General features: G+C 42.3%; 5 protein-coding genes, 2 long non-coding RNA genes and 1 pseudogene across 20 annotated transcripts in view; 3 read left to right on the top strand and 5 right to left on the bottom strand.

The window, feature by feature from the left end:
* LOC113610287 (uncharacterized) overlaps window positions 1-4,996 on the bottom strand; it is a 5,799-nt gene extending 803 nt beyond the window's left edge. The window contains exons 1-2 of the long non-coding RNA XR_003429023.1: window positions 4,831-4,996; window positions 54-194 (exon numbers count right to left, since the gene is read on the bottom strand). This is a non-coding gene — a long non-coding RNA (uncharacterized LOC113610287). The remainder of the gene's footprint in view (window positions 1-53; window positions 195-4,830) is intronic.
* Window positions 4,997-16,696: 11,700 nt separating this feature from the next.
* Window positions 16,697-94,054, bottom strand: KIF15 (kinesin family member 15). Of its 3 annotated transcripts, none has more exons than XM_027088277.1 (35): window positions 93,895-94,054; window positions 87,923-87,965; window positions 87,250-87,433; window positions 84,410-84,486; window positions 80,426-80,463; window positions 70,948-71,045; window positions 69,432-69,611; window positions 58,656-58,865; window positions 57,281-57,406; window positions 56,992-57,114; window positions 54,909-55,032; window positions 54,295-54,371; window positions 53,863-54,072; window positions 52,567-52,744; window positions 50,434-50,575; window positions 49,479-49,620; window positions 42,693-42,890; window positions 41,834-41,941; window positions 41,463-41,568; window positions 40,399-40,564; window positions 37,800-37,950; window positions 37,553-37,638; window positions 36,507-36,576; window positions 36,030-36,116; window positions 35,325-35,429; window positions 34,385-34,507; window positions 32,421-32,567; window positions 31,415-31,516; window positions 30,955-31,119; window positions 29,336-29,445; window positions 26,476-26,545; window positions 25,399-25,436; window positions 21,421-21,586; window positions 21,051-21,182; window positions 16,697-16,995 (listed from the first exon to the last, which is right to left on the bottom strand). In XM_027088277.1, exons 1-35 carry the CDS (start codon window positions 93,911-93,913, stop codon window positions 16,792-16,794), a joined length of 4,305 nt encoding a protein of 1,434 aa, XP_026944078.1. In that variant the 5' UTR covers window positions 93,914-94,054; the 3' UTR covers window positions 16,697-16,791. The 3 variants fall into 3 exon arrangements, with proteins under 3 accessions (XP_026944078.1, XP_026944077.1, XP_026944079.1); XM_027088276.1 differs by having other exon boundaries at window positions 16,697-16,998; XM_027088278.1 differs by lacking the exon at window positions 16,697-16,995 and adding an exon at window positions 20,112-20,719.
* On the top strand, window positions 43,986-45,072 carry LOC113610286 (protein LTO1 homolog pseudogene; annotated as a pseudogene).
* A 71-nt stretch (window positions 94,055-94,125) lies between the features above and the next one.
* Window positions 94,126-98,481, top strand: KIAA1143 (KIAA1143 ortholog). 2 transcript variants are annotated; one of them, XM_027088290.1, is made up of 3 exons: window positions 94,126-94,281; window positions 97,197-97,341; window positions 98,226-98,481. In XM_027088290.1, the coding sequence occupies exons 1-3, from the start codon at window positions 94,174-94,176 to the stop codon at window positions 98,441-98,443; spliced, it is 471 nt and encodes a 156-aa protein (XP_026944091.1). In that variant the 5' UTR covers window positions 94,126-94,173; the 3' UTR covers window positions 98,444-98,481. The 2 variants fall into 2 exon arrangements, with proteins under 2 accessions (XP_026944091.1, XP_026944090.1); XM_027088289.1 differs by lacking the exon at window positions 94,126-94,281 and adding an exon at window positions 94,288-94,520.
* Window positions 98,482-109,586: 11,105 nt separating this feature from the next.
* ZNF35 (zinc finger protein 35) lies at window positions 109,587-154,743 on the bottom strand. Of its 5 annotated transcripts, XM_027088288.1 has the most exons (9): window positions 154,635-154,734; window positions 152,100-152,418; window positions 150,947-151,091; window positions 147,354-148,598; window positions 142,734-142,743; window positions 132,299-132,371; window positions 122,886-124,050; window positions 111,554-111,561; window positions 109,587-110,652 (listed from the first exon to the last, which is right to left on the bottom strand). In XM_027088288.1, exons 2-9 carry the CDS (start codon window positions 152,289-152,291, stop codon window positions 109,894-109,896), a joined length of 3,597 nt encoding a protein of 1,198 aa, XP_026944089.1. In that variant the 5' UTR covers window positions 152,292-152,418; window positions 154,635-154,734; the 3' UTR covers window positions 109,587-109,893. The 5 variants fall into 5 exon arrangements, 3 of the variants coding, with proteins under 3 accessions (XP_026944089.1, XP_026944087.1, XP_026944088.1); XR_003429021.1 differs by lacking the exons at window positions 109,587-110,652; window positions 111,554-111,561; window positions 122,886-124,050; window positions 132,299-132,371 and having other exon boundaries at window positions 142,366-144,323; window positions 146,217-148,598; XR_003429022.1 differs by lacking the exons at window positions 109,587-110,652; window positions 111,554-111,561; window positions 122,886-124,050; window positions 132,299-132,371; window positions 142,734-142,743 and adding an exon at window positions 145,268-146,272 and having other exon boundaries at window positions 146,468-148,598.
* A 610-nt stretch (window positions 154,744-155,353) lies between these two features.
* Window positions 155,354-219,048, bottom strand: ZNF197 (zinc finger protein 197). 7 transcript variants are annotated; one of them, XM_027088285.1, is made up of 9 exons: window positions 218,716-219,048; window positions 216,685-217,225; window positions 212,525-212,696; window positions 211,062-211,153; window positions 210,533-210,662; window positions 206,663-208,085; window positions 187,870-188,590; window positions 169,809-169,825; window positions 155,354-160,860 (listed from the first exon to the last, which is right to left on the bottom strand). In XM_027088285.1, the coding sequence occupies exons 2-9, from the start codon at window positions 217,105-217,107 to the stop codon at window positions 158,940-158,942; spliced, it is 4,899 nt and encodes a 1,632-aa protein (XP_026944086.1). In that variant the 5' UTR covers window positions 217,108-217,225; window positions 218,716-219,048; the 3' UTR covers window positions 155,354-158,939. The 7 variants fall into 7 exon arrangements, with proteins under 7 accessions (XP_026944086.1, XP_026944082.1, XP_026944081.1 ...); XM_027088281.1 differs by lacking the exons at window positions 169,809-169,825; window positions 187,870-188,590; window positions 206,663-208,085; ... (3 more) ...; window positions 216,685-217,225; window positions 218,716-219,048 and adding exons at window positions 168,061-168,187; window positions 168,488-168,579; window positions 169,575-169,737; window positions 170,936-171,405; window positions 175,102-175,155 and having other exon boundaries at window positions 155,354-161,257; XM_027088280.1 differs by lacking the exons at window positions 169,809-169,825; window positions 187,870-188,590; window positions 206,663-208,085; ... (3 more) ...; window positions 216,685-217,225; window positions 218,716-219,048 and adding exons at window positions 168,061-168,187; window positions 168,488-168,579; window positions 169,575-169,737; window positions 170,936-171,414; window positions 175,102-175,150 and having other exon boundaries at window positions 155,354-161,257.
* Window positions 219,049-221,381: 2,333 nt separating this feature from the next.
* On the bottom strand, window positions 221,382-230,876 carry LOC113610288 (uncharacterized). The gene is made up of 3 exons (XR_003429024.1): window positions 230,729-230,876; window positions 224,526-224,609; window positions 221,382-221,466 (listed from the first exon to the last, which is right to left on the bottom strand). It is a non-coding gene; the product is annotated as an uncharacterized LOC113610288 (long non-coding RNA).
* Window positions 230,877-246,544: 15,668 nt separating this feature from the next.
* The window catches only part of ZNF445 (zinc finger protein 445), a 26,958-nt gene continuing 22,207 nt past the window's right edge, over window positions 246,545-251,295 (top strand). The window contains exon 1 of the mRNA XM_027088385.1: window positions 246,545-246,590. The gene's annotated coding sequence lies outside the window, so the exon portion shown is untranslated. The remainder of the gene's footprint in view (window positions 246,591-251,295) is intronic.

Genomic DNA, 251,295 nt, shown 5'->3' on the forward strand with positions numbered 1-251,295 from the left:
AGAGGCCCGCGTACTGCAAAAAAAAAAAAAAAAAAAAAAAAAAGATACGATACCTCTGAAATGAGTAAAGAGACACAGTGAACACTTCCTCATCTTCTTAGGTGGAGACACGTGTCTCTCTGCTTTTTGAAAAATGACAAACCTTCCTCTTAGACAAACATCTCATTGTGTCCCGTGGTCTCCTGCAGGCACATCTGTTGAGAGTGAGAGGGTTGGGTCAGCACCAAGCATCTTTATGTATCCAGCAGGCGTCTGGATGGGAGGCTGGGTCCCATCAGGACAACGTCTGCTTTGAGATGGACCTCTTCTTGCCCTATTCGTGAACTGCTCAGGGAGGCCCGGCCACCAGCTCTCAGCAGTCTTCACGTCTGGCCTTGGCAGGGTGCCTGACTCACATATGTGAACACACCCTGCAGAGCCTTGAATGGTCTTCATCTTCCTCACAGGTAGAATAATGGGGTCAGATTTGATCATGGAGTTGTGAAGAGTGTTCCAGGGAGCATCACCTTCAGAGGGGTAGGAGGTGAGGCTTGGGGAGTGCTATTAGACACTGGAAAACAGGCTCCTCGTCCACAGGACCTCTCCAGGGCTTTAACGTGCTGAAGGGGGAGGCAGGATGCTTATATGGATTAAGAGCCGAACCCTGGAGTCACACAGTGATTCGGGCATTCATTAGCTGTGTGACCTTGGGCAAATGACCCAACCTCTCTGAGCCTTAGTTTGCTCACCTCTAAAATGAGAGTAACAAGAGTACCTCCCTTCCCAGTGAGGCTGGGAGGCTTCAATGTGTCAAAGTGGGGCTAGTCAATTACCATTCTGTGACTCACAGCTTGGCCTTGGCCCTTGTGGGAGCTCAGAAAGCACAGCAAATTGTGCCCTGTTGGATATGAAGGAGTTTTCCAGGGACAGGGGAAGGGGGAGGGAATCCAAGGCAAAGAGAAAAGCAGGCACAAAAGCATGGAGGCACGACTGGCCGTGCTGGCCTCGAGAACTGCTGAGATGCAGACGTGTGGGTGACTCAGGCACGGTGAGTGGGGGAGGGAAGGAGGCAGCAAGGGAGCAGCTGGAGAGGGGGCTGGGCCACAGCAAAGTCACTGGGAGTCACAGAACAGCTCTGGAGAGCACCCGGCCACTGCCACGAGTAATGGAGGAGAGCAATGAAGGTGCTATGTGCATGGGGAGGAGGGGCCAGCTGGACACGACCCTTCTCTCCCCCAGCCTCGTGGCTAAGAAGGCCCTCTCTCCTGCAGGGGATGTGAAAGGAGACCTCCTGAGGCCGGCAGTCAGGCTCAGGAGAGCTGAGAGGGCTCTCAGCCAGCCAGGGGAGCCCCGGGGAACTGGGGCAGGTGAGCATCGCACTTGAAGCTATGCACGGGGAGAGGGTGCAGGCAGCAAACAGACTGTTTTGAACTAGGAATTAGATTCACGTGGCGTAAGATACAAAAATGTCATGGGACCAAAAGGCAGAAGAGGTAACATGAAGGGGTGGGAGCAACCTCTGGGCCAGTTTCCTTTCCTAATAAGTAAAATAAAACTAGGCCCCCAAAGTGAGGTCAAGCCTTTCTCCTTGGGACCAAGAGAATGGACAGATGCTCCTGAATTTGAAGAGCACCAGCCTGCGTGAAGTCAGGAAGGAACCACGCAGGCAGAGAGCAGTCAAGCCCCAGGTCTGGAAGCAGTGGGAGGAGTTTCAACTCCCCCTCCGGGAATTGCAGCTCACCCTGGCTGCTCTTACTCCAAAAACTTAGGAAAGGAAAAAAAGTAGGAAAGAATTAAGATTCCACACCTGGCAGTTTTAACTTACAAAAAAGGTATTTATTTACCTAATTTTCCTTCTCTTGCCATAATCCAGAAGCATGACGCTGATGGCCTGACATATCAGTGTGAAGTTGTCAAAAGCCCCACCAGTCACTGATTCCAAAATTCCATGGCTTGCCTTTGTTAGGCAACAGGACTGCAGTTACAGCATGGTTTCAAGTCCACACAGGAAGCCCACCAACCCCAGGGTCTCCCACACCTGTCATGGCTCACTGGGTGGGTTGTGGAGCGTGAGAATCAACAGCACCGAGCAGACGGACCGAGAAGGCTTCGGGCAGAACACTGCTGCGAAGCCGGAGCTGTCCACCCGCAAGGCTGCTCGGTCACAGGCCTGGTTCCCTGGGAAGCATCTCTCTTTGGCCGAGGGTCAGAAGGCTGCACACCCAGATCGCCCTGAGAAGCAGTCCCCACACGCCAACCCGAGCCTGAGCCGCCATCACTGTCTTTCCAGCGGGTCCGCCCAGCCCGCTGGTGCTACTGCTGCTTGTGTGGAAGAGCCTTCCTGGGTGGTGGGAGCTCCCTGTGGATCAGGGTGAGTCCGCAGAGGATGAGGAAGACTCCTCCCCACCACGAGACCTCCTGGCACTCTCCATACAACACAAAATCCAGGAAGGCCTGCAGGACAGAGACAGCTGTGAGGCTGGGCAGGCACATGCCCACAGGATGCGACCACGGTGGGTGGGCACCACCTGACTCCCCTGTGGCTGAGTGCCCTCCTAGGGTGGGAGGAAAGGTCTGGCGCTGGAAGTCTTGGGCCTGAAACCCATCTGTTACCTTCAGCGTATCTCACCTGGAGAAGTGGGGAGGGTACCTCCTCACAGCATCGGACCCAGCAAAGTGCACAAGAAAGCCCAGCAGAGGCCGGCAGCCAGGCCCAGCACACAACTGGTCCACCAAGTCCTCCCTGCCTGGACTGCAGGGCTGAGTGGCTCAGCCCCACCTGGGAGAGAAGAACCTCGACCCTCCACATCTCCTGCCTGAGTTCACAGACCCCTGAGGAGCAGCAATCAAGTAGGCTTTTGACAGTTGGACTTCATCCCCATCTAACTTGAGAATTCCTCCAAGTTAGAGATTAGAGGGGCAGCCACCAGGAGTCAAGACACAGCCCAACCTCTGCTTCAGTTCCTGGCCTTCTCCTATGTAGAAGCAGGGGTTGCCCAAGGACAACCCACCCAGAACCCTCCCAGAGCCCAGGTTTGGGACAGAGAAACTGTACGTTCAGGCTACTCACCGAGCTGAGGATATTTGAAAAAGTCACTGTGACAGATGCAATGGCTGAAGACATGGAGAAACTGAGGCCCCGGCTAAAGAACGTCCACATCAGAGAATTGGTGGTGGCCATCACAATAATGCCTAAGACGCAGAAGCCCACGTTCACCTGCAGGAGAAAGTGTCACTGCAGCCACGGCCAGCCCTGGGCAGCATGACCGGCAGACCCCCTCACAGCAGCCAGGGTCATGGTTACTGCTGGCAGCCGGGCCACCACAGCCTGGGGGTCCTCAGAGCTTTCCTGCACAGGGCTTCACTTAACCCTCAGCAGGGCGCACACCCACTTTACACCTGAAACAACCTCAGAGAAGACCCATACTTGGCCATCTTGCCAGCCATGTGACCTTGGGCCGAGGTCAAATGCGAATTCCTATCCAGTTATTTTCTATTGAACACCAGTCTCTTACTGCCCCCACAGTGACCAAGGCTTGAAGTTCAATCCCGGAGGGCCAAGTACTTATTACTCGATATGAGGGATGAGTAAATCAGGGGCAGAGTCCTCACTTCCCGGGAGCAGGTAAAGCATGTGTAAGTCCTGTCTCCCCGCCAGGCTGTGAAGGCTGCATCCCACTCAGGCCGGTCCCATCGGGCATTCTTGAGCTTCTACTCTGAGCCAGGCCCTCTGCGAATTGTTTTAAGTACATTTGCATTTGTTCCTTAACTTCATTTTACAGATAAAAATCCCGAGGCATTAAGTAACTTGCCTAAAGTGCCACAGTTGGGGGGAGCCGCCAGGATTCAAGCCCAGGCAGTGTGGCTCCTGGCTCTGAACCAGGACACAGCCATTCCTGGGGAAACCACACCCGGGACTATTTGAAGGGCGACCCCAAGCATCACGTGGAGAACTTGCAGATTTCTTTCTTTTTTAAAGGAGAGCCTTGAGAGAAGAGAGGACCTTCAGAAGCCTCCTACACAAAGGATAGGCAGACCCCTTGCTTGGTTTTGAGTTTTAAACCTGCCTGCAGACAGAGCTGCTTCCTCTGGGGATGGTGTCCATCTAAACCTAATACTCTCATTTCTCGTTAACAGTTTCCCAGCAACTGAATATATAGTGTCTTGAGGAAAGAGTGTCTCTGCACGATTTACACAGAAGCACTGTATATGCCAGTGCCAGCCTGCTTACGTAAAGGCTTATGAAGGCCCGCTGCACAACTGAGAAGACTAGAAAAACCTCATGGCTCACAGTCACTCATCTTACTTTGGACCACTTACTCCAAGAATTACAGCCAGCAGGATACCAACCGCAAGCATGGCAGCTCCCACTGGGTTAGCCCTAAACAGGCTTACACCTAAAGAATCAGCCTGTCTACTGATTCTTAGGTCAGGGCCTAACCCTGGGTTGCAGATGCAATGAAACCTCTTTAACAAGCAGAAGTTGGCCTATGACTCGGGATGGAAGCGGCAAAGACGTACACCTTAGCAGACATGGGGAGGTAGTTCAGGAGTTCTCAGCATTGGGGGGAATGTCCAGAACATTTCTCTCAGTCAAAATGAGAGATAGAGAAGACTTCCCTGGTGGTCCAGTGGCTAAAACTCTCCCAATGCAGGGGGCCTGGGTTCAATCCCTGGCCCCGGGAACTAGCTCCCACGTGCCCCAACTAAAAAGATCCCACGCGCCCCAACTAAAAAGATCCCACGTGCCCCAACTAAGTCCCGGCATGGCCAAATAAATAAATATATATTTTTTAAAAAAGGTAGAGAGTGGATGTAGGAGGTGTGCATCTTCCCCAAAAGCGAACTAACCCAATCGGAGAACGGATTTTAGGTGTCCCCAAATGCGGCGCCGCAGCGAGTTGGCCTGGGGAGGCGGATGGAAGCTGGCGGAGGCGTCGGTGCAGGCGGCTGCGCACACACTGCCCCTCTCGGCCTGCGGCATCCCACCATGGAGCCCGCTGCGCCAGCCACGGACCCCCGGAAGAACACACTCCGCGTAGGACTGCGGCCTCACGTGACGCGACGCTCACGTGGGTGCGGTGGCCAATAGAGGCTCCCCGAGGGCCTAGAGGGGCGGGGCCGCCGGCAGAGTCCTAGGCCACCTTCTCCCGGCGTTGGCTCCTTTGCGCGTTAGGTTTAGGCTTTCCCTGGCGCAGTCCTGGACCGCTGTCCAAGGCTGACAGTGGCGGTGGTACTGTGGTTGCTGATGTAGACTAACTCTTCGTGGCCTAGCAGTTTCAATCCTTGTCGTTAGGTGTGGTCCAACATCGGGTCCCCTGGGAATCTGTTTAACTCCCAGGTCCCGCCCCACACCCGTTGAAACAGAATCTACTTTTTAACAAGACCCCCAGGAGAGCGACATGCACCTTAGAGATACTTCGGCAGAGGGCGCCAGAGACCTGCAGACTCAGCAAGAAAGTGGGCTAGGGTTAGGGCTTCTGACAATTCAAAAGGCCCTGATGGATATATGCTCATTGCAAGAAATTTAGAAAGTATATTAGAAAATTTCATCCATAATCACTCCACTCAGATAATTGGGATTAACATTACTTCCAATTTCCAATGTACTTTTAAAATGTTTTCGTTTAAGTAGTACGTTTCTTTGAAAATGAAGTGCTGTTCAAGTGTATAAAGGCCAATTACACTCTTCAGGAAAGTCAGTTATTACAGTACTTTTTCTACATGTATAGTTTTATATATAGCACACGTTAAAAAATAGTGCATATACCATGTATGGGACTATTTTTCTAAACATGATCTCATAGTGCACATACTGTCCAGCAGCATTGTTTTTTTCCATTCAGTAAGTTTTCATGTTAGTCCTTACGTGCCATCCTCTCACAACGTGGCTTTGTGACTCCAATAAAAGCATGGATAACCCTGATAACTCCTTTTAAAATTTCAAACTGGCCAATTTTTGTAGTTGTGAAAAGCGAGGCTCTGAGAGGCACTGTGCCACTTTGCAAAGAGCTGTGTGAACCCCAGCGCAAAGATGATCCCATCAGAAAGCTCTTACCTTACTTGGAACCGACAGGAAATTGAGTGGTACTGTGCTGGATCAACTGTGCCTGCTTTATAAGTTTTCTTAGAACAAATGATGCCTCTACTAGCATTAGAGGTTGAGCATCTCAGAGCCACCTCCTCTGTAAAGCAGACTCTGCTACTCCCCTACCTTTACACCACTCCTGTGGTTGTCTGTCTGCCTCCCTGCTAGCCTGTGAGCTCCTTGAGGGCAGGGACATGTTTCTTTCTTCTGTAGGTCCCCAGTGCCCAGCACAGGGCCTTGTCCTGGTGATGATGGCTGAATTGATACCATCCTTGGACACCCAGCTAGGAAGTAATTTCTGCCTCCTGGACAAAAGCTCCCATGTGCACACGTATCACCTGCTAGCAATCTTGTTAAAATGAAGATCCTGACTCAGGTCTGGAGCTGGATTAAGATTCTGCATTTCTAACAGGCTCCCAGATGGTGCTAACGCTGCAGGCGGCAGGGGGAGTCGGGGGTGGACGGGGCACACTGAGTAGCAAGTCTGTGATTAAAAGTTGCCCTCAGCACACTCACACGCCTTGCAACATACTTGCCTCCCTAACTGGGCTCCATCAGGCAGATGTTATGCATATCTTCTCTTTGTTCTGCCACAGTGCCCAATATTGTGACCAGCTCCTGTCCTTGCTACGAAAGTTTGAGTGAACAGACTATGATTTGATTATAAAAGATAAAATTAAAGGGCTTCCCTGGTGGCGCAGTGGTTGAGAGTCCGCCTGCCGATGCAGGGGACATGGGTTCGTGCCCCGGTCCGGGAAGATCCCACATGCCATGGAGCGGCTGGGCCCGTGAGCCTGCGCGTCCGGAGCCTGTGCTCCACAACGGGAGAGGCCACAACAGTGAGAGGCCCGTGTACCGCAAAAAAATAAAAAAATAAATAAATAAAAAATAAAAAAATAAAAAAAGATAAAATTAAAAACCTTACAGCACCATGGTGTTAACTAGAGCACCCTTAACTGGGAGTGTGAAGGGGAAGGAATACCTCATCCCACATTTATTTGATGGTATTTTTTAATTAATTAATTTTGTTTTTGGCTGTATTGGGGCTTCGTTGCTGCACGCAGGCTTTCTCTAGTTGCGGCAAGTGGGGGCTACTCTTCGTTGTGGTGCGCAGGCTTCTCGTTGTGGTGGCTTCTCTTGTTGCGGCGCATGGGCTCTAGGCGCCCCGGCTTCAGTAGTTGCGGCTCACAGGCTCTAGAGCACAGGCTCAGTAGTTGTGGCGCACGGGCTTGGTTGCTCTGCAATATGTGGGATCTTCCTGGACCAGGGCTCGAACCCGTGTCCCCTGCCTTGGCAGGCGGATTCTTAACCACTGCGCCACCAGGGAAGTCCCCACATTTATTTAAAAAGCAATGAAAACAGACATCAAAGATGGCTTATGGACAAAAGATGACCTATCGAGTTCTGGGAGACCCGTTCAGACTCTGCCTCAAATTTAGGGCCTAAAGTCACAAATTTAAGAGGCCTTAGGGGCCAAGGAGGGAATTTAAATGTGTGAAGTTCCCCACACCCCTCCCCATGAGACAGGAGGGATGGGTGTGGCCTGTGATGACCTAGGGAGTGAATGTCTGTCTTGTCTCTTTTATGCCCTCTCTCCAACCTTACCTCAGTCTCTTCCTCCCTTCACTTTGATGGCAAAATATTAGCTCTCTGCACAGACACTCAATAGAAATACAGAGGCAGAGTTTTGGAGGAAAAAGAAAGAGTAGCTTTGTTCTTTGCCAAGCAAAGAGAGAACATAGCAGGCTGGCGCCTCAAGAACGGTGCCCTCCTCCCTGGGGAATCAGGAAATGTCTTATAGGTGGGGCTTGCAGTCTGGGGTAGGTGATAAGGATCAAAGTAGTGAAGGTCTTGCATTCTTCTTCTCTCTGCTTTATTTCAAAATGGTCATAGCTGGCGTCAGGCAGCCAGGTAATTGGGTCTGTTCATCTCTGGGTTATTGGCCCAGGACCTTCTTGCTGAAATGCAGAACACTCCAAGGGGTTATTTGTTACAAGGGAGTGTAGGGGGTGTATATACCAGGGGCAGGATATAATTCACAGAGTCAGAGAGTCTTAAGAGGTTAGCTTTGTGAAGGACAAAGCTAATTACAGACACTACAGATCAGTAACAGTTAAAATAAAACTAGGATTAACTCTTTCAGGCCAGTTTATGCTGCTTCTCTAGCCTGTTCATTGTTCCTTTATTTTCCTTGTTTGTCAGAAAATAAAAACCTCACTTCAACAAGACAAGGACACAGGGGCTTCTTTACGCTTCCAACTTGTGTCCGTTCTTTGCCCAGTTAAACAAATGAGCACATACGTACTCAGGATCAGGACTGTTCCAGGCAGCAGAATTGCCAGGATGACTAAGATCCCTGCACTCCTTGGGTTCTGGCTTTTTGTAAAACTTTCAGTTCTAGCTCCCTGTCCTTAGCTGGCCTAAAGCTTTATCTCCTTTTCCTTGCTGTGAGTGACATTATGGGTTGAATTGTGCCCCCTAAAAAGATATTGAAGTCCTAATCCCCAGCACTTGTGAATGTGACCTTATATGGAAATGGAGTCATTGCAAATGTAGTCAAATTAAGATGAGATCATTAGGGTGGGCCCTAACCTGACTAGTGTTCTTAGAAAAGACAGACGGGAGAATGCCATGTGACCATGGAAACAGAGATTGGAGTGATGCATCTAAAAACCAAGGAAGGCTTCCCTGGTGGCGCAGTGGTTGAGAGTCCGCCTGCCGATGCAGGGGACACAGGTTCGTGCCCTGGTCTGGTAAGATCCCACATGATGCGGAGCGGCTGGGCCCATGAGCCATGGCCGCTGAGCCTGCGCGTCCGGAGCCTGTGCTCCACAACGGGAGGAGCCACAACAGTGAGAGGCTCACGTACCGAAAAAAAAGAAAAAAAGGCAGAGTCAGGGGAGAGAGGAGGCCAAAGGGCACAGAAGATTTTTTTGTTTATGTATATATATTTAAAAATTTATTATTTATTTTTGGCTGTGTTGGGTCTTCATTGCTGCACATGGGCTTTCTCTAGTTGTGGCGAGCAGCGGCTACTCTTTGTTGTGGTGGTTTCTCTTTGTTGAGAGCACAGCGTCTAGGCAGACAGGCTTCAGTGGTTGTGGCACACAGGCTCAGAGTTGTGGCTCGTGGACTCGAATGCAGGCTCAGTAGTTGTGGCACACGGGCTTAGTTGCTCCGCGGCATGTGGGATCTTCCCAGACCAGGGGTCAAACCTGTGTCCCCTGCATTGGCAGGTGGATTCTTAACCACTGTGCCACCAGGAAGTGCTGTTTTTTCTTGTCTTGCCATAAAATATGAATTTTATTTCACGAGGTGATAAGATCCAAGCCTCTTTATTACCAGCTTCACTGCACCACCTTCTCCTACCTCCAAGGCAGTCAGTGTCTATTCTTTACCTTACACTGAATTTCAGTTTGTTCTTCATTTCTGGCTCTTAGGGATTTACTATTACTATTCCTTGAAAGTTCAACTATGCATTAATTTTCTAAAATAGTTTTTCTTCAGTATTATTGAGGTATAATTTACAAACCATAAAAGTAACTTAAAAAATTTTTTTTTCATTTCCTGAATCAGTTCATTAAGAATTTGCCTTTTTTTAAAATTTTTAATTTGGCTGCATCAGGTCTTAGTTGCGGCACACGGGACCTTCACTGCGGCATGTGGGATCTTTCATTGTGGTGCTTGGGCTCTTCGTTGTGGCATGCAGGCTTCTCTCCAGTTGTGGCTCTTGGGGTCCAGAGCATGTGGGCTCAGTAGTTGCAGCACATTGGCTTAGTTGCCCCTCGCCATGTGGGATCTATAGTTCCCCAACCAGGGATCGAACCCATGTCCCCTGCACTGGAAGACGGATTCTTAACCACTGGACCACCAGGGAAGTCCCAAAATTAACCCATTTTGAATGTAGTTTAATTTTTATAAATTTATAGAGTTGTGCGACCATCACCACAAAACACTTTTAAAACATTTCTGCAAAAGAAAACCACATTTCTGCGACATCAGAAAGTTCTCTTGTGGGAATTCCCTGGAGGTCCAGTGGATAGGACTCCACGCTTTCACTGCTGAGGGCCTGGGTTCAATCCCTGGTCGGGGAACTAAGATCCCACAAGCCGTGTAGCACAGCAAAAAAAGAAGTTTCCCTTGTGCCCATCCCCAAGCAATCAGTGATTTGCTTTCTATCACCTGGCCTTTTCTGAAAATTTCACATAAATGGAATCATACAATATGTGGTCTTTTGGGTCTGGCTTCTTTCACTTAGCATGCTTTTTTCTCCCCCCACACCCCCACGGTTCCTGCATGTTGTAGGAACATGTATCAGTTTGTCTCTTTTTTTATTGCTGACTACTATATGTAAAAAGTATTCGATGTCATTAGTCATTAGGAAAATATAAGTGATATGCCACTTCATACCCTCCAAGATGACTACAGGAAAACCTGACGGTAACAAGTGTTGGTGAAGATATGGAAAAACTGGAACACACTGCTGTTGCGAACATAAAATAGTGCAGCCAAATGGTCTGTTTGGAAAAGTTAGACAATATGTTAAAAAGAAGACGAACACATATTCACCAGATGACCCAGCAATTCTTTTTAACATCTTTATTGGATTATAATTGCTTTATAATGTGTGTGTGTGTGTTAGTTTCTGCTTTATAACAAAGTGAATCAGCTATACATATACATATATCCCCATATCTCCTCCCTCTTGCATCTCCCTCCCTCCCACCCACCCCCACCCATCTAGGTGGTCACAAAGCACCCAGCTGATCTCTCTGTGCTATGCAGCTGCTTCCTACTAGCTATCTATTTTACATTTGGTAGTGTATATATGTCCATGCCACTCCCTCACTTTGTTCCAGCTTACCCTGCCCCCTCCCGATGTCCTCAAGTCCATTCTCTTCATCTGTGTCTTTATTCCTGTCCTGCCCCTAGGTTCTTCAGAACCTTTTTTTTTTTTTTTTAAGATTCCATATATATGTATTAGCATACAGTATTTGTTTTTCTTTCTTACTTCACTCTGTATGACAGACCCTAGGTCCATCCACCTCACTACAAATAACTCAGTTTCCTTTCGTTTTATGGCTAATATTCTATTGTATATATGTACCACATCTTCTTTATCCATTCATCTGTTGATGGACACTTAGGTTGCTTTCACGTCCTGGCTATTGTAAATAGAGCTGCAATGAACATTGTGGTACATGACTCTTTTTGAATTATGGTTTTCTCAGGGTATATGCCCAGTAGTGGGATTGCTGGGTCATATGGTAGTTCTATTTTTAGTTTTTTAAGGAACTTCCATACTGTTCTCCATAGTGGCTGTATCAATTTACATTCCCACCAGTAGTGCAAGAGGGTTCCCTTGTCTCCACACCCTCTCCAGCATTTACTGTTTGTAGATTTTTTGACGATGGCCATTTTTTTTTTTTTTGATGACAGCCACTCTGACTGGTGTGAGGTGATACCTCATTGTAGTTTTGATTTGCATTTCTCTAACGGTTAGTGATGTTGAGCATCCTTTCATGTGTTTGTTGGCAATCTGTATATCATCTTTGGATAAATGTCTATTTAGGTCTTCTGCCCATTTTTGGATTGGGTTGTTTGTTTTTTTGATATTGAGCTGCACAAGCTGCTTGTAAATTTTGGAGATTAATCCAGTTGCTTCATTTGCATATATTTTCTCCCATTCTGAGGGTTGTCTTTTGGTCTTGTTTATGGTTTCCTTTGCTGTGCAAAAGCTTTGAAGTTTCATTAGGTCCCATTTGTTTATTTTTGGTTTTATTTCCATGTCTCTAGGAGGTGGGTCAAAAAGGGCCATGCTGTGATGTATTTCATAGAGTGTTCTACCTATGTTTTCCTCTAAGAGTTTTACAGTGTCTGGCCTTACATTTAGGTCTTGAATACATTCTGAGTTTATTTTTGTGTATAGTGTTAGGGAGTGTTCTAATTTCATTCTTTTGCATGTAGCTGTCCAGTTTCCCCAGCACCACTTACTGAAGAGACTGTCTTTTCTCCATCGTATATTCTTGCCTTTTTTTTTTTTTTTTTTGTGGTACGCGGGTCTCTCACTGTTGTGGTCCCTCCTGTTGCTGAGCACAGGCTCTGGACGTGCAGGCTCAGTGGCCATGGCTCATGGGCCCAGCCACTCCACGGCATGTGGATCCTCCCGGACCAGGGCACGAACCCATGTCCCCTGCATCGGCAGGTGGACTCCCAACCACTGCGCCACCAGGGAAGGCCCTATTCTTGCCTTCTTAATCAAAAATGAGGTGACCATATGTGCGTGGGCTTACCTCTGGGCTTTCTATGCTGTTGCATTGATCTATATTTCTGTTTCCATGCCAGTACCATACTGCCTTGATTACTGTAGCTTTGTAGTATAGTCTGAAGTCTGGGAGCCTGATTCCTCCAGCTCTGTTTTTTCCCTCAAGATTGCTTTGGCTACTTGGGGTCTTTTGTGTTTCCATATAAATTGTGAAATTTTTTGTTCTAGTTCTGTGAAAAATGCCATTGGTAGTTTGATAGGGATTTCACTGAATCTGTAGATTGCTTTGGGTACTATAGTCATTTTCACAATGTTGATTCTTCCAATCCAAGAACATGGTATATCTCTCCATCTATTTGTATCATCTTTAATTTCTTTCTTCAGTGTCCTATAATTTTCTGCATAGAGGTCTTTTATCTCCTTAGGTAGGTTTATTCTTAGGTATTTTATTTTTGTTGCAATAGTAAATGGGAGTGTTTCCTTAATTTCTTTCAGATTTTTTTTACTATTAGTGTATAGGAATCCAAGAGATTTCTGTGCATTAATTTTGTATCCTGCTACTTTACCAAATTCATTGATTAGTTCTAGTAGTTTTCTGGTAGCATCTTTAGGATTCTCTATGTACAGTATCATGTCATCTGCAAACAGTGACAGCTTTACTTCTTTTCCAATTTGGATTCTTTGTATTCCTTTTTCTTGTCTGATTGCTGTGGCTAAAACTTCCAAAACTATGTTGAATAATAGTGGTGAGAGTGGACAACCTTGTCTTTTTCCTGATCTTAGAGGAAATGGTTTCAGTTTTTCACCATTGAGAATGATGTTTGCTGTGGGTTTTTCATATATGGCCTCTATTATGTTGAGGTAAGTTCCCTCTATGCCTACTTCCTGGAGGATTTTTTATCATAAATGGGCGTTGAAAGCTTTTTCTGCATCTATTGAGATGATCATATGGTTTTGCTATTTCAATTTGTTAACATGGTTTATCACATTGACTGATTTGCGTATGCTGAAGAATCACTGCGTTCCTGGGATAAACCCCACTTGCTCATGGTGTATGATCCTTTTAATGTGCTGTTGGATTCTGTTTGCTAGTATTTTGTTGAGGATTTTTGCATCTATGTTCATCAGTGATATTGGCCTGTAATTTTCTTTCTTTGTGACATCTTTGTCTGGTTTTGGTATCAGGGTGATGTTGGCCTTGTAGAATGTGTTTGGGCGTGTTCCTCCCTCTGCTACATTTTGTAAGAGTTTGAGAAGGATAGGTGTTATCTCTTCTCTGAATGTTTGATAGAATTCGCCTGTGAAGCCGTCTGGTCCTGGGCTTTTGTTTGTTGGAAGATTTTTAATCACAGTCTGTATTTCAGTGCTTGTGATTGGTCTGTTTATATTTTCTATTTCTTCCTGGTTCATTCTCGGAAGGTTGCGCTTTTCTCAGAATTTTTCCATTTCTTCCAGGTTGTCCATTTTATTGGCATAGAGTTGCTTGTAGTAATCTCTCATGTCCCTTTGTATTTCTGCAGTGTCAGTTGTTACTGCTTTTTCATTTCTGATTCTAGACTTGAGTCTCCTCCCTTTTTTTCTTGATAAGTCTGGCTAATGGTTTATCAATTTTGTTTATCTTCTCAAAGAACCAGCTTTTAGTTTTATTGATCTTTGCTATTGTTTCTTTCATTTCTTTTTCATTTATTTCTGATCTGATCTTTATGATTTCTTTCCTTCTGCTAACTTTGGGGCTTTTTTGTTCTTCTTTCTCTAATTGCTTTAGGTGCAAGGTTAGGTTGTTTATTCGAGATGTTTCCTGTTTCTTAAGGTAGGATTGCATTGCTATAAACTTCCCTATTAGAACTGCTTTTGCTGCATCCCATAGGTTTTGGGTCGTCGTGTCTCCATTGTCATTGGTTTCTAGGTATTTTTTGATTTCCTCTGATTTCTTCAGTGATCACTTCGTTATTAAATAGTGTATTGTTTAGCCTCCATGTGTTTGTATTTTTTACAGATCTTTTCCTGTAACTGATATCTAGTCTCATAGCGTTGTGGTCGGAAAAGACACTTGATACGATTTCAATTTTCTCAAATTTACCAAGGCTTGATTTGTGACCCAAGACATGATCTTTCCTGGAGAATGTTCCACGAGCACTTGAGAAGAAAGTGTATTCTATATTTTCGGATGGAATGTCCTATAAATATCAATTAAGTCCATCTTGTTTAATGTATCATTTAAAGCTTGTGTTTCCTTATTTATTTTCATTTTGGATGATCTGTCCATTGGTGAAAGTGGGGTGTTAAAGTTCCCTACTATGATTGTGTTACTGTCGGTTTCTCCTTTTATGGCTGTTAGCATTTGCCTTATGTACTGAGGTGCTCCTATGTTGGGTGCATATATATTTATAATTGTTGTATCTTCTTCTTGGATTGATCCCTTGATCATTATGTAGTGTCCCTCTTTGTCTCTTGTAATAATCTTTAAAGTCTATTTTGTCTGATATAAGAATTGCTACTCCAGCTTTCTTTTGATTTCCGCTTGCATAGAATATCTTTTATCATCCCCTCTCTTTCAGTTTGTATGTATCCCTAGGTCTGAAGTGTGTCTCTTGTAGACAACGTACATACAGGTCGTTTTTGTATCCATTCAGCCAGTGTATGTATTTTGGTTCGATCATTTAATCCATTTGCATTTAAGATAGTTATCGATACGGATGTTCCTATTACCATTTTCTTAATTGTTTTGGGTGTTATTGTAGGTCTTTCCCTTCTCTTGTGTTTCCTGCCTAGAGAAGTTCCTTTAGCATTTGTTTTAAAGCTGGTTTGCTGGTGCTGAATTCTCTTAGCTTTTGCTTGTCTGTAAAGGTTTTAATTTCTCTGTCGAATCTGAATGAGATCCTTGCTGGGTAGACTAATCTTGGTTGTAGGTTTTTCCGTTTCATCACTTTAAATATGTCCTGCCACTCCCTTCTGGCTTGCAGAGTTTCTGCTGAAAGATCAGCTGTTAACCTTATGGGGATTCCCTTGTATGTTATTTGTTGTTTTTCCTTTGTTGCTTTTAATATTTTTTTGTTTTTAATTTTTGATAGTTTGATTAATATGTGTCTTGGTGTTTCTCCTTGGATTTATCCTGTATGGGACTCTCTGCCCTTCTTGGACTTGATTGACTATTTCCTTTCCCATATTAGGGAAGTTTTCAACTATAATCTCTTAAAATAGTTTCTCAGTCCCTTTCTTTTTCTCTTCTTCTCCTGGGACCCCTATAATTCGAATGTTGGTGTGTGTAATGTTGTCCCAGAGGTCTCTGAGACTGGCCTCAATTCTTTTCGTTCTTTTCTCTTTATTCTGCTCTGTGGTAGTTATTTCCACTATTTTATCTTCCAGGTCACTCATTCGTTCTTCTGCCTCAGTTATTCTGCTATTGATTCCTTCCAGAGAATTTTTAATTTCATTTATTGTGTTGTTCATCATTGTTTGCTCTTTAGTTCTTCTAGGTCTTTATTAAACATTTCTTGTATTTTCTCCATTCTAAGATTTTGGATCATCTTTACTATCATTACTCTGAATTCTTTTTCAGGTAGACTGCCTATTTCCTCTTCATTTGTTTGGTCTGGTGGGTTTTTGCCTTGCTCCTTCATCTGCTGTGTTTCTCTGTCTTATTTTGCTTAACTTACTGTGTTTGGGGTCTCCTTTTCACAGGCTGCGGGTTCATAGTTCCCGTTGTTTTTGGTGTCTGTCCCCATTGCCTAAAGTTGGTTCAGTGGCTTGTGTAGGCTTCTGGTGGAAGGTACTGGTGCTTGTGTTCTGGTGGATGAGGCTGGATCTTGTCTTTCTGGTGGGCAGAACCACCTCCGGTGGTGTGTTTCAGGGTGTCTGTGACCTTATTATGATTTTAGGCAGCCTCTCTGCTAATGGGTGGGGTTGTGTTCCTGTCTTGCTAGTTGTTTGGCACAGAGTGTCCAGCACTGTAGCTTGCTGGTCATTGAGTGGAGCTGGGTCTTAGCGTTGAGATGGAGATCTCTGGGAGAGCTTTTGCCATTTGATATCGTGTGGAGCCAGGAGGTCTCTTGTGGACTAAAGTCCTGAACTCGGCTCTCCCACCTCAGAAGCATAGGCCTGACACCCGGCCAGAGCACCAAGACCCTGTCAGCTACACAGCTCAGAAGAAAAGGGAGAAAAAAAGAAAGAAAGAAAGAAAAATAAAATAAGATAATAGAAAATAAAGTTATTAAAATAAAAATTAAAAATTTTAAAAAAAGGAAAGGAAGAAAGAAGAGAGCAACCAAACCAAAAAACAAATCCACCGGGGATAACAAGCGCTAAAAACTATACTAAAAAAAAGAAACCAGACAGACAGAACCCTAGGACAAATGGTAAAAGCAAAGCTACACAGACAAAATCACACAAGGAAGTATACACATACACACTCACAAAAAGAGAAAAAAGAAAAAATATATATATTCACGAAGCTCAGGCCTCATTCTATGCAGATAGCTGGGGACCTTGGTTTTAGGTTCATCTCTGATGTGCATTCTCTGAAGCCGAGTCCATTTCTCAGGAGAAAGAACGGTTGTGTGAGGGAACCGTTGACCAAAACTGCCCTCCTTGGCCAGGCACGATGCAAACCGCTTGCATGAGTTGTCTCACAACACAAGGTCCCTTCCCGATAAGGAACATGGTGCTGCTGCCAAAAAGTAATGGGGAAAACTTGGGAGAGGCTGAAAGGATCCAGCAATTTTGAGGCAGGAGATAGATGGGCCCCAGGGTGAGCAGCTGGAGTTTGTCCCCTGTGGACAGATACTCCAAAACAGCAGGAGGGAGGAGAAGCTAAGCCCTGCCCAGATAAGAGACCATTCTCGAAGTCAAGGAGACCATCCCAACTACACACACACGTGCACACGTGCAGAGAAAGGCTCCTTGAAGGTCAAAAAGGGTGGGGGCACCACCCTATAGTAGGTGATGTCAAGCTACCCAATGGCATCTTCACTAGAATCCACCTTGGCTAAGAGATGCATGTGCACACATGGGAGTGAGGCTAGTTGGGCTAGGAGATAGTTGGGCTATCTCCTAGTCGGGCTCCAGGCTGGGCATTTACCGCTGGCCTCCTGTTTACATTTCCTGAGGAAGGAGGCAGGTGGGCTCTAGGCTAGGTATTTACAACCAGCCTCCTGTGTGCACTACGAGATAGAAATAACAACAGCAACAGGGTAAATAACGGGACTTTGTCTCATGAGGACACTTTAAGATAACAGTCACAGCGGAGAAAGAAAGAGGCTAAACACTGAGTAAAGGATCGAGAGGTCACATGTCCCCCATCCTTGGGGCAAGGGAGACACTGCACATGCGCAGAAAGGCTCCTTGGGGGTTAAAAAGGAGGGGGCGCCAAGGCCTCTGGGCTGGAATCCATCTCGGAAAAAAGTTGTGCACGCATGTCAGGGAGGGTCCTAGGGCAGGTCAGGTGTGGAAAAAGAAACCAGATAATTGGCCAAAGGCAAACAAAGACCCGGAAGAACCGCCCTATATAAATGACTTAACCGCCTCTTTACTGTACTCCTCCTCATTAGGGGGGACGCCCACACCATTTCTCTCCGGGTGTGTATCTGTACCTTGCTTGTCTTAACTAAACAAACTGTTTCTCTGTGTGCACTCCCACTTGTTGTGCTGTGTATCTAATAATAAACTTTGTACCTGTTTTTGCAGTTTTTGCCTCCTTGAGAAATGCATTTTTCAATGGAGGCAAGGGCCAGGGGAATTTAGCTTCCAGCCTCTAGCCCCTGGTAGACTAATGGCTAGGATTCCTGGTTTTCATCCAGGCTACCCAGGTCCAATTCCTGGGCAGAGAACTAAGATCTTGCTTCAAGCCACTGCCTGCTGCTGCCTCTCCAAGATGGCGAAGACACTGAGATATACCAAATACGGACTCAGAACCAGGCAAAGCAAGATGACTGGCCAAGGAAAACCAGAAGAAATGCCCCATAAAAGTGATTCAAACTACCATGAGAGCATGACTCTCTCTCTGAGCTCGCCCATGTGTCTATCCGCATGTACTCTTTTTCCTAATAAATGCTTTACTTGTTTCACTACTTTCTGACTCTACGTAGAAATTCATTTCTACACTGCTGACAGGCCAGGGCCTTGTGACTGGTCACTGGTCCCTGGTGGTCTAGTGGCTAGAATTCAGCGCTCTCACTGCTGCAGCCTGACTTCAATCTCTGGCTTGGGAACTGAAATCCTGCTTCAAGCCGCTGCAGGCCGAGGCCACCTGAGATCAACTTCACCCCTAGGTATCTACTCAAGAGATGTGAAACATTTTCATAGCAAGGAGTATTTAGAGCACTGTTATCCATAGTAGCCCAAAATTGCCAACAGTTCAAATTGTAACCGAGCAGGACCCTACAGGGTCTTCCTGGGACAGACCCTTCCTCCACTTCCTCTGCTTTAGCTCCTCTCTAAGCACCTAGATAATAGTATCTGATGGCACATTCTCTGAGTTGTTTTATAGATGCTAAAACCCCCACCGAATGGAAGAAGTTAATTACTTGATAACCCTGAGTGCATAGCCCCCAGACCTAAGGACTGATAGTGTTAACCCCTGTGACACTGCCCTGTTACCTCACCATCAACCAGTCAGAGAACTGGGCATGAACTTATCACAAACCCTGAGATGCCTCTCCCACAACTTGCTTTTTTTTTTTTAAGGATTTATTTATTATTTATTTTTGGCTGCACCGGGTCCTAGTTGCAGCATGCGGGATCTTTTGTTGTGGCACGTGGGCTTCTCTCTAGTTGTGGTGTGCCAGTTTTTCTCTCTGTACTTGTGGCATGTAGGCTCCAGAGCACATGGGCTCTGTAGTTTTCAGCATGCAGGCTCTAGTTGAGGTGCTCAGTAGTTGTGGTGCACGGGCTTAGTTGCCCCGTGGCATGTGGGATCTTAGTTCCCTGACCAGGGATCGAACCCATGTCCCCTGCATTGTAAGGCAGATTCTTTACCACTGGACCACCAGGGAAGTACCATCTTGCTTTTAAAAATGCTTTGCTGCACTTCTCTGGTGGTACAGTGGTTAAGAATCTGCCTGAAAATGCAGGGGACATGGGTTCGAGCCCTGGTCTGGGAAGATACCACATGCTGTGGAGCAACTAAGCCCGTGTGCCACAACTACTGAGCCTGTGCTCTAGAGCCCACAAGCCACAACTACTGAGTCCATGAGCCACAACTACTGAAGCCCGCGCACCTAGAGCCTGTGCTCCGCAACAAGAGAAGCCACTGTGATGAGAAGCCCACGCACCACGATGAAGAGTAGCCCCCGCCCACCACAACTAGAGAAAGCCTGCACGCAGCAACGAAGACCCAACACAGCCAAAAATAAATAAATACGCAAATTAATTAATTAATTAAAAAATGCTTTGCTGAGGGACTTCACTGGCGGTCCAGTAGTTAGGACTTGGCTCTTTCACTGTGGTGGCCTGGGTCGGGGAACTAAGATCCCAGAAGACACACGGCACGGCCAAAAAAAACAAAAAACAAAAAAAAAAACCCCACAAACATGGTGTCAGTAGATTGGCTGCACGAGGGTGAATGGACCCAAGTTTGGTTTGGTAACACAATGCCCATCGAATGGTAAGTAAATAAAATGTGGCATGTCCATACAATGGAATATTACTCTCAATAAGGAAGAATGAAGTGCTGATACACAGAAGTTCCTTGAGGATAGGGTTTCTGTTTGCCTTGTTCACTGATGACCAGTGCCTGGCATATAATAGTTGCTCAATAAGCATATGGTGAATGAACAATATAAATCACCTTATTAAACAATTTATTTTTAAAAGATTTTATTACATTTCGAAAAAAGGCCATATTAACAGTCATAAAAAAGGCCCATGAGAACACTTCAAGTAGGAATACAAAAATAATCTATATTAACAAGTTTGCTATTCATGCACACTGCACCATCACTAACCTCACTGTAAGTTTTGGAACCTGCATATTGTTGGAGCTTCTGATGCAAGACTCAAAGGAGATTATGGCAGTACTGAAGGAAAAAAATAACCTGGCCGACATCCACTGTAAAACTGCAGCTACGGGCTTTTATTTTAAAAAGACAAAAGGTTTTCTCAATATTTACAGCTTTGAAACGGTAACCTCTAACTGCAGGCTGCGGGCTGCCACAGGTGTGCACAGGTGCAGAGAGTTCATAAGTAACTTGAGGGTCAGCCCCCCAACCCCCAAATACACAGGTAATAGTCGTGGCTCTTAATTCAGCTCTGCTAAGTGCACAAGGAGAGGTCTTACTTCTATAAGAGGGAAAGAAGTCTCCAAACAAGGTAGGTAGTTGATCGGGATCCTTATGATTCATTCATTTCTTTTCTTTTAAAAATAAATTTTCAGCACGCAACTTTTCTGACTCCTGGTCAGTAATTTTTAAGAAAAGGAAAAGAAAAAAAATTAAGGCTCTAATGCTTGCAGGAAGAGTTATTCTTGGCATTCATTAACTTTAAATTTCAAACTACGACTATAATTTTCCGTTTGTAAACTACTTTAACAGTAAACAAGAATCTCATGTGTATGATAACTGACTGAATTATGCTTACAATAGCAATGGCTGAATTTTTTTTTTTTTTTTAATTCAGGAGGTTCCCTGAAGAAAGCAGTTAAGTGATTCAATAGTTAAATTAAATTTTAACTAAATCATCATTTAAAAACCAGAATGAGTTTATTCGGCACAATTTTCAGTTTACCTCAGCAAGCCTGATGTTTTCCTTCTTTAGCCGCACAACGTACTGGATCTTCTGATGTAGGTTTCGGTGACCTACCAACTTCCCATTTTCCTCGGCGAGACACTCCACCTGCTTCCTTAACATTTCCATCTCCTGCAGGTAAATCAATCCAGGGAAGGGTAAATGAGCTGCTTTTAATTTTTATTTTAAAATAACATTATTTCGTGCCTTCCAAGAGCACAGGGAGGGAGAGACAGAGCCCAGGTTCCCAGCTTTCGTGACCACACATCTTTGCGTGCACTGGAGCAACTGTGAACCACGGGATGCCCAATCACAGCCAGGAGACTTATGCTGATCGGCTCTGTTAATAAAAACCAACACACAAATGCACCTGGCACGTTCTCTCCTTTTCTTCATACAATTCTTCCAGCTTTGATCTTAGTTGTTCCTTTTCTTGGAACGCTTTAGACTCCAACATTCTAACTCGTTCAACTTCCTCAGTCATTGTAACGTAGTCGGTCTCTTTGTTCTGAAGGGCACTCTGGAGCTGTTCTAGGCTGTAACAGTAACTATAGCGTTATGGTCTCCCAAAGGCACGTAATTATAAAACAGTACTCAAATCAGACACTTGCCACCCAAGCCCAGAATTTTTATTTGAAAGTATCACTAATATTCAGCCCTCCCCTTTCTGACAGCACAGGAAGACGGCAAGAGCTGCAGATACACTTTTTTTATGGTTGTTTTACCCAAAACTTTCATTTTGGAAAGCTCCACAAACCGTTTTTTACACAACAAAAATTTAGAATGGAAACTTTTAGATCTAGCCCTCAGAGCAAACTGTTACTTAAGCATTATTACAGTCTGCATGGTTTATTCAGTGCCCCATATCTTAGAGTAATCATTTCTGGTTTCAAAAACTGGTTCTCAGATGGTGGGACACTAGTCATTTCTTCAAGGATGTGCTATTTAGAATTTATACACTTTATGCAACTATCAATTGAAAATAAACATTAAAAAGAAGGGTTACCCATGGATGGACCTAGAAATTGTCATACTGAGTAAAGTTAAGTCAGACAGAGAAAGACAAATATCATATGGTATCACTTATATGCAGAATCTAAAAAAAAATGATACAAATGAACTTATTTACAAAACGGAAACAGACTCATAGACTTAGATTATGAATTTATGGTTACCAGGGGGAAAGGGAGGTGGGAAGGGATAGTTAGGGAGTTTGGGATTGACATGTATACACTGCTATATTTAAAACAGTGTTGGATAACCAACAAGGACCTACTGTATAGCACAGGGAACTCTGCTCAATACTATGTAACAACCTAAATGGGAAAAGAATTTGAAAAAGAATAGATACATGTATATGTATAACTTAATCACTTTGCTGTACACCTGAAACTAAGACAACATTGTTAATCAGCTATACTCCAATATAAAATGTTAAAAAAAAGAACAGTGTTCAAAAGGGGAAAAAAAAAAAAAAGGGTTACCAAACAATTATATAGAATTTCACAAAACTAACTGAATCCTATAAGCTCCCCAAAGAAACAAATGTTTTTTATTTATTTTACAATGCATATGGAATAGAAAGCTGATGATTTAAGTGATGTAATACACAGAATTAAAAATACCACTTAAGGCCAACAATTTCTTGGGCGGTGTTTTCAGACTACATTCTGTGGAACCTCAGGAGGACAGTGTGGGAGTGAGGGCACTGATGTTCTCCCAATTCATCTGGAGCTGTTCTGCTTTTGTCTTATGTGTTTTGCTTTCGTTTCATGAAAAGCCTTTGTGGCATGGCAGACACTGCAGCTGCCTACCCAACAGCCAATCCCTTGCTTTTTATAAAAACTCAGTTTATTCAGAGGACAAGAAAGGGAGAGGAGAAGCACACCCAGTTCCCAAAGATTAGTAAATAATAACTGGTCTGAGCTAAAACCATGGTTATCTCTACCCCACTGCCAGATACTGGTTTTCTCAGGTTGCCCTGCAGGCATGCTAATTCTGGATAAGGAGACACAATGAATCTTGAGGGTTTCTGGGAGTTTTTTTCCCTGAAAAAAGAAAGTCCTTTTGAACCCACAACACTGCAAGCTGTGATCCTGTTTATGTTGTTTGGAGCTGCAGCAGCCATATTGTAGTCAACAGGCCACAAGCAAGAGTACCAAAAGCAGAAGAATGGGAAGGGTCTGGGTCAGTGATGGTATCACTGAGTCAATGCACCTCCAGACCTCTTGTTATGTGAAATTAAACATCTGCCTACACCACTGTTGGCTTGGTATTCAGTTCTTTGTAGCTTTTTAAAAGCACTGCCACATACACATGTGGCTAACGCAATGTTTAAAATTGCTACTGTAGGCTGGGACTGATAAAACCGTGTGCGCCCTTTTCTGGAGGTTGCTTCACTTGCCACTGTGTGGGCTCCTGTAGTCCCAGGGACACTGTAGCACTGGTTACTAGATCATGAAATAAATTACGCATCAGCTTAGATAGCTTTTATTCTTTTTGCTAGAAGGTCTCAAATGGGTATTATCTATACTTCTACAAACTATACAGGTGGATTCTCATAGATCCTGTAAGTGATCCAGATTTCTGTCCTAGCCCTACAGCTAACTGGCAAGGAACCAGTCCCCAAACTGCTCAAATGCAGATGAAAGTGTTGAACAAAGTTCTGTTCCACACCTATATTCTATTAAGTATATGATTCTATGGTACAAATGACTCAATAACTGAGTAACAAATCTTTCACAAGTTGGGTGGTCTTTGTCAGCTGATCATTAAAAAGATTTTTTTTTTTTTTTGGCCACACCATGCGGCATGTGAGATCTTAGTTCCCTGACCAGGGATCGAACCCATGTCCCCTGCAGTGGAAGTACAGAGTCTTAACCACTGGACCACCAGGGAAGTCCCTAAAAAGAATTTTTGATGACATATCACTATGTAACTTCTGGCATATTAACTTGGATAGAGTTCAAATAATTGAAGGACAATATTCTAACAAAACTTCCACTGTTATTTACTTAGTATGTGAATAAGATTTCTCAGCCTTTATATCTATGAAAACAAAAAAGTAAGAACAGAATTGATAGTGAATACTGTCTGATTCCAGAATTAAGTGCAACAGAATGAGCTAATTAAAGAAAAAGCATTAAGATAAAATGCATTGAGAGATGCATTTCCAATAAAATTTTACTTGTATAATAATTATTCATAAAAATTTACAATAAATTCAGGATAGTTTAATAATTGTAATGAAAACTCAATCCAGAAAAAATATAACACTTAGAGCCATATGAATATAATAAATTTTTACAAATTACTTGTAATTTGCATACATATTTTCATTGCTGAGTTATGATAGGGCAGTCAACAAAAAATTTTCCAAACAATATATTAAATTAGGATATAATTCTGCATGGGTATAGAATGGAAACTTAATTTCAAAGGAAAAAGGAAAAATGTTAAATTTTAGACTTACGAATTTCTTCAAGTATTTTTTTAAATGGGTAGAAAGTACCAAATCAGTTGGATAACTTTTAAAAGAACACCACAAAAGCTTTATTTCTAAATGTCACTATTTTCAGTAGGTCAAAACTTCTATCCTTTGCAATAATTTAAACTTACAATGAAAAATTTTAGACACAGTCAACTCCAAAAATGTGCAAGAGGGTATATGGTGTTTCAAAATTCTTTTAGGAGGTAAAACAAGTGAAAATGTTTGAGAATCGCTGTTCCTGATCAGATCTATTCTATTCAGAGAGTAAAATATCTTTCTAACGTTTTATCACTTTGTTAATACCAAACTATTTACTTATTTTGAACTTGATAGAAAATACAGTGTATCTTGTTTATCACAGAATGAGGCAGTTTATAAGATTACATAAATTAAAATATAAGAACTATATGAATAAAATAAAATCATGTCCATAGAAAACATATAAAGAGACATAAGGTCAAGACCAGAAGAATTTATAGTACTGATCCATGGGTCTGAGAGGGCCTCAAGGTTTTAAATCAGAGGAAACCAGAAGTGAGAAAGAAACCTGGTCAGTTATATAGTTCTCATTGTCCATGAGGAGAAAACCCATCAATTATCCCAGGGAAGCTAAGGTTTTCCTGGCACTTATTTCTTTAAGTTTGTTTTTGGAATGGCTTCATGTGAGGAACCCCTTTAGCAAGTGGTATTTAAGAAAAGAATTTTGTAAATATCTATTATGTTCACATACTACTGCAGAAAGGAAAGAATTTACTTACCTTGTGGATATTATAAGCATTTCTTCCTTTAGAGGAATACTGGTTGGTGTTAATAAAGAAACGATCAACAAGAACTTGAATTACAAAAGAGTGTACTTACTCTGCTTTCATTTTTAGCATTTCTTCAACCAATTTATTCTATAAGAAGATTAAAGAAAGAGAAAGAAAAAATGACTTAAGTTCTTAACATTGCTAAACAAAAGACTGTAAGTAATCAGTCCGCTCTCCCTAATGCTAATAAAACCAATTAAAGCAAATTCCTTTACAATACATGCATCTCAATGTTCACAATGGCACTATTTACAACAGCCAAGACATGGAAGCAACCTAAATGTCTATGAACAGATGAATGGATAAAGAAGATGTGGTACATATGGACAATGGAGTATTACTCAGCCATAAAAAAGAATGAAATAATGCCATTTGCAGTAACATGGATGGACCTAGAGATTATCATGTTAAGTGAAGTAAGTCAGAGAAATATCATATGGTATCACTTATAGGCAGAATCTAAAAATAGATACAAATGAGCTTATTTACGAAACAGAAACAGACTCACAGACATAGAAAACAAACTTACAGTTACCAAAGAGGAAAGAGGGAGAGGGATAAATTTGGAGTTTGGGATTAGCGGATACAAGCTACTATACGTAAAATAGATAAACAACAAGGTCCTACTGTATAGTACAGGGAACTATATTCAATATCCTCTAATAAAACATAATGGAAAAGAATATGAAAAAGAATACACATATAGGTATAACAATCATTTTGCTGTACATCAGAAACTAACACAATATTGTAAATCAACTATACCTCAATTAAAAAAAAAAAAGGGACATCCTTTTCCACAATCCCAGCTACACACACATAAAGGGGGTACCTATTTACAACCGTTCATGTATTGTGCCCTTTAAGGCCTCAAATAGGCACTCGATACTTGCTTCTAAATGGAGAATTCTGTGTGAGCAGTAGGCTTACTGTCTAGGCATGAAGACTAACTCACTCTTAATTCTCAGCTATAGCTAAATACTGATGGTAAATATCAAACTTAACAGGAATACAAAAAGACAAAATTTCAATAATAAAATGGTTTCTAAAATATATAACCATAAATGCTAACTATAAAAGCATTTTTCACACAAGAAAAAAACTATTATGTAAAAAAAAATCATACTTTAGCAAGTCTTTCTTTGATTTCTTCTTGTTCACTCTTCAGCTGCTGTGTGTCTGAATGATTCTGTTCACTGCGTTAGATTAGGAAGGGAGGATGGGAAAAGTGTCAAACATATTCAAGTACCGATTTTGTATCTATTACACGCAGCAATGCCAAAATGTGCAAAGAAGAGCTAATTCTATGGTGATTAGGTCAAGTTAGCACAGTCAATAAGCGTGATCAACACATGAAGATGAAATAAGGTATCTCCCCAGCATTCGGGATTCCTTCCATACAAAAGTGAGATGAGCAAAGCTGGGAAATCTAATTACAGGGTTTGGTTGAGAATAAAGTATTAACTTAGAGCGATACCATCTGAAGATCCTATGTGAACAAAATGGGGCTGAAAGGACAGTCCAGGTGCCTGGCATGAATGTGGTTGGCTGGGTCGGGATGGTGGGGGAAACACAGGACACACATGGGGGTGGGGAGGGCCCCTCACACTGTCCTGTCCTGTGGAGCCTCTGATGCCCCCTCTTTGCTTTGGATTTCAGGTCTGGGGCTGCTGTAGCCCTTTTGATTTATTATTTTTGGCCACGATACGCAGCGTGCGGAATCTTAGTTCCCCAACCAGGGATCAAACCCGTGCCCCCGGTCACCAGGGAATTCCCTGCATTGGATATCATAGTCAGCTGGAGATTTTCTGATGCCACTCGGGCTTCCCATACATGCTGACACCAAGAAGGGGATTCTCTGAGCACCAGACATAAATCCCGTCATGGAAAAGAAACACTCCTCTGTACAAAGAAAATTACATTCTGGACTATACATCAGTATCATGTGAATTTGATTAATGTGAGGCCATCTCTGTGAGCCTGACCAGGTTGGATAATAAATTGAGTTTCTGTGGGCAGCCCCTGGATCAGGAGACAACCCCCCTAGGAGAACCTGCCTGAAGGCCTCTGGCTTCTCTAGAAATCTCTCTCTCACTGGTGAGTAAAGGATCATTCCTTGAAGGAAAACAGAAGCTACATTAGTTTCTTCCACTTAATGAATCTGACAGCCTAGCTAAAAATGGTAGTGAGGAAAACACCCCAAAACATTAGGGCAGATGTGTTTTCTGTTGTCTAATCTGGGGGGGGTGGGTAACTTTTTCTGTCAAGAACCAGACATAGGTTTTGGGAGCCATAAGGTCTCCGGCACAGCTATGCAACTGGGCTGCTGTAATGCAAAGGCAGCCACTGTGATATTTATATGAAAGAACTGGACTGCTCCAATGAAACTTCAGTTACCAAACAGGCTGACCCCTGGGCTATAATTTTCTTCTATTCTAATCTTTCATGAAGAAGGTTCTGTATGGCTCCTCACAAATGGGACATAAGGTTATGAAATAAAGTATTTTAAATTGTGGTTTTATACATGATCTGGTAACGTTCTAAGTTCCATGCTCAAACTAACTCTTGATAAAAGGTACAATGCTTTTCTTTAATATGCCTGGACATGGGGGTGGAGCATATGGAAACTAGGTGAGCAGACTGTGGACTACCTGCATCAAAATCACCCAGAAGGGGAAGTGAAATCCCTACAAGAGGATGCTTAATAAAATGAGCACCTCCTATGCTCACTAAAACTTGAAAGGAACCATTTAGGGGAATTTCCTGGCAGTCCAGTTGTTAGGACTCTGAGCTTTCACTGCCGAGCGCTCAAGTTCAGTCCTTGGTCAGGGAACTAAGATCCCCCTGCACCCTGCAACCCAGCAAAGAAACATTTAGGAATAGGTTGTTAGCACAGCCACCATCACCAACCTCAAATATCCATTGTCTCACTTAGGTTTGGACAGTGCACGTCAGGGCTGCTTCTGGACAGGGATGGGGAGCAGCGGGAGTAGGAAGCGCCTGTTAAGATCTTCTGACAACAGCAGCAGAAGCAGACACCCCTAACCTGGGATGCTGAATTCACAAAGGGCTTCCATCCCCAATACAGACTCCCTTTGACAAACCTCAACTTCCTGCGTAGTCTCATAGACCACCCTCATCTCCATCCCTCACTCAGGGGTGGGATCATAAATCTACCGTGTCTACTTAACAGCCACCATCTATCGAGTGGCTCCCCTCTCCTAAGCACTGTAACGAGCACTTTACACACGTTATCTTTGGTCTTTAAAACACCTTGTATAAGAGGTGTCATCTCCCTCACTTTATTGCTAAGGAAACTGAGGCACTAAGAGGTTTAAAGATGTGTCCAAAGTCACACAACTTTCAAGTGTCAGAGACACGATATAACCTGGGTGCGGTTGCCCTTGACAAGACGCTGTGCCGTTATCAGATACAACTAGAAGACTGAGTTAAGGCCAAAACACACACCACACACACACACAAACACACACCCACACACACACATCCACATCCACACCCACACCCCCCCTACACACACACACAGAGACCTAACAGAACGCCCCCCTGTACAGCTTCTCCTAGGAACGTGCCCTTCACCAGAAGCCAAGAAGCAAAACCAAGAAAATTCTCCCTTTTTCTGCTGGCAGAACCTTGAGCCTTGTCTTGTTGACATATTTGCTCCCGACTCACCCCTTTCAAATACAAGTAGACAGTTTGGTTCAAGTATTTCACGTGTTTGAAATTCATTTCAATAGCTCTATAGCAATACAAAAGTTAACAGAGTGGGCAAGATGGTGATGACCTTATTTTCCCTCTCTGGTAAAACAACCCCCTCATCAGACCTCATTGAGAAGCAACCCCTGGAGCGGCTCCTGGATCAGCAAGAAGCATCACACATGCTGTGAAACCTATGCTGACCTCATTCACTCAACTATCCCCAGGCAGGCCAAGATTTAGCTCACAGACTGCTCGTGGCTCTTTCTCACCTGTTGTCCTTTTGTCTTTTAATATCATCCAGCTGACCTTGCAGGAGCCAGTTTTTCTCTCTTAACTGCTCGGCTTCCAGGCGTAGGTTTTCCATTTCACACAACTGCTCCTAATAACATCAAATCAGGTCTTTTCAGAAAACACCTTATAGTAGGCATTATTTTGCTCCCCAGGCCGTGATGAGACAGGTATTCCTCTTTTAAGCTCCCTCCACACACTGAACACTGCTCTGGGTATCACTGGAGAAAAAGTAGACTATGAGAAGCTCTCAGGGGCTCCGAATGTGATTAATTTTCATACCCCCATTGTCTTAAACATAGTCTCTTATCAATATCACATAATTTGGACTTCCCTGGCAGTCCAGCGGTTAAGACTCTGCATTTCCACTGCAGGGGGCACGGGTTCGATCCCTGGTTGGGGAACTAGGATCCCATATGCCAGGCAGCACGGCCAAAAAAACCCCAAACAAACCTTAATTCATTAAAATTCCTTTATGAGAAAAGATGAACAAAAGCATCTACTACTTTGGTAAATGTTCTATTTGATTCTATTTATTAGATTCTAATTTTTAAAAATTGATGTGCCACAGCCTCAAAATACTTAATTGGATTCTGACTTGAAAATCATGAGCATAACCACCCAGACGAAATAAATACTCGTCTGCAAGGAGTGAACTTTTTGATTTACTTCTGCTTATTTATTGTTTGATTTCTTTTAACCTGATCCAATTTCTTCTAAGTACCAAGATCATGCCACATTCCTGAGATAGCAGCATACTGAGAGCCGCCCTGAATAAAAAAGCCAGGAATGATCCCCTCTATGAGAAACAAAGCTTAAGAGTGATACTGTCTTCCTACACAGTAGGCTAATTTTGTTCCTAAACAAAAACTCACTGCAGAGCCATGAGGTCACAGACTATCTGCTATGGGGCATCGCATCCTCCCTACACGCCCTTCTGCGCCCACACTACACCTACCCAGGCGCTTCTCCACGCACTTCCCACCCCAACACCACCCTAAATATACTCTCCCACACACAAAAACCATACCCCCCAAGTACGGGGCGAAAAACACTAGAAGGAAGTTGAAAGAAATGGCAAACAAGAGAAACAGACAAAAGCAAATCTCTCTAACATATAAAGAATGCTTGTACCTCATTAAGAAAAAGTCCAACAACAGAAAAATGGGTGAAGGATATAGTTCATAGACACAAAAAACCAAAAGATGCTCAATCTGACTCCTAATAAGAAAAATACAAATTTAAAAATACAATGAGATGACGTGCTTCAGCTATTAAATTGGCAAAAATCTAAAAGTTGGACAGCACTGTCATGAGAGTAGTTAGTGCAGCCTGTATGATATGACACCATAGCATGAAAAACAAATACGTGCCTGGTTATAGGTGCTGCTGAAAAGTTCTCAGAAGATAAATAAGAAACTAGCTACACCTGAAGCCTACAGGGACAGCAAACTAGGCAGCTTGGAGTCAGGGGTGAGAGGAAGACTTTTCTCCATCTACCCTGGAGTTCTGTCCCTTTTGAATTTTGGATCCTCAGTCACCATGAAAGATACTGCTTATTTTGAAACATTAAATTCATTGAAAAAAATTACCCAGTTACCTTTATTCTGAGGATTTCAGCATTTTTGACTTCTCTGTCTTCATTTAGCTTTGTTATAAGGTGTTGCAAAGAAATCTTGGAGGCTCTCCCATCTTCTATCTCTTGTTCTTGAGTTTCCAGGAGTTTCGCCAAATGTGTTTGAAAGTGTGGTGGTGTTTTAGGGCTCTAAAATAAAATCAAATTTCATCCAGATACCTGATTGAGTGGTTATAAAGATTTCATTGTAAATATACTTGCCAAGCACGTAGAAAATACACAGGCTACGTATACAGCTCGCTATTCTAATTCTTGTCCAAGTAAAACAAATAAAACACTGGTACCTTTTTATCAAAAAAAGCAGAAAAGCTGTTAGTGAAAATCTTTTTCTGTAAAGACAAAGCTAGTCTTAGCAATTTCCAACTTGCATCGCTCACAAAGTTGCTTATTCCTCCTGAAATGCACTCTTTCTTATGTAAAGTACCTGGGGATACTTGGCAGCAGAATCCATCACATGCTCTAGTTGCCTCATTTTGAAGTTATATTCATTCTTCTTCTGTTCTACTTCCTCTTTCTTTTGGTTTAGCTGGGGAAATTGAACAGATATAAGATTATAAGTTAGAAAATAATACAGGTACATGGTCCGATTAGAACAGACAATCCTCCCAAGGCATGCAGAAATGGACTTCTTCCATTATTTTTCCAGGGCTTGATTGATAATTTGACATTTCTCTCACAAATTTATTTACACTTTAAAAGAAACTTCTTTTTTAAGTTTCACAAGTAATCAAAGGGTCATTTGAGGAAAGTTACAAAATATATTATAAAACTACACCAGCCAAAAAAGAGGACAAAAGTCAGCTATGGGACTTCCCTCGTGGCGCAATGGTTAAGAATCCGCCTGCCAATGCAGGGGACACGGGTTTGAGCCCTGGTCCAGGAATATCCCACGTGCCACGGAGCAACTAAGCCTGTGCACCACAACTACGAGGCTGTGCTCTAGAGCCTGCAAGCCACAACTATTGAGCCCGCATGCCCTAGAGCCCACGTGCCGCAACTACTCTGCCCATGTGCTTCAACTACTGAAGCCCAAGCGCTTAGAGCCTGTGCTCCGCAACGAAGAGTAGCCCCCACTCGCCGCAACTAGAGAAGCCCATGAGCAGCAACGAAGACCCAACACAGCCAAAAATAAAAATTTAAATTTAAAAAAAAACAAAGGCATAACCTTTGCCACAGTGGTTAGAACTTGCTGGCACGTGTCAAGGGCAGAGGGTGGGCAGGAAGACAGCCACCAAGTCTGAACACACAGAAGCAACCAGGTTGTTAAGAGTCGACAGCGCTGCTGCCCCACTACCTACTCGCCCTGCTAGCCCACCTTTCTGAATGTAGAGAATTAGCCGAGGCAGGGACCTCATGAGCTCAACCGCCACACAGTCCTGCTCCCCCAACCCCCAAAGCCCATCCTGAGCGACGATCACCCTACATCTCACCTCATGCTGAAGCTCCTGGATGAGGGCGTCCTTCCTGGTCAGCTCCTCCTGGGCCGACTGCAGAAGCCCCGAGTGCTTTTTCGAGGCCTCGGTGAGCATGTTCAGCTGCTCAGTGGCGTGAGCCAGGTCCTCACAGAGCATGTCCCTCTGTTAGGGGACAATCCCCACAGGGGAAGACTCTCTTTAATTGTGGTGCTCCAATATCGATTTGAAAATCATTACTATGTATGATTTTTAAAACGTTAAGAAAGTTTCAAGTGAGAATCTTTTTTTTTTTTTTTTGCTTGTATGCTAATCCATTCCAAGACAAACCAAGCAGTTAATACTTAAGTCATGAGGTCCAGAGACAAATACTACAGTAAATTCATATAAGTATCCCAGTTGAGGTCTAACTGCCCTCTGTTCCCCTCTCCCCTCAACCCCAGGTAATCTCTTACAGCTGATCTCTCCTTCCTTGGGAGGACTCCAGGCATGGGTCTCTAGTTTACCTGTTGTCTCACCAATAGATTCTAGTCCATTATACACGGGAAGGTAAACAGTTGTAAAGATGAGTACCCCTCAGCTAATTGGGGAGGGGCTGGCCAGTTCACCAGACTGTGATACAGTGTCATAGGCCATCAGATTTTCAGGGGAGTAGCTTGATGGAAAGTGGCAGAGAGAATTAGAAGTCCTATAGGTTGCATACATAATTCCTATGTACACAGTGTATGTAATCTCTACCAAATTAGAGCAGAATCTATTCCCCCTAACTTTCCAAATGTGCATGTATATGTGCACAGATATATATAATAGTGTACATTACATATACATTAAACATGCAGTATTATATATGTCATAGATACAATATGTGTATTGCACACATGTACCTGATAGATCACAAACATCTCCACATATACTTACTCTTTTATTATACCATTTTCATTGAGTGGGCTCTATTTCATCTTATGGATGCACCACCATTTAACCCTTCACTAAATATTTCAGTTGATTTGAATTTTTCACTATTATATGCATCTAATTCTCATATCTAGATTATTGTTGGGCTGTCCAAAAAGCCAACCACCTCAAGTCAGTCACACCCAACTGTTCCCCTTTATGAGGATGCTCCACAAACATTCACAGGTGCCAGGCTTCCCTCCCTAGCAAAGTCTTATACTAGTACTATCTTCTCCGGGAAGCTCTTTGGAATTCTCCAGGCATAACTGCTCCTCTCCCTCCCTTTTCTGTGCTCCCAAGTCATTTGCTACATCATAATACATCTATCTCTTAAGCTAGATTGCATGCCTCAAGGTAAGTAACTGTGTTTCAATCATTCTTCCATTCCCAAATGACAAACAGGTACAGGTTGTATAGCAGGTGGGTTCAATAAATATTTGTTGAATTTGTTTCATGGATAGCAAGAAAACTATTTCTAAAGCAGGTTCAGAGCAGTATACACAGTGGGTTACCATCTGTGTGAAAAAACTCAAGGTATATAGGATTAGCCAGAAATATCTCTGGAAGGATATACAAGAGGGAATGTATATTGCTTTATATATTTTGAATTTTGAACCACACGACAGTACTGCTTAATTTTTTAAAAGATACATTTACATCAACAACAAGATAATTAAAACTTATTTTAGCTAAAACACAAGAAGCAATTTTGTGGTTAACCAGCCCTTTCTTTGCTCCCTGCTGCTACCACTGCATCCAAGTAAATGCAGTTTCCACTCTGCTTCCTTTTCAGAAGAGGGTGAGTTACAGGAACTTAGCATGGTGTTAGCACAAATGAATGAAAATAAATCAACTAAACAAAATATAACAATCTTAGTATTATCTATCAGTTGCCTAACTACCTTAGGGAAAGTGGCTCAAATTATGACTTACTCCTTTTTAAAAGTCTTCTATTTATTCATTAATAACACACAGAAACATACTGACAAGTAATAAACCAAAAAGGGTGATGATGTGTTAACATCTACCTCTATGTCCTCGGAGAGTATTCTCAGTCTAAGGGATTCTTTCAGATCCAGAATGTCCACTTCCTGTCTCTTAATCAATGCTTTGCTCTCTTCTTTGTCAACCAAAGCAGAATTATATTTGCCCTACAGAAAAGAAAATGATGATACAAGATCTGTCTGCTTTATTATCAGTTTATTTTTAGATTATAATAACTGAAGAATGAGTCTGAGTTCCAAGGTGATGACCAGATCAACACAAATAAATTCAATAACCACTTGTTGAATGAAGGAGTGGAAGAGTTAATGGATGAATGGCAAGAAGAAGTGGAAAAGTCCCACAGGTATCAGTGAAAAAACATCTGGTTTTGTCATCTTTATCAGAAATCAGTGGAGTGCGGCAAGCTCCCTTTGGAGCACAGGAATGACGAACATTAACAAAAAACTACCTTGACCCAAGGGATGGAGGAAGCATTCACCATTTATATGCAGGAAGAGTAAGTAGTTACTTTAGGAAATGATGAAGTCCAATAATGGGGAAACAAACTCACTTTCTAAATCACTGATGTCTCTGAACTTAACTAAAATGTGCTATTTTTTTTCTTGAAGCAATTAAGGAACACCACATACCCTTAACCATCAGAGGCAGCAGCCAGTCTGTTTCTGATCTGATTTGGATCAGCAATTCCCAAATGTGCGCAGAGAGCACTGTTCCCAGGTCAGTGAGATCTGAGAAATGCTGCAGCCAACTCTGCCTTCCCGAGATGCACACAGCACACACGTCAGCATATTAAAGGCCCTGTGGGTTCTGCAGATACCCAAGCCTGCTGAGCTTTCACTACTACATATTTTCAAACGTGGGTGACCACAGAACCCTTTTTTTTGTGGGGCATTGGTTAACCACTTGAGTCTGTGAACTGTGCCTCCTGCTCAAATTTCATATCTTTTTGGCGACAGAACTTACATTGATGTCCTTCAGTTCTTGCCTCAGGGTGTCTATGGTTTCTGTTTTCTCAGAGACTGAGGTTCTTAGCTCCTGGATCTGGCTCATGAGGTCAGCTACAACTTCCTGACAAGGACAGAAACAATATCTTCATACCCAATGACAGCAAGGAGATCTTTTTTTAATGATAAATCATTTATCTTTCCAAATGACAATAGAAGTCAATTTTATTTTAGCAAAATACCATGTGTCACATTACATTATTAATATTACCAATTTATATTTTATTGGTTTTCTAATATTTTAGTTAATCATTTGCTTTGGTTTCATGAATGAATAAGAGCTAGACATATAAGGAATGTACACCTAATTTTATGTTCAGACATACATATTAATGTTCATTATTCTAGTTAAAGCCAACACCAGGGATTTGAGAATTTGTATCGTGGCACTCACAATCAATGAGAAAAGGTCGCACTGACGGCATCCTAGTTAAAGGGGGCAGGGATGTGTTTTAGAAACACTGCCATCAAGAGTGATAGAACAGTTTGGGTTGAAGTTATGAGGAAAATTAACTTAAAGACTTCATTCTCTAGCAACCTTGGAAGATGAGCAAGGCCTAAGTGCATACAGAAATGCTAGCTAACCCTGGGAGCAGGAGACTGGAATGTGAAGGCAGCGTTTATAAGGAATATGCAGGGGGCTATAGCCTCAACCTCTACCTACCTTGTCAGCATCTCTAGACTTCTCCAGAGAACTGATTACTTTTTCGGTAGCACACAAACTCTCTTCTAGTTTCTGTACTTTTGCCATCTATGGGGAAAAATCAATGTTTTTAGAAAAAGAATTAAATCACAAAGTTAACCACACACATGTATTTGAAAAAGCATAAAAGGAGTTGAAATCTGCTTTTCATATTAAACAGTGTATACTAAGGAGTAATATTTGAAAATAAAAAGTTGGGTTAAACGAGAATGATTTTGTGGTCTCTATCAGGAAACCACCAACAAATTATGATTATAGCCATCTGGGAGTTAGAAAAACAAGAGTTGAAAATAATACAACCAACCAAAAATTCCATCTTTTTATTATAAATTTTCAACATCTGAAAGCTGAAACAGTTTTTATAACAAATCTCTTTGGACATCAGGAATAAAAGTTATAAACCTCAAATTTCAGAGTGAGAGTATAGCACATTTTTACCTGCTGCTCACACTTGGCCATCTCCTTCTGTTTCTCCTGACGTACAGCTTCAAGAACTTCTAAGATTTCTCTGGAAAAGAAGAACTATCTTTTACTCATGACTCATTCAATGGAAACAGGAACTGAGTCCATTCGTACAGAAGAGATTCAATGCAATGCAACTGAACTTTATTAGACACATACTTGGTGTTAGGAATTGTATTCCAGTAGGATCAGACATTTGAACCAGTTTCTTCAACAGTTATTTAACAAAAACCCAGTTTTGTGCCAGGACAGTTTATTTTTCTCCAGAGTACTTAGGACTCTCTAACATAATATATACTACTTACTTATTACCCATCTCTCTGTGCTACAATGTGAACCTCAAAAGGACAGGGCTATTTTGTTCACTGTCTTACCTCTAAATGTCCTGGCATTTACCAGAACAGTGCCTGGCTTGCTGGATATCACTAAGCGTTTGAATGAGCGACTAAATGTTAACTGTCTTTCCCAATTAGATGGAGTCACCAGTATATAGCAGGGACTAGAAGAGAATCTGTCTCATGGTAAGAACTCTACAAGTATCTGCTGAATACACTAATACAAATTCTTCTTATTAGAGTAATAATCCTCCTGTTGGCTGGAACGAAGAGACTGAGAGAGATCACCAAGGAAAAGAATTTGGAGAGAGGAAAGAAAGACAATGGTGTTCATATAAGGGACCAGAAGAAAAAAAGAGCAGAGAAATCAAATAGTAGAGATAGAAATAAATCAGTCCCCACCTTTCAATAATAAATACTGTGATTTATTTACAGAAGGTCCCGAGTTCTGATCACCACCAACTGCTATTCATTTAAAAAGTACTGTAGCTAATTATTAAATGTTTTGAAAAATTAAGTTTCTCTACATAGCCATTTATACAAAAAAACCTGATATTCCTTTTGGAATGCTTAAAAAAAAAACTTAACAGGCTATTAGCAATTAAAAAAAAAAAGAAAACCCGCAAGTAAAGAATGTGGTAGTAAATGATATTTTAGTCAACTACGGAAAAGATAAATAGCACTCACTTAGAACTGTTTTCTTTATCTTCTTCAAATTGTAATAATAATTTGTTATTGCGTTCTTTCTCTGCCTCAAAAAGCTCCATCAAATTCTAAAAGACAATGTTATATTAGATTTTAAGGTGCAGTCAACAAACACATGGAGTACCTTCTACGTGGCAGGCACAATGGGCCAGTACAGAAGTTAGGAAGAGGTCAAACAGTCACACATCCAGAACAAGTTCATCAATAACCAATATCCTTCTTAACTTACATTCAGATCAGATTTCAGAGTCTCATTTTCTTTTTTGCAGTTTTGGAGGTTTTTTGAAAGTTGGTCAATTTCAAACTTCATTACTTCTTGTAAGTTGTCATAGGAATCCTGTAGGCAGGTTTTGCTCTCAAGAAGCTTTTCATTTTCTAATCTTTAACAGGAAAACATTTTTACAAATGTAAATATAGACATTAAATGTAGTTCTGCTAGTCAGATTTATCTGCAGTTCACTTTATCCCATCTACAGGCCATTTCCAACTTACAGAAGGCTAGACTGATGTAAAGCTCCTCACGGACTTCTGTGAAATGGTCATTATGATGTGATGCATGAATATTAGTGTGATGGGGATGGAAAAGACAGGTTGGGCATGTTAGCCTGCAGCCATTTACTTCTTCATTCTTTCTCCCATGATTTCAACCAGACATGCTTAATTGATTGGCAATTTTGGGTGATGAGACTCATTTAGGGGGTTCCAGACCTAACCCTCATGTAAACTAAAGACTGCCCATTGATTTAATTTTGCTGATAGCTGAACTCTATAGACTCAACACCTATTCTCCCGACTCTAGGAAGGTTTTTCAAGATGGCAAATATGGCTTTGATCTGAGCAAGAGAATAAACTCCTTTAGGATAGAACTATCTTTTAAGTCACATGATTATTACTTATTGCTTTTTAGGTTTTCACCCTCTTATTCTACTTAGCAACATACTGTAACATGCCCAAACAGAGTTCATCCAAAAACTAGTAAACATGACCTCTGGACCACCCAAAACAGATGTCCCAGCTTGTACACAGAGGCCTATGAGACCTGGATCTATCTGGCTTCACTAACTCCATGCAGAGCAGAAGTGGCAAATTACGAAGTAAGATAAATCAGTTGCTAAAGATAGATCTACAGACAATACATGGTAGGGAGGGAGAACATATGATTTACGATACAAACTGTATATATAAAGCAGGTAAAATAGTTCAAGAAATACACAGCGGTTGGGTGGTTTCACTTAGAGGTCTTAACCTTTGAGAGCCATGACAGTTTAAGCAACCCAGTAAGAGATATACTCAATGTACGTCACGTTGAGTGCAAAAAAATCACACAAAATTAGTTTACGACAGAGCCAAGATAAGATTTAGTGATTCGGATGTTAAAAACTAATACCAGAAAAAAAAAAAAAAAAAACTAATACCAGGTGTAAGAAAAAACAACAGTGCACCTGTGATGACAAATAGCCATTGACCAGCAGTCTTGGTGCTGGGGAAACGGTGCCGGGGAGTGCAGGCTGTGCTGACTTAGCACAGGCCCCTCTCTAAAGGATGGCTGCCATACAAGAATGTGGGCCCAGTGCCACCAACTTGTCGGATTTTTAAGAGGATGCTGAAATATGGATCTTTATTAGGAAGTTCTCAATTTAAAAAATTTTATGCTAAATTGTTTTCAAAAACCATACTGGGCAGGCCCAACAAAAACATGTCTATGGAGACGTGCAGACCTCAAGTTTTCTTCCTCTATTTTTAATTCCTTGTTGCATATTCAAAAAACACTCAAGGCTTACAGGTTTTAGTCTTTGCAATGTCTATAAAAACTAAATTCAAGGTTGTCTATTAGCAGCTTTTCTAGAGTAAGCAGTCACACTCATATCACACTCACGGTATCACAATCAAAATGTCCATTATTAAATTACTACCATAGACTTGGGAAATAGCATCAAAACCACAAGATGGTTTTAAGTTACGTTTTACAAAAGGTTGAAATTAGTGAGGAAAAAAAAACAAACAATTTACATCTTAGATTACTTTGTTTCAAGATTACCAGCACTTGACTAACTAGCCAGCCTCTGGAGTTACTGTGGACAAGGGTGGCAACTACAGATTTGGTCTACCTTGTACTGTCCGTTCTAGTAAGAGCACACCTTTCCCGCTGGAGAGGAAACAGACACATCACCTCTGTTGGGCCAACACTTGGCAAGTGATTGATCCAAAAGTAAGCAGATGACTCAAGCAAGAACAATACCAGTTTTCTCTGGGATTGATATACGGCAATGGGGAGAGAGAATTTCTTCACAGGGATTGTTATGCCAGGAGACAGAAGATGGAGCTGTCTGGGGCAATCTGTTCCCCATCACATAGAGCAAGGTCCTCAACAGTAGAAGAGAATAAGGGCAATACACAGAGGAAAGAAGAGCAGAGAGAAAGGGAGGGAGGGAGTGAAAGAGGAAGTGAGGGAGAGAAGCTGGGGGGGATGGGGGGGATGGGGATGCACACTGACAATATTGTTTGAGATTCAATCTAGTTTGTCCGTGAAACCAAAATCACCTCTGGGGCTTCCCAATGTCGTGAGCCAATAAACTACCTTTTTTTTTTTTTTTTTAAACGGGGGCACAATGCGGCTTGCAGGATTTTATTTCCCTGACCAGGGATCAAACCCAGGCCCTCGGCAGTGAAAGCACAGAGTCCTAACCACTGGACAGCCAGGGAATTTCCAATAAATTACCTCTTAGTTTTTTAAACTAGTTTGAGTTGGGTTTATAGCACTTGTACTTCAAGTAGTCCTGGGTTACAGGCCAATCAGGCAACTTGAAACAATAACAGAACAACTCTACCTGACATTATCTAGTTGAAGCTGTACATGCATGTGTCTTTCAGAAAGGCTGTTGAGTTCTTTCTCCTGACTCTCTCTGAATGAAATATATTCCAGTTTCACCGAAGACAGCTCCTTGTCTGCAGAATGAAGAACTACTCGCAGGTCATGTACCTCACTTTTCAAAACTAAAACAAACAAACAAACACATAATAACTCTTAACAGACTTTTCTTTACATGTATGTTTTACAAAGGAGGCAAATAAATTTGATAGGTACCCTTCACACAATCAGCAAAAACAAGTTGAAGAGACCATTTTAAGTGTAAAAATTTTGAACAACTAAATGGGAGGTATCTAGGAGCACTGAGATTTCTATTTTCTTCCTCTCCCTTGCTCATGGTTTTTGGTATATTTCTACCAAAAAAAAAAAAGTTAACACCTGTCCCTCACATGTAGGTCATTTGATTTTTCTACATTTCTCTTGCAGAATGTGCATCAAAACTCTTCGAATAAGAAAAAAAGACAAGAGATTTAACGTATTTTAAGTGACCTAATCTTACTTATTGAAAACCCTTGGAGATGCACCAGAACTTTCCAAAATAGGTTAAACACTCTGGTCTTCTAAGGAAACTCCAACTGGAATTAAAATTAGGTTACTTTTTAGATCAAAGAAAAGGAAACGGCTGTCTTTTTTGTCTTAGCTTTATCATAAGCTATTGCAAATACTCTGATGAAAGAAGAAACTGAAAAAACTGGGAATTAAATGATATTCCCACATCTATGAATATATACAAATATATTTTATGCTTTTTTGTCACTAGTAAAACATTCATCTTATGAATTCAAGACACTTCGTTTTCAAAGCAGTATTAAAACTTTAAGCAAACATTTGTATCATTTGTTTGAGAGCAGTCCTGGAAAAAATGACCCTTTATAATATATTGCTATTACTCATCTGGTCTACTTTAAAACAAACAAACAGAAACAACCAACCAAAAACACAGGGACAACATTTTATCCATATGAGTAAAAAGATACTGAGTTACAGTATTCAGATTAGGAAGCTTCCAGTGTTCAGACTCACAGTCATTCTTGGTCTGAGTGTCTTGAAGCTGCTTTTCAAGGACATTCAACTGAGAGAGATACCCTTGCTGCTGTTTGGTCCAATCAGTTCTTTCCGATGAGAAAAGCTTTGGGAAAGAGATAAATTTACTGGAAAAAAAATACTAGCATGTTAAGACACACTCCAAATCATCACCTTGTTTCTGTTTTTAAAATCTAGTCTTAAATTCAGACTAGGGATGTGTGTCTCATTATAGTAGGTGAAGTAACAAAATAGAGAATACAACTCAAATAAACCTTGACCAAGGCTTCATAAAGTCATTTCCTTCCTGGGATGCTCTTACTTTGAGGATCTGTTTCATATATTTTCTGAGGCAATGCTCACGGTCTCACCTCCTGCATTTGAGTAGAATGATGTTCCAGTTTGTCAATGTGCTGCTGAAGCTTTAGGTTTTTATGCTCTTCTTCATCCAACTTGACTTGAAGGGCACACATTTGTTCCTGCAACACAAGAACTTCAGTGGTCAAAAATTCTTTTAATGGACATCTTAAACATTCCATAATTTCTTCTGCATTAAAAATACAAAACTCAAAACCTCATATGGACAAAGGTATCAAAGGCCAGTTTGGAGCCAGAAAACCATTTCAAAAGACTACACTAACGATTTCTCATGTTTCAGAATTATACTTGTGGCCCATCAAAGTGGATAATTTCAAACACAAAGGAAAGAAGTAATAAAAATTAAAATCATAGATTAAATCGTAGAGCCATCTTGAGACTTCTAAGAAACTTTCTCAGGCCTATATGAAGTGACTTTCACCAGAAAGGCCTCCATACCCGTGGAAGGGCAAAATTTTGGAATTTGGGGTGACGTGGCTCCCTGTAAGTTTTACTAGACAGTACATAAACTTCTTAAAAGAAAAAATAAATCACTGAATTCTGAGATAAACAAACTTCACATGTTATTTCAAATATACCAAAAGCTGTCTAAAATTTGATCACAAGATTCTTTCAACTATTTAATCTTCTTTAGCAGATACAACACTGTGCCGTGTAAACCAGTTCTGGAACTAGAAGCTAGTAGCAAACTGGTCTTTTTACACACGAGAGAACCAAAGCTCAAGGAAAGTGGAAACTGACTTGCTAAATACTGCAAAGCAGATTAAAAGAACAAGAGCAGGCTGATTTCTAACACAGGGATTTTTACACACTCATCCTTAAAAATATACGATTTTAATACTAAACAGGTACCTGCACCATTCTGTGCTCTTCAGAAATGGCTTCAAAAGCTTGTTCACTAATCTCAGGTGGCAATGGCTCATTTAAGATATCCTTATCCAATCTGCTAGAATTCTGAGTGAGTGCAGAGCCAAAGCTCTCCAGTTCAGGGCTTAATTTTGGTACTGATCGAGACCAAAGTTGATAAGCCTTGGTTGGTGTCGTTATGATCTGCAGCAAAAAATTATTAGGAAAACAACATTAGCACACATGAAAATAGCATATTTATAATTGTGTGAACAGAGAGGATAAAATTAAAATTCTGTTCATCAAGAGAAAAGAAAAGGTATCCTTGGGACTTCCCTGGTGGTCCAGTGGCTAAGACTCCACGCTCCCAATGCATGGGGCCCAGGTTCAATCCCTGGTCAGAGAACTAGATCCCACATGCCACAACTAAGAGTTCACACGCCACAACTAAAGATCCCACATGCTGCAGCTAAGACCTGGAGCAGCCAAATAAGCAAATATTTAAGAAAAAAAAGAAAAGAAAATGTATCCTTGAGAGGCTGCATAGAAATGCCCTTGTGGAAACAAACCTATCAGTTCAAAGCAGTCTCAAGCAAAAATTGCTGTAAGATTTTTAAAAATGAAACTTGATAAGTCGACTCTAAACTGTATACAAAAAAAAAAGTGCGAGACGAAAAGACAACAAATTAGGAAGTGTATGGTCACTAAAACAATGCATTATTAGCATATGTATAATCAAACAGAACACTGGAAAATAAAAAGTCCAGAATTAGAATAATTTATATGTGGAAAGTTCAAATTAATGAGAAAAACATGGTCTATTTTATTATTTTTAAAAATATCTTTATTGGAGTATAATTGCTTTACAATGGTGTGTTAGTTTCTGCTTTATAACAAAGTGAATCAGCTGTACGTATACATATGTCCCCATATCTCCTCCTCTTGCGTCTCCCTCCCTCCCACCCTCCCTATCCCACCCCTCTAGGTGGTCACAAAGCACCAAGCTGATCTCCCTGTGCTATGCGGCTGCTTCCCACTAGCTATCTATTTTACATTTGGTAGCATATGTAAGTACACGCCACTCTCTCATTTCGTCCCAGCTTACCCTTCCCCCTCCCCGTGTCCTCAAGTCCATTCTCTATGTCTGCGTCTTTATTCCTGTCCTGCCCCTCCCTAGGTTCTTCAGAACCATTTTTTTTTTAGATTCCATATATAAAACATGGTCTATTTTTTTAAAAAGGTAAACCTGTATGTCATGCCATTTAAAAATAAAATAGCAGACACATTAAAAATCTCAATGTAAAAAGAAAATTATAAAAGTAGTAAAAGAGGCATCCGTGCCCGAGGCTCTGCGGGTCTGTGGCTGCAGAATGGGGCGGCGGAGTCCGAGGGGTGGGGCAGCTGCCGCCACGGCTGGGAGTCAGGACATGTTCGATGCCATCGTGATGGCGGATGAGAGGTTTCACAGGGAAGGGTATCAGGAAGGCTATGAATAAGGAAGTAGTTTGGGTATGACTGAAGGAAGACAGTATAACACGTTACACGGAGCTAAAGTCAGATCTGAGATCAAGTGCTACCAAGGTTTTGCTTTTGCTTGGAGATGTCTCCTGCACGGTTCCGCCATTGAGAAAGACAGCAAAAAGATGAAGGTCTTAGAATCGTTGATTGGAATGATTCACAAACTCCCTTATGATGACCCTACTTATGATAAACTTCACGAAGACTTAGACAAAATTAGAGGGAAATTTAAGCAGCCTTGTTCATTACTAAACGTTCAGCCTGACTTTAAAATTAGTGCAGAAAGTTCTGGACTTTCATTTTGAGGATGACAGAGTAACAAAGACAAAACATCAAGGAACAGATGTTTGTATGTTAAGTGTTTAAAAATGTGATTAAAGGCAAAACAATGATGAGGGATTCAGTGTTGCAGGGAGAGTTCCAGCTTGGCCGGTGCCTTCCCCTGAGGTCTGCCTGCATCGCCTCAGTGCCCCCCACGGGGCCCCTCCACACAAGCCCGTCCTTTGTTGGGCCCTGTCTGCTCTGCAGTCTGAACATGGCCCTGGCAGAGCCCTCGCGGGGCTGCTCTTCTCTGGTCCAGGGTCCAGGCCGCTGGCTCACGGGTTCTCGCCACCTGGCAGGCCTGGCTGGATCTAGATTCCGGTTGGCTCTGGATAGGATAAACCTCCCCTTTACCCCCCAGGCTTTGGTCAGCGCTCAGAGGGACAGTTTTAAAGAAAGTGAGAGCCACAGGGTTGGCACGAAGCAGGTTAATGGGAAGGAGTGATGGGTACTGTGACATTTATTTACCCTTGAGATGTGCCAGTGCTGTGACCTGCTTCTCCTGTTTTATTTAGTCCCTTCAGGAGCCCATGAGGTGGGCATTATTCCCATTTTATAGATGAGGAAACCAAGGCCCAACAGACTGCCTGGCCCAAGGGCAGCGGGTGGTAGAGCTGGGACTCCAACCCCGGCACCTGGCTCTCTCCCCCGTCTCCTGGTGCCCGCTCTGGACCATGTGGTCGCACCCACAGGCTCAGGGTCCTTGCCCGCAGGTCCCCGCTGTGCCCTGGGGAGCCCTGGAGCATCCCCTGTGGCCATGGACGTGGGTGTCTGGCTGAGAGGAGGAGAGGCCAGCCCTGTCCTCAGGGAGCCGGGACATGCTCTTCCTGTGTCCCCTGGTGGGTGGGGCTCTGCAGCATCAAAAATGGTCACCGTTCTATGTGCAGAAACTTTGGAGCCTTACTGCAGCCTTCCTTTTATTGTGAGTTCTTCTGTCTTCTGCCCAGACTTAAAAGGCATCGTCTGTATGCAGTGAGGTCCAGGCAGGCCAGTCCCCCCTGAGATGCGTGGCTCCCGGGCATTTCTCTGCACATGACGGCCCGTGTCCAGGCCCCTCGGGCACCCCGGCCTGAGGCCTCTCCCCACCCGCTTCTGGCCCAGGGAGCAGATCTGGAAGCCATGAGTGAGATTAGCACAGGGGTAGCTGTGAATCCGCTCCAGATTTTAAAATCATTCCAAAGCATCTGGGTAAACTGTGCTCCCCTGGAAGCTGCTGTGTGTGTGTGGGGGGGGTCCCTGCAGGGCCTGGGACGCTGACCCTCACCGTGTGCCAAGTAGGGAGAAACAGCTTCTAGATGTTGGAAGACAAGACTCTGGCTTTATCCTGCTCGGCTGTCTTACATGTGTCTCGCTGTTTGTTCCTGGCCTGCAGCCCCACCTCAGTTCTGCAGAGACCAGGGCTGGGTGCACGGCCTCAGATGTGCCATAGTCACAGACACCAGCAGCGCTTATCTCTGGCTGGTGGAATGGAGGGGCTTTTGTTGTCGTTTTCCTGGGTGGATTTTTGTGTTTCCTAAACTATCTGTTTGCATAATGTATTATTTTTATAATTAGAGAAAAAAATAAACAGCGTATTTTAAAGAAAAAAAATAAAATAAAAGTAGTAAAAGAAAGTAGAATATACTGATGCTCTTGAGATTGTCTAGGCCTTTAAAAACGTATTTAAAAAGTCACAAAGGGGGAACTTCCTGGCAGGCCAGTGGTCAGGACTTGGCACTTTCACTGCTGGGGCCCGGGTTCGATCTCTGGTCAGGGAACTAAGATCCAGCAAGCCACTCGGCACGGCCAAAAAAAGAAAGTTGTAAAGATAAAAGATCAATAAACCTGGCTATATCAAAATTTTCAAACTTCTGTATAACAAAAGTATCACATACAAAGATGAAAGACAAGGAACATGATGGCAGAATATACTGGCAGTATACATAACAAACAAAAGATTAACACATAAAACGCCTACAAATCACAAGATAAATAACTAGGAGGAAAGTAGGCACTTTTTCATAGGTCAAACATCTTTTCCTGTGTTCCAACCAATGGCAATGAACATAGGAAAAGATGTGGTCTGACCTCACTAGAAATGAGGGAAAGGAGAATTAAAACCATTTTCACCCATCAGACTGTCGAACAATGGCAGTTCTGGGGCCAGTGCTGTGGAAGGAGTGCTCCCAGGCTTCGTGGGAAGGAATGTGGTACAGCCACTTGGAGGGCACTTCAGCAGGATGCTGAAACGTCCTAAAACTACCACTTCTCCTTCATAAAACCCGCCCCGGAGAATGCTTGCACTGGAAACCACCTAAATAAGCCACGGAATTATTCCAAAGCACAGAAGCCTGGGTTTAAAATGAGGTAGAGTTCTAAGTACTAGTTCATGTGGAAAGACCCAAGGCATATTCCTGAGTTAACAAAAGCCCATTGCAGAATAACATATGTAGGATGATTCCATTTAGTTTTAAAAACAAAGTACGACAAAAGAAAAAAAAACTCTATGAAATAACTCCACATATCTTCTCAGACTATGTATATTTCCTGTACAAAATTGTTAAGAAAAAGGATTCCCAAATTGATGATAAATTACCCCTGGGGATGGGGATGGGGGATGAAGGACCAGATTAGACCCAGATTGGAAGTGGTACTCAAAAGGAACTTTAACCAAAACTTGTATACATATGTATACTTCCTTTAAACAAGGATAATGTATCCATAAAGTTCTCACATAATTAAAAATGAACGACAACAACAAGACCTGAATTGCTATGCTACTCTTGGCAAACCTTTTAATCCCCTTCATCCTGTTTGCTCAGCTATAAAAAGAAGTAGACTAGAATGCCACAGTGCTTCAAGCTCTATAATTCTATTGCTAAGGGGCTACAAACTCAAATTATGAAACATTTGGTGATATTCTGCAAGTATTTTAAAATAATTTCCTGCACAGATTTTAAAGGCTGCCTTTTTAAAAGAGCAATCTTAAAAATTCTACCTTTATAAGAAAAAATAGTATTTTTCTTGTATTTACTTGAAAATAGTATTTTCAAGTTAAATAATAGTATTTAACTTGATATATATAAAACATGATATATATCAAGTTAAATCATGATATATCCATAGAGTATATTCTTGTGCAGCTGCCAAAACAAAAAAGAAACAAAACAAAAAGGAGAGAGGGACTTCCCTGGTGGTGCAGTGGTTAAGAATCTGGCTGCCAATGCAGACGACACGGGTTCAAGCCCTGGTCCGGGAAGATCCCACATGCCGTGGAGCAACTAAGTCTGTGTGCCAGAACTATTGAGCCCACGTGCTGCAACTACTGAAGCCCACGCACCTAGAGCCCATGCTCCACAACAAGAGAAGCCACCACAATGAGAAGCCCGCGCACTGTAACAAAGAGTAGCCCCCGCTCGCCGCAACTAGAGAAAGCCTGTACACAGCAGCAAAGACCCAACGCAGCCAAAAAATAAATAAATAAGGAGAAGAAAGTTTGTTTTCTCCCTTTAGACATGGGACAAACTCTAAAATATCATTATGTTTAAACAAAAAATTGAGGTATAGAATGATGTGTATATGTATGCTACTGTTTGTGAAAAATTAAAAAAATATATGAAAAAGAAAGAAAAAACAAAAAAACTTCGTGACATTGTGTGCCTCCAAGGAGGGTCTTGGTTGGCTGAAAGGACAGCAGACAGAATGAGACTTGTCACTTTGTACCTTTAAAAATTCCAGTCATGGGACTTCCCTGGTGGTGCAGCGGTTAAGACTCTACGCTCCCAATGCAGGGGGCCTGAGTTCGATCCCTGGCCAGAGAATTAGATCCCACATCCATGCCGCAACTAAAAGTTTGCATGCCACAATTAAGGAGCCCATGTACTGCATCTAAGGAGCCGGCAAGCCGCAACTAAGGAGCTTGCCTGCTGCAACTAAGACCCAGTGCAACCAAATAAATAATATAAAAGAAAAAAATTCCGGGCTTCCCTGGTGGTGCAGTTGTTGAGAGTCTGCCTGCCGATGCAGGGGACACGGGTTCATGCTCCGGTCCGGGAAGATCCCACATGCTGTGGAGCAGCTAGGCCCGTGAGCCATGGCCGCTGAGCCTGTGCATCCAGAGCCTGTGCTCCGCAACGGGAGAGGCCACAACAGTGAGAGGCCCGCGTACCGCAAAGAAAAAAAAAAAAAAATCCAGTCATGTGATTACCTATTCAAACAAATAAAATTACTTTGAAAAGCAGTATCCTATTAAGTGATACAAAAAGCATCATTGATAAAGATAACCATTAGAGATAAACACCTATTATTTTTAAGATGTATAAAGAAAGGGGTTTTTTTAGCCTTCAGAGAATTTGGTCCAAAAGTTAAAATAACCAGGATGAGCAGCATCAGCTTCTTAACCTTTGCCTTCCTTATGTATTCCCCTTCCCTCCCCTCATTCTCAGATGCTCACAGTTTTCTTCATTCATGAGGGCTATGGTTATTTAGGGGAACCATCCCTTCTATTATCCCCCATGTTACCCTTGATCCTTTAGTGGTCTTTATCTTTAGGATTTCTATTCTTCCACTGCAAGCTTTGAGCACACAACACATTATAGCAACAATTGCCATATACTGAGAGCCATCAGGTGCCAGGCACTTTATTATCTTATTTAATGCTCGAAAAACCCTGTTATTAAGTTGGCCTCGTCTCCAATTCAGAGGCAATAAATGAGGCTCAGAAGTTAGGAAACCTGCCTAAGGTTACTGACAGATTAGAATTTGAACCCAGGTCTGATTCCAAATGTTGTAATCTTCCCTACACGACCCTGCCACTGGGGGTATACATCAGAACCCTAGGACTAGTATTACCCTGGGGTTAACTGTTGGCAAGGGATTCTATCTGTATCTGGAGATAATCTGTGCAGACTCTCCATTATTAACAAAATGAGACACCACTGACTTAAGGTTGAAGTATCGCTTCAGATTACCTACCTTAAGTGTTTCAGCATGAATTTTATTCAGCTGAGAAACTTCTTGCCGCTTGCAGGCTTTTGTTGCTTCCAAAAGGTTTTCAAGATTAAGGTTCGCTTTTTGCAAAGACTGAAGCTCTGATTCTAATTCCAGCTGCCTTTTCCTAATACATATTATAATATTGAGTGTTTCAGGTAATAAGTAATGTCATACATTTGTAGAGTACTTTACAGTTTATATTCTCACAAAACTTTATAGTTATCTCTTTAAATCAGAGATATTTTCAGATTATTACTGGGATTTTCCAATTGGGTAAAATACAGCTCAGAGATTGATGACAGTTTAAGGTATTCAACTAGGAAATGGTAGCGCTCCAATTCAAAAGCCCAAACAATCCACAGTGATTCCATACGTAATACGTTATTTTTAAAACAAACATTTCTATATATTTTAGAATAGGATTAATCTTAGTTATAATATGAATGTGGTTTATCTTTGTTTTCTTTTACAAAGAATATCAAGTGAGAATATTAACAGGAAAAATTTAATAAAAAATAAATAACTGCATAGAACTTGAATGTCAAAAAAAAAGAATATTAACAAACCTGTAATTTCTAAAAATCCTGATCTAATTCATAACAGTGGTGATTTAAATTTGCTGGCCAGATAAAGAATTTACAAGTAACTTTAACAGATGCTCATCTCAATAGGTATATCCCTTAAAACATCTGTATCATCTAGTTCATTGAATATATTATTAAAGACTAGAAGTTTATGTCAACTGTACCTCAATTTTTAAAAATGAGTAAAGAAAAAGAGCTAGATGCAAGCCCTTTTCCTTCATGTCAAAACAAGTTAGCTACTATATTAGAATATTTAAGGTAAATGCTCAATTAAATCATCAATGCTAAACACCAAAACAAACCAACACTAAAAGATCAGAAATAGTAAGCATGAATGTGTATTTATACTTTACCTAGTTAGTTCTTTGAATTCTTCATATTCTTGCTTTGAATTATTCAGCTCTGTCTGAACTTGCAGGAGTTGTGCTTTTAACTTCTCAGTGTTTGCTAACGAACATGGCTCTTTCGGAGCTTTAGGAGAGAATCTTTGCTGACCTGATAATAAGGAAACAACCTGGTCTTTGAAAGAGAAAAATAACAGAATACATATTCTAAGTTCTTTGCCAGGTATCAATTTTGAAGCACAAGGAGGAAAAAAGAGAAATCACTGGAAAGTGGACCCTAAAATACAAGAGCCTGTAACTCAAGAGGAGACGTAAGACACAACCCAGTGCATCAAAGAGTATCAGAAGTTGTTTCTGAGAAGCTGTGAAGCCACAGGATGATGGGGCATATTTAAGCCAACACCTTTTCCATTAAGTGAAAAGAGCAAACAATGACTGAAGTATAACACCCACCCTGCTGGACAGAGAAACATCACCAATTGAATCTTGCAGGAATTAGTGCCAACGGTCAATGAATTTTTAGCAAAAGAAACAAATAGCAATGGCAGCCAACTGAAAGAACTTGGTATCATCTACCAGGTAGAATATATTAATTTTCAGGGATTGCTTAAAAGGCTGATTTTGTTGAAAAGAGTGCCACTGAGTTTCAGTATGGGAAATAACATGTAAAAATGTTTAGAGAGGGACTTCCCTGGTGGTCCAGTGGTAAAGAATCAGCTTTCCAATGCAGGGGACGTGGGCTCGATCCCTGTCCAGGCAACTAAGATCTCACATGCCATGGGCAACTAAGCCCATGCACCACAACTATTGAGCTCGTGCACCTCAATGAGAGCCCGCCTGCCGCAAACTACAGAGAAGCCCACGTGCTCTGGAGCCCACGTGCCACAACTACAGGACCCATGAGCCCTGGAGTCTGTGCACCACAACTAGAGAGAGAAAACCTGCATGCCACAACTAGAGAGAAGACCATGTGCCACAGCTAGACAGAAACCCGAGCAGACTGCACACTGTAATGAAAAGATTCTGCATGCTTCAACAGAGATGCCTCAACAAAGAACCCATGTGCCGCAAGTAAGACCCGACGCAGCCAAAAAAAAAAAAGGAAAATAAATTAATAAAATAAATGTTTAAAAAAAAAAAAGAAAGATTGAAGTAAATACCCAAACTGCTTATTAAAAAAGAAATTGTTTAGAGAATGATGTATGTTTAGAAGATGGTGAGGTCCAGAAATTACCATTAGTATCTTTCAAAGATAGTAAGTTAAGGTACTACTGAGGGCAAAATGGCCAACAAAATACAGAGCATTGTAGGAAAAAATAGTTAATATAGAAAACCTGATTTTAACTTTGCATCTAAAATTGTGGTCTCTCTACAACCCATATTCTGTGAATTTTATTCTTTTGTTAATTCATAACAGAATGGAAGAAGGCTTGGAAAAGGAAATTTAAAAAGTATTTTTTTCCTTTATCATTGCAGTATAAAAAGATTAGAACGATCTCAATTTCAACCTAAAGAGAAACAAAGGCTGAAACAGAGTGTGATGAAAGACCATGAAGATATTCACTCTAAGAATGGAGCAAACATAGACTTTGTTACCAAATCCCAGAGCATTAACACCAATAGCTGCCACGCGTGTAAATCACATCAGTAACTAAACCACTTTTCAGAGAGTAACAGTAAACTTACAGAACTAATGTAGAGCAGAACGTACACTGGCAAGCATGACCCGCAACCATGACATCAGGACCAATCACTGTGCTGGCTGGACCGTGAGTCTGATCACTCTGACATCTCTCACACTGTACAGATGTTCGTCAGGTGAATAAATATCTCAACTCTACACTCATTCATGTTGTCATTAGTTAAGTACTTTTCATTTCAAATACTTAAAATAGGAAAACTCCATTTAATAAAAGTGTAAAGTAATATCTGAATCAATCTTTTATCTGTAAGACAGATATTCTGAGTATTCCTTTGCTAATGGGTATCTATTAGCCTTCATAAAGAATAAGTATGTATATAAGAAGTTTGTACACCAGGTCTAGAGGCTAAAATGAAAACCCTCAATGCAAGGCAATATCGATGCCCTTTTAAACAGTCCCCTCGCCCCTAGAAGGCATGTTTACAACTATCACGTCTTACTTTTGTCATTTTTCTCTGTGCCAGATACTTCAAAGAAAGCTTCTTCCAGGATTGCGATGGTCTGGGCATCCATTTCGTGGGCTCTTTTCACAGGCTGTGACAATCTCAGTCTTCTGTTCTCCTCCCTGAGGGAATGATTTTCCATAGCATATTTTGCAACTCTGGGGTGGTGCTCTACCTGTCACATGGAAGAATTAGAGACCTACGTATTTACAAACATGACCTTAGTGAACAAGTCTTTCTGAAAGCCAACAGCAAACACTGTGGACACCGCAGGCACTGCGGGGGTGGGGAGCACTTCAGCTTTTACCATCAGACTGAATACGTGCATATCCTACAACTCTGAACTCTACATTCGGGTCTGGAAACTCGAAACTTCCCTGTCTACCCCTGAAACGTTCACCCAGGCACCTGCGGTGATAAGCACAGAGTGCACATTGTGGCAGGCTCTTCCTGCAAAGTAGACGGCTTGAATTAACACACTGAAAAGAATTAGGAAACTCTCTACTGACCAGGGTGGAATGCCCCCCAAAGACACATTAAATGAAAAGGGCAAGGTACAGAAAAGTGCGTATGCTGTCTTCTGTGCACAAAAGGGATAAAAGTAAAAACATCTATCAATATTAGTTGGAAAATGCAGAAAAACTCTCAAAAGATATCCCCTCTGGTGAGAGATTATCCTGTTTTTTAATTACGCACCTGTGTCAACTATCCAGATTCTCAGGGAAAAGGAAAAACAACAACACTTCAAAGGGCTCAGCTGTGAAGAGACTACCGGCTCCGATAACCCCAGGTGCCCACTGGGAGGAAGTGTGCTTGGCCTGCTGGGGCTAACGGCCAGGGCAGTGACACCACCACCACATCCTCCCTTCTCCCTTCAGGTTTTACTAGTTTAGAAAATTGTGTGTGGGGGGGCACATTATGCAATCATACTGTCAGTTGAATTCATTTAAAACACTTTCTCGGGCTTCCCTGGTGGCGCAGTGGTTGAGAGTCCACCTGCCGATGCAGGGGACATGGGTTCGTGCCCCGGTCCGGGAAGATTCCACATGCCGCAGAGCGGCTGGGCCCGTGAGCCATGGCCGCTGAGCCTGCGCGTCCAGAGCCTGTGCTCCACAGTGGGAGAGGCCACAGCAGTGAGAGGCCCGCATACCGCAAGAAAACAAAACAAAACCAAAAAAAAACCACTTTCTCTTGTATTAAATTAGAAAAATTTACTGACCAACTTGGTGACTGATTCATACTTGCTTTGAACTTCTTTTAGTTTTACAGTTACTGCGAATGTCATGTACTCACTTGTTCTCGCAGAGTTTGAATCTCATCCCTCAATTCCGACAGCAAAAGATCCTGCTCCTCGGGCAGAAAACTTCCCCGGGATTCCTTGTGGAGCTTCTCTAGGCGCATTATTTGATCCTCTCGGAATTTCACGATCATTTTATTAGATTGAATAAATTTTTCTTTTTTGAGGGTGAGGTCTTCCAATTGGCTAACTTTTTCTACCAAAGACTTAAGAAATTCATAATTTGGTTAAACATAAAAAATAACTGGGCTTCCCTAAATTTTCACAAAACAAGCAATAAACACTAACTTCACATTTAATCTCAAAGGCAAAATTAGGTTTTTCAGTCTTCGTTGTATTTACTTGTGCCATTTATTTCACTCGGAAAAGCTCCTCATAGTGAAAGCCTAAAATATCTTGAATCCCCTTTTACTAATTCAGTTTCCTACCTTCTTTTCCTGTTCAGATTTCTTAAAAAATAACATAGCCTCTCGGAAATACTTCATGTAGTCAGTCTCGTCTTTGCCTGTAACGGGTCCAGTAAGAAAGAAAAGGAAAGAGGAAAAATGTTTTATCTCCCAAATTTTAAGAACAAGAAATGAGCTAAAATAGCCTTTGATGGACTGCTCTCAATTCGTCTTAAAGAATCAGACTCTCATCACCAGATCATGAATTTCAAATTAACCCAGTCTACAAATTACCTATTCTTTGAAGAAAAGTAAGTCTCTCATATCCAATTTAGTAAACATATAAAGATTACATATGACAGAATCTTGGAAGTGGATCTAAATGAAATTTACTAGTATCTCTTTTTAGCACTTATTAGGGATAAATTATTCAAAATTATTTCTACTCCCCCTTCCCACATCTCACAGAAATCAGTACCTGTGGTAACTGTGTCTGGTTACAAAGTACCATGTTCCTATGTAGGTGAAATAAACAGGAACAGACACTTGTGGGAAATCTGGGTAGCCTTACTGCGTTGTGTCTGTCACTGGAGGGCTCTCATACTAATACCCACACCTGGATTTCCTCAGGTTAGAGGACACCGCGCTCGTCGTACCTCCGGTCCGAAAGCTTTCTGGTAGTATCTGCCCTGCAGTAAGCTGGGCCAGCTGCTCTTTGAGCCTCTTCACTTCAGCTTGGAGCTGGGTCACATTTCCTTGCGTGTCTTCATTTACCACTGCCTGTTCAAGAATTTTTTTAAAAAGCATTAAAAGAATGCTGAGTCATACAGTCTCGTGTTTATATTTGTTTGTATGATTTGGACTGACGAAGACCAAACAAAACTGCACTTGCATCTCACAAACAGTCCAAAGGCCTCCAAAATCAGTGTGCTGCAGTGCGGAGAGAGCTTCCTTCCCCTCTGCCTTCACACCAAGAGCCAGAGACTCTTTCCCCTCCCCTCCCCAAGCCCCCACTTAGGTCTCTGCTCTGTTGACTAGCCCTGGGCCCTGCTGGGCTGGGTCACCTCTGGGATCAACGTATATTCATCTAACACTGGCTTCTTCCTGAGATAACCCCACCCCATGAAGAGCAAATACCTCCATGAGTGTCACCTCCCCCTGTCTTCACTCCCTAAAGAGGTGTAAGGAACTGCAGAGATGACCTGAGCTCCACTGGCTTGGAAGAAACCACCGTCTCCAGAAAAATCCAACCCTGTATTTCCTAACAGTCGCCTGGAAGGGAGAGTTGGTTTGACAACTCCATTTCTGTTTTATTATCAAACTAAAGGCTGTTTTAAAGAAATGTCTTATTTGAGATGACTTCTAAGAAGTTCAGAAAGTCTCACAAAACCTAGAGGGTGATAACAAGAGTCAAGAGCTGAGACCCAACCAAATCAAACACCCAATACTCCAGAGTGAGGGAGAAACCTCTGACAGCCCCAAGGTCCCCATGTTCCTGTCTGTAGCTGGGTCTGCCCACTGGGAAGGACTGTTCACCCTTAAACAAATTCCAGACATCCGAGCCACTTTCCCTTGGTAGGCTGCAGCAGAGGACTCACCATTGGCAGGGACTAGTATAAGGCTCCTGGTTTTGTTATTTCATGTGTTAAGAAGCCATTTCTAGTTATTTTTGATTCTTATGGACAGCCTCATTAAAAGGCATTCCTATACACTGTGACATCACTGTCACATCAGTGACATAATTCTAATTATCCCTGCAGTTCTCCACTCTCCAAAATCTTCTAGTAAGTCCCAAGAGATAGGGTCAGGAAGCTCTAATGATTTTCCTCCTCATATTACAAATATCCCACAGGGGGTTCATACTCCAATAAAATGAATGAATAACCAGACCTATACTCTTCTGCCTTACCCAAGGGAAGAGGCAACATGGACCTCTTTGCTTTTACCATGATAAGATCACCAGGGAGTCTATTTTGGGAGGTAACAATGACCACTTTCTCCTTTGAAAGAGAAAGGAAATTAATTTGCCAATTTATGCCCTTTGAGTCTTTTGTCTAGAACCAAAGAGCCCTCCAACCTCTCCAAAGCAAGTGGGGAACTCCTTGGTCTTTTGAGTCTGCACCAGAGGCTGGCGGAGCGCTGCTTGAACACAGCCATGCCCATATGTTTACATATCATCTACAGCTGCTTTCTCACTACAAAGGCAGAGCTGAATGGTTGGGACAGAGACCATATGGTCCAAGAAGCCGAAATTATTTACCTCTTGGGCCCTTTACAGGAAGTTTTCTGACCACTGGTGTACACAAGTATCAAGGAAACTTCTTGTATATAAAGAAAAATGAGAAATCCTTAGAGTTCCAGACAACTTGAAAGACAAAGTTGGTCAATAGCATCAAATTACATTCATAGCGGATCCTCCTGCTCCCAGCACCCAGCTCCTATAGCGTGGTTTAGGTAAATAAATTTAGTCTCCAGCCCAATTACAAAAGAAAAACTTTGCCTTCCCTTCAGAAAAAACTAGCCAAACAATAATGACCACAAGACCTATTCTAGTCTCAAATTACATGAGCGATATAGAAGGCTCGGAAAGATAAAATAGAAACCCTGCTTAGAGTTAGGCTTTCGCAACAGAGAAATACAATAACTAAAAGCTAATGTTAATATGAGGGCAATCACAAAAGTGAGATACTGCAAGCTTAAATATTCTTATAATTTACTTAAGCATACTCAATATTTTACCTTATTTTTAATCAGCTTGGCTCTTTGGGCAAAATTAAGCGTTGATAGGGTTTCCCCAAAACACCTAGATCCAGGATGAACATTTGCAATTATGGCTGTTTTGGCATTACCTCCAAGGGAATCCTGTTTAATGATATGAATGGTACAAATTTTCAGGGGAGAAACCACAAGATGTTTTTTAAGCAAAGAAAATGTATACTATTAGCACCAAGGCTGAGAGATTATCCGACTACCAACCATAGTGAGCATAACCAAAACAGGGGCCCAGGAACCCAATGATCTACTTTACCCGGAGTAAGAAGGTAAGTTTGGAGTCTCTGTAGCAAACGTGTCTCTGTTTTCCATTACCCACATCGACAAGCGCAGTAATCACCTGGCCCAGGCAGCTCAACGATCGGTTTATGTTACCTGCTTCCTAGGGCGTTTGGGAAAAAGAACAAAAAATTGAGGTGCACTGGTGTCTTTTTAGTATTTTGAATTAAAATATACCTAGCATATTACAAGAGAACATTCAGTCTAATTCTACAATGTAATGTATAATAAAACCCCTTTAAAAGACTGGTTTCAGGAGAAAAGAAAAATGTTTGGGTTAAACGTGTTACACTGGATTTTTACCGTAGGGAGCATATTTCGATAACTGGGTCTGCAGAAGTGGGAGAATAGAAAAAAGAGAGGAGGAATAGAAATTATTAAGCAAGATGTGATGAGTTCGGAGTTGCCACTATCTGTTACCATTCGGAAAGGTGGTTTAGGGTCACAGTTGACAGCCCTGTCTGTGGAGCTGGATTACCATTTGAATCTCAGCGACTCTTAGCCATGTGCCCCTGGAAAATTTCCTCCAGTTTCTTCAAAATAGAAAGGATAATAGGATCACTTCCCAGAGTTGTTGGGACGGTTAAATAGCTAATATATATAAAGCATTTAGAATGGGCCCAGCATATGTCCTATTTTGAACTTATGCTATTTTTCTTTGCTTCATGTCCCCATAGAAACACAAATGTGAGACAGACTGAAACTGCCTGAGAGCTCAAGCGGCTCAAACCCTCACTTTTAAGGCAAACAAGACCCTCTCCTCTACCATTTCTGACTCTTCTCCCCGCCCCGCCCTTATATATTCTAAACTGTAGAATCCACACACATTTTATTTATTTATTTATTTTGTCCGCAGGGCATGTGGGATCTTAGTTCCCTGACCAAGGATTGAACCTGTGTCCCTTGCATTGGAAGAGCGAAATCCTAACCACTGGACCGCCACACACATTTTATTGACAGTACATATTACCATACATATACATATAAACATTAGCAATACATATTAGCAAGAACTTCTGGTAATACCTTAGCCTAGAACGAGGTCCTTAACCCTTAACTCAAGAACTACTTTGCCATGCTTCCCCCAAGCAGGCCATGTCACACCCTTCTTCCTCTGACCCCTGCTACCACTCATAATATCACCCCTTTTGGCATGAATTCAAATACTCTTGCTACTGACACTTGTCATATCCCATGTATGTTTACTGTCCCTACCCCACAACAAAAGTTTCTATACCTTTTGGATGAAAGCAATTTCTTAACCCTTTGTAGCCCTCAAAACACTTAGCTTGGTATTGGTACTAATTAGTAATAATTCAGTCAAGAATTGAAGACCATAATTCCATTCTTACCTTCAATCTCATCCCTTCTGCATGGGTATCTTTTTGCCTTTCAGATCCTGCTAAATCCACCAGATTGAGAAGGGAGGTCCGTATGTTCACAGTTTCATGGCTTTTCTCCATTGACTCTATTGTAATTGTAAAGACTGCATGAGACCTAGAGGATTCTCTATTCATTGATGTTGATGCCACACGTCTGTTTCTCCACCCTCCAGACAACACCTAGGCAAAAGGAAAATACGTTATCACGACTTCCAAGTGGTCACAACAGCCACGAACATCAGTAGGAAATTTGCAAAGAGTGGTGAGAGACTATCTAATGAGGAATACACTCAAATTATTTTCCTTTCCCTTTCCTGTTTTGATTCTTCTCCATGTCATGAAAGAAAACAAGCAGGAAATCAGAAGGCATAGGATCTAGAATGGGTTTTGCCATTTCTCTATTTGTATTAACTCGATGCAAATTGCAAAATCTCTCTGAACCCTCTTCTTTACCGAGACTATGAGAAAGCTAGATAAAATAAGTCTTAAAATTACCTTCAAGCCCGAAGTTTTATTAGCTCTTTTGGTCTACAAAGTATTTGTTTTCCCTCCCTATTCCCTGTGGCAAGCAGATACATGAAGGTTCAGACTGCAGACTCTAGAACAGGATGAACATGAGTTCAACTCTTGGCTCCACTATCTACCAGTTGTGTGGTCTGGGGGCCAGTTGACCTTTTCAAGGCTCAGTCCCATATTTGTATAATGGGAATATGGGTACCTACCTCACAGGGCAGAACATCTCAAACTGTAATATGAATGCTAATCAGCTAGGATCTGGTTAAAATTCAGATTCTGACTCATTAGACGTGAGGTAGAGACTGAGATCCTGCATTTCTAACAACCTCCTATGTGACACCCACAGTCTGAGAACTACATTCTTAAGTGGCATGGTCATAATATGTATTGGAGAAAATGAAGAAATTAGTAGCTTATCTCAAAAAGTAGATAAAAAATTAAATGAAATAACGTATACAAAAGAAGTTAGCACAGGGCTTAGCACATACACTCAATAAATGGAGCTGTTATAACCCTCTATATTAACCAGCCATAGCATAAAAATGAAATTGTTTATATCTTTATTTTTTTGGTTAGTAGTTCATGCTTCCTTTTCACAACACTAAATACTGTATATTAAATAGTAGATAATGATACATTCATACAGCTGCAAAGAGAAAGAGAGAGAGATCCTCAAACATGGGACAAATTTCAAAATACTATTAGCTTAAAAAAGCAAGTGCAGGGCTTCCCTGGTGGTGCCGTGGTTAAGAATCCGCCTGCCAATGACGGGGACATGGATTCAAACCCTGGTCCGGGAAGATCCCACATGCCGCGGAGCAACTAAGCATGTGCACCACAACTACTGAGCCTGCGCTGTAGAGCCCGGGAGCCACAACTACTGAGCCCATGTGCAACAACTACTGAAGCCCACGTGCCTAGAGCCCGTGATCCGCCACAAGAGAAGCCACTGCAATGAGGAGGCTGTGCACCTCAACAAAGAGTAGCCCCTACTCGCCTCAATTAGAGAAAGCCCATGCACAGCAACGAAGACCCAACACAGCCAAAAATAAATAAATAAATTTATAAAAATAAAAATTTTTAAAAAGCAAGTGTAAAAGTGTAAAATATGCTATCATTTGTGCAATATAAGGTGAAAAAGCAAATACAAGTCTGCTTATTTAAATACTTATGCAAAGGCCAAATACAAACAAAAATCAAAAACAAAACACAAAACTATTTGGTGAATACTCATGGATTGGAAGACTCAATATTGTTAAGATATTAATTCTCCCCAAATTGATCGACAGATTCAACCCAATCCCACTCAAAAATCCCAGCAGTCTTTTCTGTAGAAACTAACAAACTAAATCTGAGTATATGAAAATGCAAAGGACTAAAGAATAACCAAACTAATTGTTAAGAAATTAGAGAACTTACTCTACCTGATCTCAAGACGTACTTCTCAGCAATAACAATACAGGCCTAACTCATTTTACTGTGCTTTGCAGATATTATGTTTGTTACAAATTGAAGGTTTGTGGCAACCCTGTGTCAAGCAAGGCTGACTCTCTTGTTAGGGGCTAATGTAGCTGGTGACTAAGTTGAAGCCAATGCTCATTTACCATTCTAAAATTCCTAGAGCCTTAAGAATTATGCTAAATCTACTCTGCCTATGCTCTATAACTGGAACAACAAAGCCTGGATGACAGCACATCTGTTTACAACATGGTTTACTGAATATTTTAAGGTCACTGTTGAGACCTATTGCTCAGAGAAAAAAATTCCTTTGAAAATAGTATTGCTCATTGACAATACACCTGGTCACCCAAGGGCTCTGGTGGAGATGTACAACAAGGTTAATGTTGTTTTCATGGCTGCTAATACGACATCCATTCTGCAGCCCATGGATCAAGGAGTCATTTTGACTTTCAAATCTTATTATCGAAGAAATATACTTCATAAGACTAAAGCTGCCATGGACAGTGATTCCTCTCATGGATCTGAGGAAAGTCAACTAAAACTTCCTAGAAAGGATTCACCACTCCAGATGCCATAAAGAACATTCACGACTCGTGACAAGAGGACAAAATATCAACATTAACAGGACTTTGGAAGAAGCTGATTCCAACCCTCACGGGTGATTTTGAGGGGTCCAAGACTTCAGTGGAGGGAATAACACAGATGTGGTAGGAATAGCAAGAGAAGTATTATTAGAAGTGGAGCCTGAAGATGTGACTGAACTGCTGCAATCTCCTGATAAAACAGATGAGAGGTTGCTTCTTATGGATGAGCAAAGAGAGTGGTTACTTGAAATGGAATCTACTCCTGGCGAAGATGCTGTGAAGATTGCTGAAAAGACAACAGAGGATTTAGAATATTATATAAACGTAGTTGATAAAGCGGGGCAAGGTTTGAGAGGACTGACTCCAATTTTGAAAGAAGTTCCACTATGGGTAAAATGGTACCAAACAGCTGCAGAGAAATCATTCATGACAGTAAGAGTCCCCTGATGCAGCAAACTTCATTGTTATCTTAAGAAATTGCAACATCCATTCCAACCTTCAGCAACCACCATCCCTATCCGTCAGCAGCCATCACCACTGAGGAAAGACCTTCCAGCAGCAAAAAGATTATGATTCACTAAAGGCTCAGAGGATGGTTAGCATTTTTTAACAATAAAATATTTTTAAATTAAGGTATATACATTGTTTTTATAGACATAATGCTATTGCACACTTAATAAACTATAGAAGAGCGCTTTTATATGCACTGAGAAACCAAAACATTCATGTGACTCACTTTATTGCAATATTTGCTTTATTGTGGGGGGGAGACCAAACCTATGATATCCTCAGGTTTGCCTAATATCGAGCAACAATATCAATATCAAGACAGTTGTGTATTGGTAACTGATTCAGACACATAGATCAATGAAACAAAATACAGTCAGATATAAACCCATACACGTACGGTCAATTGATTTTCTTTAAAGGTGCAAAGGCAACCAAATGAGAAAATTTTTTTTAAACAAATGGTGCTGCATACGGGATCAAAACCAAAAAGGCAACCCAAGAGTGAACTCTGATGTCAACTATGGGCTTGGGGTGATTACGATATGTCAAAGTAAGTTCATCAATTGAACCAGTTTAGTGGGGAATGTTTAAAATGGGGAAGGCTACCCATTTGGGGGAGCACGGGATATATGAGAAATCACTGTACATTCCCCTCACTTTTGCTGTTAACCTAAAATTGCTCATCTTAAAAAGAAGCAAGAGGGACTTCCCTGGTGGTCCAGTGGTGAAGACTCCACACTCCCAATGCATGGGGCCCAGGTTCGATCCCTGGTTGGGGAACTAGATCCCACATGCTGCAACTAAGGGTTCACATGCCGCAACTAAAGATCCTGCATACTGCAACTAAGACCCGACGCAGCCAAATAAATAAATAAATATTTTTTAAAAAGAAAGGAAGAAAGGGGAAAGAGCATTGAATAAAACAGAACACAAAACACTAAGAAAGATAGTAGAAACCAGTCCAACAATATCAACAATCATACTTATGTAAAGATAGGTAAGATGCTGTCAAAAAAAGAAATTTTTTTTTAAAGCAAGATATAACTACGTGGTTTTTCTTGTAGAAAAACTTAAAACATTAAAACACAGAGGACTGATGGGAAAACATATACCGGGCAAATAGCTAATCAAAAGAATGCTGAATGGTATGTCAATATCAGACAAAATAAATTTTTAAGGTAAAATATGTTAATAGAAAACTGTGCTAATAATAGAAAACTAGGGACTTCTCTGGTGGGGCAGTGGATAAGAATCCGACTGCTGGTTTCCCTGGTGGCGCAGTGGTTGGGGGTCCGCCTGCCGATGCGGGGGGTGCGGGTTCGTGCCCCGGTCCAGGATGGTCCCACATGCCGCGGAGTGTCTGGGCCCGTGAGCCATGGCCGCTGGGCCTGCGCGTCCAGAGCCTGTGCTCCGCAGCAGAAGAGGCCACAGCAGTGACAGGTCCGCGTACCGTAAAAAAAAAAAAAGAATCTGCCTGCCAATGCAGGGGACACGGGTTCAAGCCCTGGTCCGGGAAGATCCCACATGCCACGGAACAACTAAGCCCATGTGCCACAACTACTGAGCCTGCGCTCTAGAGCCTCCATGCCACAACTACTAAGCCCGTACACCTTGAGCCCATGCTCCACAACAAGCGAAGCCACTGCAATGAGAAGCCTGCGCACCACAACGAAGAGTAGCTTCCGTTCTCCACAACTAGAGAAAGCCCGCATAAAGCAATAAAGACCCAACACAGCAAAAAATAAAAATTAAAAAAAAAAATAGAAAACTGTGTTAATATAAATACAAAACTACGAATTCAAATCAAAGGAAGATATATTAATTCTACTACTTGCATATGCCCCTAATAAAAGTCTATCTCTATATGTACACATATATATTTACATATATAGACAAAAGTCAAGACAAAACCAACACTTTAGTTGGAGATTAATATATCTCAAGTATTGATAGATTATACAGACAAAAAAAAATTTGTAAAAATATAAAACCCTATATCCAAGGATGTACATTCTTCTCAAGCACACCCTTATAAAAGTTGGCCATTTTATTAATCTATAAATAAATTCTCAATAAATCTCAAAGACTAGGAATCACACAAGACCACATTCTCTGATCCCAATGCAATTAACAATCAACATGAAAAATAAATTTAAATTTCCCATAAATTGGGGAATTTAAAATCACATTTCTAAGTAAATCATGGGTCAAAAAAGAAATTATAATGGAATAATACTTAGATCTATATGACAGTTAAGATATTAAAACTTGTATAAACTTTGAGTAATATTAAGTAAATTTATAGCATTAAATACAAAAGAAAGGCCAAAATGAGCTAAGCATCGAGCTTAAGAAGTCGGAAGGAAAGTAGGATAAACCCAAAGAAAGTAAAAATAAAACATTAAAGAGTAAGGCCATATAAACCATCACAACTATTCAAAAAGAGAACAGAATTGTAGTTACAGCAAAGATTTTTAAAATGAGAATACTAGGAACAGCTTTATGCCAATATATTTGAAAACTCAGAGGAAACTAAAATTTTTCTAGGAACACGCAACCTATCAAGACTTCTGACCCAAAATGCCTGCATAGGTCTATTAAAGAATTTTTATTTGTTGTTAAAAATCTTCTTACCAAATAAATAAATAAATAAACAAATAATCAATGTAACTAAACACAAGGCCCAGATGTTTTGGGGATGAGTGCTACATGCTTTTTAAGAACAGGTCATTCTAATCACACATATTTCCAGAAAACACATAAAGGTGGTAATAAAGCAAGACAAGGAAAGTAGGAAAAAGGAAAAATACAAGTTTATCTCAATCTTAAGCCCTGATGAAAAATGATAAACAAAATACTGACAAACCTAATCTAATATTTTATCATGTTAACATGTTAATGAGAAAAACCACGTGATCATCTCAGTAGAGGTAGAAAGAGCATCTGACAAAATTTAACACACATCCTTGATTTTATAAGATAGTTAACAGGGTGGCTGATTATAAAAGCATTCTATTAAAAAACCTGCATTTATATACATAACAGACAACATGTAATTGTTTTTTTTTTTTTTTCAGTACCGCTGCGGCCTCTTCCGCCGCGGAGCACAGGCTCCGGACGCACAGGCCCAGCAGCCATGGCCCACGGGCCCAGCTGCTCCGCGGCATGTGGGATCCTCCCGGACCGGGGCACAAAGCTGCGTCTCTTGCATCGGCAGGCGGACTCTCAACCACTGGGCCACCAGGGAAGCCCGACAACATGTAATTTTAAAAAGAAGTTATCCCCCCCCACCAGAGCAATAAAAAATATAAGGTATATTAGAATAAAGGTAACCAAAAAAGGTAAGATTTTTATGGTGAAAATTATTGTAATGTAAGACATTAAAGACCCAATTAAATGAAGAGACATACCATGTTCATGTATGAACTCTATTGTAACTGGTCTCTAACTGCAATGCAATTCTAATCAAAATCTCAACATGTTTTGAATGTGCATATATACATACCCCGGATCACAAGTAAAACCTATCTCTTACTATGAGAGTCACAGTTTAAGATGTTTGAAAAAGATTTGCTGAAGATGGAAGAATAAATTAATGAAGGCTGATATATATATATATTTATTTATTTATAAATATTCATATAATGGATTACACAGCAGTGAAAAAAAGGCAACATAGATGAATTTCATGCACTGTGTTGACTTTAAAAAAGTTATAGAAGGCAATATACATAACTCTTTTTAAAACTCAAAAACAGGCAATACTAACATTTTAAGAAATACATACATATGTGATTTAAAAGTAGAAGAAAATGATGACATTCAGCACAGTGCTTATGTTTAGGGAGGAACCAGAGATATGAGATAGAAAGAAGCACACAGGTAGAATGATAATATTGGTGATATTTAACTTTAAATTGTCTAATGGAGTCCTGCAAGTTCATTTTAACATTATGCTTAGTAAGTTATATGCATGTGGCAATACTGTATATGCATCAAATATTACATACAAAAAAATTGTTTAAAATCAACTGGCCAGGTTAGAATCCATACAATGTGAATAGAGGAAGAAAGAGAAAATATGAACAGACCCAATCACAAGCAATGAAATTGAAACCGTGATTAAAAATCTTCCAAAAAACAAAAGTCCAGGACCAGATGGCATCACAGGCGAATTCTATCAAACATTTAGAGAAGAGCTAACACCCATCCTTCTCAAACTCTTCCAAAAAACTGCAGAGGAAGGAACACTCCCAAACTCATTCTATGAGGCCACCATCATCACCCTGATACCAAAAGCAGACAAAGATAGTACAAAAAAAGAAAATTACAGACCAATATCACTGATGAATATAGATGCAAAAATCCTCAACAAAATACTAGCAAAGAGAATCCAACAACACATTAAAAGAATCATAAACCATGATCAAGTGGGATTCATCCCAGAGATGCAAGGATTCTTCAATATATGCAAATCAATCAATGTGATACACCGTATTAACAAATTGAAGAATAAAAACCATATGATCATCTCAATAGATGCAGAAAAAGCTTTCAACAAACTTCAACACCCATTTATGATAAAAAACCCTCCAGAAAGTAGGCATAGAGGGAACTTACCTCAACATAATAAAGGCCATATATGAAAACCCCAGAGCAAACATCATTCTCAATGGTGAAAAACTGAAAGCATTTCCTCTAAGATCAGGAACACGACAAGGATGTCCACTCTCACCACTATTATTCAACATAGTTTTGGAAGTCCTAGCCACGGCAATCAGAGAAGAAAAAGAAATAAAAGGAATACAAATTGGAAAAGAAGTGAAACTGTCACTGCTTGCAGATGACATGATACTATACATAGAGAATCCTAAAGATGCCACCAGAAAACTACTAGAGCTAATCAATGAATTTGGTAAAGTTGCAGGATACAAAATTAATGCACAGAAATCTCCTGCATTCCTATACACTAATGGTGAAAAATCTGAAAGAGAAATTAAGGAAACACTTCCATTTACCATTGCAACAAAAAGAATAAAATACCTAGGAATAAACCTACCTAGGGAGACAAAAGACCTGTATGCAGAAAACTATAACACACTGATGAAAGAAATTAAAGATGGAGAGATATACCATGTTCTTGGATTGGAAGAATCAATACTGTGAAAATGACTATACTGCCCAAAGCAATCTACAGATTGAATGAAATCCCTACCAAATTACCAATGGTATTTTTTACAGAACTAGAACAAAAAATCTTAAAATCTGTATGGAGACACAAAAGACCCCGAAGAGCCAAAGCAGTCTTGAGGGAAAAAATTGGAGCTGGAGGAATCAGACTCCCTGACTTCAGATCATACTACAAAGCTAATCAAGACAATATGGTACTGGCACAAAAACAGAAATATAGATAAATGGAACAAGACAGAAAGCCCAGAGATAAACCCACACACCTATGGTCAACTCATCTATGACAAAAGAGGCAAGGATATACAATGGAGAAAAGACAGTCTCTTCAATAAGTGGTGCTGGGAAAACTGGACAGCTACATGTAAAAGAATGAAATTAGAACACTCCCTAATACCATACATAAAAAAAAACTCAAAATGGATTAGAGACCTAAATGTAAGACTGGACACTATAAAACTCTTAGAGGAAAATATAGGAAGAATGCTCTTTGACATAAATCACAGCAAGATCTTTTTTGATCCACCTCCTAGAGTAATGGAAATAAAAACAAAAATAAACAAATGGGACCTAATGAAACTTAAAAGCTTTTGCAAAGCAAAGGAAACTACAAGTAAGACGAAAAGAGAACCCTCAGAAAGGGAGAAAATATTTGCAAACGAATCAATGGACAAAGGATTAATCTCCAACATATATAAACAGCTCATGCAGCTCATTATTAAAAAAACAAACAACTCAATCCAAAAATGGGCAGAAGACCTAAATAGACATTTCTCCGAAGAAGACATACAGATGGCCAAGAAGTACATGAGAAGCTGCTCAACATCACTAATTATTAGAGAAATGCAAAACAAAACTACAATGAGTTATCACCTCATACCAGTTAGAATGGGCATCATCAGAAAATCTACAAACAACAAATGCTGGAGAGGGTGTGGAGAAAAGGGAACCCTATTGCACTGTTGGTGGGAATGTAAAGTGATACAGCCACTATGGAGAACAGTATGGAGGTTCCTTAAAAAACTAAAAATAGAATTACCATATGACCCAGCAATCCCACTACTGGGCATATACCCAGAGAAAACCATAATTCAAAAAGACACATGCACTCCAATGTTCATTGCAGCACTATCTACAATAGCCAGGTCATGGAAGCAACCTAAATGCCCATCGACAGACAATAGATAAAAAAGATGTGTCACGTTTATACAATGGAATATTACTCAGTCATAAAAAGGAATGAAATTGGGTCATTTGTAGAGACGTGGATCGATCTAGAGACTGTCATACAGGGTGAAGTCAGAAAGAGAAAAACAAATATTATATATTAACGCATATATGTGGAACCTAGAAAAATGGTACAGATGAACCAGTTTGCAGGGCAGAAATAGAGACACAAATGTAGAGAACAAACGTATGGACACCAAGGTGGGGGAAGTGGCGGGGTGTGTGTGTGTGTGTGTGGTGGTGTGACAAATTGGGAGATTGGGATTGACATATATACACTAATATGTATAAAATGGATAACTAATAAGAACCTGCTGTATAAAAAAATAAATTTAAAAAAATTCAAAAAAAAAAACGTGAATAGAATATTTTTCAAATTCCTGTCAAAAGGTTTCTTTGTCCTGAGCTGAATGGCAAAAAGAGGTTGCCTTTTGACACCTAACAAATAATAAACAAGGGTGGAAAACAGAGAGCAGAGCCAGCTGGTTTGAAGGGCAGAGATCCCAGGAGCTCTTCAAAAGGGCAACTCCAGGCTTCCCTGGTGGCGCAGTGGTTAAGAATCTGCCTGCCAATGCAGGGGACACAGGTTCGAGCCCTGGTCCGGGAAGATCCCACATGCCGCGGAGCAGCTAAGCCCATGCGCCACAGCTACTGAGCCTGTGTGCCACGACTACTGAGCCCGTGTGCCACAACTACTGAGCCAGCATGCCACAACTACTGAAGCCCGTGTGCCTAGAGCCCATGCTCCGCAACGAGAAGCCACCGCAATGAGAAGCCCGCGCACCGCAACAAAGAGTAGCCCTACTCGCCACAACTAGAGAAAGCCCGTGCGCAGCAACGAAGACCCAATACAGCCAAAATAAAATAAATAAAATAAATAAATAATAATAAAATAAAACTGTAACTCTATATCCTTTAAAGAAACCCTCCCCAAAAAAAGGGCAGCTCCCAGGAGGAACAACTAAAGGGATATGGTCACTAACAAACTGTCCCCCATTGACATGTAAGGTGGTTTTTAGGAGTCTATGACCAGAATGAACAACACCAAAATAACACAAAATCAGGGGTCAAACTTCTATTTTAACTAAGGGGAAATTTATAAAACAGTGTCATATCCTTCTTTCATTTCTTCTCATGAACATTCTGGTTATGGCTTCACAAAACATTTTTAGTAACTCAACTCTTTCTCTTTTTTTGAGATTAAGGTGCTCGTCACAGCATGCTATGTTGCCTACGAATCAAATTGCTCAAGGCAGGGTACCTGATAGGCTTCAGCAGCTGAGGTCACCACGTGCTCCACAGCACCAACAACGAAGACTCCCTTCTTAATATGCTCCCTTAAGTACAGTCCAGCCGATGCAGAGTCCAGGAGGTCATAGATCTGCTCGTTGTAGATTTCAATAAAGGAACACTTACAAAGAAAACTCTTTCCAGCTCCAGCCTGTAAAAGAGAAGCCTGGTGTAGCTATGTTCTTTTCATGAGTTCATCCTTACCTTTCATGAGCATTCATCTTTCACTCACTTCACAACATATAAAATTCCTACAACATTATCCTTTACACAATACAGGACACTTAAAAGTCAGGTTTAAAATACAGATTAGTAGTTTCAGCACATCAGTACACTTTAAAGTGGCATCGAACTGTGGTCCCAGGAGCCCTTAAAGTTCCCACCAGTGCCTCAGAACAAAGACAGGGAGGTGGCACTTGAGCATTCCAAATAGGCAATTCCATTTTTTGTTTAATTGAGGTATAATTGATATACAGCATTATACTAGTTTCAGGTGTATAACATAATGATTTGATATTTGTATATATTGCAAAATGATCACAATAAGTCTAGTTAACGTCCATCACCATACACAGTTACATAATTTTTTTCCCTTGTGATGAAAATAGCAATTCCATTTTCACCTGTCTTATATATGAATCAAGTGTTATATTCCTCAAACGACTGAAAACAATGTATTTTAAAAGTCTCTCTTTAAAAAAATAAACAAATAAAAGTTTTCTTTAAAAAGCCTCGCTATAGGATTTTTAACCACAGAAATGCACGTCACTAAACTTACTTCACTGGCACATAATATGTGTGTCTAACTGCAATGGTCAGGCATAGTTTCTGCAAAGGAGTAAGGGGTAAACCAATGCTATATATCAGACTCCTTGGCACATAGGTAATAGAACATAAAACACTAATGGCTCTTAAGCCTGGAATTCCCTAAGCTAAAGACGCACAACCAACAGAGTGACCCAATCTGGGAGCCAATGGAAAATGGAAGGCCACATCGCTAGGATGATGGAGCCACACCACGTGTGAAGCAAGGAGAGCATAGTCAGGTGGTAGCAGGTGCTGCAAAGGAGGTACAGATGGGCCCATTACTAGTGGCTGTCATGAAGATGTAGGGACAGCTGCAGTCAACTGTGAGCCTAGGCGCAGGTAGGTGATGGAGCTTAATGAATTTGTTTTCCTCAGTTAAGGTTTTCTTTACACTTTCTCTCTTGTAAAATCTGAGAGCCTAAGAAGCACTACATTCTTCTTTCTTTCAATGTGGGTTCATGGATGATGCATGTTTTATAGACTAAAAACTTTTAGAAAATAATAAACTCAGAATCCTTAATTTAATCTTAAGAATTGAAAGATTTTTTTTATGACTCTAGCCTAACCACACTGTAGACTCCCGGTGATGCCCCTCCATGTATCATGAGCTAATTATTGGTAGTTAGCTACTCAAAACTAGGTATTTCATAGAATCGCTTTATTTTTACAATAAGTTTTACCTTCTCTTTTTCACGTTCAATTAAGGAAAACAAATATTCAAAACTTCGTGGAATTACTCCTCTCAGGTTATGAGAAAAAGTATCAGATTCAGATGGTCCTAAAGAAAAATGTAAAAAAATATATATATAGCTGTTCATTTTTATTCTGTTAACAGGAGTCTTTCAAAACAGCAACACTGAAAGGCAATTCATATAGAAAAGACAAACTGTATAATCAGTTTCTTTCAGGCCCCAAACAAGATAAATCGTGGTCTGTAACAGATGGCATAATAGAACCTGCCTATCAATGGGACTGAAGAGAAGGGCCCACAACAGCCACTAAGCAATTTTTAAAAGTAGTTGTTGTTTGATAAATTAAAAGATCCATTTCAGTCCCAAGCTTGAAATTCTTCCTTCTGCAGGTACCAAAATTAGCAGAAATAACAAATAATTGTACTTTACTGTTGCATAAGACATTCTGTCTCCTAGGCTGATCTTTATACACTGGCTGTGGGGCCACAGGCTAATTACTTAAATCTCTTGGAGTTTTCAACCATAATATGGAAAGAATAATGGTAATAATTATCTCACAGGGTATAAAAATTAGCATTAGCTAGTATTTTGTTAATTGGGCAATAAAAGCCAAGCTGGTAAGAAAGATACTATAGGAATTCTTCACAAGATTTCTGTACAGACAGAAAACTGAAGAGCAATCCAATCTCTATTTTGTTAACGTTGGGGAAAAGGGGAGATGTGAGTGGATATGTAAACAGCAGGATTTTTTGGATACTAATTCAAGCTATAGCTATATCTGTCAGAAAAAAAACTATAAAGCTAGAAAAGATCCAAAAGTTACTATATGTATTAGTTAAACATGCCTTAGAGGGACTTCCCTGGTGGTGCAGTGGTTAAGAATCCACATGCCAATGCAGGGGACATGGGCTCAAGCCCTGGTCCGGGAAGCCCATATGCCAAGAAGCAACTAAGCCCATGTGCCACAACTACTGAAGCCCATGTGCATAGAGCCCATGCTCCACAACAAGAGAAGCCACCGAAATGAGAAGCCAGTGCACTACAACGAAGAGTTGCACACTGCTCGCCGCAACTAGAGAAAGCCCACACACAGCAATGAAGACCCAACACAGCCAAAAATCAATCAATCAATAAGTAAATTTATTTTAAAAATACATATATGCCTTAGAGACCAAAGGAACTAACAAATGCTGGCGTATGCTAGAAAGTTACAGAAAATAAATTTAAAAATATTATTGTCATCTCGGTGTGCTATACCTTAAAAAAAAAAAGAATAAAAAATATATAAAACAGGGCAGAGAAATGCAAGTAAATGAACACAGAGGACAGATAATATTAGAATATTATCTACAGACAGAAAACTCCGCGGCATGTGGGATCTTCCCGGACTGGGGCACGAACCCGTGTCCCCTGCATCGGCAGGCGGACTCTCAACCACTGCGCCACCAGGGAAGCCCAAGATAATTTTTAAATAAGAAAAAAGCTTGAGGGACTTCCCTGGTGTTGCAGTGGTTAAGAATCCACCTGCCAATGCAGGGGACACAGGTTCAAGCCCTGGTCTTGGAGGATTCCATATAACGCAGAGCAACTAAGCCCATGCGCCACAACTACTGAGCCTGTGTTCTAGAGCCCGCGAGCCACAACTATTGAGCCCACATGCCACAACTACTGAAGTCCGTGCACCTACAGCCCGTGCTCCACAGCAAAAGCCACAGCAATGAGAGGCCCGCGCACCACAACGAAGAGCAGCCCCCGCTCACTGCAACTAGAGAAAGCTTGCCCACAGCAAAGAAGACCCAATGCAGCCAAATATGAATAAATAAATTTATTTTAAAAAAAGAGATAAAAGCTTGAATGGGCATTTTACAGAGAGGCTATTCAAATGTCCAATAAATGTATAAAAGGTGCTTAGTAGTCAATGGACATCAAACAAGTGCAAATAAAAACATGAGATAGTACTATACATACTCCAGAACAACTAAAATTTTTAAAACGGACAATACCAAGTGTGGACATGGATGTGGAGCACTGGGAAATTCCACATCTATGCATCTCCATCATGACCTTTTTACTAAAGTTGAACATACATATACTATAACCCAGCAAGTCCATGCCCAGAAGTTTAAAGTTCAATAGATATGCACTATAAAAGACCCACACGAGAAAAAAATGTCCATAACAGTACTATTCATGTGCTCTAAAACTGTCTAGCAACAGCAGAATAGAAAATGTGGAACTCCTTTAAGATGGCAGTGTGGGAAGATGCAGAGTTAGCGTCTCCCCACAACTAGGGCACCTGCCAGCCGCTGGTGGGGGGCTCTGACCCCAAAGAGATGGGAGGAATCCCAGAGTGAACTGGTAGGATATAGGGGGACCAAGGGGGGAGGAGAAATGGAGGCCAGACAGGATCGGCTCCCCTGAGGCTGGGGAGATCAGGAGAGGGAGGTGGGAGGGACTCTATGGGAAGAGTGGGAGAGGAGCAGAGGGTGATCGCCTGGCCCACTGGTGTCGGGGAGGCTCCTGAGCTCCCAAGCCAGTTCCCCCCCACAAAGCCCCATCCAGGCCACATGGGTTCTGGGGGCACAGGAGGGCTGCTGGGGAGATCAGGAGTGGCAGGTGAGAGGGGCCACCGAGGAGGAGGGGGAGAGAAGCAGAGGGTGTTTCCCCCGCCCACTCGGGCCCAGGGAGCCTACTGAGCTCCCAGACCAGTTTCCTGCCCTCCAAGGCCCACCCCACATTGGTCCTGGGGGTATAGGAGGGAGGACAGGGAGATCAGGATTGGCAGGTAGGAGGGGCCCTTCCAGACCCCAGACCGGAGGAGCAGCAGAGGAGAGGAGGGCGTTTGCCCCACCCACTCAAGCCCAGGAAGCCTGCTGGGCTCCCAGGTGAGGTCCCCCACCCTCTGAGACCAGGGGTGGGGGGCATGCCTGGGCCCCTTCTGGTCCTTGAGCCTAAGCCCCACCCCCCCACAGCCCCCAGGGCCTTTTCCAGCCCTGTGGGTGCTGAGTATTGGCCCCACCCACCACCCAAACCTCACCCTTGCTTAGGCCCTGCTCTCCATAGCCAAGGCCTTCCCCCCCGCTCCTTTTTTTTTTCTTTTTTCTTCTCCCTCCTCCTCTTTTTTACTATTGTGGTACTGACGTACCTTCCAGTTGTTGATTCATCTGTATTTTTATTTTTACATTCTTTCTAATATATCTATTAGTTTCCTAGTCTAATTTTATTTTTTACTTTGTTATTGTTCTCTTTTCTTTGCCACCCCACACAGCTTGTGGGATCTTGATTTGTGAGCACAGGGTTGGGCGGAAGCTCCTGTGGTGGGAGCTCTGAATCTGAACCACTGGACTAATAGAGAACCTCAGACCCCAGGGAATATTCATCAGAGTGAGGTCTCACAGAGTTCCTCATCTCAGCACCAAGACCCAGCTCTACCCAAGAGCCTACAAACTCCAGTGTTGGAAGCCTCAGGCCAAACAACCAGTAAAACTGGAACACAATCCCACTCATTAAAAAAAAAAAAAAGACACAGCAAAAAAATATGTCACAGATGAAGGAGGAAGGTAAAAAAAACCTACAAGACCAAATAAATGAAGAGGAAATAGGCAAGCTATCTGAAAAAGAATTCAGAGTAATGATAGTAAAGATGATCCAGAATCTCGGATATAGAATGGAAGCATGGATTGAGAAAATACAAGAAATGTTTAACAAAGATCTAGGAGAACTAAAGAACAAACAAACAGAGACGAACAACACAATAAATGAAATGAAAAATACACTAGAAGGAATCAGTAACAGAATAACTGAGGCAAAAGAAGGAATAAGTGAGCTGGAAAACAAAATGGTGGAAATAACTGCCGAGGAGCAGAATACAGAAAAAAGAATGAAAAGAACTGAAGACAATCTCAGAGACCTCTGGGACAACACCAAATGCACCAACATTCGAATTATAGGGGTCCCAGAAAAAGAAGAGAAAAAGAAAGGGTCTGAGAAAATACTTGAAGAGATAATGGAAAACTTCCCTAACATGGGAAAGGAAATAGTCACCCAAGTCCAGGAAGCACAGAAAGTCCATACAGGATAAACCCTAGGAAAAACACACCAAAACACATATTAATCAAACTAACAAAAACTAAGTTCAAAGAAAAAATATTAAAAGCAGCAAGGGAAAAACAAAAATTAACATGCAAAGGAATCCCCATAAGGTTATCAGCTGATTTTTCAGCAGAAACTCTGCAGGCCAGAAGGGAGTGGCAGGATATACTTAAAGTGATGAAAGAGAAAAACCTACAACCAAGATTACTCTACCCAGCAAGGATCTCATTCAGATTCGATGGAGAAGTCAAAAGCATTTCAGACAAACAAAAACTAAGAGAATTCAGTACCACCAAACCAGCTTTACAACAAATGCTAAAGAAACTTCTCTAAGTGGGAGACACAAGAGAAGAAAAAGACACACAAAAACAAACCCAACTAACACACCATTGTAAAGCAATTATATTCCAGTAAAGATGTTAAAAACAAACAAACCCAAAACAATTAAGAAAATGGTAATAGAAACATACCTATCGATAATAACCTTGAATGTAAATGGATTAAATGCCCCAACCAAAAGACACAGACTGGCTGAATGGATACAAAAACAAGACCCATATATATGCTGTCTACAAGAGACCCACTTCAGACCTAGGGACACATACAGACTGAAAGTGAAGGGATGGAAAAAGATATTCCATGCAAACGGAAATCATAAGAAAGTTGGAGTGCAATACTCGTATCAGATAAAATAGAGTTTAAAATAAAGACTGTTACAAGAGATAAGGAGGGACACTACATAATGATCAAAGGATCAATCCAAGAAGAAGATATAACAATTGAAAATGTTTATGCACCCAGCAGAGGAGCACCTCAATACATAAGGCAAATGCTAACAACCATGAAAGGAGAAATTGACAGTAACACAATAATAGTAGGAGACTTTCTAACACCTCACTTACACCAATGGACAGATCATCCAAACAGAAAATAAATAAGGAAACATAAGCTTTAAATGACACAATAGACTAGATAGATCTAATTGATATTTATAGAACATTCCACCCAAAAGTGGCAGAATACACTTTCTTCTCAGGTATACATGAAACATTCTCCAGGACAGATCACATGTTGGGTCACAAATCAAGCCTCAAAAAATTTAAGAAAATTGAAATCATATCAAGCATTTTTTCTGACCACAACGCTCTGAGACTGGAAATCAATTATAGGAAAAAAAGTGTAAAAAACACTGGAGGCTAAACACTGTGCTACTAAATAACCAAGAGATCACTGAAGAAATTAAAAAATACATAGAAACAAATGACAATGAAAACACGATGACCCAAAACCTATGGGTTGCAGCAAAAGCAGTTCTAAGAGGGAAGTTTACAGCAATTCAATCTCACCTCAAGAAACAAGAAAAATCTCAAATAAACAATATAACCCTACACTTAAAACAACTAGAGAAAGAAGAACAAAGAAAACCCGAAGTCAGTAGAAGGAAAGAAATCATAAAGATCAGAGCAGAAATAAATGAAATAGAAACGAAGAAAACAATAGCAAAAATCAATAAAACTAAAAGCTGGTTCTTCGAGAAGATAAACAAAATTGATAAATCCTTAGTCAGACTCATCAAGAAAAAAAGGGAGGGCTTCCCTGGTGGCGCAGTGGTTGAAAGTCTGCTTGCCAATGCAGGGGACACGGGTTCGTGCCCCAGGCTGGGAAGATCCCACATGCTGCGAAGCGGCTGGGCCTGTGAGCCATGGCCGCTGAGCCTGTGCGTCCGGAGCCTGTGCTCCGCAGCAGGAAAGGCCACACAGTGAGAGGCCTGCGTACTGAAAAAAAAAAAAAAAAGAAAGAAAAAAAGGGTGAGGACGTAAATCAATAAAATTGGAAATGAAAAGGGAGAAATCACAACTGACACTGCAGAAATATAAAGGATGATAAGAGACTACTGCAACAACCATATGCCAAAAAAATGGACAACCACGAAGAAATGGACAAATTCTTGGAAAGGTACAATTTTCTAAGACTGAACCAGGAAGAATTAGGAAATATAAGCAGTCCTATCACAAGTAATGATATTGAAACCAGAATTTAAAATCTTCCAACAAACAAAAGTCCAGGACCAGATGGCTTCACAAGTGAATTCTATCAAACATTTAGAGAAGAGCTAACACCAATCCTTCTCAAACTCTTCCAAAAAATTGCAGAGGGAGGAACACTCCCAAATTCATTCTACGAAGCCACCATCACCCTGATACCAAAACCAGAAAAAGATATCACAAAAAAAGAAAATTATAGACCAGTATCACTGATGAACATAGATGCAAAAATCCTCAACAAAATCCTAGCAAACAGAATCCAACAGCACATTAAAAGGATCATACACCATGATCAAGTGGGGTTTATCCCAGTGATGCAAGGATTCTTCAATATACGCAAATCAATCAATGTGATACACCATATTAACAAACTGAAGAATAAAAACCATATGATCATCTCAATAGATGCAGAAAAAGCTTTTGACAAAATTCAACACCCATTTATGACAAAAATTCTCCAGAAAACGGGCATAGAGGGAACTCACCTCATCATAATAAAGGCCATATATGACAAACCCACAGCAAGCATCATGCTCAGTGGTGAAAAACTGGAAGCATGTGCACTAAGATCAGGAACAAGACAAGGATGTCCACTCTCACCACTCATACTCAACATAGTTTTGGAAGTCCTAGCCACAGCAATGAGAGAAGAAAAAGAAATAAAAGGAATACAAATTGGAAAAGAAGAAGTAAAACTGTCACTGTTTGCAGAAGACATGATACTATACATAGAAAATCCTAAAGATGCCACCAGAAAACTACTAGAACTAATCAATGAATTTGGTAAGGTTGCAAGATACAAAATTAATGCACAGAAATCTCTGGCATTCCTATACACCAACAACGAAAAATCAGAAAGAGAAATTAAGGAAACACTCCCATTTATCACTGCAACAAAAAGAATAAAATACCTAGGAATAAACCTGCCTAAGGAGGCGAAAGACTTGTACTCAGAAAACTATAAAACACTGATGAAAGAAATCAAAGATGACATAAACAGATGGAGAAATATACCATGTTCTTGGATTGGAAGAATCAATATTGTGAAAATGACTATACTATCGAAAGCAATCTACAGATTCAATGCAATCCCTATCAAATTACCAATGGCATTTTTCACAGAATTAGAAAAAAAAAATCTTACAATTCATATGGAAACACAAAAGACACCGAATAGCCAAAGCAATCCTGAGAAAGAAAAATGGAGTTGGAGGAATCAGGCTCCCTGCCTTCAAACTATACCACAAAGCTACAGTAATCAAGAGAGTATGGTACTGGCACAAAAACAGAAATATAGCTCAGTGGTACAGGACAGAATGCCCAGAGATAAACCCACACACATATAGGCACCTAATTTAAGACAAAGGAGGCAAGAACATACAATGGAGAAAAGACGGCCTCTTCAACAAGTGATGCTGGGAAAACTGGACAGCTACATGTAAAAGAATGAAATTAGAACACTACCTAACATCATATACAAAAATAAATTCCAAATGGATTAAAAACTTAAACGTAAGACCAGACACTATAAAACTTTTAAAGGAAAACATAGGAAAAACACACTTTGACATAAACCACAGCAAGGTCTTTTTTGATCCACCTCCAAGAGTAACAGAAATAAAAACAAAAATAAACAAATGGGACTTAAACTTAAAAGCTTTTGCACAGCAAAGGAAACTATAAACAAGACAAAAAGACAGTGCTCAGAATGGGAGATAATATTTGCAAATGAAACAACAGACAAAGGATTAATCTCCAAAATATACAAACAGCTTATGGAACTCAATACGAAAAAAACAAACAATCCAGTTAAAAAATGGGCAGAAGACGTAAATAGACATTTCACCAAGGAAGACATACACATGGTCAAGAGGCACATGAAAAGATGCTCAACATCACTAATTATTAGAAAAATGTAAATCAAAACTACAATGAGGTATCACTTCATGCCGGTCAGAATGGCCATTATCAAAAAAGCTGGAAACAATAATTGCTGGAAAGGGTGTGGAGAAAAGGGAACCCTCCTGCACTGTTGGTGGGAACGTAAAGTGATACAACCACTATGGAAAACAGTATGGAGGTTCCTCAAAAAACTAAGAATAGAATTACCATATGACCCAACAATCCTACTACTGGGCATACACCCTGAGAAAACCATAATTCAAAAAGACACATGCACCCCAATGCTCATTGCAGCACTATTTACAATAGCCAGGACATGGAACCAACCTAAATGTCCATTGACAGATGAATGGATAAAGAAGATGTGGCACATATATACAATGCAATATTACTCAGCCATAAAAACAAACGAAACTGAGTTATTTGTAGTGAGGTGGATGGACCTAGAGTCTGTCACACAGAGTGATGTAAGTCAGAAAGAGAAAAACAAATACCATATGCTAACAAATATATATGGAATCTAAAAAAAAAAAAAATGGTACTCATGAACCTAGTTGCAGGGCAGAAATAAAGAGATAGACATAGAGAATGGACTTGATGACATGTGGTGGGAGGGTGAAGTTGGGCAAAGTGACAGTAGCGTCAACATATATACACTACCGAATGTAAAACAGTTGGCTGGTGGGAAGCAGCAGCATAGCACAGGGAGATCGGCTCGGTGCTTTGCGATGACCTAGAGGGGTGGGATAGGGACAATGGGAGGGAGGTTCAAGAGGGAGGAGATACGGGGATATATGTATGCATATGGCTGATTCGCTTTGCCGTGCAACAGAAACTAACACAGTATTGTGAAGCAATTATCTCCAATAAAGATCTATTAAAAAAATAATAGAAAATGTGTTATATTCATACAATAATCTATTATACAGTAATGGAAATAAACTACTACTACATGCCATAACATTAGTGAATCTGACAAACCTCAGGCTGAGAGAAAGAAGCCACACATAAAAGAGTAAATACAGTAAAATTTCATTTGTAGAAGTGAAAAACAAGCGAAACTAGTGATGACAGAAGTCAGAGTAATACATATGTGAGGGGACAGCAGTGGGAGTAGTTACTGACTAGGAATCTTGGTCTGGGTAGTGGTTATACAGGTACATAACATATAAAAACTCATTAAACCCACTTCAAAAATTGTTCATTGAGCACATACTCTGTGCTAAGCATTGAGCTGGGAACACAGCTAAAAACACAGACTTTGCTATAATGGAAGTCGCAATCTGACAGAAGCTTGGGAAATAACCTTAATTTTATGAGGTCAACATCATATACCAGAAAGTATTCCTTTCCAAAAAATATACTAAGTTCTGTCATCACAAAAAGAGTAGACTAAGCCAGTAAATGTTAATCTCTAATTTACTTACCCATCATAGTAAATGTTTTCCCTGAACCAGTCTGTCCACTGTAAAAAAGAATGTTTCATACATTATTTTCACACATGAAATTTAGAAGACTACCCTATTTTAATATGGTCTACTAGTATATAAATTTTCCCCACAAAGAACTGTCTTTCGTTTTTAAAATTATATCAGGTAAAAAGTGAATGATACATGTTCTTTCTCTCCTATTCTACCACTAAGACTTAACCACTCTTAACTGTCTAATAAATGCTTCTGGATTATACAGACATGGCCATCAGAGTTTTCATTTAATTTTTATTTACAAAATTGGAATGATGCTATTCATACTTCTCTGCAACCTGTTTTTTTCCCTTAATTTTTATCTCACACATCTTTCTATGCTGGTAAATAGAGATCTGCCTCTTTATTTTTAATGGCTACATAGTATTCCATGGATGTATCATAATTTATTTAATCAGAACCAACTAGAAATTTTTTTCCAATTTATTCTATTCTAAATAATGCATCAATTCTCTTCCTAAATTCTCCCTTTAAAAGATACTAAGATGTCTTCATTTAAAAATAAAGCAATTAAAAACATCCTTATGCTATAGGCTTCATTTTTTTTTGTATAGTGTCATATCTCCTCAGGTACACCAAGAAACAGGAGAAACAAAAAACTAAAGTTAAAATTTAGGGACTTCCCTGGTGGTCCAGTGGGTAAGACTCCATGCTCCCAATGCAGGGGGCCCAGGTTTGATCCCTGGTCAGGGAACTAGATCCTGCATGCATTCCACAACTAAAAGTCCACATGCCGCAACTAAAGATCCCACGTGCTGCAACTAAGACCTGGTGCAGCCAAAATAAATATAAATAAATATTAAAAGAATAAAAACAAAATAAAAATTTATGTTGAAGATAGATGTCAGTTAGGATGTTAAATGTGGTTACATTGGACTCATGGCACAAATATAAAATTTTGAGTTTACTTTTTGGTTCAATGCCCCAAGAGCTAGAAAACAGTATAATCTAGTTGGTTACCTCTTTCTTTCGGAAGTAGGGGGAAAAAAGTTCTTCAGTTAACTCAGAATAAGAAATGGATACTGTTGAGCGTCCTACTTGAAGGTGAAGGGGACACTATTAACAATAACTCTAGAATTGAGACTGTCTAAGGTAAACCAGAAGGTATGCTCAACCAACCTATAAACCAATGCTCACTTCTCTCCATATGTTTCTCATTTCTGCCCTTGACTACCAAAAGCAATTTTCAAATTAAATATTATAATTAGTATGCTTAAGGATCTTCAAAGAAAACAGTTCTGAAGATATATAATCTCTGGTAACTGTGGCTCTTATTTCAAATTGATTTTTGAGCTCTACCACTCAAAATATTCTGTGGAAAAAAAAATCTTTTTTTTTCTTGAGAAGACATGAGAAAATGGTTATCTGCTTCATGGGTCAAGAGAGAATATTTAGTTCTGCTGAACACAACTGAAAAGTAAGCATGAAAGGCAAAGGCAAATTTTCAAGGAAGAATTTGTGCACAAGATGAATCCAAGCTTTAAACTTCTTATTTTTTATTTTCTTGTATTTTGAGCCAATTACAGATGAACCAAGGGCGAACACACAAAAAAAGCATCAGCTGCTCAAAATTAATTACATAATTCACTACATCCTATTAAAAACCTCTGGTCCTAAATAAAATTAGGAAGTCTATTGCTAGAAGAAAAGGAAAAAATAATTGTACTACAAATTATATTCCTATTTATGAAATAAATCTGAAATGATTCACCTTGTAAAAAAAACTGACCTTCTAGAACTGCCAAGGTTGTCAGCTTACATTCCAACATTAAACGTAGAGCAGTATTTTAAGGCTGCCAGCATTTAGAAATTCAGAATCATCATGCACTTTTTTTTTTTTTTTTTGGGCTGCGCTGTGAGCCTTGCAGAATCTCAGTTCCCCGACCAGGGATTGAACCCAGGCCCTCGGCAGTGAAAGCACCAAGTCCTAACCACTGGACCACGAGGGAATTGCCATCATCATGCACTTTCAATATATATTTGGAAGACAGATTGACAGTTTCTTATACTATATGACCCAGCAATGTATTCCTACATATTTACTCAAGTGATTTGGAAACTTATGTTCACACAAAACCCAATATTTGAATGTTTGTAGCAACTTTATTCATAATTGCTAAAAACTGGAAGCAACCAAGATATCCTTTAACAGGGGAGTGAATAAAAAAACGGTGGTAAATCCACACAGTAAAATACTACTCGGCAAAAAAAAAAGGAAAGAAAGAAAAAGCAAAAGCTACTGATGCATGCAACAACATAGACAAATCCTAAATGAAAAAAGCCAGAACCAAAAGGCTACCTATTGTATGATTCCAATCATATGACACTCTGGGAAAGGCAAAGCTATAGGAATGGAAAATTTATTAGTGTATCCAGAGGTTGCGGGGGGGCGGGGGGCGGGGTGGGGGGGGAGTGGCTGACTATGAATGGGACAAACAGGAGGAACTTTGAAGGTGGAGAAACTGTTCTCTTCAATAGGTGTGCTAAATGCTTGGGGGGTCTCTGCATTTGTCAAAACACTATGCAACTGTACATCACAAAGGGTGAACTTTAAAGCATGCAAACTAAATAAACAAACAAAACACATCAACTAGGATGTCAGAGACCCCAGGATGGAATGTATCTAATTGAATTACAAGTTCATGACATACTGCACTGAAAGGTGTAGGTGGAAAAGGGGCTGGCCCAAGTAAGTTTACAAAATGAGGTTCTGACTAGAAATTGTAGGACTTAAGGAAAAAAAAAAAGGATCTGTACATAAACACTGCATGCAGTAAATCTGTTCTTCACAGGGATACAGGCTAACAATTCTGAAACTGCTTTACATGTGTACTGGGGACGAACAAATAAATAAACGGATGGTAGCAGTGGGAGCCCGGGTTTCTCACTGTCAGCAAGGGAAGTTACAGATAAACAAGAAAGGAAGGCTAGAATGAACCCATGTGGATTCTAAACCCCTGGATTAGAGTCAGAGACATCAGTATGAACTCAAGTTTACCTTACTGTATATAGAAATGGATAGAAACAGAAACAATTATAGATATGTTTGTATACATGACTTAGTATACATACATATATTACCTAGCTCTGTCTGCTGAAAAGCCCTAGAAGCAATGACACTCCAGTAGCAACAAACACACCGAGTGCCTTAGTTTCTAAACACCATTCGCCAACAAAAGGAACCAGGGCTCCTTGCCAAAATGGCTGATTCTAGGTCTCAGACAGGGAAAATATGAGCCAGGAGCGTACTGTAGTATCATAAAGGAAGTGCTCAAAAAAAAAAAGGATGTGACATGTCAAAGGGACACAGAAACCAACCCCAAAAAGCTCCCAATGGCCAAGCTAGAACAATGTAAGCAACAAGATAAACATAATGTAGCATTAGATTATAACCCAAAGTATGATATAAATATATGTAAGTCCATACCATACAAATGAATTAATTAATTAATGGGGGCAAAAAAACAAATCTTCCTTACAGAAGAATCCCAGATAACCTCCAGGAGGTAGAGTTTAATCCCTTCCACCTTGCTTACACAGGTGGGGCCAATCAGATTACATGAGTCCTTAAAATTAAAGAACGTGCCCACCTCAGTCAGAGAGCAACATAACTAAGGAAGAGCAAGAGTTGCATGTCATTGGCTTGGACGATGGAGAAAGGGGGCTGTAAGCCAAATAATGTAGATGGCCTCTAGAAGTCGGAAAACAGATTCTCCTCTAGAGCTTTCAGAAAGGAACACAGCCCTGCTGACACCTTTATTTTAGCTCAGAGACTGGCGTCAAACTCCTGACTTACAAAACTGTAAGACAATAAATTTGTGTTGTTTCAAGCCACTAAGTATGTGGTCATTTGTTACAGAAGCCATAGGAAACAAACAGAAGCACTTACTATTGTACCCTTGTATAAGGAAACAGTGAACAACTTACTATGCAAAGATGGTACCATTATAGCCACTCATGCAAGACTCCACAATGCCTTTGGCCACAGTTGAGAACACAGACTCCTATAAATGTTAAGCACCAAATATGTTAACATTTCACAAAAATGAAAACATTTTTCCTAAACTACATTCTAAAATATAATAAAATTTGTGTGCAAATTTTCATTTGCAATAACATGAAAATTATATCTACTATAGGAAAAAGGCTAAAATAGCTAAGATGATAAAACTGTAAACATAATTATGTCCATTAATCTCCTATGCAATTATAGATTTAAACCTCACATCTAGAGTTTATATAGAATTTTGCATACTGCACGCAATATTATACTGGTATTAGCATAAAATACATAGCTCTATATGTTCTTCAGTACTTTTCCCACAAGCTTATACTAAATTATCAATATCTGATTTTTATTTTCATTTTTCTATATAAATAGATGCAGCCTTATCAACAATGCAAGAATTCGTAGATCTGCATTGTCTAGTATAGAAGCCATGAGCCACATATGGCTACAGAGCACCTGAAATGTGGCTAGTCCAACTTGAGATGTGTTGTAAGTATAAAACATACACCAGTTTTGGAAGACTGAACATGAAAAAAAAAAAGAATGGAAAAATATCTCATTAATAACTTGCTTTATGTTCCTTACATGTTGAAATGGTATTTTAGATATACTGGGTTAAATAAGATACAGAATTAAAACTAATTTTACCTGTTTCTTTTTTACTTTTTAAAAATGTGGCTACTAGGGAAATCCCTACTGGTCCAGTGGTTAGGACTCTGCGCTCTCACTGCTGAGGGCCTGGGGTCAATCCCTGGTTGGGGAACTAAGATCCTGCAAGCAGCACAGCACGACCAAAGATGTGGCTACTAGAAAATGTTAAATTATATATATGCCTCACTTTCTATTTCCATTGTCCAGCCATGCCCTAGATGAAAAAAGATCTAAAGACCTACACGTCTCACCAAAAACATCCATGTGTATGAGGGAATAATCAAGATGTGTGATGTCCAATGCAGCAGCCATTAGCCATATGTGGCTATTACTTACATTAATTAAAATTAAATAAAAATTAAAAGTCAGGTCCTCAGATGCACTAGTCATATTTCAAGTGCTCAACAGCCACATGTGGCTAGGGCATCTGAGAAATTAATCTGAAAAGGTGAATTTGAAATTTTAATTAATCTTAATTAAACTTAAATAGCCATGTGTATCTAGAGGCTAATGTAATGGACAGCACATTTACAGAACATTTCCATCACTGCAGAAAGTTCTATTGAATAGTGCTAGCTAGATTTTAACTAAATTGTCCTTAATTAGAAAAAGTTATTGACACCATAGCAATCTTGTTTTTTTTGGCCATGCCTTGTGGCATGTGGAATCTTAGTTCCTCAAGCAGGGATCAAACCCGTGCCCCCCTGCATTGGAAGCGCGGAGTCTTAACCACTGGACCGCCAAGGGAGTCCCAACACCATAGTAATCTTAAATCAATCACTCTCTGCTATGGATTGAATGTCTCCCCAAAATTCATATGTTGAAACACTAATCCCCAATGTGATGGTATTTGGAGATGGGGCCTTTGGGAGGTAATTAGTCATGAGAGTGGAGCCCTCAGGATAGCAGTACAGGCACATCTCGGAGATATTGTGGGTTCGTTTCCAGATGAGCTCAATAAAGTGAATATAGCAATAAAGCAAGTCACATGAATTTTTTGGTTTATCAGTGCATATAAAAGTTATATTTGTACTATACTGTAGTCTAGTAAGTGTGCAATAGCATTATTTCTAAGAAAACAATGTACATGTCTTAATTTAAAAATACTTTATTGCTAAAAAATGCCAAAACAATTACAACAGTAACATCAAAGATTACTGATCACAGATCACCATAATAATAACAAAAAAGAACAAAATATTTCAAGAAATATTGACCAAAATGTGACTCAGAGACATGAAGTGAACAGTGCTGTTGGAAAAATGCTGGTAATGGAGTTGTTCAACGCAGAGCTGCCACAAACCTTCAATTGTAAATAAACACAGTATCTAAAAAGTGCAATAAAGTGAGGTATGCCTGTAGTGCCCTTATAAGAAGAGACACAGAGAATTCTCTCTCTCCACCGTGTGAGGACACAGTGGAAGACAGCTGTCTACAAGCCAGGAAGTGAGTCCTCACCAGACGCTGGATCTCTTGCACTTGATCTTGGATTCCCAACCTCCAGAACTGTGAGAAATAAATGCTTGTTGTTTAAACCACCCAGTCTATGATATTTGTGTAATGGCAGCCAGAACTAAGACACTCTTCTTGGGCTTCCCTGGTGGTGCAGTGGTTGAGAGTCCACCTGCTGATGCAGGGGACACGGGTTTGTGCCCGGGTCCGGGAAGATCCCAAATGCCGCAGAGCGGCTGGGCCCGTGAGCCATGGCGCGTCAGAGCCTGCGCGTCAGAACCTGTGCTCCGCAACGGGAGAGGCCACAACAGTGAGAGGCCCGGGTACCGCAAAAAAAAAAAAAAAAAAAAGACATTCTTCTTAAACTAGGCAGTTCAACTTTACTTATCAATCATCCAAGTGGCTCTGAAAAGTACACCTTCACCAACCTCCATCACAGGTTGGAGAGGGAAAATAAAGCAGGCTTGTCATTCTAGTACAAAGTCTGATGAAGGAAGAAAAATATTTAATAATATTAAATTTTAAATATTTATGGACTGTTTGAGCTTCCTTATCTGAGATCTGTCAAACTAAAGAGACCAGAAGTGAAATCCTCCCAAATAACAGAATCTTATATGTTCCAAATGAGAAGTTTAGTTCCCCAAATCATCATTACCTGAGTGGTGTCCATTTCTGCCACATGATCAAATATGAAGGTTTTGGGCTCAGGGTTGGAGTGCAGCCGGACAGTCGTAGAGGACAGCACAGATAGGCATAAGTTTTGCTCTCCATCAGCTGATCCAGAACCCTCTGTAGGTGGGCGAACTCGCACAAAAACTTTGATAGCATCGCCTTCATTACTAAAGACAAAAAAATATAGCAGCTAAGTTTACTGGAGAAAAAGGATCTAAGCCTCATATTGCCTCTAGTGTTTCTAGTCTGAGTTTCCCCAATGAAGTACGAGATCTACCCATTTACATTTACCTTTTATCAAGAGTCTCCCATAACCCACACCCTTTACTGATTTGCTTCACATCAGCCAACTTCAAAAGCCTTTACTTGAAATCATCTGAAAGGCAGCTCTAAGCTCTGCTTGTCTCTGACTTCCTTTTTAATAGCAATAATAAAGTAAGTCATCCCAAGGGAGAATTATGTTACTGATTCCATCTTTTAGCCTGGAAGGTGAGGGGACGGGCTGGGGAGGAGATGTGATTTTTCCATATTTCCAGGTAGCCGAGGACAAAGCTTAATGCTGAAACAAGGAACCCTTACTTACTATGCTAAATGGTTGTTTTAGGAATACTACATCCCTAATTCTTTTGGTCTCATCAATAAGATTTTTTCCTTACCTTGGTTGGTTAGACTGACAATTTGTCACACTGCGTAACTCAGCTAGAAAAAAAGATAAGAAGTCAATAAAGGTTTTTAAAAGTACAACATGAAAACCCCATTCTTCTAGCCTATTCTTCAGTTGCTGACACTCCTCAGTCTCCCGGCTCCCTGGCCTGGGCATGACAGGGGACAAGCCTAGATCTTCCACTCCATTCTAACTGTAAGCAGATAGGTTAGGGGGTCCCCGGAGAAAGAGAACCAGGAATGGCTTTCTTGACATAAGAGAACCCATTTTGGTCTAAGCCATTTTGTGGTCTAAGCCTGGCGCAATGCTTGCCCTCAAACAGGTCTCAATAATTAATGACCTTAAGGGAGGAAATGTAGAAACAAGGAGGAACAGTCGAGAAACCACAGTACAGCCTTGGGGCAGCGTCCAGGTTCCTCAAGGGATATACATAATAACATACCTTTGAGTTCTGCAGGAACTAAGGCCCATAGTCAGGTGGAGGATGGAATTACGATAGTGACCCTCCACACTTCAATCGACTAAGGCTTGGACTCTTGTCAACCTTTGCCCCAACTCTATGCTAAATTTCCTCAGTTCAATCAAGTCCCTCCATGAATATGTATGTACGCTTAGCTTAAGACTTCCCCAATTTTGCTGTTCAGGGAGAGACTGCTTTGGGAAAGATCCAGGTATTCATTCTCCTCTTGCTGTAAGTAATAAATCCTAGAGGATGGGGACACCAGTACCCAGAGTTGCTACAACATATTATCTAAGATGTCAAGTTTCTAACAAAAAAATTACAAGGAATTCAAAGAAACAAGAAAGTAAGATCCATAAACCAGAAAAAAAGCAGGCATCAGAAACTGCCTGTGACAGTGCCTACATGCTGGGTTTGTCAGGAAAAGACTTCAAAGTAGCCATTATAAACATGTACAGAACTAAAGGAAATCAAAATTAAGAATTAAAGGAAGGTATGAGGACAATGTCCACACCAAATAGAGAATAGCAATAAAGAAAAATTATAAAAAAGAAACAAATGGAAACTCTGGAGTTGAAAAGTGTATCAAGTGAAATAAAAATTCGCTTGAATGGCTCAAAGTAGACTTGAACTGGCAGAAAAAAGAACAAGCAAGCTCTAAGATAGATCAATAGAGATTATAAAAGTCAAAGAACAGAGAGAAAAAAGGATGAAGAAAAGTGAAGTGAGACTCAGAGAAATGTGGGACGTCATTAAGCATACCAACATACATAAATGGGGAGTATCAGGAGAAGGAACAGAAGAGAAAGAAAGAGAAAGAACAGAAAAAATTCAAAGAAATAATGGCCAAAAACTTCCCAAATTCATTAAAAAGCAATCTACACATCCAGGAAGTTCAACAAATTCCAAAAAAGATAAACACACGCAGATCCACAGATACATCATAGTAAAAATGCTGAGAGTCATTACTTATGCGAGAACCCCAATCAGATTAACAGCTGACTCTCAGCAGAAACAACAGAGGCCAGAGGAATTAGAGAGTTTGTTGTTAGAAGGCCCACCTTACAAGAAATAATAAAGGAAGTTCTTCAGCCTGAAAGTAGTGACCACAGACAGTAAAATTCAAATCTACATGAAAAAAATCAAAGAGCACCAGGTAACAGTGATTATGTAACTATAAAAAACAATAGAAATGCCTATTTTCTCCTCCCCTTACTTGAATTACAAAACAATTGTATAAAATAATATGTATATAATGTATTGTTGGGCCTACAACATATAGAAACATATGTATATTTGCCAATAACAGCACAAGGAAGGTGGGTAGGAACAAAGCTGTAACAGCCTAAGGAAATGACTAAAGATGGTAAAGTAATGTATTGTTGGGTTTTTAACAATAGATGTAACTTGTTTAATAATAATACCAAAGAAGGGGGTGAAAGGGAATAAAGCTACATAGTCCCTGCTCGCTGCAACTAGAGAAAGCCAGCGCACAGCAACGAAGACCCAACGCAGCCAAAAATAAAAGCTGACACTGTTAAGATGTATATGTTAAACCCTAGAGCAATCATTAAAAAAAAAAACTTCAAAAAAAGAAAGCAGGGAGTCCCTGGTGGTCCAGTGGTTAGGACTCCACACTTCCACTGCTGGGAGCACGAGTTCGATCCCTGGTCGGGGAACTAATATCCTGCATGTGGTGTGGCCCCCCTCCAAAAAAAAAAAGAGCAGTAACAAAATGGAAATAGAGTCACAGATGTAGAAAACAAATTATTTATGGCTACCAGGGCATAACAAGTGGGGAGGGATAAATTGGGAGATTAGGATTGACATATACACACTACTACATATAAAATAAATAACTAATAAGGACCTACTATATAGCACAGGGAACTCTACTCAATACTCTGTAATGGCCTACATGGGAAAAGAATTTTAAAAAGAGTGAATATATGCATTATATATATGTATAACTGATTCACTTTGCTGTACACCTGAAACTAACACAACATTGTAAATCAACTATAATCCAATAAAAATTTTTTTAAAAAAGCAGTAAAGGTGGAACAGAGAAACATAAAAAACATGTGACACATAGAAAATGAAAAGTAAAATGGCAGATGTGAATACAACCAAATCAATAACATGTGAATGGATTAAACAACCCAATCAAGGGGCAGAGATTGTCAGACTAAGATGAAAAAACATGCTCCAACTATATACTATCTAAAGGAAACACACTTTAGATTCAAACATATAAACATATGGAAAGTAAAAGGATGAAAAAAGATTATCTCATGCAAACAGCAATCACAAGAAAGCAGGAGTGGCTATACAGGTTTCAGACAGACTTTAAAACAAAGTTACCAGAGATAAAGAAGAACATTTTTTATAATGATAAAAGGGTCAAACGACCAGGAAGATAACACAGATATAAACATATACTTAGGGACTTCCCTCGTGGTGCAGTGTTAAGAATCCACCTGCCAATGCAGGGGACACAGGTTCGAGCCCTGGTCCGGGAAGATCCCACATGCTGCAGAGCAACTAAGCCCGTGCGCCACAAATACTGAGCCTGCGCTCTAGAGCCCGTGAGCCACAACTACTGAAGCCCACGCACCTAGAGCCCATTGTCCACAACAAGAGAAGCCACCGCAATGAGAAGCCCGCGCACTGCAATGAAGAGTAGGCCCCGCTCACCTCAACTAGAGAAAGCCCACATGCAGCAATGAAGACCCAACGCAGCCAAAAATAAAATTAATTACTTAAAATAAATAACAAACATATATTCACCTAGTAACAAAGCACCAAAATGACAAGAAATGAAGGGAGAAATAGACAATTCAACAATAAGAGCTAGCATATGACCCTGCAATCCCACTCCTGGGCACATAACCAGAGAAAAACATGGTCCGAAAGGATACATGCACCCCAGTGTTCATTGCAGTACTGCTTACAATAGCAAAGACATGGAAGCAACAAGATGGATAAAGAAGATGTGGTACATATATACAATGGAATGTTAAGCCATTAAAAAGAATGAAATAATGCCATTTGCAGCAACATGGACGGACCTAGAGATTGTCATACTGAGTGAAGTTAAGTCAGACAGAGAAGGAGAATGATATCACTTATAAGCAGAATCTAAAAAGAAATGATACAAATGAACTCATTTACAAAATAGAAACAGACTCACAAACTTAGAGAACGAATTTATGGTTACCAGGAGGGAAGGGTGGGGCAAAGGGATAGTTAGGGAGTTTGGGATTGACATGTACACACTGCTATATTTTAAATGATAACCAACAAGGACCTACTGTATAGCACAGGGAACCCTGTTCAATGTTATGTGGCAGCCTGGATGGGAGGGGAGTTTGGGGGAGAACGGATACATGTATATATATGGCTGAGTCGCTTTGCCCTGCACCTGAAACTATCACAACATTGTTAATTGGCTATACTCCAATATAAAATTAAAAGTTAAAAAAAAAAAGGAAGAATTTAGAGCGGGCAGATGACACAATCAGAAAATAAATATATATATATGTAACTGAATCACTTTGCTGTACACCTGAAACATTGTAAGTCAACTATACTTCAATAAAAACAAACAAACAAACAAACCTTAGATGCTTACTCTGCAGTCCAGATAGCTATGGATCATCTAGCCAAATATGATTAAGTTCAGAAAGGGACTCTTAAACTCAGTCAATTTCATGAGGGTTATTTCACATTCTCATTTCTCTGATTTCAGTCAGCAACCCATGGTGCCAGTGTTGTCACAAGAAATAACCTTCATGGGCACAAAAGTAAGAGCTGCAGGGAGCACTGCATGGGCTCTCTCCTTCCCTGTGTTCCCACTTCATGTTCCCGGTCTCTAAGCCTGCTGGGAATGCACTTACCTGGGATGTCATCAACCTCAACTTTGCTAACAAACTTAAAGGAGCAGGAGAGTTCCCCATGGAAATCACCACCATCATAAAGGGGAGCTGTGAATACCCTTGCTCCCATCACTTTTTTAAAAAAATTATTTATTTATTTATTTTGGGCTGTGTTGGGTCTTCGTTCCAGTGTGCGGGCTTCTCATTGCGGTGGCTTCTCTTGTTGCGGAGCATGGGCTCTAGGCATGAGGGCTTCAGTAGTTGCGGCACATGGGCTCAGTAGTTGTGGTTCGCCGGCTCCAGAGAGCAGGCTCAGTAGTTGTGGTGCACGGGCTTAGTTGCTCTGCAGCATGTGGGATCTTTCCGGACCAGGGATCGAACCCGTGTCCCCTGCACTGGCAGGCGGATTCTTAACCACTGTGCCACCAGGGAAGCTCTCCCATCACTTCTTGATGTGTAGACAGGACAGAGTCCTTTAACACAGTCACATACGCATGTCATTTTCCATTAAATAAACAGATGCTCTAATATCACAAACATCAATTCTCTTGCTTGAGTCCAGATTTACTGAACACTGTGATTGTGCAGAAAGCGCGATCAACATTTTGCTCCAATAACATACCAACTTGTGTGCTAATATTCCCTGAATACTGAAAATGGGGGAAGAAAAGGAACATTTTAGATGGAAAAAGAGAGCATAATGAGGTGTTAATGGTATAATGGACCTAAAAGGTAAGTAAAACAACAAACGTATCAGGAAAGAATTGCAATTGACAGCTAAAAGCATTAACATTATCGAAAAGTTCAAACACCAAAAATTCACCATTTGTTCAATCTTCTAACATAGGCATCGCCTCGTTACCGTTCATACCATTCACAAAGATCCATCTAATCAGCTCAAAATCAGCTTTAGAAAACCAAGACTCCGTAAAGGGTTAGGCGATATAAGAGGCACGTATACAGGTGCAGCAAAGGACCAAGAAATTAGTAAAGTTGAATGGTTTATCAAAAGCAAAAATGACAGGCTCCCTTCCATGAGAAAAAGGAAGAAATTGAAGGGGTCTCCTGGAGAAGAAAAAAGGGGCTGTGAGAATATAAAGACACTACTGAATTCTGTGCTTTAAAAGTCCCTTACCTAAGGAGAGTCCACAGCGGACCCTCCAAAAGAGAAAGACAGGCTTGGAACAAGAATAAGTTCTTCCCTTCAGGAAAGTCAGTATTATGGAAATACGCAGAAGGTAGTTGAGAGCTGGGGCCGACCCTCAGGCGAAGATACCTAGAGAGGCAGCCCGGGTCCGGACTCGGGAAGAGGCCAGCGACGAAACGGCAGGACCGAGAACAGGAGGGAAGAACCAACAGGTCGCTTAGAAGCCAAGCGCCTGGATGAGGGCTCGGTTCCGGTTCTCTGCTCAGCCCCAGAGCTTAGAATTGCGCCAGGCTCGTAGCGTGCGCCCAACACATAGACGGAAGGGAAGAAAGCTGTTCCATTAGTGTATTATCTTGGAGAGACAGAGGGAGATTTCAAACATCTCCCGCCGCTCAGTCCGCTCCTGCCCTTCCCGCCCAGCAGGAAAGCTCGTATTTGGGGGCGGAGACGGGGTCACGAAGCCTGGGTTTCTCACTTACTTTTGCAGCCGGACGCCATGGTGCCCTCACCCCTCGATCCCGAGACCGACGGAGCGACCGCCCTCACTTCCAGCCCAGCCGCGCACGGAGATTCCGCCCACTCAAGATGGCCGCGAATTTAAATTTGGCGCTCAGGTCGGACGTTGACGCCAGCACGGAGGCTGCCATGTTGCCAGGCCCTGTGTGAGGGGCGGGGACGACGTGACGTCACGAGTAAGCGCCGTCGCCTCTGTACAGTCTCCAGGCGGCTTTGGGGTCCTGTTTTTCCCTAGCGCGGCTATGAGCAAGCGGAACCAGGTGTCGTACGTGCGGCCAGCCGAGCCGGCGTTCCTGGCCCGCTTCAAGGAACGGATCGGCTACGAGGAAGGGCCCACGGTAGAAACCAAGGTGAGCCCGGGCCAGTCCCGTTACCGCAGAAATGCGGCCCGCTCCGCCAATTCCAGCTTCTGGCTTGACTTGGAGGCCAGATACTGATGGGTCCCTCCTCGCACCCGCGGCCGGCCCCTAGTCCGAGTGTCCTCAGACCCCAGGCTGGTCATCTTCAAACAAACTACTGCCTCTTTCGCCCAGGAAGCTATTTGTCGTTTTCACAGTGCTGCTGTGTTTTTGAAAATGACTTCACGCAGGTAAAGCGCCTCGTCCTTGGTAGACAGTTAAGAAAGATTTTCGTCTCTCTTCGTTTTCACTTGCTTATCGCACAACCTGTAGTTAGCAGTGTGGGTGGTAGCGTCGTCCCATTTTCCAGGTAAAGAAACTAAGGCCACTCGATCAAATGACCTGATATCCTAAGCCTTGAGTCTGGAACATCCTTAACGAATGCCCTAGATCTACTTCTGTGCTTGTCACCAAAAAAAAAAAAAAAAAACGGAAAGCAAAAACCTTTTATATCTTGGCTTTCAATAGAAGAAGAGGAGCTTCAGGAAGGAGCCACACCTGGATAGTTTAGAAATGGGGATCGGTGGGAGGCAACTTCTAAGCTCCCCCAGGCTCCTACCCGAACTGATTCACATCAAAATCTGCCCTACCTTTTTTAATAGAAAGAGACTATTATGCTTAGGGCATGTGTGGAGAAATAGAGAATTTATTTAGCACTTTGTGTCTAGCACTTGCACAAAGACCCACCCCTCAAGTCACTTAGTAGAAGGTCACAAGATTGACTTAAGTGCAGTTAATCCAGTGAGTATGTGCTAAATCCAGGCCCTGGGCCAGGCTCTGAAAGGACAAAGAGATGGAACTCCAAAATGCCCTGTTCTTTAACACCTTCCTGCCTGCCTCATCTCAGCCTTCACAGGTCACCACCTCAGTGAAGCCTTTTGAACCTCCCCCAGACAGTAACTCCTCCTCTGTTCTTCTCTTCACTCTATCCGCATCTTATCTGCAATACTCATCATTATGCATGGCAACTACTTACTCTCTTGGGTATCTCCACCACTAAATCGAACACTCTAAGTATCTTAATCCCTCTATATTTTCCTAGTACAGTGCCTGTGGCACCAAGTAGTGGGTGACAAGTTACATTGGTTAGATGACTGTGGTTATCGTCAGGCAAGGCTTCATGGAGGAAGGGACATTTAGATTGAATCTTGAGCATGGGTAAGTCAGCAGGTAGAGATGGAAGGAACAGCATGGGTAAAGGTGTAGAGATAGTGAGTCACGGACTGACTGTGTTTAGAAGTGATTGAGGGACTGACAGAGGTGAGGCCACATGGACTATTCAGTAGGCAACAAGGAGCATGTTTGGATAGAGATAACATGATCAGGGAGTGACTGGTCCCCAGGACCAAAAACAGTGACTATGGCAAAGAGGATGAAGTTTGAGAAAAGGGACATGGTTTCAGCAATGAGGAGAATATGGACCTAATTTTATAGTTTGCTTCAAGTCCTAGTGATGATCATGTGTGTGCCTAGTTAACACCTTGAAGATTGCAGCTTAGAATGCTATCTTAGGAGAACTCGGGGCGGCGGGGGGGGAACTTTCCAATTAATATCAGTCATTCGGGCTAACACATTTGATCAACAGACTTTTCCATAGACAGGTGTCCCAGGTTCCTGTGTTTGCGAAACCAACTTCATTCTTAATCATTTTGGCAGTATAATCATTCTAGGAATCTGTTAACAAAAAGAAAAGAGTTTCATGGGAAATCACTATATAATTATAGTTTATAGTTTAAGATTACAGCTGTGGTCGGACAGCTGCAGGGCTTTGTTGCCCTGTTTGGGAGACAAGGAAGGCTCTGTGAGAGGTGGACTGACATCTATTTGAATAATGTGTGGTGGGTGTGCACGCCTTTCAACCTAGCATTTCCATTCGAGGAATTTATCTATGTGTAAGTTTGCAAAAGTGAACAAAAACATGTGCAAAAATTTTATTATAGTAGAAAAAAACTAGAAACAACCAAAATTTTTACTTACAAAGAATTGGTCAAATAAACCATGAGATAACCACATGTATAAATACTGGGCCGTGATTTTTAAAAATAGATGATGCCATATGTATCTCAAGGCATTGTGCAAAGATGTTTTTGAGTAAAAAACTTGGGTGAGTGGGGCTTATATGATCTGACATTTTTAAAAATCTCAGTCAACTAGCCAAATATTACCATTTGTTGCACCTGTAGAGTCAGTGCATGGTTTCTGTTACTTTCTGTACTTTTTTATGTTTGGTAAATTGCATAATTTAAAAAGAAAAAAGGAAGTGAGTCATATAGTAGTATGTTCCGTGTCTTGTTTGTATACAAAATGTTTTCTGTACCTCCGTATTTTTATACACTTAGAATAACACTTAGGATACCCACCAAACAAGCTACTGGAAGGGGGTAAAGATAAGCAGAAGTAGGTGAAGGAGGACCTTTTACTTGCCGTTTTCTGTACTTTGGTGGTGTTTATTTTTTGTCACACTTTGAGAAGAGGTGTACGTGAAAAGGGTTGATGAAGAGCAGAGAGAACTGCTGTAGTCAGCACTACCCTGAGTAGGCTGAATGCTGGCAGAACATGAAGCAGAGGGCCCCTGACATCAGGAACTGCAAGCTGGGGTCCTGCTGAAATGAAAACCAGCTCCCTTGGACAGGCACCCCAGGATAACTGGCAGGTGGACCTCTTCCCTACTCAGGATAACTGGCAGGTGGACCTCTTCCCTACTCTGGTGAGGTTAGATTTTTAAGTTACTTGAAAATTCATTGCCAAACACATTTAGTCAATAATGTTACCCTTCTCACTCTAGTAATTACAGTTTCTCACAGAGACAGTGGTTGTATTTAGTTCAAGGTCAGCAACTTAAATGTTATGTTTGTGTTTTTTCCTAGAGAATCCAGCTTCAGCTCCCAGGTGAAGATGGTGATCACAGTGACAAAGAAGATGAACAGCCCCAAGTGGTGGTTTTAAAAAAGGGAGACCTATCAGTTGAAGAAGTCATGAAAATTAAAACAGAAATAAAGGCTGCCAAAGCAGGTATGTCTGAAAGTAAGCTGGTTTTTCTACCAACTTAATGAGTTAGGTATGAAATCATTTTATACAGTGGTATGGTATGTTTGAAGAGACAGTCCTAGGTTCAAACTTTGGCTTTAACACTTACCAGATGTGTTACCTTGAACAAGTTATTTCACCTCTCAGCCTCAGTTACCTCATCAGTAAAATGGGGACAAGTTGTGCCCACTTTATTGGGCTGTTATAAGGATTAAGTGCAAATTTAAGTAAAAACATCCTGTTTTTTAAAAAAAATACCTGGTTAGGTTTACAAACTAGTCAACAGAGGTGTATTTAATTAGTGCCTGGTGTGTGGTATGCTATATAGTATTTTTTTCATTATTTGTAGTATTTATTACATTGATTTAGGAGGAAATGCTGGAGTTCCAAACAATCGCTTTTCGAGATACTTAAAAAATATAGCCTGATTGTAATGAATTGGGGACTGGCAATATTACACTATACTTCGTTCAGTACATGAGTTTTTGTTTTTTGTTTTTTGCGGTACGCGGGCCGCTCACTGTTGTGGCCTCTCCTGTTGCGGAGCACAGGCTCCAGACGCGCAGGCTCAGCGGCCATGGCTCACGGGCCCAGCCGCTCTGTGGCATGTGGGATCTTCCCGGACCGGGGCACGAACCCGTGTCCCTTGCATTGGCAGGCGGACTCTTAACCACTACGCCCTGTACATGAGTTTTTCTTAAGTGACTGCATGTCTTGTGGCTATATAGCTAGAGGCAGTGGAAAAGACCAGACTGAATTGACTCAAGGACATCCATAAATACTGTATGAGATTTTCTTGCCGTTTGACTCTCCGATAAAGTCAAAATAACGAGAGAAAGAAAGTTTTTTAACTTTGTTTTTTGCTGCAGATGAAGAACCAGCTTCAGCTGATGGAAGAATTATGTATCGAAAACCAGTCAAGCGTTCCTCAGATGAAAAATATTCCGGTTTAAGAGCAAGCTCAAAAAAGAAGAAGACAAATGAAGAAGATGAAATAAATAAGCAGGATTCAGTTAAAAAAAACTCACAAAAGCAAATCAAAAATAGTAGCCTCCTTTCTTTTGACAATGAAGATGAAAATGAATAAGTGTAAATAAATATTTTGGACTTAGTCTTCTTTAAGAACATACGGAGTATTTTTTTAAATAACATCTTTTTTTCCTATTATAATACAAGTTTAGGGACTTCCCTGGTTGTTCAGTGGTTAAGACCTCATGCTTCCACTGCAGGGGGCACAGGTTCGATCCCTGGTTGGGAAACTTAAGATTCCATATGCTGCACAGTATGGCCAAAAAATAAAAATAAAACATTAAAAGGAAAAAAAAAGATAATACACGTTCACTGGAGAAAATTTAGAAAATACAGAAAACATTCAGTAAGATAAAACATATCTATCCATCAATACCCTTTTGACCTGAACTGCTAACTCTCTAGACATTAACTACCACTAACATTTTGTTATTTCCTGTGTGTGGGATGTGTGTGTATGTAAATTATATTTTTCTAAACAAAATTGTGATTGTATTCTGTATGTTCTCAGTCCTGCTTCTCACTTGACGTTGTATCATGAGCATTTTTCTAGGTCAGTACAATTCAAAATCCTGACATTAATAGCTACAGAGAATGTTGTAATTAAACAGATCCTGTATTTTATCTTCCTCTTCAACAGAACCTCACTTTGGATGAGGGAGATGATCATGTGCCTAGTTACCAATACTTCCCCAGCTTCTGCTAAGGGTAGCCATGTGACAGGTCTGGTAAGTTAAGAGATACAAGTGGATCTTGAACAAGTAATAATACAGGTGACCATGATACAAGTAGGATCTACTGAATCACATGGTGACTATTATTGATTACATGGTTTAAAAAAAAAAGATAAAAGTGGAAGTCTGCTTACTAGGTTTTTTGATACAAAAGGACAGATTTGGCAAGCATGAACCTTTGTCCTCTCTCCATCCTGCCTGGAGCACAAACATGAAACCAAGAAGTACCAGAGCCATTTTGGGGCATGAAGAAGACAACCACTTGTTCTGGGTGGTACAGTGGAAAGACTCGAGGAGCTTGGATCGTGATGGCATGCCTCGAGGAGCTGCTGTACTAGCCTTGGACTTCCTGATACATGAGGATAAACACCATCTTAGTTAAGCCTCTGTCAGGTTTCTGTTACATGCAGCCTAATGATACAGTGGTAGAATGTGTGTGCACAGAAACCTCCAAGTGCATTTCTGATGATTTCCTTAGAATGAGTTGCTGGAAGCAGAATTACTAGATCAAAGTATTTGAATATTTCTAAAGCTTTTCATGCTTTCTTTCAAATTGCTTTCTAGGTGGTTTTTACCATTTTATTCATACCATCTACAATAGCCCACATCACCTCATCCATGATGCATTCAATTTGATGCTTTGAAAATGGTGTTTAATAGTTATAGTTAACTGGCTTTTTTTTTTTGATTGACCAGGGAAGCTAAACTGTTTTTCATGTTACCTAATAATTTTCCTCATTACTGCAAGTCAACCAAAACTGGAGACTTGTCAAGATCCCATTCTTCACCAGCCAGAAATTAGGAATTTCAGATTCCATGTTATGAATTTGGTGCCACGTCTATCTTTCAGCCATTTTAAGACCTAGTGTAAAGAATCCTCAAAAGTGATTCATGTGAGTGGGCTAGTGAGTCCTGAAATAGGCTCTCTAAATTATACAAACTAGTCCCAAAGCCATTCCTAGTACTATCTTTAATGTATACTCACGTAACAAGCCAGGGTTTTTTCTAATCTGTATCATTGCTATATCTATTCTTGTACCAACACCCCACTGCTTTAATTACTGTAAATGTTAGTATGTCTTATCATTTACAGGTGGGAGTCTTGAGGGCAGGGACTTTGTCTTACCTCTGTATCCTCTGTACCCAGAACAGTACCTAACATATTAAGAGCAGAATAAATATAGTTAGAATAAATGAGTGTTTAATTTTTTTTTTTAACAGCCGGGTGGTTCTCAAAGTGTGGATCCTTGACAAGCAGCATCAGCACCCCTGGAAACCTAAAGATGCAAATTTGCAGGCCTTGCCTGAGAATCAGAAATTTCAGGTGTAGGGCCCAGCATTCTCTGTAACAAGTCTGCCAGGTTGTTCTGATGCTCACTCGAATTTGAGAAATACTGATAAAGCCTATTATAAGGGAGATAAAACAAAAAATTTAAACAAGTAACATGAAAGACTATTTAAAAGATCTTAAATCTTGAAACTTATCATATTGATGAAGTCTTTACTGTAGGTGATATTTCTAACAATGTTAAGTGTAAGTGTTACCAGCCAGGAAGCATATCTCATGATGAAAGCCCAAGACCAAGGTAGGGTGTCAGGTGACATCTGCTAAGCAGCCTTAAGAAAATTGCTTCACCTCTGTAAACTGCTTTCTAAGAACAGTGGGTCCTGTTAATTGCAGAGAAAGGTGAATGAGTTTGGGGCCAGAGAAGAGAGGCTAGTCCTTTTCCCTCAAGAACTATCCCCTTGCTTCTCAGAAGTGGACCATAGGAGCAGGGCTAGACAAATAGGCCAGTAATGTAATCCCAGGGCTGAGGCAGGAATAGTAAAAGGACAAGCCTGGAACATCTTGTGCCCAAAAGTAAGGCGGTCCTCAAAGAATAATGGAGGCATGTCAAAAGGACACACCTGGAGGAGAAGGGCTAGGTCTTCCTTGCAGTAGAATCCCAATTAATAAATGTAGGAGGAATGATGGAAATAGAAAAATCACCATTTGGGGGACTTCCCTGGTGGCGCAGTGGTTAAGAATCCGCCTGCCAATTCAGGGGACACGGGTTCGAGCCCTGGTCCGGGAGGATCCCACATGCCGCGGAGCAACTAAGCCAGTGTGCCACAACTACTGAGCCTGCGCTCTAGAGCCCTCGAGCCACAACTACTGAAGCCCGCACACCTAGAGCCCGTGCTCCGCAAGAAGAGAATTCACTGCAATGAGAAGCCCGTGCGCAGGAACAAAGACCCAACGCAGCCAAAAATAAAAATAAAATAAATTTTTTTAAAAAAGAAAAAGAAAATCACCATTTGGAAAATTCCACAATAATAAGTTGCAGTGGTCTGAATGGCAGCCTCCTAAGAGAGAGGTCCTAATCCCTGGAACCTGTGAATGTTACCTTACGTGGTAAAGTTTGCAGGTGTGATTAAATTAAGGCTCTCAGAGAATCCTGGATAATCTGGGGAGGCTCTAAAAGCCATCACACATTTCCTTGCAAGAGAAAGGCAGACAGAGATTAGACACAGACAAGACAATGTGAAGAGAGGCAGAGAATGCTCACAGCCACCAGAAGCTGGAAGAAACAAGATTCTCCCCAAAAGTCTTCAGAGGGAGTGCAGACCTGCCAACACCCTGACTTCAGCCTAATGAAACTGATTTCAAACTTCTGGCTTCTAGAACTCTGAGAGCATACATTTCTGTTCTTTTAAGCCACCAAGTTTGTGATAGTTTGTTACAGAGGCCATAGTAAACAAATACCTAAGTGGTGTTGGAAAGATTCATCAAAAGATGTCAAAATTAGTGGCCAGAAATATGCTGAAAAAATCACTATTTGCATAGTCTCAAAGTATATCTCCACCAGAGATTACAAAAGGAAAATAAGTCATTTACAGTGGAAAACCAGGCAGATGCCACCTTATCTAAATGATCAAAGTAACATTACCAGTAATAAGTCATACTGACATCATGACCTCCTTACATGATGCACTGAGATGGGCACGTCACTTTCCAAAAGGGCCTTCCTGATGCCCTTTTCAAGGATAGGGCTCAAGTGCAGTACTAAAGAGGCCCAAGTCCTGCAAGCTGACAATGGCACAGGAATGTCAATACAGGCTCCAGGGCTTCTCTGTCAGTGTCACTGCAAAGATGCCCATTTATACTTTCTTCTGAAGAAATCCTTTATTCTGAGATTATAGGTTTCTTACCTCTGGTTTTTATTTTATGAAATAATGGTTATAACAAATAGCAGGTTAATCTAATGTGCTTACTTGTCAAAATAAAAGGTCATCAAATCTATATCAGCGTCCAAAAAATATTTTGAAGTTTATTGCCTAGGAAAGCCAAATATCAAGGCCAGCACTGTCTGATAGAATATTCCACAATATGATTCACTTTGTTATACAGCAGAAACTAACACAACAATGTAAAGCAATTATACTCCAATAAGGATGTTAAAAAGAAAAGAATATTCCACAATAATGGAAATGTTTTACAGCTTTGCTGCCCCTAGCCACATGTGGTCATTGAGCACTGGAAATGTGGCTAGAGTGAGTGAGAAACTGAACTTTTCCTTCTGTTAATTTTAACTAGCTTAAATAGCCACATGTAGGAAATTCCCTGGCGGTCCAGTGGCTAGGACTCAGCGCTTTCACTGCCGAGGGCCAGGTTCAATCCCTGGTCAGGGAACTAAGATCCCACAAGCCACATGGTGCAGCTAAAAGAAAAAAAGAGAACAAAATAGCCACATGTAATTAGTGGCCACTCCATTGGACAGTGTAGTTTTAGGTATTATTGGAGTAAACAGGATTTTTTCTTTCACTCATTAGGAGTCCTGCAACTCCTGAGGAAGTCTCTGGCACTTTGTAAGGGTCAAAGGTATTTTCACATTTGACACAAAACAGTGCAAAATGCAATCATATCTGATTGCATGGCTCAAGATAACCAGGGCAATGCAGTCAAATCAGGAAGCAAGACACATGTCTTCTGAGTTTTCAGGCTCCCACTTCTGTGGCTCTTTTCCCAGTCCTGGGCCCTGTCTCTCCAGAGGTTCTTGCTTTCTGAGCCTCACATTGCTATGGAAACAGTTTTGACTGACATCTACTCTCACCAACCTACTGCTGCTCCCAAGTTATGCATGAAGTCTTTCAGACAGGAGAAAGGCTAGACGGAAGGCGTCTGTCCAGGCCTGAGGTTAGGAATCCTCCATTGCCCCACAATCATTCTAGGCTAATGGCAGCCCCAAGTTTAACGTGATTTAGGCATATGTGGTCCCAGAAGCTGGGACAGAAGGGACCATTGAGTTATCATCATTGATTTGAACGTTTCCTTAGATACTGGCAACAGCTAGCACAGTACTGGTCCCAGGAGCTGCTGGGGGAGAGCTGACCAAGTTCCTCAGCTGTAGGATGGGACCCCAAACTTTGTATTCGTGTAGCTGTTTCCCCAAATTCTCCCAAGTCTAGCCATAACTTCTCTTGCTCCTCAGCCCATCACAGCCTCCATTCTCTCCAAAGTCTGGATCCTCTGAATCTGCAGTGTGGGGTCCTAGAACACAAACCATCTGTCCTGCCTTGACACTCGCAGTCCTTCCCAGCCTTCTCCTCCCTACGCCAATCCAGCTGTGCACCACTACACTTTTCCCCTCCTGCCCTGGGCGCCTGAGGAGATGGTAGCACAGAGTCAGTTTTCCCATTGCCCTTGCCTCTCCCTGAGCCAACAAGTCAAGCTGGGTCTCTGGTACAACTGCGGCAGTATTGTCTACCTCCCAGAGAAGGTTCTCTGTAAACTTGTGGGCAATGGAAGCTGGACACCCAATTAAAGATGGGGAAACATCCTGAACAGATACCTCACCAAAGAAATATACAAATGGCAAATATGCATAGAAAAGATGCCCCACCTCATATGTCATCAGGGAAACACAAATTAAAACAACAATAAGCTACCACTACACACGTATTAAAATGGCTAAAATCCAGAGCACTGACAACAGCAAATGTTAACAAGAATGTGGAGCAACAGGAACTCTCATTCATTGCTGGTGGGAGTGCAAAATGGTCACCACTTTGGAAGACAGTTTGGCGCTTCCTTAAAAAACTAAACGTGATCCAGCAATTGCGCCCCTTGGTATGTACCCAAAGAACTTGTAAACTTAGGTCCACACAAAAACCTGAACACAGATGTTCATTGCAGCTATATCCATAATTGCCAAAGTCTGGAAACAACCAAAGTATCCTTCAGTAGGTGAATGGATAAACTGCGGTACAACAAGACAATGGAATGTTATTTAGCGCTAAAAAGAAATGAGCTATCGGGCTTCCCTGGTGGTGAAGTGGTTAAGAATCTGCCTGCTAATGCAGAGGACACGGGTTCAAGCCCTGGTCGGGGAAGATCCCACATGCCATGGAGCGGCTGAGCCCGTGTGCCACAACTACCGAGCCTGCGTTCTAGAGCCCGCGAGCCACAACTACCGAGCCTGCGAGTCACAACTACTGAAGCCCGTGCACCTGGCGCCCGTGCTCCACTAAGAAAGAAGCCCGCAATGAAAGCCCGCATGCAGCAACGAAAACCCAACGCAGCCATACATTAATTAATTAAAAATATTTTTTAAAAAAAGAAATGAGCTATCAAGCCATGAAAAGACATGGAGAAAATTAAATGCATATTACTATGGGGAAAAAAAAAAACAATTCAAAAAGGCTGCATAGGGCTTCCCTGGTGGCGCTGTGGTTGAGAGTCCGTCTGCCAATGCAGGGGACACGGGTTTGTGCCCCAGTCCGGGAAGATCCCACATGCTGCGGAGCGGCTGGGCCCGTTAGCCATGGCCGCTGAGCCTGTGCATCCGGAGCCTGTGCTCCGCAACGGGAGAGGCCACAACAGTAAGAGGTAAGAGGCCCGTGTACCGCAAAAAAAAAAAAAAAAAAAAAAAAAAAAGCCTGCATAGGGGCTTCCCTGGTGGCACAGTGGATAAGAATCTGCCTGCCAATGCAGGGGACACGGGTTTGATCCCTAGTCCGGGAAGACCCCACATGCCGCGGAGCAACTAAGCCCATGTGCCACAACTACTAAGCATGTGCTCTAGAGCCCGTAAGCCATAACTACTGAAGCCCACGCGCCTACAGTCCATTCTCCACAACAAGAGAAGCCACTGCAATGAGAAGCCCATGCACCGCAACGAAGAGTAGCCCCCCGCTCGCTGCAACTAGAGAAAGCCTGCGTGCAGCAACAAAGACCCAACACAGCCAAAAAATAAAGAAATTTTTTTAAAAAGGCTGCATACTGTACAATTCCAACTACATGACATTCTGGAAAAGGCAAAACGTTGGAGACAATAAAAAGATAAGTAGTTGTCAGGGGTTGGGAAGAGGTGGGGATGAATAGGTGGAGCACAGAGGATTTTTAGGGCAGTGAAACTATTCTGCATGATACTATAATGATGGAAACATGTCATTATACATTTATCCAAACCCATACGATGCGTGACTCTTAAGAGAACCCTAATGTGTTGGAGAAAAGGGAACCCTCCTACACTGTTGGTGGGAATGTAAATTAGTGCAGTCACGATGGAGAATAGTATGGTAGTTTCTCAAAAAACTAAAAATAGAGTTGCCATGTGATACAGCAATCCCATTCCAGAGAAAACGATAATTCAAAAAGATACATGAACCCCTGTGTTTATAGAAAAACTGTTTATAATAGCCAGGACATGGAAAAAACCTAAATGTCCAATGACAGATGAATGAATAAAGAAGATGTGGTATTTAACACAGATGTAGAGAACAAACATATGGACACCAAGTGGGGAAAGTGGTGGGAGGAGGTGGTGTTGGTGGGATGAATTGGGAGATTGGGATTGACATATATACACTAATATGTATAAAACATTAATAAGAACCTGCTGTATAAAAAATAAATAAATAAATAAAAAGATATGGTATTTACACACAGTGGAATATTACTCAGCCATTAAAAAAGAAATAATGCCATTTGCAGCTACATGGATGGACCTAGAGATTATCACAGTAAGTGAAGTAAGTTAGAAAGAGAAAGACAAATACCATATGATATCACTTATACGTGATATCTAAAATATGACACAAATGAACTTATCTATGAAACAGAAACACTCATAGACATAGAGAACAAACTTGTGGTTGGCAGGGGGGTGTGCAGCAGAGGGATGGATTGGGAGTTTGGGACTAGCAGATGCAAACTATTATATATAGAATGCATAAATGACAAGGTCCTACTGTATAGCACAGGGAACTATATTCAATATCCTGTGATAAGCCATAATGGAAAAGTATATATGTATATATATACACATATATATATATGCACATACATATATATACATACATATCTGAATTACCTTGCTGTACACCAGAAACTAACACAACATTGTAAATCAACTATACTTCAATTAAAAAAAAAAAAGAGTTAACCCTAACTTGAACTATGAATTTTCAGTTCATAGTGTGTAGGTTCATGGACTGTAACAAATGTATCACCCTGGTGCAGGACATTGATAATGGGGAGATTGTACATATGTGGGAACTCCATGTACTTTCCATTCAATCTTGCTGTGAACCTAAAACTGTTCTTTTTTTATTTTTATTTTTTAAATTTTTGCCTGCAGTTGGATCTCAGTTGCTGTGTGCGGGCTTTCTCTAGTTGCGGCGAGCAGGGGCTACTCTTTGTGCGGTGCACGGGCTTCTCGTTGCGGTGGCTTTTCTTGTTGCGGAGCACGGGCTCTAGGCGCACAGGCTTCAGTAGTCGTGGTGCGTGGGCTCAGTAGTTGTGGCTCGCAGGCTCTAGAGTGCAGGCTCAGTAGTTGTGGTGCACGGGCTTAGCTGCTCTGCGGCATGTGGGATCTTCCCAGACCAGGGCTCGAACCTGTGTCCCCTGCATTGGCAGGTGGATTCTTAACCACTGCACCACCAGGGAAGTCCCCTAAAACTATTCTTAAAAAGTCTATTTTAGAAAAAGGAGGGAAACATGTTTCCTTGTTTATAATCATCTATCTCTGGAAGGAAAACAAAAAACTGATAATATTTTTTATCTGGGGTGGCTGCCAAGAAGGCTTTTCACTGTTTAACTTTTGTGCTTTTAGAATTTTAAACCATAAGCTTCTATTGTCTAGTCAAAAAAAATAATGAAATTTTTAAAATAAAATTAAAGATCATACCTTCCGAAAATCCTAAGGCAATAATTTTAAATGATGAAAAAGCTTTATATACAAACATGTTTCACTGCTGAGTTAATAATTTTACTAGCTAACGTGAGCACATACCATGTGTCAGGCATTGCATTAAGTGGACTAGCTGATTTATAAGAAAAAATTGGCATTAATTTAAACAACAAACAGAAGGGAAACAGTAAATTATGAGCAGGTCAATAAGCAACCATTAAAACGAGGTTTATAGAAGGTCTGTAATAGTATGGCTAAATCCTTATGTTAAATCAAATGGCAAGATGTAATATAATAATCATAGTTACTTTTTTTTTTTTTTTTTTTGGCCACACAGCTTGTGGGATTCTAGTTCCCTGAACAGGGATTGAACCTGGGCCCACTGCAGTGGAAGCGCGGAGACCTAAACACTGGACCTCTAGGGAATTCCCCATAGTTACTTTTTTTTTTTTTAATGGAAGAAAGAAAAGCTAAGCAGAGAAGAAAGGCTAGAATAAATACACTAAAGTAAGTACTTCAGTATATGTACTTGGTGAAAGTATGTAATTTTAATTTTTTCCACTCTTATTTTATAAATGTATTTCAATGAGCACACATTAAGTTGAAAAAAATACCTCCCCCTCTGTTTTTCACAATTTGGGCATCTCACACAATGGAAAGGTTCAGTGATGGAAAATTACCTGTGAGTTTGGTACTATAAAAACCAGGATCTAGACTGAGATTCAACACTGACATTAGCTGTTTGACTTTGGGAAGTCAAGTTTCTCTTTCTTTATCCCTGACTCTGGAAATGCGGAAAATATCTCCTACTTTTCCTACAAGGGCACCTTTTAGTGTTAGATGTGCTTATTTACCTTAAGTAGCTTATTAGCATTGCATGAAGCACCATTAAAAGTATCCTTTGAGGGCTTCCCTGGTGGCACAGTGGTTAAAAATCCACCTGCCGGGACTTCCCTGGTGGCGCAGTGGTTAAGAATCCACCTGCCAATGCAGGGGACACAGGTTCAAGCCCTGGTCCGGGAAGATACCACATGCCGCAGAGCAACTAACTAAGCCAGTGCACCACAACTACTGAGCCTGCGCTCTAGAGCCTGCGAGCCACAACTACTGACCCTGTGTGCTGCAACTACTGAAGCCAGAGCACCTAGAGCCCATGCTCCACAATAAGAGAAGCCACCACAATGAGAAGTCCGCACACTGCAATGAAGAGCAGCCCCCGCTCTCCGCAACTAGAGGAAGCTCGCGTGCAGCAACAAAGACCCAATGCAGCCCAAAAAAAAAAAAAAGAAAGAAAGAAAGAAAGAAAAGAATCCACCTGCCAATGCAGAGGACACGGGTTCGAGCCCTGGTCTGGGAAGATCCCACATGCTGTGGAGCAACTAAGCCCGTGTGCCACAACTACTGAGCCTGTGCTCTAGAGCCTGTGAGCCACAACTACTGAGCCCATGTGCTACAACTACTGAAGCCCACGAGCCTAGAGCCCGTGCTCTGCAACAAAAGAAGCCATCACAATGAGAAGCCCACACACTGTCACAAAGAGCCAACACAGCCATAAATAAATGTTTTTTTTAAAGTATCCTTTGATTTGTTTGCTTCTTTTGAGCTCTAAGAAGCCATTCTTTGTTGTGAGGCATCCCCACCCACTTATCCCCAAGACGTTATTCTCATGTAGGCCCCACCTGCTGGCGCCTAAGAACCCAACGTCTCCTACCCTCCTCTTCCCTTAAGAGGCTCCCCTTTAGTGTTGTGCTCCTAGATTTCAAAACAAATAAAGCCACGTCCTCATCAAGAGGCTTATATTCTCTGTCTTATGCCCCCTCTCTATTCTCCTGTGTCTTCTCCTCATCCCACTCCACCTCAAAACACACACAAAAGTCCTGAACACGAGTTTTTACTCAGTTAGTGTTAGTGAGGCTTCCCTTTTCATGGAAACGAGAAGTCCAGAGCTTGAAGTGAAATTAGATCCAACAATGGAAGGTATCAAAATCTACATAAAACTATTCAGAGTACCCAAAATGTCCACTCAAATCCCAATCATTTCTTTTTTCTCTGATTAAATCTGAATTTTTTCAAGGAGAAACTGGTCTTAAATGTGTTCTCCTATTTAAATCTATATGTTATATTTTAAATAGCCTGTAGATTAAGCAGGAAATCACAGCCCAATTACAAGGATATTCTTAAGAAAAAATACATTATGATAAACAAAAAATTGACCTTTGTTTTCAATAACCAGATTTATAAACTTTTGCAACATCTATCACTCAAAACCAACTACTGGCAGTTAGTTATTATATACCACTCATTTTATTCTCAAGACAACCCTAGTAAGTAACCTCATTATTCTTTGGGGAGGATGGGGAAAACTGAGGCTCAGAGCGGTAAGGTCAGACACCCATTAAGTGGCAGAGAAGCCATCAAACTTAAGACTATCTAGTTCTGAGTCTATTTTCTTAATTTTTAGGACACATTGCCTTGTGCTCAACATACAAAACATTCATCCCAGGCGAAGATTTGAGTCCTAATCTCCTAAGAATTTAGAAAAAAAAAAGAAGTGTTTTCATATTGATACAAGTCTTTCCATCCTATTTATATCCCGAGTTTTATTGCCCAGCATGAAGCCTCTGATGTCGAGCAAGCGCTGAGCTGTGCCTGAAGGATTTCCCACAGTTAACACATTCATAAGCTTTCTCTCCAGTGTGAATTCTGTAATGTTCACTAAGGTGTGCTTGCTTGCGAAAGGTTTTTTCACACTCACTACACTTAAAAAGTTTCTCTCCAGTGTGAGTTCTCTCATGTTCAACAAGGGAAGAGTTCTGAATGAAGGCTTTACCACATTTGGTACATATGTAGGGCTTCTCCCCTGAGTGGATTCTCTGATGCTGCCTGAGGCACGCACTCTGATTAAAGGCTTTCCCACAGTCATTACACTTATAAGGTCTATCTCCAGAATGACTTCTCTGATGACGAGTAAGGCATATGCTCTGATTGAAGGCTTTGCCACACTCGCTGCATTTATAGGGCTTCTCTCCAGTATGAATTCTCAGGTGTTTAACAAGGGATGGACTCTGACAAAAGGCTTTGCCACATTCATTGCATTTATAGGGTTTCTCCCCAGTATGAATTCTCAGATGCTGGACAAGGACTGCTTTTGTTTGAAAGGCTTTCTCACATTCATTACATTTATAAGGTTTCTCTCCCGTATGAATCCTCAGATGTTGAGTAAGATTTGAGTGTTTCCGGAAACAAGTTCCACATTCAGTACAAACATAGGGTTTCTCTCCCGTGTGAATCTTCTGATGCTGGGTAAGAGATGATCTCTGAGTAAAAAACTTTCCACATTCACTACACTTGGAAGGTTTCTTCTGTCTTTTAAGTCTCTGATGTTTCACTTGCAGTGAAATCTGGCTGGAACTCATGCTTTTTGTAACATGATGAAGGGGGTGTCTAATAGGTTCCAGTTTAAAAGAAACTGTCTCTCAGATTCAGAATACTTACAAGGTACTTTCTCAAAGATGATTATCCTTAGAGTAACACTGTTCTCCTGTGAAAGGTCTGTGTGCATATGGTGTCCTCCCAGTCATTCCTGCAGGATTTCCCCTTCTAGTCCTTATTCAGCATGCATCTTCAACTTCTCCTAATGTGAACCTCTGATGACCAGGCTCTCTGACCCTCCATGTCTTTTCAAGTCATTTAACACTGTGCCATCAGGCTTGATTTTCTTGCCTGAAAAAAACATTCACAAAGGAAAATGTCCTCCGTGCAGAAGAGAGGACCTGCATTGTGAAGTCCTGATTTTTATTCTCTTCTCAATAATAGAGAAAGAAGATCACAATGACCTGGGGAAAAGATTAGAATAGGTGATTGGGAGAAAGAGATTAAGTAGTGACAGGTTTTGGTAAATCTATAAACTTCCCTATTGTGATTGATTCTGAAACACTCAAATACTAAAAACTGACCCAGGTAATTTAGGATCATCCAGAGTGATAAATAGCAGGAGAATGTGAAAGGGATAAGTATATTAATCTTGGGTAAGTTAAGTGTTGGGGAAAATTACCACTCACCTACCATTTCTAGTCCTCAAAAATGGGTGAAAAGTAATTATATTTCCTTAGGTTGCCTATAATCAGTACCTTGGCAGACCAGTGATAATTGAAGAGTTCCTCTTTCAAGATTTCAAAGGTGATCCAGGCTGTAACTTTTGCTAGGTCCATCTCACCTATCCTTCCCTATTCACTCACCTTGATAGGTGTCTCTTTGGACCTCTCTTTCTCTCCAAAACATTCAGCCCCTAGGTACAACTGGGAAGGATCTAGGTTTGAAAACTAGAGTTCTGCTTAATGAAAGAAAATAAGATATCACTGTTTTGTTTACATAAAAATAAGACAGAGGTGGTCCTTAAGGAAGAAGCCCCCATTGGACAGTAATTTCACTATAGCATCATGATCCAGGATCTGGCCCTCACCCTTGAAGCCAAAAAATGCTTCAAAATCTGATGTGCACTAATCAAATTCACAAGGAGAGTGATGTAGAAAACATAAAGTCACTTCACCAGTTTACAGTGAAAATTTTATATGCTTAATGTCCAGCTGGTTAATATATTCTCTCCAGTATAGAAAAACTGTATGGGAACCAAACTGTTGTCATCACGACACTCCTTAGGAAGCACAGAACTGGAGAAAGAGTGGACTACTTAGACAATCTTAATGGCATCAAACTTTGAACCTGATGCTCTCAATAAAGGTGCACAGAATCAGAGAATGGATATTCAGGAACCACACATCAGAGCAACCTCTTCTCTGGATGGTCTGGAGACACAAACACATTCTTATTCCCTGAGGCTTCCTTCTATTTTAGTTTTCTAATTATACAAGTTACACATGGATGTATCCTCACCTTAAAATATTTAGATAATATGAAAGTATACAGGATAAGACAGTAATTTTTATAACCATCACCACCCCACTCTACCCAAATGAAACCACCCCCTTCCCAGAGTTAATCTGGAGTATATTCTTTCAGTCTTTTTTCTCCATATTTTTAACACACATATAGCATTTGATTCTTTTTACATAAATAAAATCGTTGTATAGATGCTGCTATGCAATTTGATTTTTTTTTCACCAAGGAATGTGTCTTTGAGATCATTTCATGTTGGTACATACAGATCTACTGGGGCTGAGAGTCAACTGGTACACACTGGAGTATCTGCACAAATGGTTTACAGTTGGAATCTCCAAAATATACAAACAGCTCATGCAGTTCTATGTCAAAAGAAACAAACAACCCAATCAAAAAATGGGCAGACATTTCTTCAAAGAAGGAATACAGATGGCCAAAAAGAACATGAAAAGATGCTCAACATCACTAATTATCAGAGAAATGCAAATCAAAACTACAATGAGGGGCTTTCCTGGTGGCGCAGTGGTTGATAATCTGCCTGCCAATACAGGGGACACGGGTTCGAGCCTTGGTCTGGGAAGGTCCCACATGCCGCGGAGCAACTGGGCCCGTGAGCCACAACTACTGAGCCTGCGCGTCTGGAGCTTGTGCTCTGCAACAAGAAAGGCCACGACAGTGAGAGGCCCGCGCACCGCGATGAGGAGTGGCCCCCGCTTGCCGCTACTAGAGAAAGCCCTCGAACAGAAATGAAGACCCAACACAGCCAAAAATAAATAAATAAATAAAATTTTTAAAAAACTACAATGAGATATAACGTCACACAGGTCAGAATGGTCATCATCAAAAAGTCTGCAACAATAAATGCTGGAGAGGGTGTGGAGAAAAGGGAACCGTCTACACTGTTGGTGGGAATGTAAATTGGTAAAACCACTATGGAGACCAGTATGGAGGTTCCTTTAAAAACTAAAAATAGAACTACTATATGATCCAGCAATCCCACTCCTGAGCATATATCCGGAGAAAACCATAACTTGAAAAGATACATGCACCCCAGTGTTCATTGTAGCACTACTTACAATAGCCAGGAAGCAACCTAAGTGTCCATCAACAGAGGAATGGGTAAAGAAGATATGGTACATATATACAATGGAATATTACTCAGCCATAAAAGAGGACAAAATAATGTCATTTGCAGCAACATGAATGGACCTAGAGATGATCATATTAAGTGAAGTCAGACAGAGAAAGACAAATATCTTATAATACCACTCATATGTGGATATAATTTTTTAAAATGATACAAATGAACTTATTTAAAAAACAGAAACAGACCTACAGATATCGAAAACAAACTTATGGTTACTGAAGGGGTAACATGGCGAGGAGGGGTAAATCAGGGTGTTGGGATTTACATACACACACTACTATATATATATATAAGATAGATAACCAACAAGGACCAACTGTATAGCACAGGGAACTCTACTCAATATTCTGTGATAACCTGTATGAGAAAAGAATCTGAAAAAGAATGAATGTATGTATATGTATAATTGAATCGCTTTGCTGTACACCTGAAACTAACACAACATTGTAAATCAACTATAATCCAATAAAAAATTTTTTAATGGTTTACAGTCAAGAGACTGATTTGATTGGGCAGTCTTGTACCACACTGGTTGTTAATATATTGACTATTTTGTGTAAATCTATCTTTATCTGCTGTATAAACTTCCAGTATGGACATATATATACAAAAATAAACTCTAAGTGGTTTAAATAGCTAAACATAAAACCAAAACTCTAACCACACCTTTATTTCCTTTATTTTTATTGTCCAAAATAAAAAGGTTTTCTTTTCTTAATCATACAGGGGGAAAAAAAAAAAAAAAGCTCATTCTGTAAAACAGTCAGTTAGTCCAAAAATGAAATTACTTGAAATCCTACCACCCAAAATAAACAGTTGGTATTTTGATGAATTTTCTTCTAGGATCTCTCAATGCACATATGGGCACATATGTGTACATGTATTATGTGTACATATTAGACTAGACTGAATTCTGCAGGACATAAATAGTCTATTATATCTATTCAAAAAGTTCCCATTACCTAAAAATCCAGTTCACCCAGTACTATTCTTACTTACTTTAACAGATACCCAGGCTCCACACTGCCTTCTGATGGCCAATAACAATGGCAGTTGTGATTACTTAAGCTCTTGTTCCAAACGAGGCCAGAAGCCCATTGCATACCCTCTGAGGAAACAATCACCTTTGCAATGGGTCTTCCAATAATTTACTATCGGTTTCTGACCACTACACCATTAGAGCATCATACTTAGCAGTTCAGCAAGTGGTTTCAGGGTGTTCCACCAGATGACGGCAGTTTAAGTTCGTGTGATAAGAAATTACTGAGACTTCCCTGGTGCACAGTGGTTACAAACCCGCCTGCCAATGCAGGGGACACGGAGTCGATCCCTGGTCCAGGAAGATCTCACATGCCGCAGCTAAGCCCGTGTGCCACAACTACTAAGCCTGTGCTCTAGAGTCCACGAGCTACAAGTACTGAGCCCGCATGTCACAACTACTGAAGCCTACATGCCTAGAGCCGGTGCTCTGCAACGAGAAGTCACTGCAACTAGAAGCCCGCGCGCAGCAACAAAGACCCAACGCAGCCATAAATAAATAAATAAATTTATATTAAAAAAATTACTTCACACTCTGATCTACCCTATTACCAATTACTCCATAGCCTTCTTTCACAATAAGCCACTCTAAATCTGATTTAAGTAAGATGGTCCCATTTCTGGGTGGTTCTGTGTTTTCAGTCTGCAGGGTTTAGGTATAGTGGTCACTGCTGGGTCCCACCTTAGGTCTGCCTACTGAGCAGCCCCATCTTGGGCTCTCTAGTTAGATTTCACTTACCCAGAGACAAGCTGTTAGGAATACAAGTGACTACAGTTTGTCTCCTGGGGACTCTTCTCATGAGGAAGAGCAGGAATTTGAGGCACAGAGGGAGGAGAAAGAGCACCCATAAATTGTCAGCCTACTTCCTTCATACTCTGGATTCAAGGGAATCCAGGAATAGCCCATCCCTAACCAAATGACTATTTTAAATCTGAATGAATGTCCTTGTTCTCGTAGGCATGTATCACCAATGACAAAAAGTCAGTGAGATGTGACAATGCACAAAGAAAGAGGGCAGGTGCTCTTAAGGACCAAGCATCCTGGGGTAAAAATTCCTCCACCAGAGATAAGATTGGAGCCCAAAGGCACCTCCCCACCCCCAAACCTAATGGAGAAGTCACTGACTTCAGAAATCAAAGACTATGGGGCTACAGTAAAAGGCAGTGAGATAAGCAGTGGACTCAGTCAAGAGGTCTGGGTTCTAGTCTCTGCTCTGCCCCTAACTTGCTTAATGACCTGAAGCAAGTCACTCAATTTCAACTGTGACTTTTTAAATCTGTGAAATGAAAAACTAGATGATATCTAAAGCTTCCTCTAGTACCAACACTTTGTGATTCTTTGACTCTAAAAACAGATGGAAAAGAGCAAGAACCTCAAATCAAGCCCTTCCAGTCCCACTTTGATTGAAGCCGGTTATTCATTTCTGTGAAAAGTACTAACTGAGCAGCTACTATGTGTCCAGCAGTGAGATGCCCTCTTGTTAAGAATAGGCTGAGTCAATAGCAGGGCAACACCCCAGCACTTAGTCTCCCACAATCAGAGGCCTATTAATTTCAGGCAAATAAGACTGCCTCGGTGTGAAGCAAAATCTCCAACAAAAGACAGGGGGTGTCTGTTGGAAGATGTTAAGAACCCCTCCTAAAAGGAAAGGTTTTAAGAACCCCTCTGAATAGAAAGGAAAGACCACCACATCAAAAGGCAGTGACCCGGTTTCCAGTCTAATCCATCCCAATCCACTAGCACCTCTTGACACTGAACAACTAATTATCTTCAAACTTCTAATTAGATTAAGTTACTCTTCTAAACAATTTTAATATTCAGGTCAAGTATGAACCACCACATTTCTTCCTTGAGGAAAAGTTTTCTTCACGCTTCCAAGGCACTTCCTCAACATTCTGGAAAAATTTCACACGTCTCTACTATAGCTCCTTCCACTCTGTGTTTAATACTCTGATTACATCCCGTTTTCCTCTACCAAACTTGAAAACAAATATAGCACGGGCTCGGGGCTAGTGGTCTCTGGGTTTGAATCCCTGTTCCACCATTTATTAACTAAGTGATATTGGGTAAGTTACTCTTTCTGTACTCCATTTTTAACAAATGTTAAATGGAGCTGATAATAACTACTTCATAGGGTGATGATGCATAAATGAGTTAACACATGTAATGTATTTAGAAGAATACTGACTGATAAGCATTCAATAAATAGTATCTGCTGTTAAATTATTATTGATGTCTTTGTACAGCACCTATCCTGTTGCTATTAGAGAGGAATATAAACTTAATGAAAGGAAAGAGATAACTTGCACATATACTTAATCAACCCGTACAACTCTGTGAAGTGGCAAAGCGAGGAATAGTATTCGCTTCTGGAACAGAGAAAACGGAACTTAGGGGTTCGCTGGCTCAAGTACATGCAAATGCAACCCCGGCCTCCCAACTCCCAGACCAGGGCTCTGGGACAGCCTTCGCCCCTCCCTCTTCAGGGGAGCCGGTCCCGGTCCCCGGGCCTCCGCTCCAAAGTGCCCTGCTCGGCCGGCATGAAGAGGCGCTGCGGCCGACTGGGTTCCTCCTGGAACCAGCCGCAGCCGGGTACGGCCTACTCAGCTCACCACGCGCTCCCCGCGGCGCCGCCGGCCACACCTCTCCACCCTCTATCATCTGCGCGCTCCTGGGCCGCCCGCGCAGCTCTTCCTGGGCGCTCTGGGCCGCCATGACGTCACCAGTCCGCGCCGCGCCAGCAACCGCAACTGTCTCCCTAGGAGGGCAGGGGGCTTCCTCCCCGGCTCAGAAACAGTGGCAAATCCATCAGTATACCTCCTCCCAGAATAAGGAGGCTGACCGCAAGTGAGACTGGGGGACGCCACAGGGAGCTCTTACTCCAGGTTAATTCACCCAGCAATTCGACCACACTGATCTTCCTAAAAACTCTTTTCCAGGTCACGGTCCTTTGGAGGTCTTCTAAAGGTTTTCCCAAAGCTTATAGAACACTCTTATACACATTCTCACCTGCTGGATAATTGGCTTCCTCAGAGGAACCGCAAACACCCTTCCGGATCTTTGTTCAACAATCAGCCAAAAGACAAGAGCTCAGATTCTCAGTGTGTGAACTTGGGCGTTACTTTACCCCTCTGTGCGCACTCCTTAATGATACCAAGTTTCACAGGGTTGTGAGGATTAAATGAGGCTAACTCGTGTAAATTACCAAGAATTTCTGGTTCTTGAAAAATGCTCAATAAATGTTTGTCCTATCATGTTCCCCAAATCCCAGCTCCAGTCCCCCATTGACTGAATTGGCTTTCAGGACGTTTCAAGCCTTCCAGGTAGCACCCCTGCCCCCTTTTGGGGAAACTTTAGATCCTGCTGATCCTCATTAAGGAATATTTGCGCATAAGGGCTCATCCTGACAAATGTATCCCAGGGATGAAGGCATGGGCAATGCGGCACCTGACCTACTTCCAGGCATTCCCACTGATCTGCAAGCTCAGGAAAATAGGGCTGTCTGCTTACCATCATATCCCTAGTGTGAGTAGGCTCTCAGTAAACAATTAATAAATGAATGAGATGCAGCAGTTACCTGCTCAAATTTCCAGATGGACTGTTTTCCCAAAATTGAATCCATTTAGGATGCTGAAAACAGGAGTGGAGATGCCAGACTGAAACCATCACTAACCATCTTCAGCTAAAAGGGGACCCTTTGTAGAACTGTTAGCTGACATGCCAGGGAACAATGTTGGGCTTGCCTTTCTTTTTACCCAATGTCACAGTCTCAGCAAGATAGCAGGTTCTTCCTCCATAGCCCTAACATCCCACATACCACAGAGCCTAGGCCTACTCATTTCCCCCCTAACTTTTAGGCTTCAAAGAATCTCTAAATCAGCAGGCTCTGCCGGGTGGAAACTAACCCTGGAGTGGGGTACCCTAGGCGGAGCAGGTTAGAAACAGGAATCTGGGGCTTAACTGAAATTTGGGTTGAGATTTTTCAATGAGAGGTGGAAAATGGATTGGAGGAATGGACACCAAAAATATTCCACAAAACTAAAATGATCCTAGCCCTGCTAGATAGCAGCTGCAAGAGAGTGAAACTAGAGCTACCCCGGGTCAAGACTAGACTTCTGCATTATGTGGAAAGAAAGATGGGGTCAAAATGTAAAATCAACTTATTTCTCACCCTCACTTACATGCAGTAAGGTCTTATTCTGTGGGCCAAAAAGCTCCTTGATCTAAAGTGAGCTTCTCCCATTCTCAGGAGTAGGGCCTAACAGACACAAGTAAAGAGGCGTCATGGAGCAGAATTACAACCAGTAAAGAGAAATCTGAGGGCAAAGAAAGGACACTGGAGTTTCAGTTTTACCTGAGACTAGGTGTGTGACCTTGGGCAAGTCCAACCATCTTTCTGTTTTCCCTTCTGTCGTTTTGAGGATCTCATGTGGCCTCATCCCGTGTCCTTCTGAAGTCACAAATTACATTTCGGCACACTGAACATAAGCAACACATTCTAATTCTTTATCATTCCAGAGCCCAAGGAAAGACATAAGCTTCCATGTTGGGGTTTCCAGCTCAACTGCTCTCCTGCCAGGCCAGCATCACTGCTCAGCTCCTGTCTCTCTTATTTCATGGATATTCCAGTTGACATAGCTGTGCTTCTACACCTGCATGGATTTTCCTCTTCCTATTGACCCTGACATCAGTATATCTGAAAGCACTTTGTTAAACTATGATGGGACATTTAAATGCCTAATTTGTAACAAAACCAAAAAAATTCTTTGCTACATATTACTTTTTCTTATGAGAGCCTCTCTGTAGGATCTCATAAGAAAAAGTATCCGAGTGGACCACACACTCTGTACCTTGGAGGAAGGTGCAGAATTCTTGCTTCTGGCAAACGCTTCATGACACATTCATGTATTCACCTTTCTGCTCAGGTATACTCATGTATACCTCCTTTCTGCTGATAACTGTGGACCTAAGTCACGACCTGTAGGTGGGCATGGAGAAATGTCTGACTTGATTTTAGTTGAGCTCAACAAATATTTATTGAGTACCTACGAAATGCCAGAGACTGAGGATACAAAGATGAATAAATTTCACATGGCTCCTGCCCTGATGGAGCTGACAGTTCAGTGGAAAGAGAAAGATCTGTAAACTAGCCATTACAACCTAACATGATACATGAAATGATGAAGTTACAAAACACAGAAATAATACTGAAATGTGAGGTCAGAAACAGCTTTGAAGAGATGTTGCCTGAGCACATTCATAAGTGACAAATGGGAGCCTCCCAGGCAAGCAGAAGCAAGGAAGGCAAATAGGCCATAGAAAACAGTATGTGCAAAGGTGCCAAAGTAGAGTCCAGAGATGATGAGTCACAGGAACTTGCACTATGGAACAGAACATGCAAGGAATGTCCTCTGAGAATGGCAAAGGGGGCCTGGGCCAGATGAGGAGCCTCAGATGCCCGTTGAGGCTAGCACTTTATTCAGAGAGAGAACAACAGAGCTGCCACAGTTGTGTCTTGCAAAGACCACCCAGAAGAAATGTGAAAGATGGCTTAGTGGGGCAAGAAACTGCAAGACTGTTTGGGAAAACATAAAAATCACCTAGGAAATAAACCAGGGAGCTGGAATAAAGCAGCAGCAGTAGAGATGGCTTCCAGACTTAGGAGTTACATAATGTCAACAGGATATAGTTGTTGATTGGATATGACGAGGGAAGGCTGAGGAAGAGGACAATTCCTAGACTTGGGACCAAGCTGGAGTGGCTAGGTATATGGTGGGCCAGCAACTGAGAGAAAATCAGGAGCAAATATTGCAAGGGTGAGAATATAGGATGAGAGTAAAGAGGATATGTTCCTTTCCTTCCTGCTTCTCCAGGAAGTAAAAATGGTACTGGACACTCTTAACCTGAGGATTAAAAACTCCACTTAATCCATGTTCTCCACTCCATTTTAGAAAATCTTTCTAACATCAACTTAGGCATCTTTCACCCTAAGGTTTTCCCATTTCTGTAGTGGAATAACTGAGGACATGGAAAGGAGACGTGACCCATGAGGCCCCCCCCCCAGCAAACTGGGGGCTGGCGAATAAGCCAGAACTGCAAACAGTCCTGATTGCTTTGAGCCCCCCCACCCCGCCCCCGGCAAACCGGGGGCCTGCAAAGAAGCATTGAGTGCTTTGGGCACTGATCCATGAGATGTCCTCAGTATAATCAGAGTGGTGGGAACTTCGTGCTGCTTTTGCGCTCAAGGACGAAGCACGGCATGTTTTCAAGAAAGCCTATTATTCCTTGTATAATTAATAAAAACATAGGTTGCTGGTTTGGCATTTCTGAAATGTTAAGAAAACAAGTCTTAAAGTGTAAACCTAGATAATGCTTTACTAAAAGCTACCACAGCAGGACAGACGGCGCTGTTTTGCCTGGGCGAGCGGCAGCCCTCTACTGCTGTGCTTCGGCACAATTCATCTCGTGTGATGAGCTTACTTTTGGCCCTGTCATAAGATAAACTACAACACATTTCTTCCTCAAGAAAATTCTCCCTTTCCTCTCTAATCACCACTCAAGACTCCAAAGATGGTAGCATATAAATATTACTCTAAATATCAGGAAGTTCCTAAAGTTTTTGGTGGGCAAAGTTTGACTAAAATATATTAATTCAACAAATAAAAATTTATTGAACATTTACTACATGCTAGCAATGAGTTGTGTTTTTTTTCATTTAGAAAAAAAATACATTGACATTTGCTTTCAGTAGACTATATTTTTTTTCCATGAGCATAAAATGTAAAGTTTTCATAGGGTTATTTTTGCCCATATTAATTTACTCAATTATGAATTGTCCTATGGCAGATTTGAGAACATAATCTTTACAGCTGGAGAGGGAAAATATGTTATTTCTGCCACATTCCCATTATTGGTAATTAATTGCTCAAACCAATGCTTGTAAGATACTTGCTCTGGAAAAAAAAAAAAATCGATGCTGAGTTCCAAATAACCATTCCAGAATTAACTTACTTTAGTTTTTAAACAGTCATATTTTAAAAACTATATAAGCTTCAGAGCATAGAAACTATTTCAACTACTAGTCAAAGGCTAATTTAAGATCACTTAATCTTCCAGAGCTGAATCTCTGGGTAGCAGTTAAAAACATGAAAGAGAATGGGGAAATAAAGGGGAAACATGCCTTTCCTTTCTCTCAAAAGAATAAAATACCATCACAGTCATGGCAAACCATGTTATCTCAATTTTCAGGGATTTGAAAAAGAGGTAATTCTCTCTAGAATTCTTTCCAAATTCATCCCACGAGAAGTGTTTCCCTAGATACTCCTAATCCGCAGGGAATGATAAATATCCTGGAAAAAGAGGCCCAATAAAAACAGAAATATCTGAGATCTAATGAATCCATGGTTAGAGCCACCAATGCCATGATTACACAAAACCTAGCCATCCCCATTACGGTGACCACTTCATCACTAATGCTTTCTCCTCTCTAAAGGCTAACAAACCAAGTCCCACTTTGTTAATCCTAGTGGGCCCCTCTCCCCTGGTCCCTGTGCACTAGTGTCCCAGCCAAACTTACAAGAGACAGGTGTATGCCCTAGTCTAGGACAGGGATATGTGGGTAGCTTGCTCAGTCACAGGCAGGCTTCCTGCTCTGAGGCTTCTTAGCACTAGCAGTCTAGCACAAACTATTTTCTTTCTGGGTAAGATAATATTCCTCTGGGAAAGAGGTTAGGTCTTCCTCTCTGCTTCCTCTGAGCAGATCTGACTTCCTTCCCACAAACTGACATCATTCAAGAGAAGTCTCTCTTGATCTCTTATTTCCTTCTTAGCCCCAAGTCACCCTCCAGCTTGAAAGGATCAGGAAGCTCTCCCTCACCCTGATAAAAGCCTTCTTCACCAATTTTTCTGTAGCAATCAACCCAGCTCTTGCCACATATCCCCTTATTTGCTGAATAGATGAATGACTAAGGATTCTGTTTTCACTTGTTTCTATCTCCCCTTCACGGGAACGCCTCCACAGATGGGCAGCCTCCCCACGGTGGCATAGTCAGAGCGGCCTCAGGCATCTGCAGGCTACTCAGCACTACCTCAGAGCTGCTGCCACTTTCACACCGACAATCAATTTGGAAAAGCACAGCCTATGACCAGTGAACACAGGTGACAAGTTGGGAGGGTGAAGCAGGGGTGTAATAAGGGAAACACAGTGCTAACTTAAATGGCATCTCCAGGTATGAGAATGCCATGGAGACAAAGGAATGGCAAAGAGCAAGGATTTCTGTGAAAAGTAGGAACTTCTTTCCTACCCTGTATTCCCAGATGCCCACCTGGAGTAGGCTCTGCATTCTCCAAGCTCCCACCTCCATTTCTCAAAATACCTCCTGAGTGCAGTATCCAAGGCTCCTTTATCCTTTCCTCTAGGAACTCTTCCTGTCCCTCTTCCCCAGCCAGATTCCTAGTCACTGTCTCTAGAGAACTGTCATAACCTGAATGCCAGGTTTATTCACCACTGTGAAGTTTCTGATGTCTGAAAAGGACTGAACTATGTCTGAAGAATTTTCCACATTCAAAGCATTCATAAGGCTTCTCACCAGTGTGAATCCTGTAATGTTCACTAAGGTGTGCATACTTGCGGAAGGTTTTCTCACACTCACTACACTTATAGAGCTTCTCACCAGTGTGAGTTCTATGATGTTCAGTAAGAGACGTGTTGTGAGCAAAGGCTTTCCCACATTCTTGACATTTATAGGGCTTCTCTCCAGTATGAATTCTCATATGCTGAGTGAGGCAGGTATTCTGGTTAAAGCCCTTCCCACATTCATTGCATTTATAGGGTTTTTCTCCGGTGTGGCTTCTCTGATGCCGAATAAGGCAAATGCTCTGAATGAAAGCTTTACCACACTCACTGCATTTGTACGGTCTTTCCCCTGTATGAATTCTCTGATGTTTAGTGAGTGGGGTGCTCTGAGCAAAAGCTTTGCCACATTCCTTACACTTATAGGGTTTTTCTCCAGTATGAATTCGCTGGTGTTTAATAAGGGATGGGCTCTGACAAAACGCTTTCCCACATTCCTTACATTTATAGGGTTTCTCTCCAGTATGAATTCTCTGATGCTGAGAGAGGTTTGCCTTTGTATGGAAAGTCTTCCCACATTCATCACATTTATAGGGCTTTTCCCCAGTGTGAATTCTCTGATGTTGTGTAAGATTTGAGTGTTTGCGAAACGAAGAGCCACATTCATTGCATAAATAAGGTTTCTCACCAGTGTGAATTCTCTGATGATGAATGAGGTGTGTGTTCTGACTGAATGCCTTCCCACATCTATTACATTTATAAGGTTTCTCTCCAGTGTGAATTCTTTGGTGTTCAGTGAGATGTGAATGATTGCGGAAGGAATTCCCACAGTCATTACATTTATACGGTTTCTCTCCAGTGTGGATTCTCTGATGCTGAGTAAGAAATGATCGACATCGAAATGTTTTCCCACACTGCTCACATCCATATGGTTTCACTCCGGTGTGAATTCTTTGATGTCGAACAAGGAATGAGCTACGACTAAAAGTTTTCCCACATTCCTCACATGTGTAGGGTCTCGTATGAGTTCTCTGATGCTGGGTAAAGGATGAGCTCTGATTAAAAGTTTTTCCACATTCACTACATTTCCAAGATTTTTTCTGTGTAGAGAAGATCGGACATTTACTTTGGTCTGAAATCTCATTGGTGTATATGCTACTTGTCTCCCACTGATGTAGGCTCTCTTCTGTAGAAACCCTGAGATGTGTAACAAGGCTTGAGGTCAAAAGCAGGCTTCTCTCAAAATTATATTCTTGTCTAATCATTTCTGGAGGTGCTTCCTTGTGGATGAAAGCTATTCCCCCAAAACCTTCTTGGAAAAGGCATGGTCCAGAGACCTCTCTGGGAGGGTTTTCCTTCATGCTCTCACATACATATTTTTCTTCAAATGTAGAATCCTGGTATTCATCCTCTTGGGATCTCTTTGATGTTATCCCTGGCAAATCAATTTCAGAGCCATCCTGCTCTGGAGCAGACTTGTTCACCCAACCTGAAAAAAACCACCACAGTGAGTATCTCTTGTGCAAGGCAGAGTGCAAGCCCCTGAACTTATAGGGACCTAACTTTGACAGGTCTCAGTAATGGCCTATTAGTAATGGCCAATAAGAGCAAGTGGGGGTAGGACTTCCCCGGTGGCACAGTGGTTAAGAATCTGCCTGCCAATGCAGGGGACACGGGTTCAAGCCCTGGTCCGGGAAGATCCCACATGCCGTGCGGCAACTAAGCCCGTGTGCCACAATTACTGAGCCTGAAAGCCACAACTACTGAGCCCCTGTGCCACAACTACTGAAGCCCGCATGCTTAGAGCCCATGCACTGCAATGAAGAGTAGTCCCTGCTCACTGCAACTAGAGAAAGCCTGTGTGCAGCAACAAAGACCCAACACAGCCAAAAAAAAAAAAAAAAAGAGCAAGTGGGGCAAGTAATTCAGAGTTACAACTGGTGAAAGACATCTGCATCAGGGTAAGGTGATCACCATTAATGAAAAATGAGTAGCTGCAGACACCAAGGAAGTGACAGAATCAGAGACCAGGGAGATAAAAGGAAAAAAACAAACAATAACAGACTAAGATTCGGGCAAGACAAGAAACATGGATGGTTTGTATTCAAAGAGTGGAGAATGGGAGAATGTAAAAGTGCAAAATAGTGGAACTGAGATCAAATGAGTACCAGGGAAAAGCTGGCCTCAAGAGATGCTCACTCAATAGATGCTCACTCACATTCACCCCAGCATTCCTAAAAGAGAGGGTAATTTGCTCTCCTGAGCTTCATTCAGTTTTTCTTGTAAAATTTCCAAAGCCCTCCTGTTTCTTCCACTGGTGATCCCTTGCTTACTCACCTGGACAAATCTCTCTTTCAATCTCTCTCTTTTCAGCTCCTTGCATATTCAACATCCACAAATCTTCACTTTGCTTTGATTGTAAAGGACTTCAAGGTTGAAAAACTGGGAGCCCTGCTCATAGAGGAAAAAAAGGTGGGGGATGGGATATCACTGTCCCAGTAAACAGAAAAACGAGATAGAGCTGTTGCCTAAGGATACTATCTGGTAACTCACACAAAACCTGTCAGGACAGCAACGTGCCTGCATCACCAAGAGTCAGGGGTGGCTTCCAGCTTTCTAGGTTAACAAACTCCATTTGTCAGCTGTCCAAGAAGTGGCAGCCAGACAGACTGACATATTAGCAAACACTCAAGTACTTGAGAAATAAATCAGAATGTTATTTACAAAGATAAAAATAACTATGAAGTGAATGGGAATATCCATGTCAATTAGTACACTCTTTCCACTATACAATATATGAAAAGTCAATTAATATAGTCAAATGTTGTGTTGGGAAATGGCCTCATAGCAAGGCTAATGCATTAAGTCTGATCCACCCACCTCCCCTATATGTCAAGGAGTTGGATAGTAATTAGGGATTTCTATTTGATACAACCTAGAGATATGCTGATTGTCCTTTCTTCAAGATGTCTTATCAATTCAAAATCTTTTCTTCAGGCATAGCTCAATATAAGAGTGTAGGCTGCAGTTGAAAAAACAAAAACACTCTGTGAAATAATTTTTGACTTACAAAGAGTTGCAAAAATAGTATAGAGAGTTTCTGGTTTTGGGAAAGTCAAAATCATAACTGTTCATCCAAAAATGTCTCTCCATATAACCCTGAAGTGAGAAGTAGAATTGGAAGCATTATTTCAAGAAAAACAGAAGGTAGAGAGATGGTTTACCATAATCAAGAGCTCAGAAGGCATGGAAGAATAGGATGTCTGGTGAAGTATATAATAAGGCTGGCACTGTGGACTTCTCATCAAGGTCTGTGCCTCGGTGTTGAGTTTTAGAGGTTTAAGAGGATCCTATCTGGGATTTCCTGATCCTCTTCCATAGCAGGGACATAAAGTGGACCCACTGCAGAATCCTACAGAGACTCATGAAGTAGGGTGGGGTTTGGCTATAATCAGAGCTAGACAATGGAAAAAAAGTCAGAAATGCCCCCGACTACCCAGAGCTTATGTCACAGCTCAACAAAGACACTAACACCAGTAGTTACAAATAAGGGAATTATAAAAGGAGAAATATTGGGTCCTGTAGAATGCAGAGCAGAGGGGACCTAATCTAATCTGGGATAGAGATAAGAAGATAAATAAGAATAGATAAGATAAGAAGAGATAAATAAGAATTAGACAGGTGAAGAGGGAAAAGAAGATACTAGCGAGGTGAAACAGAATATACAGAAGGAATCAAGCCCCATACTTTGGAAGAATGAAAGAGATCTAGTAAGGCCAAAGTATTAGGCACTAGAAATAAGACATGAAGCCCAGGGCAAGCAAATACAACCCTGCAAATCACTTTAAGGAATTTACCCTAAAGTGAGCAAAAAGCCATAAAAAGTATTGGAAAAGGTTTGAAAAATATGTGACATGATTAGATCTTCTACTACACACACACACACACACACACACACACACACACACAACTTATCCTTTTGCTCATAGAGCAAAGCGTGTACAAGGGGTGGAAGGTAGGAGGCAAGGTGAAGGCTGCAGGACCCCTTGGGAGGTTGTTTCAGCAATCCAATAAGGGGACTTAGATGACTAAGAGACAAAAACAACAGGACAGGATGACTACTGGAGCGAGATGTGAGGGAGAAGGAGAAGTTAATGATAATTTGCTGGTTTGGGGCTTCAGAGATGACAGTGACCTTTAGTGAGAGTGGTAACACTGGTTTGAGGAGGAAAAAGATACATTCAGTTTGAAATATCAGGCATACATATATGGAACAGAGGACAGAGGTGTGGACTGAAAACTTGGATTTAGAGTTTTTGTCATAAAAAAGGTAACTGAAATTCTGGGGGTAACAGATAAAATCATCAAAAGAGTGTAGCTAGGAAACCTCAACAGGGAGTTTACACATTTATAAGGAGGTTTAACTCTGGTTTTTAATTTTAGAGATTCCTAATCCCTAAGAGAAATAAGTAAACTAATTTAATATATGATAAAAATTGGCATTTCTAATCAGAAAAAAATTGATTACTCACAATTTATGTTGGGACTGTTGCTTAAGTATCTGGAAAAAACACTTAGTGAGATTCCTACCTCACACAACATACCAAAATAAACCAAAACCCAGTAAAGGGTTAAAAAATGTATTTTTGATTTATACATCAAGGAGTAGATAGACCTGATAGACAAAAGACTTCCTATTAACGAGTAAAGAAAAAAGATGAACTGATAGAAAAATGCAAAGTACAACAAATACACCAAGAATTACAAAAGGCCAATAGACATATCAAAACAAAGTTTCACCTCACTGGTAATCAAAGAAATGAGAACTGAAAGAATGAAGAATCAATTTTTATATCAAGTTGGAAACTCTCTCTTTAATGCTAAAACTCAAAACGGGCAAAGGTACAGGGAATGAGAGCTTCTCACACACCACTGGTGGGAATGTAAACTGGTACCATCTTTCTAGAGCTAACTGGCAATATACTGGGCTGGCCAAAAAGTTTGTTCGTAAGATGTTACAGAAAAACGCGAATGAACTTTTTGGCCAACCCAATGTATTAGGTCTTAAAGTTGTAGGCTGAGTGGCAGTTGGGACACCACGATCACCATTTTGTAGGTACAGAAAGGACAAAATTCTCAATCTGTACTATATACAACACCTGCAATGGTTCTCAGAATATCCTCAGTCATCAGTATGTCATAAAAATGCCTATATTATTTAACCTAGTAATTCTACTGTTAGAACTTTTTCATAAAGAAGGAACCTCCCAGAGTGGGAGAAAAAAACCCAAGCTGAATTCTTTTGTTACGTGTAAAAAAAAAAAAAAAAAAAACCCCTGAAATGTTGTTGGAAAACACAACTTTTCTGTTGATGGACACTGAGGCTCAGCAATTTAGCAAAGTATGGTACTTCCACTTGGTGGAAATTATACAGACATCAGATAATTGAAAATGAAAATATGTGACAATGTGGAAAAATACTTATAGGCAAATGTGAAAAAAAACACAGGATATTAAAATTTCAAATACAATATATGTATGTTAAAATATACATATGAATAAGATCAAGAAGGAAAGGTAATCACCACTATGGTGATATAAATTATGAATGATTTTCTCTTCTATTTTCCAAATTTCTTCAATTATCTATATTTTGCCTTGTTTTTAAAAAACTTAAATCTCTCAGAATATCTATCAATTTGTTAGCCATGATCATCTTGAGGAATAAGATTATGGTAAACTTTTGTTTTAAGGCCTTTCTTTTTGCAATGTTTGAAAGTTTTCCTGTAGAAATAAGTAAATAACTCTGTAATCACAGAAAACAAGTGAAAAAAATATAATCAGAGATAAGCACAGAGATTTATGTACAAAGATCACATTGTTACTATAACTGTAAAAATACAGGCAAGTAAACATTGATGGCATATCAATATGATAGATTATGAAACTATTAAGAGTCATGTTTTCAAAGAATATTCATGAGAAAATACAATATGTTAAAACAGGAGACTACAAAACACTGAAACAAAAAAACATGCACATATATACCAGTACTAAAGTAAGCATTCAATAAACAGAAACTATTATTGCTACACAGATATATACAAAACACACACATAAAAAAGGACAGAGGAAAACCCACTAAAATGTCAACAACTGATCTCTAGGTCATTTAATGGGTTACTTTATTTTGTCCTTTATATCCTTCTACATATTTCATTTTTCCTGCAATAAACACGAATTACTTTTATAGTCACTAAAACATTTAAAAATGAGAGATCTCACTCAGGGGTTTAAGCACACCCCCAAAAGAAAACCTTTCTTTTTAATGCCACACCTAATGGATATGGTATTGGTTTCCCTTTCAAAATAGGATCAAAGTGGCAAAGTGGACTGGGCTGGGACTCAGGAAACTATGCTCTGCCACAGCCCACATGAGCAGGCTATTTATCTGAAAAAGGTGACAAATTAGATCATATCCACGAGTCCTTCCAGCTCCAACGTTCTATGAAACCCCTAACTAAATTTTTTTTTTTTTTTTTTTTTTTTTGGCTGTGCCGCACAGCTTGTGAGATCTCAGTTCCCTGACCCCAGGGATTGAACCCAGGCCCTCAGCCGTGAAAGCTCAGAGTCCTAACCACTGGACCACCAGAGAATTCCCTAAATGAGTTAATTAATTCACGTAAAGCATTTATAAAGATATCTGCCACATATCAGGCACTCAACAGGGGTTAGGCATTATTATGTTTGAGAAGGACAGGTTGGTGACAACCACTGTCCTCCAGTCGTGGATCATCTGAGCTGTTTGTCTACGCCAAAAGTTAGCAAACCTTGCCTTTGTAGTTTGAAAACAGAACTAGACAATATGTAAACAAGTGATCTTGGTTGTGTTTCAATAAACTTTTTTTAACAAAAACAGATGGTAGACCAAAATTTAGCACATGAGCCACAGTCTGCTGTCCCCCTGGCCTCTGAGTTGCCCAGAATAGGATGTATAGGTGCTTCCACAAATACATAATGTGGAATAATCTATTGGTGATTTTAAGATGCTGAAAAGATCTATCTGAATCCAGATTTGGGGAAAACGGGTATTATGGTGAACGGACATATATATCTCCATCCTCATCTTGCTCAACTAAGAGGGATCTGGCTTCCTCCTCATGCCTTGTAAGCTTTCTCCCTGCTGCCACTTCCCTATCCCTCTAGAAGGATTCTGGGGAAGCCAGGTGGGGTTTTCCAAGAATTTGAAACTACAATTCCTTCAATAAGACCACACTTAAATGTACTCTTCTCTGAAGCCCTTCTTGATTTGCCTGTTGGCCCCAAGTAACGTATTCTTCTAGGCTGCAGCAGCACACTGGATCTATCTCTTCTGCAGCCTTGGGTCATTCAGTAGCAATGTGTCCTCGGATAAGTTACCTGTTCTCTCGTACCTCAATTTCCTCACTAAAAACTAGATAATACGTTGCTGTGAAGGCTAAATTAATTAGCGCAACTGCTTAAAACAGTGCCTGGTACACGTTAAGTGCCAAATAAATGTGTTTTAAAACATTACCACAGAAATTTGCTCACACATATACCTTCCAGCACTACAGTGGAAGCGTCTTCCCATTTGGCAGGCTCTGAGGTCACTCATCCTGTAGCCCCGCCTCTAAACCCTGTGTAATAGTTGGCAAGTAATGGATAGTAAATTTTTGTTGTTAGACGTTAACATTTCCATACGTGCTATCATGTACATGCTATCAACTGAGCTTTAGAGAGAAAAGAAGATAGTGATAGTCCAACTTTATAAAGATCAAGAAACCGGCTCTATCGTGGGTAATTATAACCCAGGTCTCGAGACTCCTTAGCTAGTGCGCTTTACACTATTTGCCTTCGGCTCTTAAGTCGGTCCCTTAAAAAAGTTTGAGTTGCAGGACTGGTTGGGGGAAGTAGCTAGTATCCAGACCGAGAACTCTGGCCCCAGGATTTCACTTCCGAACACGGGTCCTAGGTCTTGATCATTTATCCATCATTCAATCATCATTCATTCATTCATTTATTCACTCCACCATCTTCTTAGGCGTGTCCTCTGTGCCAGGCCCTGGTGAGTGCAGTGTTGAAGCTGCAAGCCGGGCCGGGCCGCCGGGAGTTCGGAGCCGCCGTGCAGGCAGCAACCCGGGGAGAACGAGGCCCGGGCGCGCTTGCTACATAAACCTGGGCCGCCGCCACAGCCGAGACGCACCCGGAGCCGCTGCCTTCCCCTCCCTTGGGCCCCGCCCGCTCACCGTGATGTCCCGCGGCTCCCAGCGGGGCGGCGACCACGGTCCCGGAGCTACACGGAAACCCAAGGCGCAGGCTCACCCGCCCGGACCGGAAGAACAGCAGCGCGGCCGGTAGTGCATCATCAGCGACCCCGAAGAGCAGTCCTCGCTTGCCTCTCTAGGAATCGGGAGGAGCCTCTCGATAGGAGCCTCATAGAAGGCGATTGGGGCCTGGTTTCCCTCCAAGCCCAGTGGCGTGCCTGATGTCCCATGAAAGACTGCCTTCACCCGGAACACAGTGACCACCTCATGCCTGGGGAAAACTGTAGATGGGGGCGTTAGGGTTGGAAAGAGTGCTAAGTGGGAGTCAGAATGGGCCATCTCGGGCTTCCCTGTTGGCGCAGTGGTTAAGAATCCGCCTGCCAATGCAGGGGACGTGGGTTCGAGCCCTGGTCGGGGAAGATCCCACATGCCACGGAGCAACTAAGCCTGTGCGCTAAAACTACTGAGTCTGTGCTCTAGAGCCCGCGAACCACAACTCCCGAGACCACGTGCCACAACTACTGAAGCCCACACGCCTAGAGCCTGTGCTCTGCAACAAGAGAAGCCACCCAATGAGAAGGCCATGCACCGCAACGAAGAGTAGCCCCCGCTCGCCGCACCTAGAGAAAAGCCCGTGCGTAGCAACAAAGACCCAAGGCAGCCAATAAAATAAATAAATAAATTTATTTTAAAAAAAAAAAAGAATGGGCCATCTCAGCAAGGGAGTAGTACATTCCATGTGCTAAAAATAGCTCCTGATTATGAACCTTGACCTCAACTCTGGGCTCTGACCAGGGAGGCCAGCCTGGTGCTTCTTCTGGGTGTGAGTGGTCTGGTGGCAGACGAGATGGGAGCTCTGGCCCAAGGCCTTCCTGCACTGGGTGTGGCAATAGGTCTTCTTGCCTGTGTGGCTCTGCGGGTGTACCAGGAGGCAAGGGCTTCAGCTGAAGGCCTTGCAGCACTCAGGGCACACGTAGGGCTTCACCCCAGTGTGCACCCTCTGGTGCAGATCAGGTGGGAGCTGCACGTGAAGGCCTTCCTACACTCCCTGCACCCACACGACTTCTCCCGTGTGCATTCTCTGGTGGACCATGAGAGTGGAGCTCTGGCTGAAGGGCTTGCCACACTCAGTACACGTGGAGAGATTTTTGCTGGGGGCAAGAAGTGTTTTGTTTGTTTTTTTAACTTTCATATACCCCCTGATAAAAAGGAAACAAGATTGGAAATGCACCATGCAAGGAAGTAGAATAACACTCCCTCTGGGATAAAGATATATCAATAACTGGTCTTTCATGGGCCTTCTACTTTTTCAGAATAAAATGAAAACACACACTCATTCACAAGAGAGGTACTTGAAAAGAGGTGAAAAGAGCAGAGTAAAGGCACCCATCTATCCACAAGTCTATCTGTAGCATCAGTCGTATAAAGATTCTACGTACATTAAATCAATATATTCCTGAATTGAATTCCCTTTGAATTAAAAATTACCATTGAAAAAAGTTCATTAACAAGTCTCTCCACACTTACTTGTCTGCAGGCTGTTCAGAATGCCCTGCTGTCCTGCTCCCCTCTTCTCTGGCTTCCCCAATGCACAGACCTCTGGAATCTCGCCCTGGAGTCTTTCAAAGAATTCTCCTTTCAGTTTGCTCTAGAATCAAATCCTCCTTTTCAACTTTGGTCTCACTATCTGAGCAAGGCATAGAAGATAAAAACAAATAATATATAGCAAAAAGAAAAGGAGAATCAGCTTTATATTCTAGACAGGTAAAAGAGACTATATTGGGATTTGAGGAAACCCAATAAATGACTTCTCTCTTTAAAGAAGCAACATGGGGGAATTCCCTGGTGGTCCAGTGGTTAGGAGTCCGTGCTTTCACTGTTGAGGGCCTGGGTTTGGGGAACTAAGATCCTGCAAGCCATGGGGCATGGCCAAAATAAATAAATAAATAAAAGTAAAGAATCAACATAGCACTGGGGCCAGACTGCTGAGGTGAAATCCTGCCTCTGTCACAAGCAGTTACTTGACCTCTCTGTGCCTCAGTTTTCCTATCTGTAGAATAGGTTAATGCTAGTACCTATTTCATGATGTTTTTAGAATTAAAAAATTTAATGTCCATAAAGTGTTAGCTAGGTAAGTGTTAGCTATTAGTAAAATTCTCTGCTCAGTTGACAAATAAGATATGCAAAGACCAATATATTATCTTTATTACTGAAAAGCTGATATTGTTGAATGTGCCTTATAGTTGCAGGCAAGTGAGGTTACTAACACCGAATCCCAGGATTAGACAGCACTAAGCACCCAGGGACACAGTGCTGGGCAACCATGGGTTTGCCCCTGTAACACCTGCAGCAAAGAAGAACAGGGCAGACACATGGTCTCTGTGGAAAAACTGGACCCTAAGGGTAGGAAGGAGGAGGGCTGGCTTTCACACAGTCCACTTCTTTTCCAAAGTCATCAATCAAATCCAATCCCTTTTTGTCCTAGGGCAAGAGTGAGTGTGGGGTCAGAGAGAAGATTCAAGTGTTACACCAGTGAGCTTCCTGAAACATCAGGAGTGAGGGAGTAGAGTACTTAAATTCATAATTTTTCTATACACGCACCATGGTTTCAGAGTATGGGCAGAGGAAGAAAAAAAAAAAAGAAAGAAAGGGCAGTAAAGGAAAGCTTGCATTCTGGGGAAGAGGCGGAGATGGCTCTGTCACCAGAGATGTTGTGCCCAGGGAGGACCAAGCCTGCAGATGTAAAGACTGCCAAAACAGGAGGGGACACACGGGATGTCTTGGGAACTGGCCAAAGCAGCAAGTGAAGGTCAGAGAAGGGCTTGGATGTGGACTGTGGGGTCCTAGGAGTCAAGGAGCTTGAGCACATCCCCCTTGCCAGCGAGACAGAGGCAGGACGAAAACTCCTGAGAGGGAACTGAGGGGTCCATGCAATCAGGTAGGGCAGGGGAGCAGGGAGCTATGAGGTAGGCAGGGTCAAGGGCCTGCTGTGGGCAAAGCCAGGCACTGGGATTGGCAGTGGGGCAGGGAGGTGGTGCACAGAGGTGTGGATCCCCAGCCTCACAGCCTACAAGCTTAGTCTAGGTGGGAAGAGAGAACAGAGTGGCCGACCCTCCAAATCGGTGGGGATGGACACACTCTGCCCCTTTTCACCCCACATCTACAGGAAATAGAAAAGGAAAGAAGACGCACTCAAGGAGGTCCAGGAGACGGAACTCGGCCTTTGCTTCCAGGAGGGCTGCAGAAGCAGGGGAGCATCAAAATGCCAAGGAAGGGCTTCTCTGGTGGCGCAGTGGTTAAGAATCCACCTGCCAATGCAGGCGACATGGGTTTGAGCCCTGGTCCGGGAAGATCCCAAGTGCCGCAGAGCAACTAAGCCCGTGCGCCACAACTGCTGAAGCCTGCACGCCTAGAGCCCGTGCTCCACAACAAGAGAAGCCACCGCAATGAGAAGCCCGCGTACCGCAATGAAGAGTAGCCCCCACTCACCACAACTAGAGAAAGCCCCTGCGCAGCAACGGAGACCCAATGCAACCAAAAATAAATAAATAAAATTAATTTATTTTTTAAAAAAAAACCGCCAAGGAAGCTCCTTAGCGGAGCAGTCCAGTTTCCTCCCTTTGGGACTGGGAGACCCAGGGAGGGAAGACTCAAGCCCAACACCGGGAAAGAGTGATACCTGGTCAAACTGTTTTTGAACACATTCTCGAAGAGCAAAGAACAGTTTGGAGGGTAGAGGTGGCCAGGGTCTACCTCAGTCCAGCCTGAGCCCTCACTGTGGTCTTATCTCCCATTCCCTAACCCCCTTCTCGGCTTCCCTGAACTTTCTGGTCATATTCATGCTCCCTAAAAAAGATTTCTTGACTGTTTCTTTTCTCTCATCTTCCTCATGGCCCGGAGCAGTCAATACTTGTCCTTCTACTCACCACAACTGCCCAGCCACCCAGCCATCCATCATCTGGGACTGGCTCAGGTCACACCTGCCTCAGGGAGTCTTGGTCTGCCCCTCCCCAAGCTCCCAGTGACTGCCCCCCTCCTGTCTCCTCAACCACCTCGGCTATCCATCCCCACTGCTTTGACAAATGACTTCATATTTTTTTGTGAATTAGCTTTCTCTTTCCTATCTGTCCATTTTATCTTCCCAATGAGGCTATGAGTTTTTGCAGGGCCACAGCTGAATCCTACGATGCCTACAGCCTTCCTAACCTGGTGCATTGGTGCAGGTCTCCGTGAGGACACAGTGCTGGCTAGGCATAATTCCTGCCCTCAAATCTGCCAAGAGGAGGGACTTCCCTGGTGGCGCAGTGGTTAAGAATCCACCTGCCAATGCAGGGGACACAGGTTTGAGCCCTGGTCCGGGAAGATCCCACATACCACAGAGCAACTAAGCCCGTGTGCCACAACTACTGCTACTGAGCCTGTGCTCTACAGCCCGCGAGCCACAACTACTGGGCCTGCGTGCCACAACTACTGAAGCCCATGCGCCTAGAGCCCGTGCTCCACAACGAGAAGCCATCGCAATGAGAAGCTCGCTCACCGTAACGAAGAGTAGACCCCGCTTGCCGCAACTAGAGATAGCCCGCGCGCAGCAATGAAGACCCAGCACAGCCAAAAAAAAAAAAAAAAAAAAGAGGCATATGCTGAAGATTCATCTCCAGCAGGGGATGTGGGCCCCATACAGTCACAAAAGCATCCCTCCCAAAGAGCACACCTTCTCTTCTTGGACAGGGAGCTCAGCCTGATTAATGATCACAGCAATGCGACATGACTGACGGTTCACAGCCTCGTCCTGGCCCCGTCTCCTTGAAGCACACCACCCTGTGATGCTGGCTGGGCAGGTGAGGAAATTGACTGGGAAGCTGCCTGGGCTGGTGAGGAGTCTGTGGCTTCCCAGAGATAACCCAACAAGTCAGAGGAAGAGCAGGTCCTCAAAGGACCCTCGGGGCTGCCTGGCACTCAGCACTCAGTACGAGCTGGCCACTTTGACACTGGGTTAATAAGAAAGAAATGAGCCCAGTGCATCTGGGCTAATACACCTAAAGGTCCAGGACCCACGGGGGAACCAAGAATGGCTTATGAGAAGGCCAGAAGGTGAGTCCCACCCCTGCCCCGGCAACCCCTGGTCCTTTTCTCACCCTCTTCTGGGGCCAGCCTGTCTCCCCACCTCTCACGGCCTGCGATGGTCCACCAGGCTCCAAATGGGAGCTCCGCTCAGCCCTGCCGGTGGTGTTCCCAAGGCTAGAGCCACTGCCGGTGCTCCTCCTCTGTCAGGCTCACGGGGCTTGTCCTCACTCGCGTGCATCGCATTCTCACTCAACTCCCTGATGGCAAAGAAGAAACCCTGATGTGTTCCTGACTGTCACTTCCTCGGGCTCAGGGAGTGTCACCTGAAGGGGCAGTAAACACTGTTCAACACAGAGCTGGCCCATCCTGGGAGGGTCACTGGCTCTTGAAGGAGGCAGGGCCAGCTTTGGGACCAGGCCTCCTGTGAACACAGCTCACGACAGTGGGCACCCATTGTTCCAAAGGCCCAGTGGTGCCCAGCAGGCTGGAAGGAAGGACAGGTGCTCCAGGCCACCCCGGGCACTGGAAGCCACTCCAGCACCCACAGCTGTCTGGGACCAGGGCTTATCCATCCTGCTCTTGCCTCAGTCCAGACCCTGCCAGAGACTCTTACTTCCTGAGACATCCCCTCATGGCTTCTTCTGGCCTCAGGGGTCACAGAAGCACCTGGCTCCTTCCTCAGCACAGTGGTTCCTTGGACTCTCGTCTAAACAGATTCTACCTTTTGGGACCTGAGTTATGACTTTGCATCTCCCCTCCCTGACCTGTTTCCTGTCCTCTCAACAGCCAAGGCCCTGCAAGGCTTCTGCTTCTTAGTCTCAAGCTTCATGTAGATTTGGTGTAACTTCCAGCAGCAGTGATGGCGGAATCCAGCCCAGCTCTAGGGGCAGGACTGAGCTTGGCTAAGGCCTTTGCGGTCCCCAGCTGCTCAGCGGCTCCTGCCATTGATGTCTATGCGTGAGGCAGTCAGCAGGAACTGCACCCCATGTTGAACTGCGAAAGTAAAAATGTTTTCCCAGTCAGGTAAAGCTTGGCTTCCTTTATCCATGCCTACCCTGTCCTCCAGCAGGAATATGGCAGGTCTCTGCAACCAGGCAGCTTTTTAACGGTTACAGAGCCATTTCAAACTCCTCATTTCATCCCAGCCTCCTACCTGGAGTGGAAGAGAGGACTTACGTTCGGAGACGTTAGGGATTTGTCCTGAGTTGGAGGTAAGTGAGGGGCAGGGCCAGTCTAGAATGCTCTCTTCCCCAACAAGAGGTTTGGGAAAATAATCCCGTCCGCAGCGGCACGCCTCCTTCGTGTCCACCGGCCCGAGTCCAGCGAAACAAGCTCAGCAGGACCGGTATCCCAGGGTCTCGGAGGAACCCGCCCTTGAGCTGGTATGAGCCCCTCCTCTTCCAACGCCCTGCCCCTAGCCCTCCCACCCTGTCCGACCCCTTTCCCCGCCCCGGCACTCTCTCCTCCACGTCTCTGCTCTTGCCCATCCCCACCGCATATTCTCCCCGTGCGGGCCCCGGCCCCACGCCCACTGCCCCTACTCCCCAGCCCCGTGGCAGCCTTCCTCCTCCCCTTAAGGTGACCTCAGGCTGCAGCCCCTCCTCCGCTTTCACAATACACCCCCCGCCCCACCCCCCCCAGCGCCGGACTGCAGCCGCGTCCTCTCTCTCCCTCGCCCAGGACTGCGGAACCCGCCCTCTCCTCCATCCCCAGCAAGCCTGGCCCACCCCGCCCCTTCCGGCTATCCCCTCTTTCTCCGGCAGCTGCCCCTCCCCTGGGCCTCCACTCCCGGCTCATCCGGGCGCGAGCCTGTCTCTCCCAGCCCGCGGACCGTCGGCGACCTGAGAACGGCCCAGGGAAACGGCCGGGGTGGGAGCACTCGGCTGCCGGCTGCTACACCGCAGCTTCAGGAAGCAGGGAGGTGCCTCCCTCTTCGTGGTGCTTCCGCTCAGTTCCCCCTGCTGGACTGCGAGGAAAAGGGGAGGGCTGCGGGGCCAGGACCCAACTCGGCCCTTACTACAAAATGGATTTCAAACGGACCTATCTCAAAGACTAGGCGACATCACGGGAGAATGTATAATCTTGAAGAGGGCAAGGCTTTGATTTGACATTAAATCCTAAATATCCGAACAGCAAAAACTAAAGTAAAAGGACTAACTGTAAACTGGGGAAAATGTTTGCAACACATCTGGCAGATGAAAAGAGTAACTTCTTTACTACAGAATTGGTAGAAATAAATTCCTAAGAGGATCAACAACCAACAGAAAAACTTGTTAAGAACATGAACAAGCAATTCACACAAAAAAGAAATACACCTGGCTTTTAAACACAAGACATGATATTCAGTTTCACTCATAATTGAATGCAAATGAAAACCTGAGAGCATTTTTCACTTATCAGATCAGAAAAGACAAACAATAGTTCTATAGAGGAGTCAGGGAAATGAGCATTTTCCTACACATACTGTACTGGGAACTGCATTTGCAATTTCTATCAAAATGTCAAAAGTACCTACCCTTTATCAATATATCCTGCAGACAAAGTCGTGCACATACAAGGACAGTGTGCCGGAATATTCAGCATGGCATTGTTTGCAAAAGCAAAAGATAGAAAAGAACCTACATGGCCACCAATAGGACCCTTGCTCATGAATCATGGTACATCCATACAACAGACTATCACACGGCAGTGAAAAAAAGAATGAGGTAGATCTTACGGGGTAACACTGAACCGTCTCCAAGACACACTAAGCTTAGTGAATCCTAAGCTCGTGTGTGTGTGTGTGTGTGTGTGTGTGTGTGTGTGTTTAAGGGAGAATACAAAAGACTCTAAATGCATGTCTGGAAGGATCCCCAAGAAATTGACAACAGTTATCTCTGGGGTGCTCCTACCTAGGGTACTCTGGACTGGGAGGGAGATGACTTTTTCATTGTCTGCTCTTGTACCACTGAACTTTTCACCCCAGGCAAGCCCTGTTCTTCCAATTAAACAAAGCACTTTTAGATGAGGAGAGGGGTTCATGGAGGCGCACTGAGAAAGTAGCTTCGGAAAAGGGAGAACGGGCTTTGGCCTCAGTTATTCTAATCCTCTGACTACTGACTTTGAAAATGGAGGTGAGAGAACTTCCCTCCTCAGGTGAGGTCAGAATGAGATAAGAAACATTTGGCATTTAGCACAGTGCCTAGCACACAGGAACCCCTCAACTAACAGAGCAGTTACAACCTTGCTATTGGCCCAGCAGGGGGACCTGGGTAGCCAAGTAGCCTGCTAGGACTTGGGTTTCCTCCTTCTACCCATGGCGACACAGGGCAGCCCCACAAAGAAACCAGGACCTCTCGGGCCTGGGTCAGGCCCCATCTGTCACAGGTCATGTCGTAGAGGGTGTGGAGGGCTGGATTTCTGGCTTGGGAATTTGCTGCTTGATCTTCCATGCCCCAAAGGCAGCCTGCTCATCCCCTATGTCCCTTCTCCTCTGGCCCCTGGTGCTGCTTGGGTCAGAATCCCAGGGTCTCTCTCGGACTCTGACAAAAGCTGTCTATATGGTCTCCCGGATCCTTTCTCCCCTCACCAGCCCAGGCTCCACACTCCAGCCACAACTGCATGTCACAATCATTGGGGTTACATATATGCCCCAGCTGAATCCCTTCGCCTGGCATCAGGTCCTTGGTAACTGGCCACCTTATTTCCCCAGACCCTTATTCTGCTGTTCCCCATGACCCATTCCATACCCCAAAAGGATGCCTTACCACTCCAAACAAGCCATGATCTTTTAATTAATTTTTCCCTTCTGATCATAAAAGTAATTCAGGTTCATTGTAGAAAATGTGGACAATGCAGGAAAATTCAACTGCTGTTAATAACCTGATGCACTTATTTCCTTCCAATCTTTTCTATACATGTACATTTAAGGAAACTGGGCTGTCTGTACACACCACTGAATTTTATACTTTGCTTTTTTTATTTAATATTATTGTGAACGTTTTATCACTAAATACTCTTTAAATTATGATTTTTAGTGGTTGCATAATATTCCATCACATTGTAATTTAATCATTCCACTGTTATTAGTCACTTGGGTTGTTTCCATTTTTGTAAAATATGGACATTGATAAGTATATATACCATTGTCAAAATATTCATTGTTAGGATAGCTTTCTAAAAGTGGTACTACTGTATCAAAGGATATCAACATTCTTTTTTAAATCGTTCAGCTTCCCCTAAAACAATAATGTATTAAAATTGTTTAAAATATATAAATAACAATGATGGGACAAGGGGAACAAATTTCTAGAAAATGGAAAATGGATGAAATGGTAACTGAGAAAGTTGGGTGGAGTGAGTGATGGCTTGAAACACTTGTTGAGGGCAATATAGTGGAAGGATGCAGCTGAAGTACCTGCCAAACCCCAGGTGACTTGGGACTTGGAAACCCCAGGTGCAACGAAGGGTGAGAGGGAGAAGTGGGGCTAAAAATAAGGCATTAACTGAAGGTATGTAATAACATTTGATCCCCTTCTCTCCCACTCTAGAGAAGCACTTACATCATCCAAACCCCAGACAAAAACATCAGAGGATTTTTTGCTAAGAAAATGTAAGCACCCCAGCCAAAAGATCTCTGCATTCTGGCATTTAGAGGTCACCAGGGAAACAGCTTGCTCATTACCAACCACTCTAGAGGGAAGCCTTTTACTGAGCCAATCCCACTACCCACCTTCCCACCACACAGATACATCCACGTATTTGTGTGTGTGTGTATCACTAAGAATCACAACATATCTGAGGAAAGTCTCCAAAGACAGTCAACAAAATAAAGAGAAAAAAGGACCCAGAGCAGGCGAACGAAGATGGTGAGACAATTCGTGTGACAGAAGAGACTTTTCGGAAAATCCTTCTAATTACAATACTCAGATTTGAGAGGTATCTCTAAAATGAGAAAAGTACGCTACAAAAAAGGAACAAACTGAAAACAAGACTCTTAGAAATTAACTACTGCCAAAAATAAAAAAATTCACTAGAAAGGTTGAAAAATAATCAAGGTACTCTCCCAGAAAATGGCACAAGGAAATGGAAATACTAGAGAAAGTAGTTGACGATCAATCCAGAAGGTCCAACATTTGACTGACAGGAATTCCAGAAAGAGTGAAAATAGAAAAAAAAATATGGAAATGGAGAACTGTCACATAAATAACATGAGAAAATTTCCAAGAGTAGAAGTACCTGAGTCGCTAGATTGAAAAATCTCAGAGTACGTTAGGGAATTGAGTACATCAAGGATAAACAGGAGACTTTAAAAGCTTGAAAGGGGTGGGGAAACAGATCACAAAAATGTAAATTCTATTTATTGTCAAAGAAATAAGAATCAGACTGGAATCAGGCATCTCATTAGCAACATTGGATGTTATAAGTCAGGGAAGCAATGCCTACAAACTTTGGGGGAAATTTTTCAATCTAGAATTCCAGAGCCAAACTACCAATCAACTGTGAGGGCAGAGACAGTTGTTTTAGATATATAAGCACCCAACAATTTTGCCTTCCACATACTCTTTCTTGGCAAATGACTTGACGTGCTGCAGTGAAATGAGTATGTAAACGAAGAAAGGAAGAATGTGGATTTTAGGATGCAATGGAGCCCAGTGTAACAACTGGACAGTAGGCAGAGAGAACATGAAGGACAGGGACTTTCCCGGCGGTCCAGTGGTTAAGACTCCGTGCTTCCACTGCACGGGGTGTGGGTTCGATCCCTGGTTGGGGAACTAAGATTCCACATCCCACATGCTGCAGGGCATGGCCAAAAAAAAGGTTAAAGAAAACAAAGAACATCAAGGACAGACTAGAGCAGAAGGCTGGAGGTCTCTGGAAGGGATATATACAGGAGAAAGGGGGACTCAGAAGAGTGTCTAATTGGATGGAGAATTTGAAAATAACTGAGGATATGTTAAAAGCAACCAGTACAAGGGAAAAAGAAAGACAACCAGAAACTTTGGTAAAAATTAAATGCTGCTCCAAAAAGGAAATATAATCACAATAAACTACTTAGGTCTGCAGTGAACAACATTTACACAGTAATAATAACATTCATGCTGTTTATTTCAATTTTCAGAACAAATCAATAAACAAAGCATAAAAGACTATGGTTTCAGAACAGAATTCAAGAATTAGCAGACTTGACATTGTCAGAGGCAGAGAGGTGGACAAGGGGAGGAGACAGAAGCAGGGTGCATCCCCCATTCTACAAAATGGAGAATTGAGATACTGTTTACAGTTAATACAATAAAACTAAATTTGTAGTTACAATAAATAATTTATTTTTCCTGATTATAAAATTTTTGTTCCTTATAAAAAATATGGAAATTACTTTTAAAAAAACTTCTAATCACCCATAATTCCATTATCCCTAGGACCTGGGTTTGAGCCCAGGCTCTGCAATTTACCATTTGTATGGCTCTGAACAAGTCAACCATTTATAACATTTTCTTATATTTCCTTCATGTTTATCTATATACTTTCTCATAGTATACAGTGTACATAACATTATGTGAGAACTGTACTATATACACAATTTCGAATCCAGACTTTTTTCACTTTAAAGCATAAAGTAAAACTCTGGATACAAATATCATGCTCTTCAATACTTCTAAATAGACTTCTTGGCCATAGGGCAGTCAGAGGTTTCCCAGAGATGGGCCTGAGCCAAATCTTAAAAGAAACCAAATGTTAGGCAAAGCAGACAGGGGCTGTGGGGTGTGGTGGTGAGGTATCACAGGCACCGAGGACAGTGTGAGCAAAGGCACGAGAAGAGCAAGCATGTGCCTCCAGGCTGCAGTAAAGGTGCGTGTGAAGTGAAGCGATGAGGCTGGGAAGAGCTCAGTAAATCATGTTGGGGGATCCAGACATCTTTCCCATGAGAGACATGAAAAGGGGGTATGGTAGGCCTTGTTTGCTTTGGCAACCCAGGACCTAGCACCATGTTTGCCACAAAGAGAGTGCATAATAAATATTTTTGTAATCAACGCATGATACATCGGAAGCCAGAAATGCCTCCTGGGTTTCCAGTCTGGGTGCTGGATAATGCCATTTGCTGAGGGAGGGAAGCCAGGAGAAGTAAGACTGAAAAGGTTATGTATCTGGGCAACATCCTCAGAGATTCCATAATCTGACCTCATTTTTTAAAAAGCCACCATTTTGTAGCATGTGAGGGCAATTATGTAGTGCATCCCCAGGTGTGACTTGAGGCCCTGGAGGCTCCACGGATTGGCCTCAGGGAATTTATATGCCTCCACAAATAAGCACAGAACTGAGAGTGCAATCCGAGTTTCTCCTGAAGAGGGTCCACAACCTCCATCAGATTCTCAAAGGGGCTGTGACCCCAGAAAAGTTAGGCACACAACGGGAGAAGTGACAGAAGTGGGAGAGGGATGACCACCTAGGGGAGGGAGGGGATCCAGAGCATAGAAAAAGGACTAGCTTCCTGAGCCTGGAGGAATTCACAGCCAATTATGTTTGAGAGGGGTGTGTGTGTACGCATGCTGATGAAGAATCTCTCCCCACCGAGCCTCCAAAGCACCTATACGTGATTTCACTTTCTCATCCCTGTGCTCCACGTAACATACATCTGTTGGTCTCATTTGAGGGTAAAAACAGACTTCTTGGCTCTACCCTTAATGCTCATCACTAGGTCTGACTCTGAGATCTATAAGACTGATAGCTCTTGGCAACTTAAGAAAATGGGGCTTCAGAGTTCCCATCTACTTCTGGCAAGACCAGCCCAGAAAGAAGGGAGATGACCCCAAGGAAAAGGAAAACCTAAGCCAAGTCTGACAACAAAGGGTAGTCACTCCTCTCCTATCAGAAACCCTGTAGAAAAAAGTGGGAGGTAATTTATTTTGAGGGCTGGAATTTAATTGGGAGGGTAAGTTTTTATGAGTTGGGGAAGGAACTGATCTGTCTAGTAACCTACTAGGCTCACAGGATTTGTGTAGGATCGGGGGTCCTGAACCTGGGTGCAGATTGGTGGAAACCCAGACCTGGAGATGAAATATAAGCAAAAATGTAAAAAGTCATTTTGCTGAATGAGGAACAGAAAAGCATGTTACGTAGAACTTGGTTTGCTCATATAAATAAAATGTTTGGTATATTCACTTAAAATACAAATACAGGAAGTTAGGTCACAGAGTCCCAGCAGCCAAGGGTTGTCAGAGGCACGGAAGGCAATGTAGTTACTGTCCTGTTTTGCTGAAACAGAACAATGCGCATCCAGATCCTTATATTGGAGTTCCCTTCCACCTTTGATCACACACATTTGTGACCTGCAGGTTTTACTTGTCTGTAGTGGCTCATTCCCCTTCTAAGTTTTAAAAAGTACTGAGGCCTAAAATGGAAAAAATTTCACATGTCCTAGATGATTCTAACATGCAGCCAAGGTTAAAAACCACTGCTGTAAAACGGTGGGTCAGTGATTCCCAAACCTGGCTTTATATCACAATCACCTGGACAGCTCTTCTGAGCTTCCTATGAATAGAAATCTCTAGCCAGGAGATCACAATCAGTCATGACTGAGTATTCATTTACGAGAATAAATATACAGCATGTGGCTCAAACAGTTTAACCATCTTAATGGTCACAAATCCCAGCTGATACCTTTCAGGAAAGCACACTTTTGGCCTCTTGGTGGGTCAGGGTCACGGATCTACCTCAAATCTTCAGACCTGCTCACCCTCTCTAAGCCTCCTGATCATGCAGGGGGAAAAACCTAACTTGTTCCTAATCTCAGTGGAGACATGTGGTGTTATCTTTGGGTCTTTCCACTCCCAGAGAGGGGACAGAAAGAGTCACTACCAGGGTCTGTGAGGGCATGAGCATTTTTTTTTTTTTTTGGCGGTACACGGGCCTCTCACTGTTGCGGCCTCTCCCGTTGCGGAGCACAGGCTCCGGACGCGCAGGCTCAGCGGCCATGGCTCACGAGCCCAGCTGCTCCGCGGCATGTGGGATCTTCCCGGACCAGGGCACGAACCCGTGTCCCCTGCATCGGCAGGCGGACTCTCAACCACTGCACCACCAGGGAAGCCCCGCATGAGCATTTTTGATTCTTACTTTTGAACTGTATTGATGTTTTTGTATTTGTGTCTATATGATTTAGAATGAAACTGGGAGAAGTTGTCACACATGCTTTGATGAAAGACTGTGGTTAAAGGGGGGAAAAAAGTTAATAAGCTTTCTTGTGTATGCCTTCTGTATGTGAAAGTGCTCTGTAAACTACAAAACGCTATGCTAACTAATATTTAGTCTTGTAGAAATGACACAATAAATGCGTGGACTTATGCACGAGAGGTGCCCCCAATTGCTTTCACCAGGTATAGCATTTATGATAAACACTCTTGCTTGCTGAGAGCGGGAGTGGAGACAGACCCAGAAATTAGGAGACTCAAACTCCAGCCTTAGATTTGCTGCTTGCTGGGCACACTGCCTAAGGCAAACCCCCAAATCTGTCACCTCAGCTTCCTCACCTATACATACATATATATACCTTTTCTATATACCCTTTTCTCAGGCTTTCCCACAGATCTGGGTGGGGTTACAGGTGGTGAGACATGGGATAAACATAGAAGAACAGAGGGAACCTGGATTTAGGACCTGGGCCTGAATACAGGCTGTCACTTGTTACTTGGTCTTGTGTTAAATGACCTCTCTCAGGTAAAGGGGGCAAACACCTCTTTCAGTGTTACAAAGATTAAGGTAATGATCTATCTGAAAGTATGAGGTAAGTGCCGGGTATCATGACTCTACACATGAAGGTACACAGACAAAGAATCAAGTTCTATATAAATACAAGGCAATATTATTACATAACTCTACCTATTGCATAGTTGTAGAAATTGTTTTTCGGGAGTAAAGGCTCAATGGTAACAAAGGTATCTTACCTTAGCCAGTTTCTTCATCCTTCTAAAAGTTTGCATATTCCAATACCTTTGAACTTCTAAAAAAAACAAATGAAGACCTTAGGAATCCCACTCTGCTTCCTCCCTCTCTTTTCATTTCCCTCTTGGCTCCTCTCAGAATTAGAAGGGCTCCATTATTTCTTCTAAAGACCATCCAGAAAGTGACAATGACACCCAACTGAGCCCCCTGCTTGGGCCTGAGCAGAATGAGAGCAGAGACAAAGCGGGCATACCTCCAGGGAAGCTTTATTCTCTGATGCCTCTATCTGGGAAGGGGGCTGCTAGCAGCGTCTCACTCAAACGGAATGCAATGGCAACTGGGGTTAAGTTATGGGAAGAGCTGTTGACCTTAGCAAAGGGACACAGCCCAGCAGCGTCTGTGGCTGTCTCCATCAGTCTTCAATTGCTTGGCCATGCAGGCTGGGAAACGGTCAGAAGAGACTCTCGTCAGAGGTCCCCAGAGCTTTACCACACCAACGTTCATGAGGTACAGATGATGAGGGAAACGAATGTTTCCTACTTCCATCCATGTTAGGAGCAAAAGATGGTTAGTAGGGTGTTTTTGTTTTTTTTAATTACCTAGGGAATGGAAAACCTATAAATGTTCATAGGTGAGTTGTTGGTGAACTGCTACCCCAAGTGGTTTCCTTAATGAGTCGCTGCTTAACCCAAAATATTAGAATACAAGGTTCAAAGCTCCGGAATTCCATCAGGCAGACCTCCACCAGTAACCTGCCCGTTGCCCAAGAAATTACCAGAGTTTTCAAAAACAAAGTTAAGTGAAAAATGCCTTTCCCCCAAAGGGATCTTTATCACTGAGCTCTGTATGATCCATTTCTAAGAAAGCCACATTCCACTTCAGACACCATGACACTTGGGGCACCAAGTGAAAAACAAAATCCTTGCCTTGAGGCCTTCGTTTTCATTTTCTTTAAATTAGCCTCTGAAATGCCCCTCTTGTGTTTTGCGCTGCACTCCTGAAAACTATTACTTTTAAGGACAGAGCAGGCCTCGTTTTCACCAAGGAGGAGAAAACAGCCAAGAGGTGTCTGACTTGGGGGGGGCGGGGGCGGGAGGTTCTGATTGGCGCCTGGAGGTCTCCCTCGTCCCTCTATGTGCTCTCAACGAGATGGGTTCTGTGGTGGCGCATGAGGTGTGAGTTGGAGATGAAAGCCGCACCGCACTTGGCACACTCGTAGGGCTTCTCCCCGGTGTGGGTTCTCTGGTGCACGGTGAGGCTCGACCTCTGCCGGAAGGCCTTGCCACACTCGCTGCATGTGTACGGCTTCTCCCCATTATGGATCCTCTGATGAATCAGCAGGTACGAGCTGCAGGTGAAGGCCTTCCCGCACTCATTACACACATACGGAAGGTCCCCGCTGTGAATCCTCTGGTGCACGATAAGGCAAGAGAGCTGACTGAAGGCCTTCCCGCACTCGCTGCAGTCGTAAGGTTTCTCCGCGGTGTGGATTCGCTGGTGCACGATAAGGTGTGAAAAACAACTAAAGGCTTTTCCACACTCTTTGCACTCGTATGGCTTCTCACCAGTATGGCTTCGCTGATGCACGATAAGATTTGCGCTCTGTGTGAAGGCTTTGCCGCAGTCATTACAGGCAAAGGGTTTCTCCCCGGTGTGGATCCTCTGGTGGACAATGAGGTTTGAGCTTCGAGTAAATGTTTTCCCACACTCGTTACATTCATAGCATTTTTCTGTAATGTGGACTTTCTGGTGCCGGGCAAGTTGTGAGCTGTAACTGAAGGCTTTCTCGCATTCACTGCACTTAAAGGTTTTCTCTAACGAGTGGATTTTTTGATGTACAGTCAGATTTGAACTCTGAGTGAAGGCTTTCCCACACTTTGAACAAACATACGGTTTCTGTCCAGTGTGGATTCGCTGATGCACAACAAGGTTTGCGCTCTGAATGAAGGCCTTCCCACACTCATGACATTCGAAGGGTTTCTCTCCAGTGTGGATTCGCTGATGCACTACAAGGTTTGCGCTCTGACTAAAACCTTTCCCACACACGCTACATGTAAAAGGTTTCTGCCCAGCCTGGCTTTTCTGATTTTTAACAGAGCCAGAACCAAGGCTATATCTCTCCTCAGATTTGTGACACTTCTGGTCTTCCTCTTCTTTGAAGTTTCCAGGTATGTGACAGTCCTTCACTGTCACTTGTCTGAAATCTTTCTTTTCCGTCTTTATTCTCTGCCTTTTTAACATGTTCCCTTTTTCACAGCCTTCTCCTAATTCAGGTCCTGGAGGGTCAACTTTCTGGATTCTTCCTGATATTATGAAAGGTTTTTCTGCTTCATCACATATCTCAGTTTTTGGAACGAGTAACTGTGGGTTCTTGGTTTCAGCACCTGAAACAGCAGACAGAAAAAATAAATGTCATATTTTTTTGGCCTAGAAAAAGAATAGGATAGTCAAGTCATAACGGTCAGGAAGTGTGTGACTTCAGCTGTGAGCTGCAGGTCATGCAGCAACTGCACAGGGGAATCTAATGTCCAAAGACATCCTACTGGCACAGGCCAGGGCAACTCTCCAGCCAGTAAGATGAGTGGGTGGGACAGGGATGTTGTGAGGCACAAACCAATACTGGGCAAGGAGGACAGCCCAGTTTGGTTGCCAGGCTAAGGCCATCACAGTCATTCAGAAAGAAGGGCAATGTCAGAGAAAGGGAATGCCTGAGCGCTGGATACAGCAAAGCCCCGAATGCGACAACAACAAAAAACCCTGAAAGGCTAATCTTTTTCTGGTTATTTCTATTACTACTGCTCTGATTTCTCAATCTACTCCACTTTTCTCCCTGCAGTTTAAAACTGCTATTACATCTTCTTTTTTTCCTTCTTATCTTACTTTCTCCCTGTTACCTCTTTCCCCTACTGCCTCTCCACCCTTCCTTTCCTGGTTTTTATGTAAAAACATTTTTTGTTTGTGAAATATTCTGAATTTTTCTAGATGTATAAAGGACATAAAAATAAGTTATGCTTAAAAGCTTAAAAACTTGGCTTTAAATGTATAAACTTTAATAAATTCAATATTAATCAATACATACCAAACTGTAGATAAAACTCACAAACATTAACATCAAAATTTCCAAAGTACTTTCATGTATATTATACAATTTTATCATCAAGATGAAACTGTTCTCCTTCACTTGTATGGAAGCTAAAAAAGGGCAAGGCTGTTCTTACTCACTGCTATATCCCTAGCACCTGTCACACTGCCGGCACCCAGGAAGCAGGCCCCCAACGAATCCTGTATTTACTGAATCAATGCACCCCACTTTATAGAATAGGAAATGGACGTCCAGAAGAGAAAGGATTTGCTCAAGGTCAAAGAGTTATCAGAGGTAGGGCAGCAACTACACTCGTGACTCCCTCTCAATTCCTAGAGCTCAGTGAGCTCGCTATTACCTATATATATATATATATATGTTTTTAATATTTATTCATTTGGCTGCACTGGGTCTTCGTTGTGGCATATGGGATCTTCGTTGCAGCGTGCAGGGTCTTTAGTTGCGGTATGCAGGTGCTTAGTTGTGGCCTGTGGGATCTAGTTCCCTGACCAGGGTTTGAACCCGGGCCCCCTGCATTGGGAGCTCAGAGTCTTAACTGCTGGACCACCAGGGAAGTCCCTCGCCATTACCTATTACAACAGAAATGGCTGGCAGAAAGATGAGTCCTGGCTAGGAATAGCAGAGAAAGAAAACAGTGGTCATTCCTGGTGGATGGGGGCAGCTGCTGGAATTAAGACTATAAATGACTGACTGATAAAGCAAGGAAACAGAAAAGAAGTGATACAGAGGGGAACGCTCCAGAGACAATGGAGCACAAAGCAGAAAGCGGGAAACAGAAGCTGCTGAGAGTTTGGGGAATTAAAGAAGAGACAAGAAAATGAAAGGTGGCAATCCTAGCCTTCCCTACAACACTGGTTTAAGAAACTGACTTGGTTTGCAAATGCCTGAGTAATTGGCTAGGGAGGAGAATAGGCTCAGGATATTCAGGCACAGCCCTATACTCATAGCATATGAGTACCAGAGGGGCCTTGGCAGTCATCCAGGGATTGCTTCCACAGCACAGAACTCATGGCTACCACACTGTTGACCCACAGTTACATGTCACTCCTTCACAGGCAAGCTTCTGCCACTGCTAGCCAGACACATCCTGAGTCCCAGCTTAGAGAACCAGGTGATAAGCCAGCCATCAGTAGCCTCCATAAAGACCTAGCTTTAAACCTCATCATGGCTGACGCAAGTGCTCAAAATCCTCTAGAATCTGCACAAAGATCTATGAAAACAGAACACCTCCAGGGCATTTCCTCAAAATATCACCACAAAAGGTGACCCTTCCTACCTTAGCCAGCTTCTCTTGCAGGCTCACCAAGCTACAATAAACACGAAGCATACTGAAGAGGACACGTGTCTACACGGGTGAATAAATATGAAACTTGCTGAACAATAAATGTGATTAAAAGGTAAATTTGGAGTTCACCTGTGTTTGTCTGGTGTCTTGAGACTGTGTGCAAAATAAGCCATTTCCTGTGACAAATGCATAGGCATCTTTCAGTATTCCTCTGTCCAGCTCTCCCTGACACTTCCAACACCTCAATACTCTCTGTTGCTGAGGTTAGGAGACGAGACCACCAGTCTCTGAAAAGATTTTGAGAAACCTCAATGGTCAGATTCTGAATTGAGGTTGAATCTCACCTAGACAGGTCATGCTCCCATGAGTCTCCAGTAGCTCCCTCTTGGCCAGAGTCTCTGGTAATGAGGAACTGCCAGGGGTTGATGCAGCAGACGCCTCCTGTGTTGGTTTCAGGATGACAGCCATGTCCCAGAACAAGTTCTGACCCTAGAAACAAGCAGGCACAGGTGGGTTTATGAGGAGACTGTCACTGGGAGATGGTACAATTATAGCTTTGAGGTTGAGAACATAAGCACCCGTTCTTGGAGACCGTAAAATAAAAAATTTAAAAAAAGAAAGAAAAATACCAAACATTTAAAGATAAAGAAAGGAAAAGGAAGCCAGAGTCTTCCCTAATTCCCAAGGTGGGGTGGGCAGAGAAGCAAGCCTGTTACCTTCCTCCTGATCATTTTGATTTCATCTCATTGTCCACTTCAGCACCCAAACCTAACTTGCCAGTGAGAGCACAAGACAAGAGAGCATATGGGGAGATTCTCCAGAGTACACTTTCCCAAGGTCTAAAGATCAAAGAAGCAAGGTTCTAATCATATTATTACAGAGAGGCTTTGGGGAACCTCAGGCCTCATTTGGCTAGTGACGGAAAGGTGTGTGTTTGAAAACATACAGCCTCACAAACTCAAATCGTGGTCTGCAGATCAGCAGAATCACCATCACCTGGGAGCTTGTGAGACCTGCAGAATCTCAGACCACACCCCAGACCTCCTGAATCAGAATCTGCATTTTAACAAGATCCCCTCCCCCACATCCTGGTGATTCCTATGCATATTAAAGTTTGAGAAGTACAGGTTAGAGTTATCAAATCCTGCCTGGAATCACCTGAGGAGTTTTTTTTTAAATACAGAGGTCTGGGTCCCATCCCCCAGAGATACTGGTTTAACTGACATAAGGTATGGCATGGGTATCATGATTTGATAAGAAGCTCCCCAGGTAATTGCAAACTGTAGCACAGTTTGAGAAGCACTGGTTTATAGAAAGTACCAAGTGTCACATCAATAGAATAATATAATGTTTCAATTATACTGCAAAAGACTAGAGGCCAGAGCCCTCACCAGACAACAAGACTACAGATGTGGGAGCAGAGGGATAGGGTCCCCTCTGAAATCACTTGAGATCTTTAGCTGTCTCCTTCCTCCCTCCTCCCAGACCATTGTTTACCTTTTCCTCCTGTTCTGATACATCGAGGCCTGTCTGAGGACACTCCCCAGGAGCCCAGACTTTGATGTTTTCAGAATGCACTTGTTGGCTGGATGCCTGACCCACAAAGGTTTCCTCCTCTTCCTCTTCCTTTTTCACTGTCACTGGGCCCCAAGGGGCCAGGGTCATGGCCTCTCTCAATTCTGTAGTCATCCTCTCTGCTCAGGAGGGTAACTCCTATAGCTGGGGGCTGCCCAGCAGAAGTCAAGCCCCATCTAATCTTTAAGTCTCAAAAGCTTCTTCTTGAGTTTCTTCCCGGGGCCAGGATGAGTAATGTCTACTGAGAAATCAGAAAACACTGTTAGCAGTAGAGCAGAGGTTTGCCTGGATGCCACCAAGCCCACAAGCCAATTTCACCAGTGTCTAGGCAGCAGCCACTACCGCTACAGGGTCTGCTCTACTCCTCAAGAGGATGGAAGGAGTTGTAATGTATACAAGCAATTTATCCCCATAATAATCACATTACAAACACCTTTATATAATATTTATTGATTTTCCCTCTGATTATAAAGTTAATATATTTTAATTATAAAAACTTAAAAAATACAGAAAATGATTAAGAAAAATTACCCCTGTTCATCTCCAAAGAGATAATCGCTGTTTATTAAAGAATTTAAGATACTTCTTTTAAGGAAAAAACCTCCAACCATACTGACAATTATGACTTAAACTTCTTAACTATGGTTTCTTTTTTTTGTTTGTTTGTTTTTTTTTTTTGTTTTGTTTTGTTTTTGCGGTACGCGGGCCTCTCACTGCTGTGGCCTCTCCCGCCGCGGAGCACCGGCTCCGGACACACAGGCCCAGCGGCCACGGCCCACGGGCCCAGCCACTCCGCGGCACGCGGGATCCTCCCAGACCGGGGCACGAACCCGCGTCCCCCGCATCGGCAGGCGGACCCCCAACCACTGCGCCACCAGGGAAGCCCCTATGGTTTCTTTTTAAGAAAGGACATTACAATGCAAAGTTTTTCGTTTGCTTGGTTGTTTTTTTTTAATCACCAAGGACAATAGCATGAACAAAAGACTACAACCTGAACTGTTTGCTTTTTGAACTCAATTTCTATGTTTCACAATAGTCTTAGGTAGATGTTTCAATATAAGTACATACAGCACCACCTCCTTCTACCATGGTACTCTAAGTTACAACTACATTATAATTTACTTAACCAGCCCCTATTTATTTATTTTAAAGTATTTATTTATTTGGTTGTGCCAGGTCTTAGTTGTGGCTCGCTGATTCCTTAGTTGTGTCATGAAAACTCTTAGTTGCGGCATGCAGGTGGAATCTAATTCCCTGACCAGGGATCAAACCCGGGCCCCCTAACCACTGTGCCACCAGGGAAGTCCCCAGCCCCTATTTATTAGCCACTGCTTTAGTAAAAGGACTTTTGTTTCCAGTTTATTTTCTTAATAATTGTTAAGATTCTTTTCATGCAAATAGTTTTTTTCTGCTGCTGAATTATTCCTTTACAATAGTGGGATTACTGATTGAAGGATTTTATGAGTGACATGTATTGCCAAATTGCTTTTTTTTTTCTATTTTATTTTTTAAAATATTTATTTATTTGGCTGCGCCGGGTCTTCATTGCAACATGCACATCTTTTAGTTGCAGCATGCAGGATCTAGTTCCCTGACCAGGGATCAACCCGGGCCCCCTGCATTGGGAGCGAGGAATTTTAACCACTGGACCACCAGGGAAGTTCCCCAAATTGCTTTCTAAAAGGACTGCACCAAATCATACCACCAACAACTTAACAGTACCCCTGTATCATAGCCAAGCCAACAGATTTTTTTTTGATTTGTGAGTAAAATAACCTTACCATTTTAGTTGATTATGAAGAAACTGAAATTTTCCTATTTCCCTTTAGATGTCTTATTAGGGAAAAAAGTGCTACATTTCATTAAGTCCCTTTTTGCTGCTACTGAAGTGATCACATACTTTATCCTACATTAACGTACTGGCAACTTATTGTATACACTGCATCTCTTCAATAATGCAATATTTTCAGTCCTGCAACACATCTTAATTCTGGAGAATTATTCTTTCCATGACTAGCTGAATTCTACCAGGGAGGAAGGCCCTTAACACTCGTTTCACCTATCTATACGCAAGATTGCCTACTTTGAGTATTGTCATCAGACTGCTGATCAAACTCTAATCGGCCTCCAGCCCTAGAGAGCAAAGTCTCCTAACAAGGGTTTCCTTTCAATGTCCTTTCCCTAGTTCCAAACGTGGCAACGCATCTCCTCCTTCTCCAGGCCCCACGCAGCCCTGTTGTGGGGTCGACCCTGGCCCCTTGGGCGGTCCGTGTCCAACCTCCCGCGGGCTAGGCCCCCATAAGTAGGCGAGAGCCGAGTTTCCGAGGTGGCGGGGCGCGGAGCCGCCTCCGGACAGACAGGGCTGTATACCCGAGGGGAGGACGGGGCTAGCGGACCCTGGGATGGCCCCTCCCTCGCCACCGACGTTCGCGCCCAGGCCACGCCAACCCCGCTCACCATGCGCGGAGAAGAAGCCCGGCCGGAGCTCGCGGGCTCTGGAGCAGAAGGCAAGCGGCCGCGACCCCTGCGCCTACCGGCGCGAGAACAATGACCGGACAGGAAGTGCCTGGGGATGGGCTTCCGGCTCCCCAAGTCGCCAGGCCAGCCTCTCTAGGAATCTCGGAGGTGCTGTCTTCTCGTTGGGTGTCCAATATCGCTACCGACCAGTGATGGGGGCAAAAGCGCTTAGAGGAAGAGTGCAGGTGGATTGGGGAACTGAGCCTCAGAGCGCGGGGCATCCCTGGGTCGGGTAAGGCCACTTAACCGAGGCGCGCACCCGACAGCCTGAAGCTACAAAGCATCCATCTGTGGAAGACCCTGATAATTTTGCCCTAAATGTTCTGGAAATATCAAACAGTACAGAGAATGGTACAACGAATGCCTGTATCCTCCTTCTGTACTCAACAATTAACACTTTGCTATGTTTGCCTTACCTCTCTATATACTGAAGACATTTTTTTAAGTTGTAATCATCAAAACCCTTCATTCCAAATACTTCGATATGCATCCTTCAGTAATAAGAATAATCTCCAAACTAACAATACCATCATTACAGGTAGGAAAATTAACAATAATTCCGTGAAACTATCTAATAACCATTTTCAAATTTCCAACTGTCCTAAAATATATATTTCATAATTTTGTTTTTCCAAATCAGTTTCACACACTTTATTTGGTACGGCTTTTCAGTTTTGCTTTTTATTTTGAATTTACAGATTCACAGAAAGTTGCAAAGATAATACCCTTCAACTAGTTTCCCCCAATGGGTGCATCTTACATAGTTTAATATTTTAAAAAATCAGGAAATTGATACTGGTACAATGTGTGTGTACACTTTGTCATTTTATCACGTGTAGATTTGTGTAACCACCATCACAATCAAGATACACAACTGTTCCAACACCACCAAGGCCTCCCTAAGTGCTACCCCTCCCTCTTCCCCTGCTCCCTCCCACTATTCCCAACCTCTGGCAACCACTAATCTGTATACTTTCATCTGTATACTTTTGTCATTTTAGAATATTATATAAATCTGGCCATACATTTCAGATTGGATTTTTTTCACTCAGCATAATTCTCGTGGAATACACTTGAGTCACTGCAGGTATCAATAGGACATTCCATTTTATTGCAGAGTAGTATTACATGGTATAGATATACTGCAGTTTGTTTTAACCACCTGTTGAAGGATATTTGTTTTAACCACCAGTCAGATCTTGACTATTACAAATAAAACTGCTTTTAACAGTCACATACAGGTTTTTTTGTGAACACAAGTTTTCATTTCTCTGGGATAAATGCTCAGGAGTGCAAATACTGGGTATATGGCAAGTGCATGTTTGGTTTTATAGGAAACTGCCAAATTATTCCCCCGAGTGGCTGTAACATTTCTCATTCCTGGCAATGTAAAAGATTCCGTTCCTTTGCATCCTTGCCAGCATTTGGTGTTAAAACTTTTTTTAAAAAGCTGATAGCTGTGCAGATTTTTAACTTGCATTTCCCTAATGGCTAATGATGTTGAACGTCTTTTCATATGCCATAAATATCTGTTCATGTCTTTTGCCCATTTTCTAATTGGATCTATTTATTACTGCTGAGTTTTGAGAATTCTTTAGTCTAGATACAAGTGCTGTGTTGCATATATGATTTGCAAATATTTTCTCCCAGTCTGTAATGCTTTTTCATTCTCTTTAAAGAGTCTTTTGGAGAGAAAATTATTTTGACGAGGTTCAACTTATCATTTTTTTCCTTTTACGGAGCATGCTTTTGATATGTCTAAGAATTCTTTGCTTAGTCTTAGTTCCTGCTGTGATTTTTATTTTTTGCCTATGGCAAAAATGGCAGCAGCATTTGTTGAAAGGCTATCTCTCCTCTACTGAATTGCTTTTGCACCTGTCAAAAATCCATTGGGCATCTGTGCGTCTATTCCTGGCTCAGTATCTTATGGCTCTTTAGTATCTTTTAAAAACAACCTTCTCCTCCACTTTTTATACCTTCATTATGGAAAATTTCATACATATACAAAAGCAGTACAATGAACTCTCAATATTCACCCAGCATCAACAATTATCACCCCTCCCTTTTTCACCGTATCTTTTTGAAGAATCCAGTTTTCTTTTTGTTTTTCTTTTATAGCCGGGCCGCTTGCCTTGTGGGATCTTAGTTCCCCGACCAGAGATCAAACCTGCGCCCTCAGCAGTGAAAGCAAGGAGTCCTAACCACTGGACCGCCAGGGGAGTCTCCCAGTAGTTTTCTTACACAATATCCCATGTTTTAAACTTGTTTCTCATGGTGTGTTTTATCTTGTTCCTCTGCCTCCTGTATTTCCTGTAAACTGGCAATCAGGTCTAAGAAGCTTGATAAATTCAGGTTATACTTTTGGCTTTATTGCATTACATGCGGAGAGGCACATTATGTGAGTTGTCTCAGTCTTAGCAATGTTACATTTTGTTAAACTGATTAAGAGGTAAATGCCAACTCTCTTCATTGTTAAACTACATCTTTCCCTGTGTAATTATTACATAATCCGGGGTGATTCTTCTGTATGGACATAAAGCATCTTCATATTCATTACCTCATAACAATTTGGTGAGGTAGATATTCTTCCTTCTGTTTAACAGATAAGGAAATCGAGGCTCCAAGAAATGAAGGCATTTGTCCAAGGAAGAGTGGCAGAATCTGACTCATAGGGTCTTCAGACTTTTAACCTGGACCCCTTCCAGTTTTCACTCTTGGTCCCTTCAGTCTGAGGAACCAGCCCTCAAGGAACTTTGGGGTTGAATTAATAACACTTATTATAATCAACACACCACTTCAATGCTGCTAGTATTAGAAAACACAATCCTAATAGTAAGGTATTTATACTCCAGTGACAGAACTGGAGTTCTGAGAATTACAACATAAAATTATCAAATAAAGACTATAGGAAGAAATAAATTTACAAATGTACAAAAGGGTACAGACTGAATGAATGATTGGTTCACTGGGAGTAAATGGGCCTGACCACTCAGAGGTGGATTCTGAATTGGTTTAATCAGAGCTTTGAAGGGCTTGGCTCTGTGTAAAAAAACTTATGTAGTAAGTTGAATGCTGGGACAGAATGTTGTTTCTTAAGTAACAAGCTATTTGTATGTCAATAATGATGAAATGCTGATTAGAATTCAGAATGACAGTAGCACGGATAATCAGCTCAAGGGCTGGGGTTAAGGATTTTTTCCTGTCGACAAGGAAAGCAACATAGGACTGTCCTTCCATTTTGATACTCTACGTCCGCTAGTTTTTAAAATCCAAAGGTTGAAAAATAAATTCTTTTTCTTGGCATCATATTAATAGCTGGACACACTATTTAATAAGCCAATATTTTTTCCATTAAAACTAATATATTATCTATTATCTCCCTTAGACATTTAAAAAGCTGTTTTAAAAAGGTCTTTTTAAAGTACAAAATTCCAAAGTTAGCTATCCACCATACTTCCTCTTACTATAAAAATGAATCTTTTGAGGTGCATTAAGTCCTAATATTAACTTAATGAACAAACATTACATTATGCCATGTTCTAGATTTTGTTCTAGATCATGTTCTTTTATCCAACTTTATTGACAACTAAATTGTTTCATAAAGTACTTTCACATGATCCTTTTACTGAATGCTCACAACAACACTATGAAGTAGGCATTATACCAATATTTGATTGACAGAGAAACTGAGACTTAGAGGCTGACTTAATAACATCACAGAGCTAGTAAAAGAAAGAGCCAGGACCCAAACCTCTCTTTTCTGATTCCAAATCCAGTGTACTTAAGTTGTCCTCAAACAGCAGACTCTTGCCCATCCAACTCCATGTTTGATATGTCTTAATCATACCATCTGTAGAGACTTTCTCTAGCAGTAATACTATCTTTAAAATGTACAGTGTATATATACCTTTTCAAAAATGTACACTTTTTAATACCAAGATATTTTTGCTATCATTTACAATAACACCATTACATCTTATAAAACATAACCCAATTTCTTCAGAATCTTTGATCGTTCCAAGGTCCTTTCCTAGGTTCATAACAAATGGTTTGGGACAGAGTATTTAACTAGAATTTGGCTTATGTTTTTGTAGTCTTGAAAGTCTAGATTAACTTTCTTCCTCATGCAACATACTTGTCTATAAAGGGGTGATCATGATTTTTTTTTCCTTATAAAAACCATATGCTGCCATTTATCCAACAGTTACTTAAGTAGGCAGGGATTCTATTCCATTTGACACGATACTAGATTTTCTGAATCTCTGTCTTGGACTCATTGGCATTTTGGAGCCAAGGGAATTCCTCCACAGAATGGACTTTTTGTTGAAGATGAAGGTTTGAACTCTGAGAGAATTCTTTTTCAGACTCATCACATTCACAGTTTTTTTCATCTGTATGAATTTTCTGATGTACAGTAAGGTTTTTTCTTTGCCTAAAAACTTTACTACAATCATTACACCCATATGGTTTCTCCCCTGTGTGGATTCTCTGGTGGCCAACTAAATTCCTCTTAGAAGTAAAAGATTTTCTACACTTCTCACACTCATATGGTTTTTCCCCAGTGTGCATTCTCTGATGTACAACAAGGTTTTTATTCTGACTGAAGTCTTTTCCACACTCATTACATTTATAAGGTTTCTCTCCCGTATGGATTCTTTGATGTACCATAAGATTTCTACTAGAGGTAAGGACTTTTCTACATATATGACATTCATAGGTTTTTTCCCCACTGTGAATTCTTTGATGTTCAATAAGATTTCTGTTGTAAGTAAAGCCCTTCCCACACTCATTACATGCATAGGGCTTCTCACCAGTGTGGATTCTCTGATGGGCTATAAGGTTTGAGCGGTAACTGAAGACTTTCCCACAGTCATTACATTTATAAGACTTTTCCCTTGTGTGAATCCTCTGATGGCCAATGAGGCTTTTCTTCAGAATGAAGCATTTGCCACACTCATTACACTCATAGGGTTTCTCACCACTGTGGATTCTCTTATGTTCAATGAGGTTTCTGTTAGAGCTGAAAGCTCTACCACACTCACTGCATTCAAAGGGCTTTTCCCCGGTGTGGATTCTCCGATGTACGAGCAGGCTTGAATTGTAACTGAAAGCCTTCCCACAATCCTCACATTTGTAGGCTTTCTCCTGTGTATGGAGCTTCTGATGGACCATGAAACTCTTGCTCATAATGAAGGTTTTTCCACATTCTCGACATTCATAGGGCTTTTCCCCATTGTGGAGTCTCTCGTGGTCAATGAGGTTTCTGTTAGAACCAAAGACCTTGCCACAGTCTTTACATTCATAGAGATTCTCTCCTGTGTGGAACCTTTGATGTAAAATGAGGCTCTTTTTCAGAATGAAAACTTTCCCACATTCATTACATTCGTAGGGCTTCTCCCCATTGTGGAGTCTCTGATGGTCAAAAAGGTAAGCACTCTGAGTAAAGGCTTTCCCACATTCAGTACATTTATAAGGCTTCTCTCTGCTATGCATCCTCTTATGGTCAATGAGGCTTGACTTAGAAGTGAAAATCTTCCCACATTTTTTACAACCAAAGGTCTTCTTTTCTGTGTGAACTCTCTGGTGTAAGAGGAGGCTTTTGCTTCGAATGAAAACTTTTCCACATTCTTTACATTTATATGGGTTCTCTGTGCTGTGGAGCCGCTGATGGTCAACAAGGTAAGTGGTCTGGGCAAAGGTTTTTCCACATTCGTCACATTTATAGGGTTTTTCCCCAGAGTGGATTCTCTGGTGCAGAATGAGGCTCTTCTTCAGAATGAAAGCTTTCTGACACTTGTTACATTTATAAGGTTCTTCTCCTTTGTGGAGCCTCTGGTGATCAATGAGGTAAGCATTTTGAGAGAAAACTTTGCCACACTCATTACATTTATAAGGTCTCTCTCCAGAATGGCGCCTTAGATGTATAATAAGGCCTGAGTGCCTATAGAAGCCCTTTCCACACTCCTTACATTTATAAGGTTTCTCCCCAGTGTGGATTCTCTGATGGTTTAGAAGGTAAGCACTTTGAGAGAAGGCTTTCCCACATTCATTACATTTATAAGGTTTCTCCCCAGAATGGTTCCGTAAATGCATTAGAAGGCTTGAGCGCTGAATAAAGCCTTTTCCACACTCTTTACATTTATGAGGTTTCTCCCCAGTGTGGATCCTCCGATGGTTTATAAGATGAGAGATTTTATTGAAATGTTTACAACATATATCACATTTATAAAGCTTCTTTCCTTCAGTGCCTATTAAACTTTCAGAAAAAGCTGAATCTGAAGTTAAGCTTTCTCCAAATTCCTTCCACTTTTGGCCTCGTTTTTCTGGTGGAGTCCTTTTCTTCTTTTCTCGTTCACACAGGGAACCTTTCTTCAGTGTATCTCTTTCCCTTGTTTCATTTCCCCACTGACTTGCTAAAACTTGCCATTCATACTCTTCCTCAAAGTCAAGAACCTGGGGAACACTTCCTTGAAGTCTTTTTGATGCTCCTTTCTGAGAATCTGCTCTTTGAGATAGGCTTGACTTTGATGTCACCTCCTCATTCTCAGTCATGGTCTCCCACTCTGGTAAAAGGAATTAAAAATGCAAATATTATCATATCCCTGTGTTAGTGAGAACAAGATCTTCAAATGACTTTAAAACAAGCTAGAAGGAAACTTTTATATGCATACAAAAAGGAAAAGATTTTTGTTAAATGAGGGTATAAAGCAGAATGCTAATGACAGAATGTTGTAAATGGATTAACATAAAATTCATTCTGAGATACTTCTAAGCTCTTTGCCTTCAGGGAGCAGATGTAAACATAGACAGGATTCTGAAAAAACAGATGCAAGGAAGAACCAGAGAAAGAACATGGGATCTTTCGTAGGTGGTTCACACCTGAGGCTCAAGCAGTTGGATGGGACAAAAAGAACCATTTGGCTTATAAAGAGCTGTCTTTTTATTTTCTTCTTGCTAGGAAGATGGGAACTCTAAAAGAAAGAAAATATACCTAAAAACTTGGAAGACAATCTTTAATTTGTGAAGTCAAGTGTATAAGCACTTTTTAATTACTTGAAAGCAATTAACCTACAGGGAAAAAAAATCCATGAAAAAGCAACTTAATGCTTAGAATTCTCCTTCCAAAATTGAGAAACAATTTTAAAATTCATTTCACAAAAATATCAGGTTTGGTTAGACTCCCTCACTTAATTAAATAAAAAAGAGAAGAAATACAGAACAAAATGAAAAAACATAGACATTAAAAACCATGAAAACATCTATAAAATAATGAGGCTAAATTAGTTAACCTCTTTTCTACTCTAACATTCTCAAATATTTTAAAATGTGAAATTATATATATTTTAAATGTTTTGGAAACTTATTTTCACCATCCAAATGTGAGAAAAATTATGAACTAGTTCCCCAAATTATCTAATAAGTAAAATTATGTAAATAATAGTAACATTATCTTCTATTTGAGTATAAAAACACTATTCTTCTCCCTAAATAGAAAAGACATGGGAAAGGAGTGTAACTATTTTATTCTATTATGAACTTCTTTAAGTTTATGAGAGTATGAAAATGGAAAACATCCAATAAATGTTAAAGTGAACTACATTCTTAGATCAGGCCGTCATATCTCATCTCAACTGTCCCTCTCTCTGGAGTTTGGGTAGGACTGCCCATCACACTACACTGCTTCACTTGGCAGTAGGGATGGGCATGTGTCCTAGGCCTATCCAATACGAGTTTCCTTGTCCACAGTGATTGTATCAAGACTGGTTTCACAATTTAAGCAGGATGCTGGTGGAAAGGAAGGTTCCCTTTCTTAAAGGAAGTAGAAGTGTTTTAAGGAATAGAAGTGTTGCAAGTGGTTAAACTGAGATGGAAAATCGTTAAGAAATGAGCAACTTTTATATACACAGTAGCTAATTAGCTGGTTAAATGATCTGAAATTTTAGTATAGAAATCAGACTATGTATGGGCCTATTGAGCTTTAAGGGACTTGGGAGAAAAATATGAGAATGAGAGAGGAAGCTGGTTACCTTCTGCAATCTTTGGTGAAGCCTGCAAGAAAAAGACAGGGTTCCCTACCTCCAATACTGCCCACTCCTCTAATCCATGTCCACTCCATTGCTAATTATCTTTCCAATAAGTATATTTGATCATGTCACTCACCTGCTCAAAACAAATAACCCTTCACTGCTTATAGGATAAAGCACAAATGACTAGGACAGCCCAAGAGTTGCCTTCACCCTATATCTGCCTATTTTTCTGGCTTCACTTCTTGTTAGTACCCTTTATGCCTGGAAACTCTAGGCATGGAAAACTACGTAGAGATGCCCAAACATGTCATGTTTTTGCTTGCTTCTCTATCACTGCCCTTGCCCCTTTCTCTTCCCAAATTGCTCTTCCTCGTCCCAATCTGCTACCTGCCCAAACCTACAGCCTTAAAAACTAAGTACAAAAGTCACCCCTGCCCCCGGAATTACCACTGATCCTACAGAAATAAAAAAAGGATTATAAAGGAATACCATGAATGATTCTGTGCCAATAAATTGAACAACTTAAGATGAAATGGCTAAAATCGTAGAAAGACACAAACCACTAAAACTGACTCAAGACAGAAAATCTGAATAGTTCTATAATAAGTAAAGAAATTAAATCAGTAACCAAAAAACTACCCACAAAGAAAACCCCAGGCCCAGACTGTATCACTGCTGAATTCTACCAAACATTAAAAGAATACCAATTCTTCACAAACTCTTCCAATAAATAGGAAAGGTGGGAACACTTTCCGACTCATTCTATGAGACCAGTATTACCTAGATACCAAAACCAGGCAAAGATATGACAAAAAAAGAGAAAACTACAAACATATCTTACGAATACAAACATAAGAATCCCCAACAAAGTATTAGCTAACTGAATCCAGCAACATATAAAAAAGAATTATACACTATGACCAAGTGGGATTTTTCACAGGAATGCAAATCCTGATATAACATCAGATAATCAATTAATGTAATATACATTACATTAACTGTATAAGGGACAAAACTCACATAATCATCTCACAGATACAGAAAAAGTGTTTGGCAAAATCCAAAACTCCTTCATGATAAGAACACTCAACAAAGTAGGAATAGAAGGGAACTTCCTCAACCTGATACAGGACACCTACAAAAAATTTAAAGCTAACATCATACTTAATGGTGAATGATTGAATGCTTTCCCTCTAGGAGCAGGAACAAGAAAAGGATGTCTGCTCCTGCCATTTCTATGCAACAGTACTGGAGGTTCTAGCCAGGTCAATGGGGCAAAAGAAAGAAATAAAAGGCACCCAGATTGGAAAGGAAGACATAAAACTATCTCTATTTACAAAATTTGTATATAGAAAATCCTAAAGAATCTACCAAAAAACTATCAGAACTAAGTACGTTCAGCAAGGTTGTAGGATAAGTATCAATATACAAAAATCAGTGGTATTTCTGTACATTAGCACTGAACAACCAAAAAACAGGAAATTAAGAAATAATAGCATCCGGGAATTCCCTGGTTGTCCAGTTAGGACTTGGCGCTTTCACTGCCAGGGCCCAGGTTCAATCCCTGGTTGGGAACTAAGATCCTGCAAGCCACACGGTGCAGCCAAAAAAAAAAGAGACCAATATTCCAAAAGTTAAATGGGCAAAGAACAGTACTAGGTAGTTCATAACATATGAAAAGATACTCAACCTGACTAGTAATGAGGGTGCTCATGAAACCAAATTGAAACAGCAGTGAGATTTCATTTTTTCACCCTCTGTAAATCCTTTCCTAAACCATCCACCCCTCCCCCCACCCTCCCAGTTCTTCCATCTAACCAAGCTCCTACGTGCTCCTGCACTCATGCATACTTTTATTATATAACATTTGTCACACTGTATTGTAATTATTTGTGTAAATGTCTTTTACTCCAACTTGAATGTACTTTATGGCAGGGGCTAAGTTTGATGTGGGAGATACTTAATATTTCTTGAATAATAACCTTCAAATCCTATTCCAATCTCTTAAATGAACATATACAAGTCTTTTACATATTGAAGAAGTATGTGCAAGCTATCTGGGAGTCTGCTTTTCTACCAGCTTATCAATGCACAGAAACTGAGTGCACAAAACTGTCAAATATGATAGTGTCACAGTCTACCCCCAGGTCAAAACACCATGGGCTGTGTAGTACTTTCTCTGTCTGGGGGAATTTGGTCGTGCCCAACTTTTAAACATTATAAATCCTTCGCGGGGACTAGATTCTTTAGACACATTACTTATTTTCCCTCTTTCTGAACCATTTCCTTAAGGTAGCCTCCTCAAGTCAGAATTACTAGGTCAAAGAGCATAAACACCTTGGTATCTGCTTGCCCAAAGCCCTAACAGCATTGCAGTTAGAGCATATCTTACTTATTAAAGTTGATTCAAACTTCTCTTCCCTTAAAGAGTTGGAAAAGTAAGGAATTACATTTTCTTCTTAGTTCTTAAATTTAACTCCAAATTTAACTCCTAGACCCATCTGGAATTTATTTTGGCTTACAGCGTGAGGTATGGATCCATGGTGAGTGTTTTTCATAAAATTAATCAATTAACCCATAAAGCATGTTTTAAAATTCTTCAAAGAAAAGATGAATTATTGAGTAAATAGCATTAGAACTACTGAAAGCCACTTGGGTTAAAAAAAAAAAAGCAAACATACAAACTGGATTCCTATGTCATTCTGTATATTAAGATAAACTTTAGATGGACTAAAGCTTAAATGTAAAAATGAAACAATGAAAATGTCTGAAGAAAATACAGGTGATTTAAAAACTAATAATTTTATGGAGAAGGAGACCACAAAGGAAAATATTGCTGTTTGACTTCATGAAAGATTTTCTAAGACTTAAAAAATAATGGTAATAATAATACCACTGAAAGGCAAACAAATGGGAAAATGTGCAACATGTGACAAAGGGTTAGCAGTTCTAATAAATAAAAGAAATAAGTAGAAAAAATATGAATAAGCAGAAAATGACCAATAAACATGATAACACTAATAATCAAAGAAATGAAAGAAAAATAAACAAAAGATAGTATCCTTCACCTAGCTAGCAAAGTTTTAAAACAGTGACCAGGGCTTCCCTGGTGGCGCAGTGGTTAAGAGTCCGCCTGCCAATACAGGGCACACGGGTTCAAGCCCTGGTCTCGGAAGATCCCACAAGCCGCAGAGCAACTGGGCCCATGCGCTATAACTGAGCCTGCGCTCTGAAGCCCGTGAGCCACAGCTACTGAAGCCCGTGTGCCTAGAGTCCATGCTCTGCAACGGGAAAGGCCACTGCAATGAGAGGCCCGCGCACCTCAATGAAAAGTAGCCTCTGCTCGCCGCAACTAGAGAAAGCCCGTGTGCAGCAACAAAGACCCAACGCAGCCAAAACAAAATTAAAAAAAAAAAAACAAAACCCAAAACAGTGACCAAATCATAAGCACATACAGGGGAAATGGGCCCTCTTGTACTCTTTTTGTATAAGTGTAAATTGGTACATCATTGATAGAAAGCAGTTTGGGAATATGTATCAAAATATAAAATCTACAAAATTTTTGACCACCACACCATAGCTGAGATACTAAAAGACATATTCTCATATATGTAAAAATATATAGTATAAATTACTATGAACAATAAAAAATTTACTAAGGTTGCTGGGTACAAAATTAACATACAAAAATTAAATATTTTTATGTATGCAAACAATGATCAATTAGAAAACATCAGAAAAGTTTCCTATTTCAAAGAATCAATGTAACCAGAATACGTAAGATCCACCTGAATGCAATTTTAAAACAGGCCTGAAACAGACAAAGGCAGTATGAACAAATGGAACTATATGTAATGTTCTTGAATAGAAATGCAGTATCATAAAGCTATCAATGTAAAGCATGATACTCAGACAATGAAATACAAAGCTACTTCCTTCATGGCCTTTCCTAATCCCCAGAAACTGGTACTGGTTGTTTTGTCTTCTTCATTTCCATCTCAAGAGGCTTACGTCACTCTATTACCAATTATTTTACTCTGCTTTGTTTATTCTTTTCATGTTCATCTCCCAAATCATGCTACTTAAGGGCAGAATCACGTCATTTCCATAGTTGCCATTACATGGTAGGTGTTTAATGTTTGTTGGAAACATAAATGGCAAACAGTTTTTAAAAAAATACTCTTGTTATTAATCAAAGAAATCCACTAAATAAAAATATTATAAGTTAAAAAATTATATTAACAATAATTTAAAAGAACAGGACTACTCAGCAGCAATGAAGGCAGAGCCAAAGGAGTGGTTCTTACATACAGCTGGTAAGAGCAGAGAGGACTGAGATCACTATGGAAAGCAGTTTGGCAGTATGAAGCAAGAGCCTTAAAACAATTCAAACACTTAGGCCTAGTAATTCTACTTCTAAAAAATAATGAGAAATTAAAAAAACAAAAACAGGGGCTTCTCTGGTGGCGCAGCGGTTGAGAGTCCACCTGCCGATGCAGGGGATACGCGTTCGTGCCCCGGTCTGGGAGGATCCCACATGCCGCGGAGCGGCTGGGCCTGTGAGCCATGGCCGCTGAGCCTGCGCGTCCGGAGCCTGTGCTCCGCAACGGGAGAGGCCGCAACAGTGAGAGGCCCGCGTACCACACACACACACACACAAAACCTTAGGCATAGAGATAGATGATTATTATGGCAATTATTTAAAATAAAGAAATGGCTAACTAAATTATGACACAAATTACGCAGCCAATACAGATAATTGTTGCAAAGAATTTGTGATAATATGAGAGTGAGGTGACTGCAAAGAAGGCAAGCTATAAAACTGTATATATTCAAAAAAAAAACAACAAAAAACTGTATATATTCATAAATACACACTCTCAAAACAATGTAAAAAACCTCAAACACACAAAAAAAAGCCAGAAAGGTAATATATCAAAATTTTGATAGTAGCTGTTTGCAAATAGTGGGTTAAAAAATTTTTTTTTCTCCTAATATTCTGTGTTTTCTAAAATAAGTATGTTATACTATGTTCATAATCAGAAAAACAAACAAAAGCTGGGACTTTCCTGGTGGTCCAGTGGTTAAGAATCTGCACTTCCACTGTAGGGGGAAGAAAAAAAGAAAAGAAAAACAAACAAAAGCTGATGAAGTTGTGGGGGAGGGAGACGCAACAAGGAAGAGATATGGGGATATATGTATATGTATAACTGATTCACTTTGTTATAAAGCAGAAACTAACACACCATTGTAAAGCAATTATACTCCAATAAAAACGTTAAAAAAAAAAAAAAGCTGATGAAGTAAAGGTAAGAATTATGGAAAGAAAGTGTCCTTACCTAAGGAAGTCACATTTCCATAATTCTCCAGCATCACATCCCAGTACAAAGCCCTCTGAATTGGGCCCAGACATGCCCATTCCTCTGAAGTGAAGCATACTGATACCTCCTCAAACATCACCAATTCCTGAAATAACAGGTATGTGTGAGATTATCCATGCCCAGGAAGCTCCCCTACTGAAAGGTCCCTTTCACTTATGGGGAAGACAGGTTGTGAGGGCATGAGGTGGGCAAGGGATACCAGGGAGACATAGGAGACCCCACATGAAGTCTGCCTTCCAATAGCATCGACCTTGATTTAGAGATAGGAGCTGACTGGACACCCAAGCACAAGGATGAGAGATACTCCAACCACAATTAGGATACTTCAGCCACAATGAGATAGTGCAGATAGGATCTTAGGAAGAAAAGAGGATGCAAATCTTACCTGGGGCTGGGCTGTCAGGAGCATGAGAGCCATTAATTGATTTCTTGGGTTCTCTTCCTGGGAAAGGGCAGAAGCTTCAGGGGCAGGAGAATCTGAAGGAGAAAAAGCTGCATATGAGATAACTGTTGTTCCTGCCCACTACTCCAAGTCCAATATCTTTATCTTCTATAAACAAGGAATTCAAAAAGACACAGAGCTCCCAGAACTAGGCAACGATGGCTGTAAAATGACCTACAAATATTTTCTGACCCCCACGTGCAGGGCTGGAATAGCACAAAGAATAGCAATAAGAATGTTTAAAGGGGGACTTCCCTGGTGGCACAGTGGATGAGACTCCGTGTTCCCAATGCAGGGGGCCCGGGTTCGATCCCTGGTCAGGGAACTAGATCCCACATGCATGCCACAATTAAGAGTTCACATGCCACAACTAAGGAGCTGGGGAGTCTCAACTAAGGAGCCCCACGAGCCACAACTAAGGAACCCGCGAGCCGCAAATAAGACCCAGCGTAACCAAATTAAAAAAAAATTTTTTAATTAAAAAAAAAGAAAGGGCTTCCCTGGTGGTGCAGTGGTTCAGAATCTGCCTGCCAATGCAGGGGACATGGGTTTGCGCCCTGGTCCCAGAAGATCACACATGCCGCAGAGCAACTAAGCTTGTGTGCCACAACTACTGAGCCTGCGCTCTAGAGTCTGTGAGCCACAACTACTGAGTCCACGTGCTGCTACTACTGAAGCCCATGTGCCTAGAGCCCGTGCTCTGCAACAAGAGAAGCCACCACAATGAGAAGGCCACGCACCGTAACGAAGAATAGCCCCGCTCACCACAACTAGAGAAAGCCCGCGCACAGCAACAAAGACCCAACGCAGCCAAAAATAAGTAAATGAAATAAATAAATTAAAAAAAAAAAAAAAAAGAATGGATAAAGGGTCAGAGGGACCCAAGAAAGGATAAGAGGGAGAACAGGAAAGAGCTTGGTACCATAAGGGGTTCGTATAAGGGCAGGAGAGGAAGCAACTATCTGGGAGTAGGGAGATGAGCCACAGTAAGAGTCCTGAGAAAAGTCCAAAGTCATAGCCAGTAAGTTACCATGTTGAGGATCTTGGAGCAAGTTGAACACCACTGGGTCAGTAAGAGGATTTGAGCGAATTTCAGCTGATATGTGGCTGCCAGTGGGTGCATGAGGAAGTGCTATTCCTGGAGTGCTCAGACCCTCCTGGAGACTGTCCTGATCCTGGACAAGGACTGGAACCTGGGAACAAGCAGAACAAAATAAGCTGACTTTTCTTGTACCTCCAGAAAATGGACTCACCTAACATGGACCTCTTTCTGCCCGTAATCTAGAACTGTGAGATGAGAGTGACCCACCTCAAATATGGAGCATCAAAACAGCAGTAAAGCTTTGCCTTGAGAACAATGGAGCTGCCCTCTAGCCCCACTCATGGTACTGGTGACCTCTCCCAGAGGAGACTGAACACAACGGTGGAAACAGAAGCCAGACCTGGGTGTGGGTTAAGGAGGGAATGGGAAGTAACAAGCAATTAAGAGCTTCAGACCTCGTTTTAGATTACACCTGGGTTCAATACACTCTTCTACTTATTTACCCCTTTACTTATCCTTTCCTGCTCCAATAGAAGGAACACTAGAAGTCTAGACATTTGCTTTTTTTGCTAACTATATGTCTCACCTAAGACAATGCAGTGAACCTTTTCCTGCCTCCATTTTCTTATCTCTCAAATGAGAAAGATGGATTAGTGATTAATACTGAAATATGTAGCTCTCAATTCTTCATTTTTATGATTTAAACAAATAAGCCCATCCTTGGTATCACTTCCAAGTTATATTCCAGACTTCTTATATAGAAATGTTTCTAGTGGGCTCCAGATTGACAGAAAGAGATCTGACACATACTAGAAACTATATCAAGATCCCAATTTAATAGCCAAGGATATAAAATCTTATCAGAGGCAAATATCTCAACCCAATCCCTTGGCTCACAGAATCCCCAGTAGGGGAAAACATGGGGAGGTCTTGCCAGATCTAGAAAGCTTCATTCATGCTTTCCCACTGCCTTTTATACTTCAGGCTTACAACATCACTCCAAACATACTTATACAAACAATACATATGTTTCTGTTTAGAGGAACACTTACAAATATTACATTCTTCAGATTCTTGAACCAAACTCAGCATTAGCAAGCATCACCCAAGGAGGCAAAGTAGAGTCAATGCCTTGTGTTGATTCTGAATTGGCCCAAAGACCCCAATCATAAATCCATTTCTCTCAAAATACATTCTGTGGTCTGAACAGCTCATGAACCTGTTTTAATTAGCATTAGGGTTGCTATTGTGTTATTGTTAATGAAAATCACAGCATCATCCTCTATCCCCTCTGTCCTGGGCCTACTCCCTCCTTCCACCTCAAACTCTTCCCCCTTCCCCTTTCTCACTTTTAGTGCTGGTCCATCGAGGTCTTTCTGCAGCTCCTCTACCAGGGCCACTGCCTCCTCACCACTCCCGGGGCGATGGATCTGCACCCAGGTCCGTATCTCTCCGGGCAGGATGCTCAGGAACTGCTCCAACACCAGCAGCTCAAGGATCTGTGCCTTGGTGCGTGCTTCTGGCCTCAGCCACCGGCGACAGAGCTCCCGGAGCCGGCTCAGTGCCTCCTGGGGTCCAGATGTCTCATGGTAACGTAACTGTCTAAAGTGCAGGTGGGAGGTCTCCCAAACAGAGGAGCTGCTCCCTTGGAAGCTGGTTCCCCACTTCCAGGTATCATCCTTCCCTTTAACAAGGCCCTCTTGTCTCAGAGTACTGTGGGCCCAATTTTCTCTTGTCATTGTTGTTATTTAAGAAAGGCTCCTCTCTAGGTCCCCTCAATCCTTGCTTGCCTTCTTCCTTAGAGCTTGGAGAACATCATCTATAAGACCTCAAGAAATCATTGTTAAAGTTAACCCAGAGAAACAATCAGGTTTTCCAGACCCCAGTTAGCTCTCACTAATGAAGAAACCTCCCTGAATGCAAAGTTCTAGATTCTGGGCCATGCCTCCTCTAACAGAGAAGCCCGGGCCCAAGGCTCTAGGGACACTAATACGCATGTTACCCAGACCATTGCTGATATCAAAAACATGAAATTCCTTTGGTCTTTTTTTTTTTGGCCACGTGGCATGTGGGATCTTAGTTCCCCGACCAGGGATCCAAGCCGTGCTCCCTGCATTAGAAGCATGGAGTCTTAACCACTGGATGGCCAAGGAAGTCCCTCCTTTGGTCTTTATTCACAGTTTCTCTTCCACCTAATTACAATAAATCCTTTATCCACCATTCTAACAATAGGCATCCTGGCTACTCCTGTGTGACCTTGAACAAGTTACCTCACTTCTAAGTCTCAGTATGGTAACCTGTAAAATAGGGGCAACAACAATTCCTATCTTATGGGCTTGTTGTAAGAAATTGATGTGAAATACATTTCAGGCTTTTGAATAGTGCCTGGTATATGGATTCAAATGTTAATCATTATCTTTCTGCAACTAGCACCCTTTCCTATGTTCTTAGGCTTCTGCTTTCTAGAAATAGTGCGTTTTTTAGAAATAATATGTCTCTTTCTTATTACAAAATGGAAAATCTGTAAAACCAGAAAACACATACAAAACCAAAGAACAATCACTGCTGTTGTTCTGGACTACATTCTTCCAGTCCTTTCTCCAACGGGCAATTTGGATCACAAAACTGGATCCAACTGTACTGCTCCATAATTTCACACACATTGTGTTGTAAACACAATATCAAATATTCTTCATCATTATTTTCAAGAGTACATCAGCCCATGGGACTTTCCTGGTGGTGCAGTGGTTAAGAACCCGCCTGCCAATGCAGGGGACATGGGTTTGAGCCCTGGTCCAGGAAGATCCCACATGCCGCGGAGCAGCTAAGCCCGTGTGCCACAACTACTGAGCCCGTGTGCCACAACCACTGAAGCCTGCGTGCCTAGAGCCCGTGCTCCACAACAAAGGGAGGCCACCGCAGTGAGAGGCCTGCGCACCACGGGGAGTAGTGGCCCCCACTCGCTGCAGCTAGAGAAAGCCCGTGTGCAGCAATGAGGACCCAATGCAGCCAAAAATAAATAAATTTTTTTTTAAAAAAAAGAATATATCAGCCCATTCATACTTTAGTCCTCTGTTGTTAGACGTTTAGATTTATATTTTTTCCTATGACAAATTCAGCTGCAATGACCATCTTTGTTAATGAATTTTTGATTACATTTCTGCTTACTTCTTCAGGAAAATTTCCCAGAAAAGAAACTGTTTGGCTGAAAGGTACAAATAGTTTAAACTTTTAAGGTTGTAATAGTTACATTACTATCAGTAACATATAAGAGTGCCCCATTAATTTTATTTAACACATGGACCCTTAAAATTCATGCTTATAATGGAGCAGAGGAGGCCAAAATATAAACATAATTTCAATATAATGTGTGAGTACAATTAATAGGAGGACATATAAGCACAGTAAGAATTCATGAACGTAATTTTGGGTTGGGCTGTAAAGAAAAAAAGACCACTGGAGTATTAGGAAAGCCATTCCAGGAATAAAGAAACTGTAATTTCAAAAGCAAGGGAGAGACAGCACATATAGCTCTGTTAAAAAGATTCTTTGCAAATCAGAGAAGGAAGTAAACTTTGAGGTAATTTTGTAGAATTAGAGTGAAGAGGTAAACAGAAGCCAATTCTAAAGGCTACTGAGAGGCAGCCAGAGGCATCCCAAGTAGCCAGAGTGGCACTGTCAAGCTCCTTCCACAGGAATTACACTCAGCATTTCAGCACCAAGCCACTGTAGATTTAACCTGTGTCTGTGAGCATCCGTGCTTTATCTATTTTTACTTTGTGCATCTGTTAGCAAGATGTGTCCTAAGGGAACTGCTTCTTTGCTTTACATCATTTCAGCTTATGAAAGGTTTCATAAGAATACTCTACTTTCAGGGACTTCCCTGGTGGTGCAGTGGATAAGACTCCATGCTCCCAATGCAGGGGGCACAGGTTTGATCCCTGGTCAGGGAACTAGATCCCACATGCGTGCTGCTACTAAGAGTTTGCATGCCACAACTAAGGAGCCCACAGGCCGCAACTAAGGAGCCTGCCTGCCGCAACTAAGACCTGGCGCAACCTAAATTAACAAAACAAAAACAACCCTACTTTCAGACATTAGGGGAAACCTGTAGTCTAAACAAATAATTAAAGTTCTAAATTAAGTAGTAGTAGGGATAGAACAATTGAGAAAAACTGAGCAGTTCTTTGGTAACTGATCTGGGGGTGATGGAAAGGAATTTAAAAAAAGGATTTCTATCCCATGTTCACAGATAGGAAGACTCAATATTGTCAACATTTCAGTGCTTCTCAACTTCATCTATAGATTCAATGCAACTCCAATCAAAATCTCAGTAAGCTATTTTGTGGATATTGACAAACTGATTCTAAAGTTCACATGGAGAGGCAAAAGACCCAGGATAACTAACACAATATTGAAGAAGAAGAAGAACAAAGTTGAGAGACTGACACTACCCACATCAAAACTTTCTAAAAAGCTACCATGATGAAGTCAGCATGGTACTGGCAAAATTGTAGACAAATCAATGGGACAGAATAGAGAGTCCAGAAATAGACCCACATGAATAGTCAACTGATCTCTGAGAGAGAGTCAACGTAATAAAATGGAGCAAATATAGTCTTTTTGGCAAATGGTGCCGGTACAACTGGACATTCACATGCAAAAAATGAATCTAGACACAGACTTTACATCTTTCACAAAAACTAACTCAAAATGGATCAAAGATCTAAATGTAATGTGCAACACTATAAAATTCCTGGAAGATAACCTAGGAGAAAACCTAGATGATCTTGGGTATGGTGATAGCTTTTTAGATACACACAAAAGGCACGATCCTTGAATGAAATAATTAATAAACTAGACTTCATCAAAATTAAAAAATTCTGCTCCGCAAAAGGTAATGTCAAGAATGAGAAGACAGGGCTTCCCTGGTGGCACAGTGGTTGAGAGTCCGCCTGCCGATGCAGGGTACATGGGTTCGTGCCCCAGTCCGGGAAGATCCCATATGCCGCGGAGCGGCCAGGCCCGTGAGCCATGGCCACTGAGCCTGCGCATCCGGAGCCTGTGTTCTGCAACAGGAGAGGCCACAGCACTGAGAGGCCCGCGTACCGCAAAAAAAAAAAAAAAAAAAAAGAATGAGAAGACAAATACTTGCAAAAGACACATACTATTATCCTTCCTTTGTATATTTTATACAAAGAACTCTTAAAACTTAATAAGAAAACAAACAACTCAATTAAAATATGGCCCAAGGGGGAATTCCCTGGTGATCCAGTGGTTAGGACTCAGAGCTTGCACTGCCAGGGGCCTGGGTTCAATCCCTGGTCAGGGAACTAAGATATCACAAGCTGTGTGACAAGGGAAAAAAAAAAAAATTAAGATAAAATGACTCAAAGGCCTAAACAAATACCTCACCAAAGAAGATATACATATTTCAAATAACTGCACAAAAATATGCTCCACATCATATGTCATCAGGGAAATGAAAGTTAAAACAATGAGATACCTTACGTACCTACTAGAATGGCCAAAATCCAGAACACTGGCAACACCAAATGCTGGTGAAGATGTGGAGCAACAGGAACTCTCATTCATTGCTGGTGGGAATGCGAAATGGTACAGCCACTATGGAAGACAGTTTGGCAGTATCTTACAAAACTAAACATAATCCTACCATAAATTCTAGCAATTGTGTTCCTTGGTATTCATCCAAAGAAACTGAAGACATACATCCACACGAAAACCTGCACATGGATGTTTACAGCAGCTTTATTCGTAACTGTCGACACCTAGAATCAACCAAGATGTCCTTCAATAGGTGAATGAATAAACTGTGGTACATCCAGACAATGGAATATTACTCAGTGCTAAAAAGAAACAAGCTATTACGTCATGAAAAGATACAAAGGAAGCTTAAATATGGACTACCCAGTGAAAGACGCTAATTTGAAAATCTAATATACTATACAATTCCAACTATATGACATTCTGGAAAAGGCAAAACTATGGAGACAGTAAAATGATCAGTGGTTGCCAACGGTTGGAGAAGGAAGGGATGAGCAGGCAGAACACAGAGGATTTTTAGGGCAGTGAAACCATGCTATATACTAAAATGGTGGATACATTATACAAATCATTATAAATCTGTCCAAACCCATAGAATATATAAACACAGAGAGTGAGCCTTTATGTAACCTTTGGACTTTGGGTGATTAAAATGTGTCTGATACAGGTTCACCAACTGCAACAAAAGGTACCACTCTGGTGGGGGATTTTTTTTTTTTTTTGGATTGAAGTATAGTTACTACACAATGTTGTATTAATTTGTGCTGTACAGCAAAGTGATTCAGTTATACATAAATATACTCTTTTTATATTCTTTCCCATTATGGTTTAGCACATGATATTGAATATAGTTCCCTGTGCTACACAGGAGGACCTTGCTGTTTATCCATTCTATAAATACTAGCTTGCATCTGCTAATCCCAAACTCCCACTCCATCCCTTCAGTGGTGGGGGATGTTGATATGGGGGGACGCTATGCAAGAGAGGGGGCAGGGAGTATATGGGAAATTTCTGTATTTTCTGCTTAATTTTCCTGTGAACGTAAAACTGCTCTAAAAAAAAAAAGTCTGTAAGTAAATAAAACCCGGGGCGGGGCGAGAAGGATTTCTAAATAATTTTCTACGGTAAATTATCAGAATTCTATTTACTCTTACTTTGCAGATAGATACAAATAACAAATCCTTAAACATACATTTTGTTTGCTTCTCACAAAAGGTTTGTGAGCCACACGTTAAAAAGAACAAAAGAAGCCTCAAAGGAACTAAGTGATTCACTCAAGGCCACTCAGTTATGGGAGCAAATTCTGAACTCAGGGATTCTAACTCCAAAAGTCCAAAATAACTGCATCTAAGAAAAGACTTCTGAAACCCAAACAACTATTCTAAAGCAATGGTTTAGAATAATAATGACAACAATTCATTATAAAGCTTTAATCTGGCAAGCGGTAAAACGAAAATAAACAACCATACGTAGTCACTCGCAGGTTGGCAATGACCTTTCTTGCAAAAGACGGCTTTTACGCTGAGTTTACCATCTTAGTGCTTAATGTGAAAATACATTCTCTAAAGCAATAGTGGTACGGCTTGTCTAAGTTTGCTTCTTAAATACCATTATATTACAAAATTAAAAGATGAGAACCGGTCCATACCTCGAGGGAAAAAAAAAAAGGCCCCATTAGTCTGGGAGCCCCTGCTCCAGGGAAGTCTCAAGCTGTTTCTCAGCATCAGTCTCAGAGAAGATGGGAAAAGAGCAGAAAAGCCTGAGCTGGGGAACCTGACTACTGAGGGCGGTGTTCTCAAAGGGGCAGCACATTCTACTAACTCGAGGGCCGGTCCACAGACACTCAGACTCAGGGGCTCTGTCTTCAATACCTTCCCCAAGCCGCAGCCAAGGCGTCCACCTCAACACGGAGCGGAGGGACCGCCCTGGGGGTAAGGGCCGGAGAGGGGTCGGCGAAGGCTGCGCTGCCCTGGCGAGCTCAAGCCGCACCCCGGGCCGCCCTCCCCGCGTGCCAACCTGACCCGAGCCCACCCCGCTCACCGGGGGCTCCCGCAGCGGCTCCGGCCTTGGGGACCGCCGCTTCGGCGCCGGGACGCCGGGAGATGACACGGGAACTGGACGCCACGGCACCTGAGGCCCCAAATAATGGCTGACCCGCGGATACCGCGATTTCCGGTCGCTCACCCCACCTCCCAGTGCCGGCTCTCTAGGAAGCCATAGCTCTATGGTTCCTAGTTTTTCCCGGTGAAGGCGAAGAAAAGCGGAGCTCCTGGACCCTTGGGTCTTCATTCCTCCCAACCAAAGAGTAGGCGTAGCTGTGTTCCGGAACACAAGGATCAGCGGTGAATCACACGGTTCAGGCCCTCAGGACGCTTGTTGTCTCCTGAAGGAACGGAACCTTTTTGTTTTAATTTGCAGTTCAACTGAGGTTGATGGGGAGTAATTCTTCATATGTCTGAGTGACTTCGTGGGTGACTTTTCCAATCTATTCTTGAACCTGGAGCAGTTCTCACTGTAAATAACATGGCTTATAAATGACTCCCTTGTGAACTGGCTTACTGTCGAGTATCTCTTGCCCAAATGATGAGATAATGGAGCTCTGGTGTTAAATATTAAGCTGAAACTGCGATAGAGAGACACTGCCTCTCTGGAATGAGAAAGTTGTTGCAGTTGTCCATCACCCTGGGTAAAGTTAGGTCTGTGTAAAGGAAACTGAACTCTGATTCTCTCTTTGATACTTAGATATTTTAAGTTTGGACTCCTGGAGTCGTCAACCCCTATATAAGACAGACCAGAAAGAGGCTCCAAGAGGGTGTTGCAGGAGAGGGAAATGTCATGTCCTGGGACCCACAGGAGCCCTTAGAATGGACCATGGCCAAGTGAGGGTCCTTGGGTTGTGCAGGAAAAAATTCAAGAGCTCACCAAAGAGAAGTGAAAGCAAGTTTATTTAGAGCGATACACACTCCACGGCCGAATGTGGACTGTCTCAGAAAGTGAGAGTGGCCCCAGGGCATGGGGCTGTAGTTTTTATGGGCTAAGTAATTTAATACGCTAAGGAATGGGAGGAATATTGCTGTTACCAGAAGGAATATTGCTATTTCTCGGAAGGGTGGGGATTTCCCAGGAATTGGGCCACTGCCCACTTTTTGGCCTTTTCTGGTCTGTCTGGGAACTGTCATGGCTGAAGGGGCATGATTTTTAGTATTACAATGAAGGTATAATGAGCTAAAGGTCAATGACCAGACTTTTCTCAAAGCTACCTTGGTTACCAAGCAGGTTCTAGCTGGTCTTTATCGAATCCAAACAACTGTGCTCCATCTTCATTTATCTAGAGTTTGTGTCCTGCCCCTTTCCCTCCTGTGTCAAGGGCCAGGGCCATGTCTGTCTGGATCCCTTGTATACTTGGCACCTAGCACAAAGCCATACTAGGTGCTAGATGAACATTTGTTGAATGAGCAAGGTGTTATTCTGTATATATGTTCTCTCCTGGCTTTCAATGAACACTTGCCTAAACATTTCAGCCTATACTCTTTCATTCATTCAACAAGTATTAACTGAGTACTAACCATGTGCTAGACACTATTTTAGGCACTAGGGACATAAATGAAGAGGTAAAGTCCCTAGGAGCTTACATTTCTAGTGGGGGTAGACAGGAAAACAAATACAAAATATGTCAGGGAGTGATACATGCTAAGCAGAAAGATGGTAAAGACCCAACAAAGGAGGCTTAGAAGCAGCAGCCAACCAAGTAGAAGGAGAACCAGGAGATAGTACTTTATAGGTCTCAAAGCACGAATGGGAGATTTTGAAATAATAATCAACGTGGTCCCTGCTCCCCCTACACTAAATCATTTTACTTGTGACCTGAGGCCCCTTCTCCTCCCCTGCCTGCCCAAGTAGACAGAGGTTATTCACTGTGAGACTAGAAAAAAAGGGTACAAAGACTATACTGTCAGGTCAATAGACACTTTTGGGAGATGGAAAGACATGCTTGCCAAACAAGTGTTTCTGCTGGGGAAGAAGAAAGGAATGAGAGGAGCCAAAATGACTAATTGGTCTGTGGATGACTGACCAGTGAGCCTATAATCATCCACACCCTACCAAGCAGTGGCCTGGAAGGATGTAACCAGAGTTGTCTGCTGGTGAGGACCACTAATTGCCAATGGTCAGCCTAGAGCCCCAGTTTTATCATTCAGTTTGTGCCCTGAGATTCAGCCTGGTGCCCATCTGACAGTCAAGGAATTTGAAGCCTCCTCATCCTCACCCCAAGATGAAAGACTTGGTTATCTTGTGGGATGATGGTAGTCGAAAAGGGACACCCTACCTTTGAAGAAGATGGAACTATATGGAATCTGTTAAAAGTGGCCCAGAGAGCTGGGATGTTGGTGGAATACAACACATAGCCTCTGTTTTACGTACACTCACACATTCTTAGCACGTAGAATTCCCACAGGTGAAGTACACTGGATTTGGAATCAGAAAACCTAGGTTTGGGTCCTGGCTCTTTCTCTTACTAGCTCTGTGATGTTATTAAGTCAGCCTCTAAGTCTCAGTTTCTCTGTCGGTCAAATATTGGTATAATGCCTACTTCATAGCGTTGTTGTGAGCATTCAGTAAAAGGGTCATGTGAAAATACTTTATGAGACAATTTAGTTGTCAATAAAGTTGGATAAAAGAAGTAATGGTCAAAATCTAGAACTTGGCATAATGTAATATTTGTTCATTAAGTTAATATTAGGACTTCAGGCACCTCAAAAGCAAACAAGAATTAAATGAGTTTGTTAGGGCTATACAGTATATTCAGTTAATTAGGGACATAGGCAAGAATGGAACCGAGATCTTTCTGCTCTTTCTTTTGCAACAGGTTACATGCACCTAAACTGTCCAGATACCATAGAAATTCACTTAAACATAGAACATGCCAACTCTGAAACATTCTTCTGAACTAAGCCCCTACTTTAATGCCAATAAATAGCTTGGAAAGTTGAGTTCTATTCTTAATATTGCAGTTTTGCAAACATCCCTTCAACCATTCCCATAGTTTTTAAGGGCCCAGACTCTGGAGCCAAAATCTCTGATTTTAAATCCAGGTTCATATGTGAGTACAACCCCCTTTTTGTGAGAAAGAAAAGGACACTAAAAAATGAGGGACCTCGGACTTCCCTGGCGGTCCAGTGGTTACAACTCCACGTTTCCAATGCAGGAGGCATGTGTTCGATCCCTGGTCAGGAAACTAAGATCCCACATGCAGTGTGGTATAGCTAAAAAATAAAAATAAAAAAAAATAAGAGGGACCAGACGTACACTCACGGCTGCCTCACCTTCTCATGGACCACTTTGTCTCTGAGAAGCAAGATCAACACATTCTCCTATCTTTGTGGTTCTCCTGTTTAATTTCATTGTCTTGCCTTAACAGGAAGGAAAATTGACCCTTCATTTTGGGGAGGGAAGAATTATACCAGATCCTTTGTCATACGTCAGTCACACACCAATTTGCATTTAAAAACAAACAAACAAACAGCCCCACAACACTGGTAGAGTAGGATTTTATAGAAAGATGAGAAACACGACCTTAACATTCAGACTAGGATTTCTGTTTTAGTTGACCAGTATTCTGAGGTCTTAGCCCCATCTTAGACTATCGGTCCTCTCCCTCCAGCCTCTTCTCAAATACCTATCTATGATGTTGATTGATGCTCTTACACCTCTAATTTGGAGAGGCCCAAAAGCGTACTTTTAAGTCAATCTAGAATCTTCCATCCTTAGCAGTGGCTAGGTGTCTGGGCAGAACAAAATGTAACTGAGGCCCTCCCCAGTCCAAGAGATTATGCAAATACTTCTCTTTCAGGTATTGGAAAATAATGGAATTAGTACTACATGGTTGAAGGGATTATTTCTAGACACTAAATTCTGAGTCAGGCATACGGAGAAGAGATCATGGAGCTCTTCAAGAATGCTAGCTCTCCCTTTGCCAATTTATTTCTCATAGTATTGATGAAAGTTTTGTCTTCTGGACCCTCCCAGTGTGGGTGAGTAGGTCTTGAACGACAAATCCACTTTAATAATCCAATCTCCCTAAACCTTTGAATTCCCGCCCCGTACATTAAACCAAGGGAGGGCGGGCATTTCTGATTCATTCACAACAGGCCATCTTTTGGTCCATGTTTCAGCCAGTCAACCAAACTGTCAGAGCCCTTTCTAACTCCCAGATTTGCAGATTCAAATGCTAATCTCTTCTGAAAACAACCTCACAGACACACCCAGAAATAATGTTTTGCCAGCTTTCTGGGCAACCCTTAGCCCAGTCAAATTCAACATAAAATTAACCATAATAGGGCTCCCCTGGTGGCGCAGTGGTTGAGGGTCCGCCTGCCGATGCGGGGTACACGGGTTCGTGCCCTGGTCTGGGAGGATCCCGCATGCCGCGGAGCGGCTGGTTCCGTGAGCCATGGCCGCTGAGCCTGCGCGTCCGGAGCCTGTGCTCCGCAACGGGAGAGGCCACAGCAGTGAGAGGCCCGCGTACCGAAAAAAAAAAAAAAAAAAAAAAATTAACCATCATAATAATTATCCCTTTAAGTAGTGTAGAATCTCATCTAATTGGTGTCTTCTCTTTCATTCCTGACATTGGTATTTTGTGTCTTCTCTTCTTTTAGCCTGATCAGTCTTGCTAGAGGTTTATCAATTTTATTGATTTTTCTAAAAGAACCACTTTTGGTTTCATTAATTTTTTTCTATTGTTTTTGTTTTCTGTTTTCTAGTTTTCCACTCTGACCTTATTACTTCATTTCTTCTGCTCACTTTGATTAAAAAAAATTTTTTATTCAAGTATAGTTGATTTAAAATGTTGTGTCAGTTTCAGGTGTACAGTAATGATTTGGTTATATATATATATTTCCTCATATATTGTGCCAATCAGTACTTGTGTCAGTGAAGGGGTCTAACGGCCCAGACCTCTCACTTCAAGTTTGGGCAATCTTGAAAGGCCATCCCAGTCTGAGTCTGAAGCCAGCAAAGGGAACATAGGTAACTCTGTGACTGCAACACACCTATCTTCTCCCACTGCTAATCCTGCTTTCGTCACTCTCTCTACAGATGTTAATCCCAATAACGCTCTCCAATAAATTTGCTGCATGTTATCCTGTCCCAGAGTTTACTTCCCAAAAAGTTCAACTTAAAACAATCAGATAACTCAACTTTTTTCATTGTTAATTTTTAAATAACTGTTCCAGGTGTACTTGGATATGTAAATACCTAATTTTATATTACTTTCTTGGTCTGGTGTTTACCAAATTTGAACCCTGAAATACCATGAGGATTGATCCATGACTATAAATTATTAGGGAGACTTTTATTTTACATTTAAAGCCCAGGACAAGCCCCACAAGCTTCCTTAATGTCTTCCCTCTGCTCCTGACTCACTTTTTTTTCTAATGTATGCTTTCACTGAGGGTGTAGCCCTGTAAAGATCTAGGTTTCTTGTTAATCTAGGTTCCAATTTTCCACCTCTTTGTAAGCCCAAGGACTCAAATCCTGCCCTTGTGGCTGATAAAATCTAAGTCCCTTGGCGACCAAGATCTCCAAATTGCTGCATGGCACCCAAGGCCTTATCACCCACTTATCTTTCTGACTTCCATTTCCTCTTCATTCTAGGCTTTGAGGATTTATTTCACTTTCTTGAAAGCCCTGTAAAAGGATGTTCAAGTTTTATCCAGCATTTCTAGGTTGTTTCATAGCCAAAGGGCTTTATGATTATTTTGTTTGCCATATTGTTCTATTATAAATTTTTAAAACATGAATCTCTGTTCAACTTTGTTGTTAAATCAACACTGCAAATGTGACCGCATTTTCTTTCACTCAGTAAACTGGTTGCTAATTTGTTATGGTTATACTAACTTTGGTATATGTCTCAATAATTTTGTGACTTATAGACTTTTCTGAGGGAAAATGGACAATCATCACACAAATAGTCATGTAAAGAGTCAAGGCTCCTAATGGAGAGTTTTCTTAAATCCCCACAGCAAAAGTTTTGCTTTATATAGATTCCTACGCCCTGTCCCAGAAATGCTGATTTGCTGGGCCTGGGAAATTACTTATATTACTTCTTGTGATTCCCAGATTTGGACTTCACTGGACTTAGAGACTGGTTATAGCTTTCTCGTGTCTACAAACCTTGTACGTCAAATTGTGCCACGTGGATTTGAAATGGTCAGTGGAAAGAGTGTGACCTAGTCAAGTCCTGTATCTATGTTGCCCAGAAAGGCATCTGCCGTATCCTTTTTGACCCCTCACCAAACTGCCTTCTGGAGCAGAAATGGACTTCAGGGAACATGCTGGTTTTATTCAGCCAAATGACGTCTACATAATAGTATAGGTTTGAAACACAGATGAGACCAGAGCGGGGGCGGGGGGGGTGGGAAAATACGTGGCTGTTCAAATTCTCTAAGGAAATAACAGAAGGACACTTTCTAATGGTTAGAGCTCTAGTTTATGTAGAGTTGGCCCTCCGTATCTCTGGGTTCTGCATCCATGTGTTTAACCAACCACAGATAAAAAATATTAAAAACAAAAAAAAATTCCAAAAAGCAAAACTTGAATTTGCCACACTGGCAACTATTTACATATTATTTACATTGTATTTACAACTATTTATATAGCACTTACATCATATTAGGTATTATAAGTAATCTAAAGATGATTTAAAGTATACGGGAGGATGTATATAGGTTGTATGCAATAGTTTGCCATCTTATATAAGGGACTTGAGCATCCTTTGAGTTTGGTATAGGGGTGGGGCTCCTGGAACCAATCCCCTGCACTTACCGAGGGACAACTCTATTATAAGTGTGAAAATAACAAGCTTCATGTTGTGTTTGAATCTCAAACAACAGAATCATTCTTTCTAAAAACAGCTGCTTAAAAGAAGAGCAAACTGGACAGTTTTCTTCCCACTCTCAATAAAGGAAGGAAGCAAAGGGAAAAAAATTCAGTGATATTTATAACAAGTAAATAACAACAGATATTTATTGGAGGAATTATAGCTATCTTCTGCAAAAACAGTTTTATGACTCCAGTTTTATAACATCAGAGGTGACTATAGACAGTCTAGTTTCTAAACACAACCTAACAATATGAGCATACTATTTTATTTATATTGAATGGGAAAACATTAAAAAGCAAGTCTGTCTCTCAGGATACAGAGCTGAAATGAAATATAGTCTTATGGGATTCATATTCAATGGAATTACTCAGCTATTTAAAGCTCTTTTTGGTTTCAATTTTCTTCTCAGTTCCTAATAAGACCTAACATAGTACACATCATCAATGAAAAATATCTCTAAGTCTAGGGAGACACTTTCCTCTCTATGCATGATTCTTTGTCTTTCATATTTCCCTTTAATCAAGGCTACATAAGATTTTAATTTCACACTTTTTCTCACAACTAAAAAGAGACATGTATATTTCTAGTCCACACCAAAGCAATTCTCAATAACCAGGGTATCTGTGACTAAAAAACACTTGCCTCTTCATATTCCTCAGGAATATTCAGGGTACTAAAAACTAAAGTGAATAAATGTGAGTGCACAGGAAGCTGGCAGATGACAAGAACACGGATGGGCAATACACAGTAGTTTAGTGATGTACATTTCAAAAGAGCTGGGGTTTTGGTGGAATAGAGAAGAAATGGCCGTACAAAGAGGTAAACGGGTTGGGGGAGAAAAAACTAGCAATTGAGGGACTGCAGAGGAAGCACTGCTGTTAGGGAACAACCAGGCTTCCATTAGAACAGGAAGTTGGAAAAAACACATTCAAGGAGACAGATCCTGAATTCCAGAGTGTATCATGAAAGGGCTTGAAAGGAACTGCAAAATTAAACTCTGGCTGAAGCAGGCAGCTGGTAGTCTTGAAAAACTTCTGGAGGAAGGTGAATGGTCAGTTCAAATTATATTGCAAAATATTTATATGAAAAGGTACAGAGACCATCTGTCAACATTTACTCCTGCAGCTTAGGACAGGCATCAACCTCTCAGACTAGAAGCTAGTGAAGGCCTCCTCCAGGGTCCGCTATCTTAGCTTGCCTGGGCAAGAAAAGTGAACGTATTCTGATCTCTGGCCAGTCTCCTAGAAGGTATTTACTCTTGAAGATCACAGTCTTTTAAGATGAAAAAGAAAGCCTATTTGAAGAAAAAATTTCAGATGCTATGACACAGTGGTAGGAAAATGTTTTGGTCAGAGAACACTTGCTCAGCAATATAGGACGCATCAACAACTCTGCTTAGCAATAATAAATGCTTAAAAAGTACCACCTGACAGGCACACAGGAAGCTGTTTGCCTATTTTCTTAAAGCAGTTTTAGCAGGGCCAGGAGACATTAGTCCTGGGAGTTTCCACATAGGTAATCAGCAGGTGAGGATGGCTGCCATGACAAAAGGCATGAATATTAATTACAAATCCCTTGTAGAATTTTAAAAGGACACATGACAAGGGAAAAATGATGGAAGTGCCCTTACTGCTGCAGTTCTGTTTAGCCACTGCCACATGTGGGTGACCCTACTCTCGTGTCCACCCAGACTCTTGGGGAAGTGCCTACCCAAGGGTAACCAATGTTACAAGAGTCTTACCCCCTGAATGCAGCAGATCTGTTCCAGAGCCTCCAAACCTTGCTTTAAATAACTATGCAAAGAGGGACTATTACATCACAAAATAATATGTAAGCCATTATCCTATCAAAATAGGACGAAATCAAACAATCCCTTTTCACCCAAATATACCCTTCACACCTTCCAATTCTTTCTAAGAAGTAACAGCAAGGAAGAAATATATAATCCTTAAAACTAAATTACAAGGTGCAGAGACAGGCCATAAATCTAACTCAGAGAAGACTGACAGCATCTTCCTTATGAAACCATGATCAAATAACTGTCCAGATATAATCAACCACCTTTCACAGAAGTGGCTACTCAGGGGGATCCCAACTGGTCTCCCCCTCGCATAGAACCATCATGATGGACAGAGGCACTTTGGTATAATAAAGAAAGCATGGACTTTAAAGTCAGATCTGAGTTCACATTCTGGCTCCAACCACTTACTAGCCAGTCACCTAACCTCACTGAGACTCAATTTTCTTGTACCAATGTTATGAGGATTGGATGGGATATCAAATCCTCAGTAATCCCTGAAACAATAAATCACTACGTGCATAAGACAAATGGTGTTAGGTTTGGGCATTCACTGTATACAAAGAAAGAGGAATGGCTGCGTTAAGAATGGGGAGATTCTAAGTGTTCCCAGACGGATTCTGAGCTGTCTTAAAAGTTTAAAATATTGGTTGTAAACAGATTAAGGCCTTCTCAGAGGGCTAGAGAAAAAGAAAGGCTTGTCACACATTTACATGCATTATCTCATTTAATCCTCACAACAACCCTGTGAGGTAGGTTGTTATTCCCATTTTACAGATAAATCTGTGGCTCAGAGCATTTGAGGGACTTGTCCAAAACTGACAAGCTAGGGCACAGCAGATTTGGAATTAGAACTCATATGTCTCTGACCCAAAAGTCTGCACTTTCAGCTACGAAACTCCATGTAACACGTGAAGGCAGAGTCTTCTCCTTGTTTGAATTATGCTGTGTCTCTTTAAAGGCTTTGAAACTGCAATTGTTCCAATTTCATAAGATGGCATTTTTTCTGTAGACATATATCGAAAAGGTGGAGCCTAGGTGGTTCTTTATTATCTGCGGATCCTTCTAAAACTGTGGGAGAGGAAAATGTAGTAAAGCTTTGCTGTTTTCTTTTAACCTAACAGTGATTAAGAAAGTGGATTATATATTCTGTTGACAACTGTAAAGTCAATTTATCTCAAAACTGCAAAAGCCAACAACTGGTATTTATGATGTAATACACAGGAAACAGGCTCTAAAAGGAAGTGACGTGCTCAGGGTTCCCCTGCTACTAAGTGTCAGTATTAGGGTACAATCCCAGGACTTTAGAGTCTATGTTCTATGCGCCTTTCATAACCCTGTTGAGTGAAAATGAACATGTACTCGTTGTATTTAAAAAATACAAAAGTAGTACATTCTCACTGTAGAAAAATATGAAAGTAGTACATTCTCACTGTAGAAAATCTAAAAAGCATAGAAAAGTACAGAGAAGAAAATAGAAATTACCTATAATCCTATTACCCAGAGATAATCACTGTTAACATTTTGGTTTGGTATTGTTTCATTCCCATTTCTTTCCTTTGCATAAATGTTTTTTTAAAATTTGGATTGTATTTCATTGTTTTTCTCTTTATCTTCCATTTCATCTAAATCATTTCCCCCATGGCATTAAATATTCTTTAAAAATGTTTACAATGGGTGCCAAACCATCATATGGCTAGACCATCATTCACTTAAACCCTGTACGGTTGAAAATCTAGTTTTCTTCCTCCAGTTATATATGATGCTGGCATGAATAGCCCTTCTGTTAATCTTTGTCTACTTCTGATTACTTTCCCTGTATGAATTCTTAGAGAATTAAGGTTGATGATACTGAAAAATTGCTTTTCCAGAAAGTAGCAATTAGGTCCACTTCCAACAATATATGTCATTTATGACGTTTCTTTCTCCTCATTATGTTTTCTCTGGTGTTGAATAAGCTGTGAACTATAACGATAGGCTTTCCCACACTCACTACATTTATAGGGTTTCTCCTTTGTGTGGGTTCTTAAATGTAGAATAACTTGAGAAGTCTGCCTGAAGGTTTTTCCACACTCGTTGCATTTATAGGGTTTCTCTCCAGTGTGCACTCTCTGATGATCAATAAGATTTCGATTAGAAGTAAAAGCTTTCCCACACTCATTACATTTGTAAGGTTTCTCTCTACGATGAAGTCGCTGATGTTCATTAAGGGTCTTCTTTAAGATGAAAGCTTTCCCACACTCATCACATTCATAAGGCTTCTCCCCAGTGTGAATTCTCTGATGGTCCATAATCTTTGTATTAGAAACACATGTTTTCCCACACTCCTTACATTTGTAAACTTTTTTTCCTTTGTGCATTCTCTGATGTTGAGTAAGGTTTGAACTACGGCTAAAGGCTTTCCCGCACTCGATACAAGTGTAGGGCTTCTCGCCAGTGTGAACTCTGTGATGTGAAATCAGACCAGAACTCCGACTAAAGGCTTTTCCACACTCCTTACATTCATAAGTTTTCTCCCCACTGTGGATTCCCTGGTGCCGAATGAGGTGTGACTTACCACTGAAAGATTTCCCACATTCGCTGCACGTGTAGGGCTTCAGTCCAGTGTGGATTCTCTGATGAACAACCAGGTTGGAGCTATGACTGAAGGCTTTTCCACACTCCTTACACTTATAGGGTTTCTCTCCTGTGTGGATTCGTTCATGTACTGTGAGGTTTGCACTCTGACTAAAGGCTTTCCCACACTCAGTACACACATACTGTCTCTTTTCAGCCTGACTTCTCTCATTTATTGTAGGGTCATCTTTTTCAGATTCTTGGTCCCTCACTTCTGTGAATGTTTTATTATCCTTAACTGTCTTCTGTTTGAAGTTTCTCATCTTTCTCCTCATTTTCTCTTGCTTGAAGCATCCCAGTGGCCCCTTGAGTCTTCCCTTTCCCTTCAGAGGAGCTTTCTAAACATTGACTTCCTTGGCAACACCTCTGCAGAGTTTTCTTGAAAGTATGAGATTCAGATTTTTTGGGAATGATGTTTTTGAATCAATACTTCCTCAATCCCCGTTTCACCATCTGACAGAAGAAAGAAAAGTTGCACATGTCACCTGCTCTCTATACTAGAGGAAGGAGAATTATCCAAGGATAACAAGATGTGGCAGAACACAAGGTCCCTCATGGAAAAGTAGGTGTTCAAAGGCAGGGGGACCTGATCAAAAAGATGAGAAAAATGAGGATAGACATAGAAGCCAATGGAAAGGCTTATGGAAAGCCAGGGGCTGACAGGAGCCCAACATGTCCAGCATCAGAATGAACGATGAGTAGTATAAAACCCATCCTGGTTTCTTCCTGTCTCATGCTCTACTCCCAGAATTGGAGCCATCTAACTCCTAATCTGATCCCTAGAAAAAATGCACTGAAAGATCCTTCGTTCAGTAGCTTAAGTGACTAATCTTCAGATCAGTTTGGCATTTAGTTCATGCTGACCTATTCCCCTAGTACCAGTGATATAGTGGCTGGAACAAAATAGGTGCTCAAAAATTGTTTTATAGAATAATAACTCTGATTTTGTCTTAAGGTATGACTAAGATTTCATCTTTTGCTTTGGTTGAGGTACTACATCCCTCTTCTTAAACTTTGTTGTGATAGGGGTAACACAATTCTTCCAATATTGGAGTGTAGTCATATCACAGCCTACTCTGTAGCGGCTGGTCTGTAGCTGGATTCAGCTGTATGTGCTAGTTCAGTCTGTCTGCTTTTCACCAAGCAGTCTACTGGGTGAACCTGAGAGGCTGAACTAGGAAACAGGGTTAATTAAAGCATGGCAGGGGAAACTCTAATAGGACCTTGCATGGTACAGTGGTAAAGTATCTAAAGATGGCAGTAGGGTGAGAGCAGTGGGCAGCACAACCAAGAGGGGCCAATACATGAAACCAATGTCAGGGATGAGCAGGAATTTCCCAACTGGTTTGATGTAAAGCTCTGAACATATAGATATCCCTAGCAGACCTCAATCTAGAGGGGACTGAGTCATAAAAGAAAACTGAAAGATGACTCCATGATACTAACACATGACTAATTTTCCTTTTACTATGTTCCTTTTCAGACTTGTCCATATTCATAATTATATAGTTGTAAATATACAGTAGATATAATTTTGCATCCTACTTCTTTTACTTATTATAAGTATTTTTCCATATTGCTATTAACTCTTCATATGATCATTTTCTGACTGCATAATTCACCACCAATTAAACTCCTTACAGTTTACCTACAATTTTGCTAGTGTCAGACATTTCTGTTGTTCCCTGAGGTTTAACCACTATTAATAACGCTATCATGATCACTCTATACATATAAAGTTTTCTTCTCATTGAAATATATTCCTAGGATAAAAGTTCCACAAGTGAGTGAGTGGGTCAGAAGGAATGACGTTGTTTTGTAGTACTACCTACTGCTTTTCAAAAAGTTTGACCAGTTTTCATTATCACATAGCATTCTGATAAACTGAGTGAAGATCTCTGATGGAGGGACATATTCAATGGTGAGTGCTCAAGGCCAGCAAGAAGAGAACTGTGGAGGTTAGAGTTCACATCTCAGAAAGGTTAGTGCCACCCATATGATACACAGGCACATATACACAGACTCATGCCCAAGATATGGAGGGCAGGCAGAGAAAATGGTGGGGGAGGAGGGGTTCTTGGCAGGAGCCTGAGCACACTCACATCCAGCTGCTGTTACCCTCCTAATCAAACAGGAGTTAGCAGGTGGAGGAAACTCAGTGAGAAGCCAGGGGAACTGCAGAGCAGAGTGGGACAGTAAGTGAAGCCGCCTCCAGAGTTCTGAGAAAGTTGATGGTTCTTTCTCAGTTTCTTTTCCATTTTTAATCTTCTCTGAAACTTTCTTTTCTTCATACATTTCTTCAACTAGTAATTATTGAACACTCTACCCTGTACATATCTCTGTCCTGGGTCTCACGCAGGGAAATTTCAAAAAGCATTGTTGCAGAAAAGTGAAACCATTTGTGGTATGAATGAATGGATGGATGACTAGGTGGATACGTTTATGGACTTGCTGTTATGAAAGCCTCCCATTTTGCTGGCAAACTGTCCTCTGCTAACTTGTGTTATTGTTTAATTCTTCTTTCTACAGTATTACTTATGAAAATTCAGGAAATGACTTTAGAGGAACAAATTCCCATAATTACTAGAACAAAGTATGTTAGAGATTCAGAATGAGACGGTGCCCTGAAGCCAGCCCCCGGATGTCTCATTTCTAGGCATGGCTGATCCAATGCTCCCCAGTTAGCTAGTGCAGTCTATTATATCCTTAAAGGCTGTTATGGAAAGATCAGGCTTGCAGCCTTCCAAAAAGAGGTGTTCAGGAAAAATATTAATAACCAGGTATTTACATGACTCCGTCTTCCATAAGCAATAAATACCATTATTGAATGCAAAAAAAAAAAAAAAAAAGTTCTGTTACACAGTGTCCCTCCAAAATTCATATGTTGAACCCCAAGCCCCCAATGTGACTATATTTGGAGATGTGAGTTCTAAGCGGGTAATTAAGGCTAAATGAGGTTATAAGCGTGGGCCCTGACCCAGTAGGATTAATGTGTCCATATAGGAAGACATACAAGAGAGTTAGCTTTCAACTTGCACTCCTGCCCCCTTCCCACCACATACACAAACCGAGGAAAGCCATGTGAGCACACAGCAAGAAGGTGGCTATCTACAAGCCAGGAATAGAGTCCTCACCAGAAACTGAATCAGCCAGTCATCATGATCTTGGACTTCTAGTCTCCATAACTGTGAGAAAATAAATGTCTGTTGTTTAAGCCACCCAATCTGTGGAATTTTGTTATGGAGGCCCAAGGAGACTAATATAAACGTGAAATATCATACCTACTTTTAAGGAACTTATAATGGAGTGATGACAATATACTAAGAAAGTAAATTACAAATTTACAAAGTACCCAATCAGGGGATGAAGGGCTAGGAGAGGGAGTGAGTACTGGGGCTTGAGACGCTTGTGGAAAGGTGCTTTAAAAAGGCAGAACTTTGGCTGAACCTGAGGATAAGCAAGAACTGTTTTCTCAAAAGGATGTTAGCACAGGGTTGATGTACTCAGAAATAAGTGGGAGGCTACACTATCACATAGCTTTATGAAGGCAGGGATTTTTGTCCATATTGTTCATTATTGTATTCCTAGCAAAGTTCCAGGCACATACCAAGCACTCAAAAAAATTTTTTTTGTTGTTTCATGAACAAATGAGGAAATAAAACAATCGAATTGCGTGAAGTGATACCAGCCAGAACACTGAAATCACGGGGCAAAAAATATGGATATAATCTGCTGGTCAACAGGAAACAAGTTCTAAATGGAAGAGTGAAATCTACCCTTAATTTCCTCTCTGTTTTCTATATTCTTTTTTTGGCTGCACCATGGCACAGCTTGCAGGATCCTAGTTCCCTGATCAGGGATCTTACCTGTGCCCCCCGCAGTGGAAGCTCGGAGCCCTAACCACTGGATCACGAAGGAATTCCCTCTATTTTCCATATTCTTTTTTCTACCTTGCTATTCTCTTTTCTTGTTACTTTCCTTCTCATTCTCACTTGTCAAGAGCAAAGTTTTTCAAGCATTACCATTCATTTCCCCTAGTCCCAGACTTCCCTCCACCCCCAGCACATTCATGTTTCTCTGGGCTTCATGCAGTGGAAAACAGGAAAGAGGCAGCTGGGGTATCCCATGAGGAGTAAACTGAGGAAAATAAAAAGAAAGAATCCAAGAGCTGTCACCTAGGAGTAGGGCGATCATATACCCTGGTTTTCCCAGAATAGTCCTGGTTTATACCTGCTATTCCAGCATCATTATTCTTTATTTTTTTATTAAAAATTTTTTTTCCAGCATCATTATTAATAGTGCCCCCCTTAATTCACAAAAGCATCCCAGTTTGGATAATAAATTTTGTATCACCCTACCCAAAAGTGAAATTAGGAAAAGAATGCTTTCGGAAGATTAGCCCAGATGGATTAGAGTGGAAAAAAAGAATGGAGGAAGGGAAATGAGTTGGGAGAAAAGTTTAGGAATGCAGTATGGGTGACCATTAGAGGGCCTGCAACTTTCTAGGTGCTGAATAAATGTTTGCTGAATGAATAAACAAATGTATGAGATAGTGAGACCCTAGTCCAGAATAACAACAGGATAGAAAACAAGTCCAGCTATTTCCAGGAAAGCATATGCATATATCAGACTGGATATAGAGGATGACTAAAGGAAAGAATTCTAGGCCATCAGATCCAGGTCTAAATATTGAGAATGGTACTATCGCTAAGAAAGATGGGGATGTGGGAAAACACTTTAGACAAGAGGAGGAAGAATATGTCAGGAATACTAATTTGAGAATAAGACATAGGGGACAGATGAAGTCATGAAAATGTATAAGCTTGCTGAAATAGAGATTTTGGTTAAAGAGCAGACAGAGAGAAAGAGAAATGCACAAGGACGTGTTGTAAGGATGCTCAGGGTGGTTCTGGGGGACCTGAGGAGGAAGCAAGACTTATCAGGAGAGCAGGGAGGGATAGTTTGAAGAGAGTTTGATCCAAGGAAACCTAACTATTTGCCCTCTGCCCAAATGGATGGGAAATTCCCTCAGAAATTCTGGAAGAATTCCCAGGCAGTAGGGAGGTGGGGTCTTAGCTAAAGAAGTAGGAGGAGGGACAGATGAGGCTATAAGGATAGCAAGTCACTAGGAGTATCCAGGCAACTGGGCACAAAATTACAATCTCAGACAACCAGTAAATGGAAGAGGACCAATGAGGCCCCACAGGTCTCTGACCCACAAATCCCTGAGACTGATGGATGAGTGTCCTGATCTCAGGAGCACCATTCATTTCAGGCCGTGAGGAACCCACAAAGGGCAGAGTTCTATTCTGAGAGAGCGAGACAGAGGTTTTACCTAGAGGCGTTGTATTCCTTTAATTCACCAGCATCACCAGCCTTTCAGGTTCCTCTGGGCAGTGGTCACATGGTCTTTGGTTATTGTTTAGCTGCAGTGGAGTGATGAATAAGAGGCAATACCTGAAAATAAATTCCAGAGAAACAGATGAGTGAAGTGTAAAAATTTAAAGGAAAAAAAAAAAGAACTATTAGAAATTATCTTGATCTCAGGGAAAGGCCTAGGCCTTAAGCATAAAACAAAAGTTGACACCATAACAGAAAAGCTGATAGATTTGACCATACAAAAATTTCTTCACTTAAAAAAAAAACATTAAAAATCTGTAATATAAAATAGAGTTGCCTTATACCATAATTCCTTCTGTGTATGTCTGTGTCCCTCCTCACATGTATACTTTAAGCTCTAAGCCCCCAGAGAACAGCGCCCATGATATTTGTATGTGGATCCCACTCAGTGCCTGGCACATAGGGCTCAATAAATGTTGGATTTGAAACGTTAAGTAAGTTCAGGATTCTATCTAATTCTATCTGGGTGTAGGGATGGTGAGAAGTGCACCCTCCACACATGACCACCCTCATCCCTCCTCTCCACCTGTTTATCTCTTTGGTGCTTCATATTGTCGAAACACCATGACAATACTGACATTCTTGGCAGTTCTGTCTCAACAGGGCCATCCAAGGGCTTAAATTCCCTAAGAGACTGACCTAGTCTAACTGCTCAGAGATTCTCAGAATGTCAGAGTTGGAAGGAAACTCCTAGACCACCTCGTCTCATATTAAAATTTTGAGCTGGGGAAACTGGAACTTAGAGGAGAGCTGGGACTCAAGCCAAAGTCTCCTGACACCCAAAACTGAGTTCTACTACATCACCCTTCCTCACCAAAACTCTACTCCTCAGGGTCCAGAGGTCCTCCTCCCACTTCTCTGTTTCTCTCGAGAAATGCTCCTTTTCAGACCTGGTTCCCATACTCTAGCAGGCAGGATTCTCGTCCCCAGACTAATTTCACAATAAAGATCTCACCTGCCAAAGAGAAGGGAATGGCTCACTTTCACACCTGTGCACAGTAGCCTCACTCCAAAGGATCTGCCCAGGAAAAAGTTCCTGGTGGGGTCTTGGATCACTGTAAACACACAGAAACGACTTGAGTTCTCTGACAGCTCAACTGCAAGTGGACACTCAGGGCAATGTCCCATCCCTGGGTCACTTCCCTTCCTATTGAACTGAGAGCAATAAGGATAATCATTCCCATTTTAAAGATGAGGAAATGAAGCTCCCAGAGATGGAATGACTTGCTGAAGGTCGTATGGGTAGTAAGAGATAAGCCTTCTGCGTCGGAAGGAAATCCTCATTCCATCACACCACGGTCGCTCCTTTTCACCTGTTCTATTGATATCTAAGTCTCCACATTCTCCTCTAACTGAAAAATGCATTCCAAGTGAGAAGTTCTCTGCAATCCAGCTTTCCAACAAAAGTTTGCAGAAAAGGGATGAGGGAAACTCTGCTGAGTCAAATGTCTTTAAAGACAGGAAGAAATAAGGCTTTACAGGGATGCTAGGAGAATTTTTTTTATGATTACCCATCTCTCAGGATCACTAGGCCTCAAAATCGGTTTTGTGTTTCCCCCTTCAGATTCCCAGACCCCGCGTCTAACCCTTCAAGCTTGTTCCATTTCTTCCCTACCAGAATATAGTTCTGCCTTGTACACAACTGTAATCCCTGGATCTAATACACTGCAAGTTGGTGCTAAGTATTTTTTGAATGAATGAATGAGTAATCTTCGGCAAGGCTCTGTCCTCCTCTCTGGGTCTGCTTCCTCACTGAGAACACAGCAGGGATTGGATTAGTGATCTGAGCCATATACTTAGGTGTTGCGGAGCCCTTTGAGAGCCTGAGCGGGATGTGGACTGCTTTTACCAGGGAGGCCCCATGGCTAGCAACGAGGATGATACAGTTCTGTCACCGCTGTCAGCTGGTCCGAGTGAGCAGCTACGCGGAGCAGGAGACGAGACCCAAGACAAAGGGGCAGCGCAGAACAAGGGGAGCGGGGCCCACGACGACCCCTTGACCTGCCGCGCCCCCGTCTCCGCAGCGTGCAGCGGTGAAGGAGGCCTGGCCCCCGGCCTATGTGCCCCACCCGCTCCCAGAACCGGCCCGAAGCCCCACACCAAGCTGCCACATACCCCGCACCGAAAGCGCCCGACCCACATCTTGGAACAATGCGGAGAAGGAACTACGTCACCGACTCCCCACTAATTCCCACCCTAACCCTCCGGTCCTTCTAGGCTTCGGGAGGTTTCTGCATCTCTGTGCCCGCTTCGGGAGCCCGCAGGTCAGGGGACGCTCTGGCCCCGCCTCCCGCCCAGTTTTACCCTACCATTGGCTGAGAGGGCGAAAGGGCGTGGAGAGTTCAGCCAATAGGCGGAGAGACCCTGGACGGGGTGGAGCCTGGGGAAAGGACTTGGTTAGGGCGGGAAGAGGGACCAATCAACTGGGCGGCCAGACTACCTTCCTCGAACTGAAACTCTCTGAAGTCACACCCCCAGCTCTGGCTGCTGAGCGGAAAAGTCATCCTTTTCACACATCCTTCTCCTTTCAGCCTCAAAGTCAGGATCGGCTACCATTTATCGGCAGCATATAAAAATACGTGTCGAATGCCTATTATGTCATTGTTCTAGGCTCTGCAGATACAGTAGTGAAGACAATGAACTTACTGCCCCATGAAGCTTACCTTCAAGTCAGGGAGACAATGGATAAATAAATACCTAGAATGTAGTAGTGCCTAAGGGGAGAGAGAGAGGGAGAGAGGAAGAGAGGGAGGTAGAGAGAGAGAAGGGGGTAGGTGGTGGTGGGGCTATTTTATGGATGACAGGGGAGGCAGAGACGGGAAGTGAGCAACTTAGGCATGTGGGTAGCTGGTGGAGTATTCCTGATAGATGGAACATCAGGAAGCAAAGGCCTTAAACCAGAAGGAAGGGGGCGCACGTTTTGGTCCATGAGGGATTTGGATATGTCCCAAATAACACTGGAGGGTTTTGGGAATGAGAAGTGACATGATCTTACCTTTTTTTTTTTTTCCTGCCATATGTTCAAAGGTTTATTAGCTATCAGATATGAATGGAGCCAAGAAACCTGTTTTTCTATAAATTCTAATTTCTTGCTTTCAGTCCTTAGTCATTTTGACATAAACCTCCATGACATAACGTTTTAAAAATTTGCTCTGGCTGCTCTGCTGAGAACAGTCTGAAGGTGGGCAAGAGTAGAAGTAGAGAGATTAAGAAGCTACTGCACTATTCCAGATGAGAAATGATGGTGGCTTGGACGAGCTTAGAGGTGATTTAGGTGATGAGAAATGGTCTACATATATTTTGAAGGCATGTCCAGCATGATTTGCTAATTAATTGGATGTTGATTAAGGATGACTCCATGGTTATTGATCTGAGCAACTAAAATAAGACTGTCTTTTGGAAATAGAGTAGACTGAAAGAAGAACAGGTTTAGGGAGAGGGATCAATAGTTTTGTTATGGATGTGTTAAGTTAAAGATGCTAATTAGACATCCAAGAGTAAATGTCAAACAGGCAATTGGGATAGGAGTCAGGAGTTCAGTGAAGAAATCACAACTAGAGATGTAAATTTAGGTGTTGCTATATAGGGCAGGATGGGACAATCTAGGGAGTGACTGTAGGTAAAGAAGTCATCTGAGCAATGAGCTTTGAAGCTCATTAATCAATAGATGTGTATTGAATACTTAAAGCATACCAGGAGCATTCTTATCCATCAATTCTTATAGGTGGCACAACATTTTCCAAAGAAGACTGAGGCACAGAGATTCAGAGAAATAATAAGACTTGCACAAGTTCATACCCCCAGTTGATGCTGGAAGTAGAACTCAGGAGCACAACACTATTGCCACTACATCAGGAAACACTTAAGAATAATATTCATGTACATTATGACCGTAATGATCAACTTGGTCTTGCTTTTCACCTATTCTTTTATTTGGGGGAGGAGTTATTAATTCTGATTAAAACTCTTAACTCCACCTCTGGTCCCAGGGGGTAACAATATTTCATTAATATTCCAGCTCCAGCTGGTCTCTAATTTTAGAGAGCATAATGAGGACACATGTTAAAAATACAAATTCCAGGCCACCCTATCCAACTTGTTGCCTTTATCCACAAGGATATTTATTTTTTCTGACAAAATCTATTCATTCAGTCCAGAATGATGTCACTGTTCAGAATCAGAGTATTTGTGGGGTTCATAATTGCCTAAATATTCAGCAGTTTCAATCTTTATCATGACATCTGTCAACCAAAGAAATTACAACTCATTTTTGGGTAAATGAAATAAATATCCAGTTATTCAGGTCTTACTTTATTGGTCAAAATGGTGATAACACAATACTTCCCTCTGGTAATTCACAGTCTCTTTGAGGATATGACTCTGGCTTTACGAAAAGATCAGGGGGGAGTTTCCTGGTGGCGCACTGGTTAAGAATCTGTCTGCCAATGCAGGGGACACAGGTTCGAGCCCTGGTCCAGGAAGATCCCACATGCCGCAGAGCAACTAAGCCCATGTGCCACAACTACTGAGCCTGCGCTCTAGAGCCCGTGAGCCACAATTACTAAGCGTGCATGCGACAACTGCTGAAGCCCGTGCACCGAGAGCCCATGCTCTGCAACAAGAGAAGCCACCACAATGAGAAGCTTGCATACCGCAATGAAGAGTAGTCCCTGCTTGCTGCAACTAGAGGAAGCCTGTGCACAGCAACGAAGACCCAACGCAGCCATAAATAAATAAATAATAAATTCACTTAAAAAAAGAAAGAAAGAAAAATCAGGGACTTCCCTGGTGGCCCAGCGGTTAAGAATCTGCCTTCCAATGCAGGTGACTCTGGTTCAATCCCTGGTCAGGGAACGAAGATCCCGCTTGCTGTGGGGCACCTAAGCCAGTGTGCCGCAACTGCTGAGCTCGCAGGCCACAACTAGAGAGAAGCCCGTGCACCACGGCAGAGGATCCCACATGCCGCAAGGAAGATCCCACGTGTGGCAACCAAGACCTGATGCAGTCAAAAATAAAACAAATAAATAAATACATGTTTTTTAAAAAAGATCAAAGGATACTTCAAAAGTATAAAAGTAAATGGGACATTACTGCCATACACACACACACACACACACACACACACACACACACACACACACACGGCTTCCATGGGCATTAAATAATTTAAGCCTCAGCATAATTTTATGGCTTAATGCTGTCCTTATTTTTATTTATTTTTACTTTTAGTTTTTTTGGCCACAGCATGCAGCTTGTGGAATCTTGGTTCCTTGACCAGGGATTGAACCTGGGCCCTCAGCAGTGAGAGTGTGGAGTCCTAACCACTGGACCGCCAGGGAATTCCAATTCTATCCTTATTTTTAGATAAGGAAACTAAAGCCTGGATATGTCAAATGATTTGCTTATGGTTGCACAGCTAGTAGTGGACAATTTGAAACTTGGACTGGGTTTTCTGACTGTAGATCCTGTGTTCTTTTGTCTACTGCCACACTGCCTCGAACTATAAATTGCATTTCTTCTAAAAGGTGTTGAGTTATAACAAGCCATCCATAATCCCTTTTTACCTTTTTCAAACTTTATTTTGAAACTTTCAAACATGCATATACCCTCTAGGTAGATTCAACAACTGTTATTTTGCCATATTCGCTTTTTCTCTCTACACACACATACACATTTTATTTGTTGTTATTGTTAGCCATTTGAAAATATGTTGAAGACATCATGAGCCGCCAACCCTAAACACTGCAGCATGCATCTCCTAAGAATAAGGACATTCTTTTACAGAAGCAAAATATAACTGTCAGATTTAAGAAATCTAAACAATTGTATATTATCATAAATGGGCCTACTATTAAATATTACATCCATTCTATATTTAGTGTCTCCATTGATCCCCAAATATCTGCTACAGCTTTTTAAAAAAATTCAAAATTCACGCACTGCATTTGGTGGTTGTGTTTCTGAAGAGTCTCTCTTAATCTAGAACAGTTGGCCAACTTTATTCATTTCACTGACTTTTCAAAGAGTCTAGGTCAATTGTCTTATATAGTGTCTCACATTGTACAAATTAAAAATCAGTGAATCCGACTTATTTTCTCATCATATCCCCCTATATTTCCTGTAAATTGGAAGGTAGGAAAAGAGGCCTGATTAGATTCAAGTTATATCTTTGCTTCACTGGTGGTGTTAGAACTTATGTATTACATGCCATCCTTAATTTCTTTTTCTTCTTGTTTTGTATTTTGTGTACATTAAAATTTCTCCATAGTAAAAAGTAAAAACAAAACATTAAGGCTGGCAGAGGGGGGAATTAGGGGGAGGGATAGGTAAAAGGTAGGGAATCTCTTTTTCAGGTGATGAAAATGTTCTAAAACTGCCTGTGGGGATGGTTGCACATGCATGTGAATATACCAAAAATCATTGAACTGTACATTTCACAAGGATGAAGTATATGGTATGTGAATTATATTTCAATAAAAACGTTTAAAAAAAGAGTCAGGAACTCACCTCAGAGAACCATTCGTGTGCCTGCCATAGTGCTGAAATGTCCAGGTTTCAACAGAGAGTAAAATACAGATTGAGGAGCCATTTGGAAGACAACCCAGGAGGCAGCGGCCACAGTGTTTAACCTAGGGGGAAATGTGTTCACTTAAGAATAAGGCCAATCCCCACATTAGCAGGTCAATCCAGACTTGCTCTTCCGTTAAACTGATATCATGGGCTACATTGTGTCCCCCACAAATTTGTATGTTGAAGTCCTAAATCTCAGGACCTCACAATGTGACTATATTTAGGGATAGAGCCTTTAAAGTGGTAATAAAGGGTAAATGAGATCATTAGCATACATCCTAATTCAATACCACTGTATAAGAAAAGGAAATTAGGACATAAACTAACAGAGGGAAGACCATGTAAAGACAGAAGGAGAAGATGCCCATATACAAGCCTAGGAGAGAGGTTTCAGAAGAAATCAACTCCACTGACACCTTGATCTCAAACTTTCAGCTCCAAAACTGTGAGAAAATAAATTTCTGTTGGTTAAGCTACCCAGTCTGTGGAACTTCGTTATGGCAGCCCAAACAGACTAATACACCCAACTTCCTTGAGAAGCAACATAGTTCCTTGAGAAGCAACCAACTCATGATTCCCCCAAGAAGAGGAAAAGGGGTGTTCCAGAACCTGGAGATGCAGAGCAGGTGGCATGTCAGAAGATGGCTTTACCCTTGATATTAATTACGGGCCAAGACATTATAGCTTCTTGTTTGGGGGAGAGCAGGTAGAGCACAGCTTTAGCTCTGCCCCAATGAAAGATATTCCTGACTCTTATTCGAGCATATTGCTCTGGGCAAATCAGAGGTCCCCAACCAGATGTGCAACTTCCTTAGTTCTTGCAGATTTTTTGGGAATTGCCCAGCTGTTCCTGATTATACAGTTCAAATATCCCACATATCCACTCTCAATGGAAACCTCAGGGAGCCCCTGAGAAGAGGTGAATTGTCTAGACTTCTTCTAATGGTTCTCTTTTGAAAGTCTTTTAAATAATTCACTATCTTGTTATTTCAGTGCTGCTCATTAGGACAGATGTTGACAATGGATAGCGTGGTAAGTGCACAGCTTAGCCTGGAGAATACAGTTGCCAGTGGCTTTAATTTTAGCACCATAACAGCTGCCATGACCACCTTCTTCATAAATGGCCCCTGTAGTAGGCTGCACATACCTCAAATCCTAAGGGCACCAGTAGTGCGGCTCCCCAGTGAGAGCCTGAGTGTCATCGATTTTTGCTCATTGTTGAGGCAGCCTGACTAGAGGTTTCACTAGTGGCCTTTTTCTGAAATCAGGTCATGCTGACTTGCCAGGGTCCCTACAGGTATGGTGTAATTGCATCATTCTGTTCCCTCCTTGCCTGGGGAGCAACACAGACAGTCTCAGAGAGGGGATATAGCATTTTTCAATCTCATCCAAATGGAAACCAAAGTATAATGTATACAACCTGATGGATGAGCATGTACCTATGCACCCCGTGACCCTGAACATGCAGCCGTTGTTACCACTCCTCATTTAATCTTAGAGGAATATATATTGTCCTGTGATTACTCTGTCCTTTCATCTAATTGTACTCAAATCTTGGGTGACTGTTGGCCCTGTCCCTTTCCATCCACAATCCATATGGCACCAGCTTGGGAAACTTAATATCTTGTAAATGCATCATCCATACACAAGACATTGCAACTGGAAGGGACTTGGGGGAGAAGCCTGTTAGATATCATAAAATGCCAACTGTACATACATCTCTAGAAAAGTTTAAGTCATTGGACTGCGCCACCTAGGGTGGAAAAACATTATGTTTTCAGTCAGCTGCAAATTCCTAACCAAGAGTCACAGATCAGAAAAGGGGGTGGAACACCGAATATATCTCTCAAACTGTGTTTTCACGCAGGGTATTCACAGGTCTTGAAAGGGAAAGCGCACTCATCCTACAGGGCATCCACCTGGGCAAAGTACAGGCCGTTGGTCCTGTGCATATATTAGTGGGAGGACTGTTGTGGTTCACTAAGGAATCAGTCTATAATGTCCTATCCTGGGTCACATACCTGTACAACAAGGTACTTGGAGCCAGCTGACATCATAACACCTTCCCATTATCCCCCTTGGGCAAGAGTTTTATAAGGCCCCATCAGGCTAGAACACATCCTAATGTTAGGGGGGATAGGGGGTTTGTTTTTAATTTTCTATAGAGCAAAAGCCACCCTGTGGGTATTCACAATTTGTCCCTAACACCTAGAGTATCCTTTGTAACACTCCAAGAGGTCAACAACTTCACAGAAATGTCTTCCAGCATGGGACAGTACTCGTCAACTTGTCAGCACCCAAAATCTCTGGACCTTTCCTACTGGTCTTAGATGAATTACCAGGGTTTGAAATGCAGAATACAGCTGTGGAATATTTTCTTTGTGTTTAAGAGGTAAGAGGGTAAGTGTCCAGCTCCTAACACGTTTACCACCATATTTGGTCACCTGAACTATCTCCTGGGTATAAATTTTGTCTGTTTTTTTTTTTTTTAAATTTTTTGGCTGTGCCGCGCGTCATACAGGATCTTAGTTCCTGGATCAGGGATCGAACCCGTGCCCCCTGCAATGGAAGCATGGAGTCCTAACGACTGGAGCACCAGGGAAGTTCCAAACTTTGATTTTTAAAAACAAATTGGGAGCTCTATCACACTGCTTACTGTAATTCTTTACTTGCATTGTGGACTCATGAATGGAGCAGAAGCCATGTGCTATAACTAAAAGTTTTTCTACACTTATTCCAGGAACAATATTTTTCAAAAATGTGTACAAAATAATAGAAGCTCTGGATGATTTCTTGCCCTCTAAAATCCAAAACAGATTATAACCCAGGTGGGTTTTGTTATGCCAAACAAGAAATAAACTATAACCAAGGCTTTCCCACACACGAATAAGTAGACTTCCTTGTAAGCATAAAGTCTCTGGTGGATGTTTCACACAACTGAATGTTTTCTCACACTTATCTCAGGAATAGTTTATTTTCTCAGTTTGGAGTTGCCGAGGTAAAATAAAGTCTGAGTTGTGACTGAAGGTTTTTCCACATTCAGTTCTTTTAAAACAAAGCTATTCACAACAGGTAGAGCACATGGAAGGAGCCTCCACTGTACCCATAGTGTGAAGGCTGAGCAAAAAAGAAAAGAGGGCTCTGGGCGGAAGATTTGCAACCAGATTAGCAAAATGTCGAGCTGCTCTTTTACTTCTTTACTGCTGCACAGCATATTAGTAATATAAATTTATAACTCACCTTCTAGCTCCAAGTCTAAACAGACAATTTTAACAGCACGCAAATAGAATATAAAACAATTCAAGGAAAACCCACTTTCCCTATCTTGGGGCAAATATTGTTGATTAGTGAAGAAAAAGACAAATGAAATATGAAGCTAATAAAAAGTCTCTGCAACTTGAGGCAGTGAAAGGACATAAGAAAAAAATATATTCAAGGGACCTCCCTGGTGGTCCAGTGCTTAAGACTTCGTCTTCTAATGCAGGGGGTGCGGGTTCAATCCCTGGTTGGGGAGCTAAGATCCCACATGCCTCTCAGCCAAAAAGCAAAAATCATAAAACTGAAGCAATATTGTAACAGATTCAATAAAGACTTTAAAAATGGTCCACATCAAAAAAAAAAAAACCTTAAAAAATCCCCACAAACTTGGCAATCATGAAAGGAAAACTGAAAGGAAACCAAAATGTAAAACATTACGGATGGGGCTTCCCTGGTGGCGCAGTAGTTGGGAGTCCGCCTGCTGGTGCAGGCGACACAGGTTCGAGCCCTGGTCTGGGAAGATCCCACATGCTGCTGAGCAACTAAGCCCATGCGCCGCCACTACTGAGCCTGCACTCTAGAGCCCGCGAGCCACAACTACTGAAGCCTGCAGGCCTACAGCCCATGCTCCGCAACAAGAGAAGCCACTGCAGTGAAAGGCCTGTGCACTGCAGCAAGGAGTGGCCTCTGCTTGCCGCAACTAGAGAAAGCCTGCGCACAGCAAGGAAGACCCAGTGCAGCCTAAAAAATAAATAACTAAATAAAATCTATATAAAAAAAACTGTGGATGAAACACAGCCCTAACTACATATACAAAAGAGAATAAAAGAACTTTACAGGGCTTCCCTGGTGGCGCAGTGGTTGAGAGTCCACCTGCCGATGCAGGGGACACGGGTTTGTGCCCTGATCCAGGAAGATCCCACGTGCCACGGAGCAGCCGGGCCTGTGAGCCATGGCCACTGAGCCTGCGCGTCCGGAGCCTGTGCTCTGCAACGGGAGAGGCTACAACAGTGAGAGGCCTGCGCACTGCCAAAAAAAAAAAAAAAAATAACTTTACAGAATACTAGGTGCAGCTTTATGCCACTCTCTGACAGTCCAGTAGAAAGGATGATTTCCAGATAGAGCTCACCAAAAGTTACAGAGGTAGAAACTTAAAGAGGGCAGTAATTGAAGAAATCAAAATGTTGCTAAAGATTTATGCTTCTTGGGGTGGGGCAGGACAAAAAAAAAAAGACTTTTCCCTCTCAATTCCCTCATCCCCCAAAATGGATCAAGCCCAGTTATTTTTACTGTTCAAAGAATAATTCCCACATTATTCAAGCTCTTCCAGAGTAATTAAAGAAAAACAAATACACTTTGCAAGGCAGGCAAAACCTTATTAGTAAATTCAACTTGGTTCTGTACTTAAAACATTAACAAATGGATTCTATTCCAGGAATGCAAGGAAATTTCAATTATCTAGAAACTTGCTCCCCCTAAAATTACAAAAATAAAGGACATTATCCATGAAATTACAGATTTTTTTTAAAAAAATGGTAGAACTTAAAAACCATAACAAAAACTCAAAGTACAAAACAATAATAATAATTATAGGGTATAGTATGTGCCAAGCACTGTTTTAAGTGCCTTACACTTATGAACTAATTTAACCCTCACAGCCCTGAGGTAGTTCCATTTTATATATGGAAGAGCTAGGCACAAGGAAACTAAATGACTTACTCAGGATCACACATGTAAGAAAGTAAGGAGTCAGGATTTGAACCTCGAGTACCAGGCACAAAAATCTATTCTCTTAACTACTGTATTATATTGCTGCTTCTAAAAATAGGAATAGGGACTTCCCTGGTGGTCCAGTGGTTTAGACTCTGAACTTCAGATGCAGGGGATGTGAGTTTGATCGTTGGTCAGGGAACTAAGATGCTGCATGCTGTGCAGAATGGCCAAAACAAACAAAGAAAAAAATAGGAAAAGAAGGAAACTTCCTAAACCCAATAGAATATTTATGAGAAACCAACAATGAAGTAACAATAGTGAAACTTCCAGGGGTACACGTAGAAGATATCAATGAGGGCTTTATATGAGATATCCTATGAAGAGATGTCACTTCTATCTTTAGAAGCTTCTAGTCTGGTGGGGATGGGGGGAGGGGAGATTGTGTCCAATTTAAGGATGATTCAATTACAGAGCTGAGTTTTCAAAAGGTATTTATTAAACAACTACCATATGAAAATTATTATCTATATACTAAAAGAAATAGATACTATACCCAACCTCAAAGAGCCTATAAGTTGGTATGAACACATATGCATTAAATACAGAATAATTTACAACACAATTTAACAACAGTTGTACACATAGCACCAGCTAAGTCAAAGCACTGAGGTCCAACGAATAGCAGTTTAAGATGAATGAAGACGTATTTGAAGAAGAAAGTCTTTCAGAGATGAGTTGGATCTGGCAGGTTCTGAGGGACACATATTAGCAAAAGAAAAGAAAAAAGATTTTCTAGACAGGGAACATAAGTGATGAGGGACTATATTAGAAGGTCAAAAAGTAGAATAAGGAGGGCCACAGCCAAGAGAAAGAAAGAATGAATCAGTACCTTGGAGAATGACTTTATGTAAATGGTAAAACGGAGGAAGTGGAACACAATAAGGAAATACCTCTGTCCTTGAGAAGTACACGTTCTGATTTTGGGACACCTAAGTAAGAAATGAGATAGATTTTTAAACAGATGAAATAAAAGAAAGAAGGAAAGAAATCTACAAGCACATGAAATGTGTAGTCCTTAGTGGGGAAGGACCATACTGTTACTCCCACTCTCCCACCTTCCTGACCACCAGAGAACGTTTAAGGAATGATCCACTTTGATTAGTGGTTCCAAGAGGAGACCAGAGTGAGCATACTTCTTCTATAGAAACCTTAACTCAGAGTTCCTTGCTGTCTTAGAGAATCACGTCTTAAAAAACAGACCGAGCCAGACCTGACTGCTTTTCTCCAGTGTGAGTTCGCTGGTGGTGATTGAAAGTAGAACGCTGACTGAAGGCTTTCCCACATTCAATACATTCATAGGGTTTCTCTCCAGTGTGAACTCTCTGATGCACAATGAGCTGTGAGCTGTCACTAAAAGCCTTCTCACAATCTTTGCACTTATAGGGTTTCTCCCCAGTATGAGTTCTCTGATGTACCATAAGACTGGAGCTATAACTGAAGACCTTCCCACATTCATTACATTCATAAGGTTTCTCACCAGTGTGAATTCTCTGGTGTATAATGAGATGTGAGTTTTGATTGAAGGATTTTCCACACTCTTTGCATTTATAGGGCTTTTCACCCGTGTGAAGTCTCTGATGTCGAATGAGACATTTACTCAGACTGAATGCCTTACCACACTCATTACATTCAAAAGGTTTTTCTCCAGTATGAATTCGCTCATGGTCAACAAGTTGAGAGTTCTGATTGAAGGCTTTCCCACACTCACTGCATTTGAATGGTTTTTCCCCAGTGTGGAGGCTCTGATGTCGAATAAGACATTTACTTCGACTAAAGGCCTTGCCACATTCATTACACTCATAAGGCTTCTCCCCAGTGTGGATTCTCTGATGGTCAATAAGATTTCTGTTGGAACAGAAAGCTTTCCCACACTCATTACACTTGTAAGGTTTCTCACCACTGTGAAGTACCTGATGGTGGACAAGGCTTTTACTCCGAATGAAGGCCTCCCCACACTCATTGCATTCGTAGGGTTTCTCCCCAGTATGGGTTCTCTGGTGGTCAATGAGTTGAGAACTCTGAGTGAAAGCTTTTGCACATTCGTTACATTTATATGATTTCTCCCCATTATGGAGTCTCTGGTGTTGAATGAGATGCGAGCTGTGGCGATAGGTCTTTCCACAATCACTGCATTCATACGGCTTTTCCCCTGTGTGGATTCTGAGATGGACTATGAGCTGAGAGGTCTGCCTGAAGGTCTTGCCACACTCATTGCACTCATAGGGTTTCTCTCCAGTGTGGATTCTCTGATGCCCAATGAGGTGAGAACTCCGATTAAAAGCTTTGCCACATTCATCACAGTGATAGAATTTCTGTCCCTTCAGAATTTCCTGATGTTCTGCAGGACTTGAGGACAGATCTGGATGTTCCTCAAGTTCCTTATATACATCACATTCATCTTTTGTGCATTTATTTTTAACCTCCTGTGTTATTTCCAAGAAATCACTCTTCAGTCTGCTCCCTTGTTTGCCTGAGGGTTGAACTTCTAGCTTCTCTAAAGCCTCTTCACAGGCATCTCCAGCTTCTGGTCCTCCTGGAATCACTCCATAGAGTACTCCTGAGGTCCTATCAGATGACTCCGTTTCTTCAGAAATTTCCTGCTTTGGAGGCAACTCTGAACTCTCCATCCTGTTCTCACCTGCTGCCAAAAGAAAGAAGAAAACAACTGTTACTCACTCTTACCCTACTGAGGAAATGAACTATCAGGAGCCTATGTACCTAAAAAAAAATTCATATTATGGGTAAGAAATGAGGAGACACATTGAGAACAGGAGAGAAAATGAGAAAACAGCTCAAATTTCTCTTCATGGACAGAAAAACAATGAGGGGAAGCTGGTCAGTGGAGGAAGGCAGAAGAAGAGCTATCAGGACAGAGGGATGCTGAGCCAGCACAGCCAGGTGAACAGGCCAGTTGAAAGGCAAGAGACCAGACTGTAAAGCATGGTGTGATCTTCCAGAAGTCACTTAGATGCGACGTCTCCTTAGTAAAATGATGAACCCTAAGGTCCTTTCCAACCATGACATTGTATGGTTCCACACTTCTCAGCAAAGATGTTGGGGAGAGAAAGTGGTGGCAAATACCTCAAATCAAATATGAGAAACAATGTGGGCAAACCTGAGAGTAGAAGGGAAATTTATATTATGAGGATATGATTAGGAAAAAGTGTATATAAAGGAGTGATTCTGGTGTAACAGGACAGTGACAAGATTTGAAGAAGTCATGGGTAGAGAAATACTGGGGAAAAGTATTGAAGGGGAAAGCAAAGCTATAAAATTGGGCACCCCATAGTCCCTGGAGCACTGACTGGTAAGTACAATACTGCACTCTTATAAAAACTAGGAATGGGGCTTCCCTGGTGGCGCAGTGGTTAAGAATCCGCCTGACAATGCAGGGGACATGGGTTTGAGCCCTGGTCCGGGAAGATCCCACATGCCATGGAGCAGCTAAGTCCGTGCACCACAACTACTGAAGCCCACGTGCCACAACTACTGAAGCCCGTGCACCTAGATCCCGTGCTCCGTAACAAGTGAAGTCATCACAATGAGAAGCCCGTGCACCACAACAAAGAGTAGCCCCCACAAGCTGCAACTAGAGAAAGCCCACTCGCAGCAACTAAGACCCAACACAGACAAAAATAAATAAATAAATAAATAAATAAATAAAACTAATGGGGGACTTCCCTGGCAGTCCAGTGCTTAAGACTTCGCCTTCCAATGCAGGGGGTGCGTGTTTGATCCCTGGTTGGGGAGCTAAGATCCCACATGCCTCTAGGACAAAAAACCAAATCATAAAACAAAAGCAATACTGTAATAAATTCAATAAAGACTTCAAAAATGGTCCACATCAAAAAAACCCCCCAAAAACTAAGAATGGCATCAATAACTTGAAATATAAATCAAACATGTTTTTGGTATCTTGATAATCAGGAATCATAAGGAAAGTGAGCAGTTGAATATTTGCTTTTAAATTCTAGGATTTTTCAGTACAAAAACTGGGAGAAGGCAGAGCAATTATGGTTATAACTTAACCTAAAAATGTTGGTTCCTTTCAATGACATCTACATCAGGGCTATAAACCTTCATGCTAATTGAGTGTGTTCAAGTGGTAGATGTCTGAATCTCTCACTTCTAAGCCCACCCTCCCCAGAGTAGGCTACTGTCCTAGACCGGTCAAGCCCAGAACCTGCCGTGAAGCCCAGAACCTGCCGTGACAACAGCTCCTTCCAGGAAGCAGCCCTGCCCCAGTCTTTCTGAAGGAGAAGCTGAGGCAACCATGCTTTGTGCCAAACAACCCAGCTCAGCCCATGATGGACAACAGGTGACTGGAACAGGGCCAAGCACTAGACCCAAGTGTGGCTTATCTGTAGATTAATCATCCGCCTCTGTGCAGCAAGGACCAAAGTTCTGCTCAAACAAAGATGTTATTTAATGGCTGAACCACCCTTGGAGCTCCTCTCTACATAAATTCTGAACTGAAGGTAGGACAAGATGAAGGAAATTACAAGTAGAAGCCCAAGCTGAAATGATGCATGGAGAGAAGGCAAGCCATCGGGAGCCAAAGCAAGCAGAATGTGTGAGGAAACAGAAAGTATGACTAAAAAGGAGCTCTGACAAAAGATTCAGAGTGAAGAGAATGGGTATCAGAGGGAGGAGAAAACAGATACACAGAGCACAGCTGTCTTACAACACTGGTGTAAAAATCCTTTCACTTTTGCTGCTGTGGCTCCCAGGCTCCCAAGTCCCTACAAAGCTTTGTTTCCCGAAGTCTGGTCTAGCTGGTCAGTTTGTTCTAGGTTTCCATTCCTTTAGTCTTACTGTAAGTAACTTAGCTCACTGCTTACAACTGAGTGGCTTTCTATTCCTTCCAACTACAAACGCTAACTAAACCAGCCCAGTTCAATTAATAAGAGAGTAAAAAGAATGTTAATAACGGTTAAAGTGGATGATGATGTAGAGGGGTTCATTATACTATTCTCTCCACTTTGTCTCTTTATATTTTCATAATAAAAAGTTAAAAAAAGAAAAAGAATATAGCAAAGAATATGTAAAGAAGGCTGACTCTAAGTTACTGGGTAACAGAGTCATTACCCAATGAAGCCAGGCTGCAGCAATTTTCTGGCACGATGTTCCGGTACAGGGCTGCTTTCTGGCTGAGAGCTGGACCTTTCCACTTCTTCTGAGTATAGTCCACAGACAGGAACTCGAACTCTGCAGCCTCCTGGAATGACAAGCTTCTATTGCTCAGGGACATTCCCAGCCTGGAAAGCAGTCATTAGGGGCACCAAGAGGACAGGGTCGGGGAACCTGGTGGTAAAATGGGTGGGGGCGGGGCGGAGGGAGGGAATCTGGGAAAGACAGATTAAAAGGGGGAATTCCCTGGTGGTCCAGTGGTTAAGACTCAGTGCTTTCACTGTCATGGGCCCGGGTTCAATCCCTGGTTGGGGAACTATTATAAGATCCCACAAGCTGTGGGGTGCAGCCAAAAAAAAAAAAAGGACAAATCTAGGACAGGACCAGCTCCAGGGGAAGCCACAGGAGCAGACTCAGAATGGGCCAGAGGCCCGGAGATGAGCTCTAGCTATTCCTGGGCCACAGACTTGGAACTCAGGAAGCTCACCTGGGGCCTGACCATCCGGAGCACAGTTCCCGCTGCTTGGTCTCCTACGTTCCCCACTTGGGGAAGGGCAGGCACCGGGGAAGCATGCTGAGCTGAGGGAGGAAAGAAAGCTCTGAGTGGGACCAGCCCTGCTCTTGGCGCCAATGAGGTCTGGATCCCAGCAAGTGGATTCAGGAGAACCCAGGTGGCTCCACATACACGGACCCTCATCCCTGTTCCATAAAGGCATTATCCTTTGTGAGCTGTGAACTTTTCCTGAAGGCAAGAAGGTCCCTGTTCAAACCGAACTGGCGGTTCCTTCCAGCCCTCTCTCTCCCACTCTCGGAAGGAAGCTACACTCCTGACCACCTTCTGTCTCCCGTGGCTTCCCCAGCAGCAGTCTGCCTGGCCTCCCCCTCACCTCTCTGCCTCTCATTCCCTGGCTTCTCTTCCTGCACCTGCCCTCTCATCACGGACACTGCAGGCGTTCAGGCCTCAGAGCTTCCCCTTTCCCTCTCTCAGAGATCTCACGACTCCCAATCTCTGCTCTTAAGCTCTCAGTTCCCTCTGAGACCCATATCACAAGCCTCCAGTTGCCTATTGGACATTTCACTTGGGTGTCCCACAACACCTGAAATTCAGTGTCTAAAGTGCATGTTTCCATCTTCCTTTCCTGACTTCCCAAGTTTTCTCAGTGATTCCAAACATCAGCCAAAACCCGCTAATTCTCCCTCCTCTCCATTGTCCCATGGATTCTTCGTTCAAATATGTGTCACATCTATCACTTTCCATTCCACTCAAACCCACTCACGCAATTAGTGCCTCACATCTGTTCTACACTAGCCTCCTAGTGAGGCTCCCAGTCACTGGTCTCCACACTCAACCCACAGTGCTCATGTGCCACAGTAATCCTTCTGAAATACTGTTTCTAACACTTCAATCCCCTGCCCCCAAATTCTTCCTGGTCTCCACCCAAAGGCCCTGCACAAGCAGACCCCAGGCTCCCAAATAAGTCCTTCCTGACCCGACCTCAATGGGGTCCAAGGAACTCCCACTTAGCGAGTGTCTTTGCTTCAGCCCTCCATGATCTCGCTCACCGTTTACAATGTCCACATGGCTCATTCGTGATGGCATCAAATGCCTGCAGACAGATATCACTCACATGTACCTTATGAGGCTGCCTCTTCTTGCACTTAGGACTGACTCTCTGCCAACTAGATAACAAGCTCTTTGGAAGAGTGCCGGCGTACTATATCTCTCTTGTCCTCAACAGTGCCTTTGCCATGAAACGTGCTTGACAAAAATGTGCTAAATACACGAATGATCGGAGAATAAGCAAAAGGAACAAAGTCACTAGGGAAGGAAGACACAGGGCAGGGCAATAAGGGACTCCAATGGGGTGGGAGATGGGGAGATGAAGGAAAGGAGACTCCGAAAGAGAGAAAGGAGGAATGACTTAAGGCCAAAGTGGGTGGAGTGAGTACCAGAGTGCCCACTGGGGAGGTGGTGGTGTGCCCCAGGGTCACCAGGAGGCTCCAGGTGGGCTCCGGGTGCCGAACCCTCACTGAGGAGTGAGGTAGGAGGAGATTCCTCTGTTGCACCCAAGGCTGTCATCTCCTCCAAATGCATTTCCTGTTCCTGTGCTGGAGCTGAAACCTAGAGACAAGGAAATAAAATTGGGTCCAAAAGAGCATCCTTGAAGGTACAGAACCCAAAACCTCTAAGAAGCACCCCCACGAGAGGAAGCCAGGGAGAGAAGAGTCAGAGGGTCCTTCTAGCCCCACCAGTAAGCCAACTGGGGCAAAAATGCCAAAGCAGGATCTACAGCTTACAATCCTATTTGCTATCCCTCTGTTGACCCTTTCGGTAGGAGCTTCAAGACCAGATTATATAACCATTTCTACTCTGTGTCAGTGCTTCAGACACACATTTGCTTATGAAGAACCCCCTGGAAAAAGGAGTTAGGAAAGTAATTCAGTACACTCCCTAGGGCCTCAGCCTACAGCATAGATCAATCAGAAGCACCAAGGAAGTAAAAAGTGACAGGTGTATGTACCTGTATGTGCACAAATAATGCTACTGAGGCCGACAGCTGGAGCAATACCCCAGAACAGCAGCTGACAAACCTCAGCTTTTCCAACTTCTCTCAGCAAAAGTGTCTCCTCTTCAGAGAAGCCATCCCTGACCACACTGACAAAGCAAGGATAGTCACACTCTCTCAAATTATCTGGTTATGTTTTCTAGAGCATACATTAGTCTTTAAGTTATCTTATTTATACCTTTATTGTCTATTTCTCTGCCAATGAAGTATAAGCGTTTTGAGGGTTAGCACTCTGTCTTGGTCACTAGCTCCCAGAACAATGCTTAGTCCAATGGTGATATTCAATTAATATTTGCTGACTGACTTCCTCTCAATATTTTGCTAAGAGTTATCTGCAAACTTGGTTTTCAATATGTACTACCTCTCCCCAAAAATTTATACAAAAAGTCAAACAGAAAAAAAAAATTTAAAAAGAAAAGTCAAATAGGATCACATAACACCGAATCTTTAGAGACCTCGAGAATATCTCAGAGCACAGACCTTTTATTTTCTAACCCTTGCTTGTTGTCATCAAATCAGTTCCTCACAATCTCATGGTTACTACTTGTACCAGCATTTGGAGCAGAAAATCTAAAACATTATCTAAGTAAATCACTTTTTTTTTTTTTTTGCGGTACGCGGGCCTCTCATTGTTGTGGCCTCTGCCGTTGCGGAGCACAGGCTCCAGACGCGCAGGTTCAGTGGCCATGGCTCACGGGCCCAGCCGCTCCGCGGTATGTGGGATCTTCCCGGAACGGGGCACGAACCCATGTCCCCTGCATCGGCAGGCGGACTCTCAACCACTGCGCCACCAGGGAAGCCCAATAAATCACTTTTTAAAAATTGAAATATAGTTGATTTACAATGTTGTGTTAGTTTCAGGGGTACAGCAAAGCAATTCAGTTATACATACATATATATTCATTCTTTTCCAGATTCTTTTCCCTTATAGGTTATTAAAGAATATTGAGCAGAGTTCCCTGTCCTATACAGTAGGTCCTTGTTGATTATCTTAAATAAATCACATTTATAAGCTCATTCACTCTGGCATGTACATAGCAGAGCATAAGGTGAAAATAACTTCTCCTTCAACAAAACACATGGATTTGCCCTACTGGGTAACATCTGCTGAGACGTTAGGGGGCTCTCTCCTTTAGTGTGTATCTCTCCAATGGAATGGTAGGTCCAAGAGGCTCCCTGCAGTCTGAGGTTCCCCAGCTCTCCCATGGATGGTTCTTATAAATGGGACTTAGAGCTCTTAAATACAGCAGCTGTGGGTACTGGCAGAAGATAGAACTTAACTGCACTGTGATAACACAACCTTGTAATTCACTGACAATTAAATCCTGATAAAGTTCCTATTCATTACCTAGGACTCATAAGTGTCCTCTCCTCGCAGGCCATGAAAACCCCATTCCAATTTTCATTCCAAGATGGCATTCCACAGCAAGACATTAGGGAAAAGGTAGTGGCTTAGAATCTAGGGAGCTGGAAAATCCTGGTTCCCACACACATGGACAAAGGGACTGCTTACTAGCTCTGTCACCTTAGATGAGCCAGTTAACTTCTCCACGTTTGCATCGCTTGTCAAATGGAGATAATGATTACTATCTGCATACCTTGTAAGCCTGCTAGGAGCTCAAATTAAAAAAGATATAAAAGCATTCTGTAAATTCTGCAGCCCAGTAGGGATGCCTCTACCACTCTCTCCAGCCCCAATGTGCACACATGTGCATGCTCACTTCTGCTGATCAGAATGACATTCCTTAATCTCCTCCTGGCAAACTCCCACGAAAACGCCTGTTTTTTCATTTAGTCGTAAAAACATTTTCTGAATCCAGGCTAGGTGAGATAGTCCTGTTCTCATGTCCTTATGTCAGAAAACTTAAGCTGATGACAGTGGCAGAGTAAGAAATAGATTCCAAAGATCCCACTTCTAGGCTAGAGCCATGAGTGTTCAGCTGCCCTGACTGTCAACTGTTAGTCACTCTCTTGGGTTTGTGACTCAGTCACCTTTCTTCTGAGGCTCCCTGGATAAAAGACAGTTTTAATGGAGGCTATATTCTCTTCTGCTTAAGCAAAAGAAGGCAGGAGATAGGGAAATTTTCCTTCTACCCTCCTCACTAAATAGCACTCTAAACATTTCTTCAACCACTTGTCCTTGCCTACGGTTGGGCCTAGCTGCTCTCTAGACCCTACTGATAGTTGATTTATCCCTGTGTTTACTTGTTTAAACAAGGAAATAACGATTGACAATGTATCTGATACTGTCAGAGGGTACTGGCTATTACCTCTGGAAAAAGTCTAGCCCTAGAACTCCAATCAATTGGAATTCATTCCCTAGGCCTAGATATGTAATCAGTTTTGAAAAAGCACTGAATAAAAATGATGTACTGGGTACTAAGGAAATTTCACTGGTACTGGTTTTCCCTGGTAAAGCACAAAGGAGGAAAAGTAGAGGGGACCCTAATCCATCCTGCTCAGTTACAAGGGAGCAACTGGAGACTCATCAGGAAGAACTGACTCATCCATGGTGTGATGGTCTTTTGATGTCAGTTTAGCTCTAAACTAGGTGTTGCTGTGATGGTATGGTGTACAAGTGATTAAAATTCATAATCAGTTTAAGTAAGGGAGGTTATCTCAGATAATCTGGATGGGCCTGATTCAATCAGTTGCAAGGCCTTAAAATCAGAGCTGAAGTTTCATGAAGAAGGAATTCTCTTTGTGGACAGCAGCTTCAGCCTATGCCTGAGAGTTCTAGCCTGAACTTTCTGACGGCCTACCTTACAAATTTCTGACTTGACCTGTCAACTCCCCCAATGACAGGTCACTTTCTAGCAATATATATATGTATGTATATATACATAATTTCCTACTGGTTTTGCTTCTGTGGCTGAACCCTGACTAATACACATAGTCACTGAACTAGTTAGCTCTGTGATCCTAGAAGCCAGATTTCCCACTGTTATGACACTGCTAACTCTCCAACTTTTCCTTTTGAGTTACCCTGGCTTAAAATTTGAGAGAACCCCAGAAAGTAGGGAAAATCAAAAATAGAATTAAAGATGCAAAAAGATCCCAGTTGAGTTTGGAAAGCTAGAAAAGAACAAAATGATGATGAGGCCCAGAACTGTTACACCTCATAAGGAACCTAAAAGGCAGGAAAACAGCACAGTAACTTGGAGAAATCCGAGGAAGTAATGAGAACTTCTCAAATGAGGGCCCATGTTATCAGCATACCCTACGGGCTACTTCTCCCTGACATGCTTCCCTATTCTAACCAGTGTGCGGATCCTCTGCCTGTCAGGAGCACTCTGTGGAGCTCCAGGCTGCAGCTAGGTTCACGACACAGCACTTCACAAAGTAATTCACAGAGCGTGGCTGGGATCTGCATTTTTGTTTAAGGCTAGGAGCACAAAACTCTTTCCCCTTTATACATGGCACTGGTTCAGGAATCCCAAAGGCAAACCAGCTCAGGGCCTAGGGAATGGAGAATGTCTATTCTCAGGCTACCCCAAGCAGTATAGAATGGTTCCAGATGCCATTCTAGACTCGGCCGCTCACCTCTCCTGGTCCACTAACGTGTCTCTGGAAATCCTCCACCACAGCCACAGCCTCCTCACCACTCTCAGGGTGATGCAGCTGCACCCAGGTCCGCAGTTCCCCTGGCAGGATGCTCAGGAACTGCTCTAGGACAAGCAGCTCCAGGATCTGCTCCTTGGTGTGCACCTCCGGCATCAGCCACCAGCGGCAGAGCTCCCGGAGCCGGCTCAGCGCCTCCTGCGGCCCAGACATCTCATGATAACATAACTGCCTGAAGTGCAGCCGGAAAATTTCACAGACAGGAGGGTGATTCTTTTGGAGACTGCAGCCCTGTCCCCAGCTCTGGCTCTCTGGCTCCTGTTTCACGGTCAAGCGCCCCTCCTGCCGCTGGAGAACAGCACCCCTGGGGATGAGGCCTGAAGTTCCCCTGCCTTGGGCGGCCATCGTGACACCAAAGAGAAGCTTGTTTCAGTTGTGGTTTGTCCGATTAAAATGATGATCTGTAATTCAGACCTCAGAAGCTGTTGTCAGAGTTGAGGATGTAGGGTGATGGGAACGTCACCTACAGAAACATCAAGAGAGAAATCAGAGTCCCCAGAGTGCTCAGCCCCAGGCAGATGACAGACCCTCCACAGTTAAAAAGCAAAGCTCTGGAAAAAAGAAAAAGGAGCACAACCAGGGCAGTCTCTCTAAGCATCTCTCCAAGTAACTTCCTTAAAGTTTCAGTGGCTCCCATCACCTACAGGATAAAACCTAAATGTCTATGCGTAGCATCCACAACCTGGCCTGAGGCCTCTATTCTAGCCACACCCCCTACCACTTTCCCCAGGTACCCACCAGGCTAGAAAGACTGCAATGATCTCCAAATGTGAGATATGCAAGCTAATCCAAAAGGCAGATAAAGAAATACTAAGTTGTTATTTAACTATTTAGTGGATGTTTTATAATGTGCACTGAAATTTGTACAACAGTACATACCTTTAACTCACAAATAAACCTATGTTGGAAATGCATGCTCAAAACTCTTCTACTCTACTCTTTTGTAATAGAGATGCACAATAAAGAAAGTTAGCGACTAAAGCTCTAAAGACACAGCTAGAAGCCACACATACTTTCTCTGGATTTTTCTGCTTCTGAAACTTTTGACAAACACCTACTCACCTGTCAAGACCCAGAACAAATTTTATTTTTCTCTTGAAGGCATTCCTGATTGCCCCATGCAGGAAGGGGAGCTGGTCACCTCCCTCTCCGTACTTCTCAGTGTAACATTGTATTTTAACTAATTTATGCACAACTCAACACTCACACCCTCCAAACTGCTGGATGGCCACAAAAGAAAAGGAACCCAATGGAGTAAGAAATGCCAGACCTTCTTCTACTCAACCCACTTCCCCTAGAAAGCCTTGCTGATCTCTCCAGGCTTAAGTGTGGTTACTGCCTCAGTGAACCCACAGTACGTTTTTCTTCAAACCTCTGCTAGAGCACTTCTCACACTGTGTTTGGGACTTAGACGACTGCCTCCTCCACTTTATGGGAGGACTCAAAGGGCAGAGCTGGTTCCCAGTCATCTTTGTACGTGTGTGTGTACTTGGCATACAGAGGCACATATGTGGGAAGCGAACGAATGATACTGAAGTTGGGGGTGGGGGCGACTTTTATCCAGTTTACATACTGTAAAACCCTGAAAATCAGCACCTTAGTGGTAACTAGGGCATCTGTGCTATGCTTCCAATTCACCATGCATCTTGGTACCTTGGATAAGCTACTCTCTCCAGGGCTCAATTTCTTTAAAAAGACAAAGACAGACTTAAAAATCTGTGAGTCTGCTCTGAAATACATAGAAAGTTCAGGCCATTTTCCTACTTCCCTTACTGCTCCGAATGCTCAGCCCCTCATCTCATCTGGATTTTTGGCTCTCCAAGCTATACTTCACGTCTGAAATTCTGACTGGGTCTGACCCACTTCTGACGCTTCGTACTGTCTTCCAGCGCAAGGCTGGGAAAACGTCTATCTACATTTCGCGTTCGACCAGGCTTCTGCGGCGCCGCTCACCTGGCCACGTCTGCCCTGCTCATCGCTGTACCCGCAGGTGCTGGGCTCGGTGCCAGGCACGGCTGGTCAGGGAACTGGGACAAAGAGGCGGCTCTATATCTGGCGGCTTCTGAGCGTCACGGGGACCGCGCCGCCAGCCGCGGGGGCGAAGAGTGGGTCGGGCTGGCGTAGCCGACCTGGGCTGTGGGCGGCCGCAGCTCCAGCCTAGCGGCCCCGGGCCCCAGCAACACTTCTCCCCCCGCCCCGGGCCCGCTCACCGGGGCACCGCGCCCGCGACTCCCGAACACCAGACTCCGCCGCGGCCGGCGTAAGCGAAAACAATGGCCGGGCCGGAAGCGAGAGAGGCCCCGCTTCCGGCCCCTCCAGGATCCCGGAAGTCTCGGTTGAGAAAGTGGGCGCCCGCGACCCCGCGACCCCGCAGCTACACAGCTGGGCGCGGAGACCGCCCCCTCCGGGCCTGGCTGGGGCACAGGGGCGCCAGCGGGGAGGGGGTCTCAACTGAGGCCTCAGGCTGCACACGTGCTGCTCTCAGACCATTCTAGGACTGGGCGACCCTGCCTCACCCCAGCTTTGTCCCTTCCCCTCCTGGTGGCCTTGGGAAAGAAAACCTAACCTCTGAGCCTGTTTTTTCATCTGAAAAATGAAGAGCACAGCCTGTGCCTGACACGGCTGTGAGAACTGAAAGGGGTAACATAAGGACACTACACAGCAAAAGACCTGACATATCCTGAGCGCGCAGTCAGATATTATTATACTGTATGTGATGCCCAGGGCATTTTCACCCAGTGTGAGTCTTAATGAAATGAGCAACAGGTATCTCCGTCTTACTAAAGAAGAAATGAGCCCAGAGATTGTGATATTTTGGCCGCAGGTGTGGTTAATCTTTCCTAAAACAGAACAAGCACTCTGGTGTCCAAGGAGAGGCCCCCTAGGGAGGGCCAAGGAGCCAATAAAAAGTGGGAAGTTATGGAGACAACATAATCTAGATGCAATTGTCTAGTCTAATATCTGGGAGGCAGGTGTTACCCAGGTGGACTTCACCTGGAAGAATGGTTTGCATACAGAAGCATGTGAACAGGTCCCTGCTGCTAAAAGGATTGAGGAGGCTCTGAAGGCACAACCTCCAAAAACGAATGATATATGGGGCTAACGAAAAGCCTCTGCAACTTGAGGCAGTAAAAGGACATATGAAAAAAATATATTCAAAAAAAACTTGAGTTCCAAAGAGAAACAAAGGGCAAAGGATAACATCAGCCACATTTCCAATGGAGTTAACTATGTATCTTATGCATTGGGTTGGCCAAAAGTTTCGCTCGGGTTTTTCCATAACATCTTACGGAAAAACCTTGATGAACTTTTTGGCCAACCCAATATCTTGTTGTAGCCCAGCAAGTAGTTCCTTTACAGGGTCCGAAGTAACAGTAACTTGTGCTGTCCAGGCCATCAGCAATATCCCAAGGATGTACTGGGTCTACCTCTGGACCTGACATGTGTCCATCACATCTCTGCATAAGCCAGGACAGAAACGAAGGCATAAGAAGACCTACTGCAGGGTTTTTACAGTCTTTAAAGAGGTCTCTTAGAGCAGTCTTTGCCCACTGATCCTGATGAGTGGCCTTCTGATATCAAGGTCACTCTCTACATTTGGAAACCTCACAGGGAGGTCTTGGCTATCTGGTCCTAGCTTCTGCCTGACATTGCCACTGCGTGTGGCCCACTGGCCCATTAAGGCCTCAGAGACTCAGGGATATCGAGAAGGAAATCTCTTAAGGCCAGGCCAAATGCTATCATCTCTTTTTCAGGTTTCCCTGATGATGCGTTGTCCTGGCTGCCTGGTATGTAGGAGACTTAGGGATCTGGAAAACAAGATTAAGCTTTTTCATTCCTCAGAGCTGTTTCATGCCCAGGTGGTTGGCTTTCATTGTCTGTGAGAGCCAGCTTCATCTGGGAAGTGTGTCCACACTTCATAGGTTCCTCTGTGGCCAGCACTGTGGGTCTAACCTACCATGACTGGATTGGGTTCCAGTGGAGGAGACATGCTCCATGACGCCCCTCATATAGCACCTTGGGAAACCTATATTTGGGCCAAAGACAGTCCCAGAATACCTGAGGGAACACCACCCCTGACCTCTCTGGGAAACTATCACACTAGCTTTGGTATGAGAGCTAATAGAACAAGTAACCCAGTTCTATGTGCCTGAAGCGGAACTCACCATCTACCCCCAACCCTGAAGCTCCACTCACATTCACATCACTATAAAGGGCACTATCATTCATCCAAGAGCCCAAACTAGAACCCTGGATGTCATACCATGGGCTGGGTGACCATAGGAGAGCTACTTAGCCTCTCTGTGCTACAGCTTCCTCATCTGTAAAATAAGGAGAATAATAATAATGATACCTAAATCATAGAGTTGATATGAGGATTGGATGAGATCATATATATATATATATATATATATATATATATATATATATATATATATGGCACTTAGAATGTGCCTGGCACATTGTAGGTATTATAGGTGTTTTCTAGTATCATGTTTACTCACACTTCTTTATACCCTGTATCCAGATTATTGCTGAGTCTTTGCCCCATTTGTATGTAATCACAATAATAATGACAACAAAAAACAATAGAAAATACCTATACCACTTACTATGCTGCTCTGCATCATCACCACTGTTCACTTCCCTGTGTTAAGTCCTGCCTGGTGTGAGGGCAGCTGTGAGAAGGATGTTCCTAGGGACCTTTGGGATTTAAGGAGACCACAAAGAGAGGAGCATGGTCAGGTCTGGAGATTCTTTGTCCCCAAACTGCTCATACCTTCTGACATCATCTGTGTGGACAGTCCCCTTTTCAACAGCCAGGACACTCTTACACACCCTGAAAATAAGATGGGGGTCCTAGAACTGTCCCCTGTGGGGGGATAGTTGTAATATGGGCAGGAGACCCCAGCTACTATGCTTGAATGGGAATGTATGAGGTCCAAGCTCTAGCCAAGAGAGCAAAGAGACTGTCCTATCACCTTGAAAACTTCTCCTTATCCTTCAAGAATTAGCTGAGAAACTCCATTCTCCAGGAAGACGTCCCGGGACCCCATCTCCCCACCTGGATTAGGTGCCCCTTCCTTTGTGCTCCCGTGGTGGCCTGCCATGTGCTTGTCACGGCCCTTATTTGTCACACCAGGTTAACACTTTACTTGTCAGCTTCCCCCATGCACAGTAAGCCTTACGTGGGCTGCCACCACGTCTCTCTGGTTCACAGTTGGGTCCCAAGGCACAAACTCTAAGCCTGGCTGGTTTGAATATCTGTCTTGGCCGGAAGACAAGTCAGTCCACCTTTATTTCCCTGGTGTCCAGTACAGAGCCTGGCCTAACCTCTAAGAAATGTGTCCTTGATCCAGGCTGCTGTGGAAGGTTTTTAAGCAGGGAAAGAATCTGTTCAGTCTGGGTTTTGATTGCCAGCTATACTGAGGGGCTTGGAAGGAAAGAGATTGAGACATCAATTGTATCTGCTTATCTGCTTTGCCACCCCAGTGCCTCTGTAAGACAGAATCATTAGTTTACAGTCGAGGATTCTGAGCCTCGGCAAATGTCCTGCTTCCTGGGTAACAATTTTACTGGATGAAAAGGGCACGGAAGGCTTTGAATTCAGGTCTACAGACCACCTCCTCCTCTTTTTTTTTCTGTTTTAGGATCCTATCTCTAACCCTCATTCATTCTTCATTCTTTAATTACTCTCAGATTTCTTCCTGCTGGTGGTGTGTCAACGATGGTCACAGAACATGGCCTCGGGGTAGACTCGGGAAAGGCAGAGATTCTCTAGGTCTTCTGGCCTTAGTGATCCCGCGAGGAGCCAAACCCTGGCGCGGAGACCAACAAGATAAGAAGGCCTCCGAGCTTCCTAGACAGAACCGGAAGTGGCTCCAAGGGCCTGAAGATCGGAGAGGAATTCGCTTCCGGCGCATCTTTTGTTCAGGAATCGTTGGAAGCTGCTGTTGGTGGGGAGGTCATCGGGTTAGTCGTGGAGCTTCCTCAGGTTGCCAGGAGTGGGAGCCGTGGTCCCGGGCTGTTCCTGCCCGCTGTTGGCGCTGGTATTGACCCTACCCCGTGACACACGTAATGAGACAGGCCCAGAGGGCAGCAGGAAACTTCCGGGGATACCAGCGCATCCCCGACGGGGTTTGGTGGGAACGCAGGACTGTCTCCCCGCCTCATACCGCTCGACTCTCCGTGCTTCCTTCCCGGGTTTTACCCCAGAGGTCTTCGGAAAAGCGGGGCACTGTATTCCGTGTTCTTTGTTCTAGCTTAATCCCCGTCCCGAAACCCCTCAGCCCGACCCTCAGCTCATCCTCTGGCCCACCAAACTGCAGATTTGCCAAGTGGAAGGAGCGTTTTCAGTCTGTCCTACCCACAGCTCCCACAGACACCAGGGATGTTATTAGCAAGGACTCGTGGATTGCACAAAGGATCCTTAGAGCCGCTGGTCCAGCCACCATCTTCCTACCTGTTAAGGGTGGGGAAACAGGACCATGGAGGGATTTGAACTGAGACCTTCTGCCTCCCATTCCAGAGACCTCGTCTCTTTCTGAGCCAGTGTCTGCGACCTTGAGTCTCCTAAAGCACAGTTTTGGTCTTGGAAATAATAAACTTGATACTATTGGCTGTAATCTTTCAGTTTCTGTGTATTGTTGGGCCTTAGGTTTGAAATCCAAATTCTTCCAGAAGCATCTCAAACATAGATTGGAATTTCTTTCCAGCCTGTGAGTATGGCAGAACTCAACTTTGCAACCTACAATCTGGGATTTGCAATTTGGGCAAGTTATATATCCACTGAGTCTTAAGTTTCTTCATGTGTGAAATGGAAAAAAACCAATCCATGCCTGCTTATCCCTCAGAGTTGGGAGGATTGAGTGAGGTAAGTTGTGAGTCTTGACATGTCTTGTTAAGCACTATTCAAAGATTAACAAAAACACCTACACAAGAAACTTTGGATTCAAGGAGGGAGATGGAAATGACTGGACATTGGAAACATGAAGGGCAAGGGGCAGGCAGACACTGGTGACTTACAAAAGGCAGTATCTGATAACAACGTAAGAGAAGTTCAGAGAGCCAAGGAAGGGATTGATTTTGAAAGGGATCAGAAGCAGCCTCAGAGGGAAGAGCACTGAGTTGAGCCTTGAAGCGGGATTTAGGGAGGTTTGGGAGGGAGAAGGAACAATATGATCAAATGTTGAGAGATACACATTTCGGGGGGGGGTCGTTATTTCAGTCCAGTATTATAAGCTGTAGGGAATTTAAAAACGGTGATGAGATCTCTAGTTTAGATGTATAAAATCTATGTGCCCCCTAAGCCACCATAATGTCTTCTGATGATCCTGTTTTTCCACCACTTTAGAGGACAGGTGATATTGTACTTCCATTCCTTATTGCTAGTTGAACAATCGGGAGAAAGCCAAGAAGAAGCTGAGCCCTGATACTCCAGGGAAATTGTAAATTCTCTTCCCATATTAGGCCTCCAGGATGTCTCCATCTGCACTTGGAGGGCTTACATGACTAAGCCTAATCTTTTCTAAGAGTATCTAGCAGATTACCCTGTGCCCCAATAACACCAGTGTTCCATACACTAATGTTTCTATAGAGTAAGCATGCAGAACTTGCTAAGTGAGTGGATGTTTCCTACTTCCTCAGAGAAGGTGTTCCAGAGGGCCAGGTTGGTTCTCCCAGGAGGTGGACAGGAGTATTGTTCTCTCTTTCTCTGTTTCCTAGCAGTGTCTGGAACAAGGCTGTCTCCAAGGGTTGCTCACCTGAAATACGTTGAGCCTGTTGCCTTGTCATCCTAAATCCCTGTCATTTCTGGCTTCCTTCCATTGCCCAGAAGCTGGTGGAGCCTGGAAAGAGGATAACAGTGAAGAAAAGTCTGATATCTCTCTAAGTACCATTTAGGGTAGAAAGGGCTTGTCATTGGCATCAAGTTTACGGATAAGGGATGCACAGTAAAGTTCGGAGAGTAAAGCTCTAGTGGAAACTTCGCAATGTGAAAAGGTCAGTTGTGTATTGGAATTTAGCTGTGTTTGCTCTTTGCTTCTTGGACTATGATAAGTGCTACAACTCTTCTTTGGAAGATGCACTTCCCTCCCCGGAGTTTTAATGTATCTTTTCTTTTAGGACTTTTCTGGCCCTATTGCCAGAATTTTGTTTCATTTCATTAATCCTAATCTCACACATTTGTTCCAGTTTCACTCTGCTGTGATGTCCTCCAATTTCAAAACTCAGATCAAATACTAACCATTAAAATTTCCTGGTAACACTGTCTGAAAAATGAACTTTTAGCTGGCTTCTGCATTTGTCTTTTTTTTTGATATCTATTAAACTTTCTTTTTTTTCTGTACGCGGGCCTCACTGTTGTGGCCTCTCCCGTTGCGGAGCACAGGCTCTGGACGTGCAGGCTCAGTAGCCATGGCTCATGGGCCCAGCCGCTCGGCGGCATGTGGGATCTTCCCGGACCGGGGCACGAACCCGTGTCCCCTGCATCGGCAGGCTGACTCTCAACCACTGCGCCACCAGGGAAGGCCAGCACAGACTTCTTGAAGCACCTGGCCTGTGAAATGGGTTACTTGATTACTATGAAGTTTAAAGTTAGTCACATAAGAGGCAGTAGGCTGTCTGCAAGGGAAGGCTTCAGTCCAGTGTGAAAAAGTACAGACCGTGACTAAAACATATTTATATCCAAGAGACAAAGGAAGTTGTATGAAATCCATTTGCCAGACCTCGAATGGTCCATTTGGCAGTTTAAAATGTCCAGGAGCAGTATGAACAGGCTTCCCTGGGTTGTATTTTGACAAGTGGGACAAGTGAGGTAAGCACTTTTTGCAAATTTGTTAATGTTTCCCCAGCAACATTGATTCATGAAGGCTATCATTTTGTCAGTAGATCAATGGTTTAATGCATGTACAGTGGTGAGGAGTGGGAATTTTAGAGCCTCCAGTAGGACTGGATTGTTATTTGGTACAAACCAGAGCTTTCTCTTTTGAACAAACCAACAGTTGTTGAATTTCCAATCTTGTTTTTCCTTTTTTTGAGGCCAAATGTTGGCCAGTTTTTCTAAATTATCCTTTGGTGAACTAATCTCTTTGGACCATGACAGAGGTTTGGCTGCTGTTCGTCCCTTTAAGGGCAGCATTCCTTGCAAAAATATCAGAGGTGATTTCCCTTAGCTTCCAGAGAGTCAGGTTTAGAATTCCCCAGAATCTTAATAATAGCTAAAGCAGCAGGTAAAGTGTTACATTCAGTAATTCCTGAACATAGGACCATTTAAAATTTTATTTCTGCTGGAAGTAAGGAAGCCACGTTGCTTCCACAACATTCCAAAGTCATGAGCTACTCTGAAAGCATATCTACTATCAGTATAAATATTGGCAGTTTTGTCCTTGGCTAAAGCACAAGCCCGTGTAAGAGTGTATAATTCAGTATGTTGGGCTAAAGTAGCCATAGTTAAAGATGCTACCTCAACAACATCAAAAGGAGTTGCAATAGCATACCCAGCACAGTATTTGCCATTGTCACCTTTTGATTTTTTTTGGCTGCACTGCACAGCATGTGAGATCTTACTTCCCTGACCAGGGATCAAACCCATGCCCCCTGCAGTGGAAGTGTGGAGTCCTAAACACTGGACCATCAGGGAATTCCCCATTGTCACCTTTCAAATAAGAACCATTGGTGAACCATGAGAAGTCAATGTTACCCAGTGGAATTTCCTGTAGATCATTACAGGAGGTGGTCCGTCAGTGTTATGCACTTGTGAGCTACTTGATTAGTGACAAGGGGAGAAGAGTAGCCGGGTTAAGGTTAACACCAGGTAAAAGAGTTATGTGAGGAGCAGTTAACAAAAGGACTTCGTAGGAGGTGAGGTGGCTGACAGAAATGTTGAGTATGATGAGAATTCTCCTTTAAGGCCTTGAAGGCTATATTGTCCAATTCTTCCCATTAAGTTGGGTTGGATCGTTACTGTTAAGTAAAACATACAGAGATTTGGCCATAAAAGAGAAATTTGGAATCCAATTTCATCAATAACCAACTAGCCCACGCAAACCTCACAGTTAGCATTTGGTTTTGGTTTGGGTAAACTTACAACACCATGAAGTCTATTTGGTTCTAGGTATAGGTCTTGTTCTGATATCAGATGCCCTAAATATTTTTAAATTAATTAATTAATTAATTAATGTATTTTTGGCCTTGTTGGGTCTTCGTTGTTGCGTGTGGGCTTTCTCTAGTTGCAGCGAGTGGAGGCTACTCTTCGTTGTGGTGCGTAGGCTTCTCATTGCAGTGGCTTCTCTTGTTGCAAAGCACGGGCTCTAGGTGCATGGGCTTCAGTAGTTGTGGCTCGCGGGCTGTAGAGCGCAGGCTCAGTAGTTGTGGTGCATGGGCTCTGTGGCATGTGGGATCTTCCTGGCCCAGGCCTTGAACCTGTGTCTCCTGCACTGGCAGGCGGATTCTTAACCACTGCTCCACCAGGGAAGTCCAAGATGCCCTAAATATTGAACCTGGGTTTCAGCAAACTGAAATTTTTCTTTGGGAACCTCATGTACTTTTTAAAAAAGCTTTAGTAAGTGTATGCTGTATTCCTGTGAGGAGGCTCGGGAAGGAAAGCAAAGAAGCAGATCATCCACATATTGCAACAAAGTAGAACCTCAAGGGAGCTTTATATCATGTAGATCAGCTTTCAGGATTTGTGAGAAATAAGGACTCTCAATATAAAACTGAGACATTATTGTTCGGGTGAATTGTTTTTCTTTCCAAGTGAAAGCAAAAGGTATTGGCTAGCTTCATCAACTAGAATACTAAATAATGCATTAATCAGTTACAGTAAACAATTTACTTCCAGTGGGAATGGATGTTAATAACTTATGAGAGTTAGGAACAACAGTGTGTTGAGGGATAACAATGTTGTTTATTCGCTCTGAGGTCGGAGACAAACCCCCATCCTTGGCCCTTAGGTCTTCTCACTGATAAAAATGGGAGTATTACAGGTGCTAGTACAAGGGATAATGAGGTTTAACCCTTGTAATCTATCATGGGCTTTATGCCTGGAAGGGCTTTTTTATTTATAGGGTATTGACTAATTCTGGGAGGAGGTTTTGAGGGGACTATTTGAATCTTGATGGAAGGTGTGCTGTGAATTTTGCCAACATCAAGTGGAGGTTTTGCCCAAAAGGAAAGTGGTAGCTGATTCAATAGGAACTAATGATCAGCGTTTCCAGAATCAGCTTTAGTACAGTCAGAGACAGAAAAAATAAAAATGTCAAAGAGTTATTCAATTCATGTGTTGGTTACTTTAATGGCTACTGTCAATTTCTAGAATTATTTCAATTTGGGGGGAGAAATTCCATCATAATACTTCTCTAATAATAAATAAATGGATGGGCTGGAGGAACTAAGGAGAAAATGGTGTATATCTCTCAAAGAGCCTAAACAAAAGGGAATAGGGGAACCTCTTAGAGATCCCTACTATTTGAACTGTTTTAGTACTCCAAGCTGGGGGCTGTTCCATAGTGGTGGGGTTGAGCACCAAGTGTGGGGCTCTGGTGTCAATTAGGCCTGGAAGAGATTCATCCCCAATCTGGAGAAATGTTTCTCCAACCAATTAATAGGGAGGATTAGAAAGAGCCCCCTGTAGTTCCTCGGGATCCCATCTTTGAAAATAGGGAAGATGTTGGAAAGGCTGGTTGGAGGGCTGAAGGTGCCTAAAGTGCTTAAATTTGTAACAATCTCTTTTCCAATGTCCTGGCTATTTGCAATAATAGAAGAAACTAGGAGGGTTTTGGTTTCATTTCTGAGCCTTCATTTGTTGAAGATTAAGAATTTTGGCAGTCTTCCTTGGAGGTGACTCATCTAGAGTACGAGAGAGCTGGCTTGCCAGATTAACTAAATCTGGAGTGGACATAGTTTCCCATTCCATCCTGGTCCTCTTTACTAGAAGGGAACAGTCTCAGTTCAGCCCATTAACAGACACAGTTAAAAGCTACTTGGATGGAATCAATATCTGAAGGAAGACCAGAATTTCCTTTAAAAACAGTCTGAAGTTGATTGTAATAATCATGAACAGGTTTGACAGATTTGTGTGTAAACCTGAATTTTGTTCCAATTAACAGGCCTTGGAAAGGCCCCAGGAATTGCTTGATGAAGTTGCCTAGCGATTGCCGGAGCCTGATCATGTAAGTTAGGTGGCTGGTCTACCAGTTGTAATTCTAGAGACCTTTCAGGACTTTCCTGATTGGTGGTTTTCATCCAAAGCTGGGTCTGGCCTTCACCAACAAGCATATGCACTAGATGATATAAGTCAGAGAATCCAGGCTGACAAGTTAGAATGGCTATATGAAATTCCTCATCAAATCTGTGAGGAACTTCAATTACTTTGGGAAAATCTTTGACTATGGCTCGCAGTTCAGCTTTACTCCAGATATTATAAGAAATTAAGGGTTTAGCTTCTGGAACCTTAGAAGGCTTAATTTTAAAGGGACAGCTTCTGACAAGTTCAGAGGAAAAGGGGGCCGAAAGAGTTTCAGAGAAAAGGGGAAGTATGGTGGGAGAATTACTAAGGGGGAACTGAGGGTATAGAGGAGGCATAGGCAGCATAGATTGCAGAGAGACAAGATGGTGCCCGAGGCAGAGCCTGAGGCAAAGGGGCCAAGGGAGAAGAGCCTGAGGCTTTGGGAACTATTTCATCTTTCTTTAATCATTTGTTTGCCTCAGTTGATCTCAGAATCTTACTTTGCAGAGAGGCAATTTAGACTCTTTATAATGTTGGAAAGCCTTAAAATATCAATTGAAATAAGCATTCCACTCAGTTCTGGAAATTTTTGAGCTCTTGTAGTCCATTTCAGTTTTAAGGAAATTAAGTTTGGGGATTTCAAAAGTTCCCCATAATGGCCATTGATATCACAAGTTGCCTTTAGTCAGGTCAGTCCACTTAGTTAAAAATGCACATGAGGGGACTTCCCTGGTGGCGCAGTGGTTAAGAATCAGTCTGCCAATGCAGGCGACACGGGTTCGACCCCTGGTCCAGGAAGATCCCACATGCCGCAGAACAACTAAGCCTGTGCCACACAACTACTGGCCTGCGCTCTAGAGCCCGCGAGCCACAACTACTGAGCCCGTGCACCACAACTACTGAAGCCTGCAGGCCTAGACCCCGTGCCCCGCAACAAGAGAAGCCACTGCAGTGAGAAGCTCGTGCACAACAGTGAAGAGTAGCCCCCGCTCTCCGCAACTAGAGAAAGCCTGCGCAGCAACGAAAGACCCAACACAGCCAAAAGGTAAATAAATAAATAAATTTATTTTAAAAATATCCCACAGCATTGTAAATAACTATATTTCAAGAAAAATTATTTTTAAAAAATGCACATGAGGAAGCCATAATACATAAAAACATAAAATTGGCCCGAGTCCCTGTAGGCACCCTCCAAATATTTAGATAACTGGGATCCCATTTCTCAGAGGTTTTTCTCTAGAGTAAAGAACAATTTTCAAACAGCTCCAAGAGCTTACAGCACAAACAGCTCAATATGAATAGCTTGCAAGCCTGAATACCAGCCAGTCCTAAGGAGATAGCTTGGTCTCGGAGAAGCCAGGTGGAAAGCCTTTTTCAGCCAGTTTCCAGAGAATGGCCCTTTCCAAAGGAATAGGCCAAAGGAATAGGCCAAAGACTGAAAAACCAGCACAGTTTCAGAGAAGCAGCCCCTGTTTCTGAAGGAATCAGCCAAAGGCCTTTTCAGCCAGCTTTGGTTGACAGTCTGACTTGAAAATCAGACCAAAGTGCCAAACATATACAAAACAAGACTTCAACCAGAAAGATGAAACCTTTAAGTAGATCCCAAATAAACCCTGTGGAGCTTCAAACACAAAGATGGCATGAGCTCAGATCCAGGAGAAAGACGTGCCTTCAAACTCCAGGGTCAGCAAGAAAGCAATGAGCTAGAAAGCTCAGTAGGCTAAATTGTGGTTACCACACCTGTTTGCTCACCAGCGCGGAAGCCATGGGAGGATCTTCAATGGTCCCTGTGTGGGCTACCAAAATTTTGACCTGAAACAAATAGACTGCCAGATATTTCTCCAGCAAAGGTGGGTTTATTCAGGATCAGCAGAGATTTTCAACTTGAGGTCTGTAACCATGGCAAACCACATGCAAGTTCCTGAACGACAAGGGAAGGAGAACACTTTCATAAAGGAAAAGGAAGTAGGGCGGGTATGGTAAACAAAGAGCCCATGACTTTTCATTGGCTGAGTCCTTGCCAGGATATAAGAGGAGTATTTCTTCTTCCTATTGGGCTTTGCTATGGTCACAGGGCGTGAGAGCTCCCTCTTCTGGTCTCCCAGCTCTATTTAACTGAGTTTTCTGTTTATTAATTTTTAAAAAGAGATTTGGCTTTTGCTCCTTTAAGTGTGGCCCTCGGAATAGCAGTGCCCCCATTATCTGGGAGCTTGTTAGAAATGCAGAATCTCAGGCCCCAGCCTAGTCCCATGGAATCAGTCTTCGTTTTAGCGAGGTCCCAGGTGATTTGTATGTACCTTAAAGTCTGAAAAGCGCTGGTCTGGGTGGAGCCTTCTGTTTACAATTCCTGCTTCATCTCTAGGAGCCCCAACAGTCCCAAGGAGGAGAGGTTGGGAAGCAGAGGGTACATATGAGGTTAAGGTCTTCTAATCAATGGCACCTGTGGACTCTAAAACCTAGGGACAGAGGGCAGGAGGCTGAAACCATTGGCCTCTTGAAACACTTGGGGTCAAACACAACTTAGGTGGAGCAGATTTTTATACAGCCCCACCCTCCAATTCGACAAACAGAGGAGGTTCGTATCACTTTTTCTTAAGAAATCCATGTGGAACTTTTCCCCAGGAAGCAAAACAAATTTAGGGCAGTGCTTCTCCACTCTAATGCACAGAAGGACCTTTTTAGAGCTTTGTAGAAATCCAATGCCTGGGCCCTGCCCATGGGATTCTGGTTGAATTGGTTTGAGGTGGGGTGGAGGGCTGAATTTAAAAAAATTCTCCTGATATTCTAATGTGCAACTAAAGTTGAGCTGCCAACTTAGAGGCTTTCCATTAAGATAGTGGGTTTCCAAATGTGGTGCCCCAAACCACTGCATGAACATCACCCAGGAACTTGCTACAAAGGCAAATTCTCAGGTCCCACTCTAGACCTACTCAATCATAAACACTGGAGTAGGGCCCAGCAAACAGGGCCTCCAGATGAGGCAGATATGTTTCAGAACCATATCATAAAGTCAAAAGAAACAGCACAGGATGCAAGCTGAAAGTCCCTTTTGTGGATCTTTCTAATAAACTACAAGTTCCAAAAAGAACTTAAAGGGCTTAATCCATATTCCTATTATTTAATGTCATGGCCAGCAAGCTTCATAGGGGATTGAGTCTGCCTTGGAAAGCTGGCATAGTGCCTGTTCTTTTTTTTTTTTTTTTTTTTTTTTTGCGGTACGCGGGCCTCTCAGTGCTGTGGCCTCTCCCCTTACGGAGCACAGGCTCCATACGCGCTTGCTCAGCGGCCATGGCTCACGGGCCCAGCCGCTCCGCGGCATGTGGGATCTTCCCGGACCGGGGCACGAACCCGTGTCCCCTGCATCGGCAGGCGGACTCCCAACCACTGCGCCACCAGGGAAGCCCAGTGCCTGTTCTTGAAGGGGTTCCGAACAAGTCCCCGAAAAGATGCCACTTTGGCATGAGGATTATTTTGCTTAGAGTTCAGTCAAGACCCAGCAGACTCAGGAAAAGCTCTTTACCTCCCCCTTAACTGCCTAAAAGAAGCAATCAGTTCCTCCATTTGTGGGGATGTTACCGAGCAAAGGGCTTGCTTTCTAATGGGCTTGGAAGCCAGTACTATAGCACCAGCTTTTAGGCTCTCCATCTGCCTTCCCCATCCAGTGTTGGGGGCAAAATTTTAAGAGGTAGGGGAATTTCAAACTTGGGAGCTGGTTGGCTAGTCCTGAATTAGTCCAGATAAGCTACTTGTGCTTCTGGAAGCCAGATGTTTTCTTTTTAATTAAAGGACTTCTCGCTTCCTAAAGGGCTTCAGTGTCAGGACTGAAGATTCTTGGTTCCAGGGTCATCGTGGAGGCCTGCGTCCCTGCCTTACGCACGTGTGGTGCTGTCTCTGTAAAATAACTCAAGGTTTGATTAATCAACCACCTATTTAAAGAGGCAAAACCAGTTTAAGCTGGTGCTGTTTCACTTTGATTACAGGATTAAGAAAGGAATGTTTTCTCCTAAGGAGTTATCTTGCTGGCGTCAGGAGAAGACTCTTTTCGGTCAAGCAGTCATCCCTGAATCTTCTAAGGAGGTCTGGTTAATGTATAATGTAGATGCACAGTGCACACTTAAAGGGGTTTTCCAGAAAGCAGAAAAAGAAAACCAGCACTGAGTCAAGCAGTGACTGTTAAAGTATAATTTTAAAGTAAAAGATAAATTTGCACAGCAACGAAGACCCAATGCCGCCAAAAAAAAAAAAAATTAAAATAAAGAAATTTAAATAAATAAAATAAAGCATAAGAACTATCTAAAAGAAAAAAGATAAATTTGTATTATTCTAATCTTGCCCTAAACATATCTTTAATATGAAAAAGGTAGCTTTCAGTATGAAAATTTAAGGCATTTTTATGACTAAATCAAGCTTTTCTAACTTCTCTGCTCTTATGCCCAAGAAAGATCCTCTGTAAAGATCTGACTCATGAACAGCTCCTGGACTTGGATTAGCCTCGGAGAAGCCATGATTGATTTCAGTTTGGGCAATGTGGAATTTTGCCTGAGCCCTGTGATCCTGGTAAACAGTGAAGGTTAAGAAATCCCCTCACACGTTTGTGTTCCAGAAAACAGCTTACTGCACAGAACCTCCCTCCCATATACGACTCAGTTAAGACCCACAGACACCCTCCATGGTACTTAAGACGGAGCGAGATACAGACTGGCCAAATTCCCATTCTTTGTCTCATTAGCTGAGCTGCTTGTCCCCACTGATCAATCAGAACAAAATGCTTGCTAGCCAGACTTCAGTCAGGTTTCTCTTTCCTCCAGGCCCCTGACCTCTGCTGTTCCCCAAGACTGAGCAAGCACAGAAAAGTGGGACATGCCCCCTTATCAGCTTCTCCCGGGAATCGGGATTAGGACCCCAGGGAGATACTTTTCTGTCAGACCCCACTAGTCATTTCACCTTGCTCGTCCAGCTTTCCCCCCAAAGATTCTGCTTATCTTTGCTTCCTCTTTACCCTATAAAAGAAAAACCATCTTCTGTTTGATTGGAGACACTTGCAGACCCCAGGGTCACGATCTCCGTCTTGCAATAGTCCCCCTTTCCCTCTTGCATTAATTCTTTTGAATACAAGTCTCTATTTACTAAGTCTGGACTGGTTTTTCTCTGGCAGTTTCCTACCATGCTGGCCGTCTTTCAGTTTGTAAACACACCAAGCTCGTGACTACCTTGGGGCCTTTGCATGCTGCTCTCTCATCTGGTACATCCCTTCCCACCTTCTCTGACTGGCTTCACAGCCCTCCTGCCTGTCCTGACCCTGGCCCCGCTCACTGTATACCAGAGCCTAGGGTCATAGCCCTATTCTGCACATTTGATATAAGTGGAATCATATAATATGTGGTCTTTTGTGACTGGCTTCTCTCACTTAGTATATATTTTCAAGGTTCATCCATGTTGGAGCATCTATCAGTACTTCATTTTATTGCCAAATAATGTTGCATTGTATGGACATACCACATTTTGTTTAATCATTCCCAGTTGATTCCCAATTTGGGTTTCCACTTTGGGGCTATCACATGAATGCTGCCACAAACATCCATGTACAATTTCTGTGTGGCCATATGTTTCCATTTTTCTTTGGTATTCTATTAGGAGAACCACCAGTTTTCTCCTCCTGAGTAGGGAAAAACCCATTTCTTCCCTAATGTGTCTTTCTTTCCTGTGTGTCTCCTTTACTACTCACACAAAACACTTAACTTCTGATACTTTTGGTCACCAAATGCGTGAGGTTTCTCCCCACACCAAGCAATTCTTGAAACACCAGTTGGGTGTCCTACAACTTAATTCTGACACTATGTACCCAGAGATAGTGTCAGATCCCACAGATTAAGGGCTCAGTCCCACAAGACTGCCCCACCACACTTCAGATGCCAATCACAAGTAGTAGGTCCCCAGGTTACCCACAACTTCTGTCTGTATTGTCTACAAATCAGAGGTTCCCATGACCCCCTCCTTGGTTGGATTAATTTGCTAGAGTCACTCACAGAACTCAGGAAACACTTACTTATATTTATTTACCAGTTTATTAAAGGATATGATAAAGGATACAGATGAACAGTCAGATGAAGAGATAACATAGGGTGAGGCCTGGGAGGGTCCAGAGGGCAGGAGCTTCTGTTCCCGTGGATTTGTGGTGCATCACCCTCCCAGTATGTGGATGTATTCACCAACTTGGAAACTCTCTGAACTCCATACTCTTGGGATTTTATAGAGGCTTCCTCACGTAGGTATGATCAATTATTAACTCCATTTCTAGCCCCTCTCCCCTCTCTGGAGGATGGGGGGCAGGGCTGAAAATTCTAAGCTGCTAATCAAGGCTTTTACTTTCCAGCGACCAGCCCTCCTCCAGGAGCCCATTCGGAGTCACCTCATTAAAACTGAAGATGCTCCTAGTGCTCTTCTTATTACTTAGGAAATTACAAGGGTTTTAGGAACCCTGTGTCAGGGATCAGGGACAGAGAACAATATATATATTTTCCTATAGTAACACTATGTTTAACATTTTAAGGAATTGCCAAACTGTTTTCTGAAGTGGCTGCAACATTTACATTCCTACCAGCAGTGTATGAGGGTTCCAATATCTCCACATTTTTGACAACATTTGTTATTATCTAACAGTCATCCTAGTGGGTGTGAAGTGGTATCTAATTATGGTTTTCATTTGCATTTCCCTAATGATTAATGGTAATGAGCATCCTTTCTATGTGCTTATTGGCCATTTGTATATATGTATCTTCTTTGGAGAAATGTCTATTCAGGTCCTTTGCCCATTTTTTCAACTGGATTATTTGCCTTTTTATTGTTGAGTTTTAAGAGTTCTATGTATATTCTGGGTATAAATCCTTTATCAGAAATACGTTTTGCAAATATTTTCTTGGGATTTTCCCTCATTCTTGAGTGATAGCTTAGCTGGGTATTGAATTATAGGTTGTAGCCATCTTCCAATGCAGGAATCAGAAAACTTTCTCTGTAGGGCTTCTCTGGTGGCGCAGTGGTTGAGAGTACGCCTGCCGATGCAGGGGACACGGGTTCGTGCCCCGGTCTGGGAAGATCCCACATGCCACCGAGCAGCTGGGCCCGTGAGCCATGGCCGCCGAGCCTGTGAGTCCGCAGCCTGTGCTCCACAACGGGAGAGGCCACAGCAGTGAGAGGCCCGCATACCACACACACACACAAAAAAACCTTTCTCTGTAAAGGGCCAGATAGTAAATATTTTCAGCTTTGAGGGTCATATAGTCTCAGTCATAACCACTCAACTCTGCCACTGTAGCAGGAACACAGCCACAAATAATACATAAATCAATGGGCATGACTATTTCAATAACACTTTACTTATAAAAACAGGCAGCAGGCTTGATTTGGCCCATGGGCTGTCATGCAGCCACTCTGCCAAATTTGGCATGTATGTTGAGATTAGTGATACCACACATTCATCAAAGGTTTATTACTCACATAATGAGGAACTCTGGGAGAGTATGGTGACTCCTACACAGATCCAAAATGGCTTGAGGGACTTCCCTGGTGGAGCAGTGGTTAAGAATCCGCCTACCAACGCAGGGGACACGGGTTTGGTCCCTGGTCTGGGAATATGCCAAGGAGCAACTAAGCCCATGCACCACAACTACTGATCCTGCGCTCTAGAGCCTGTGTGCTGCACCAACTGAGCCTGTGTGCCACAACTACTGAAGCCCACGTGCCTAGAGCCCAGCCCATGCTCTGCAACAAGAGAAGCCACTGCAATGAGAAGCCCGTGCACGGCAACGAAGAGTAGCTCCCACTCGCTGCAAAAGCCTGCAAGCAGCAACAAAGACCCAACACAGCCAAACAAAAAAACAAAACAAACAAACAAAAAGGCTTGAGAGAGCAGGGAAAGGAAATTGGTCTGAGGTTTTTATGGTGGTTCAGGATTGGGGCCAAGGTAGGGTTCTCACAGAGGGGAAGAACCTGAATGGTTTGAATTTCCTACTGGTGTAAACAGAGGAAACACCCGGGATTTCTTACCATCTTGCTCAGATGTAGGAGAGAAGTGGAAGAGGAGAGTTAGGCTTAAAAGATGTCACTTGTCAAACGTAAAAAAAGATGAAGCAGACTCTATTACAGGCTGTAGTTGGCTGACCCCATATTCAAGGTTTTTGAAGATACCACATTATCTTCTGACTTCTATTGTCTTGTTGAGAAATCTCTTGTCAGTTTAATTGTAGTTTCTTTGTAGGAAGTCCTTTTTATCTTTGGTTGATTATAGGATCTCTTTAAAGCCTTTGATGCCCTGCAATTTCATTACAATGTGTGTAGGTGTATTTATTTATCCCATTTGGGATATGTTAAGTCTAGGGATTTCTGAATCTAAAGATTCAGTCCTTTAAACAATTTTGGAAAACTATCGGCTATTCTATCATTGAACATACCCAGACATTTTTTATTCTTTTCTGAATTCCTAATTGATGTAGATGAGACCTAATTCCTTCCCCTAAGTCTCTTAATATCTCTTTCACATTTTCAATCTCTTTCATATTTTCAAATCTCTACATTTCTGTGCAGGAGGGCTTGTTTTCAGGTTATCTAATATGCAAAATTACTTGAAACAGAAATCCTGTCCCAGCACTGTTGACTGATCTCGGAATGAACGTGCAGCCTCAACCTGGATGTTAGTGAGTTTTTTGTTTTTAAGATTTATTTTTTATTTATTTTATTTATTTTTCACTGCATCGGGTCTTAGGTGTGGCATGCGGGATCTTTCATTGCGGTGCACTGGCTTCTCTCTAGTTGTGGTGTGTGGGTTTTCTCTTCTCTAGTTGAGGCACGAGAGCTCAGTAGTTGTGGCATGGGGGCTTAGTTGCCCCACAGCATGTGGGATTTTAGTTCCCTGACCAGAGATCGAACCCCCGTCCCCTGCATTGTAAGGTGGATTCTTTACCACTGGACCACAGGGTAAGTCCTCTAAGTTTTTAAATTGCAACTGAGAACAGAGCTATTTGGTATGTTCTGACAGACTTTCTGGTCTTTTTCCAGTGGCTGTTAAGACCCAGCTGCACCTCTGTTGTTCAAGTGTTTATCTAAGTTCTTTTCAGTAATGTTCCCTTTTGCTCAAACTATTTTGATCTGTGTCTCTTATGTGTGATGAAGAAAGTCCTAACTAGTGCAGCGGACTATCTCAAAATTTCCAAGTACCATTTCAGAGAGGGAGTCAGGAACTGCAGACCAAGGACAATGTGAGAAATCTGAGAGTTCTTAAAAACATTGTGTGTTCATTATCTATTGCTACATAACAAATTACCCCAAAACTTATTATTAAACAACAACTTTATTATCTCACAGTTTCTGCATTCAGGAGCAGCTTAGCTGGGTTGTTCTGGTTTAGGGTCTCTCCTGAGACTGAAGTCATGATATTGGTTAGGGTTGAAGTCACAGGCCTTCCATAATGCTGCTCAAATTTTCTCAAGTTATGGAAGCTAGCTTACCTCAATGTGAGTCATCTCAGAAAGACAGAGAGCAGAGAGGTAGCCTCAAGGCCTTTCTACAACCTAGTCTTAGAAGTGACACACCATCACTTCTGCCTTATTCTATTTCTTAGAAGCAAGTCACTAAATCCAGCCCACACTCAATGGGAGGGGAATTACGCTCTATCTCTTGAAGGTAGGAGTAGCAAAAAAATTGTGGATATATTTGAGAAACACTACACTTTGTCATTCCTCCATGGGTTATAAAGGTGACACTACCTCCACAGCTCCAACTAGACCATTATTCCATCGGAATTTACAGCCTCTCTTCTTTTGAAGTTCTTGGTGCCAGATTTAGCACCCATTACGCCTTATGTCAGGAATTAAAACCCATGTTTTGCCATTCATGAAACCTGTATCTTAGCCATGGCTAAGCCTGGGAGGCTCGAGGGAATATAGCAGTTATTCCAAACCCCCAAAACCCTCAGATGGGTTACCCCAGACCTCATCACTGACCTACATCCCTCACAGGGTGGCAGTAGATAGTACTGACACACTTCACGCAAGTTCTCTGTCCACGTCAGTCCTGGCCTACCTGTTCATCAAGGTTGTACCCTGCTCCTATGACTCCCTAACCACTTAATTTCTGAATACTGTCTCCAGTCTGTCTCCTGATTTTGGAGGGAACAGTTGAGTCATTCTGACTCTATATTTACCCATTCCTTGCCCAGTTTCTACAGACTGAGGACCACACATGAAGTGTCAACTGTGTGCTCAAGAACATCTTCCTCATAACTCTCCTGATTCTCTCATCTTGCCGCCTACAAGACGGCATCCAACTTGTACTCCATCATCCCCAACAGAACAATTATGGCCTCTACATCTCCCTGCTCCGTACACCCCTAACCCCTCTGACACCCTGGCAGTTGGGTCACACAAGGGAATCTATAACTTCTGCTGGTCTGGAAAGTAAGGTAACCAGAGCCAGGCCATGAGCATGGAACACATCCGTCTCTCCTTCTAGCAGGCACTCCCACATCTTCCACCCATGCAGTGAATAACTATCCAGGCTTGTGGAGAATGGATGAGGTCCTTAACCCCATGGCCCTATGATACCAGCTCTCCCTACCTTCCTTTTCTTTTTCTTTTTTTTTTTTTTAATATTTATTTATTTGGCTGCACCGGGTCTTAGTTGTGGCACGCAAACTCTTAATTGTGGCATGTGGGATCTAGTTCCCTGACCAGGGATCAAACACGGGCCCCCTGCATTGGGAGCGCAGAGTCTTAGACACTGGACCACCAGGGAAGTCCTCTCTCCCAACGTTCTTAATCTACTCCATCTTTCATTGCTCTACAATCATGCTAACCCTGATCATCCATGTGATCCAGCAACTAAGGAGTTAATTAGGAGATGCTCTTCTGCGGAAGGAAAATAAAAATAGAGCCTGTGTTGCCAAGAGAGCTCTCTAACAAGCTATTGAGGAAGCGTGACTTATGCACATCTTAGCCTGTGGAACCTGACCTTTTGACCTAATGAAGTCATCCAGAACATCTGCCAGAAACAATATATCTGCGTATTGACACCCTTAAAAAACTTGTGATTCCTGAGGACAAATCTTTTCCGATCATGTCAGTGCCAACCACAATTCTTGCCAGGCAACTTTTGTTTGTTTGTTTGTTTTTTTGCGGTACGCGGGCCTCTCACCGTTGCGGCCTCTCCCGTTGCGGAGCACGGGCTCCGGACGCGCAGGCTCAGCAGCCATGGCTCACGGGCCTAGCCGCTCCACGGCATGTGGGATCTTCCCGGACCGGGGCACGAACCTGTGTCCCCTGCATCGGCAGGCGGACTCTCAACCACTGCGCCACTAGGGAAACCCCGCCAGGCAACTTTTAAGAGCCTCGTGCCTTTGTTTTTTTTTTTTTAACAATTAAAAAAAACCCCACATTTATTTATTTATTTATTTATGGCTGCGTTGGGTCTTCGTTGCTGCATGCGGTCTTTCTCTAGTTGTGGTGAGCGGGGGCTACTCCTTGTTGCAGTGCACAGGCTTCTCATTGTGGTGGCTTCTCTTGCTGCAGAGCTCGGGCTCTAGGCACCCGGGCTTCAGTAGTTGTGGCACGCGGGCTCAGTAGCTGTGGCTCACAGGCTCTAGAGTGCAGGCTCAGTAGTTGTGGTGCACGGGCTTCGTTGCTCCGTGGCATGTGGGATCATCCTGGATCAGGGCTCGAACCCATGTCCCCTGTATTGGCAGACGGACTCTTAACCACTGTGTCACCAGGGAAGTCCCAGCCTCGTGGCTTTTTGTCTTTATAAGCCCCTGTTTCTCTTCCCCATCAGGGAATACTCTTTCAAGAGTTACCTGAATCTGTGTCTCCCAAGCTACAGTTATTGCAATTGCAATAAGATCCCAAATAAACTTTTTTGTTTTTTATCCTCCTACATTATTTTTTTGGTTGACTCATTCTACCTGTGAGGAGGAGCTCCAGGTAGGGAGGGATATTAGGCCCCTTCAAAGACTCCAGTCCACAGACAGAACCGAAAGTGCGACTTAGGTCTCTTTCTCACTTAGGGGTGATATTTAAATTATTAACAATTTACTAGCCTAAATGGATCAAAGCAGATCTGAAGGGTCCTTGATGGGATAGGCATTAACTCTTCAATTGTTGTCTCACATGAGTGATCCGTGAGGGGTTGGTTGGCGGGGAGCTCCTGTGGGGTTCAGCGTGTGTTTAAATAGTTCAGCTGCTATTTACCAACTGGAACATGGGAACTTTCAAAAATGGTAAGAAAAAAATGGTTGGAACCAGAATAGCTATAACCATATGTACAAACTAAAATTTGTACTGCTTTGTACCTGCTTCTCCAGCTGATAATGCCACAGTCTTTTCCAGTTATAGCCTAGGAACCAGCCTGCTCTGACTTTCTGATGTGAGTTTTGACTTTCATCCTTGCCTGTTGTTCTTGATATACTATTGGCCTCAATATTTTGAATCATCCCTGCTTCTCTCGGTGGTGCCCATTCTTGGACAGGGACTTTAGTTTTCATTGGAAACTTGTCCTTGAGCCTAACTAGCCCTCCTCACTACCCTACCCACAAACCCCTTTCTGTAGCTTCTGGGATCCCAGGTCAGAGCCATGCCATCCCCTGCTCTTCCTCTAGATGGAGATGGAACAGGATATGATGGAAAGCTGTAGTGAAAAGACGGAAGGATTTGTCCTGGGTGGCTATTCCACTAACCCTACTTCCTAGGGCAACCCAAACCACTCTGTGGCAGGCAGTGTGCTAGGAGCTACAGGAATTGTGAGGTGATTAAGAAAATATACAGGCAAGGGCTTCCCTGGTGGCGCAGTGGTTGAGAGTCGGCCTGCCGATGCAGGGGATGGGGGTTCCAGGAAGAACCCACATGCCGCGGAGCGGCTGGGCCCGTGAGCCATGGCCTCTGAGCCTGCGCGTCCGGAGCCTGTGCTCTGCAATGGGAGAGGCCACAACAGTGAGAGGCCCGCGCACCGCAAAAAAAACAAACAAAAAAACCCAAATAACCCTGTTACTTTATTTCGTTGTTTTGGCCACACTTTTCGGCTTGCAGTATCTTAGTTCCGTGAACAAGGATTGAACCCACGCCCTCAGCAGTGAAATTGTCCTAACCAGTGGACCAGCAGGGAATTCCCTACATTTTTTAACTTAGCATTTGTAAATATTTGATGTGAAGTTATTAGTGAAGTGGCTTATCAATTTTCCACACTGGACCACTGGCTCTTTTCATAGTAGGTACTTTAGTGCCTTATGTCTTCAAAGACAGGGACCAGATTTGTGGCTAGAAAAAGGGTGAAAATCCCAGCAGGACATTTTACTTTCTGTCACTTGGCCACAGCTGATTCTCAGGCTTACATTCTGATCTATTTTCTCTGGCCACAGTCCTGACCAAATTCCCACTCCCCATACCCAAACTTCAAATAGGAGGGAAAAAATTAAGCGGAAGCATTTCCCCTTCTTTTTAGAGGCAAAAAGCTGATGCATTTTAAATTTGAAAACACACAAATGAACAAGACCCTTAAGCCTGTGGCTTTTGCACACTGCAGGGAATCAGGGTAAAAGGAAGGATCCTGCACTCCCGGGTTGTCAACTTTGGCTACATGTTGGGATCACCTGGGGAGATAAGGAAGTAGGAACGCTTGGGCCCCACCCACAAAGCTTTGCGCTTAGCTGATGTGCAATATAACCGCTCTAAGAGCTCCCCAGGGGATTATACTGTGCAGCAGAATTAAGAGCCAGTGATTTACATTCACAGTTCTTTGCTACTCAAAGCCTGGTACAGGAACACAACACGCTCACACCTGTGAGTTTGTCAGACCTAGTCTTTGCCCCCTCCCTCGCCTCCCAAATTAGAATCTGCAGTTTAACCAGCTAAGCCTGTTTAACCTCAAGTGATTTGCATTCCTATGCACATTAAAGTTGGAGAAGCTCTGCCCAGGGCTCCTGCCAAGCAAACTGGCCCAATGTGGAAGGAGGTAAAGCACTCAGGAAACAGAGCTCCAAGAATAGGCCCCCAACCGGAGGACGGAAGAGATCTCCTTGTTACAGGCTCTGTGTTGTGGCTCTCAGGGAAATCAGGTAGTGGCCGAAGTGGGCTGAGCCTCAGGGCGCTGGGCAGGACTTCAAAACAGAGCTGCTCTCTGAGCAGAGCAAACAGAGCAAAGAGATTGCTTCTGCAGCGGTGCAAAGGCTGGAGGGGCCGATCTGCTGGATCTGTTTGACCACACCAGTCTGGGTGCCGTCCATGTTAGCTGCTGTCCCGTGACATAAGCACACCCCAAACACAGAATCTGCTTGAGCTCCTCTGTGGTGGGAACACTGTGCTCTCAAACAGACTGTGAAACAAAAAATGTTGTTCACCATCCAGTTTTATAAGGATTAAGTCATTTGCCAATGCAGCTGCTGACCGACAGTGCACCCTAGGAGGAATTCAGGAGGAAAACCAGGATGAGGCACTCTGTGCTTTGGAAAAACAGGTCCCTTAGACAGATGTGTATCTCAGGAAAAATTTTAATGAGTCTGGATTCTTGCATTTTCCCAAACATAGAAAAAGCACTAAAATAATTAACTGAGATATCTGTTCCTTGTGACCTTTCACTGAGATGTATGCTTGACAGCATGTATTCCCTAGACAAAATCATATGTGTACTGGCTTCTCCTCTATCTCTGTGGAGCAGCTCTCTCAGAGAGCGCTCTCTTCTGGGCTATAGTCCTCAGTAAAACCCAATCTACCAGCTCTTATGTTGTGTGTTTTTCTTTCAGTTGACGAGACAAAATTCAAAACTCTTTCCTGTGTGTGGTTGCGATGTTCAATCCCTTACCCACTCACCCACTCCTTGGAGACAAGTTACTAAGAACATTATTTCAGAAGGAAAACTGTATAGACGAGCAGTTCCCACTTTCCTTTTTAGGTGTGTTGGATATTTTCCAGTTCTCCCCCATATTCACTCTCAATCCTTCTCAATGCTGTCCTGAGACCTGAGAAGCTGACCTTCTTCCACCAGCTTCCAGTTGAGTCATGTTGAGGGATGATGAGCATCCCTCCTACTGAAACATAAGAGTTGTGAGTTTACGTTTTGTTCGGGGTCTTGCTGAGGACTAGAGACCAGGAGACAGCCTCTCAGTAGCTCTGATGAACTTCTCTGAAGAGGTGGGGGGGAACCAGTTCATATACGGTTTTTTCCTTTTCTTTTGGCTAGGAAATACGTGTAGCCAAGCATACATCACAGTAAAAGACTACTGCTAATCACAAAGAACAGATATCTCAAGTTAATAATTTCATTGCTTTTCTATGTAGGGGAAGATGCAAGAATCTGGGGTCATTGAAATTCTTCCTGAGATATAGATTTAACTATCTAGGGGCCTGTTTATCCAAAGCACAGAGTGCCTTATCCTTTTTTCATCCTGAATTCCTCTCAGGGTGCAGAGTGCAGTGGGTTGCAACTTAACCCTTATATAATTGGGTGATGAGAGATACTCTTTGTTCACAGTTGGGCCAGTGGCAGGTCCTGGCAGGAGATCAAAGGGAGAGTCAAGAAATTTATTACCCCAGCTCACTGTGTGCTGGACCATGGGGTTGGGCGTGTCGCTGAACTGAAGGCCACAGCTTCTGTCAGGTAGCCTGCTCCTAGGGGTGGTAATAGTTTCCAAATATCGCTAGCCCTGGGGTTTTGTACCACCCCATGTTGTGTTTTCTTAACAATTACACTTTTGTGTGTGTGTGGTGGGGAGGCGCACCACGAGGCATATGGGATCTTAGTTCCACGACCAGGGATCAAACATGCGTCCCCTGCAGTGAAAGTGCAGAGCCTTAACCACTGGACCGCCAGGGAAGTCCGCAATTACACTTTTTATATGTTGCCGCTTGAACCCTCCTCATTTATGCTGTGCCGTTGGTTTCTCTTCCATCGCATCAATAGCTCTCTGGTGCCAGGATCCATTCTCTCTTTCCATCCCTGGTGGCTGGGGCATTGACAAAGAACCTGGGGTGGTTCAGACGACTGGAACAGAGCCTCAGCGCACAGATGAGCATCCCTCCTACTGAAACATCAGTTGGCAACATGCTGAGGCCTGGCACTAGGATGCATGTACCACAGGGCAACCAGGACAGCTACCTGGCCCCTTGACACAGCAGCTTGCACGTGTCCTCCAATGGCAGCAGGTGGCCTTTACGGCATTGGCTCCACACCCTCCAGGTTCTCTGATGCTGTCAATAGAAGACATTTGCTCCTACACGGACTAGGCAGTCTCCTGATGTGACTTCAGCCCTTCTTCAAGCAGCCTCTCTATCCCCAAACCTATTCCTCCAGGATTCCACATATTGGCAAATAGTACCATTGTTCACCCACTAGGTGAGCCTTGTTAGAAATCACCCATAAGATAAAAGAGCTGGAAGCTGTGGGAAGGTAGAGTTTTGTATGCCTGTGGGCTGGGAATAAGCAAGTACCCCTGGTTGTGGTGGTGATGGGGGAAGAGACTGTCCTGGAACAGAGCCTCCCTGAACATCTGGTTCCCCTTGTTGAAAGGGGACCCAGGGAGTAATGAGTGGTCCCCTTAACAGCTCCTTCTGGCCAGCATGGTCACTATTTTGACTCCTGGCTTTGTCACCGGAAAGAGACCCACACCGGCACAGAGGCTAACCTACTTCCTCTTTTTGTTCCCACGCCACAATCTGCTAATCTATGCCACAGCCGTGCTTGCTTAATAGAAAGGAAGGCAGAAGGCCACATAAGCAAAACCGAAGAACCGGCCCGAGCCAGAAAGGCCCAAGATGGCAAAAGTCAACTCTCCTGAACCGGTTCTAGCCTGACCACGAGGGCAACACCTGTGCCGATGAGATGGAAGTGTGTGAAAGTTGCCTTTGCTTCATTACCATGCTAGGATCGCTGCCCAAATTGGAGACTTGCACTTTGCTAGGCACAACTAGTGCTGAGTGCAAGGGAGCCCAGAGGAATGCTCTTGCTCCTGCTGTTTCTGGAAATCTCCATCTCTTCCCCCAAATTCTGATGGCACACCCACCTCTTACACCTTAAAAGTTGCGGGCTTTCCTCCCTCAAGGGGAAGGGGGCTTCAGAACAGGAGCTCTCCCCTCCTCATTCCTTGATCAACAAATAAAGTTTCTGCTCTGCTGAACCTGGTCTCATTCTATTGAGCCAGTAGCACCTAGCAAGAAAAGACCCAGTTGGGGTCCACCCAAGCAGCTGGGGATAAGAAACAGCTTTGATATCATTCTTCTCTGGGGGGAGGGAGCCCTCGAGGGAAGCCCTGCACACACATGGGGAGGGGTGTAGGAAAACAGGACAAGACTGATAGAGATCTGGGGCATGAACAGAAGGCAAGCGTCCAGCGGGTTAGATTAGGTGGGGAGTGTGGGGGACAAGCCTACGGGCTGGGCTCAGCGGCCGCCCAGAAAGGCACTAGGCCCCGGGAGAAGCCGAGACGTTGGCCCTCCCTGCTTCCTAGAGGGGCCTAGAGGCCCGGAGCGGCATGCGCGTGCGCGATACGGGCCAGCGGAGATCCCGGAAAGGGGGCAGGCGTGGGGCGGGTCGTGCAGTCCGGGGACGGAGAATCTCGCAACTGCGGGCGTCGGTGAGCGGGGCAACAGGGGGCGTCTGGGGCTGCTGTGCAGGCGCGGGGTTCCCGGGGGGCGGCGGGTGAGGCTTGGCCTGGAGGCTGCGCCCGGGCGGGGATCTGGCCTGGGAGCCCGCCCCGCCCCGGTGAGGGCGTATCTGCCTGCGTTTCGCTGCCCCGGGCGCGAATTTGGAGTAATGGTTTCTGTGTTTTATCACTTCTCCCAATTATGCAAACAAAGCGTATTCATTACAGGTAATTAGATGACGCGGGTGAGCGTAAGAAAAGTAAAAGTAACTGCAGTCCGTTAATGTTTTTGTCTGGAGGCTTCCTGACCTTTTAAAATTTGTGCATGATTATGCAAACTCTTATACGTATATGTAAATTTTAAACTACGAAACAGGATCCTACTATTGCTTAAAAATTTTCTAGTATTGTAATAAAACAGTATTGTGATAATATATGCATAACATTTACCATATGATACATAAAAATTTACCATGTTAACCATTTAAAGTGTATAATTCAGTAGCATTAAGTACATTCATACTGTTGCTTCTTGAAAATTATATCTTCAACTTACGGAATGCATTTGTTCCTTTATTGGTTAAAATTGATGCCAGCATTATGACACCACTGAGATATATATTTGCAATTATAATTAAAATAAAACATTTTGTTTGCAGTTTATTTCGTATAATACACACTACATTAATCTGTAAATGCTGAGCAAGTGACGTTTGTGCAGAAAAATAGCAAATTCTTTATTAGGGTGATTGTTTCTGTTTTCAAAATAAAAGAGTAGTGTCTCTAAAATGCAGTTTTTAAACACAAGTAACAGCACTAACCTAAAACCACTCTACTGTCGTCTGACATATAGGCTTAAGAAATAAGAAAATGGTCTCCTTCCTAAGTTAAGAGTGGTGGCAAGGAAAAGAACACCATCCTCTTTCAAACTGTTTGCGGGTCTGTCACCAACCAGGGTTCTTGGCCTCCTTAATCAATAGAAATTGAGAAGGCCAGACAAGAAATTCAGGCAAGGCAGCAGGAGGGAGAGAAAACAAGTAACAGGTTCCCTTGCTTGCTCCCTGAAGGGGGGGGGTTCTTACTTGGGGTGAGGGTAGGGGTAGGTCTGGGGGTCCCAAATGAGGGGTGGCTTCGGTGGTCTACCCACCCTTGGTGGTGCTGTGTGCAGGGTACATGGGCTATACTCTGCTTTTGCTCCCAGCTCCTCAGAAGTGGCAGTTGGGTTTTTGATCTTTTTGTATCTTGTTGTTCATAATTTGCCCCAGCTTTAGTCCCTTATAGTTTCTTTGTGTTTTGGTGGTGGAGATGTTTGTCCAGGTGCAGGCAGTGCAGCGAAGGGTCCCAGGTCCCAGCCTGTCTCACTTCGAAACTGAAAACGCCTTAATGTTAGGGCGCTTATTTTGCAAGGAAGTAATTTGCTTAGGGATTTCAGGGAGTTTCCATTTGTTATACTCATGTGTATATGTGTGCATTTTCAGGGACTGACAGATGAGGCTGCTCTTGCATGTTGTTCTCAATGCTGAAGAAAGGCAGACAAATTTTGGTTTAAAAATAAGCCAAAAAGATGGGATTGTTTTGAAGATAAACCTCTATATGTACTTATAAAGAAGGGAAACTGACAAAAACATGAAAAATAGTAGCTATGCCAAGGTTAAGTTTTCTGTGGCTCTGGTATCCAGGAAGTATTAGTGCATGAGCATTCTATGCTGTCATTCCCCAGAGAAAAAATACAGAAAATGTAGTAAAATATAAGTCATTTTACTTTGCAATCTTCCGTATTTTTAATATCAGAAACTGTCTGAAAGAGGTCCCTTAGGTGAGTCGTCATGTGCTCTAGACTGAATTTTTGAGCTTATACTTTTTCTTCCCTGATTTTAGGCCTCTTATCCTCCTTCCTTGTTTTATTATACTACATAAGACCTGTTGCTGTCTTTATTTCATTGTCTGTCTTCTCATAAGCTACTCAAGGCCGTGCTTTTTGTCTGCTTTATTCACTGCAGAGACCTTAGTGCCTAGGACATAGTAGGTGCTCAGTAAATATTTGTTAAATTAATGAAAGAGAATACAAATTGGAGATGATAAGCACTGACAGTATTCAGTGCCCTTATTGCCAAGTTAATCCATAATATCTAGACATTAATATTTCTAGATAGAAATAAACGCAGTAACAACTCAGACTTCTTCAGTTTAAAAACCTTTTTATTTTGGGACTTCCCTGGTGGTCCAGTGATTAAGACTCAGTGCTCCAATGCGGGGGGCATGGGTTCAATCCCTGGACAGGGAACTAAGATCCCGCATGTTGCATGGTGTGGCCAAAAAAAACCACCAACTTTTTATTTTGACTAATTGTAGACTCACAGAGGGTGTCCGAACTTTACAGATTTCCCTTATATCTTTACCTGTTTTACCTAAAGGTAGTACCTTGCATAACCATAGTATAGTCATCAAACTTAAGAAATGTACAGGGGTCCAATACTGTTAATTAAACTGCTGATTTATTTAGGGTTCATCACTGTCTCACTAATGTTCTTTTTCTGTTCCAGGATCCAATCTAGAATCCCTCATTCCATTTAATTGTCATGTCTTCTTGTTCTCCTTCAGTCTGTGACAGTTCCTCAGTTTTACTTGTTTTTCACGATCTTGACACTTTTGAAGTATTTTATATTTGTAATTTTAGAATGACCCTCTCGATTTGGTTGTCAGATGTTCCCCTGCTTAGATTGAGGATGATGTCGATATGTCTTCTTACTAGTGATACTACTTTTGATCCAGTATTTCTGCCAAGTTTCATCACTGTAAAGTTGCTGTCTTTCCTTTGTAATTAGTAATTATTTTGAGGAAGACATTTTGAGACTTTGCATAGAAATATCCTTTCTGCTCAACTTTCAGCCACTAATTAGCATTTCTTGGTGGATCTTGTCTGTAGCAGTTATTATTGTGATGTTCTTCTAGGTGCCTTTCATTTCTATTTTTTTCTTCTACATTTATTAACTGGAATTCTTTGTGAGGAATAGTTGTGCCTTTTCTCCCTTTCATTTATTTACTTAATTATATCAGTTACATCAGTGTGTGATGTTCAGTGTTTATTTTGGGTGTTTATTGCCTGTATTGTTATTTATTTTGTGGCTTAAGTTATTCTGATTTTGGCCATTGGGAGCTCTTTCAAGTTGTCTTCTGTTTCCCCTTACATGCTTCCATCCTGTTGTGTGTCTTTCTCTGATTTTCAGGCACCACAAGTTACTCATCTTGTATTTTTACCTCCCCCAGCCCTGGAATCAACCATTTCTGCAAGGATTCCTGGTTTCATTCATTGTAGAGTGGTACTTAGAAACCAAATTTTGGGCACTAGGTTGAGCTCATTTTTTAATTGGCCAATTGGTATAAATATTATTTTAACATTTTAAATGTGTACTAGAAGCAATCTTTCTTTTAAAAAAAATTTTTAAATTGAAGTATAATTGACTTACAGTGTTGCAGCAATCTCTGCTGTACAGCAGAGTGACTCAGTTAAACACATATAGACTTCTCTTTTAAAATATTCTTTTCCATTATGGTTTCATCACAGGATATTGAATATATTTCCCTCTGCTCTACAGTGGGACCTTGTTGTTTATCCATCCTATATATAATCGTTTACATCTGCTAATCCCAAACTCCCAGTCCTTCCCTCCCAGAGCCCCCTCCCCCTTGGCAACCACAAGCCTGTTCTCTATGTCTCTGAGTCTGTTTCTGTTTGTAGATAGGTTCATTTGTGCCATATATTAGATTCCACCTATAAGTGATATCATATGATATTCATTTCTCTTTCTGACTTACTTGACTTAGTATGATAATCTCTAGTTGCATCCATGTTGCTGCAAATGGCATTATTTCGTAGAAGCAATCTTTCTTTAGGGGCAATTGCCTTAGAAACTTATTGGCTTACTATCAGTGTATAAAGTAAACCTTATGTACACTCTCACTGGGCAGGAAAAACATGAGAACAAGAGACTACTTAATGAGGATTTTAAAAGGAAATCAAAATTACAGCGCATATAAGATGATAAAGCAAAATGACAGAAAGAAGAAAATGTCCCTGAAAAATGCCCACACGATTGCTTGGGATTTCCTGTTCTTTACCCGGGCCTCTCACTGTTGTGGCCTCTCATGTTGTGCAGCACAGGCTCCGGACGCGCAGACCCAGTGGCCATGGCTCACGGGCCCAGCCGGTCCGCGGCATGTGGGATCCTCCCGGACCGAGGTACGAACCTGTGTCTCCTGCATTGGCAGGCAGACTCTCAACCACTGAGCCACCAGGGAAGCCCTTCCCCTGTTCTTTTGAAAGCCATTTTCATTTGGGAATGAAACTGGGCGGAGGGATGAAGCTCTGGGGGAGAAGAGGCCTGCTCCATCTCAGGTTGCTCCCCAGGCCTGGGGGCTCCCGTTTGTGGTATAATCTTAACAAGTTGATGAATGAAGCTTTTCTTCTGTCCTCAGAAGCTAGTTGGGACCTGGAAGGAACCCTGAGGCATTAGGATACCTAAATTTAATTGGGCAGTTTCAGCTCATTGGCCCCATCTCTTTACTATGCTGTGGGGCTTTCATTCAGACTTCGAAAAGCCCAAGAGGTCATTAACTTTTTTTTTTTTAAAGGAATGATTTTCTTTTTCTTTTTTTTAAATTTTTTTTGGCTGTGTCGGGTCTTAGTTGCGACATG

This window comes from Aethalodelphis obliquidens, unplaced genomic scaffold (genome assembly GCF_003676395.1).
Source record: "Aethalodelphis obliquidens isolate GAN/ISIS:26980383/991018 unplaced genomic scaffold, ASM367639v1 scaffold62, whole genome shotgun sequence".
NCBI lineage: Eukaryota > Metazoa > Chordata > Mammalia > Artiodactyla > Delphinidae > Aethalodelphis > Aethalodelphis obliquidens.

What these genes read in the sequence shown, in the direction of transcription:
- ZNF35 (XM_027088288.1), bottom strand. Translation starts at nt 152,291, where the DNA reads ATGACTACAGAATTGAGAGAGGCCATGACCCTGGCCCCTTGGGGCCCA. An exon ending in TGGGAGCATGACCTGTCTAG is followed by an intron (nt 148,599 to 150,946) that starts GTGAGATTCAAC and finishes CTGCTGTTTCAG; the next exon opens with GTGCTGAAACCAAGAACCCA. An exon ending in AGAGAATGCACACGGGAGAA is followed by an intron (nt 124,051 to 132,298) that starts GTCGTGTGGGTG and finishes TTCTCTACACAG; the next exon opens with AAAAAATCTTGGAAATGTAG.
- KIF15 (XM_027088276.1), bottom strand. An exon ending in TGTCAGTCTAACCAACCAAG is followed by an intron (nt 87,434 to 87,922) that starts GTAAGGAAAAAA and finishes TTTTGTCTTTAG; the next exon opens with TAATGAAGGCGATGCTATCA. An exon ending in GAATTCAAAGAACTAACTAG is followed by an intron (nt 49,621 to 50,433) that starts GTAAAGTATAAA and finishes AATATGTATTAG; the next exon opens with GAAAAGGCAGCTGGAATTAG.
- ZNF197 (XM_027088285.1), bottom strand. Translation starts at nt 217,107, where the DNA reads ATGGCCGCCCAAGGCAGGGGAACTTCAGGCCTCATCCCCAGGGGTGCT. An exon ending in CCTCCCCAGTGGGCACTCTG is followed by an intron (nt 211,154 to 212,524) that starts GTACTCACTCCA and finishes TTCCTCCCTCAG; the next exon opens with CTCAGCATGCTTCCCCGGTG. An exon ending in CTGCAGCCTGGCTTCATTGG is followed by an intron (nt 208,086 to 210,532) that starts GTAATGACTCTG and finishes TTCTTTTGGCAG; the next exon opens with CAGGTGAGAACAGGATGGAG.
- KIAA1143 (XM_027088289.1), top strand. Translation starts at nt 94,368, where the DNA reads ATGGGTCCCTCCTCGCACCCGCGGCCGGCCCCTAGTCCGAGTGTCCTC. An exon ending in TTGAAAATGACTTCACGCAG is followed by an intron (nt 94,521 to 97,196) that starts GTAAAGCGCCTC and finishes GTTTTTTCCTAG; the next exon opens with AGAATCCAGCTTCAGCTCCC. An exon ending in AATAAAGGCTGCCAAAGCAG is followed by an intron (nt 97,342 to 98,225) that starts GTATGTCTGAAA and finishes TTTTTGCTGCAG; the next exon opens with ATGAAGAACCAGCTTCAGCT.